The sequence below is a fragment of the Cyclopterus lumpus genome, chromosome 2, assembly GCF_009769545.1.
Source record: "Cyclopterus lumpus isolate fCycLum1 chromosome 2, fCycLum1.pri, whole genome shotgun sequence".
In the NCBI taxonomy this organism is placed as follows: Eukaryota; Metazoa; Chordata; class Actinopteri; order Perciformes; family Cyclopteridae; genus Cyclopterus; species Cyclopterus lumpus.
This window is the reverse complement of record NC_046967.1, coordinates 10,910,269-11,170,725: the sequence shown is the minus strand read 5'-3', so window position 1 is coordinate 11,170,725 and position 260,457 is coordinate 10,910,269. Positions and strand designations below refer to the sequence as shown.

The window sequence follows — 260,457 nt, the reverse complement described above, 5'->3', positions numbered from 1 at the left end:
ACAGCGTTGACATTTCAGAGTGGCTGCCAAGCTGCAGACGAGACGCTGCCTGGGGCTCTCTCTCTCTCTCTCTCTCTCTCTCTCTCTCTCTCTCTCTCTCTCTCTCTCTCTCTTTCTCTCTCTCTCTCTCTCTCTCTCTCTCTCTCTCTCTCTCTCTCTCTCTCTGTCTCTCTCTCTCTCTCTCTCTCTCTCTCTCTCTCTCTCTCTCTCTCTCTCTCTCTCTCTCTCTCTCTCTTTCTCTCTCTCTCTCCATTAGATACATGCGGCTTAGGATGGGCTTAAAGGAGCAGGAAACCTTGTGGTTGAGTTGTGGTTGAAAGAAATGTTGCTCATGAGCGTTAATCACCCCGGTAGTCCCCAGCAGAGAGCGCCTTAATTACACAGGCTAGCTTCAATAAAGCTTCCTCACGCTGTTGCATCGTACGTATGTGACATGAGGGTCGCAGAGTTGCTCAAACCATGTTGCCCGAAGGCCTCGCTGTCTGACACACAGCATGCGACCACTGCAGTGAGCGTGTGAGTTGCACGCGCATGGACTGTAACAGAGGGATCTCACAGACAGGACGCCCCGCGGCTCCGTGCACACTGCACCCGTAATCCACTCAATCTCGTGTCTCACGGCTGTTCCACGCGGTGTTTCTTTTCTTTTCTTTTTTTTTGCGCGGGCGAGGTCGTGTCAGCGGCGCTAGCGCCTGCTAGGCACGGCGGTGAGTTACGGTGTGTGTCACGGTCGTATCAACAACAGCGAAGCGGCACGCTTGCAGAGCGAGGTCAGACAATGCTGGACTCCTGCCATCCTCCAGGAGGCTGGGAGCGTGCACGCAGCATTTGTCCCTGTAATTGTAAACATCATGACATCGTTATCCCCAAAGTCTGGGGAATACGCTGTTTGGTGATCCAGAATCCGTAAAGAAATATATATAGATGGGACAAAGGATACAAAAGCCGTCTCCAGATAGTTGGATTCAGTGAGCTGAGTGCATTATGAACCCCCCGATATGTCTGTTGGGCAAAGGAAAGGCAAAGGAATAAACTGCATACAGCGTCCCACACACACACACACACAAACACGCACACCTGCATCCACGCCCACAGACCCAAACACGCGCGCTCACGAATGCCAGGATATTTTACGACCCGGAGAGCTGATTTTACCCTCATTAGCAGGAACGTTTTGTCTCCTCCCGAAATCTATTGAGGCTCTGACATCTGGACGCTGGGGGCGTGGCTTAGAGATATAATGACAAACCTCATGAAAGCGTTGGCTCGAGTTTAGAAGCAAACCAGAAAAAAAGGTCCTTTAGATGAATCAGTTTGACAATCGCCGAAATGTTATATTGAGCTGGATTTCCGCGGCGACCTTCGCTCAAGGACGTTAACCCAGACGTGCAGAACCTTCTATAAACCAGTCTCGGGCATTCGAGGAATTTTTGGACCACGTGTTGTTTTGTCTCAACTAAAGGAAGTGGAGACTCGAACTGAGACCGCTCACTTTGGCAAAACACCCGCGTTATCGCAATGAAAAGGCCAGTTGGACACATTGGACTGGCTTATTGAAGCATGGAAGGTTTCCACGCCTTCCAGCTCTTTGTGAGGAAGCTGCATGTTTGATGCGATCGTGGCGTTGTAAGGAGATCTCGCCCCCGAGGCGTCTGGCGTGAGAAACTGGTTGAATCTCTTTAAATCTCCGGCATCACTGAGCCTGACCTTTGACCCCCCCCTCCCCCCCATGCTGTGGTTGGCAGCGAGGGAATCCAATTTCCACCGACTATGAGATTTTGTTATCGTCGCAGTAGTTTGCAAAATTGATTTGGAGTCCATTTCTCGTGTCTCAGCAACCAAAAAAAACCCGCTCTTAACCTGGAGGTCGTGAGTTGAACCCATTTCAAATACCTTCTAGTCCACTTCAGGGTTTTTACCCCACGTGGAGGAATGAGCCCCCCGATCAGCCTCCTGAATGTCCCAGCATGCCTTTCCAACTTTTTCTTCTTCTTCTTCTTCTTCTTTTTAATGAATAAGGTCTTTTGTGTGCTCGCTCTGTCCAAAAAAAAGGGAACTCTGGCTGCACTTTACTTCCTCTTACACTGTATCGGTTATTACTGTGCCGGCTGCTTTCGGTAGCGACGCTGCAGAGATGCAGAAGAGTTCCTCCTGCATGTTTAAATGTCACAGGGTGTTTATCTCTGAGGGCTTGATGAGCAGGAGGAAGGTGCATGTGTCTTCAAGGTTAAATATAATACACTCATTTGGTGCAACTCGTGCCGTACGATCATGCGATAATAAAATTTAGAAGGCCACGTTCTTTATTTTAATAGTTGTTTTCATCATGTCGTTCCAGATCCTGCTTCACACCTGATCACCTCTCATTCCCTTCACCTGGTCCTCACGCCCGTCTCACCTGCAGCCCGTCCCCTCGTTAGTCGTCACTACTTAGGTCCCCTCACTCCAGCCAGGTTGACCGATGTTTACTCCACTCAGTCAGGGCTTTAAGATGTCTCCATGGCAACGGACGCGCATCCTCACCATGGATACGTGGTTAAATATGATGTGCGGTTTGATACTTATTACTCCCGTAATAGTGTTCCCGCGAGAGGAGATTGGCCGAGTGTCAGAGGGGAAACTGACGTGGAAACAAGATGCTCTCCGTTCATTTTTTTAAATGTTCACCGCCGTCTAAATTAGCAACAGTTGCGCAAGAGGTGACTAACTGTCACCGGCAACTATCGGCAATGATTGAAAGAAAGAAAAAAAGTTCCCAGGCCGGGACTCACCGATAGTGTTTCAGCAATGTGGGCCACCACCCAATCAATAAAGATAACGAGACCTGATTAACAGTGGACGTCGTAATCTCAATTATAAAAGCACAGTCGGAGGCTTATGGAGGCTGGTAATCTGCGGAGATTAAAATGTGTACGTGAGGCAGCAGATTATTGTAGATATGCCTTAATGCTTCACAACAGCCTTCTATTTCTAATAAACGAGGTCTCGAGGCCTCTGCGGGTTCTGTCCTCCAGAAATAAAACTCGCTGGACCCAAACTCTGCTGTTGCAGCCGCACGAGGAAGTCGAGGAGCAGATCGCGTCTTCCTGTTTTTCGGCCAAATTTCCCTCCGTTTGAGTAATCAAAGGTCAGGCCGCGATGCTCGGAGGTCTGGGTGGACGCATCGTGGAGGGTTTTGTTTGTGGCGGTAGATGGTTCCCATGAAAACCAGCCAACGACTGATGAAGAAGAAGAAGAAGAAGAACCAATGAGAGGACTTCCAGCGAACTGCTGTAATTCCCCCAAAATGCTGGGTTTAAATATTTGAGCCGTTGCCGGGTGAATAGAATCCCAGATGCCTCTCCGTCTTTACAGGGGGGGGGGGCAGCCGGTCCTTGTGTCTTTTTGTCCGTTGAGGCCCCCCCTCCCCCCTCCTGAAATAAAGGCTTTATTAGTCAGACGTGTGCCTACATTCCCTCGCTGCCCCCCCCCCCACCTCCACCAGCCCGATCCAAGTTGGACTGGACTCCTGCCCAGATGAGCACCGCCTCGCCCCCCCTTTGTCTGCAGATCTGGCTCATGACTCGCTCCGGGCAACCGGTGGGCCCGGCTCCACAACGCCACCCACGGCCCCCATTGTTCCCCGCGCCCCATTCTGGCCCCCCAGCGTAGGCACGCCGCCAAGACGGGCGCCACCACAACAGTCATGGCGTCACCGCTCGTGTGTTGATTGGAATAGTACATACATGAACTGTAAATATATGGAGGTGTGCAGGATTTGGTTCAAACCAGCCCTGAAAGTTCTATGTGATCAAACCACACGTCTCGTTTCTCCAGAAACAGCTGATTTGTGCGTTCATAAATGACGTCGCTCTCGTGAGATTGTAAATGTTTAGACATGGCATTCCCGTGTAGTTCGGACCTCGCTGGATGTAGGCAGAAATAACTCGTGTGGGAGAGGAGGGAATGTCAGCTGTGAACAAGTTGAGCAAGAGAGCCGACGGTCGGATGATGTTTTCCCCCCGAGGGGCCTTCAAAAATAGTTTTAAAAAACATTCCTTTGTTTATAATTTTGCTCTGAAAGAAAGCCGCGAGTGTGTGTCAGATAAAAAAAGTCCTGCAGCCAAAGTGAACCTCAATCCGCCTCAATCTGTTTTCATTTGATTAAAAAGGGAGCATTTCTCCAGGCGGAGGCCTTCAGCTGTGGTGAGAAACCTGAGACAAAACAGCAGAGGATTAACAGGAGAAGGTTCGGGAGGAGGCGTAGACCCCCATCCCCCAGCTTCTCCTTCTCAGAGGTCAGAGTGGGGTGACTTCCCAGAAACAGGCCCACCCTCCATCCCTTCTCTTTCCATAACAAATCTTCCCAAACACAAGAGTGGGCCGAGGAGCCTGGGGGGGGGGGAGGCTCACACGGCTCCAGTGTTTTGGCTCCGGTCTTCAGGCGGCTGCCGTGCTTCGTAGTCTGCGTGAGGTCCCGTCGTCCTTCAGGTCGTCTTCAACAACACTGACGACAACAAAAAAAGCAAAGGAAACGCTCTCATGCGGCGCGGCGAGGCTCCCTGCAGAGGTCGTGATTTCCTGTGCCTCGAGAGCTCACTGCGATTCGGCTGCAATATCACACTGTTCAGGTGGGATCAGGCACCTTTACTGTGGAGCTGTTTTCTCACATGCATTTCTAAGGGGGGAGGGGGGGTCGGTTCATAATTTGGTCCTAAACAGCCGAGTCATCCGGCCGTTCTTTGGATACTTCTGACGATTTCGACGTCTACATCTCGTCGTTAGACGTTTTTGTTGGTGGACGTGGCGTTTAATGTCCGGTCCCAATGCGGGTAATGTCTAGAGGCGTTCGGGGCTGCCCGTGTGAACGGGACTTTTCACGCATCTGCATCATGACACAGTATATCTGCGTGAACTTGCTTTACCTGAAACTGTCGCAGCCTGCAGGCCGACAACTTCAAGTGCACTGAAGTTGTTGAAGTTGTTGAAGACTCAGCCAAACAAAGCGGTTCGGTCACTTAACCCACTCGGTGAATGTACACACTGCCTGTGTCTCGTTAAAGGAACAACGATAAACAGCGGAATGGAGATTTAAAACAACCTCGAGCTAAAGTGGGCAAACTCAAAAGGTAAAGCAGGGCCTTTAAAAGATGGACGCACCATTGAGACAGAGTTACATTCCAGCTGACTGAGATTAGATATCCTTCAAGTGGAGCCGTCTCCATCAGCTCTTCATTAGCTGATATGGAACCAGTCGGCTAATGCTAACGGCTGGCAGCCGCTCACATTCCTGCCTCAGGGATAGTTCTTGGTTGTTCATATTTATAATACAGATCAAATCAAACCCTGTAAGGGCTGCACATTTAAATATAATAAAATAGGTAAAATCCCATTTTATAATATATAATCCCTTAAAACTACAAGTAGGCACACCTTTAATACAAACATCTTATCTTCGCCATGTAAAGCCCTGCCACAAAGCTTATTTATCAAGTAAATGGTACAATACACACGGCGGTGTGATGCATATTCAACACCCCACAAATGCCTTCACGGTGACGCAGTCTGCAGCGCCGTCGGGTTCGCCTGTAAACACGAGTGGGAGTGGACGGAGGGCCAAAAAAATAATAAAAAAAGGTCACAAGAAAGAGGATCTCCTGGCAGACAAAAGGAGAGCGACCTGTTCTCATGGGAACCGGAGCAGCTGTGTTTAGTTTGCTTACTAAACCCCCGCTTACTAAAGCTTAACTCTTTAAATCATATTTTGGTGTCTTTCATGCCTAAGATGCCTTTGAGTCCCCGTTTTAAAGGAGGCGGCGGAGAATTCACTTCGCAACGGGAACAGATTGCAGCCTCAAATAAAAAAAACTCTCCTCCATTTATCAACACTGCGTTGTCGTGGAAACGCTCGCCGGGGCCCCAAAAAAGAAAAATGGGAGCAGATGGCTCGAGAAAAATCGATGGCAGGCGACTCCCACTATGGCCGATCCGCTGATTTGCTTCATACCCCGGGGGACTCGCTGTCAGCCTATGTTTCACCGGCCGTGTGTGTGTGTGTGTGTGTGTGTGTGTGTGTGTCCAAACACGCACAGGCCTGCCGCTATCAGCGGGTTACAGGTGAACGTTTCTGAGCTGCTTTAAGCTTAAAAGTCGACCTGAAAAGTGACTGTCGTGGTGGAAATCAGTGCGTGTCGACCACGAAGGACACAAAGGGCCCAACCTGTGGAGTTAGGCCTGCTCATGTGACCACACGGCTGCTGTCAGGGCTCCACAGTCGGGGGGTGTCGTATAGAATAAGTGTCGTATATATATATATATATATATATATATATATACATAAATAATATGTATACATATATATAGCATGACTGTGAGTATGTGTCACTGTCAGCCTTTGAGCCAGCAGATGTAATCTTATATAATCGGCTCTCAGCCCCATCAATCGCTAATATTTCCCCTAAAACACTGTGGGACTTTTATTTTGAAATCTGCTGCACAAATATAGATAAATCTCGTTGTTTCTCCCTTTTGTTTAATGTAATAATATCAAAAAAGTGCTGACAGACAGACAGAGAGACAGATGGACTGCCCCAAATGCAACTTTCCAATTTCTTTTACCCATAATCCAACTGGGAGGCATCTGTGCAGGCCAGTCCCGCTGTCATGCTTAGCAGCAGCCAATCGGACTTCGCTCGACGTAATCCCTGCATCCATCTAGCAGCACATGGACGGCAGAACAACTGTGGAGGAATGGAACACACACACACACACACACACACACACACACACACAGCCATAATTGCCAACATTCCTCCTCCCCGAGCCAACAACGTGTCCTGTTGAGCATTCCTCAGACATTCGACAGATGGGAATGTTACTGTAACCGCTTCTGTTCCATTTATGTTATTAAGAGTGACGTCTAAATCTCTGGATGTTTGGGATGCTGTGAATGACGATTGGGTGTCGTTGACCCTGCGAGGCGCAGATGCCCAGAATGTATAAATATGTGGAAAGTAACACCTTTTTTTTTTTTGTAATTAGTTTTTTTATGGCAGTAAATCGTCTCCTCTGGTGACGTTGAATGTGATGCTTATTTTCCTACCTTTTTTTTTTTTAAATTGCCCATTTGCCCACAAAAACCCGCGCGGTCCCCATGAAACCGCGGCAGGAAGCGGCTTTAAAACGACACGTGTGCAACATTTGATCTCGAGATAGAAAGTGAACTCCTTGTGGCATCTTTTCCCCTCTCGCTGTACGGTATTAACACGCCCGTGGTGGGAAGAGCCAGACCAGGCCTGCCATTGTCTGAGTACGGCGGGGGGGGGCACGAACAACAGCCCACCAATAAGAGGAACCGCCCCCCCCCTCCTGCGGCGATAGCTGTCGTGCTGTTTCACTGATCTGTGGGCATTCCTGCTCATTAGCGGCCTGTGTGTGTGTGTGTGTGTGTGTGCGTGCACTTACATTGGGCTGATGAATTGACTGTGGCAGGTATAGTAAGGGGAAGACAAATGAATATGCATGAGACTTCCTGGACTCGCCAGAATAAAAGACTGCCGTGAAGGCATCTTTGTGACTGAAAACAAGGCGTTTTTGTGTGTGAACTGTCACTGCTTTGAATCTCCACCTGGGCTCCGGGGTCCGGCCGCTTGTTTTCATGGCGTGGGCGTCGAAAAAAACAAGCTTTTTCCTCCTGGGACGTCCACATGGAACACACACACACACACACACACACAGAAATCTGTCGCTCTTACCTCATTTTCAGCTTTTTGCCAGCGTGCAACCATATTTGGACACGAATGAGCATTCTCCGTGCAGCCATTTCCCAATCTTTCCCCTTATCTCCGGTAATCGAAGCGGCGATAACAGTAATAGCGTCTTTCAGAGAAAGAAGAAGAAGGTAAGAAATAAACAGTTCCCTCTCCACTCAGCCCCCAGAAACTCCAAGCAATGTAACATATGTGCTTAACTTGTTTGCCGAAAACTGCTCATGCATTTTTTATTTTTTATTTTAACTCTCCGTTCATCTTTCACACACTTTTAATGTGAAACATGTGGGTGAGGAAAAGAAACACGCGGAAATAGTTAAAGTATGTGTCGCAACAAATAATCTATCTCAGTGTCTCAGATGGTTTTTGGGGGGATTTACATCGCCTCTTTTTGTTTTTTGGAGCAGGTATTATGGTAGCGTGAGGTCAGCTCTAAAGAATGTGGGCCGGCCCCCTTCCTCTGTTTCACTGAAACCAGTCAGACAACCTTCACATTGCACGGACAATATGTTATCACATCAAGTGTTTTATTTCGTATTTACTCCAGCACACTGTTTTTGGTACAGAGAGCGGCCATTGTTCCAGGAATGTGGGAGGAGGGGTGTGTTCATTAAGGCGACGGCGGACGTCACCCAGCAGTGTCTGACAACCTTTTACTTGTATGTCCTCCTTAATTAACCTCTTAACTACTTTGTTATATATAATACAACAGAAATAAAAGGGGAAAAAACACCCTCCAAAAATTATAAAGAGAGACTGAGAAGTTAAAATCCCGTGTACCACTTGGGATACTTTTATATAATTATCCTCTGGAGTGGGGTGCATCATGGGAGTTTTTCAGGCGCACCGCACTTTCTTCAACCCGGCTCATCTTTCTTCTGCTGCACTCGCTGACTTCCTGTTTCGCAGCGCTTCACAGGAAGTCCTCGCGTCTCGTCTGCACTGCGTTCAGAGCCGTTCTACCGTTGCTCTGCAGATCTTTATGTCCTCTACGTGATTTGTTGTGATTTGTTGCAGAGGGCATTGCTAAAGGTCATAGTTAGGGCTTTGACAACCCTCCGTGTGACAGTTAAAACTGCACTGTACCACATCGTAGCTGCAGCTAATTTGCATATGTAGTCCCTTGACAGACCATAACAAACATAACACAATAGCAAACAGTACATGTGGTAAGAAGAACACACAATACACACAATGCGAAGCTGATAACAGGGATGATAGTGGACATAGAGAAGGTTCAGATAGAGAACCGAGAGTGACCTTCCTCCAACCTAAACCATCTCCACTTCTGCATTTGCTTTTGCCAAGGAGGAAGTGGGAACGTTGACTTCCTGCTCCTAGCAGAGGTGGGCGGAGAAAGTTGAAGAGGGGGGGGTTGTCGAGGCCTCCTGTACCTCCAGTCCCTACCCAGAATCCCTTGCGCGAATTGGAGCAGCAGAAAGACAGGAAGTGTGACCCTGGCTTGATAACGACGGGGGCCACTATTTCTGAAAACGGCGAGCGGAGAGCAGACAAGGAGGTGTCTGTTCTGTTTCCTGTTGGTTGTTTTGTCAGATGTGAGCGGCTGAATGTGTCTTTATGTGTCCAAATTAACTGTTTGTGCTCGGAGGTCGCCGCACCGAGCCAGTGGCACACAAAGAAACCTCTACACGAGCTCCAAGGCTACTTTGGATGTGTGTTTACACTCCAACTAGTTGCATCAAGCTTATCATGTGTGGAGAAGCATGTCTTAGTTTATTAAAAGTAGAGACTCCAGGCCTCAAGATGGCTGACCTGATGGCCTTTAGGTATTGTTAAACCGCTTTCGTAGCAGACAACTGGTCGTGGTTTGATCAAAACCTCATGTGGAATTTTGGCCCCTTGCCTCCTTCCTTCCTTCCTTCCTTCCTTCCTTTTTTTCCTTTCCTAGGATGCCAAATAAGGCCAGATCGCTGAAGATCTGCAGAAATGTGAAGGTCTGCGTCGCAGCTGTCGCTCATTGTTTCGCCATCTGAGAGAAAGAGAAAAAAAAAAAAGAAGTGTGACGTGAGTTTGTTTTCCCCCGCTGCCTTTCCCTGTCATTTACTATGAAATGCATGACATCATCGATGTCCCTCCCTCCCTCTCTCTCTCTCTCCTGCCTTCTTTTCCCTTTCACATGGTCGTTGTTATGTCATTCTTCTTGAGGTAGATGAGGTCGAGATGGTGAACCACTCCGCCAGAGTCGAGTACACATGACAAATACAGTCTTTGACTGTTAGAAGGAAGTTGGGTGCATGAGAAGTAACGGCAGAAAGGTTTATTGTTTGTCAAATGAACCACGCTTTGGTGCTTTTAGGGATTATTGTGAAGAGACGCACCTGCTAAAATCACAATTCTCTGCACATTTGATGAAATTGTATCACTGGTTGTCAATGCAAATCAATTTAGTTAGATTTTATTTCAAGGTAAAGTCCCGAAGCAAACATTTATTAGACGGTTGCACTATTTTAGCAACTTTCCACTTGAGTTCAAGTAAAACGAGCTGCCGCTCCTCGATGCTAGACAACGCGACGGATCGCCATCTTCCTGTTGAGTGTCACTTCCTCGAAGACGTGTGCCAGCACATTGTCCGTGGATGTTTTTCTTACTTTAAAGTTCCCCTTTCGGACTGAGACGAGTGCTACACGCTGGCTCAAGGGGAGGAAGTGAGACGCAGCGTTGGGGTTTACCTCAGATCGACCGAGTAACAAAAGGACTGCAGTTGAAAGCCAAGGGGGATGAACAGAGCACGACCTGCTCTGAGTCTTCAGATGTCCCCAAGTCTCCATCATGCCAAACCTTACTTAGAGAGCAGCTTTCATCCTCTCAATAGAGTTTTTAGCTGCTGAAAGGGATGAAGTTCAGTGAGCATCCTCCGGGCAGGTCAGAGGTTAACTATTTGCAGAAGCACCAGGCAGCCGCTCGCAGATGGCCTGTCATCAGACGTGTGCGATGTCCAGTTGTGTGTGTTCATACCGAGCGTGTTTGGAGGCGTTGGCTTGACCTCTGCACTCGCAGCCTTTTCTTCAATCACTGGAACGCTGAGATTTAAACGGCCATGTTTGCAGCTCTGCGTCGCTTTGAGCTAAACGCTAACATCGGCCACAACGACAACGCTAACGTGGGGGATGTTCAGCGGGTATAATGGTCGCCGCGCTCTTAGCTAAGCACGTAGCCACTTTTAAGTCCTACAAGCACGACTTCTGCTGTACAGCGCCCCCTGTGGTTACGAGTGGTAATTGCAAGATTCTCTCTCCGCAGAAGTTTTAAAGACGTCGTATTTATCTTTGTCATGCTGAAAGCGTCAGCGATAACACTCATTAATGTTAGTTCACACATGCTATGGTCACACCAGCAAAGTTGAGCTTTTCCTCTGTAGGAGGAAGATCGAGTTATTTCTTCTCTCAACGTGGATGTAGTGTCGCGTTAAATCCAACTTTGGAGCTGATGGAAGTGAATGCAAAGAAAAAGCTGATTATTCAGTGTTTTTATTTTAGTTCAGACCGAAGAACTGTCGGTGTGATCGCACCTTTTCTTTTTCTTTGACACCTAATCTCTTTGCAGCGTTCTCAAACCAAACAGTGTGTGTTTGTGTACAGCGTGTGTCTCTATTGATTACTTCAGAATGAAAAAGGAGAGAGAGAGGCGGTGACTCCTGCTCTCCGTTGGCTGCTAACGTCTTCGCCACATGACCGCGCAGGCATTTGTGGGAGCGAGCACACTAACACATGGCTACAGTAAATGTGTGTGTGTGTGTGTGTGTGCATTTCCACTGCTTGTGTCTGAAAACACACTTCATCCCACACTCTCTCACTTTTCTTTGTGTACCTTAAGTCCTCTTTGCGCACACTATTTCGGTCCTCCTAAGGCTCCTAATCGTGCATCCATCAGACAGCTGAGAGCAAGAGGAATGGAGGATGTCGGAGGAGGGGAAGAGAGAGGAGAGGAAGGGGAAGAGCAGGAAACGAAGGACAAGGGGACAATGATAGAACAAGAAGAGGGGAGAAGAGAAGGATGAAAGGTGGGAGAGGTAAAGAAGTGTCCTGACCACACACACTCAGACCTATGAGTATTAATATGTGAGATTCAGACTCAATGATGCAGAGCGTACCAGAGAAGTGAGAAGGGCTAAAAATATAAAGAAAATACATAATGCATGTGCAAGTTTGATTGTCGTACTGTACAGAGATGCTCTGGATCCTTCCAACACTCTTTCTTGTGTTGAGCAGCAACAGAATCATCTCATATGATATGATCTCTGCCCTCCGCGGCCACAAAAGCCTTCTTTACCGCGGTCGTTCACACACGAGGCGCCGCCCTGCAAGACAAACGCACTTATCTTCAAGGGAACACACCTGTTTGAACTTTGTGACTTACCTGTGAGGTCGTGGCTCTTTATGGACGTTCTGTTTGAGTCTATACGAGCTGGACGTCTCACAAAAGGCAATTCACAATAATAAGAATAGATGGTAAACAAACTAAAAAAAAGCGATTAAAATGCAACCAGTAAACATTATTTACTGAAACACTTTATTAAAACAAATGCACACATTTTATCTTATTTTACTTTAGTAAAATTTTTTTTATATTCTTCTTTGTGTATTTTTTTTATCTTGTACATTGTTTATCTTTGTTGTTTGCTGCTACTGGCTGGCCGTGGGCCATAGAACGAAATTTCGTTGTATGATAACAATGACAATAAAAACCTCTTTATCTTTTAAAAGATGATACTGTCTATTTACAGATTGAAAAAGAGCAAATCCTCACACCTGTGTGTGTGTGTGTGTGTGATAGAGAGAGAGAGAGGGGGGGTAACGGGGGTGAACATATGGTTGTAACCACGGAGTGATCCAAGTATTAAAATCATTACTCATATTTTCCTTTTGGAGCTTTGTTTGTTGCGTCACATCACCAGAAAATGCCGGAAGCAAAGCACCAACATCTGTGTCACTGTGACTTTGTGACTTCGGTGAAAACCACAAACACACTGATATCACTTCCGTATTGTTTCTGTTCTTTTGGCAAGAGCTTCACTAGAAGGAGGAAGAAAAAAAAGGGCAATATTGAGATGAACTAGACCAGACATAACAGTCGCTAGTGTTTTTGTGGTTGCACGTTTTGGGCTGAGGCCTCGGGTTTCCTGCCTGAGGCCGTTAACAAGTACGAGATGGAGACGCTGACACTTTGTCTGGTTTCTAACCCCCGAAAATAGAAACGCAGAAACCTTTCAGAGCGTCGGCAACGCAGAAGAAAGGAAGCACAAAGAGAAGGAGAAAAAAAAAAAGGGCCACTTCAGTCATCTGTCATCACCCTCAAGGTCACGATGGGTGTGTGTGTGATGGGTCACACACACACACCCCCTCCCCCCACCTTTCCATCACACACAAACTCTCGCACACACACACCCACACAAGAAAATTAAGCTCAGATGCAAAATAGAAGCAACCAGGAAGCAAAGAGGAAATGAAGACGTTCGGTATGATGGGAAAGTGTTCTACTCTCCCATGAAAGACTCCCCTCCTCTCAGCAAAAAGAAAGAAATACACAACCCCCCCCCCCCCCATAATTGTGTACACTGGGGGGTGTTCTCAGGTTGTGGGGGTCTCTCGGGGGACGTACCATGTTGTCATGAATGTCTGCCCATGAAGAAACTGATCACTTTAACAAGAGAGGCCGCCCTCTTCCTCGGGGCATCTCAAGGGGTGTGTGTGTGTGTGTGTGTGTGTGTGTGTGTGTGTGTGTGTGTGTGTGTGTGTGTGTGAGCGTGTGTGCTCATGCGAACACGCCATCAAGTGTGGCGTGGTCTGCACGAGAGGCGGAGACAACAAAAGCAGGATGTGATACAGCAGGACTCCACTCCTTCACACACACAGCTCCAGTGGAAGCAGCACAGAGCGCAGAGAGCGCCACCCGTTGACGAGTGGACGCCACGGCCGGGGCCCGCTGGTAAAATTCCACTCCCACAGACGAGGAAGGAGCGTGCGAGGGCACAACGGTGGAGTGATAAGATCCGAGGAGCCCTGTGTGTCTTTTCTGGGTATTCCAGTCGTGTGCGGTTGGAGAAACAAAAGGCCTGCAGTGTGTCGGCTGTTTTTGTCTCCTCACTGGAGGCCCAGCTGGACCCCACCCATCCCTACACACACACATGTATAGAAGCAACACACAGTTTGCTCAACTCCTTTCAACTGACACACAAAAGTTAAACATTAACGTCTCTAAAAGCCTCCTGGAAGCTCCCACTTCCATTCCCAAGCTGCGGGTTGAAGACTTGAGAGCCTGAAGCAGTGTGTTCCCGATTTAAGAGGGTGATGTCATATGTCGTGGAGCTATATTTGCATGAATAATAACGTGTGTAATTTGGACGGGAGCGAACTTTGATTTATGGCGCCGCTATTAGATGTGAATTAATGATCAAAAAAGCCAAAGTGTGTGTGATTCGTGTACTCAAAGGCCGCCATCTTCTGCCAAAGGACTCCAGCTCTTTATGTCAAGTCCATCAATCACGTCACGACAGATGTGAGGATAATACATCCTTCGAAGGCAGAATAATTCATTAAAGTGTCTTTCAGGGTGAAAGGCACTGTACACCCAGACTGTCTCTATTCTGAACTGTGTGTGATGATATCAAACTGGCCCCGAGGACATTTTAACAACTACCCGCTAACTAGTCTCTCTTTGACGCACGGAAACCTTTCTTGCCTGAGCTCCACAACCACGAATTATCCTCCACACTCATTCATCTCCCTCCTTCATAACACATAATTGCACAGCAGCTGAGCAGGCCTGGCTCATCTTGTTATGCGACACCGTCCCGGCTCTTCTTTAAAATGGACTGTTGGTATGCAGGGGCCGCTGCGTGTTTCTGCACGCAGCACAATATGCAATCCTCTAACGGTATCACATCCTTCATCTGTCACAATCACACAGATTAATAGGAATACTTCCCCTCGCTTCTCCCCACGCTTTGACACAGATGTTAATCCAGCTTTGTTGTTATTGTCAGCGTATAGAAAAGGGTTGTGAAAATACACAGCGATCTGAATAGGCAATATAGCCTAATAGGCAGATAAATCCTCACATGAAGAGCTAATCCTGCAGTACATTTGAGACAAGCCACGACACAATAACAGATGCACCGCAAAGTACCACGAGGAGGCTCACAGGATCCAGGACGAGATTGAAAGAGAAAAACAAAGAAATCTAATAATAAAATAGGTGTCATAAATGCTCAGCTTCATGCATATTTAGTGACTTCATTAGAAACGTATGGACAAAACCCCTCATGAGCGTGCCATCCTGTGAGGTTGCAGCACCATCTAGAGGTGAATCCAGGCCACTTCCGGTTTTCAAGACAAATCCAACATGGCTGCTCCCTTGTAGACGTTTCCAGGCTTCCTGCTGTTGTGGAGTGGCTGCAAACCATGAGGGATTGCTGGTGAACACAGAGAGCAATATTTCTAAATGCTGAACGGTACAAACTGTAACGTGTGTATTATGTTAGAGATGTTTATGGTTTAGGTCTCATTTTGACTGTTTAAGTTATCTCTCTTCTTGCAGCCACCATGGATGCAAAAGCAATAGTCCACTGTGCCGTGCAGATAGAGAGATCCAATGCAGACCGAAGCTTTGGGAACGCGTTGACCCTCCTCGGTGACCTCGATAAGGCTCATCTCACGGCGGAGCAGCTGGAAACGACAGACGTTGTTAAACGTCTCCACGGGCTCCTGGAAAGCTGCTCTGACGACGGCGTGAAGAAGACGGCGAAGAGCTTGTTGTCCAAGTGGAAGAGGCAGTACGGCGAAGACACCCGAGGCACAGAGGACCCCGAGCTCTCTCAGAGGGGGCCTCTACCGGACGAGGACGGAGGAGTCTCCGAGCAGTGTGCGCAACAGGAAGCAGAAGATGGGCTTTCTTCCTCTGCAGAGGGCTCCTCCGCATCCTGCAGCCTCTCACCAGTAAGGTCCAAATGTGTTCAGCTCCTTCTTGCTGCCCTCCGCCCCCAACTTCCCGATGGAGGCAAGGCCGCAGAGCTGGCCGCGGACATCGAGCGGCACGTCCACGAGCTGCACCGCTCCATCAAATACAAAGCCTGCGTGAGGAGCAAGGTGGCCAACTTGAGGAATCACAAAAACCGGCATCTGCGACGGGGCCTCCTGAGCGGCGCGCTGTCCCCCGAGGCCTTCGCCCGGATGTCTGCAGAGGAGATGGCCGGCGCAGAGCTCCGGCAGCTCAGGGAGGAGTACTCGTCCCGGGGCGTGAGCGAGAGGCAGCTCCCCCGGGCGCCAGAAGGGACGCGGACGCAGAAGGTGCGCTGCAAAAGATGCGGGGGGTCAGACTGCAGGGTGACGCAGGTGTCCAGGGGGGCCCTGTTCTTGCCCGCGTGGGTGAGGCAGAGCGGCCCCGACGAGGACGCCATGACCTTTGTGACCTGCAGCGGGTGCGGGAAGCAGTGGTACCACAGCGGCTGGGTCTGCCTCTGAATACAAGTCTCAGATCCATCATTAAGGGGGAACAAATATCTACTCATCAATTAGTCAATCACAGTGATCAGCTTAGAATATTTATGATAGTAGACTAAATACATGTGGGTTGGTTGAATGAAACAAGACATTTGAAGATGCCAAACACGCTGTTTTCAATTATTTCTGACATGTTATTGATCAAACATTTGAATAATTAATTATAATTATCAACATGATAATACGTTGGCTTCTTTTGGGAGTAAGTCTTTTATTGTTATTCAATGAATTCATCAAACTACTTATTTTTTTTAGACCAATACGTCACTTTTTTGGTACTTATTGACATGACATAAACTGCTATTGTTTCCGATTTTAATCGTTGTTCTCCTGTTGTCAGTTTCTTGTCTGGATTGAGAAACTTTGAGTTATAAAAATTGTTCTCGAGGCTTCGTGGTTTCTTGTTTATTGAACAACAAAATGAGACAAAAGACATTTTTGTCTGCAGCCTCTTAAATAGTATTAAAGTAAGTAGTAAAAAGTGTTCTCTGTAACACTGAAACGGGAGGAATGCAGAGTGGAAACAAAGGACGGAGCATTCTCGTGGGATCGAGCGCATACTTGCGGTTTAAACAATACTTCTTTTTTTTTCCCGGATGCACCCTTTTATTTTGCGTGTGCGTTCACCAGTAAATCCGTAAACCACGAAGCCCCCTTCGGGCTGAAGGAGACGAGTCACGGCCTCTTGCAGCTGCAGCCTGAAACCACTTTGAAAGAAGCTCTCGGCCTCGTCTCACCACTCGTTTCCTGTCTCCTCCGGTGAATCTATACTTACAGCAGCTAACTGCTTTTCCAGGATCCTCTTTCCTAAGCGAACACGTTCTGGTTGTAGAAATGGTGGAAAGCCACTCCGGTTTTGACCTTTTTGACCTCACTAATGTGCAATGTTCTCGATACATAAAAGGGAGAAAAGTGTATTCTTTTGCACTTATCGCGAGTCCCGATTGCTCTGGAAGAATAAAACATGCGCCTCGCTTCCCCCAACATCCCATTCATGTGGAGACATGTGACCTCAGAAAACAGTGGGCATGTGAGTCAGTAATCTGCCCCCCCCCCGAGCAGCGTCTGGTGGATATCCCATGGTCCTTCACTCAGTCGACGTGGCACAGCGACTGGTTTACACGTCATCGGGACGTCCCACCGCCGGGCCTTTGCTCACAGGCTGAAGGATAATAATTCAGGGGTGTCCAAAGATGCATGAAATGCCCCTTTTCGTGGTTGTCAGATATGGAGCTGCAACATCTTATCAGGCAGATATTAGGAGTGTTGCTGCTCGGTATCTGTGGCTCTTCTCTGTGTCTCCTTTCAGACGCTCCCCTGTCTTTAGGGTGTCGTGTTGGGTGACAGATGCCACCCTTTAAAAGTCTGGTTCATGTATACGTTCTCTCGCTCACACACAAAGTTTGGGCCTCTTAACCAACATTAAGCGTGCAACAAACCTGCAGAAATGCATTCATTTTGATCATCTTTGCACGAGGGGATATTGCTAATTTTCCAATAGTTTGCAGGAGGCTGTCAGGTCCTTTTAACATATTTCTCTTTCTTATAGCTTTAGTTGTCTGATTTCGTGACCCCTCATATTGAGGGGCTCTTTTTGTGCTTTTTAAAAAAAAAAAATTATATTCTCCACGAATAAAAATGAATATGTTTCCGTGTAAACTAAAAAGGGAACCAGGCAAAGTGAAACAAAAGGTGGGCCTAACGACATCCAGCAGAGCGCATGATGAGGAGGCGTGACGCAGCCGGGTCATGTGAGCCTCATCAGCGGGGGCCAGAGAGCAGCGGAGGGCACCGGAGCGCCATGACACCGGCTGACAGAAAGCACGCTGCCGGGGTGGAGCTGGGGGATATAAACGCCGGATCCGGGGCTGTGAGCCGCCACGCCGACAGCTACAGTTACCGAGAAGAAAACACGTTAATTTAAGCGTCTGAAATGGTGATTTATTAACGTTTTTGTATCGGTCAGTAAAGTCGCGAGCGTGCAACGGCTAGCGCTTCCATTATCGGACAGTGCAGTTTATGGCGGAGCGTGCATTATCTCCATAATGTTCTCGACATATTGACAACTGAACACAAGTAAGCATGTTTCAATATTCAACCTTGTTAACGAGTGTATTTTACCATTTCATGCTCTTTAATGCAGCTTAACGGTGTAATGTAAGTAGTGGAATACACCAAAGTGGACTAAAAACATGTTAAAATGTAACGTTATAATGATTTAATCCTCATTAAAAGAGTACACATGTTCCTCAATGAATCACTGGATATTTATAAAGTTAACTCTGGACCGTGAACTGTTTGTGTGTTTGTTTTCATTCCACTTATTAATGAAATGTTAATATAGGGGCATCGATGCAGTCTGTGTTTTAAGGGTCTCGGGACAAAGGCATCCTTTACCGGTGTTGGTCCCTGGGCTGAAACAAGCATCCAGTCCAGTGGACTTAAACTCTGCACACGAAGTCCTGACTTCTCCTAACGAGCAGTGCACGAGGCCAATGTCTCCTAATTGGCTGCACGTGCACTCCTGTTGGTAGATATTATTATTGTAGATATTATAATGGGTGTAACATACACCTAGACGACATTATATCTCCAACTATGTTCATTGTAGACAGATATCGTCAACTTCCGCCGTGATGGAGGAGGGGATCTTGTTCACTTAACAAAGCTCCTCCTCGCTGGGATTTCCCACTTTCATCTGCCAGATTATGGTTCTGGTATGTGGGTGAAAGGATGGCCATTGAGCTCCCACGGGTCCCTTAAGCATGCACACGTGTAGTAGCTGATTTTTAAAACGTGTGCTTAAACCCCCGTAAGTCGCTCCTCTTTGCAGCTGAGCCTGTGAGTGGGTGAACCTCTTTAAAAGTAAAAGTGTCTCTCTCTCACAGATTGTTGACTAAATGATATTTGTCCTTGTATAACAGTACGTTACTTTTTTTTTCTTCCCATGTTGAATCCCTTGTGGACGACTCACTGGTCCTGTGATCAGCGTCCATGTGATGGTGTATCACACACACACACACACACACACACGTGCGCGTCATGAGTCGGTCGTGGCTGTTTTTAATAGGATTAGCGTTAATCTGAGATTTTAATGCTTCCTCCTTCCAGCAATATGTAAACAGTTAGTTGTCCTTCCAAAGAGGCCGAGGAGAGCACGTTGTTATTATCACAACTTTTATCTGTTTGGCCAAAGGTGAAAATCAATAAAGTCTTTTCCTGAAGCTATGATTCAGAGCACGAATAAATATTACACCGCTACGTTTTTGTGCTCCTCAGGTGGAACTACTTTCTCTGCTTTTGCCCCTCCCTGAAGCCGACCGACCGGCGCCGTGATGTCCAAGTCGACCCTCCTGAAGGTGATCCTCCTGGGCGACGGCGGCGTCGGCAAGTCGTCGCTCATGAACCGCTACGTCACCAACAAGTTCGACTCGCACCTCTTCCACACCATCGGCGTGGAGTTCCTCAACAGGGAGCTGGAGGTGGACGGCCGCCGCGTCACCCTGCAGATCTGGGACACGGCGGGCCAGGAGCGCTTCCGCAGCCTCCGCACGCCTTTCTACCGCGGCTCCGACTGCTGCCTGCTCACCTTCAGCGTGGACGACGGCCAGAGCTTCAGCAACCTGGCCAACTGGAAGAAGGAGTTCGCCTATTACGCCGACGTGAAGGACCCGGACAACTTCCCCTTCGTGGTGCTGGGCAACAAGCTGGACGTGCCAGAGCGCCAGGTTTCGGGGGAGGACGCTCGGCAGTGGTGCCGCGAGAACGGCGGCCACCCGTACTTTGAGACGAGCGCCAAGGACGCCACCAACGTGGCGTCGGCCTTCGAGGAGGCGGTGCGTCGCATTCTGGCGTCGGACGACAGAGCGGACCACCTCATTCACTCCGACACGGTGGACCTGCAGAGGAAGAGTCACCCCGACTCCACCTGCTGCTGAGCACCGGGGCTCAATGTGACTCCCGGCGGGTGCTCGTGCCGCGCTTCTGCAATTGTGGTTTGTGACTCTGCAGAAAGAGGAACTGGCGAAGCCCCTCGGGTAAACTCGTGGACGGGGATCGGACTATTTTCTTTCTTTTTTCGCACCAAAAGTGACTAACGTTTGTGCCCCACTCTGATGGTCCTTTTTTTTTTTAAGGAATAGTCAATGGAATGATATTTCTGACACTTTTTATAGATTAATTTGGGGTCCAGTGATGACCTTGGTTGTACTGGAGGCCTGAAGGTTGAAGACCTGTAGTGGTTGTTTGGGGTTTCTGTGATGAGCAGTTCTCAAGACTCAACCAGCCAAAGCCCCAAAAAAAAAAGAAGAGTTTGACGTCACTGATGAAGCTGTTTTAGCCCACAAAAGGAGAAGTAGGAAGATTATTTTCTGCCTCCCTAGAAGCAGAAATGACCACGTTTACAGATAAAATATTGTGATTTTTGATACAGATTATAAGCCTCAACCAAACTACCATGAGAAAACAACATCTGAGTGGTTTGAAGCGCTATAACGCAGCATTATGAAGGTGCCCTAAAATGTGTGTGCTTAATCAAATTACAGATAAGAAAGTAGATTCATGAGATCGACTGCTTTAGATGGATTATACAGACGCAGTCACACGCCTTGATTTATAGTTTTTTGAATCCTTTTTTTCTGTTCTGTTGGGATGATTTTTTAAGGCAAATAACGCCCTGCAAATAAAAAAGGCATCGAACAATGAAACGGGAGAAAAGTGTCTTTTTGTTAAAAGAAATGCAGTGCCCTCTTTTGTCCACAAGGGGGAGCCCTCGTATCATAAGTTTGTGGCAAAGGTAAAGACAGTGATTGGTCAATTAAGTCAATTATCTTCACCTGTTGCTTCTTGATTACGTCACACAAACGCTTCCAACCTTTTAGAAAATGGTGGATTTTTAAAATTTATTTTAGTAGCGTTACAATTCATTTGTTAACTGCTTGATGTTGAGATATAAACATAATTTAATGTTTTTGAGGATTGATTAGTAGATGTGGCCTTCCCTGTCTGATATAATAGTTTATTACATATCTTTGATTTTTGTTTGTTTCCATCACATTTGATAACTCAAATAAATAATATTGCTCCAGCTCGACAGCAACGTCGTAACTATGTGTGTTTACTATAAACAGGAAGTACAAAAAAAAACTAATTTCACCTCAGAGACCCAAACACAAGAACGAGACGAGAGACAACGGTGTCACGATAATAAAAAATATCGGTTTTTACTAGAGAAGGTTACAAAAATCATCACTATATAGGAGTCATAGAACTATTTCCAACTTTAAAAAAAATCAAAGCATAATGAAACACCTACAAGGAACTACAATGCCATCAAAGTACAATGGAGATTTCTTTAGAAAAGGGGGGTGTGGGGGGGGCAAACACCGCCTACCATTGTCGGTACGATTGACTACACATCACCTGAAAAACTGCAAAGACAGTCATGTCTCCTTCATGCAAATAACGAGGAAACGACAACACCCTGACACGCATCGTCTTACAGGAAACTGAAGTTTGCCTTTACATCAACCTGGTGGCAAAGCACGGATATTTATCAAACAACACACATGGCAATATAGTCCTTTTTTATACAGAATAGACAGCTGCACACATGGACGATACTGACATGCTTCATCTCATCAAAGTTCAAATATTTCTCTTCTTTCAGTGTTTTTTTTAATACTTTTTTTGTTGTATTTTTCTTTTAGGGTAAACTAACCGGTGGTGATCAATATAGAATATAGTCCATGATTTATTTAAACAAAATCTGATTTATAAAATTAACGTATGAAAATTCCTGACTAGTTTTATTCAGAGTGTAAACATCCAAAACAGTCTCTGTGGCTCATATGACTTCGACGATTTAAAAAAAAAATAACAAAAAGTGACTTTTTTCCTCTCAACTCACGTGTTGACGAGTCAGTCGTCAACAAACAAACAAAACAAAACAAGTTCCATGAAATCATAATTACTGAATCACAAGAAGTCAGCTGCCTAAAACTGATAAAACATTAAAAATATTTTTTTTTCTTCTTCAAAATCACATTTTTTTTTAAATGCATACGTCACAAGCACCTCCACCCATCGTATCATAGCGTACTGCACTGTATCCCCTCTCACGACATATCGTTTATTACATTACAATTATATCAAATGCAGAACTAGTATTTGAGTGCTAAACACATATCTCAAAAGGGTACATTTACATATATCTGTGGAAGAAAAGAAAGAAAAAAAGTAGTAGAACGCGTCGGGAGCACTGATCGTGTTCTCCACGTTTCCCCCGAGAGGAACCGAGATCCTTTTGTGGCGCTTCAGGTATTTACAGGTGAACTTCATTCACAAAAAAAGGAGGAATTTTTAGAAAAATGATAGAACCGGCTTTTTTTTTCTTCTTTTTTTTCTTCTTTTTTTAACCGTGTGATTCACGCAGGACAGCGCATCAAATCTGGTTCTTGCTTAGATGGTTGAAGAACACAACTGGCTGAAATCCAATTTTGGTTTGATACCTGAGGTGTGTGTGTGTGTGTGTGTGTGCGTGTGTGTGTTAAAAGACCCGCAGAGATTTACCTTTGATTTCCGCTGGTGTCGAGTGTAGCAAAAGCTCGTAAAGGTCTGAACACACTTGGTCACAATGTTGCCAAGAGTTACATCACACTCCTCTGACCCTTGACATGAAAGCAACAAAAAAAAAAGCATATTTCCCAAAACATATTCCTTTGAATAAAAGTTTGAATACCTTCGCGGAAAGATAAACTCTGATCATGTAAATGCACAATAATCCTTGAGATACCACATGATTTGAGTCTATATGTTTTCCATGACAGGCTGGGGGGGTGGGGGGGGGGATATTTGTGTCTCTTTTATTCTTTTTTGTTTTGTAATAGTGCAACAACGTATCGAGCATTAGCAATAAAAAGTCAAAAATGTAGAAGAAAGTAAAGGAGGAAAAAAAAAAAAAGGAAAGAAGATCGTAAAATAGAACCTGGCGTACTTTTCAGAGAGTATTAAAAAAAAAAAAAAAAAACATTCGTACAACATTCGCACAATATATTCATATTCATATATATATATATATGCATATAAAACACCAAAAAAACAAACCCCGGAGGAAGTTGGTCGCTGCCTGGCTCCCCCTGTGGCCGAAGCAGACAGTGAACAATGTTTTTTTTTTTTCTTTCTTTTTTTAAAGGAGCTGTGCTTGCTCAGGGCGCGAGGCCATCACAGCCGGGCCACGTTCACGAGGCGCCGCCATCGCCCCCCCCCAAAAGAAAAGCGAGACGCTTCCAAACTGATGTACCGAAGGCCTCCGCCCCGATCCTCTATTCTCCTCCCTTCTGGTGTGAGCCAGGGAAGAGGATGGAGGATCAGGAGGTTGTGGTGGTGGGGGGGGGGCTACCAAACATGACCGAGGTGGTTTGTTTTCAACGCAGGGAAGTGGGGGGTGTTGCAGGGTGAGGGGTGTGGGGGATGGGTGGCGGCGGGAGAGGAGCGCTCGTCCTTATGAGTAGGAGGACGAGTTCTGGCCCTCCTTGGAGCGCGCCTCGGCCTCCAGGTCCTGGTCGTCCTTGGTCTTGATGTCCTGGTACTCGTGCGTGGAGACGGCGCTCTTCAGGTAGGCCCAGTTGGCCCCCAAAATCATCAGGTAGTGGATCTGAAGAGAGACCGACATGTACAGGAAATGATGCCCAATGGAAACTGCTTACCCACAATGCAGTGCACACAAGAAATGGCGGAGCAGCTGGAAATGAATCGGGTGATTGTGAAACGGCTCCAGAAATATTTTAGAATCAAAACAAGAACTATTTTTTTTCCACCGCTATCCACAAATTATTTTAATGTTTTGCATCTGCGAGCTCCATTTCCTTTGTGCAATGCATTGTGGGACAACGAGAAGTTCTTTTTCTGTACTTTTATTTTAGCATCCCTGATCGATTGATTCTTTTCCAGTATGAACAGACTGAGCTGCATTGAAATCAGCACTGATCAAGAGTGATAATGACACATCTAAGTAAATATTTAATGTTTTAACACAATTCATATTTTAATTTGAGCCAAAAGACAACAGGGGAAATGAAAATAATCTTTTTTAAACACACAAACACCTTTAATTGCCCTTTCAAACGTATTTCTTTCAAACACTATTCTGTATCTCCTCCCACCTCCTCGATAAGTTAGCTGGGAAACATCGAGGGCTTTTCAGATCATCCAAAGCAACATCTGCTTCACGCTTTCTCTTTTTAGCATCTCCTGTTTCCTTGGACTTAAAACAACGGCCGCCCGCCTCCACGCAGTAAAGAACGCTGACCTCGTCTACTCACACTCCGCGCATGCAGAGGCAAAAGGCCGCAGGGTTGGATTTCAACGACACGCCGAAAACCAAGCGTGTGAGGAGGCGGGGTTGCCGCGGCAACGGGCAAGCGCGCCATGGCAACGCGCATATTTTTAAAAGTGATGGGTCGACGGGCTTACCAGTGCGATGACGGTGGCGCCGGCGCCGGCGAACGCGACGATGTAGAGGTGGTAGGACAGGTAGAACTGCGGAGGGAAGGAGACGATCAGAGAGGGGAGGAGACCAGAAGATAAAAAGGAAAAGGTCAGCTCCTCTCACCTCGCTGGTGTTGCAGATGTCTCCCAGTGTGGCGCCGCAAGCTTTTCCCGGAGTGGCGTTCCAGGGAATAATACCTGCGGGATCAGAGGGATGAAAAGTCAGAGGACAAGAAGGCTTCTCCCCCCCCCCCGAGACGGTGCGATTGACGGCATTATGAACCGGGCTCGGATAAAGATTAAAGGAAACGGGGCTGCTGAGCCTCTTCCTACAGGAAAAATATGGGTCATTATTTCCATTTTTCTTCCCTCGCCGTCGGCTCATTATAATCCTCCGTTACTTTTTTTTTTTTTCACCACGAAATAAGATAAACCCGGGGAAGTCATCACAAACCCTTCACTCCCGATAATAATTGTGACGGCTGCCAGTAATTTGGGGGTGAATAATTCATGCAGTGAAGCATATGTGATGCTCGTCCCACTTTGTTAACGGGCCAGCTGTCCTTCAAATGTGGGTCACGTACTGTACTGATGACATGACCTCTTCCTTTACAGGGAATGAGATTTAAAGTGATGTTTAGGGTGCGTGGAGGAGTTTTAAAAAATATGTTGCTATGCAAAGATGTTATTGCCGGCCTGTGTTGAGCTCTCTTGCCTAGATGAGAGGAATTTCTCCTAAAACTTTGAAGACTTGTAACACCGCCTGCGATCTGAATCTGATCTTTTTTCTTTTTTTACGTCAGCTGCAAATCCAGAATACCTGAAGGGATTGCCTCTATAATTATGGTTTGGCAGCAAATATGAAAAAAAACCTTTAGAAAATAACAAAAAGTGTGAAATAATTTCAGGACTTTTCTTGACAACGAGGAAATGAAATAATAAACACCCTTTAACGTTACTGCAAACCAGTTATGAAAACTTTCGTGGGGATATTAACGAGTATATCAAGCGGAAAAAGTCCCAAAAAAGTGTGTGTGTGTGTGTGTGTGTGAGTGCATGATGGGTCACACACACACACACACACACACACAGGACTTGCATGTCGTTATTAAGCGTATTTATAAATCAGATTTTTGGTTCTGAAAACGTTCTGAAAAAGGGTTTTGAGCCATTTCTAAGAGTTTTAAGTAGATAATATTGGTAACCACTTACCGTACTGCCTCACGTCCACACAGATGGAGTCGGGCGAGGTGATGTTGGCGTCAGGAGACTTCATGGCGGCGCAGGTGTTCCACATGTTGAAGAAGAGGAACACCGGTATCGCCGTGAAGCCGAAGATGGCGAGGAAGGCCAGAGCGAGGATGTAGGTCAGGAACATGAACTGAGGGAGGGGAGGAGACATTTGTAGTGTGTCAACAACAACGTACGGCATTAAGAGTGGACTGTTTCGTGTTTGTTTTTTTTAAACCCCGTAAACACTATCTCAAGCAAGAGCATTATAAAAAAAATAAAAAAATACACATCCGAGTAATTCAATCTCATTTAGAGGCTTTCATTGGGAGCGTTTCTGGGTCAGCGGCTGCGGTGATCTGCAGCAGCTGTTCCCCGTTGACGTACGAAGGCGGTGATGCAGCGGCCGCAGACGGTGGTCTTGAAGTCGCTCTGCAGCTCCTTCTTGATGGCGCTGGTGGTGTAGAAGCCCTCGGCCAGCAGGACGACGGCGTAGACGAAGAAGAAGGAGGCGATGCCGTAGATGATGTACTGAAGGATCTGGATCCTGAGCACAGGGAAGAGAAAGAGAGCGAACTATTTCAATCGGTTTGACGTTAATCGGGAACATTAGTGGCCTTTTCTGGTCTTGATAATTTCACGGTTTTAAATTATTATCGCATATTATTTAGTCGGATTGTATACAGTGTTTTATGCTGTGGTTTTAGTGTGTATACATATTTTCCTGTTTAACTATGACGAATGTATTCAGTGTTTCTGTTGTGTTTCTTAACATAACATGGCGGCCATAAGTCTCTTCATTATCTCTCCGTTTGCGGCTTGTTTTTCTTTTTTTACATCCTGTTTGTTTGTGTCAATCATTTGAATTGCATTAGTTTTTTTTAAAACATTTTCTTCTTTCAGAATATCTATTTTGTAACTCACATGAGTTATGACGCGTTTCCTGGTTCTCTGGGGTTGTGAATCATGGCAGATCATGTGGGTGGCTCTCTGACACATTTTAATAACCGCAGTCTCAAGGCTTTCTCCTCAAACTATTAACTAATAACTCATCAATGATTCACTGTGCTCCTCAAGTCTTGTTATAGCCGCTTTAGTGCTGGATTTCCGAGGACTTACACCATGGCGAGGGTGGCGTGGTCCGCGGTGACCCTGGAGAAGTGGTTCTCCAGCATGGTCAGGGTGCCGGTCAGCGCCACGTGGCCGCAGCCGCAGAACAGAGCCACACCGGAGAAGCAGAGGATGGTGGCCACCAGCGAGGCGTAGGGCACCCCGCCCAGACACTTGATGCAGCACTCGAAGCATCCTGCAGGGGGAGACAGAGAGAGAGAGAGCAGCGTTAATTCACTGGAAGCTTTCCCCGCTGCCGCCGGCTGTAGCCAAAACTAGCTCTTACGGATAGAAAGAAAATGCTTTACAGACTTCTGAGACAACACTTCTCCCTGTCGGCTAATCACGGCATCTTTCACAGTTGCCTGGGAGCGCCTGGGAGCGCTAAATATTAGATGCACTCTGTGCTACATGCTCACATCCTCCTGCACTGCTCGAGAAACGGCGATATCTCCCTTCTATCTTTATAAAGAAACATCTCCAACGCGTCTTCATTTGAGACATGAATAACTTATGACCTAAATCAATTATTTGTGTAAATAAAAAACATTTCTCTGGGCACCAAGAAGGTGTCTTTTAGTGTTGAAAGTGGGAATGAGACGGATGTTTTCATTTACTTTTGGTTGCATTTAAAAATGAAACCCGAAAGAGGCTCAATTTCCCCCCCGTGCAGCTTGCGTGTATTCTCATCTTTCTCCTTTTTCACAACTTAAAAATGATGACGAATGACGCGCGATCATCCTCCCTCACGCTCGAGCGCGTTTCTGCAGAATGACGAAGGTGATGAATTAGTAAATGTGTTTCCCATTAACGGCTCTGGGATGCATGCGCGGGGGGGCTCTCTGCTCCCGCATGAAGGAAAGATAACGCGTTGCATTGGGCACAAAGAATGGCGTCTTATATAATAGCCGGTAAAAATAGCTCCTCCGGCAAAAGCAGGAAGTTACTCTGGGCTGAGAAAAAAAAGGAGCTGAAATGTACTGTCTTGTGTGTGCCACTTTGCTGTTTCCATGACAACCTGCTCCAATTGGCAACTCTGAAGCATCATTAATTCATGTTCAGAAATTTGTTGAATCTGAATGTGTTTGTAAAGCCTAAATATACACAATTGACCATGTTACGCATCTGTCAAACGTGCGCTAAACGTGCGCTAAACGTGCGCTATACGTGCGCTAAACGTGCGCTATACGTGCGCTTCCTTCGGGCTACGTCGCGTTACCCGTTGTTAGTGAGTTCAGCCCCACTGACTGCAGTCAGATGAGAGGTAAAAATCCACCAGGACCGCCGGAGACAACACGTAAGCAGAAGCAACATCACTGTGAACACGTTAGCATGCTGACGTTAGCATTTAGCTTAACAGTCTCATGCGCATGTGCAACAAAGAGAGAGGAGACCTGGTTTCTCTGCTGTTGCACAATTTCCCAAAACATAAAAAAAACAAGATACAAGACTATTTTAGCACCTTTAAAAAACTAAAAAGGTTGAAAAAAACCCAACAGATTTTTACAATTCACCGTCTTATGGTTAGCAGCTGGTAATTTACATAAACTGTTATAAATAATTTGCAAAGCTCATCTGTTTCTATATGGTATCATAAATGTATTTTTCTTTCTTTTCTCATAATACAACAGTTCTGTTCTCCTCTCTGTGGAGGTTTCTGACCTCAGTGTGAGGTCATGAGCCGGCACATGAAAAACCCTTCACTTCATGTATGAGTGAATAAAATAAATGTAAGATGCCACGGCCCTCCTCCTGCTGCCCGTGCTGAAGATGTGTGCGTTGCGTAACGAAGCGGAGGCTCGTTGCATAATAGATCCAAATCCTATTAATGTTAATGAAGGAAGCGGGCTGATGGAGAGGTGGAGCTGATAATGCTGGATGGCTCTAAAATCTGAGCCGAGAAACAGGCCAGGCCTCGGTGGGGGGGCTGCAATGGACTCACCGGTCGATACCATGAGGCTGTTTAAAAAGCTGCTCTTAAAAGACGCTCCATCCTGCTATAAAAAGGTCCATCTCCTCAGGTAATTTAACATGTTAGTCTTCCTGTCGTTGTTATTTAAAGAGAATTAAAGTGCGATGTGGTAATCCTGCTTTTTTCCAGGTGTCGTAATCTTGATTTGACGATAAAGCTCCTTTCAAGTTGCGGAAAGGAGTCCATTTGCTCCATTTGTTTTACATTAAAAAAATACTTTTGAGTTTGAGAGCGCACGACTGCAGCATATGATTCCTGCTGTTAACTCCATCTTCTCAACCCGGGGGGCCCTTGTGCGGCTTCACGCATGAAGTCGCAGGTTTCATTTAAGCACCGAGCGGCGCTCCTCATCCGGTCCGCCTGTGGCCACACGACTGTTTGTCAGCTTCACTTTTAAAGTGCGCTAATGGGAAACAGGCGAGCCGGAGTGGTCAGCTCCAGCCGGCCCTAATGGAAATCAATGGGACTATTCATTAGAGCAGAATTTAGGGGACACCACGAGGCCCGGCCCCGTCGCTCTCGTTTTATACCTCGCTGCATCTCGCTATACCATCTCTCTCTTCGATGAAATATGGCTGCACGCCCACGCTGTACTTGCAGCGAACCAGCTGGAGTTAATCGCCCAGACGATGTGTCACGCTCCCGTTACGATGGCCGTGTCATACATCATCTCAACCGCCACGCCAACCGGGAGACGATGCACTGCTTCGTTGGGAACGCTCCACAGGTTGCAGAGACTGAGCTGCAATTTAAATAGTTAAAACGCGTCTTCTTCCAGCCGCTGTGTGGCCTGAAGGACAAAACATGTCCCCCCCCCCCCCCCACCCTCTGTTTAAATTAGGATTTCAATTTGTAGCTGAGAGCGTTGGACGGATCGATGCTCGCTCTGTGTTTGTGTTTCGCAAAGACAAGAGAAAGGGACGGAGGACCGAAGGTGTGTGAGAGAGGAAAGCCGAGGTGAATGGAGAGGAAGAGATCGCAAGGGAAGAGGAAGACGAGAGAAGGAGGTGAAGAGAGAAGCGGAGCGAGCGAAGAAGAACAGAAAAAAAGAACAGAGACAGAGAGAGAGAGAGAGAGAGAGAGAGAGAGACAGTGTAAGCAGAAAAAAATGGCTCTTGGCCCCGGGGCCCGGCAAATAGCAGTTGCCATAGCAACGTGTTACCCACGACCCAGTTCGGCAGCGGCGTAGTCCTTCGCAGCCGCTTCACGCATGCACACATGCACACATGCACACATGCACACATGCACACATGCACACATGCACACATGCATCGATGCGGAGCGACGTAACCTCGATTAAATAAACGAAGGATGGGTGCTAAGAAGAGGTTATTTCATTTGATCAGCTCCTCAGGGACTTTAAAAATTCATATTATAATTAAGTGATTTGCATGGTCATTTTAGGCGACCGAAATGCGACGATAACATTCACGACTTTCACAAAACGTTAAGATAGAGACCTGTCAATCACCTTGTAGCCCCGCCCCTAAAGCATACCCTGCTTTATGGTCTGCTTGACTCTAAATGGACCATAATTTACTAAATGAACATCACGCTGTATTGAACAAGGAAATAAAAACACGTGAAGTTGCAGGCGGTAAAACCAAAACAATGAGCTGAAAGACGCACAACAAAAAGCCTCCTCCACAGCAGCATAGTCCACACGGTGAATACAAAAAGCGCCATTCATTCCAAGACATCTCATTTCAGGCTCTCTGATTGGCCGAACGAGGCGCGGCGCAGAGTTTGTCTGTTTGCTGACGTCCTTTGTAATTATTCTCCCTCGTCCTGTCAATCATCTGTCACCCGACAAAAGTGAAATAATTCCTCTAATACGCGTGACGTCGTTGTCAAATTACAGGTCTGAATTTGTACTGAATTTAAATATCTGCAGCTAGCCGTGCTAAAATAACTATTATCCTCTTTTAGTAGCAGTTTTCATCTGCCATCTGGAGATAATATCGATTTAAATAGAAACTTGACAGAAGATCACAGTCCTAATAATCTGCTATAAACTGCACGACCCAGTGGCACCGCGTGACTGTTCGTACGCAGTGCGTCAATAAAGCTTTGTGAATATTTCAGAGGCCGGTCTGGTCCCTGCCCGCGGCCGTAGTCCAATCTAGAAGCGCCAGTATTCATTATGGGGCAATATTTTCTCGCAGTGCATTGTGGGTGTATTTACACGAGAGTTGAGGACAGGCGTCAGAGAAAGAGAGAGAAGAAAGGTGTGGGCAAGTAAAGCAGAAAGAGATGGAAGGATGATGGAGGGATGATGGAGGGATGATGGAGGGATGATGGAAGGCTGCGTCTCCTCAGGTTGAGATGAAAAAGAAGCCCCATCTGTTTGATGGCAGCAGACAACAACACACACACACACACATTATTATTACACTTTTCTATTAATTGTTTCATCAACTAATTGTGAGCAATCGACCGAGTGATGTCATCCAAGTTGTGATAAACTGGCCGTGTCCTTAAAAAGCCGATGGTTTGTTGGCACAAGTATATGGAGAATATTTGTGCCAAGAAACACTTCAAAATATGCAATTTGCTTCATTTCCGGCTGCCTTCACTGTTACCAACCATTTCTCTCTTCTTCTTTTTTGGTTTTTTTTTTTCCCACGGTACATAACTGACCCTAATCGTCTGTTTTTTGTTTTTTTTTAGAAAACCCTTGGCTGGTTATACCGGCATTATGAATGCCACGAGGTCAACATCTGGCCGGGCGTAATCGAGCATGATGGACCTTCAAAATCCCGTTGTCACCACCGTGATCAATACTTTGCTTCCTTCTCTCTCTTTCTGGGGCCAAACTGGACTAAACTCCCGACAGCGTGACTCAACTGTCAAACAAAAGATATAATCAGCTTGTAGGAAGCACTGAACATGATAAGATGGTGACTTAGCATGAGCATGCAGCAAATTAGTGCTCAAGATATTTTTTAAAGTTTGGTTCATCTCCGGGCAATCTCATAATAAGGAGTGTATGATGCAAGGAAGCTGTTTTGTTGTGTCCTTCGGGGGCTGCTTTGTCTAACGAGGCGAGAAAGATTAACGGCGGATCATTAAAAGGGTTTATTTAAAAAGAGGGGTGCGGTGACAGTCGACCCGAAACCTGACACGGGCCCTCTCTGGGCTCTCATCTAGGGGGGGGGGGGGGGGGGGGGGGGCACCTGTCCCGAGATGGCGTGCAGCGGAGCGAGCGCCATTAGTTTGAGTCTTGTTCCACCAGGATGTTAAATGGCCCCTCTGGCCAGGAGTGCCGTGCCGTTGGACTGAATGGGGCTCGGGCGGTTACACAACCGACTTGGCTGTAAAGTCGCTCTCCCTGAGATGTCAAAGAAGTCGCTGGGTGGGCGATGGAGGGGGGCCAGAGGAGGCATCGCTCGGGGACGGCGCCCTGCTGCCTCTCGCTGCTATTGTGGGAGCTCGAGCTTTTGTTTCCAAATGTTTGTAATCTGTTGCTTCACGGGGCCTCGTTGTTATTTCAGTATCGATCATTATTATACCATTTAGTCTTCGAAATGTCATATAATAGTCAAAAGAAAAGTGTAATAATTCCCCATACAACCAAAGTGTCATACCAAAACTAAAGATATTAAATCTGCAGCGATATAAAACAGAGAAAAGCAGCAAATCCTCACATTTGAGAAGCATCGTTTCTGCTTGATAACTAAAAGTGGAGCTCGATGAATTAACACATTCATCCGTAACGCCCTCTTGCTCAACACTCTCAGGGGGGTCTTAAAAGGTTTTATTATGAACTGAAGGTTTCTGCGGGCTATAATGTTAACGAATGTTCTTTTTGGCATCTATTATTCTTCAGCTAAAGTTACATAGACTCTTTCATTTTAACGAGGACCCATCCATGCGAAATACAGTTTGTTTTAAAGAACATGCAAGCGGAGAAGTTGAGTTAAATATGAATGTGTGGGGACTGAAGACGACCACAACATATGTGCACACCGAAATAGAGCGGTTGCTTTGGTGCAAGCAAAGCACGGACACAGACATCCCCCTAAACCACTCCTGGTCACTGACACGTAAACAAATACGAGCACACACACACTGACACACACACACACACACATATCCAGATGGAGGCCGACAGCAGGCTTTGGGCAAATGGCTTCAAATGAGGAACACATGAGCCTCTCCCTGTGTGATGGCTTTCACATGCTCTCGCAACCTCACACACCTCCAGGGCGAGAGGAGAATAGGCGAAGGCTGTGTGTATGAGTGTGTGTATGAGTGTCTTTGTGTGTGTGTATGTGTGTGTGGGAGAGAGATGAGTTCGGGAATCAGGACAAGACAGGAAGGAGCCGAGGAGGAGAGATGAGAGGAAACAAAAAGGAGGATTGTGGCGGGTTTTATGTGCAACAAATCCATCACAAAGTGAGCTCTGCAGGCCGGGGCAGATGTAAAAGTGTTTTCAGAGCAGGCAATTGCAGATTCAGTGTGTAAATAAATGTTTTAAAAAAGGTTTTTTAAATCCTTGCATGCAAACCCGAACTAAAAGCACAGCAAAGGTTACTGGACACGACCTGGAGTTGGACCCAGACTACACCTGCAGAGAGGATTTGTTTAGTCCAGGACTAATGAAAGGTGGGATCATGCTCTTGCAGGACTTTGTAGTAATTTAAAAATGATATATTTTTCTTCTTGGTGGAGACGCCATGTTGGAAACATGTCTGTTGTGTGGGAGTCTTTTTTTTCGGCGTTGAAAAACTGCCACGAAGAGATAAAAACTGGAGGGAGCCGAAGTGAGAGGTGGTTATGTGTAACAAAGACAAGTAGGAGACGGGTGCCAATAACAGCAAGTGTACGCATTAGAGTGTGTGTGGGTGTGTGAGAGAGAAGCAGCAGCACAAGGATGGTTAGTCCACATATCAGCTACTATTACAGTCCGCTCTCCCACTGGTGGTTTCATGCACCGGATTGACGTTTAAAATGGGAAAATAGTGACCGAACAATCTGACGTCTGATACTTTTAAGTTCTTTGAACATTTAAGTGGCCGGAAAATAAAGCAAATGACAAGCTGCGTGGTTTAAAAAGTCACCAAAAAGCATCCATGTATATCTACTTTAATTTAATTGTGTGTGCAGGTTACAGTAACTGATGCATTGTGTGCCCTAAAGTTATCGCACAGAGCTGATTTATGAGTGACTTCATGCTATGAGGAAGCTTCTGAGGGTGGGTGTGTGTGTGTGTGTGTGTGTGTGTGTGTGTGTGGCAGTAAAGTGGATTACAAGGTGTAATAAAACCGAAAGCGGGTAACAAGTTCACCACCGTATTATCATATTTACTGTACACTCGGTGAGAATATTGTATAAATACGTGTCGGTGATTTACGGCGCATGTTTTTCGGTTCTGACTATTTATGACAACAGCGTGCAATGATCCATTAAGGATTGAAATGTTAACACAACACAAGTTCTCGAGGTGGAGAACCGGTTTAATATTTAGCACATGACTAAATGTCAGCACCAGCAGGTCTGGCTTTTTTAACATTTTTATTTAAAGTACCATGCATGTTCCCGGGTCGAGCCCACACGGTTCATGTCCTGTTACATCGGTGTCACTCATTGGAGGTTTGGGTGTGATGAGTTTTAAGTGCAGGGATAAAAAGGGGAAATCTTCACGATATTCAATGTACCGTCTTATTCTGTTATGGATTGTTTGCTTTGAAGGATTTTCAGAGGCCCAAATATTTAAAAGGTTTCCAGGATTTCAATACAAAGAGCAAAAATGAGAACACCTTTTCTACTTTTGCGTACATTTGGAGGTTGGGTACCACCGGACAATTCCATTAATTAACTAATTGTTTCTTCTTTTATGTCATATAAAGCATCGCTATTCAATGCTATTTTAGAGGCAAACACGTATGTCTGTTTGTAACTGGTTAGCTTAGCTTAGCATAAAGACTGGAAGCAGGGGGAAACAGCTAGCGTGGCTCAGTCCAATTACCGCGGCGTTTATTGTCTGTTATACGACAATTTGTTATTTCTCGGGCTGGTTGCCGAGCAACTGGTACTGATCTTCTCATCAGATTCCTATAGCGAGAAAGCCAAACAGCGCGTTCCCCAAACTATTGCTCTCCTTTACTTGGTTTTTAAAAAACAGCCTGAAGACATTTCGCATCACCTCTCCAGCACAGAATCTTAATATCCTCCTCTGCTGAGGTCAAAAACATCCCATAATCCACCAGAACAAAAGACAACCTTGAACGGCTGATGAGGAGGAACTCTCTTTGTGCTTCGGAGGCTGCAGCAGGACATTCAACCAAAAACCTGCACCCCTCCAGACGATGATGTAATACCTTATACGCTCCTGATCTGAACATCACAAGCAAAGGCGGCGACGCGTTATGCAAGAGGCCCCACACACACACACACACACACACACACACACACACACAGGAAGGAAGCAAGGTGTGTACGACGGCAGACGAAGAGGAACTTGAAATGCACTCAGCGCCGCTTTGAGAGCCAATTCAGGAGGGGCCACATAAAAGTAAGATAAAAAGGTCACTCGGGAGGTGCTTTCTCTAATCAAACCGTCGCATACTAATGAAAGCAGATATATAATCGTATACCTCGGAGAGCGGAGTTGATGTCTGGTTTATCCGAGTCCTGAGCGTATAGCTCCACAGTCTCACAGATTAGAGATTATAAAAAAAGATCACTTCATATCCCGACAGACACCGAATTGGATTATCATCCCTGCCGGTGTTCTGTGCTCACTTTCCAGTCTGTAATTACTTTCAGCTCCGTGAGACACACAATGGCGACGCAATCAAGAACATAGGCGGTTTACCTTAATTACAGCTAATCAACGTGCTCTTTACAACTCGTACCTGATGACGTGAAGACGCATATCAAGTTGCATTAAATCACACTAAAGGGACTCAGTTTCTATTTCTTTATGATGTTCAAAGGAGACATAACCTGAAAGCAGTCGTTATGCTAGGCTAAGATATCTTTCTCTTAGATTTACCTTCACAGAAACCAACACGTTTGAAACTATCCCCTTTAATGTAGCATATATATTAATAATATTAATACAAGTTGTGTCATGAACACAGTGTTTCTGGAGGGGGCTAACGCACATTATAGCCATTGCTCAACTGAAATATCGTGTTTTTTGGCCCATATATTGATGGGGAGATTTGTGCAATTTATAAAAGCCAATAAAAAGGGCACACATTATTCATCAGTGCAGCTTTAAAACCCAATCTGTTGCATTTTAGCCTCGAAACCTTATAAAAAAATGACAGATTTCGTACCGAAGCTAATACATGTGGCTCCACTTGGTTTACACCTTTAAACACTGCAGCCCAGATGTTGCAGTGAATCCAAAACCGGATCATTTCACCCAAACTTCTGCCTTCAAGAGCTGGAGCTCCTTACATGACAGCGCTCGCCTTCTTGACCCCCCCCCCCCCCCCCCCCCCCCCCCCACACACACACACACACACACACACACACACACACACACTGTAAATCTTCAGCCTCTTAACGGATGCTGTAAGCTTATGGTCACATTCCAGATGTCAAAGGCACACACAAATGATTACACCGACAAATAGGCCATCCTCCAACCCTATTGTGGTTCGCTGGTGTGTGTGTGTGTGTGTGTGTGTGTGGGGGGGGACTCGGTTGCGCAACATCCCACCTGGAGCCGTCCAGGCTGGAGATGTTGAGCTGGGTGATAATTTCACAACTTAAAAAAGGCGATTAAGGAATTCAAAATGGTTAATTATAACCATAAATATGGCCGCCCTCCTGCTCGTCTGTCCTCAGGGAATTCAAACAGATTCACCCACTCCGTCAATTAAAGCTGCATTATAAAGGCTCTCGTTGGACACTGGCCTGCATGCCTCCGGAGAGGATGATGTAATGTCTTTTTAAAACATGCCCACTCTTCTGCACCGTATACGTCACAGAGTGTGACCCAGCAATACAACTGTGGCAGGGCCATAAATAAATATAATATTGCGATAGGAATTTGGGTTTGGTAAAGCTGCAAATCTCCTAAGTTTCCAAAAATTACAACAATTTGTAATACTTGAGCTAAAGATTTGAATATTTCCTCCTAAAATGTTTACATTTTGTAAAGGTGGAGCTAAAAGTCTGAACATTTGCCCCAAAAAGAATGCAAAGCAAGATTTTGTAACAGGAGCCCATATATGAATATTTGCCCACGAAATAGTTACATTTCTTTATAGTTGCTTCCAAAATAGCAAAATTTTTTAATCTGGCACTAAAAAGCTGAATGTTTCCTCCCAGAATAATAACATTTTGTAATACCGGAACCAAAATATGAATATCTCCCCCTAAAATATTAACATTTCTTTTATATTCGCTTCCAAAATAGTTACTTTTTGGAAGCTAAAAATCTGAATATTTCCGCCCCAAAATTGTAAAATGTCATATGCTGATGCCAAATCACTGAACAAATGTGTCTTTTCAAACACAAACCTTCCTTTTAACCCGACTGCCCACATGAAACCGGAGAAAGACTGCAGTATAAGGAGGACTAGAGCAGGGGAAACACTGGATGTTGCTGAGTGTGTGTGTGTGTGTGTGTGTGTGTGTGTGTGTGTGTGTGTGAGTGTGTGTAAAGCCCCCCTAGGCTGATGATATCAACTACCCACCTCTCTAGCAGCCCATACAGCACCAAGGCATCATGCCAGAGAAGCTGCAACACTGACTGAGACGCTGGGTGAACATCTCCCATCATAATCATTCATCTTCTGTATTGTGCACCAGAAGAACGGCACACTGTGCGCGTTCATCTTCAAGGTGTGATAAACACCACCGATTGTACTACCAAAGCCACAATGAAAACACATCAGTCACCTCCACTCATCCTCCGGTGCACAGACACACTGTGCAGCAACAGTTTGGTTGGACGAAATCGACTATTTTCATGGCGTGCGCGAAAAACTACTATTTACATGCACAATGCACACTCTGCAGAGCGTTGCGTGCGCGCACCGCACAGAGGCTCCATTAACACGCCTGAGCGGTGGTAACCGGTGGACACACATCCATCAATGTCGAGCCGAGAGCACCGCTGCTCCACCGCCACGCGCGTCCAAAACACGGGTCGTGTGCGTTGCAGCCGCCGTCGACCGATCACTCGGTGGCCGGTCGGGACACCGAGGCGCTCATAGTGATGGACGCCGTCGCGTTATCAGCCGCTCATTAGGCAGAGCTCTATGCACATGATGGTGCAGCAATGTACAAGCAAATTGGCTTTAATGCATGCACCATAAAACCAGAGCGTGCACCCATCCACAGCGCACCCACCCCCGGTTATTCTCCCCCACCAGCCTCCAAATCCCCCTTTTGAAGGCGCACAAAATACCACAGAAAACGGCAAATTGTAAATAATGTAAATAATCTCGGTCACCCAGCAGCAGAGAGACCGTTTAATGCTGTCCAAAAATCGCCCTGGAATAGGTGAGAGGCCAGAGGGGGGTTGTGGGGAGGGGGGGGGAGCATCGCTATTGTCTCGCGCACAAGCGAGAAGCCATTGCAAGTAGGTTAAACCGCTCAGGCTGGCGCAGACGCGAGCGTCTCCAAAAGAAAAACACGGGGAAACGCGCAAATGTCAGCGGCTGATCGAGCGTACCTTTGCTGTCTTGTCCCTCCTCCTGAGTCTCCTCCGCGTTGGACTCCATGGCCGGCTTTGTCCCATCCATTATTTTAGAGGATTATAGTCTCCTTGTGGCACTTGTACCTTACAGTCTGTGGATGGTGGAGCCTATCTGGTGGCTCGATGCTCGCTCTCTCTTTCTTTCTCTCGCTCTCTCTCTCCTCGTACACACCCTCCCTCCCTCCCTCTCTCTCTCTCTCTCTCTCTCTCTCTCTCTCTCTCTCTCTCTCTCTCTCTCTCTCTCTCTCTCTCTCTCTCGCCTCCTCCCAGTTAAAGCTTAGCCCTGTCTCTCTATGTATATTAACAATCCAGTCTCATGATGCAAAGGCGCTGTCCGATTGGATTTATTTTGCACATGCGGGATTAGCAGCCCCCGAATGATGCCGGATAGCGCGTGTTGGCCCCTAAACCCTCTCTGCACTGGACAAGATGAGGCTCATTCACTTTACTCCATGTCAGTTTGTGCCATCGACGGCTCCCTCTGTCTGCAGGTGTACATGACTGGTCTGGTTTCATATGCTTTGCATGGGTGAAACAGAGGTGGATGTAAGGTAAAAAATGTACAGGACATGTAAATATGCAAACTCATGAGTAACCATGCATGAATACACACACACACACACACACACACACACACACACACACTCACCGCCCACTCTCCATCTGGTGAGTTGAGAGTCAGAGAGGGAAGATAGGAGGCGAAGGGAGGGAAGTAAAACACCTAGTGTGCTTCAATCAAAGGGAGAGGACTCATTGTGCTTTTTAGTTTTCTGTCCCACTCAAAATGGCCTGTGACACTTTTAGATGTGTATCAGCATCAGAGGACAAATACAGTTGTTTAAGTCAAAACAAGCCATGTTGCAACACTCATTCCCGATGCTGTCCGGATATTATTCCCATTAGAATAAACACACACAGAGGAGGATGCTCAGTTTCCTTGTGACATGTTTATAGTCGTTATTACACCTCTATTGCTACTTCAATACACTTTCCTTTGGTTTCCCCTTGAAGAAAAAAAACGCTTCACTTAGATTGATTTGACTTTGATTGGATCACCTTTGACCAATGGGAGCTTCTTATATGCTAAACAGCCACGTGTTTGGCTTTATTTAAGAGGGGGCTCTTTGTTTGCCTACGAGGATGCTGATTGGCTGAGTGCATCATGCCACAATCCAATGAGAAACAAAGCAAGGTGAGTCCCCGGTTCAAAGTGGGTGGGGTGTGTTTATGTAGAAAATAGGGGGGGGGGGGTCCAATAATGTCCTGAATCAATGGGACGCCATCTGTCCTGAATCCTCTTAAATAAGGTTTTAATTCGGCTCCACGTGGCCCACACAACAGTCCAAGAACCCCCACAATCTCCCTCTCTCTCTCTCTCTCTCTCTCTCTCTCACTCTCTCTCTCTCACACACATATACATACATACACACACACACACACACATACTGCAGACAAAGGTGACCCCACCGAGGGCTGAAATGGTAACCCGAAGGCCGACTCACAGACAAGTTTCAGAATTATTATCCTTTAAAGACAGCAACACTTTGGAACTCTGGACAAACAAACAAACAAACAAACATACAAACAAACAAACAAACAAACAGTCAGTTATTAGGCTTTAAGGGTTAGTTTCAAGTCCCATTTTTCTCCCAGAAACCCCCATAATCCCTTGCTGGGTCACACAGATTAAGGATTTGTCCGGAAAATGAGAAACAGTGCTCCTTGGCACCCTTCACTCTGACACACACACACACACACACGCAGTCCTCAGAATACGTCAATAATGAAAAGACATAGTAGTCGCCTGACAGTTTGACGGACACATTCTGTTTGCATTGCCAAAGGAGAAGAAAGAAGTTCGTCTCATGTATCTTCTGTATGAGAGACTGAAGGATCTACAACAAGCAGCCGTCCCGACACACTCAGCGACAACGCCAACACGTTGCTGCTGAGCCGGTTTAATGTGTACTTAGTTTAGCTCGTTAGCATTATGTATCTAAATCAGGGGATCGCCACATATCTGTGCCACATTTCACACACCCAGTAGTTGTTTGGACATTTCACTGAAAACCACAAAGGTGAACAACCTCACGGTGGAGTCACCAAACGTCTACTGTGAGCCACGAATGTCTGCACGGAATCTGGTGTCAATCCATCCAGTAAGTGTAGAGGTTCCTCTCCGTCTGGACCGCAGCGGCGGTGCGAACGAAAGCCACATTGCAAATCACTCTCACTGTCGTCCTGCGGCGCGTCGCAGTCCGATGTACGGGCAGAGCGATGCGTATGAGGGGAAGAGCTCCTCGTATCACTTGAGTGAGTGTGTTTGTGGGGTGGTGAGTCCAGGTTCACATGTGACCCCCTTTAGGAATAGTTTCAACCTCAAAGCGTGTCTGTGCATCAGAAAGAGCTCCTGCTCGGCGTCCATTCAACGAAAAGCCAGGAGGGCCTGTCGAATGCCTGTCGTCCCTCATTACGGCGAGACGGCGAAGAGAAATAGTGCCGCCCAAATGGGGTCGTGCCTGAGTAATGAGGACATCCTGGTTGGAGAGGAAGAAGGAGAAAAAGGAGGTCACACCCGTCTCTGGACAATTGATTTTAAACTTTAGTTTCAAAAGGTGTTCCACAACCGGCTCTCGTGATGGTCGCATCCTCAACATCAGAGCGCTCTGATCTCAAGAGTGATAGCGGCTCCGCTGTTGCCATGGAGACGTCCAACGCCGCCGACAGGCTGCACTCGTTCAGATCTTTCAGCGATGCTATCAGTTCCTCAAAGAACCTCTCGTGTGTCCTCGTAACGGCTTGAATCAGCTTATGATAATAAACATCAGTCCAATTTATTTCTACGCCCACGACCAGCTCAGCTGAAGGCGAGAGTCGTTGACATGCAGCCGACGTGATCATCGCTTTCCTGCAGCAGGGCAATGAAATGGGGTGTAAATATGTAAGAAAGTCGTCTCCAGTGAAAAGGACCAATCGGACACAACGTCATCGACCTTTTGACCCCCTTTCTTGACACGCTGCTCGGCACCATTACGCTATCTCGCTTGTCAAGAGCTCTGATCCCAGAGGTTGACCTCACCGTGACCTCGTCGTAGGTCGAGAGGGAGACGGCCCCTGCGTCAGAGTCACGCGGCGTACGTGTTTTCTGCTTGATGCTTGTTGTGTTATTTTTCGGGTTAAGAATGCTAACAAGTTGCTGCTTGCGTGAGAGCAGATAAACAACTTGTCAGCCATCCCCCAACTTCCTGGTCTGACCCGGTTTGTTTCTGTGCATGAGTCAAACAGAAGTGTGTTATCAGTAAAGCTGGAAACAGGGCATCACTTGGGCCAACGTAAACGTACTAAAGAAGCTGGTACACACACACACACGCACACACATTGTCTCAGCGACGGCTTTATGAGCTTCCCGTTGTTGCTTTAGTCTAATCCTTGCTATTTTAATGGGCTTCTGGCTCCCTTCTAAAAGGGAAACCTTTGGCGGAGGGCCAGGCTGAAGCACCTGTAGCGCCGTCTCTCACCTGAAGAGTTCCTCTGGATTCTCTGCAGAAATAGTGCGTTTTGTTTCAGTGTCTCTACGTGTGTTCTTTGGGGGAACATGAGCGTTCAGATCCGGGGCCCTTAATCTGTGGCGGTGATGATGACCCAGTTTCGCACACCCGCCCCTCCCACCCCACCCCCCACCCCGGTCGCCAAGGAGACGCTTCCCTCCCATCCCTGAACAGAACCGCCGCTTGCTGACAAAGGTTAGTCCATCTCCAACGCTCGATCTAAATGCATCAGCACACAAACAAACACTTATTTTGGTTTGGAGTTTGAGAGGAACAAATGCATCGTTTCTTTCTTTCTTCCTGCCACCGTGGAGTCTCAAAGCCGGCACGTGAGCGACTTCAATGCAAATCCCATGCAAACGAATCCCATCGCGCTCCGTCATCGCCCCTGCTGCCCGAGACACCTGCACCTCTGGGTGCACTGGATTTGCATGCGATTGCAAAGCGTTGCTTTGATGTGTAGCGTCATTATATCGAACGCGTGCAAACACAAACCGAACGCCCAAAGGGCGGGAGCATCTCACCTTATTTACAATATCTGACTCCTGTCAGTGCGGATGGATTAACCTACACTCACCTCCAGACACACACACACACACACACACACATGCCCATCCCCCCCACATCGCCCCCTCGTCCAGCAATTTATCCGACGAGCCTCTAATCCCGCTGGCCCAGATTTGGTCCACAGTCTGCTCCACAGGATGTTGTGTTGTCATCGTCATCCCAACAACTGCACACAGTACACACACACACACACACACACACCACCCAACTCCCCGGCTGCCTGCCTGCTTCACGTGACTGTTTGTAGAAGTCATGTGACTCAGGAACTGTTGCACCTGTGACCTACTGTACTGAACCGCAGCGCACGCCAGCAGTTATGTGGAATAAGAGCTGCTTCCATCTGCAGTGGCACACCGTGAGTCAGGGTGGGTTCGTCATCGTCATCATCATCATCATCATCATCATCATCATCATCATCATCATCATCATCACTCCAGGGGGTGCCTTAGCGGCAGGGGCATGTGAGGGAGAATGCCCGTGTGTGAATATATATATTCATATTTTGCCCGCGTGGGCTCCTGTGATCAGATGTATGACAGTTCGATTTGAGATGACGGCCCCGCCTCGGAGCTTTGTGCGTCGCCGTGGCAACAGGTCCTTTACGACGACGACCGATTCTGACACATCACGAGTCGCCGTCGGGCTGAGATTAAAAAGGAGGACGAGGAAGACTAGCAGACTAAATATGAAAGCAAATATTGGGGTTGTGAGGTGGGTGTATGAGAGTCTCTTCTGCAGCCTCTCGTCAACAGCAACACAAATATGTGCTACTCAAACTAAAAAAAGACCTTTACAAAAATCCCCATGCCAAGAACTGCCACGACCTTTCACCTTACAGCCGTCTGTCGGGTCGTCGACCCGGCCTTGCTGAGCCTTTTCCACTCATCCATAACTTCACGTGCTGCATGCATGCCCTTTCTTTGTCCTCAGGGCAGCCAATCCCAAAATTTGACTCTCGGCGTTGCAAAATCAACAGTTAATTTAACACTTTCAGATGTTTTTTGAAAAAATGCCCCAGAGACACGGCAGCTGTGTGACTCTCATATGTCAACTAATTATTGTTAATGCTAAAAATGTGCTCTGCAGCTGTGAACTTGAAAGAGACATAATTTGCTTAATTCGGTGTGCAAATGTCATGTATTCTATAATAGATATACGTCATCAAATAACGCACTCTGCAGCTTTTTTAACTACTGGAAGCCACGTTTAGGATTCAACAAAGTAACGTTTTTAAGTTTCAGCTTAAAAAATATGCAGCTTTCAGCAACTTGTAACCTCAATAAGACAATAATTACGGCTTGTATTCAGTTATTATGACTGTAGTTCTAATCAGGTCAGCGAATCGTTCCACTTTCTCCTTTCTTTTTACAGCCGAGTGATCATTTATTCCTCCAGAATGAAACAATCCTCTAATATCTGCAGCCTTTGAAGTGCGCCTGCTTGACGGCTGCTTCCTTCAGCATTCGTCCTGCGGATCAGCGGCACACGGCGATGCAAGAGGATGCAAGAGGAGACGAGTTTTCACATATCCAGCGAGAGGAAAAACTGCAGCGAGCACAAAGAGCGAATTCACCGAGGAGGAGGAGGAGGAGGGGATGGAAAGAAGAGTGATGAAGACAATGAGAGGAGCAGATGCAGATGAAAGACTGGGATGATGAGGCTGACGATGATGGGACTAAAGTAGCGGTTTCGGGGGAGAAGGTTGCTCCGGTTTGCCCATCGCAGTAAATCATGTCACCTGACCACATCCTGTCTGTCCTCAACTTCTCACCGGCTGCCTTATTGGAAACAGATGTTGTGAACGAGAAAGAGAGAGAGAGAGAGAAGTTGTCTGTGTTGGATCGGAGGCCTCATGAGTGCTACTGGTTTCAACGCTGAACGACTGCCAACAAAGTGGAAACCAGTGGCGATCACTTGGAACCGCCCGTCTCCCCCCTGAGCTTTCAGAGGTGCTTTTGGTTCGTCCCACTCGGCTCCTTCATGCACGAGGAGCCGGTGTTGTCGATGTCAACAGACACTTGTTTGTAATGCTGTTTACTACACACGTCAAGAGTGCGACCTTTGGTTTGTGCGTCCTTCCCCTGCTCTGGTTTGATTAATTACACCGTGTACATTTCAGGAGGAGAACTTCCTAGACACGGAGGTTCAAACTAAAGAGTACAGAAACACATCAGAGTGAACATCCTGTCGTTTAGAATAGACATAAATCATGTGATAAATACACAAAACCAAGAGGCAACGCGTTAACACTTTTAATTGGGGACCTTTTGTCTAAATGTTCCTCCTGCTTTACTCTCATGTATCTCTCCCAATGATATCCTGTGATCGAACAAAGCTTATATAAAAACACAGATATGTGCGTCAGCCGTGGTCATCCGTGTTTCCACCTCGTCCAGCCTGTTTAATCCACGGCGAGGCAGCGGATCACTCCCTCTTAATCCAATCAGCATCAACTCTCACGTGAGGAGTTGAGTGGGAAGGATACAGTCGAGCTCATTGTACAGGTGACGTTTGGCTGGAGATATCCCAAAAGACAAATGTCTGATGTTCAGGTGAAACTCACATTTTAAAGAAAGTTATCAAGCGTCAATAAAAGTCTGGGAAATGTATGCAATAAATGATCAGCTCCTGGGCTAATATTTAAAAGTGTTGATCCAATGCTCTGTACAGAAACACACACACACACACACACACACAGCAAAAGAATACATGCATTTTATTTTCCATCCACAGGAATGAAAGGGGATTTCTTTTCTGCTGCTGGCAGTTGTTGAAGGAGCCAACAACACAAAGAGGGACTCACACACACACACACACGCACACACACACACGATGTCCAAAACTAAACGTTATAGATGAGCTCCTGCAAAGAGAAACAGCCTGAAGGACATCAGTGACGTGAAAGTGAACACTTTCCCTTAGAACTGATTAGCAGACATGCAAATTAGAGTCAAACACGCGCTGCATCACGCAAGCAGAACAAGAGACAACAACAACAACAACAAGCCACTTCCTCTTCTGTCGAGACAAAAGTCGCCTACAGGTTGTTTGGAGGGGGGCTGCATACAAACAACTGGACGTCCCGTTATTGGGGGGGGGCAGAATCAGGCTTCATTAATCCCTTCAAGAGTCCTTATTTGTCCCCCGAGAGCTATTGATGGTAGGACTGTTGGACTTTGGAGGACACAAACCTAATTTAACAAATAACACTTTGGGTGCTTAAATGCCTAAAAGCGGTATTAATATGAATCAAGAGCCAGACTCCCATTACAAAAGAGAAAAATAAGACATCACCACTGACAAAGCAGGTTTAATCCAAAAAAGAAAACACTTTATTTTATTAAAATATACATCCTTCAGTCTTAAAAAAAGGGGGGGGGGGGCTGGGTGGTGAAGCACGAGATAAAAGAGAATAGTCAACGTCCCTCCTGAGAAACCAAACCAACGGCTTTGAAGCTGATGAAATGTCAGAATCAGAGAGACACAGTTTAGAAACAACAACAACAACAACAACAAATCACTCTTCGTGTTTGTTGAATAATCAGACGCAGCCATGCGGGAAACAGAGGAAGGAGGCCGGACATGTTTTTGTGGTTAAACTAAGTCGACAGGCACAAGAGGAGCGACTGCAGGATGTAACGTCGCCGAGCTGCAGAGGGAACACAGGAACCGATTAAGGGGAACCGAGCACGTTCACGTCACCTACGGGTTCTGCACCTCTCGACCTCAGCCGACAAACAATGATGGAAGGACGACGTAGCGCGTCGCGGCTAAACGGTCGCGCTGCATGCTTTGATGCTCCGGTTAAAAATACCTTCTGTAAACGTGCAAATCCACAAAAAACAAAACATCCAACATTGTGTGTAGCATCCCAAAAAAATAACTCGTAACCCTCAGCTAACCCACACCATTAGTTCTACATCAGCGGCGGCCGCAATCCATTAGAGATCAGATGAGGGATTTCCTCCTATTTCAGACGCTTTGCAGCCGTCACAGTTTCAGTGGGATGACGGGCCAGTACTTGGGCTGTTTGAGGTCACACTTTCGGTCGAAATTGAGCTGCATCGCCGCCTCCATGGCCAGGATCTTGGTCGCGTCTTTGCCGTACAGCTTCTTCATCTCCGCGCCGCGTCTCTCGCCGGGTCGGTTTGAGGGAGGCGCCGCCGCCGCCGCGCCGCTTTGCCAGGAGACGCCGCGAAGGTCCTGGTCGGCCGGCACGTAGCGGTCGTGCTGCTCGGCCTCCAACTGCTGCTGCTTCTCTGCAAAGACGAGAAAACGAGAGTATTTTATTATTATTTTATCCAGACGCAAAGCGGGCAGTGCAAGTCAGCTTCCCTAAGAAAAGCTCATTTCCTCGACACACTGGTGGAGATGGAGGAGGTTTGGGGACTCTTGTAAGAATCTTGTCCTCTTACTCAGCTCCTCTTTGTGTTTCTCCGTCTGGGCGAAGTACTGGCGAAGCTCCTCGGTGATCTCCATGTTGCTGATGTCACACTCGATCTCACTGTCCGAGCTGCTCTCCTCGTCCTCTCCGTCTTCGTCCTCCTCGTCCTCCTCCCCTGCGTTCCAGTCCGCGTAGCGCTGCTCCTGGCCGTAGGTGTGGCCGCGGCCCGCCTCCAAGGCCTTGCTGTAGGCCCGCCGGTGTCTCAGGTGCCAGGCCATGGCCTGCTGGTAGTGCTGCCAGTAGCGGCTGTACACGGGGCTGGAGAACCAGGACATCACGGTGCTCATGTCCTCCTGCAGATGAGACAGATACATACAGATGTGCTTAGTTTCAGTGTTTTCATGAAAAATCAGCTGGTTTAATTTAGAAGAACTGGGCATAACTTGTAGTTAACAAAAAACAAAATATTATTTAATGTGCTGCATTAAATGGGTTTTATTTACAGTCATTATGGAATATAAACACTTAACTATGCCGAAAACACCTTAAATGATGTAAACACGGTGAGATTGGACCTTCTCGGCTGCCTTACCATGATTGAAGACGCCCGCAGTTGCGTGAATCTTCCCGTTAACCGTTTCTCACGTTAATCCACCCGCAAACCTGCCAGTTCTGAAGGATAACGGATAACTATTAACAACACACAGCGCACGAAGAGTCACATGGAACAATATCTACTTCCGGTTTGTTAAAATGCGACTTTAAAACAAAGATGGACGCCAGGCACCACCAGAGGCGCCGTGCGATTACATTTACAGTTACTATACATATATATAACATATATATGTACATGCTGGACGCAAACATTTACCTGCTTGAGTTCAACTTGGTTGCTTCCTGAAACGGCGATTTCCCAGCAGCCTTTGAGCCACAGCGAGAATAAACTCCGGCTAAGTGGCGCCACCTAGTGGACACTTTGCACGCATGCAAAAGAGTCACATACTGGACAAGCTGCGAAATAGCTTGAAAGAGTGAAACCTGCGTCGTTATAAAGGTGGAATAAATGAGTAGAAATGTCTTATTGTCCTTTTTAATCTGATTTATGGTGTGTTCTAAGGTAGCAGGCATGGACGTGTATGACGTAACACGAGGGTCAAAGGTCAAAATGTCTCTTTATCCAAATCTCTGTCTAAATGTGGTTCATTTTCTGATTTGGATTCACTTTTTACTCTTTTGTTTTAGGCTTTTTTTCTGTATTGCACCTTGCTTGAAATTTCAAGTAGGCCAAGATTTGCAAAAAAGAAACCAGATATTTATATTTCTGGTTTCATCTCTTGAATTAAATACAACATTCTGCGAGCAAGGCAATTGTGATACTCGAGGAAGGGGGTTGTAAGGGGGTTGTAAGAGCGTCTGAGTGCTGCGAGACGGGCTTGACTGTATATCTAGGTCATGCTTCGGCTTGAGGCTTCAAAGCTTTTCAGAGGAAATGCAAAAAGACAGATGTGCCTTTTTCAAAACACATTTTCCTCCTCTGAGTTTTGAATGGATGTGTTCCCACAATAGAATACGTACTTTCTCTTCTCCAGAACACGGATAATCTGAAGTATATATCCTTAGTTTGCTGTCTAAGTTATAGTTCAGTGCGTCGCGGTGAACGCATTTTATATTTATCTATTTCATTATTGTCCGTGTAAACAACGACCTCATATGAAGGTTGTACTTTCTTCTTTCATTCACAGCGAAACTAAAGATACATACTCAGACAATAATAACATATTCATGTATAGAGCACTTTTCATACAGAACATGTAGCTTAAAGTACTTCACAATTAAAATGATGAATGCAACAAATTAGGGCAAATACAAGTACACAAATAGCACTCAGGTAAGTGGGCGGAGTGCCGCTTGATTAAATTATTCAACACAGTGCTGTAGGCGGCGGAGATGAAATCTAATCTGATTGTGCCGGTAACAAAGTCTCTGACCGGTTGACTCCAGTTTATTCTGTGAGTGGTCTCAGGAGGGGGACCTCGGCTCCACACCAGACCAGCAGCTGGGACCGACGTGGAGATCCCTGTCTCACTTCCGTCTCTCGGCCCCCTGACGGCGTTCGACTTGTTGACACACTCCTATTGCACATTTAAAAGTCACATTTTTTTTTATTTGTGTCAAAGCCCGTCAGCCCTGAAAATGGAGCCCAGCAGTACCACTCGTGGCAACCAGGACCTGGTCCAGTTCTGGGAGGAGACGCCTTCGGGGCAAAGGTCAGATTGGTTTAAAACAACAGCAAAAGATGATGATGCATGTGAATGCTTATTCTATACAATATGTCAATCATGCACGTGTTGTTGCTTTTCAGACTGCAGGACGCGAAGCCCGACCTCAGGCTGACGACCAAGAACTACAACACCGGCATCGACCTTCAAAGGATTCACGCCTCGGTTAGTCGCGCGTTCGATGCCCAGCTTTGTGTTGTCGTTGTGTGTTCAGCGACGTTCCCCTCTAACGTCCCGATAACTCCCCTCCAGCTCCTGCACGTGACGGACAGCTGCAGTCGCCTGGAGCAGAAGTTGGACCACAGCCTCTGGAACCAGAAGGTTTCTCTCGTCCTGGTTACGGTCTTGACCGCTTTGTGGGGCTTCACGGTCTTCATCCACTACTCGTCCGGCTTTTCGAGACGGAGCACGTGAACAACCGAGCCGGGTTTTGTTTTTTAAAATGTGGCCTGCAACATAAGTTGCACTACCGGGTTGATGGTTGCATTTCTTGGATGTTTTTATGTGTCTCTGGGTGCATTGATCATTTCCCCTCTTGGGAACAATAAAGTAATCGTTCATACGTTTTTGGTCTCACGTCATAGTAATTTTAACATTTTTAAATCATTGTACAACCTCCCACACGTTCTTGAGTCATCAAAGTGCTCATTCATTTCCTCTAATCACATAGAGATAGACTCTGTGCACCAATGTGACTCCAGGTCACTCATTTATTACGTTATTAGTCACGTGCGGTTGCAAAGTAGGGATATGAGTATCTGAGTATCACCGTTTTATGGTTATTTCCCAGTGTGTTTGCCTCATTTCTTCTTGTTTTCTTTCGTTGCACCAGAAGAAACAATTGTAATGCAAACAATGTAATTATTACATTATATTGTGGACAACGCACTCACAGATTTGGTCTTTTCTCTATAATATTCAAGCGGATGAAGACGACAAACTCTCTACAGAGATGCCTTTTATTCCTGTAATTATCGGTGTATTCATATTCATCATCATAGCTTGAGTGATTCTGGGATTTATCCTCTTTTTTTTAATGTAGGCTTTTCAATTAGTTAAATAAATGCAAAGCCATAATAATTAAATACTAAAAACATATATGTGTTTGGTTTTATTTGAAGAAAAGTGTAAGATGGCTAAATTTGATTCAGAACCTACAGTAAACATACAAATAGATATTGCAGAGAGTATAAAGTATTTCCCCAGTGCTCTTGAACGCATCATCAGTGACGTAAGCAGGGCCTTTTTTTCAGGACTAGTTTATTAGGCGTCACCTTGACCTCCTTGACCTCTTACATATCAGCCGCCTGCATGAACTTCCTGTCTGAACTTCTTTACATTCATACTGATTCAGGGTTATGATCTCGGTATTAAATTAATTAAAATTAACTGATTATTTTTCTGCAAAAAACGAAAGTTTTAAGTTTTAATTAAGTTTTTTAAATTTAATAAGTCATTGCAACGCTTGTGTTTTGATAGAGGTTAGTATTTTATTTTCCACTTGTGCAGACACAATACAAGCTGAGGAGCATCTGCGTTACCTCGTCTTCTTTTGCATCTTTAAACATGTAAATAAACTATTTTAATGTGTGGATAGATTTATACACACACACACACACACACACACACACACACACACACACACTCAATTATCCGAGGCCTTATTTATTGTAAAGGTCAGTTTGACAGTAAAGATCACATGTAGACAGGAAGCGATGGGAGGGAGAGACGTGAACTAAATGTTCGTGGCTGGAATCGAACGTTTCGTTTATATGTTGTCTTAACCACTCGGTCACCGCACCGCCTCCGAGCTGCTGCTGCTGAGCCGAGAGTCGTGCATCGTGGACTTTGCAACGGTAGAAGAAGCCTTTTGTTTGTCCTGTGACCATCTATTATACTAGTATACAGTATTCAGATATTTTAATTCAGTATTAATACCACACTGTAGAATTAAAGTTAAGTAAAGCTCCTGCATTGAGAAGAAAAATGTCCCTTTTGACTGTTTGTGCACGATATATATTCTGTCATTAGATTATTTTTTTTCTGAATGCTTTAATGTAAAAATATATTTTGTGTCGGATTGCAACTAATGGTAATTTTCATAATCGTCTGGTTATTCTTCTCCATTAATCAATTAACTGTGTGGTTTGTGACCACTCCATTTAAATTAATGGAGATAAAAAATGACTAAAACAACCATTGAAATAGTTGCCAAACCTTTAAATCAACTAAGTGTTTCAGCTCTAAATCTAAAATAGTTTAGTTGATAACAAACATATTTTAATAGATGGTTTTTTTCTGCTAAATTGATAAAGTAACAAGTTATAAAAAGAGTAGAAATAAAAAAAGAATACCTCAAATGGGTCCTAAAGAAAATACACTTGTTACTTATTAGTATTTACAGAATAGGATTATAATAATCGATGTATCAGGATTCAACCTATACTTTAGTCTGAAACTACAGATAGTATTTCGACAATATTAATCCCACAATTATCACTATTTAGAATTTAGAAGAAAAAAAAAGCTCAATATAAAGGAGTTTTGCTTTTTTTTTTTCAGGAAAATAAGATATTTAAAGTCGTTGAAGCTCTGCTGGCATCTGAATTCTGTGGAAATCCTTTTGGAAAGGTTTTGCTTTTACAAACAATAAAAACTGAGCATCGCGTGTGCTGCAGGATGCGGCCGCGTCGGACACTTCCTCTGCAGGACCCCCTTCACGTGCTGTCGAGCTATTCGAGGTGGTTCGAGGTTCGAGGTTAACGGACTGCAGCCCTGCTCTCCGCCATCATGGACCAGCTGACACTGTGCTGTGTTCTCCTCCTGCCACCGGCCTTGTGTCGGGCCTCTGAAGGTACGCTGCACTTCTTGATGCAAGCCAGTCACACTTTTGCAGTTTGCATGTAAATAAGTGTCCCAATTTGTTTTTTGCAGTGACCGTGAAAACCATTGGGAGAGAACCAGACGGCACTCCGATATGCAGCAATACGACAGAGAACATCGTCATACTCTTAGTGTGTAAGATCCACAGGGAGAGGAACGGAGAAGAGTGTCTTCTGCTGTATAGATACGGAGGAGGAGACCCCAATGAGCACCCATGTGACTCCAGGTTCACTCTCATGACGGAGAACCACACTGTGTTTCTCCACCTGACCAGTTTAACACCAGTGGACAGTGGGAACTACACCTGCGAGTGTTCCCATGCTGAAGGGACGGATGTTCTCAATCTGAGTATCACCGTGGAAGGTAAACACACGTTGACACATTTTGCTTTACAGGTTTCTTTACAAACATGTTTCAGACGAAGGTGTTTTTGTTTCTTTGAGATGTTTCAGAGGGAGACGCCAGGCGGTCAACACACCAGCTGATTGTAATCGGGTTGATCGGGGCCACAATAGTCATTTCTATAACTGCAGTTATGTTCGGGTTTATCTGCAAAAGAAAATGTTGTGGGTGAGTCACTAATACAAGTGTGTGTGCGTGTGTTTGGTGATCCACTGACTCCAACTCTTCTAATTTAAAGCGACGGTTTACGGGCAGCCACATCTGGATCATCTGGATGCGAGACTCCCGACTCTTTTGTGAGTAACGCAGCCTTTTAGAAGTTCTTCACCTTTAAACTCTCACATATTGAAGTTTTCTGTAAATGTAGTAACTCAGGACCATAATATATAGTGAGAATATACATTTTTTACAGGATGCAGATGACCCGGATGACCCTTATACAAGCCTCCAGCAACCAGCCGGCGATCTCTACCAAACCGCCGCACACTCGACAAGTAACATGAAAAATATCTGCTTTGATAACCAGGAAATGGATGGAGAGGCCGATCAACGTGGCCAGGACATTTATGAAAATATTAAACTGTAAGCAGTATGAGGCCTGTGACTTGTGTTTGCACTTGTAAGTTGTGATATTAAAAAAAAACTTCCCTGTAGTATCAGGAAGTTTAATTAACACTGTAATGAAAAAAGCTTCTTTCACTGCACAAAATATTCAAGATGCAACAAGTTTCTATATCTCACTGACATGTTACGTGTAAGTGATTGCGTCCCATATGAAGTGTTATTAGATATTTTATCTAGCAATTAGAATTGGTATATTTTTGCATCGGTATTTTCCATGTAACAATAATATTTAGCTTTTTAAATAACTACTTTCTTTCTAAACGAACCTATTGCAGTGGTTGACAAGTCCAGAAATGAAATAAAGCTTGTGCCATATCATCTCTCTCATCCGAGTATTTTATATATTTTTGAACACACACACACACACACACACACACACACACACAAGCTTCTCAGAGACCCTTCTTTCTATTCATAGCCCGAGCTCAGGTTTCTATAATTAAGATCACAGCGATGCATGCAGCGGGTCCAGCTGTGCAGACCTGATGCATGGTGTGACCTTTTATTGTAGCACCAGTTTCTGGTGTAAACGTACACACTCCCGATGCACCACTTCCTTTGTGTTGTACACTGCTGTGAGGGTTTGAGGTCGAGCTGCCTGCAGCACAGGATGCTGCTCACTTGCAACTTTAGCTGCTGCTTGACCGGCATGGCAGGATGGAAACTGCGCTTTGTTCTGCTTCTGACGCTCTCAGTGGGGTTTGGCAGCGAAGGTAACGTACAGAAACAACAACTCCTTCTTTTTTATTTACAAAATGCAAAAGAAAAATATCAATCTATTGTTTGCAGTGACCGTGAAAACCATTGGGAGAGAACCAGACGCCACTCCGATATGCAGCAATATGACAGAGAACATCGTCACACTCTTAGTGTGTAAGATCCACAGGGAGAGGAACGGAGAAGAGTGTCTTCTGCTGTATAGATATGGAGGAGGAGACCCCAATGAGAACACATGTGACTCCAGGTTCACTCTCATGACGGAGAACCACACTGTGTTTCTCCACCTGACCAGTTTAACACCAGTGGACAGTGGGAACTACACCTGCCAGTGTTCCCATGTTGATGGGATGGATGTTCTCAATCTGAGTATCACCGTGGAAGGTAAACACACGTTGACACATTTTGCTTTACAGGTTTCTTTACAAACATGTTTCAGACGAAGGTGTTTTTGTTTCTTTGAGATGTTTCAGAGGGAGACGCCAGGCGGTCAACACACCAGCTGATTGTAATCGGGTTGATCGGGGCCACAATAGTCATTTCTATAACTGCAGTTATCTTCGGGTTTATCTGCAAAAGAAAATGTTGTGGGTGAGTCACTAATACAAGTGTGTGTGCGTGTGTTTGGTGATCCACTGACTCCAACTCTTCTAATTTAAAGCGACGGTTTACGGGCAGCCACATCTGGATCATCTGGATGCGAGACTCCCGACTCTTTTGTGAGTAACGCAGCCTTTTAGAAGTTCTTCACCTTTAAACTCTCACATATTGAAGTTTTCTGTAAATGTAGTAACTCAGGACCATAATATATAGTGAGAATATACATTTTTTACAGGATGCAGATGACCCGGATGACCCTTATACAAGCCTCCAGCAACCAGCCGGCGATCTCTACCAAACCGCCGCACACTCGACAAGTAACATGAAAAATATCTGCTTTGATAACCAGGAAATGGATGGAGAGGCCGATCAACGTGGCCAGGACATTTATGAAAATATTAAACTGTAAGCAGTATGAGGCCTGTGACTTGTGTTTGCACTTGTAAGTTGTGATATTAAAAAAAAACTTCCCTGTAGTATCAGGAAGTTTAATTAACACTGTAATGAAAAAAGCTTCTTTCACTGCACAAAATATTCAAGATGCAACAAGTTTCTATATCTCACTGACATGTTACGTGTAAGTGATTGCGTCCCATATGAAGTGTTATTAGATATTTTATCTAGCAATTAGAATTGGTATATTTTTGCATCGGTATTTTCCATGTAACAATAATATTTAGCTTTTTAAATAACTACTTTCTTTCTAAACGAACCTATTGCAGTGGTTGACAAGTCCAGAAATGAAATAAAGCTTGTGCCATATCATCTCTCTCATCCGAGTATTTTATATATTTTTGAACACACACACACACACACACACACACACACACACACAAGCTTCTCAGAGACCCTTCTTTCTATTCATAGCCCGAGCTCAGGTTTCTATAATTAAGATCACAGCGATGCATGCAGCGGGTCCAGCTGTGCAGACCTGATGCATGGTGTGACCTTTTATTGTAGCACCAGTTTCTGGTGTAAACGTACACACTCCCGATGCACCACTTCCTTTGTGTTGTACACTGCTGTGAGGGTTTGAGGTCGAGCTGCCTGCAGCACAGGATGCTGCTCACTTGCAACTTTAGCTGCTGCTTGACCGGCATGGCAGGATGGAAACTGCGCTTTGTTCTGCTTCTGACGCTCTCAGTGGGGTTTGGCAGCGAAGGTAACGTACAGAAACAACAACTCCTTCTTTTTTATTTACAAAATGCAAAAGAAAAATATCAATCTATTGTTTGCAGTGACCGTGAAAACCATTGGGAGAGAACCAGACGCCACTCCGATATGCAGCAATATGACAGAGAACATCGTCACACTCTTAGTGTGTAAGATCCACAGGGAGAGGAACGGAGAAGAGTGTCTTCTGCTGTATAGATATGGAGGAGGAGACCCCAATGAGAACACATGTGACTCCAGGTTCACTCTCATGACGGAGAACCACACTGTGTTTCTCCACCTGACCAGTTTAACACCAGTGGACAGTGGGAACTACACCTGCCAGTGTTCCCATGTTGATGGGATGGATGTTCTCAATCTGAGTATCACCGTGGAAGGTAAACACACGTTGACACATTTTGCTTTACAGGTTTCTTTACAAACATGTTTCAGACGAAGGTGTTTTTGTTTCTTTGAGATGTTTCAGAGGGAGACGCCAGGCGGTCAACACACCAGCTGATTGTAATCGGGTTGATCGGGGCCACAATAGTCATTTCTATAACTGCAGTTATCTTCGGGTTTATCTGCAAAAGAAAATGTTGTGGGTGAGTCACTAATACAAGTGTGTGTGCGTGTGTTTGGTGATCCACTGACTCCAACTCTTCTAATTTAAAGCGACGGTTTACGGGCAGCCACATCTGGATCATCTGGATGCGAGACTCCCGACTCTTTTGTGAGTAACGCAGCCTTTTAGAAGTTCTTCACCTTTAAACTCTCACATATTGAAGTTTTCTGTAAATGTAGTAACTCAGGACCATAATATATAGTGAGAATATACATTTTTTACAGGATGCAGATGACCCGGATGACCCTTATACAAGCCTCCAGCAACCAGCCGGCGATCTCTACCAAACCGCCGCACACTCGACAAGTAACATGAAAAATATCTGCTTTGATAACCAGGAAATGGATGGAGAGGCCGATCAACGTGGCCAGGACATTTATGAAAATATTAAACTGTAAGCAGTATGAGGCCTGTGACTTGTGTTTGCACTTGTAAGTTGTGATATTAAAAAAAAACTTCCCTGTAGTATCAGGAAGTTTAATTAACACTGTAATGAAAAAAGCTTCTTTCACTGCACAAAATATTCAAGATGCAACAAGTTTCTATATCTCACTGACATGTTACGTGTAAGTGATTGCGTCCCATATGAAGTGTTATTAGATATTTTATCTAGCAATTAGAATTGGTATATTTTTGCATCGGTATTTTCCATGTAACAATAATATTTAGCTTTTTAAATAACTACTTTCTTTCTAAACGAACCTATTGCAGTGGTTGACAAGTCCAGAAATGAAATAAAGCTTGTGCCATATCATCTCTCTCATCCGAGTATTTTATATATTTTTGAACACACACACACACACACACACACACACACACACAAGCTTCTCAGAGACCCTTCTTTCTATTCATAGCCCGAGCTCAGGTTTCTATAATTAAGATCACAGCGATGCATGCAGCGGGTCCAGCTGTGCAGACCTGATGCATGGTGTGACCTTTTATTGTAGCACCAGTTTCTGGTGTAAACGTACACACTCCCGATGCACCACTTCCTTTGTGTTGTACACTGCTGTGAGGGTTTGAGGTCGAGCTGCCTGCAGCACAGGATGCTGCTCACTTGCAACTTTAGCTGCTGCTTGACCGGCATGGCAGGATGGAAACTGCGCTTTGTTCTGCTTCTGACGCTCTCAGTGGGGTTTGGCAGCGAAGGTAACGTACAGAAACAACAACTCCTTCTTTTTTATTTACAAAATGCAAAAGAAAAATATCAATCTATTGTTTGCAGTGACCGTGAAAACCATTGGGAGAGAACCAGACGCCACTCCGATATGCAGCAATACGACAGAGAACATCGTCACACTCTTAGTGTGTAAGATCCACAGGGAGAGGAACGGAGAAGAGTGTCTTCTGCTGTATAGATATGGAGGAGGAGACCCCAATGAGAACACATGTGACTCCAGGTTCACTCTCATGACGGAGAACCACACTGTGTTTCTCCACCTGACCAGTTTAACACCAGTGGACAGTGGGAACTACACCTGCGAGTGTTCCCATGCTGATGGGATGGATGTTCTCAATCTGAGTATCACCGTGGAAGGTAAACACACGTTGACACATTTTGCTTTACAGGTTTCTTTACAAACATGTTTCAGACGAAGGTGTTTTTGTTTCTTTGAGATGTTTCAGAGGGAGACGCCAGGCGGTCAACACACCAGCTGATTGTAATCGGGTTGATCGGGGCCACAATAGTCATTTCTATAACTGCAGTTATCTTCGGGTTTCTTTACAGAGGAATACGTCAAAGGTGAGAGAATACTTGTAATACTCACAACTATTTAATAACTTGACAGCATTGGGTCGGTTGAAGTAATGAAGGAAGACACTTTGATTCCGCTCCACCTATAAGAATACACTGTAAAAAAATAATTATTGTAAGAAATACAGTTTGTCACCGTTAAATGTACTAACTATTGGACCGATTACAGAAATACACCGTAATATATGTATATATATAACAGCCAACACTGTAATTTTAACAAATTATATTTGTAAAACAAACATGTTGTCACTGTTAAATGTACGAACCACTGGGCTCATAACGGAAATATACTGGAAGATCAATTAAAAAGTCAACACTGTAGTTTTTGCATTCATTATTTGTAACAAATATACAGTTTGTCACTGTTAAATGTACTAACTATTGGACTGATTACAGAAATAACACTGAGATTAATTCTGACCCGACAGAACACGACCAGAACCAATGAGCAGTTTTCCAAACACGGTATACATTTTATATATTTATATATATATTAATGTAATTCACCTGGCTCTAATTATTGTTATTAAATGCATGTGTCTTTCTGCAGGAGCCAGAAGACATCGAGCCGTACAACACCTTCACTCAGAGAGAGAACTGGCTTTATTCAACTGTAACAATACACAACTGTAACACTAACATGGAGGACACACATTCACAGACGCTTCTGTAGCTGCAGCGGTTGTCCACGAGGTGGCACTCTTTAGCTTTGTGACAAATGTATTCTTAATGTTACAGTTTAATGTCTAAAAGTGAGCGCAACACCGTTATTATATTATACTGTAACAATGATAAGAAACAACAAACAATCTAACAAATAAACAGTTAAAACTAAGTTGGTGGTCCTGCATCTAAATCCGTCTCTGAACCAACAAAGTGCACTTTTCATATTGTCGGAAAACTGCTTCGTGGCCATTTGTATGTTTAGATATTTTATATATTGCAGAATATAATCTGCAATAGTGTGCCTGCAATGTTTTTTGTGTCATGCACGGGTAATACCTAAACATTTGCTTTAAATAACTTATATAAATACAATAAATGATATCAAGCTCACTTAGATACCATCTGTTATTTATACCATTGTTTATGTAGACACTCTATATGATTTTGGATTGAGGCACACGTGTCTAAATTGGTCTCCGACAATTAAAGGGAGACATATTGCTTTTCTAAATTATAGGAAAAACATGTTGCTCATTACAGAGAATGAGGAGCTCGGATGTTCTTTCATTTTCAGTCTGCAAGCACTTTAATCCCCTGTTGTTGTTGTTGTTGTTGTTTGTCTCTCTGGTGTTTCCCTGCTGGCGTTCCTATGGTTACAGAGGAAGTAGACAACTGGGTCACACACATTTGGTTTAAAGGATGGAGACAACAGTTGACGCAACGAAACAAAAAAAAATGCTTTAATGTATTTAAAATATACTGAAAATGTCAATAGTATATTGCAAATATACTATCAAAGAAGTGTACTTTCTGCAAATATCTAAAAAGTATACTAAAGTATATTTAAGTTGTGATAAAATGTGTCTGACAGACACACTGAGTGTGAAACAGCAAAGAAGACACAGCTGCAATGCATTGTGGGTTACATTAAGTGCTTTAGGCACATACTTCAGCTGTTCCCAGAGAAGTGAAACATGTAATAATAATAATGATACGCCCTGGGCAAACAGATGACTCTTTAAAGTGTGCACGTGATGTGGTTGGTAAACCACCAGCTGCTCACTCTGCTTCCACGCCGCATCCTGGTTTACTGTTACAGGTGCAGGTACTTCCCAGGTGCAACCAGAGTCCATCTGTCACACGCCTCGATACAAAATGAACAATTAACCCTTGAACTGTTGCCACTTTGGAGCTGACTAGTCTTAATGACGCACCCAAAGGTTTTGTAGCACTAATTAAAGTTTATATGGAAAATTAAAATTACAATGATTGAGGGGAGAACCGGTTATCTTACCGAGGCGTGTTAGGGTCAAACATCCTTTTGCAGTGAATAGATGTATCATGCTTCTATGAATAAAATATACAATCCAAGAGTATTGCAACAATGTTAAGATAACAGTTTCACAATTACCACACATTCCTTGCAATGGATTACTCGACATGACATCATTCAGGGGACACATCCTGCTCATTGTTCTGATTCATACACTTGCATTTGGGGTTTGTAAATTATTGCATGCTTTAATGCTCAAAATACACGTTATTGTTCTCTTTGTGTCAGTCTGAAAATATACCTGTATTCACCCTCCGTTTTAGCACCTGTCTCTTTAAGACTCCGTCCCTAGAGAAACAGCCTGCTCTAGTGGGATTATGATCATATCGAAACACCAGTAGCCACAGTCTTAGCAGGTTACTTCTGCTTCGGGATTTTTTCCCCTTGAGATGACTGGAGTTTTTGTAAATAATTTACTACAGAACTAAATACATTACATATGCAATCTACTGGACTTTTAATTAATGTGGCGTCCTCATTTCCTTGGAATCCCCACCTCCCTTTGCTGTTTGTTTCACTTTCAGCCTTTAAAGCAGCTCGGAGGCAATACTGAACGAGTTGTGTGTGTGACAGGAGAAGATGATGTTGATGCTGATACTTACTGCGTTTCTGTTTAAAGGTAAGTGACACTGGCCCTTTATATTCACTGTAGTTGTGTTTTTTTATATTTTCAAGAATACAATCTCGCCTTTTTAAATTTATTTGTGTACGGTTGGTAGTCAAAGTGTATCCGACTGTTTATCTTTAAAAAAAAAACACTAAACAAGCAAAAATTAATGCATATTTTTCTTCAATTCTGCATTTACTGACACTAAGCTGTTTTTATTATCAGCCTCCAGGTCGCAGATCAGTGGTCATGGAAATAAAACAGCTGTCTATGGCGGAGATGCGCACTATGCATGCTCAGTATCAAACCCCACAGGTGAGAATCTATTTATTTTAAATGTATTCAGATCCTTAACTCAAGTATAAAGTGTTCCACTGCAAAGTAAAAGCCCCGCATTGAAAATGTTACTTCACTGAAAGTATGAAATAGTATAAAAAGTAAAAGCATTGGTTGAGGTGGAGATCATTTTTAACTATATTTTATAGGACTGCAGCAAATTAAATTAACCAGAGCACCAAAAGTGACATCTTCACCTCAAAAGTATTAATAAATATATTTAAATGATTAATATATTTCAAAATAAAAGGAGTTGGAACCATGAAATGTTTTTTTACATTTTTGCTAAACATTATATTTTATAAGCAGAACAGAAGCTCTTTGTTTCTGTGTTTGATGTTGCAATACCCCTTTTGGCCACAAGAGGCTCACATCCTAATGGTTTTAGCGTTTTAATGGGAGGATTGCTTATCCAATCAGGTGTGCTCCAGGTCACATGGCAGAGGCTTTTCAAGGAAGAGTTTGTTGAGAATTTGGCAACCTACAGCCAGCGGTTCGGACAGCAAGTAAATGATCCTCACAAAGAGAAGGTGGTCTTCACGGAGGCGTCTCTCGGCTCCTCGTCCATCACTCTGAGGAACGTGACATGGGGGGACGACGGCTGCTATATTTGTTCTTTCAACGTGTTCCCCGAAGGCTCCCAGCGAAAGCAGACTTGCCTCACGGTGCGAGGTAAATTGTAATTATTTTAATTATGAAGGAAAATATCATGAAATCTGGGAATGCAGGAGATTAAATGAATGAAGAGGGAATAGAATTGCAAGAGGACTTTTTCTAAAAGAGCTCTAACTATAATGAGCTTTATTGTGCCTTCATAACGACCCATTCTAATTCTCCTTGAAGGGATTTCCGAGGTGAAGATGGAAGTTCAACATGAGGACGGGAAGGTCGTGTTCAGGTGCTCTGCGACAGGCAAACCAGCTCCAACCATCCACTGGGCCTTCTCGCCGGGGGTCGCGACCTCGGACCAACCGCAGAGTTCGACGGTAACCAACGGCGACGGCACGTTCACCGGCAGCAGCAACGTCACCGTGCGAGCACCTGCAGGCTGGACGGGCCACGCGGACTGCCTGCTGAACACTGGAGCGGCGGGGCAGAGACGGGAGAGGATTCCCTTTTCTCTGCCTGACGGGAAGGAGGAAGAGGAGGGTATGCATGTCAATCATGTTCATATACACCAGTATACTCTTTCTCTAACGGGTGCAACGCATCCTCATACGACGGTGATGTGACTCATCTCTTTAGAAGATGGTATATCAATTAAGGAACTCCCACTGTTCTTGTTTACTTGAAGATCAAGTTCTGTTATTCTGAGGAGCTGGAAGGGAAATCCCACACCCGGATTCAAACCAGTTCACCCGTTGACATTGGCAACGTCAATGAGAGCAAACAGTAAACAGAGTCAGCTGTGCAGGTCACATGTTTTCTGTTTCACTTATAGCTTTCATATTTAAGTAAAACCAGTCACAGGACATGGATCCTGACTTTCTGGGGAGGTCATGTGACAGATCGGGGAAGTCCACACTCATCATTTAAAAGCAATGACGTTGTCCTCTTCTAGGGAAATGCCATTGTCCTTATTCCCTTTAACCCTGTGTTGTTCGCCTCCAGGGGAAGGACTGTCCTCGACAGGGATTGTCCTTGTAATCGTCGTCGTGTTCCTCATCTCAACGGCCCTCGTTGCTGCTGCAATCAGACGACAAAGGTGAGATATTTGACAACAATGTTCGTGAATACATATAGTTTAATTATCCTTATAATGAACTTGTTGTTTCTCTCTTCCCGGAAGGTTAAGGGGTTTCAGACGAAATGAAGATGTTTGACGAGCCTGTGGACGTTCAAGCATTATAAAAATCTGCATTTATTGCATCTAGTTAAGTTAAAAGCTGCTCCACGGGTGGTTTTAAAATCCATCTCTTCTTTTGAATGTCAATACTCAGCAAAGCGCAATTTAGAATGTAAAGTTGTATAGTCGACCTAAAGAGAGCAAGTATGGGATTTACATATCTCACTTTCACAGTCACTCACTGCAACATTGTGCAATAGTAATAGTTTCTTAAAACTATTTAACAGGCAGATTTCAAGCATAGCAAGCTGATGAGTTTTGGTGAAAACAAGGAAATGTGCGGTGGAGCAACAGCGCCATCTAGTGTAGTGCCCAAATTCACAAGCCCAAATTCACAGCAAATTATACATTTAATCTGATTTAATGATCTTTAAAATTGACATGTGAATGTGATTGTTCTATTGCAAGATTGGCACATATACATAGTTATATGTATACTGTTAGATTATTTATAATATAGTAAACAATAGACATAATATATCAAGCATTGTGTTGCACTTTAATGTTTGTTTGTGCACTAAGGATTTATTTATTTATTGTTACATTGTGACTGTAAAGTTGTAATTGTCACTTACTGTATGTAGTAGTATTGTTATTCAAGGTGTTTCAAAAGATCTTATATTTTACTAATTTATTAATTTATTCTCTGGCACATGAACATATATTTTTGTTAGTAAAGCGATTGTTTTATTTTTTTCACTGGATTATATCTATAAGAAAGGCTGCTCACTTTATGTAAAACCATCGAAACAACAGCATCAGACCAGATTAATTGTCATTCATTTATATGACAGTGGGGGGTTGTTCCTTAATTATCTGGAAGTACATCATGAGACACAGAACCACAGTTCAAACCCAAGAAGACACACTTCCCTATAAAGCACATGTGCAAACATGCAAGTACAGACACCTCTTAGCTTCTTCCTCACTGTCACTAAACATAAAGAAGAAGGACCTTAGAGATAGCAGAGCAATATCATTATTATTAGCATGCATGTATGCTGCTGCACTAACAAAGCTTTAACACAACATGTCCAAATACCCAAAGGTCAATACTTTTTCTGAATATTATTTGTTAAACTTATACCACAAATGGCTTTGATTTATGGCTCAATGCACTAATAAATGTATGTGTGTGTGGTGATTAGCATTAATAAAATGAATACTCTTAAGATGTTGGTTAACTTACCATAGGACTGTAGCTATGTGGAGCTCTGAATTACATGATGCTCTGTGTCATCATCCATGCACCCACTTTCTCTTTGGGTGGAGGAGTTATCTATTTTCTTTATTTATTTTATTAATTTTATTTCATCTACTTGTGTTATTATATTTTATTTTTCCTAACTTGTTGTGTACTTTTCTGGATGTCAATCATTAGACACAAGGACAAAGTTCAAGCCCAAGAACATAAACTACCACGTGGTATCGCCCTCTTCACTACAACGCGCATGCGCGTACACTGAGCACTTTCACTTTCACAATTTCAGGCGGTTAGATTTGAATCCGGGGACAAAATGTCGGAGCGTGGATTCTTACGTTTTCTTTGTGCCGTGGGATTCTTTCTCAAAGGTGAGCAGGAGGAGATCACGTGAGCTGCATCCTGCACGTGTGATTTAACGTGTGGCTCTATATGTCGGCTGATTATCGCAGTTGTGTTTTTGGCAGTTAATTCTAAAATATTCCATATCGTATTTTGCAAAATAAACTAATTCCTTGTATTAATTAAACTCCGTGAAAATTGCACTTGCAGAGTTGCTCATCATGGTGTTTAAAATACATTTGCTGTTCTGTATGTACATTGGACGGTGGCTATAACAAATTAGATCCCTACCAATGTCAGGTTTTGGAGCCCCGAAGGGCAAATGGATTATCTGATGACTAGGTTAAAAATTAACTCAAGTAATGGAGGCTTGCCAAGAGCTATCTACTGTATATATTTTGTCTTTTCCATAGAGATAGGTATTGTTTATGTAATGGAGCTCAGCATGTTGGTGACTCCGTGAACAAAGGTACCCTCTCTCTTGTGTGAAGTGGATTCTGTGGAGTATCTTTACGATGCACACGTTGTGTTTCCTGCAGGTCAAACCGCTCTGGTCCAATCACAGCACACTGTGATGGCGGCCGTCGGAGACAGCGCCTGCTTGACCTGTCGGCTGATGCAGTTTAAAGATGTCCTGCAGGTCACGTGGGAGAAAATCTTACCGGAGGGGAAGAAGAATCTCGCCACTTCCACCAAATACTTTGGTCAGAAAGTGAGCCGTGAATTTAAAGGAAGAGTGGAGTTTAAAGATATCGACCTGCACAACAGCTCCATAGTAATCATGAACGTGACGGACCAAGATAAAGGATGCTACCGCTGTTTGTTTAACACCTACCCTGATGGTGCTCTCACTGGGACAACATGCCTCCATCTCTACGGTGAGAACCCAGCTGCGTTATCTCAGACACTTCCATGATCCTCTGTCTATTCTGTGATCTCACCACTCGTATGGTTTTTCTTCCAGAGCTGCGTGAAGTCTTTCTACATGTCAGAGAATCACACGCTGCTGAAGAGGTGGTTGTGTCCTGCTCAGCCACAGGTCGACCTGCTCCCACGGTAACACTGACTGTCCCTCACTACAACTCCACCAGCTCCACCAACGCCAACGGCACCGTCACCGTCACCGCCACAGCTGTGCTGCCTCGTCTCCGCGTCAACAGCTCGCGGGTTGGATGTGCAGTGCGAGTGCTCTCTGGTCCTGAAACAGTCGTGTCTGAGGTGGTTCCTGAGGTCAAGCAGTCGCCCGCTGATGGTGAGACACACTCCTAAAGACACAGATTCATAGATTGATGAATACCGTGGAGCTCATGTCTTTTGTTTTTATTTCCCAGGTGATGATGTGGAATCTGGATCTCATCACAGATGGACCATTGGGGAGGTGGGGGTCGGGGTCGGGGTCTGCGTTGCTGCTGCTGCTGGTGCTGCTGCTGCTGTTACCTTCATGGTCTGCTGGTACCAGAAGAGGTAACTTTTAATTTGAACTCATCACCTTCCTTGTATGAATACCGGTTTCTCACAGTTAATATGCGGTAATGACGGATCCAAATCTTTTCAGACAAAATCCACAAAGGAAAACGTCGGACCTTCTCACATCCATACGTGTGAGATCCTATGAGAACAATAAAGACATTCAGGAGTAAGTCAATTCATTCATTTTTTATTCTTTTTCCTTTGTAAAAACAATTCAGTCCAATGTGTCTAATATGGGGCTTCACTTTTCTACTTGTTTGCTAACTTGCTTGAACCAGGATACCGAGGAGTGATGCACATTACTCTGCATGGACCGCTGTGTTTACTCTGCATGTTTATCCACATCACTGTTGTTCTCAATGATTTCTGAATAACTGTTTTCATCCGAAGGCCCAGAACACCTTTCATGAATCCAGAGAACAAACCACGGCTACGGACGTCTACTGCAAAGGATAAAAACAGCTCGCACCCAAAATCATCTGTGAAAGGAAAAACTCTTGTTTTTTTAGTACCACAGGATAACCCACAAGATTGAAGAGCCAAAACAAATGCTGCGGAAAAGTCCTGAAATCCTGATAGAGAACTTGTCTTTACAGTATTCATGTTTATGGATAATAATTACAGCGGATCAAAAGGATTCATGTTTACAGTAGTTTAGTTTTTTTTAAATAATAGTTTTCTAATAATTCTCTGATGCATTTGTCTTTCATAGTTGCAGTTTTTATTGTTATACTTGTTCTTTTTGTATTATTTCTTTTGATATAAAAATAATTTTGATCAACATGAATCTACGAGCCTTACTGCATTTAAATATTGAATGTGTATGATTCTTGTGTTAAAGCAGCATTAGAAAAAGTGTCAGCAGAACACACCTCCAATACAAAGTTATATTGTCTAATAGTCAAATGTATGGACTTTGAATCATGTTCATCATTTAACAAAATAAGGGTTTTTGTGCAAATTAAAGTATCTTAAATGACTTAAGGAGCTGCATGTGACAAACAGAATAATACTGCAGTCCAAACACCAACAGAGGAAGACACCCTCGATGAAATGTCCATAACTGTCAGCGTGCTGCAGGTTTTAAGCAGCAGATGCACCACATGGCCGCTAGAGGTCCTACTTTCCTCAAATATTCCTCCGAAGAGTTGACGCTGTTTTGGGGGAAATCAGGGACCGAAACGCCGCAGCAGGAAACCCGACGCAGCTCGGTGGTAGTTTGGTGGAGTCTCCTGCTCCAGTCTGTCCTCACCTGAAGACCAGAGAGCCCCTCAAAGCTCTGGGAGCTCACGGTGTCTTTCACCTGTCTGCCGGTACGTTCCGTCTTAATATGCATCATGAGACAGAACCACAGTTCAAACCCAAGAAGACACACTTCCCTATAAAGCACATGTGAAAACAGGCAAGTACAGACACCTCTTAGCTTCTTCCTCACTGTCACCAAACATACAGAAGAAGGACCTTAGAGATAGTGGAGTAATATAATCTCTGCTATGATACAACAGAAATCCTCTTCTGTCTTGTCATGTATTGCTACATATCCCCCCTGTGTGCTGCTTGACAGAACATGCATGCTGCTGCACTGACGAAGCTTTAAAGCTATATTGTTATACCATTTTTACACACTCAGATCAGGGAAATTAAAAAAATTATCCAAATCCCCAATGTAAGGTCAGCCTTTTTTCTAAATATTATTTGTTAAACTTATACCACAAATGGCTTTGACAGACAAAAGCAAACGCAGGATACTCACCAATGTTATTTATGGTTCAATGCACCCTGACATAATAAATGTATGTGGTGTTTAGCATTAATAAAATGAATACTCTTAAGATGTTGGTTAACTTACCATAGGACTGTAGCTATGTGGAGCTCTGAATTACATGATGCTCTGTATCATTGTATCTCTGTGCTGTGTCATCATCCATGCACCCACTTTCTCTTTGGGTGGAGGAATTATCTATTTTCTTTATTTATTTTATTAATTTTATTTCATCTACTTGTGTAATTATATTTTATTTTTCCTAACTTGTTGTGTACTTTTATGGATGTCAATCATTAGACACAAGGACAAAGTTCAAGCCCAAGAACATAAACTACCACGTGGTATCGCCCTCTTCACTACAACGCGCATGAGCACTTTCACAATTTCTGGGAGTAAATTTGAATCATTAGACAAAATGTCGGAGCGTGAATTCTTCCGTTTTCTTTGTGCCGTGGGATTCTTTCTCAAAGGTGAGCAAGAGGAGATACCGTGAGCTACATCCTGCACGTGTGATTTAAAGTCTAGTTATGTTTTTGGCCGCTATGTGATTATAAAATATTCTATTCGGGTCGGATTCAGTTGTGTCAATATTGCTATGTTCAAAAACCTTTGAGTGGAGCCGAAGAAATGTCCGTAGATGAACAAGTATGATAAAAAGTGTTTTTAAGAGCCAAATACGGTGTTGAAAATACATTTGCTAATCTGTATCTATAATAAATTAAATCCTTATCGATGTCAGGTGTTGGACCCGGAAGGGCAAAGGGACTCAGGTAATGGATTCTACCAACTCCTGTTACAATCCCTGGGTTTCCCTTCCCCCCACCCAGCACCAAGGAATGAGCACACTTAGTGGAATGTTTGGCAATATACTTTATTTGGGTCTCTGCTCTTTTTATTTATTTATTTAACCTTTATTTAGCCAGGCGAAACAGATTAAGAACAAATTCTTATTTACAACTGTGGCTCTGCCGGTCCCCTGCTCCATCTCCAACACACCTGATATAGGGGCAAGACACATTACCCCTGATCCACTGCAGCTGAGCCTGACCACGCCCCAGACACCACATGGAGGCTTGCCAAGAGCTATCTACTGTATATATTTTGTCTTTTCCATAGAGATAGGTATTGTTTATGTAATTGAGCTCAGCATGTTGGTGACTCCGTGAACAAAGGTACCCTCTCTCTTGTGTGAAGTGGATTCTGTGGAGTATCTTTACGATGCACACGTTGTGTTTCCTGCAGGTCAAACCGCTCTGGTCCAATCACAGCACACTGTGATGGCGGCCGTCGGAGACAGCGCCTGCTTGACCTGTCGGCTGATGCAGTTTAAAGATGTCCTGCAGGTCACGTGGGAGAAAATCTTACCGGAGGGGAAGAAGAATCTCGCCACTTCCTCCAAATACTTTGGTCAGAAAGTGAGCCGTGAATTTAAAGGAAGAGTGGAGTTTAAAGATACCGACCTGCACAACAGCTCCATAGTAATCATGAACGTGACGGACCAAGATAAAGGATGCTACCGCTGTTTGTTTAACACCTACCCTGATGGTGCTCTCACTGGGACAACATGCCTCCATCTCTACGGTGAGAACCCAGCTGCGTTATCTCAGACACTTCCATGATCCTCTGTCTATTCTGTGATCTCACCACTCGTATGGTTTTTCTTCCAGAGCTGCGTGAAGTCTTTCTACATGTCAGAGAATCACACGCTGCTGAAGAGGTGGTTGTGTCCTGCTCAGCCACAGGTCGACCTGCTCCCACGGTAACACTGACTGTCCCTCACTACAACTCCACCAGCTCCACCAACGCCAACGGCACCGTCACCGTCACCGCCACAGCTGTGCTGCCTCGTCTCCACGTCAACAGCTCGCGGGTTGGATGTGCAGTGCGAGTGCTCTCTGGTCCTGAAACAGTCGTGTCTGAGGTGGTCCCTGAGGTCAAGCAGTCGCCCGCTGATGGTGAGACACACTCCTAAAGACACGGATTCATAGATTGATGAATACCGTGGAGCTCATGTCTTTTGTTTTTATTTCCCAGGTGATGATGTGGAATCTGGATCTCATCACAGATGGACCATTGGGGAGGTGGTCGTGGTCGGGGTCGGGGTCGGGGTCTGCGTTGCTGCTGCTGCTGGTGCTGCTGCTGCTGTTACCTTCATGGTCTTGTATACATGTACCAGAACAGGTAACTTTTAATTTGAACTCATCACCTTCCTTGTATGAATACCGGTTTCTCACAGTTAATATGCGGTAATGACGGATCCAAATCTTTTCAGACAAAATCCACAAAGGAAAACGTCGGACCTTCTCACATCCATACGTGTGAGATCCTAGGAGAACAATAAAGACATTCAGCAGTAAGTCAATTCATTCATTTTTTATTCTTTTTCCTTTGTAAAAACAATTCAGTCCAATGTGTCTAATATGGGGCTTCACTTTTCTACTTGTTTGCTAACTTGCTTGAACCAGGATACCGAGGAGTGATGCACATTACTCTGCATGGACCGCTGTGTTTACTCTGCATGTTTATCCACATCACTGTTGTTCTCAATGATTTCTGAATAACTGTTTTCATCCGAAGGCCCAGAACACCTTTCATGAATCCAGAGAACAAACCACGGCTACGGACGTCTACTGCAAAGGATAAAAACAGCTCGCACCCAAAATCATCTGTGAAAGGAAAAACTCTTGTTTTTTAGTACCACAGGATAACCCACAAGATTGAAGAGCCAAAACAAATGCTGCGGAAAAGTCCTGAAATCCTGATAGAGAACTTGTCTTTACAGTATTCATGTTTATGGATAATAATTACAGCGGATCAAAAGGATTCATGTTTACAGTAGTTTAGTTTTTTTTAAATAATAGTTTTCTAATAATTCTCTGATGCATTTGTCTTTCATAGTTGCAGTTTTTATTGTTATACTTGTTCTTTTTGTATTATTTCTTTTGATATAAAAATAATTTTGATCAACATGAATCTACGAGCCTTACTGCATTTAAATATTGAATGTGTATGATTCTTGTGTTAAAGCAGCATTAGAAAAAGTGTCAGCAGAACACACCTCCAATACAAAGTTATATTGTCTAATAGTCAAATGTATGGACTTTGAATCATGTTCATCATTTAACAAAATAAGGGTTTTTGTGCAAATTAAAGTATCTTAAATGACTTAAGGAGCTGCATGTGACAAACAGAATAATACTGCAGTCCAAACACCAACAGAGGAAGACACCCTCGATGAAATGTCCATAACTGTCAGCGTGCTGCAGGTTTTAAGCAGCAGATGCACCACATGGCCGCTAGAGGTCCTACTTTCCTCAAATATTCCTCCGAAGAGTTGACGCTGTTTTGGGGGAAATCAGGGACCGAAACGCCGCAGCAGGAAACCCGACGCAGCTCGGTGGTAGTTTGGTGGAGTCTCCTGCTCCAGTCTGTCCTCACCTGAAGACCAGAGAGCCCCTCAAAGCTCTGGGAGCTCACGGTGTCTTTCACCTGTCTGCCGGTACGTTCCGTCTTAATATGCATCATGAGACAGAACCACAGTTCAAACCCAAGAAGACACACTTCCCTATAAAGCACATGTGAAAACAGGCAAGTACAGACACCTCTTAGCTTCTTCCTCACTGTCACCAAACATACAGAAGAAGGACCTTAGAGATAGTGGAGTAATATAATCTCTGCTATGATACGACAGAAATCCTCTTCTGTCTTGTCATGTATTGCTACATATCCCCCCTGTGTGCTGCTTGACAGAACATGCATGCTGCTGCACTGACGAAGCTTTAAAGCTATATTGTTATACCATTTTTACACACTCAGATCAGGGAAATTAAAAAAATTATCCAAATCCCCAATGTAAGGTCAGCCTTTTTTCTAAATATTATTTGTTAAACTTATACCACAAATGGCTTTGACAGACAAAAGCAAACGCAGGATACTCACCAATGTTATTTATGGTTCAATGCACCCTGACATAATAAATGTATGTGGTGTTTAGCATTAATAAAATGAATACTCTTAAGATGTTGGTTAACTTACCATAGGACTGTAGCTATGTGGAGCTCTGAATTACATGATGCTCTGTATCATTGTATCTCTGTGCTGTGTCATCATCCATGCACCCACTTTCTCTTTGGGTGGAGGAATTATCTATTTTCTTTATTTATTTTATTAATTTTATTTCATCTACTTGTGTAATCATATTTTATTTTTCCTAACTTGTTGTGTACTTTTATGGATGTCAATCATTAGACACAAGGACAAAGTTCAAGCCCAAGAACATAAACTACCACGTGGTATCGCCCTCTTCACTACAACGCGCATGCGCGTACACTGAGCACTTTCACTTTCACAATTTCTGGGAGTAAATTTGAATCATTAGACAAAATGTCGGAGCGTGAATTCTTCCGTTTTCTTTGTGCGGTGGGATTCTTTCTCAAAGGTGAGCAAGAGGAGATACCGTGAGCTACATCCTGCACGTGTGATTTAAAGTCTAGTTATGTTTTTGGCAGCTATGTGATTATAAAATATTCTATTCGGGTCGGATTCAGTTGTGTCAATATTGCTATGTTCAAAAACCTTTGAGTGGAGCCGAAGAAATGTCCGTAGATGAACAAGTATGATAAAAAGTGTTTTTAAGAGCCAAATACGGTGTTGAAAATACATTTGCTAATCTGTATCTATAATAAATTAAATCCTTATCGATGTCAGGTGTTGGACCCGGAAGGGCAAAGGGACTCAGGTAATGGATTCTACCAACTCCTGTTACAATCCCTGGGTTTCCCTTCCCCCCACCCAGCACCAAGGAATGAGCACACTTAGTGGAATGTTTGGCAATATACTTTATTTGGGTCTCTGCTCTTTTTATTTATTTATTTAACCTTTATTTAGCCAGGCGAAACAGATTAAGAACAAATTCTTATTTACAACTGTGGCTCTGCCGGTCCCCTGCTCCATCTCCAACACACCTGATATAGGGGCAAGACACATTACCCCTGATCCACTGCAGCTGAGCCTGACCACGCCCCAGACACCACATGGAGGCTTGCCAAGAGCTATCTACTGTATATATTTTGTCTTTTCCATAGAGATAGGTATTGTTTATGTAATTGAGCTCAGCATGTTGGTGACTCCGTGAACAAAGGTACCCTCTCTCTTGTGTGAAGTGGATTCTGTGGAGTATCTTTACGATGCACACGTTGTGTTTCCTGCAGGTCAAACCGCTCTGGTCCAATCACAGCACACTGTGATGGCGGCCGTCGGAGACAGCGCCTGCTTGACCTGTCGGCTGATGCAGTTTAAAGATGTCCTGCAGGTCACGTGGGAGAAAATCTTACCGGAGGGGAAGAAGTATCTCGCCACTTCCTTCAAATACTTTGGTCAGAAAGTGAGCCGTGAATTTAAAGGAAGAGTGGAGTTTAAAGATATCGACCTGCACAACAGCTCCATAGTAATCATGAACGTGACGGACCAAGATAAAGGATGCTACCGCTGTTTGTTTAACACCTACCCTGATGGTGCTCTCACTGGGACAACATGCCTCCATCTCTACGGTGAGAACCCAGCTGCGTTATCTCAGACACTTCCATGATCCTCTGTCTATTCTGTGATCTCACCACTCGTATGGTTTTTCTTCCAGAGCTGCGTGAAGTCTTTCTACATGTCAGAGAATCACACGCTGCTGAAGAGGTGGTTGTGTCCTGCTCAGCCACAGGTCGACCTGCTCCCACGGTAACACTGACTGTCCCTCACTACAACTCCACCAGCTCCACCAACGCCAACGGCACCGTCACCGTCACCGCCACAGCTGTGCTGCCTCGTCTCCACGTCAACAGCTCGCGGGTTGGATGTGCAGTGCGAGTGCTCTCTGGTCCTGAAACAGTCGTGTCTGAGGTGGTCCCTGAGGTCAAGCAGTCGCCCGCTGATGGTGAGACACACTCCTAAAGACACGGATTCATAGATTGATGAATACCGTGGAGCTCATGTCTTTTGGTTTTATTTCCCAGGTGATGATGTGGAATCTGGATCTCATCACAGATGGACCATTGGGAGGGTGGTCGGGGTCGGGGTCTGCGTTGCTGGTGCTGCTGGTGCTGCTGGTGCTGTTACCTTCATGGTCTGCTGGTACCAGAAGAGGTAACTTTTAATTTGAACTCATCACCTTCCTTGTATGAATACCGGTTTCTCACAATTAATATGCGGTAATGACGGATCCAAATCTTTTCAGACAAAATCCACAAAGGAAAACGTCGGACCTTCTCACATCCATACGTGTGAGATCCTATGAGAACAATAAAGACATTCAGGAGTAAGTCAATTCATTCATTTTTTATTCTTTTTCCTTTGTAAAAACAATTCAGTCCAATGTGTCTAATATGGGGCTTCACTTTTCTACTTGTTTGCTAACTTGCTTGAACCAGGATACCGAGGAGTGATGCACATTACTCTGCATGGACCGCTGTGTTTACTCTGCATGTTTATCCACATCACTGTTGTTCTCAATGATTTCTGAATAACTGTTTTCATCCGAAGGCCCAGAACACCTTTCATGAATCCAGAGAACAAACCCCTACTACGGACGTCTACTGCAAAGGATAAAAACAGCTCGCACCCAAAATCATCTGTGAAAGGAAAAACTCTTGTTTTTTAGTACCACAGGATAACCCACAAGATTGAAGAGCCAAAACAAATGCTGCGGAAAAGTCCTGAAATCCTGATAGAGAACTTGTCTTTACAGTATTCATGTTTATTTATAATAATTACAGCGGATCAAAAGGATTCATGTTTACAGTAGTTTAGTTTTTTTTAAATAATAGTTTTTCTAATAATTCTCAACATGAATCTACGAGCCTTACTGCATTTAAATATTGAATGTGTATGATTCTTGTGTTAAAGCAGCATTAGAAAAAGGGTCAGCAGAACACACCTCCAATACAAAGTTATATCATCTAATAGTCAAATGTATGGACTTTGAATCATGTTCATCATTTAACAAAATAAGGGTTTTTGTGCAAATTAAAGTATCTTAAATGACTTAAGGAGCTGCATGTGACAAACAGAATAATACTGCAGTCCAAACACCAACAGAGGAAGACACCCTCGATGAAATGTCCATAACTGTCAGCGTGCTGCAGGTTTTAAGCAGCAGATGCACCACATGGCCGCTAGAGGTCCTTTTTTCCTCAAATATTCCTCCGAAGAGTTGACGCTGTTTTGGGGGAAATCAGGGACCGAAACGCCGCAGCAGGAAACCCGACGCAGCTCGGTGGTAGTTTGGTGGAGTCTCCTGCTCCAGTCTGTCCTCACCTGAAGACCAGAGAGCCCCTCAAAGCTCTGGGAGCTCACGGTGTCTTTCACCTGTCTGCCGGTATGTTCCGTCTTTTATTCTGAAAGGGTCTCAATTTTAGTGGCTGCAAATATCGAGTTTAAATGTGAGTAAACTTTCTTTCTTTTTTTCATCCACAAATGTCAACACACCTAAATTAGTTAAGTTAGTTTTTTTTTCCATGGTGACAGTTTCCAGGACCTGTCCATGAAGATATGGATGTGTTAACAATTTCATTTATTTCTCCATATAATTAACCCTATAATATACCAGTATCATATCATGATCGTACTCGAACTAAATTAACTGTAACTGTTCCAAAAAAAATGTAAATGTCAGTTTATCAGGCTGTAGAAAAGCTTTACTATGTATTTTTTTATTGCATTGTTATTGTTATCAGACCTGGCAAGATACAGATTTACGACTACAACATTGGCTGGATTATTTTGTCCCCCTCACCACTAATCAATAAATCTCACTATCACCTGTTCTCTGGGACTGAACCAGCTGATGTGCACATCTGGAAGTTTAGGGGCCATCGTTCAGGATCTGGGTTGCCAGTCTGGTTTCAGTCCCTCTCTTTGTGAACATTATATCTTTAGAGCCTGGAGATTTGCAGTGAGACATCAGTGGAGCTTTTGTAGTGTAAAGCGTGATTTAACTGTCCAACGGGAGCATGCTGCATGCTGCATGCTGCATGCTGCATGCTGCATGCTGCTTGCTGCTTGAAGCCAGATGGTTGGACCTGTAAATGAGCACAAGACGCCCATAAAGCTCTGAGGTCTGGACCTGGTCTGTCTTGTGGTTTTTAGGCGGTTTGTTTGAGTCACATCAAAGACCAGTTGATATAGAGAAGTGGTCTGAGAGTAAAATTCGGACATCTTCTACACAGACTGTGATGTTTAACACACACACACACACACACACTGTCATTTCTTTGACGTCAGAGGTTCAGGTATTGATTTTGAAATCTCGAGGTCGCCGCTGTCTAGACATCAAAGTGTGGCAGCTTGTTTTGCTGCTCTCTGACAGTGTTGGTGTCTCAGCCCTCTGACAGTGTTGGTGTCTCTGCCCTCTGACAGTGTTGGTGTCTCAGCCCTCTGACAGTGTTGGTGTCTCAGCCCTCTGACAGTGTTGGTGTCTCAGCCCTCTGACAGTGTTGGTGTCTCAGCCCTCTGACAGTGTTGGTGTCTGCAGCTGCAGCGCGTGAGTTGGTAACCCATCTCAGTGTGCCATGTGCGGACCTGCCTTGTCCCTGTGTCTGCTGCTCTGGATGGCAGGAATGGGAGTTTCCAGGACGCGAGGTACGCTCTTGCATCCATTTGGTGCCTTTTTGGTTTGGGTGAGAGAGAAAGATCTGACTTTAGTGAGTTCAGTTGCCTTGGTACTGCCTTGGGAACTATAGACGTACAGTAGATGACATCGAAATGCCACATGGTCTCTGACCTCAGGTCAGGTCACGGCTCCCGCCAGTCTGAGGGCAGAGGTGGGTCGGCCCCTGCTGCTCGGCTGCAACGTCACCACGGAAGCCGGCGAAACCGTCCAGCAAGTGCGCTGGCTCAACAGGCACGAGAAGGTCCTCCTGGCGTACCAGCCGAGCGCACCGGTGCGCGTCAGCCATCGGGAACCCGACGTGCAGCTCACCGCCTCCCACGACGACGCCAGCTACATCACCATCGAGAGGGTGCGGCCCGATGACGAGGGCTGCTACCGATGCATCTTTGATGTTTACCCCAGGGGCCCGCTGGAGGGCTCCACGTGCATCCTCCTCACTGGTCAGTTCAAATCTGCATAATATCATGTTTGTTTTGGGATTTTGGTCATCTGAAAGAACACGTTATCTTCTATAACATCTGAACCTTTTTTAGGGTCGCACTAGACCCCTGATGAGACAGGAAGTAGGCTGAGGTTTGAACTAGCAGACCACCCACCCCGCTAGACATGGCACTTCCTGTTGTTGCTAATAAATGTGCACACACATTTTTACCAAACCCAGACTCCTCCTGTTGGACAGAAACCGTCCTGCAAAGTGTTTCTTGCACAATTTGAGGCCAGCATAAATTTCACACACGTCCAACACACAGTCATCTTCATTTCCCTCGATATTAAGATCAATAACAGGAGCGTTCCCTCCATCTCAGGTAAAGTGCGCCTGGAGGGCAACCAGACGGCCGTGAGCGGGATGCCGGCCACCCTCTCCTGCTGGTACAACCTCCCCGACAGGGTGCAGCAGGTGCTGTGGAGGAAGACGGCCGAGCAGGGCGACACCACCACCGTGGCCTCCTTCGCCAAGGGCGGCCACCAGAAGACGGAGGAGCAGCACAGGGGTCGGGTTAGCTTGAGCCGAACCCTGGGCGACACCCGGCTGACCATCAAGGCGGTCCGGACGGAGGACGAGGCGTGCTACACCTGCGAGTTCCACACGTTCCCGGACGGCACCAGAAAAGACACCGCCTGCCTGTTTGTTTACGGTGAGCACCTGCGGCGCCGTCTCTTTCCTCCTCGATGTATTTGCTCTGCATGGCGCTCCCCTCAGCCTTCTCAGGTGACGCCATCGTAAATCGGATTGAGCTCATTTTGGAACATATGATGAATTCTTCCACTTGAAGATTAAACACAAATACATAAAAGTCAACAGGAAAATACATACAGAACAGCTTTAAAACTATATTAAATTGTATCAGAGTAATTTGCTTTTGATTTTGAAATTTGGGGAGCTTTTAAGAAACCTTTGGGATTATTTTCCTCTGGATCTTGACGCGTATTGTACTGGAGATATACTATAAGCTGAGAGGAAACGTGTGTGTGTGTGTGTGTGTGTGTGTGCGTGTGTGTGTGTGTGTGCGTGTGTGTACATCCCGGACGTAGCTCAGCAAAGGGAAAGGAAGCTCTGTGAATAAACAAACCCTGAGTGCAGAGTTTCTCGAGTGGGTCATTAAACCGCCGTTTAGGTGACGGCGCGTCAGGACCCTCGCCAACGCTAAGCCCCTCCCCCTCACCCTGCCAGACAGGTGTGAACCTCAACGTTAAAGAGAGCACGACCTTTCTGAGACTCCTAGAAGCCGTCAGCAAACATTCCAGGAGTGTGAGTGACTGTTGATCTTATGTGTGTGTGTGTGTGTGTGTGTGTGTGTGTGTGTGTGTGTGGGGGGGGGGGGGGGGGGGGGGGGGGTAGACAGAGGGAGGGGAAAGGGGTGATTAAATTCAGGAGAAAGCCCATGGGGATGAGTGGCTCACTGTTTCCCTAGACACAAGGCCTCAGTGTGTGTGTGTGTGTGTGTGTGTGTGTGTGTGTGTGTGTGTGTGTGTGTCCTTCGCTCTGCTAAACAAGCTTTGTCTCAACTGACAGAAGATCCAGACGCACAAACACAACAACACAGAGTGAGTTAAAGCTGCTTTGCTTCTGTTGTCTGGCGGCCAGTCGGAGGACAACCTGTGTCGCTGTGTACAAAACAACATGTGCTCAATTTTACTGACGTAAAAAATCAAACAAGCGGCCACTGAACACGGTCTTTCTCTCACCAGTTTTACCCAAACCGGAGGTGAGTACCGTGACCTCGTCCTCGGGGGTCACCGAGGCCAACTGCACCGCCCAGTCCCGACCCGCGGCGGAGATCATGTGGAGCGTCGTCGGGGACAACCGAACACTCGGACCGCCCACTCCCGCCGCTTACGACCGGGGCGACGGCACGACGGTAGTGACGAGCACGCTGTTCTTCCAGTCGGCGCTGCGCGACGAGCTGTCCTTAAAGTGCATCGTGCACCACCCGGGTTTGGAGAAACCCTTGACGGTGCCCCTCAACACAAACGGTGAGGAGCTCATAGGTCCTGTTCCAAAGAGTCCAATTGCTACGGTAGTTGGAAGTCACTCGTGCAACGACCTTCCCGTAAAAGTGAAATGAAAAAATGTGCAAAAAGATGTCCCAAATGGGACAGAGCCCATAGATCAGCTGTTACAGCAGAACCAGAACCAGGCCAGAAGTAAATCTGCGTACCAAAGGGTCTCAAAATGTGTAGGAACCAGTTATATTTCACATTCTTGGGTAGAGAAAGGCCTTTTATTTTCCACGTGTGTGTATTCTATTTTAGTCTCTGGTAATTATGGCTGCTTTGATGGGTCCTGAATCCTGCAAGAAGGACTTTTTTCACATAAGAAGGTCGTTATTCTGGCACCGAAGCACCTAACATGTTTAGTCCAGATGTCATAAAACATAAACAGTGTTGTGTGTGTGTGTGTGTGTGTGTGTGCTGCAGTGGGTCCAGCCATGGTCATCGTCCTCTCGGTGTGCGGTGTGGCAGCGGTCCTCCTCCTCTGTCTGTGTGTGTGTCTCTGCAAGTGCTTCATCTGTACCGGCGGTGAGTCACCTCCCACATTCATTCCTTCGCTCACTCATCCGACTTGACGACGGTTCCTGTCATTTCTTTACAGTTTACGTGGCGGTGGATGTTTTGTTTTCAGGCTGCCGGCAGCTCTGGGAAAACGTTGGCGAAGAAAGTGAAAAAGAGGCACTTTGAGTAAATCCTAAACTGTTCCAGAGAAAACTGAGGTTGTTGTGGTCGGCGGCTCTCGGGAGCGACTGTGAAACAGGCTGAGTGTTTAATGATGAAGCTTTTCTTCATCGCGGGACAAACACACTAGAAGCTGATACGCAGCGCATTGTTTGTCTTGTGGCCAAGTTTTGAGAGCCTCTTGTCATTGCAGTGATTGTGATGAAGTATTTCTACTGGTTACATAAACATGGAGCATTTAGCAGCTATGAATAGAGCTGAAAGGAGGTCAAATGTTTGGACGTCTTGGTCCATCTGGTGCACACAAACTGATGTTGCTCCATAACGGCCGGATGAGTAAGTAAGAAACTGATTTGTGTTGTCATTGAAAAGAATATTCTCTGTTTTCACAATAATCAACTTTTAATAAACTGCACACGAGTTAAGGTTGTGAGATAAAAACACAGACAACTCCCGGACCGGAGTGAACGAACTATGAATACCTCACGTTGCTCTGAAAACACTCAAAAGGTCAACTCGCCCACACCGAGCTGGCATTGCTGACTCATGTGTCATAAACACCTTTTCCCTTTAACATCCCGTTAACACCTTTCCCACAATCCTCTCCGCGAGGTCGTGGAAACAGTGCCGTGCCAGCGTAATGTGGACCACAGCCCAGTCAGCCCCCTTTTATCTTTTTAAAGGTTCGGCCCACCGAGGAGAACCAAAAGTTGTATCGCGGCGACGACAGAAGCCTTGGCTGAGGTTGAAGGTCAGAGCGGTCACACGGATATACAGGATTTGGAAATGCACTATTTGTGAGCTAAACGAGAGTCATACGAGAAATCCCAACTAACTTTTCCTCATCCTTTCGCGGAAACCCTTAAAAGGTTTCTATAAAGTTCTTCTCGAGCAATTCATTTCCCCAAAAAGATTTATGAGTTTCCTTCCTGGTCTTTGTTTTCATACGCCCATTTTCCTGATGTCTCCAAGACGCTTTAATTCCTACTTTATTCGTCACCTCCCAATGTCGAGCTCCAAATCCCTCGCCCTCAATCGCTCTGTCACATCCCAAAACGTTTAAGGGGTCAGTCTTGTCATCTTAAATACAGTACTTGCATGTGATTGATGGTTTTGTGTTGAACCCGGAGCTTTTCTCAAAGCGTCTGTGGGATATTCTTGGAATAGACGGCAGCTGGTCGTCACTGCAAAAAAAAATATAGATTTTCTCCCCGTTCGAAAAAGTCCTCACTTTCAACTCCGTGGATCCTGAGGAGAATACCAAGTGGTTGTGAGTTAGCGACAGATGAAAAGAACCTCTTTTCGCTGTCTAAGCCTCGAGGAGGAAGATAACAACCCTCGACTGTACACACACACACATACTGTCCTTCTCGGTCTGGGCTTGGCTGAAGTGGCCTCGGGAGCACAGGCTTTTTACTGTGATGTGGTTCAGATCTCAGGCTGCGATGCCTCGGGTCCTTCTTTGGAGCAGACTTCCTTCATCTTGTCATATCTGTTGAGGCATGGCATCACGCAGACAGAGAGCACACCTCTGATCTCTCAGGATCCGAGCCATCCAAATCGATATTAGCAGACGATGAAAAGAAAGTGCGGGGAGTCTGTGACGTTGAACCGCGAGCCGACCACAAAAAGGGGCCTTTTGTGGTCGGCTCGGAAACCAGTGGGCGTGATTCGCCCCTTCAATCGCGGCTGGGAAGTAGGGCCGAGGTTCTTCCAGTAAAATCCTGCTCGTCTATGTTGTTGTTTTTCTTTCGCCGTGGCCGTGTTCGAGATGTACAGACGATATACGGAACAAGGGAGTTCCCCTCAGATAAGAGGCATTTGTTCATGAAAGACGATGTTTTCTTTCGGGTGGCACCTTTAATCTGCCGCACCACAGGAAGCACGGGGGGAGGGGGGGCAGAAATGAACCGAACACCCAGATTAGACATAGAAAAACCTACACAGGATGACAGTGACACCTGCTGCTCGCACAGCACTTTCTTTTTCTTTCTTTTTGCGTAGGAAAATGCAACCTCCGCCCACGACGTTATGGTATTTAGAAACTGTCGTTCTTCTCTGGTTTCGGCTGCAAGAACAACATTGATTTTCTCATTATTTATTGCCGGCCATATAAAAGATGATTTTTCGTCCTGTTAGCATTTAGCTGCTAGCGTCTTTTTAAGATGTTGGAGAAGATTACGTTTTGTAATACTGTAACTTTCTGCTTTTGGAAACTAATCTATACAACCTGATCTCACGCTGCTCCTTCAGGAGGCGAGGAAATGAAACGTTGAGGGAAGTTTCCGACCGACTAACAGAGTGTCTTTTCTCTCTTTCTCTGCGTCCAGACTGATTTGGAGGCCCGACGTCACTGCTGCTTTGATGAAGGTCCAGCGGCGCTCTGAGCCATGACCTCGCTGCTCAGCCCCGTGCCCTCCAGCTCAGAGAGCAGAGGGAGGGAACAAGGGAACAAGGGAACAAGGGAACAAGGGGACAGGGAACAAGGGACTGAGCCAGCGTCATTTACCGCAATGTCAACAGAACTAAAACCATTATGTCATGCTACACGTCACACTTACAGTATAAAGGGGTGTGTGTGTGTGTGTGTGTGTGTGTGTTGTGGCATTCTTGTTACAGTATTTCATGACTTACAGAGACTTATTTGTGACAATATTAATGTAGGCCGACATGGGCTGTGCACAGCAATATAATTTAATCTCATTTATCAGGAGAAAATATTTTTCTAATAACAATTAAACACCGTTGTTGGATGTTATTTCAGTAATTATCTGTATATAAGGATTAAATGTTAATAAATTCCTACATCGAAGTTAAATAAATCTACCTGCTGTTTCATTTTTTTCTTTCAGTAATAATAATAATCACATTTTAGCATCTGTAAGATTGAATATCTAGTTCATTGTACTCAGAAATTTAAAGTGGATCAGAAATAAAACCTGAGACTATTTTGTTTCACTGCTTTAAAAATATCTTTTGGAGATATTGATTATGAATTCCAAATGTTTTCCTCTCCAATAATTCCTTTAAAAACTCTGTAAGCAGCTTGTATGGAGACTGTGGGTGTACAGCAACCACGACGTTACGCAATAGGAAGCTCATTTCCTTCACAGCCCACTCCAGTGACTTTACTATTTCCCTCTCAGACCTTAAGAGTGACAGACCGGCGTCTTCATGCCTTTTTTATATAATCATATAATCATCTGAACAACACATTGCAAAGTCATTGTTTGCATGAAATTAAAGCACCGTATGAGTTCAACCTCAATTGTTTTTTATTGTTCCTCATTTGATGCTTTTGAAGGTCACACATAATCAAATATCTGTGACTCTGAGACACTGAAAAAGAGCTTGACCACTGGCGTTAGTTATAATAGCTAAAAGTAATGGACACATTGTTAAATTATATCAGATAAAGGGTGAAAAAGGCTTATCTGGAGGAAACCGTGCTGTATTTTGATTGGACTTCACATTAAAAAGCACTGTTATGTTTTTAAATGTTTATTTTGAATAATGATTAAAGTCATTACTTGACTTTTTCCTATAACTGAATTCATCCTGTTTTGGAAATGAACTCTAAATTGAACCATTGTAACGTTTTCCCCAAAACATCTTTCATGTAAATAGACATTTTGTTTCCCCTCACAGTTTCCACAAACCACACAAAGACAGGAAAGGGTAAGTAGTCCCTTTGTTACTCGTAGCACATTTATTTTATTTTTCGATTTAAAGCAAATAATTGGACTCTTGACAAAAACAGGGGGGCTTATCTGGAGGAAACTGCTATCCTTGAGTGGACTTCACAATAAAATCCCTTTGTCTTGGTCCCTCGGTGGCTTTACGGAGACACGCTGGTCAGAAATATTAATAATATTATAAAGTATGGTTCAGAATCCAGAGTTTTTACTCGTATACCACTAGATGGTGACCATGTTTGATTTGCTTTAAAGTGAGTTCTCCCATCCAGCCTTAATCAAGTATACTGTATATATATATATATATATATATATATATATATATATATATATATATATATATATATATATAGATATAGATATATATATATATATAGATAGATAACGTCATTGCATGCTAGATTTCAAACATATTATAGGAAGAGAAAGCATCTGTCCACTCTCTAAGATGTTCTCTTTCTCTCTCTCTCTCAGAATTTTTATTTTGCATTCCGCTATCTTTTGATAAAATAATGATTTCTCATTGTCTACAACGGGCACTTTGTTGTCCCGATGAAATGCTTCGTGACCTTTCGGAGGCAAACTTCCCACGAGGAGGGAGGCCCCCCGTGGAGAGTCAATGTAGTCGGGTTTCAGTCGGAAGTGAAAGGTGCCATTTCCCCCGTCCGCCTGCTCCGTGCTTTCCCACCAGTGTCAACCCGGCGGTATTGCAGCTCCTCCTGCAACAACATCAGCATCAAAGCTAATTAAGTTCCCCAGAGGATAACTCCTAATGACTTTGGTAAAATATCACTTATCAATGTGTGCTACTTCAGTTTATAGCCAAATGCATGCCAAACAAATGAAATTCCCATCATTTCTAATTACTTCTAATCTGCATGCTAAACTTGATGCGTTAGCATCGAGCTACACGCAGTGCTTTGCTGAAGGCCTCACTCGTAGTCTTGTTGTTAAATAGTTTGCTCACCATCAGCTCACGTGCCTCTTGAGTCAGGCTTAATGTGTTAATGCACATTTTAACCAATGGATTTCCATGACTTTTCCATGACTTTTCCAGGTTTTCCATGACCGTACGAACCCAGCTAAATTAGCCTGCAAAACGTGTCTTCTTTACTGTAAAACAACCTCCAGCGTAAGTGTTTGCATATGTGACTTGTGGTTTAATTCTGCTTCCTGTCTGTCGGTCGTCAGTCAGTCAGCACAACAGACCAGAGGTGCTAACAAAAAAACACACACGCACACACATTAGTGTAGACAAAGAGACCTTTTAAAAGAGGATAGCTGCACAAAACGTGTGAAAACAGATAGTTACACCTTGACAGGAAACATAACTATTTACCTGTACATGTGTTGCATTCTGCACACACGCACACACACACACACGGCAAGATCTCAACAATGGTGGTTTCTCATGTGAGAAATGTCACTTCTGTGCGATTGCAGCTCAATTAAAAGTGAAGAGTCAGTCTACAGCAATATTCAATGTTATCGCCACAGTAAACACATCATTATCGAGAGAAATCTTCATATTTTGTCAACATAAAAACCTATAAAAAAAGCATGCTACATAAAAAAAAACAAAGCATAGTGACAAAGCCATTTTTTGAGAAACACAGATCAGTAAATATGTGAATAAATCAGATACAAGTGGCTCGTAATCTTGAAACGAATGCAATGAAATGTTTGGATATGAATCATTTTAACTTAGCGGATGGATTCCAAGGCACTACTCAATGTTTTCATAGATATGAGAGGAAGGCCCTCCCATCATGGGACGGCTCGGCGTTTCCCTGGATGTTCCTGCACAATTCGATTGAAAAAAGAAAGATTAGTTATTGTTCCCATACTTATTTTAGTGAATATGTACTGTATTGTGTATTAATTGTGGCTTTTTTATACGGTTTTGTTTGTCAGATTAGACCTCCGGCAGGAAGTCTGCTGTAGAAATCCAAATAATTCTCACCTGCAGCACGACGCAACACATACAACGAATATGATGACGACAAACACGGCGAGCCCGACAGCACGGAAAATGAAGGGCCAGAAGTGGTCCTCAGGCACTGGAAGGTAAAAGAGGACATTTTGCATCCAATTTCGGACATGTGTTAAGAAATGTTTCATGTGTAACCGCGATGTCATTGTGAGGGAGTGAATTAAGCTCCTTTAGCCAACGTGGAAGTCTCCAATGTGAGATCACCTGAAAAGCATTCAGAATGTTTATCCACCCCTCAAAAGGGATTTCAATCACGTTATTTGGGAAACAGTGAAGGCTTCTAAATGATTCAGTGGAAATATGAGAACACAGGTTTCTTCAGTCAGGATGCATTACTGCACAACCCTCGAGAGTTCATACTTACACGTGTCGTTGTTCTCTGTAACATTGGCAGGCTCTCCAACACCTACAAGACAAAGCACATGCAATGCTAATAAGTCTTACTGATACAAAGATGGAAATGTTCCTTTATTATTGATTATTGATGCATTACTCTCAAGGTGTCACTCACTGTCGATAGAGACGTTGATGTGGTGGCTGCCACTTCCTCCACTTTTACACTGATACACACCTGAGTCGTTTCTGTGAACCTTTAGAAAGATCAAAAACGTTGTCCCCACGAAAGACTTTAAAGGTTTCCACTCAGTTTTAATGTGACCGCTGACGCTGACACGGACGTCAGTCGTCCCACATTTGTACCAGGAGACCGGAGGCGGGGCGTCGCTGCAGAATTCAACTGTGCAGTTAATCCGAAGCTCTTCTCCCACGACCGCTTCATAAACCGTGTTTTGACGGACTTTGACTTCAACTTCACAATCTGGATGTTCATCTGCAAAAGGAAGAAAACAACAACAAAATGCATACATGAAAAGGTTAATTCATCCTTACTTTACAGTTTACTGTGTAACTTATATATCTATTATGCTCATTAGGCCCCAAAAAAACACTGCAAAAGGAAGAAAACAACAACAACAAACACAAACAAGTATTTCAAAAATCTGTCTGTAGGTCACAGAAACAGCTGTATGGGGTTTTCATGCTGCAGCTGTATGGAACTGAAGATTCAGGTCTTCCTGGTTGAAGCACTTTTTCATTTTATTTAATTGTTTTGTTAGTTCTGGCTAACTGAAATCCACCAAATTAAAGGGGTCTGCTTTAACTGGATGTTAGAGTTTGGGTCTTGGAGCCGAGGTTGGGATCGTGGGTCTTCTCAATGGAGGAGGTCAAAGCGAAGCTAATTGTTATGTGATGTCTAGTGGTTGAAATGTAAATAATGAAAAGTATGGCGAACATTTTCCATCTCTAGAAATCCTCCTGAGGCGCAAACAATGACCGAAAATCATCAAGGAACCAATTTCTTTAAATTCTGGCAGTTTTATTGGTTTTCTTTCGTCGTTGACTGCAACCACCTTCGCTTTCATTCTACTTTATTTCCTTCTTTAAGCGTAATGCTGCGCCGGTATTTGGGCGTGCTCTTTATTTAAACAAATACAAACGTTATAATCTTTAACATGCAAGCCACCTGGTTCCTATCCGTGAGAACGTTACTTTGAGACAGAGAGACAAAGACCTGATTGAGCGATGAGGACCGACTAACACGAACTTACCGTCAGCATCCAGCGTGAGGACGAGCGCCACAAAGATGGACACGCGGAGGATAATCGGGCAGCAGTCGGGTCTCATCGTGGGAAAGAAACCAGCTACGACTTCTGTAAACTATCAGTGAAGGTCTGCTAGGTGTCAACGTCAAAGGCATGTGGTTTACTTCACTTCCTGCTTCTGAGCACCGTGGTCTTACACTACTCTTTTTTTTTTTTTTTTACCTCTCTTCAACTGAATTTTGAGGGTCTTTCTGTAAACATTTGTGGCTTGAAATCAAACACGCGGAGACACGTTATGTTATTTCATTGCATGAAAATGACGAGGTCATTATTACATTCTCGATTTCACAGTTTGAGAAAAACACAGTCATTATAATAAGAATTACGAAAGGTGGATTAGTCATTCATATTGTCAGACGACGGTGAGTCACTGGTTATTATGGTACAGTCTGCAGGCTCGTGAAAACCATTACTGTTATCAGATATGAGGTTACTCGACAATTCAAGTCATGGCCGAGCATCAGCACGAGGTCACAGTTTTAACCCACAGTGGAGCGAAACATTCAAACCCAGATCGCAAACAAACCGATATTAGTTGAGACTCTCACATCATTTAGTTTATAAGAGAAGGAGCTGCTTTCAGCCCTCGTGTTAGAGGATTCAGTATTGTTCTTGTCAACAAATCCAATAAAATACCAACATCCAGCTGCCAACTCGTTGACCCCCCCCCCCCCCCCCCCCCCCCCCCCCCCCCTCTCTCTCTGAGTGCATTGGTTCTCACAGGAAACAAAAAACTTCTTTTTTTTTAATGGTGCACGAATGAATGTGTTGTTACATTTGTTTTGAAACGGGATTTCCCCAAAACACGGTTTGTGAATTTCCAGCAAAGAATTTAAAGTATCGACGACATTTTGAAGATGCTAATTTTAGCATTGGGCACATCTTTGGAGGCGCAGGTAGATTGAGAGCTCCTCGGTGTCCATCGGCCTAGCGTGAGATGTCTTTGTCTTTGAAGTGATTTAGTCTCGTGGGTGACGGTTCTTTAACACGGATAGCCGCGTACTCTGACGCCTCCTTGCTCGGCCTCCACGGCCGAGCCGCCGCTGGAAGCCGATGGTTGAGAGCAGCGTACACGACAGAACCCCCGACTTCCTCTCTCAGCCAGTCGTACGCGTGCTCGTTGCCTCCCGGTGAAGGCACCTCGTTGGGCTGTGAGGGCGGGGTCTTCCCCCGGCTCGACCTCCGGGACGGCGGCGGCGGCTGAAGGCCGCTGGCGTGCGAGGCGGGTCGCTCGACCATGGGGATCGCCGTGTACTGAAGGAAAAAATCTTGCGTTCAAAATGTTTTGAAGAGTTAACAACGAAGAAAAAGGGGCTGCGGAGGTTTAAAATGAACCTTTCTCTGACCTGATTCTCGGTTTGCTTCTCTTTCTTTGATTTCCCTGCATGGGGGACATGTTTTCTGAAGTTAGTCACTCTTTTTAAAGTCACAATCATGTCCCGTGTACTTACTCAACGACTCACCTTCACACCCTCGCATTGACACGACCGACATGATTATCACGATGATGACGAACGCCCCGACCCCTGCAGCAGAGTACACGTACAGCCACGTATATCCTTTGGGTTCACGAGTTGTTCCTGCTGGAAGACGTTAATGGGAATGCGTTGAATCTTCAGTAATAAAGTGTTAGAAGAGTATAGATTCAAATGAAGACATAGAAAGCCAGTGCGATAGTTTATTCTTACACGTGTCGTTGTTCTCTGTAACATTGGCAGGCTCTCCAACACCTACAAGACAAAGCACATGCAATGCTAATAAGTCTTACTGATACGAAGATGAAAATGTTCCTTTATTATTGATTATTGATGCATTACTCTCAAGGTGTCACTCACTGTCGATAGAGACCTTGATGTGGTGGCTGTCACTTCCTCCACTTCTACACTGATACACACCTGAGTCGTTTCTGTGAACCTTTTGAAAGATCAAAAACGTTGTCCCCAGGAAAGGATTTAAAAGTTTCCACTCAGTTTTAATGTGACCGCTGAAGCTGACACGGACGTCAGTCGTCCCACGTTTGTACCAGGAGACCGGAGGCGGGGCGTCGCTGCAGAATTCAACTGTGCAGTTAATCCGAAGCTCTTCTCCCACGACCGCTTCATAAGACGTGTTTTGACGGACTTTGACTTCAACTTCACAATCTGGATCTTCACCTGCAAAAAGGAAGAAAACAACAACAAAATGCATACATGAAAAGGTTCATTCATCCTTACTTTACAGTTTACTGTGTAACTTATATATCTATTATGCTCATTAGGCCCCAAAAAAACATGTGGTTATTTCATGTGGACTATTTATCTATTGAATCACCAGAAAACATGCTATATTGTGGCCAGCCAAGTAAGAATATGATATTATATCGTAAACAACAATACCAACAAAAGGTCGTCGGTGTTTGTTTCTGCACAACATGGGTTCATTGAAGAACAGAGATGAACAGCCCTGTTTTAATGGTTTATTTAGCTATTTTTATTAAGGTAACTCTCTATATATTTCTTCCTCTTTTATGTTCGTATGCAATCTCTCATAGTTTCCATTAAGTTCCCACTTCACCTAAAAGTAGCTCTTTTTTTTTGCATCTGAAACCGACATTAGCGGTTATTTTTTTACGTGTCAGTTCAACAAAAATTCACTGTCGAATTTACAGACTTTTAAAGACGATTAAGATTATATTCTTGAATATTCGAGGAGGAATAACACGCTGTGACTTTCACACCTTACTGACCTAACACGTTGTAAACTCTATTATTACATCATTTTAAAGGTGATGCCCTCTGCAGAAACCAGGCCTCCAACCGTCGCCAGACAATTTGGACTTTTTAGTCCAATGGCTTGATTAAACAAACACATGGCAGACCACAGAGGAGGGGCAACACTGTGCACAAATACTGAGACTGCACAATATGACCAAATATAATAACTCACCGTCAGCTTTTAAGGTGAGAAGCATCCCTGCCAAGATGAACACGTGCAGGACGGTCCAGCGGTGCTTCGGCCTCATGATGCCTCGGTCGTAGCTAGTATGAAATGTTCCTCCGAGCGCCTCATTATTTGGTTAACAAAACAGAGAAGTGCTGATGTTGAAGCCACTACGACGCATGCTGCTTCCTCTTTCTAGTGCCTGCTCGCTCCCTTGCTACCTCTGCCTCTCTGCCCCTTAAAGAATAGGCGGTGAGTGCACTGGAGGTGAGAAAAGGTCGCAGGGTGGGCTTGCTTCTCTCTAAATGTTGCAGGTCCGATGCAGTAAAACATCTCAGTTTGGGAGGATCCCACAATTCCAGATGTTTAACTGGCTACAAAGCAAAGATCTTTTCTCTCTCTCACATTAGCTCTCCTTTCATATCCGAGTCTTGTTTCAGTCCGTGCACCTCGACAGTGACTTCTTGATTTCACTCTCTCGAAGCTGACTTCCTCCACCCTCTCCCATCCTTTTCATCTTCACCATCTGCATCTACTGCAAACTTGTGCGGCCTCGTGCACGGCAGTGTGGTTTCAATGGAGGGTGCACGGCGCACTGAAAGGAAGACGGAGACACTGTGGCCTCTGTAAAGGTCCAATCTGTCCTGCGTGTGTGGTTGCTATCGGGCAACAACATCAGCCTGTGGACTGCTTATTTATCAATGAGTCTGCCTCATTCAGGTTTAAAGAACGACTACACAAATTGTACACACAAAGTTCTGTTTATTTGTCACAGACTTGCTAGCTTGTCTTCTGTGGCTCTCTCTTAAAACTCTTAAAAAGACTGGATAAATATTCCAATAAATGCTCTGCATTCAAAATGTATACCCACATAAAAGTACATAAGCAGTAAAAACATTTAGACCCACCTTCAACACCTCTAACAATGCATTATATGAGTTTATTATGTTTTTCATATAAAACCTTGCTTTAGCAGATAATTGTAGTGGAGTGAAATTAGACTATAGAGACATATTTAGATCCTTTACCTAAGTACAAGTAGCAATACTTCTTTTATTAATCAGCAACATGTAATCAGGGTAGTTATACTATTATATAATGTTATCACAGATGCCTTTAGCTATGATAGGATCCCTACTTTATACCCTTAGCATTTCATCTGTGTCTCTGCATCATCTTATAAGCAAAATAAAACAGGTAGGCTCCCTCACATTTGTTCTTGAATAGTACTTGATGAACTTTACATTATTGGATACACCTGTTGTTCAGTACAGGTGTATATATATATTATTTAAAAAATAATAATTTTAGTGATATCTTGTTTCGATTCGCGCAATGAGACAAGGGGGATTATTTGAGATAATAAGAAAATCAATGTTATAGATTTTCCAGAACAACAGCGACACCGCGTGGCGTTCGGTGTCCAGTGCACGTTGTTGGATGGTGGCGACTGCGCAATCGCACTACTTCTACGTAATGACGTCGAGCCCTACGTCTCCAACGAGCCGAAAATGGCGGAGTACCTGGCGTCCATTTTCGGCACAGAGAAAGACAAGTAAGTTTTATTTAATATGTATCGCACCCGGCGCATAAACGACGAACGTTACAAGAAGTAACGTGTGCGGCTGCGCGTCCTCGGCGCCAGCGGGACTCAGTTTGCAGCCGCAGCGCCGCTGAACGCCGCGGTCGAGCTAGCGTTAGCTACAGGAAGCTAACTCCGAGCTAACGCGTTGAATGAAACTCGGCGAACCCGCAGCTGCTCTGCGCTGACGGCGTGCGCCCAAAATGTGTTGTTTTCCTGTTGGTTACTACATGCGTGAATATCCCGAGCACGCTTTGTTTATTATTAAATAGCTAATTAACGTGTAATCAGCTCGGTTAATCAACGAGCTGGGGTGGCGGAGTGACGTTAGCTCGCAGGTTGTGTTGTTCCGTTTCACCGGTGGAGAGCAGCAAACTGCGTCCTGCACACGACCTACTGTCTGCCGCCTGGTGTGTTCACGGTCTATTGCTGTCTGCAGTCTGGTGTGTTCACAGTCTATTGCTGTCTGCAGTCTGGTGTGTTCACGGTCTATTGCTGTCTGCAGTCTGGTGTGTTCACGGTCTATTGCTGTCTGCAGTCTGGTGTGTTCACGGTCAATTGCTGTCTGCAGTCTGGTGTGTTCACGGTCTATTGCTGTCTGCAGTCTGGTGTGTTCACGGTCTATTGCATTAGACAAGAAACGCATTACAAAATATAAATAAATACAGTATTGATATAATTTAACGCCCAAAGACACGAATAGTTGATATTGTCTATTTCTAATGCATATAGGTAGGTCACATGTTGCCTGATGTAAATGATTCCTCTGGCACATAGAGATGCACCGTTATCTAAAATATATTATAAACACGTTGGTGAACTACGCCGTTGCCATGGTGCCCTAAATTACTCATTAGTGCATAAAACCCACAGCTGAAAATAGTCCCAACCAATATACTCTACTCCAAATACTCTTTTAAGGCAACTTTTTCACAATAATACAGATGTGTTTGTCCTGTTGGTCGGGAGAGAGAGAGAGGGGCTTGGAAAGCGTTGAGAAATGTTCCAACACATTGTTGTTTCATGCAAAACAGTAACCGAGCCAAATCAAACAAACATGATGGGGTTTTTTTCTTCTTTTCCAGGGTGAACTGCTCCTTTTATTTTAAAATTGGCGCTTGCAGACATGGAGACCGCTGCTCAAGATTGCACAACAAACCAACCTTCAGCCAGGTGAGGATCCCATCATCGTGTTTCCTCCTAGAATAGTGCATTTCAGTTATTGACATATTACTGTTTATGGTAAAGGGGCTGCATGCTTTACTGCAAGGAGCTTTTCAATCACTTTCTTCTCAGGATGTCGTGCATAACTCATCAAAAGGAGTCTGATCACACGCCTCTTTGCTCTTTCTCCTGCAGACCATCTTGATTCAGAACATCTACCGTAATCCCCAGAACAGTGCACAGACGGCCGACGCTTCACGCTGTAAGTTACAAATTTGTCGGCGATCTCCCCTTTTTTTTGTTTTAACGTTTCCTAAACGTGGCGCTCTCATATAAACAACGGATGTTCGGTACTGCTTCAGCTCTGTTAACTGGAAATCCTGGTTGTGACCCTATTATCTCCCAAGTATCCCAAACCAAATATTTATCTATCCATCAGGCATTGCCTAATACCAACAGAAAGAAAACCTGCTTATGATTCTTCCGCTCTGTTTTTTAACCTTTTATTTGAGCCAAAACATAAACAGTACATACAGGCTGTGCTGGTTATGGTATAGAACTGTGTGTACTGTAAATCTTCTGAGTCCAGGCTCTCAGAGCTGCAGCAGTGCCTCGTATGCAGGTAAGTGTAACTGACTCGTGTGTTTTCCTCTGGGCTCCATATTTGAATTATACATCCAGGTAATTTTGAAGCATTGCACTCACTCATTGATATAAAAGACATTCGTAACTTCAGCATCACAAATGACTGTTGATCAGGTTTAAAAATAACTTTAAATATATATATAGTACCTTTAGACTACTTAAAGAACCATACGTTTTATTCTTTTAGTTTTGTGTATTTTTTTCTTGCATATCTTGAATGTTGCATGCAGGTGTGGTTGCGTGCATTTTACTCAGTTTTTAAATTCACTTCCATTCACCCTTTAATTATATAAACAAACCACTTTAGAGACTGATTAATTAGACGGTAAAAGTGTCCCATTATTGTGAATGAGTGGATTACAGTTGTGTTTTGAACAGTAAATGATACGGGTATAAAATCTATAATAAAGTTTGCTGTTTCTTATGATGCATTAATTAAAAACACGTTTAAAAGCAAGACAAACGTGGGCCTCTTCCATAAACCTTTCAGCTTGTATACAAATGTATGACCTCACTGTGTTTGAGTTTCTTTTTGTTTTTCCACTTCTACGGTGAGACTAAAATTCTTTTGACTTGTTTATGTATCTTGCTTAACTAATCAACATGTGCGCGTGTGCGATAGCCTCTAACATAAAATGGTAATTGGTCCAGTAATACACTCCAAGCCAAACAGCTGTAGCCCATTTCAAGCCAATTATCTGATTTATATTATAAAAATGTAAAACAAATGCTAAAAAGTAGAGGGAAAGAAGCGAGTATCTCAAAATAAACAGTGAGGGGTGCAGGCAATAAGCTTCTCTTCCAACAATAATAATAATAATAACAGAGTGGCCATTTCTGAGATTTCTAACGCAGTTTTATCCATCACATAAATAAAACCTGGAACTGACGACACCTAATACCTAAGGGCCGCAATTTACTGACAGAAAAAAACAAATCTAATCCTATATTTTTCCTCCTCAGCTCTTTATTTTGGTTGATTTATGTCACAGAAGTTTACGTTTTGTATTTCAGACCATTCCCCTCTTGAACATTTCCCTTCATAACCTTCAAAACTCTGCCCAGTCTGCTGATGGTTTACACTGTAAGTTCTCCCTTCATCTGCAGGACCCTCCAGCACTTACTGCACTTAATTTACTGTATCACACCTCCCCGTATGAATAGTAGGAACATATCCTCTAGAGATGTCTTAACCCTGGAGATAGAATAACAGGCCACGTGCTGTTCTGCATATTTCCCTGATTTAGCTCAATCTAACGTAGTATATCGTGCATCAATGTGCACATCTTTGGTGTCAGGTCCTTCATTTTACTGATGTGTTGCACTCCAAAAGGCGTAATTAACTTTCTGCTTCACGCTTAACAGTTTCACACTCGGTACACCATTTTTTTTTGCTTCTGATTCATTGAAGCAGGTTTCTGTCCTCAATGTAGGAAACTCTCATGTTACACGTGTTGTCATGAAGGAAGAATAAAAAAGTATTACGTCATGGTCCCTCTCACATGATGTACACATAGTTACACAAACAGATCTGCAACCCACTAACCAGGAGAAGAAGAAGAAAAAAAAACAGGGTTGAGCTTGAGGGTCTACTTTCTTTGAAATAGTCTGGGGAAAGTAACATGTTTACAGGAGTTTAATTATCATAGCAAGACGTATAATTTTTTTTATGTCGCCACAGTTAAAAATGTGTGTTTTTTTTGTTGTTTTTAAAAAAAAAAAAAAGCTACACGGCCCACTTGAAGACTTGTCTTTTTAGCCCCAGTGTCCATCTGGCGTCGCCTTGACTGTCCCTTGTTGACGTTTCGTAGGTGCCGTCAGCGATGTGGAAATGCAGGAGCACTACGACGAATTCTTTGAGGTTCGTGACCTTCATCCCACGCGTGGGACGATGTGATGTGAAAACGGGGTTATCTTTGTAGCAGAGCGCTGAAGCAAGAGTCATTCGGGAGCTAATATTTACACGGGAGGGATATGCAACAGCTGCTTTTACGTAGGAGAGGTTACCATGCTTTTTATTCAGTTTAGTGTTAATTATTTAGTTTTTTTCAGAGAGAGTTTATATCATTCTGTGGTGTTCCTTGATATTATAGTACAGAATGCAGATGGAGTCGACCTTTTTAATTGACTTGGTTTATCAGTCTTGAATATGGGGCCGAGGTCATTCCAGATAATCTGTTAACATTTCTCAGCTGCTTTTGAAATGGGGAAAAAAATGTGATGAATGGCAGGCAGACTTTTCGTACCCAATTAAAGTCTTAACTCTACAGAAAACGTGTTACGCCACAGTGTTAAATTTCCTTGTTAACGTCCATTTAAAACTGAGCAATGAGAGCCTGTTTACTTTTTTTATGTTCTGTTTTTTTTTTTTTTTCCTCTTATTTCTGATACAGGAGGTGTTCGCTGAGATGGAGGAGAAGTATGGCGAGGTGGAGGAGATGAATGTGTGCGACAACCTGGGCGACCACCTCGTCGGCAACGTCTACGTTAAGGTTGGTAATCGGTCCGAATGTATTCATGAGCGAGGCGGCGCTAATGCAATACAGATTTTGACAATTTGCAGTGTTATTGTTACTTTTCTTTCTCGCATAAATTGCCACAAGCTGTCCGTGGTTACCGTAAGACTGTGCTCTCTGCGTGTAGTTCCGCCGCGAAGAGGACGCAGAGAAAGCAGTCATGGACCTGAATAACCGCTGGTTCAATGCCCAGCCCGTCCACTCGGAGCTCTCCCCCGTCACGGACTTTAGGGAAGCTTGCTGCCGCCAGTATGAAATGGGGTGAGTGGCAGCTCGTCAGCATTGTGCTCTAATGCAATAAGTCCTTCTTTTTTTTCACACAATGATTGTGTCCAATATTTCAAAGCAGGAAACGCCTTACTGCACATTATACGTAACAGTGAAACTTCATGCAGCATTTTTGGCTCGTGTCCATTAGGATGTGTCCCAGCGTGTACGCTCATCGCCACTTCAGGTTCAGCAGGCTTCAGAATGTTGACAAGCAAGTCTATATAACCTACATGTGTCTTATTTATTTTATTAAGAGTGTGGCATCAGAAAAAGTAGCGATGGGAAAGGAAGAAAGTCCGGCGCTTCTCGGTTCACTTCTGCTACTCACCGTCTGGGATGGCTTCTGACATGATAAGGGCCTTAAGGAGGTTGCTTCACTTTGAAAGGACTGTTTGGTCAACTGTACACACTGCGCACAGAGGACCTCCAGCAGGGGAATCGGGGCCCTTCTGGAGATTGACTAGATAAGAAAACATGACAGCTGCATGGGCTCCATGCGAATTATCACATTTTTCCGTCCACTGTCCTTGCACTGTGGGAGGAAACGTGTTCTTTTCCTTTGACTCCCTCAGTGTTTTTCCATTTAATCGGTGGGTTGTTTGCTCTACAAGTGATAGGACAAACTAGTGTGTGAGAGTGGATCGGGGGGGGCGCGGGGGATAAAGATCATATGTTCTACTTGGTGGACTTTTGCTTCACCACATGCATGTTTAACCCGACCCTGTCTTCCTACAGCGAGTGTACCCGAGGTGGCTTCTGCAACTTCATGCACCTGAAACCAATTTCGCGGGAACTTCGAAGGGACTTGTACGGCCGGCGCAGGAAAAGGTATGCGGAGATATTTCAAAGCTTAAAATTCACGGGATTTGTCGATTTTTTTTTTAAAATACTTTTCATCTCTCCCAACCAGGAACCGCTCGGGATCGCGTTCCCGGGAAAGACGCTCCCGCTCTAGGGAACGACCGCCGCCGCCGCCGCCACGGCGTGAGCGCGACAGGCCGAGAAGGTCGGGGGACCGAGAGCGCTCCGGAAGGTTCTGAAAGAAGCCGAGACTGACCCGATGTCCTACCGAATCCCTCCCTCCTAACCCCAGCAGTGATGACAAAGTTATTTTCTTTATTGGTGACTCGTTGGAAGTGTTTTTCTTTTATTCCCTTTTTTTAAAGACAAGCTTGTGTCGCTTTCTCAATAAAACAGATTTGTAATTCTGCACTGGCACCGCTTGTTTATATGAACGTGAGATTGTTTCTTATGGAAAGGGCTGATTATTGGTCAACTGGATGCAACACGACAAACATGAGTCGAGTTTGTGTGTCAACAATGAGTGGTTATAATTTTTATGGCATCTTAATTCAAAACCGTGTACTTTGAAAATGTTTAGTCTCGCATAAAGACGTTAGAGCCGAATGATTATCCAAATGTCTTATCCTGTTTTTGGAAAGACGTGTATATTAAAATGTACTTTATTAAACCGTTGATGGTCATTTGCTTCTCGAAATGAGCAGCAGTTATTTTTCATATGATCAATCGTCACCTCTCATTACTCTTAAATTTGGGTAGTCTTTAAACTGATCTGTGATCAGCAGTGCAAGATGAAGCATCCCAATTCCTCATAGATGAATGCAAATTATCTTAACACAAGCACTCAGCATTTTTTTTGTTTTAATACACTGAATGAGGCATTTATTAAATGGAAACGTTACAACAATTATATTTATATTATATGAATATATATTAATATGTTGGCACCATCGTGAGAAGGGCTCAAGATGTCACATACACGCAGTCAATAAAAGGTAGTTTACGTTTACCTTATTGAGAAATCTGTCCCCTGATTGGTGGAGCCTGTCAAACACGCCCTCGCTGCAGCCAATCGGAGAAGGGCCTAAAACTTTAACCACCTCCCCCTTTTCCCGAGCCCCGCGTGTCTTTGTCTGCAGACGCTCCCTCGGCATTGTTGGACTGGCTGCTGTACGTGGGGGTCCTCAGCGAATTTGTATTTAATTTTTTTAACAGGAGTTATTAAATCATAAGGTGAGTGGGAATCGACGAGTACCTGAACATATATGCGGCGAGGAAGATGTAATCGATTAATCGACTCGCGGTGATGTTCGGTGGCGGAGAGCCTGAGTTATGATGCAACGTCGCAACTGCGCAGAAACCGTTTTTCTTGCATCGTTTTGTCAGTTTATTTGGGCTTTATTTCTGCGCGTGCACACGAAACCGTGTAACTACTCTGCGTTAACTCTTGCGTGTTTTCCGTTCATAGTTCGGTTTTCTTTTATTCCCTCAAATCATTTTATTTATTTATTTATTAATTGTATTCTGACATGCACTCGTCCTGTTACATTTCTATCGGATGTTCTGGCTGCAACGAACTGTTAATGTGACCTTTTTATTTGTGAATTATTGGCATTTTGCCTTTTTTTTTTACGGCAAACTCTTAAAAATAATAAATCTACCTATCAGCCAAATGTAGTTTGTTGTAAAAAAAAACAACTAATATTATAAGAACCCGAGGAGAAAAATAAATCAAAATATATGATTTTTTTGATCGGCTCATATCAGCTTTATTATAGTATCAGTGTGTCGTCTTTCTGACCGCTTTGACTCGCATTACCATGAAACCTTTCTGCATGGTGTGAGCTCCTGGCCATGTGGAGGGTTTCCAGGTGTAGGTTTCCAGCTGGTTTACATTCTGTTTTTACTGCCAGCATTCCTGCCGCTCCCATTTGTCCTCCCATTTGTACTAGCTGAGTGAATATCTATAGGCTGCTCTTCCCCCCTGGGACCAGTTGATGGTTTGATGCTGGCAGAACACTTGTCAGGTTATTTTAAATTGCCTTAATAATCTCCACTGTGTTCATTATGCTTCGAGAGCCCTGCAAATACCAAAGGAGATTATACATCACCAAGTCTGGCAAAGTGAGAAAAGCACAGGGATTTGTCTCTATATTAGGTTTGAGCTGCCAGGCTCAGAGCAGCTGATTTCAGCTCTGGATTTGATTATTGGCGTGGTTTGTTAAACGAAACAAAAAAAAGAAGAAGTTTATCCCCGTTAACCCCCCCTGCAAGTCTTTTCTGCCATGCAGCCTGGGCTCAGTGCAGCATGTGGTCTCACACGAGGATCTCATTGCCCCCCCCTTGAACCAGATATACACCCCCTGCTCTGGCTGCAGAGATCAGATCTCAAGAGGCGAAGTAACATGTGTGTGTTGGAGTCAAGTGTCCTTTTTAAAAAAAAAAAAAAAAATGTTTTAAATGTGGTGAAAGCAAATCAAACACGAGTCATAGGTCGCGTTGCATTTAATAGAGCTTCACTAACCCCCGGAGCGGGCAGCGTTCTCTCCCACCCAGAGCTGTTTGCTTAAGAAGATGTTTTCCCAGCGTCTGGAGAGAGGTTCTAACAGCTGGCCTCGCCGTGTGCACCACGTATTAGTGAAGGGTCATCTGTGCCGGTGGAGAAACCCAACGCACGCATTAATACACTTAGAAAACATCTGTCACAATGTGTCAGTAAAATGCCAGATACAAAGAAAGCCCATCAACATTTATTAAGCTGCAAATCCACACAATTCTGGGATTTAAACTATTAATCAACGACAAAAGTAGTTTGTTTTTTTTCCTGTCAGCTTTCAAGCTCCACTTCAGTCCTCTCAGAATGAACACTCCCCGTTTACGATTATGTTGAACATTTAGTTACACATTTGTGACTTTTACAACTGGTAATGACCGGTGATTGAGTCATTTTAGGCTTTCATTCACACACACGAAGATAACGGGAGGTAGATAAGAACACAACACGCGCAGTTTGAATTTTTGGCCCCTAATAGTTGTGATTGATTTTTTTTTTTTTTCATGCATTGAATGAATGATGCAATAGGCAAAAAGGTGTGTGGGGGAAGCTGCCATAGGGCACAATGACGCTTTATTTGATTGGTGCTGGGGTGACTCGGCATTATCAGAAGAAAGGAGTGGTTCTGTGTTTGTTCTCCGCCGGCTGCTGTTTTAATCGATGTGGTGAGAATGCAATATGAGCCCTGAGCTGGCATGTGCCAACGGATGAAGTTAACCCTATTTCCTCTGCTTTGTCCAGCCTGAGCCATGCCGTCAGTCCCCTCGACCAAAGACGCCCCCGGGTGCCCTCACGCCGCCAAGCCGCCCGCCCACAGCAACAGAGAAGGCAAACTGAACGGCGTCGACAAGCTGACGCTGGCGGACGCCGAACAGCCGAACGGAACCGCCCAGATCAGCGCGAAGAGCGGCGTCTCCGAGAGGAAATGGATCCGGCCCGACCTCCCCAGCCGCTGCACGTGGAGCCTGGGAGCCTCGGCGACCGAGTCCCCGCACACGCTTGTCCCAAGGTCAGCGTGGCGTGATTATGCACACGAAAGTAGCGTCCGACATTTGTTATTGTGCGTACATGAATCTTGTTGTCAATCAAACTCACGGGGAGTGGAAACCGGCTCAGGCTGGAGGGACCAGAAAGACAAGTTGTCTAAATGGATCTTTCTCCCCGCTTTCTCCCCCCCAGAGCCGCCGCTCCAACCATCCTCCCAAACATCCTGCACAGGATCGGCGACACCCCCATGGTTCGCATCAACAAGATCGCCAAAGTGTTCGGACTCAAATGCGAATTACGTGAGTCGCGGCCAGACTCTTTGTCCCGTTCAGAGTGCCGTTTGCCCGTTGGCGCTCCTGGGTTAAATGCACCCTTTTAATTTAATCCAATACATCTTTCTGTTGTGTGTATTTGCAGTGGCCAAGTGTGAGTTCTTCAATGCTGGCGGGAGTGTCAAGGACAGGATCAGCCTGCGGATGGTGGAGGACGCCGAGGCAGCCGGCCTCCTCAAGCCTGGAGACACCATTATAGAGCCCACCTCTGGAAACACTGGTAATTATCTGCATGTGTTGCTATGGGGGGGGAAGGGAGGTATTTAAAGGTACTTGTGGTATGTTAGGTTGAAAGCAGCAGTGTTGTAAAATGTGTGTGTGTGTGTGTGTTAGGTATCGGCTTGGCCCTGGCTGCAGCTGTGAAAGGCTACCGCTGCATCATTGTCATGCCTGAGAAAATGAGCATGGAGAAGGTGAGTTACTCTTGCAGTATCTTCCAGTAAACCACGTCCTCAATACTTCTGCTAAATGCAGACTGCTAAATGCCCCGAACTGGCATATTGTTTTTGATTGATTGCTATTAAGTGAATAACAGGAAGCAACCTCTGCGGTGTCCCCAAATTCAGTTTTAAAGGTGGTTAATGTCACTCGTGTCTTTGTCCATTTCGTGACATTGCGTCATTTTCTTCGGACTGGCAAAGCTGCTGGTCACAATGTCGATTTATTTGTAAGTAAGATCACATGTTTATTTCATCATGCTCCGATTTTTTGCTCTCTTTATTTTTCCGGGCCAGGTGGATGTTTTGAGGGCACTCGGAGCCGAGATCGTGCGCACGCCCACCAGCGCTCGCTTCGACTCACCGGAGTCTCACGTCGGCGTCGCGTGGCGCCTTAAAAACGAGATCCCCAACTCTCACATCCTGGACCAGTACCGCAACCCGAGCAACCCTCTGGCTCACTACGACTCCACGGCGGAGGAGATCCTGGAGCAGTGTGGCGGTACAGAAAACCCATCTTTTAACCACCACGAGAGATCTTGAAGATTGCTATTCTCAAGAATACAACATTTACACTTAGTTGACTCTGAAGTATATTTTAATCAGCAGAGTAAACCTGAATTTTTCTCCTTAAAGGACAACTGGACATGCTGGTGGCGTCAGCAGGAACAGGGGGCACGATCACAGGCATCGCCCGCAAACTCAAAGAAAAATGCCCCAACATCAAAGTAAGTCAAATATAATACGACTATAATATTGATAACTGTTCTGTTGAGCTACTTTTGTAGATCATGAATGGTTTGTGCTGTCTGCAGATTATTGGCGTTGACCCGACAGGCTCCATCCTAGCGGAGCCCGAGGAGCTTAACGAGACCAATAAGACCCAGTACGAGGTGGAGGGCATCGGGTACGACTTCATCCCCACCGTGCTCGACAGATCAGTGAGTTCCACAAGCTTTTAAAAAATGTTGTTTACTCTTATCTCCCTTTTTTCTTACGTTTCCCTAACTCACAATGTTCTATTTCTTTTTTTTCTTCTTTCTTTCAGGTAGTCGATACCTGGTACAAGTCAGGCGACGACGAGTCCTTCAACATGTCTCGCATGCTGATGCGAGAGGAGGGCCTGCTGTGCGGTAAGTGCTCCGGTTCCCCCCACGCTGACGCCACGGTGAGCGAGGTCACGAGGTCGGCTCACCTTTTCCCCTCTTTCCCGTGACAGGTGGCAGCTCTGGGACGGCCATGGCGGCCGCAGTGAATGTCGCCAAAGAGCTGAAGGAGGGCCAGCGCTGCGTGGTCATCCTGCCGGACTCCGTCCGCAACTACATGTGAGAACCCCCACCACATGTCAAATACCCACCCGGTCTATTTCTGTAATTTCAAAATATATAAATAATGATCTTCGTGCATTGACTAACTGACAATAACGGTTGCTGTCCGATCGATTGTTGCTATAATCGGGGTCGTTGCCGATGATTACAGATCTTTATTGTGTAAACACAGATAAAGCAAGTATTGATTTTTATTTTTTTCACCTATAGGTCCAAGTTCCTGAGTGACAAGTGGATGATCCAGAAGGGCTTCCTGAGTGAGGAGGACCTCATGGTGAAGAAGCCATGGTATGTGTGTATTCTCCTCTCGTGCACGCCTCCTTCATGTGTGGACGTGTGCAAGACCCCTCTCATTGCTCTCTGTCTCACCAGGTGGTGGAACCTGAAGCTGCAGGGCTTGAACCTGTCCGCCCCCCTCACCGTGCTGCCGACCGTCACGTGTCAGAGGACCATCAAAATCCTGAAGGAGAAGGGCTTCGACCAGGCGCCTGTGGTGGATGAGGCTGGGTGAGAGTCCAGAGAGAGAAGCTGGTCAAGCGGCACGCATGTCTGGACCTTTTGTTTATTTGCTGTGTTGCGCAAAGGCTTTAACTTCAACCTGTGTGTGTTTGTACAGGTTAATCTTGGGCATGGTGACATTAGGGAACATGTTGGCCTGTATTCTAGCAGGGAAGATCAAGGTGTCGGACCCCGTCAGCAAAGTGCTCTACAAGCAGTTCAAACAGGTAAGACACTAACTTAAAGATCTCTCTTCGTGATGCTCTCTGGGTGTTTCCTAAACCATTTGAAGGATGATATTGGAGACTGGATTCTTTATTCTGATTGGCTGACAGCAGCAGCCAATGAGACAAACCAGTTCAGGGGAGGATCTCCTGGTGAAAAAGCTTTAAGCTGGACTGATTTAAAGGTTTTTTATCAAGACAGGGTGTGAAAAAAGTCCAGTTGTGATGTTTTGACTGGTTCAGTAAAACCAGATGTCTATCATTCCGCCAAGCAACTGTAAATAAAAATCATATTTTTTACTGATACATTACATGCCACTTGATCACAAGTTGCTTTAATGTCAATAAATATTGCTCGTTTTATTGTCCTCATTAAGTCTTTTTCTTTTCTTTTTTCTTAGATTTGTCTGAATGATAATTTGGGAAAGTTGTCCCGCATTCTGGAGACTGACCACTTCGCCCTGGTGGTGCACGAACAGATCCAATGTGAGTACAGTACAGACACTCAAGCCTCAAAATCTGATAAACTAAATGTGTCTGCAAAATGTTGACATGTGGCTCCCCCCAGTGGTAGTGTGGAAAATCACACAGTAGCAGAAAGCTGTGTCAAAAAGTGCTGTTGAATAAAATAAAAAAACATTATCATTCTAAACACTCAGATTAGTAGCATTTTATTTATCTAATTGTTGGTCACACAATCGCGACGAGTGTCTGTAATCAAAACAATGTGGCTGGGTTGACATCTGCAGGGTCAATGTCTTTAATTATAATAATAATAATGTCTATAATTATTATTATAATAAGTGCCAGTGGAGATCAAAGCTGCACACAAACTAACCATGACACATTGTGCAATTGCTTCTACTCTATACGCATTTTATGAGCCCACTATTGAATTAGTGGCACGACTTTTGAATATAAATGTTTTTATAAAACTGAGGGTAGTCATTCCTACCTCTCTCCTCCTTCAACAGACATGACGGACGGCTCTCCGTGTCTGAAGCAGATGGTTTTCGGGGTGGTGACGGCCGTCGACCTGCTCAACTTTGTCACGGGCCGGGAAAGGAGAGAGCGATCCATGTCGGAGTCCACCGACGAGCTGAACTGAACCGATCAGAACCACTTGTACATTTCTCCCCGCTTACACGACAAACGGCACGAAAAGTTTGGTAGATGTATCTTAAACACGGCAAATGATCTTGTGAAGGTTTTTGTTTTGAGGTTTATCTTTTTAAAAACAAAGAAAACTGATTCTTTGGGTTTTTTTATTAACCTGAAGCTCTAATAAGCTAAATATGTCTTTCCACTGTCAACTCAGAGTCTTGGATGGAGACATCTGTGTTGGGGATTTATTTGTCTGAAAAGTAAAGGATTGTTTCGCTGTGGCCTTTTGTATTATTCAAACATCATATATTATTCAAACATAAAATATATATATTAATTATCTTTCCAGTGCCTTTTCATTTGTGTTGTGCTAACAATAAAACTGTAATGGGTGATCAGATTTCTTTAACATGATGTGGTGTACTTTCCCTTTTTTCCAGCGCCTGGGGTGCAACTGTAAAGTTGCCTTGACATTTAATTCAAACTGTGTCTTAAACGTTTTGTATTGCATCTTTTTTCCTCAATGATTTAAATAAAGTTTAAAGGAATTCTTGGACTTCTTTCAGACAATTATTTGCAAAGCGACTTATTCATAAATATATATATATTATAATGTAATGTCTGTATGTATGAGATAATATGATTTACACGAGTAAACGTTTTTAAAGTAATTGATCGTTGTTAGTTAATTAAGGTGTATGCATTGTAAGCCTTTTGACAGCAGGAATGGCTGATAGTCATTAACGCGCTGTGTTTGTGTCTGCCATGTGGTTTATGGCGCATGTAATATCCTCCTCGCTGTCCCGTGGTGGCGGGGCTTAATTTGAGGCTCTCTGTTTTAATTGCGGAGCTCAGACTCCGCCCTAACGAGCCCACTCTCCGGTGCCCGCCGCATGAGTAAAGGAGCGGATCCCTTTACGTTGGCAGTAGCCAATCAGCGCCGTCAATGCCGTTGCGATGTATGTGTTGAGTGGTGGCTGCTACGAGCAGCGCTGGACGGGCAGTATGGCGGAGGAGGGCTGTGTGTACGAGTCAGAGGGGCTCGAGGAGCAGTTGGGGAGTTTATTGAGCCGTTACTCAAGTGGTGAAACACGGGCCGACAGTAAACCGTTCTGCTCTGACTTTCGCAAGGTAAGGAGCCGTCGCCGAAGTTGGTGACAGGCTTGTTGTCGTAGAAACCAGCCGTTAGCCGAACTCCCCCTCCCCCAGAACTCCCTGTTACACTAGCTAACATTAGCGGATAGGCTCGTTAGCATCCAAGCTAACGAGTCCGTAGTCGCTTTTTAAAAACAAATATATCGTCGTAGCGCCCTTTAAACAACACGTGTGACAACCCAGCTTCAGATTCAGTTCACGTTATCGAAACGTCAGAGTCAGGAAATCGGCCACATTTTCACAAATGAGGGTTCACTGCACAGCTAGCAAGATACGTCGGCTAACCGTGTGAGCCAGCTAGCACAGGATTTGCCTGCAAGTTCGCTTCGTACGCCGACTGTTTACCAAACTGTCGACTGGACAACTTTTCTGCACGTCTGTGACACGTTTGGTAGTCGTTTGACTTGAGCTGATGTGAGCTAACCTCTCACTTGAGGTTGTTATGCAATTAGTAGCCTGCGTTATGAAGTATTTGACATAAAGCCCAATCTGTGTTTGCCAAATAAACATGCATCTGTACGATGTGACGTTATAACATGGTTATAACATGATGTCCTCGCACCCTGCAGTGCTCATAACGCTGGAAACGAGTCAATGCATCTCGTGGAAAAGTGCATTGAAATGTCAGTTGGCTGGCATTGTTGGCAAATACTCGACTCACTGAAGAGATTTATGAATAGGATTCAGCCTAAAAACAAACAGTAGGAAATAGTCTCACGTCTCAAGTTTTGTGTTGACCAATCCAAATTCATATTTTGCTTTTGGGCTAATGGGATGCCACGCAGACTTTTTATTCGAGTTTTAACTCTGCATGAAAACACAGTGTGATACTCATAACAAGGGAATTTCTAAATATCAGCATTTTTTTTTAAATCAAACTAACTGAAGTTGCAATGCTTCATATTTCGCTTCAGTTTAATCTAGTAGAGATGTAGTTGTACAGATTAGACTAAATTGTTGACAGTTTACATTCACATGTTTCCAGTGATACCTTGGATCTCCACCATGAGAGGGCAATATAAACATATTGTATTTTAGACATTTGACAGATCAATAATCATAATAGTGTGTGTAAAGGAGCACCAAATGTCCTATTGTAGTTGCACACTAGTCAAAGGGTGTTTAAGGGTGAAGGTTGCAGACATAACTGTTCAGTCAAAATGTTGTCTGAACCAGGTCTCACGTCACTGTACAGTGAGTATTTGATATTAAGCAATATGATAACATGCTTGGCTCAGACATGTAGATTAATTGTATGTATTAGTTGCTGTAAGTAATTGAGGAAGCAATCTGTTATCTCATGGTGTTATCTATCTGGTTGTATGGCTCCAAGGTTTTAAAACAACGGTCCCAATCCCAAAGATATTATATTGACAAGTTATAAAATGGGAATCGTAATATTCAAAAGGCTGAAAACAGAATCGTTTGGCACTTTTGCTTGAAACTTTGACTGACCATTGCAGCTCCAATTGGTTGCTATTGGTAATATTGTATAAATGACACTAGGCTGAACCATATTCCTCTTGCATCACCAATGTACCTACAACTGCAGTTCAAACCTCTAATATCACTGCAGACTTAAACATGCTAAATGGTACAAACTGTCTTTGTTTTGTCTTTTCTTCGTGCAGCTGGTGGAGGAGTATGCCTCTCGCTGGCAGGTGCCGCTGCCTCAGCTCAGGATCCTTGAAATAGCTCTCCGCTACTTCGCTCGAGCCTCCACCTTCTTCACATTAAACTGTGATCATGTGCGACACACACTCAGTAGTCTGGCCTTGTAAGTACACAGACGCCCCCCCCCCCAATGACTTGAGTAGATTTTACTTGCTGCCACATTATTGTTACATAACCTTGCACCAGTAACGATCGTGTCAAGTGCGATTGCAATGCACCTCTTAAGATTTGCAGTAGGTGACGGAGCGATGATACCAGGCTTTCATATCCTAACTCGCCCTGTTGCCATCTCTGAATCTGTTTCTTTTTATGTCAAGTAAAATCTTCCTTTAGAGCAAAGTTTAGATGTTTTTTGAGGTAAAACCACTTCCTCTGAACCACATTAGCTGTGGCTGTGTCTATCCAACTGGTTCTTTGTAAATGTGATGCACGCCGTATTTTACTGTAGTCTTTTATTATCTGTCTGTCTTATCATTCATGCTAGTTAAATTTGAACCTGTAGTTATAACTACGATCTCGTTGGCAGTGGGACTGTGTTGACAAAGGCGTTGTTTGAATTATTGTCCCTGAACAAAAAGAAGACATGCACATGTTCTTGTCAAAGCTTTGTTCAGTTTTCACATAAGTTTAATTGTGAATAAATGAATAAAAGCCTTTATTGCCCCTTAGGGAACTGGCCTTGCACAGTGTGCCCTTGGAAAAGCACACACATCAGACATTACATACCCCCCTGGAAGAAGAAACAAACACATCAGATGTTGATAAAACATTGATAATACACTTCTGTTTTCATAAAACAAACTATGAAATAAACTGGGTGAATAAAAAAAAAAAGAATATTATAAACACAAAACAATAAGAATATTCACGTATACAATATTTAAAACGTTTGTTTTTATATATTCGTCAACCATCTCTGTCATAGTCTGGTATATTTGGGGAATGTTGATGGCAACATTTATGGAATTGAACATTGATTGTGTTCCTTGGCTCGAGCAACTCAATTTGTGAGCCAAGAGAACCCCTGGCATGCTGCCAGCTGTTGACCTTACTCCACCCATGAATCCTCCACCATGAGCCCCCGAGGGTTTCCCTCTGCTTTCCAATTAAGTGCATTCCTCTGTCTCTCTAAACCTACTCAATAACTTTAAGCTGAGTACTCGCAGAAAGGTAATTGTTTGTGGGGATGTAAACAAAAAAACTGGCTTTGATAAACTGTTTTTTAATATGTGAATTTATATAGAAGCCAAATAATGTTGATGTCCTCACAGGAGTGTTTTTGAGTTGCTGCTGTTCTTTGACCACAAGGACTTCTGTCAGGAGCCACTGAATCGCTTCACTGTTGCATTCCAGGTGAGCATGATGTGCAGATCACCTTCTCAGGAGAACAGTGTTGTTTCTTGTGTGCTCTACCTCCTCAGAACGGTTGATTTTACTTAAAACCATTCGGAACATTATATTAAGACATGACGGTTCTCTTAATATATTCATGGGTATTTGTCCGTGTGCTCTTTCAGGAATGTTACTCGGTGCTTGCGAGGCATCAGAATGTTCACTTGCTTCAGGTGGAGCGTTTGGTGCGGGGTGGTGGGCCCTGGGCCGGCCCGGCCTTACAAGCAATCCTCAGTGAGTCCAGTTTACCTCAGAGTGAAGGTAGGTCACGTGGTATTGCGCATCGGTAGTAGTTGTAACGCTGATTTCAAAGCGTCTGCTAATCTCTGAAGCAATAGCAAAGCAAACCTCTCTCTCTCTCTCTCTCTCTCTCTCTCTCTCTCTCTCTCTCTCTCTCCCCCTCCCCCTCCCCTTTGGCTTCTTGGCTGTACCTCAGTTGACGGGTGCATCAGCTCTGAGCTGCCGGTGTTCTTTGAGCTCCGGGTGCGCTACCTCTTATCCTGTGAGCGGGTCAGTGAGGCTATGGCCCTGGCTGGGTGTTGTGCTCGGCATCCCCCAGCAGGACAACACTTGTTCTTCCTCCAGGTCTACCTCACGTGGCTTTTCAAAACCTCGCAGCAGGACCGCCTTCACAAAGAGGTGGGTGGGTGAGCTGTTGTAATAGCTGCTTAGCTACCACACAGTGATGTATGAGAACCATCTGTGGATGAAACTGATGCTTTCGCTGTCCTCTGTTTTTCAGGTGGCTGAATTTAATGGTAAAGATGCAATTCATATCATCTGTAGTTTGGAGTGTGAGGAAAAGGATGAATTGCTACTAGCCCTCAGCAGAGCCTTCCTCTCCCAGCAGCTGCGAAGGGGTGACATGTACCATTTGTGGTAAGTGAACTCAAATTGACGCTCACGTAATGTCAGTTTTATAAAAACAACGCAATCACGCCTCCCCATTTATGAAATCATTAAGAGCCATTTTTAACTCTGTCCTTTGCAGTGATCTTGTCTTTATATGGAGTAAACTTCACAGTCGGTTGAATACATCCAAGCAAGCTCTACTTGAGGAGAGTCATCAGCTGATGTTGTCTGCCACCAACGTCAACTCAATCTTCCCATTCATCAGAGCCCTACTGGAAGAGGTGAGAGATTTCAACTGCTGTGCATATTTATTTTTTATCAATTTGAGTTGATTGGTTTAGATGCATTGAATTGATATTCAATCTTTTGTTTGTATCTCACTAGCTGGGTGAAGATGGTATCCAGTTCTGTGTGGAGCTTTGTGCTAATGCCCTGGGGTCTTGCCTTCCCTGTGATGTCATCACCAAGTCCCTAATCTACAAAACCATCACCAGCCTGCTCCCCAATGACCTGGAGGTTTTCCGGGCGTGCGCTCTTCTGATCTTCTTCCTCGAACGCACTGTTGAGACCTACAAGTTGGTGTACCTTCTTTACATGCATCCCGATCAGGAGTACCACGTGGAGTACAGCCCCATCCGAAATCATGTTCGCTTTGAAACCCTGCAGGTAGCGCACCTCTTAAACAACCTGTAAAAATGCATCGTGGCATTTAAGACGAGCATTGTCGCTTGTCATTAATCCATATTGCGGTACCAAAACATTTTCTTTTCTATCTCTCCTCAGGTCTTGAAGAAGGACCTGTACTTTGACCCAGAGTTTTGGAACCTCATTGCTTTGCGGACCAACTGTTTGAAGCTGATGAGCGAGAAGGTGGTTAGTGGTGACCTCGAGGAGATCATGGAGGACGAATGGATCCTGAGCTATTGCGCCAAAGAACCTTTTTCGCGATCAAGCTCATCGGCATTTCAGAAAGGAAGTAAGGGGGCAGCAGCTAAAAAGCGGGACCATAAAGAGGACGGACGTCACGACATTGACACTGCATCCAAGAGATTAAAGGCGAGCCCAGGGAAAACACGGCTTGATGTTGACCACGCCGGAAAGAAGAAAGGCAGCCAACCGTCATCGTCACCTGAACCTTTGAGGCGTTCGTTTTGGCAGCTAGACAGACTGCAGGACAATGTAGCTGTTGGGTTTGGAGATCTTCGACGCACTACAAGACTCTCGGAGAAGAACCCACCAAAACGGAGGATTAGACAACCCAGGTGGCTTCTTGAAGACTCAGGAAATCTTGGAAGGAATAACGTTCTTTCAAAGATCAAAAAGCATGGGTTGAAACATCAAAAGCACCATGGATCCAATGTCGTAAAGGGGTCAGAAACTGTCGAGTTCGAGAACAATGCCAAACACAAACCTTTAGTAAACCGTCATTTAATGGCAAGACAGAATAGCAGCAAGCACCAGAAGGGGTTTACATTTGAGCCCCTCAAACCAGCTACCCTTCCTCAAGTAATCCTTGAGCTCTCCCTACCAGACAATGAACTGCTGGGAACGTTTAATGAGGACACCTGCAACCGACAGAGGGGTTTCCCTCAAGTGCTTTTCTACAGACCGACAGTGAAGGTTCCCTCCACGTCCGAACCTGCGAAGACCGTGCACCGCAAAGAAGTGATCCTGAGAGCGCGGGATGCGGCCATGTTTGCACAGCAGTTGCACTGTTACGCTCGGCGGCCGAAAGGGAAAGGCACCAGGCCCAATATTCAGGGCTCGGTTTCAACAATCACACGCTCCTCGGTGCAAGGAAGTCCTCCAAAAGATCCAGAGAGAGAGCTCTGTGACAAACCTGCCGCCGAGACTAAAGGCGGAATTACCCAACACGCACCAGAAGCAGCCGACGTTACACAATCCCCACCGCTGGAAAAAATCCCTCAAGCTCAAACGACAAAAGCAGTCTCTCGAAAGATATTTTCCGAGAGAGAGCTCTCCGAGAAGTCTGCCGCTGAGATGAAAGTCGCCAATGCGTCACAGACATCGGCAGCGACTGAGGTTACAGAAGCCCCAATGTTGGATAAGGTCATCGCTTCAGCAAGAGAGCACTGTGACGAGTCTGCTGTTGAGATGAAGGTCACGATTGCCTCAACGGCGACTAAAGTGACTCCGCCCCCAGGTTTAGATAAAGTGTCTAAAGCTTCAAAAACCACAACTTCCGCTGAGGTTTTGCAAACTTCCCCTCTGGTCAACAATCAGATGGCAGTTCTTGATAAAACTACTGATCCAACACAGTCTCAAGTTGTTCTTAGAGCAGGGAGGCAAGAACTGAAGTCACTCTCTTCTCAGGCTGAAACTGGCACAAATCCTGTCGTCCAAACAAAAGCAGACGGCCCAAAGGTGCTCGCCGCCGTTGCCAGCAGCCTCTCTGAGCTGGACGTTACAGATGTTTCCCCCAAATTCCCAAAAGGACACGTGCCTTGGGAAAATGACACAAGTGGAGGAACAGTGGGCTCTACGTCTACTGATCAGGACGGTATGAATGACATATCTGCTCTGAAATTGGTAACAGAAATGCTAACTGAACTTGAGCCTGAGCGCAAACAGCCGGCTCCAGAGGACGGTACGTCCGAGGAGCCAACATCTGGAAGTGATTACAAAGTTCCTCGCACATTACAAACTACCTCCACCTGTTCTTTAGTTGCTGATGTCCAAGGAAAGGAGGAGGAAACTCAGGAGTTTGATCCAGAAGCACCTGAGGACGGCGATCTCCCAGAATCGGAGGAATCCAAGTTGGAGTTCTGTTGTACTTTCTGCAACAAGGTCTTTAAGGGAAGTCGTGTTGTAGAACATGCTATGTTCCATTATCGTAAGGATGAGTGCATGTTCTGCGGGACGATGTTCAAAGATGATCTTCTGGCCATGATGCACCTGTCTGACCACATTGAAAAGCTGAAGAGGCTCAAAGAGTTGGAAGGTAACAATGTCCAAGAGACCAAAGATATCTCCACATGTAAGACCTCTGTCAAAGCAAAGACCACAAACCTGTCTTCTGAGCGCCGGAGCAGTGGGAGGTCGAGGACATCTACAGACTGTCCTAAATCAACGAGCACTCCACATTCAAGCCCATCTGGGTCCAGACAGTTGAGATCCAATGACAAGCCAGTGGATGAAAAGAAACAAAACGTGTCAAAGCACCTTGATAGTCAAACTCCAGTTCACAAGGTAAACGGGCATATTGGGAAAAAGAAAGGGCTTGAGGTACAGGAAAGGGACACCGTGACTTTGGAAGCTGACCCGCCACTGACACAGCAGGAGATCCCTCAAGAAAGAACAACAGATGGAGAAGTAACCTCCAGGTTGCAGGAAAACCAGGATGCAGAGATGGATTCCTCTGCAACATCAGCGGTCAGCTGTTCCAAGAAGACAGAATCACCGCAGGTCCGGAAGACGGACGCCAAACAACGTGAGAAAGTTGTTGAGGAGAAACACGCGGAGCCACAAGAGAACGTTTGCTGTCCTGTAGAGGGTTGCAGCTGGTTTAAAGACCGGTCGAAGAAAGGCGTCGCACTCCTTTACCACGCTCTCGAAGATCACGACGGCGAGGTCCAACCTTTGGAAGTGGCATTCCGCGTAGGACACGGCAAATGCAGTAGTTGCATGAGGGTCATGTGGAGTTTCGAACATTTTCAGCATCACGTTGACAGACACAGACTCTCTCCTCGGCATCCTTGCCCTCATCAGGGATGCACGTCCAGGTTCAAAACTGGAATAGAAATGAGACGCCATGCCAGGAGGCACAGCCCGCTGCAGGCGGTGTGCTGCGTCCCCGGTTGTTCTCAGCTATTTATTTGCCTCTGGGCGCTGAACCTTCATGAAAGAGAGCACTATGCTTCCAAACCCACCAAACCGGACAAGAATGCAAACGAACCAACGAACGCGCCGAATGGAAAGAAACAACCGGGTCACCGGCCAAAAGATGCAACCGCTGCTGCAAACAAGACCGAGAGTGTGAATGCCGACTGTAAATTAGGAGGAGAAGATGCAGAAAAACAAGCTCCTCTTCCCACGGTTGTCGGTGCATCCCCGTTGAAAGAGGAGTCGAAAGAGCGAAACGAGACCAAGGATTTACACGTCCTGAAGAATCTCTCCAACAAGGACACTTCCTCACAGCCCGCCGGCCCCAATCTGAGATTAAGGCAAACATTAAGAAAGGTGACGAACGCAACCAAAAGTCACAAAGTCATCTCGTCGTCGTTGTTGAAACTGAATATCAAAGTGAGGCACAAGTTCAAAAAGAAGCAGGTCAAAGGAAACACGAAAGGTCCGAAAAGAAGAGGGCGTCCCCCCAAGTCAAAGGAAGCTGTGCACGATGAAAATACTACTGATGGACAAAACAATCAAACTGTCCCAGAAAAAACGGGCCAGATCGCAAACCCCCCTAAAGCCGCAGAGGGCTCAAATGTTGGCGACGGCTCGAGGGAAGAAGAGCACGTCAAAGATGTCGTCAAAACTACAGACATGTCGATTAACAAATTAAAGTCTAAGAAATCAGTAAACAAGCAGATGAAGAACAATCACGTGCAACAAAAGGACATTTTAAATGACCCCCCCACAGCTGTTATGACGGCAAACGGTTTAAACCAATCAATCGGCACCAGCTCGGCAGACGACACGCACACTTTAACAGCTAAGAAACTACATAAAGTGAAAAAACGCTCCACTTCGAAAGAAAGTCCGACCGCTTCTTCAGACTGCAGCCAGTCGAAGAAGCACAAGGTTGCAAATGGCGACGCCAACACAAAGATAATCATGAAGAAATGTCCTCTCGGCTCTGCTGCCCCGGCTCACGGCTTAAAGGAGAGAACCACCTCAGGAGAGAAAACACAGGAGGCAATGGGAGAAAAATCAAAGAAATCCCTCGTGAAAACAGAAGGAAGGAAAGAGAAGAATAGTCACAGGGCTTCTTTAGACTCGGGCCAGACGAAAAAGAAGCACAAGGATATTAATAACGAGGACAAGAAGAAACTAAAGGGAAGACCGAAGGACGCGAGCAAAACATCTGCCCTGAAAGAGAAAGCCAAGTCGAAATCTGGAGCCCAACCGGTTGCGGCTCGAGCAGCAGCCGACTGCTCTCTGGACGCAAAAGGAGGAGCAACGGATGCAACGCTTTCCTCCGTCCCGGCTGCCACAGCTAGCGGCTCAAACGACACCGAAGAGAACACGCAGAAGGTAACGCAAAGGGGAGAATCCAAGAACCCTCACATCACCAAAAAGTCAGACCCCAACGGAGCAAGCGAGAAGCGCAAGAACGGCGAGAAGAAAGACGGCGAGAAGAAAGACGGCGAGAAGAAAGACGGCGAGAAGAAAGACGGCGAGAAGAAACACGCCGATCAGGGCGCTCGACCGGCGTCCGAGAGGCCGGAAAATCCCAAAGCCTCCGAGGTGAAAGCGGAGTTACTTCCTGTAGGTGACGTGGGGAAAACGCCACAATCGACACGTAGCAACGTCGGTTACTCTGTCGTGACGAACGGAAAAGCAGCGCTGGAAGATGCCGAATCTTCAGGGTTAAAGGACGCTCTCGCAGGCTACGGCAACCGGCCGTACAAGCGTCCGCCGCCGACGGCCTACCTGGCCGAGAAGTACATCACCATGCCGAAGCGAAGGAAGGAGCTGTCGGGTCACCAGTCGCCCCAGAAGAGCACCCTTCCTCCCGAGAGCCGCGCGACGAAGACGCCGCAAAGACGCCGGTGCGCCAACTGCTTCGCCACGTTCAACAGTGCCGAGGAGCTGCAGAGTCACCACCAGCTGCAGAAGTGCTCCAACCTCTTCGGGTTCGACTCTGACGACGAGGGTAAAAGAACTTGCATTTAATAGTCGACATGTGTCTGAGAGATCCATATATAGACATCGTCCCACCAGGTGGAGCAGTAAGGCCCCTCCCAGTTTTAGAGACACCTTTGAAGGGCGTAAAGAAATTGTCTCATCGGCCTTTTATAGTGAATAAAATGGGCAATATTTAATATCAATCACTGGCATTAAGGCAATAGATCCCCATTTAAAAGATAGCATCTTTACACGTAGTCTTCAAATGTAATACACACCTCAAGTCCAGCATGTTTTAATGTGTGCAAGCGTCTCATGAGGTCGTATTCTCTCTCTTTCCGGTTTCAGGGGACAGTTTGACGGGTCCAATAAAGTCAAAGTGAATTGGCGTTTTGGACGCATCGTAAACCCGCACACCGGACGGACCGGCGCTCTCCGGACGACTTGCTCGTCTCCGAGGGCAACGACGCCGTTCATCTGGAGACCCGGGGAAAAAAAGTGTGTGGGGGGGGGGGAGTCGCCCGACTTTCACTGCAGCGTGTGCCTGTAACGCGAAGATGGAGAACTGAACTGAGTCCCAGTCAGACCGTTGCCAGAGAACGGCGAGTACTGAAGTGCCTGCTCTGGAGCCGCCGCGCTGTTTCCAGCTGCTTCCCTTCGGGGAGCGGAGATTAAGAAGTGTGGCTTTTAAAAGTCTGGACTCTTGAAAGCTGTGAAAAGAAGAAGAAGAAGAAAAAAAAAACACTGACGCAAGACGCCGAGGCTGCTCCTGCTATCACTAGGATGCATATGTTTCACATCAGTAAGCCATACGATGCCATTGTTTGCTTTTTGCACTCAATTTCTTTCTGCTTAAACCCTCAAAGTGACTCTAAAAGTCACGCTATTTTTAACATCTTATGGTTGCGTGTAATTTTCTAGAGTTGACGTTCTTTGGGGAAAAGTTATGTATAATTCTTGTTTAAATACTAATTGTATTTCTTATATCCCTATGGGCTTCATTAGGTCTGCGCTAGTCCTCGCCTTGAGTAACCAGTAGGGGGCACTGCCCACCAATCTCTGTTAATAATGTTTTTCCTCTTGCAAAGCATAAGATGTTATAAGTTGCTCTCAACTTAAATAGTTTCACTGTATTTATCACTGGAGGGATTTGAGAAAAGGCTTCCAGTCACCATCCATCAAGCTGTATTTCCTTTAGCAATAACTACGACCAACTAGTGTCCCACTAATATGTTTTGCTCATGATCATTTTGAGTTTATTCTGGCTCGTATTTTATATTTTTCTCATTTAAACATAGATTTGTATCTTGACTGAAGTGTCCAAGACCTTAGAAACATTGTGATTTCTCTTTCCTTCAAAGAGAAAGTAATAAACAACCACAGTTTTTAAAAGGTTGTTACCGGGGAGGGCCTGCGGCTTATATTTATTTTAAATTTTATTTTTTATCTTTTGTAAATATTTTTGAAAGAGTTTCAATCGCGTATTATATAAGATGGGTTGTCGAGAGCTAAGGGGTTTATATTTTGTTCTTGAAGTAATAAAAAAAATAAAACTTGAAATGGCACCTTTTTATCTGTTTTTGACTGTGAAGTGAATAATAGAATTATTACGACCCCTCTCAAGATGAATCCTCACCTCGTGTCCAACCTCGCCGACGTTTGCGATCCACCACACGAGACGACTTCAAAAAGCTAAAACCAGAGTGAGTTGCAAAGGTTGCGTGTTTAGAAAACTATTGAAAGTTTGAAAAAAAAAAAAAATGAAATGACATTTTCCTTCTTTTGAAAAGGAGCTGAAGCCCACAGCTGCGCTCGACTGGCGCCTCTCGCCGCCTGCAATTTCACGGCCTGCTTCACGGCAATCTTTTGCACAATGCGTCGCATTAATACTGTAAGTGGAGCAGCCAACGTGGATATTAACCCTGCTGAGCATTCTCTATTCTTCTGTCCGCACATCGTGTACTAAAACAGTCAGCTGAGGCCCGGGTAACTGGGATGAACTCGGCCATTCGTCACGCACACAGGGCGGCGAGGGAGGCGTTTCCCAGAGGCCACGAGGGGCCGGACGGAAAGGTGATCTCTTTGTTTCCCCATCTGAGTCAATATTGTTTATTGTGGTAGACGCAGACGGGAAGAAACCAGAGCCAAGTTCCTACAGGTGTGGTACCTTTCACGAGATTGTCATCTGAAACGTAAGCAAAGTCATCTTCTAGTTCCCAGGAAAGCTTACATGCTATATATATATAAAGGAGCAGTGACACAAAAAGTATATTGTTATATGTGTTATATTTCTGGGAAGAAAACAACGACATGTTACTTGGATTTCTACGACATTCAACCGTTTTTATAGATAAAATTGGAACAAAAAGAAAGTAACCGGCGTGATTTTAAATTTAGAGGAAAAACCTTTTATACACAAAATAGCACGTTGTTCCTCATACAAATGAAAAGTTTAATTCATGGGCAATAAAATAAACAATTGCTCAGTTCAATACATTCAGGGGGTTTGCTGCCACAGCCTCAGTTGGTCTACTATGGTGGCTGATTGTTGTCCTATATATATATATATATATATTCATTATTATCATAAGTCATTTTTAGTTTTAAATGCTAAACAATATTTCTCCAAACATGTTCAGCACGTCAACATCGTCCCATAATCGTTGGTCGTAGCCACAGTTGCCGGTTTTAAGCAAAAGTTACATAGTGTTGCTTTAAATGACAAAATAAAATAAGACATATTATTTAAAATGTATATATACAACATACAGTAGATGCTTTTTATATTTCTCACAGGTTGTCGCTGCCAGAGTACCCTAAAAAAAACAACAATATTTAACATAAAAAGGGACACAAACTTATCAGTCTGACATGGATTTTAATCAATACTTCATAACTACTTTAAATATTTAACAGCCTGAAAACAATGCATCCAACAAACACGACAATAATCTCTACACTGCAATAAATCTTCAAACCAAACTATTTTTTTTTTTAATGGCAGAGGCTAAAATGTATCTTGCAGTGCAGGCAAATGGACGATTTGAAAAACACAATTCAAATTCACAATAATAATAATAATAATAATTAAAAACCGCAGGGGGTACAAAGACATGTAAATAGTTTCATTGCCAAAACAATACAGTAAATACAGTATTTTTACAACTCCACCTGATCTACTTTTAAATACGAAAAAAAAAAGATTAAAAATATTTACAAATAATATTACCGAGAGTGTGAAAGTTAAATTAGAAGTGATTGGAGTCGGCCACGCGAGATGTTCAAAGAGCAAGTAGGAGCTGGACGATATAACAGCTGTTTGTTTAATTAAACTAATTTAAACATCTTTTAGAAGTTTAGACTTTTACGTAAGAAGACATTTTATCTGCATCTAGAGCTTCACTCCATCCCCTCTCAGGGGCTCTGAGTGGATCCACCTTTCTTCTAAAAGAGGGTCACGAGACCCCCGGCAACAAAACATTACAGGGATTTCTGCAAAATACATCCTTCAACCTCTCAAAACAGCTCATGACTCAAGCCTGCCAAAGTGCCTGAAGCTCATTTTAATCTATTAAAAAAAAAGAAGAAAAACAACAACAACAAAAAAAAGTCTGCTCTGTTATTATTTTTTATTCCACTTTCCATTTCACACGGTCGTGAGCGGCGTCTCTGCAGCATGCGGTGGTTGAATGTCTTGCTCGAACACGTCGCTGCGGGGATGAGCGCTGACTCAGCGGCTGATTGGTCCTCGCTGTCCTGCTTTTTGAGTGTGATTTGGTGTCGTGGGAGCCAGATGTATCTCCTCGTTTTGTCTTTGGCTGAGATTACTTACTTTTTTTTTACGAGTTTAACTGCATACGGATGGCGTTTTTTGTCCGAGTGTCACTGGGGAAAGAGCTCCTGCCGTTCCTTTGGGTGTCGGATGCACAGACGGCATTAACACAACTCCTCTAAGTGCTGCGGTTTTAATCCATGTGTAGGTCCACCTTCCCCTCAAGAGGCACTTCCTCTTTGATGTCCACAAAAAGCTTTCTGGGCTAAATGGCTTCACCTGCAGTCTCGCTCCTCGGCCTTCCCGCGATTGGTCAATTCCACTCAGGCCTCATGTAGTTGGGGATGCACTGGCAGACCTGGTGGCTGTAGTAAAAACCAGTCTGGCACACACGCCGGGGCTTTCTGCAAGGCAACCGGTAACAACTAGACAGAGGAGGGAAGATGGAAAGAAGGAGAAGAAAGTGATTATACAACAGGACAGAAAAAGGAGGATTTGGAAAATAATATTTTTGACGGGAAGGGTGGAGGAACAGAGAAGAAATAAAAACACTGGGGAGCTTATGCTCTCTTGGCATGGATGCTATCAATTATCCAGATCTTCACATTCCCTTTTAGATGAAAACCTTGATCCAGGGTGCATCAAACGATTCTGTGCGTGAGAAAAAGAGGGAGTAACTACTCAAAGAGACGGGAATAATATGGCCAACAATTCTGGGAAGTCTCATCTTCTAAATCACAGTAGGTGTATCGTCTTCTCGTGGACCACCTCCTGTGACCAGATGTTGAATCAAACCTTTAAGAAAATATATATAAATAGACAAAAACAACGAATACTAACTAAGAAACCATTAAAACTGTGTGGATACTCAATTGTTTTAATGTAATCCGTTTGCACCATTGAAACCTCTGAAGTGTCCACGCTCGTAAGGACTTGTGATGTGTAAACCGGTTGCTAGGAAACCGGTTGCTAGGAAACGTGAAAGGTCACTTGCGCTCACGCGTGTGTGTGCGTGCGTGTGTGTGTGTGTGTGTGTGTGTGTGTGTGTGTGTTCGTTGTCTGTGAGCTTCCCACATTAATCCGGATGAGAAATCCCTCACATCTCATATCTCATGTCTGCATTAATGTGTTTTTTTAATGCACCCCCCACCCACCCCCACCCCCAGAGGGGTCAGAGGGAGGTCGAGGCTTTTGCGTGCCGGCTGTGGGAACGGCGGCACGCATGCGATACACGCACACGCAGCCGAGGGGTCGAGGGTTTCTTTTTTTTTTTTTTTGTGGGTCCACCGCGTGTCCATAAAAGGTCACATGGAGACATGTGAGCTCTAGAAAACGAGGGAAGAAAGTTGTTCTTTTGCGAGTTTGGAATGTCTGACATGTCCATTGAGGGTTCGCTTGCTTTCTCCCAGGGCGAAGACCCAGGCTAAACTAGGCCTAATACAGGAGGCAGAACCAGTTTGCCCAGTAGAACCACTGGTTCAGGTAACTGGTGGTGAACTGCATTTCCATTTGGAAGTGAAAGGCATCATCTAAACATGCAAATATCAACCGTGCCAATACAGTTATGTTATTATCGCTAGTTCCTTCCAGTTAACGCGATGAAAGTGTTCATATTATTGTCAAAAGCAGAACAGCTGGAAGTTTTCTGGAACTGCACGTTTAAAATATCAGATCGTGGATTGTTTTGTATTTGATGCAACTGTGGAATTAGGAAAAGAGTAACCGACGACCTGTGAATGCAAACAACGATTAATATATAAGATAAAGATCTTTAGAGACCCGGAGTGCTCCTACCTGCAGGACTTTGGGTTAAACCTCTTGCCCTGCCGCAGACACGAGTGCTGGCTCTCTCTGCACTGACACAGGCAGGTGTCGGGGTTCAGGGGCTGGTTCCCGGGACACTCTGCGGCACAGACGCAGCCGCACAGCTCGTCGTCCCACCGCTGGCCGGTGGGGCACCACTTCCCCTCGCCTTGACCTTCGCACTGGCATTCACCTGAGAGAAGATTGGGAGAGAGTTTCGTCTGGTCGTGAAAATACAAACTATCAGATTGCGCCGCCCCGTTTGTTGTCGGTGCCGCCAAATATCTGGCGGTCAGGTCCTGACTTGTTTGTCGATGGTTGCGCGGAGCCCTCCTTTCCCAAAGCTCGACCGCTTTTGGCAACCCTATTCAAGCGTGAGCGTCTGTTGTGTGACTCTCCCTCGTGTTTGTTTGTTCTTTCTTCAGATCCTCTAGAAGATCCCATGGCATTCAATTCTCTTTCACACAGCGGTGTAATGTAAATCAAATATGTTCAGTAAGTGAAAACCCTCCTTACAGGTGGTGTGGTCCAGTTTCCATCCCGGATCGCAGCTGTCCTCGGTGAGTCCGTTCCGACAAACGCACTCGCAGGTGGACTCGTGCAGAACCCGGTTGGGCCCACAGAGAGCCAGCAGACCTGAGTCCAGCGCGTCTGGAAGCCACGTGGAGAGAAGGTCAAAAGGTATCTCAGTCTATCTGCAGCCACATCGTGCACAGATGGCAATCAACGGATTATAATCGTTCACTCTCTTATTAAAGAAATGAAAGCACATTTCTTTAATAAGATAACAAGTTGGGTTGGCTGTTTGTGCAAAACTCTGCAGCACTGAGCACTGAGTCCACTTCCATCAGCCCAGACATTTTTAGCTTTAGCTGGAACTGTATTCAGGGTTTCTCGGAAAACACACAAGAATGTGGGAAAAGTTTAATTGATCTTAAATCCCCGTAGAGTTCGTTCCGACCCAGAATCCCGACCAACATGACTCACGCACACTTACCCATCTCTCGCTCAGAGTAGTTTATGGCGTCTGTGGAGACGCACACACAGTTCACTGGATCCCATAATGACCCAGAAGCACAGGGAAGGTCGGGCGGGGAACACCTGCGCAGACACACACTTGTATTAAAAAAACAACAAAAAAACGACGGAAACGTGACAGATTACTCCGAAATGTGTGTAAACACACACGAGCACACGTCACTCCTCGCTCTCGCTCACAGGTGATCTGTCGCGGCTCGTCTTATGATGGAGTGGAGCGGCCGCTTGGAGAGGCATTCGCACGAGGTGTGGTTGACGAAGGTCACCATGACGACAGAGCGATCCATCCTGGGCGGGGAAAGTTCCATCAACTGGGAGGAGGAAAGAAAGATGGGTGTGTGTGGGAGAACAAAAATACTGGTTGTGAGTGTTATGAAGTGTTTCGGCTGACGTGCAGAGGGTTGATGTCATTATTTGCAAGATTGCGCAACTGTGCGTGACTCTTCACTTGATGTCCAGTTGCAGCCAAAGGGCGTCCCACTGCCGCCGGGCGGGTTGTGATGCAGACGAGCTCGCTCACCGTCTTGTTGACCAGCGCGTGGCTCGTGTTGGTGCAGTATAAGGCCTCGTTGTTGCAGCAGCCGCCGCACCGATGCAGCGCCACGCAGCGAGGGAGGAAGAACTGACTGGTGGATTCTGGGTATTCTTTGGCGACCTCCACGCACACCTCTCTGGGCTGGCACGAGGTCCGCTGGATCTCCTCCAAGATGACTGAAAAACACATGCGATTCAGTAACTGATACAAGAGAGCTTTGAGGGTATCTGGCATTAGAGGTTTCGGGAAACATCGACCAACAATTCACTTGGCTTCAATTTATTGCATTTATTGTCTTCTCTCCAGTGCAAACAAATCTGGAATCCCCCAAACTGCCCTGATTGGAGTTTTTGGAAGTTCTCTGGTAATAAGTAGTCATTCTCTCGAAGTGACGTCAATGAAATTTACAGTATTGCATGTTTTGGGAATAATCTTGAGCGTTTACCTCCCAGAGGCCCGTTCACTTTGAAGAGAGCCTCCTCCCTCGGCTGACCCCACAGATCCTCGTCGTCAGCGCGCCCTAGAGGGCTCGCCGAGGAGAAAGACGGGGCGGAGGAGGCGTGCCAGGGTTTCTTCCTCAGGCACTGCTGAAGCAAACTGTACTCGGGGTAGAGAAGCTGCAGCAGCTGATCCACGGTCGTCACCGAGTCCAAACTGGGCTGGTCATCCGACAGTACCGGAGCCTGGAGGACGGGGTGGGGGGAGAGAATCGTGCAGACAAGTGGGACTTAAATGACAATATTTAGTGCTTCACGTGTTGAGGGCATTAGGTTAAACATGTCCTGTTTTCAGTTGTTAAATACAAAACTCTTTGTGTGTTGAAATGTTCCATGATCTGTGTTTATTTTGGAGGAAAACTATTAGATGCCGTAGAATTTACAGTGCAAGCGTCGCCGCTTTGAGCTGGATGAGCAACGAATGCCTCACACGGCTTCCAATGTGTTGTAACATGTTGCTGTTGGCTACTGTTAGTTATTATGGGTATGTGTGTCTTCTCCTTACCCCCCCCCCCCCCCCACACACACACACACACACACACACACACACACCCACACACCACACACATTGTTGCATTTGATCACACGAGGAAGCTGCAAAGTGCGTTTTCTTCACGTCTTAGTTGTGCTGTTCTTGCGGTTCCCTTTCAAAGCTTTCAGACCTCCACGAACTTAAAACGGAGTCACCTGAGGCAACGCGATGAATTATTTGCCCTGCTGCTGCAGTGCCCTTGAGCAAGACGCTGTGATCTGACCCAGTTCACGCAACAGGGCTGAATTTGATCAATCTTTTTCTTTTGGTAATCTTCCTAAAAGGTTTAAAACATTAAGAAAGTGAAGTTCATAAGCAGGTACAGGTGTGCGTCACAGTAAACACACAGGGCACTGAACTATGAGTCGACACGTGAATATTAGAAGATATGTTGAATGTGTATGTACATCCAGACTGTATGGACCCAGTAGTAGAAGAGAAACGCGGCTCTCTTTTCTGTGCATGTGGCCAGACATTACACAGTGCCCTCTATGACAAGTCTCCTATGTCGGAGCTTCTAAAGGAGTCCTTAAATGCAGCATTAGGCCTGCTTATGTGCAACAAACAGACTGGAGATTGTCAGCTCAGCCAACAACAACATTATTATTATTATGATGATTGTACAGAGAGGGCTTTATGTCCAGATCCTAGTCTATGGAGGAAAATCTCCGTTTACAGTAGCTCCATAAACATTTCCCACTGCGAGTCATCCACATAATGATTTTTTTTTCTGCCGTCGTGATAGATGACTCCCCTCCGTAGAGACACGGCGGATGAAAGATCACTTGTGTAACGGACTGGCTGCCGGATCATCTGTGGGGACTGGATGTCAGCTGGGAGTCAGCCACTTGAGTATCACATATGAATTCTTCCTCGTGGTTGTTTAGTTTCCCAGGCTGAGAAGCAGCCAACGGGGTACAGCTGGCATCACCCAAACAGAAACCAGATCTCCTTTCGTTATCAGTCTCTCCATTTATCTGTTTCTCTCCCTGTCTACACCCCCCTCCCTTTCTGCTTCTTTCCAGCCATCTCATACGTCTCAACGTGACCATATAGAATACAAGACTGCTGATAGCATGGCATGCAGACATCTGCAGGCTGATGGAGATGCATTTACTCTTATAGTGAAGTAGAGGCTACAAATTGACCTATTTACGCGCATGGGGGGCCAAATGTTGGCATTTTACCACGGAAGGTTGCATAACTGTTAATAGTTTAGAGGCACGATCTCTAATAATATTGATGGATAGTCGGGAGGGTGGATTCTTCTCTCTTTCTTTTAACATTTTTCCCAGATTTCTCTCTCTCTCTCTCCCTCTCCCTCCTTTGTGTTAAGTGATTGCATGACATGAGGTCATTGCTGTGGGACTATGAGGTCATGATCTCATAGTCCCACTGGGGTCCAGCAGTAGAGACTCACACACATGCACACACCCATGCATTTGTCACTCCTCCTTCTTCTTCTTCTTCTTCTTTTTCTTCTTCCAGTACAAACATGTTATGTCTGAACACACAAGTTTACTTCTGTTAAACAATTGATAACTAGCTAGTCTGCCAAAATATGCGATTGGGATTCATTCATTCAATTCCAAGACGAATGTGATACTTAAGATCTCTTTCAGTGAGTTTGAACAAGTGTTTCAACATGAAGAGTGTGATGACACTGCGTGACACACTTGGATTTTTCCATAGAAAGTGAGTAAATCGTTTCCTGGTTTATTTTACTGTAAAGGAGATGTGATCATGGTAACGACGTCACAGAAACAAGCTGTGACTCTACAGGAAACATGCTTCATGATTTCATGTGAGGAAAAAGAAGTGATTTTGTAAACTGGGTCTAAAAATTAGACTCCTTTTAATTGCTTTAAAAGGCAGAATCTGTAGTTGTTGGCTCTCTAGAACCAGTGTTTGGTTTGTCCCTTCTGGGCTACTGTAGAAACATGGCAGCAGGCTGCGTGTGGAGATACTGAAGGTACAGAAAGTACCAATTCTTTAGGAGATTATTCCATTTCTGCCAATAGATCGCCCTTAATGTTACACACTGTTCCTATAATGTTTCGATTGAGTTTATTTTAATACTAACAATATACATTATTAGAACGTATATTGAAGAGAAAACCAATGTAAAGCGTCTTAGAGGTGATTAACGCATTACAATAAGGTGACCTTATCTCAGCGGTCCTGTCTGTCTGAAGAAGGGATGGGCGGATCAATACTTCGACCTTTTCGGAAACAATAACTCCTGCAGCCGGTGCTCGCTCTCTTCTAAGCATCATCGTGCTGCACTCTTTGTGGACATGTCCCAGGCTTTTTTTAATAATGTCAATCATAATAATGAGCTACTTTACATTGTTTTTGATGATTCTTCTTAAACCTGCTTCAAATCTTCCCGGTTTGGGCTGTTTCACTGAAAAAGTCAATTTTTATGCCGACGATACCATGTTGTGTCATCGGGAGGGTTCATCTGAAAACCTCCGCTCTGCTTTTATTAACTCAGTGTGTGCAGGGGTTGAATACAACCAAGCACATTTACTCAAGTAGTGTACTTGGACAATAAATACAAGTATTAAAATGTTTTCAAAAGAGCATTGATATCCCTGAGATAGCCTCTATGAAAACTCTTTGCTCAAAACAAAAGAATCCTTGTACTGGAACAAAATAGACAAAACATCATACAATTCTCTCTACACTGGATTCAAGAGATATTGTGTGTCCACCAATAACAAACAGGATGGACAGAATTATCTCTTTGTGATGCTTTACACACACGTATGTCAGGTCTCTTGAATAAACAGAGCTTATTAACTAACATCGTTGTTCCAATAAATATAGATATTCTGTCATTCGGTGCTCCTAAATCTCCCTTAAGTGTTAATATGGAGATCTAGTGAAGGACATTGTGTGTGAATCAAATGACCTTTCCTTTTACTTGCCTACTTACCTGTATGTAATCAATGGCAGACACACATTCACAAGCTGTAGAAGTTAGTGAAACTCCTCAATAGTTGGGTTTAAAATGAATAAATGCAATGTCTCACCTCGGTGCCCATGTCTGCAGTCTGGTAATAGTCCGAATAGTCTTGTCCCGAGCACAAATTGATGATATTAAGCATCCATAGGAGCAAAGCTGGTATCCACATAGTGAGGAGATGGAGAGGAGAGGAGATATCAGGGCAGAGGAGGAGGAAGTTAGTGAGGTAAAAGAAAGTGAGGGAGGAGAGGAGAGGAGGAAGAGGAGGAGCAGGGTATCGCAGACTCGGCAGGTATCTCTTTGCTCCTCTCTTCATTCGATCCCGGGACGAAGTTGCTCTTCCGGCGCAGGTTGTTTGAAGTTGGGAAAACGGCTGAATAAAACATGATGAGGAAACCGTCCCCTCTGCTCGGGCGTCAAACACAGCTTATTCTTCTTTCACTCCAGAGGAGGTCTTCCCTCGGGCTGCGTCTCCATGCTCGCTGCGGTCGGTTATGACGTCAGGTGTCCGTTTGCCCTTTATCTCTGGATGTCTTTCTTGACCTTCAACTGGAAAAGATTTCCCCTTTTTTCAGTCCTTTTTTTTTGTGTCTGTCTCTCCCCTTTTTTCTTTCCAGCCTTGGTTGTCTCCGTCAGTCTCTTCTCCTTCGCCCTTCACACTTGCCTTCTTTATCTGTATTTTCTCTTCACACAACAGCTGTGCTCTTCCCCTCCCTCTCTCTCCGATTATCCCTGCCTCTTTATCTGTCTCCTGTTTCTTCCTCGTGAACCTCCGGGGCAAAGCTCTGTCTGCCTCTCTCAGGACTTTTTTTTTTCCTCCTTCTTCTTTCTAAATCTGTCACAACTTTTTCTGTCCGGCTGCCTGATCCTTTGAAAAGCATCAAAGAAAAACTTCAAAATGAAGTAATACAAAAAAAAAAAGAAAGAAAAAGAAGTAGTAGCAGGAGGCTTAAAAAAAAGAAGAAAGAAGGCAGTGTGAATGTGAGTCCTGCTCACAGATGTCCTACTGGAGTGAATGAGGGAAAAAAATACAAGAATAGAGGGATTGTGTCTTGTGGGCGGAGTGAAGGATTTGAAGCAGATGATTCTGCGTTATAGCTGATTATACTGGCACACTTCTTCTTATTCCCCCAGACATTGCAGGCTAGTGTCTGCAGAAGCAGGCAGCGCCTTGTCACAGACACACTTCCTCTTAACACATGCCACCATCCTCCCTTTTATGTGATTTTGATTCACCGGAGAGACTATTTTTGCTCTCTTGAACTCTTCAAAAAAACCACAAAAAAAAAAAAGATGTCTGACTGTCAGTTATGAAAATCAGACGAACCTCACGTGTTCCTTATCGCTCCTTCCTTTCCTCACTGATTCGTTATCTGGGCGTCTTTGTCCTTCCATCTTTGTAATCCCTGGTAATGGGAACAGCTGCCGGTAAGACTTAAAAAAGTGTGTGTTTAGCAGCAGCCAGCCAGCGGTGATGCATGTGTGTGTGAGTTGCTTAACTGCAGCACTAAGTGCCTTTTTATGAGCTGCTAATACCTTTGATGTCTCTCTCTCACTCTGCTGTTTCTGCCTCATGTCAGCTGTCGGCGAGTCCTGCTGGTTTCTCTATTTACCTATTTCAAGGTCCTCTGGCCCTCTGCGTGAGAGACAGACGGACATAAAACCACAAATTTGGTATATCGCACACCTGCAGCTCCAAACACCTTCTCGGCCTCTTCTCCTTCACACGTCATCAAGCTCCATCGTTGTCTTCCTTCCTCCATCCCCCCCCCCCCCCCCCCCCCCCCCACCCTCGCCTCTTCTCTTGTTCTCTTTCTCCCCTTCTGGTTTTGTCGTTCAAGGTCCTAAAAAAAGGGCAAACTTTGCATACCTCCTTCACTGCACTGCCCCAAGGCTGTGGGCATGTGTGTGTGTGTCTGTGGGTCATGGAGGATGAGGAGGAGAAGGGGAGGGCAAGGAGAGGTGAGCAGCAGCAGGAGCTTTGTCTAAGTTGCGATGTCTTCTTTTGTTTCCCCTCTCTCAGACAACTGTAAAATATAAATTATGTGGAAGACGGGAGGACACAGGAGGCCGACAGTCGGCGAGGAGGGAGAAAGAGGTGTGTCTGGGAAACTCTCGATTGAGAAAACATCCGATTTTTGGGCCAGTCACCGCCAGCCTTTTTTCAAGGATAAGAGACGCACACCCCCCTCCCCCGCACACACACACACGGCGGCAAGTGTCTGCTTGCAGCACGCTTTATGTGTTGAAATCTGAGCAACCAAAATCCACATTCCAGTCATTGCTTTCTCCATTTCATCATGTGAGCTGGGAGCAAAGAATTTGAGATGATAGAGAGAGAGAGAGAGAGGTTTATCAGCTTGGATTGATCCTGTTACGTCGAAGTCTGTGGCACCAAGAGGCCTAGTCTGATGGTTATGTATGGTACATACAACTGAACCCCTGGTCAAAGGTCAAGTGAGAGTAATACAAAAATAATAGAAAAGAAACTTTGCCAACCTTCTCATAATCAAACTGAAATTCGCGCGTCTCACAGTCAAACTATTTGAGGTTCATGCCTCAACAAATTATTATAAAAGCTCCGATCAGATTTTACACAGGATAACAAAAGAATGGAAAGGTATGTGTTAAATCATCATATCCTATGAAAGGGAAACTACGCAGTTGCACTTATCCTGACGAGGTTACTGTGCATTTATGACAACTATGGACCTTTGTAAAAATCCACTTGGACGCACTGTAAAATGTAATTGGCGACCTTTCTTAAAAAAAAATAGTGAGCTTAACTCATTTCTGCTTACTTTGTTGAGCATACTTTAGTTTTGTTTTGTATGTCCTTATGTAAAGCGTCTTTGTGTGTTTTGAAAAGCGCTATATAAATTATTATTATTATTATTATTATTTTACCTAAAGAAACTTGGTAAAGACCACTTTCTGGTGGGTCAAGTTATTAAACTTATCATCTCAAGTAAACTTTAGTTTAAAAAAAAAAACGAGTGAGGACCCGTATGCAAAGCTCGGCCGCGCTCGACTCTAATACGCATGCGCAGTTGAGCTCTGACGACGTTCTTTGTGAGGCGGAACGACGCAAGCGGGAAGAAAGCGCCATTGTGTGAAGTTATTTTAAGGTAAGTTTCAGCTTCATAATGAAACGTTACCGTTCATCTGTTTAACAAACTTCGTCGTCTCTTCGCCATATTCTTCATATGTTAATTATTGGTTGGACGTTAACTTTACGGCTTCTATTTCGAAAGCTAACGTTAGCTAGCGGTTAAGCTAGCTAGCGTTTAAGCTAGCTGGACCGTCAAGTCCACCGCGTGTAACCCCTCTAGAAGAGCTTCAGTGTAAATATAACCACAACTTGCGCAAACTTAGCGTGCTTATTAGCGGGTGCAATGATAATTATGTCAATCTTTCAGGGCCACGCTTGAATTTTTTTTATTGTCAGTGTACACGGTGCAGGAACATGGGAGTCACGGAAGGGACCTCGTTGGGAAACGAGTCAAAATTCTAAAAGGAGTTTATCCGTTTACCAATTTAAAAGTAACGTACTTAACATATAACGTCACGTTAAGCATTTTTTAAATGGCAGTCAGGATGTTAGTGGGTATTAATAACCGTGGCTGTCTCACTCGTGTGCCCTGAACGCACCATTACGCAATGTTACTGTCATTGAATGAAGATGAAATGTTAGGTTAAGTTGAACGAGGAGTAATTCAACAACAACCGGGTGACCTATCAGCCACAGCGAGTGGCACCGTGTCCCAACAGCAAGCGGTACTCCACGTTTGTTATTGTGTAGGTCTAATATGACTAAATCTTGAATTATCATCTTTTCTTTAGATTCTGGCTGAGTGATGTTGCTTATCTCCTCCTCGCTTCCTGGAGATGTTCAAGGAGGGTGTCAACCAGAAACGTAATGAATATCTGCAACACCCGGGGTAAGTTTCTCAAGCAAAGTAATTGTTCTTTATGTGGTTACTAAAGTAGTGCTATTGCATTCAGAGCTGTCAATTGATTGTCCTTTAACACTTACGAATTGTGTGTGTTTGAGTACAGATGTGACTGGAGAGTGAACAGCAGTCATCCTTGGAGATGAGAACGCACACTTCTTCAAGACAGGCTTTGTAAGTAGACTTTACTCAACATCATTTTCTCTCTCTCTCTGTATGTCTCTGTGTATATGTATATGTATATATATGTGTATATGTATATACATGTATGTATATACATATATGTGTATATATGTATATTTGTATACATGTATATGTGTATACATATATGTGTGTATATACATATATGTATATGTGTATATGTATATACGTATATGTGTATACATATATGTGTGTATATACGTATATGTGTATACATATATGTGTGTATATACGTATATGTGTATACATGTATATGTATATATGTGTATATACATATATGTATATACATACATATGTGTATATGTATATACATATATGTGTATACATGTATATGTATATATGTGTATATACATATATGTATATACATACATATGTGTATATGTATATACATATATGTGTATATACATATGTGTATATGTATATACATATATGTGTGTATACATATATGTATATACATATATGTGTATATACATATGTGTATATGTATATACATATATGTGTGTATACATATATGTGTGTATACATATATGTGTGTATATATATATATACACACATATGTATATACACATATGTGTGTATACATATATGTGTGTATACATATATGTGTGTATACATATATGTGTGTATACATATATGTGTGTATACATATATGTGTGTATATATATATGTGTGTATATATATATGTGTGTATATATATATGTGTGTATATATATATACACATATGTATATATACACATATGTATATGTGTATATATACATATATGTGTATATATACATATATACACATATGTGTATATATACATATATGTGTATATATACATATATGTGTATATATACACATATGTGTATATATACATATATGTGTATATATACACATATGTGTATATATACATATATGTGTATATGTGTATATATACATATATACACATATATGTGTATATATACATATATGTGTATATATATGTGTATATATACATATATACACATATATGTGTATATGTATGTGTATATATATGTGTATATATACACATATATATACACATATGTGTATATGTGTATATATACACATATATGTATATATACACATATATGTATATATACACATATATGTATATATACACATATATATATATACACATGTGTGTATATATGTATATATACACATATATGTATATATACACATATGTGTATATATATATATATACACATATGTGTATATATATATATATATACACATATGTATATATACACATGTATGTGTGTATATATACATATATATGTGTATATATTAAAAAAATAATCACAACTGTATTTATAAAAGGAAATCATTTTATAACATCAAAAGCAACTTCTTTCAAAAATATATTTGATTTACTACATAATTGCACATCCATTGAAAGGAAATGCAGCACACAAGTGATGTTTCTCTTTCCCCAGCGTTCCCTCTGTCAACGACATCCTGTGCGCCGAAGATAGAGCACATCAAAACAGCGGGTTGAGGCTCTTCACTCCTTCTCCAGCTTCACGCTCTCAACCTTTGGCCTCGGTTGAGCCAGCCTGCTGTAAATGCTCATGGCCTGAGGGGAGCAGAATGCAATAGTTAAGCTTGATTGTGATAATGATATATACCTTTTCCTTTCTTATATTCTTAAGGGTAAAACCAATATACCTGTGTGACCATTCCACTGACGTCACCGGTGTTGGAGGGCAGAAGCACAGTGTTGGACTCTTTGGCGAGGTTGGAGAAGGCGGAGACGTACTGTTCGGCAACACTCAGGGAGGCCGCCGCACTTCCGTTCTGTCGGGGACACAAGCGACATCGTGGTTACTGTAAAATACTGTGAATAACTAATCCTTTAATAAAAAAAAGAGGCGATAATATCCACTTCATACCTGTTCAGCCAGAGCATCCGACAGCAAACGAATGGCCTTGGATTTGGCTTCTGCTTTGGCTAACACAGCTTGGGCCTCACCTTAAAACAACACAGCGTGTAAAGGAGCAGTACATTGTGGGCTTTAAACCTCCCATTTCATCATTGACTCGCTTCTCCCCAAATGTGGTCGCAGGTTTGTTTAAAGTCTGAATGGGGAAATCCTTGTGTAGTCTTGTAACACAGTCTGCAGGCACGCAATTAAATGCTTTGTGGATTTAGGATAATGACGGTCTTACAACAACAAGACCTTCAATTACATTTGTGATCACATGATTCATGCATGTTAGCGAGTCGATGAATAATCCCAGTCTTTTTGAGCGAGAAGTAAAATGCACCAACCGGCTGCTTTGTTTATCTGCTCGGCCTTCTCTCCCTCCGAGGCGAGGATTTGGGATTGTTTGCGACCCTCTGCGATGTTGATGTCTGCTTCTCGCGTCCCTTCGGACTCCAGCACTGTGGCTCTCTTCTTGCGCTCGGCCTCCACCTACGCAGCAAAACAGAATTACAAAAAAATAAAATCACCTGTCGGTTTGCATAACCATCAGAAACACTCAAGTTGTCTTTGACTGTCTCACTTTTATACACACACACACACAATACTACTTACCTAAAAACAAGATGGTACAACAGAATATTCCTAATTGCAGTACCCCTGAATCATAGGGATGAAAGCCAAAGGTTGGTTGTCATGGTTATGCGTCTCACCTGCATCTGCATTGAGTCTTTAACGCGAGGAGGAACTTGGATATCTTTGATTTCATAACGCAGGCAGCGGATTCCCCAATCGTCGGACGCCTGGTTGATGGAGTGGACCATGTTGGAGTTAAGAGACTCCCTTTCCTTGAAGACCAGAGGCAGCAGGTTCAAGGACCGCACATGCATCATTATTTTTGCTGCAGTGTAATACACACACGGCCAGTGCAGATGTTTCTTACCCTGAATACTTTATCCAGCGTGAGTTTGCCCAGTTCTGAACGCATTGTGGTTTGAGCGAGTTGAGTCACAGCATATTCTGGATCCTCGACGCCATAACTGGCCTGCAGAGACACAGAACTCATTAGTCTTGTGTATAATCCAGCTTTCTGGCGCCCCCTGCTGGTGAAAGACAGCTCCTGGATTACTACAAACCAGTGTTCTGTCACTTCAGCCCCAAACTGCCTAAATTTAAATAAATGTTTTAGGCATCATATTTTTCTGGTATTCTGCCATTTGATGGGTAAAATATGAGTTATTTCTAATAACACCTCAGGTCAGGCACATTTGATGTGATCCAACATAATCAACCAGGTACTGATGACAGAATAACATGCTCGTACTTTTGAGTATTTCTTCGCTTCTTCTTTGCAACATACCTTAAAAGGATCTAAGATTCTCAAAAAAAGGACTCCGTCAATTTGCAGAGTCACGTTATCTGCGTAAAGACAGAGAGACATCAGTTAATTCAGTCATGACGATGGTTAAATAGACAAATAATAACCACAACTGTTTGTTGACGTTGAAAAAAACATACCTTGGGACACAGCCGACTGCTCTGGAATGTCAATAACAATCTCTTTCAGGCTTTGCACATAACGAACTTGGTCGAGTATGGGAATGAGGAAGTTCAGTCCCTGGAAGAAAAGGACAAAAGATTGGGATAAATTATGTTAGTACTCTTAATTTACACCAAATATGTTGATGATGTAGCCACAAAAAGAGAAAGTAGCCTCCTATTAAAAAAAAACAACGTAATTACCGGCTCCAAGATGCGGTGAAATCGACCCATCCTCTGGACCACCCAGGCCTCCTGCTGCGGCACAAACAGCACCACAGTGTTCATGGGTAAGCGGGAGGCCCATCGTTGTTGGACTGGAGTCGGCCACAGTCTGGGTACCGTCCGCTGGGAGTTCTGCAGCGACAGGAGACACACAGTGATGTACAAATCAGTTCAATTTGACTGCAAAAGCACAAATTCAAAAACAGACCTAAAGCAAGCTGTTGCGTTATTTAATAATATATTTAATCTGGGGTTGCTGATCATCAAGAAAATTCCAGAGGGTTGCAATATTAATGCACCCAGTTGATTGTTAGAGATGGATAGGGTGGAATTTCTGGTTAATAAGATAGATCTATACAATTTTGACCGTTGTTTTATGAATGCTAGTATTGTAAAAAAGGTATTTTTACATATCGGTGATGGTTGCAAGAGTTTTAAAGTTATGTGTGACATGATTTTTTATTTTTTTTCCCTGAGTGAATCTTTGGCTTGTTGATGTTGTAGAAAATATTCTTTTAATTGAAATAATAACTTCTGGGTTAATTTCTGTGTCCCCCCCCCCCCCCCCCCGAAGTGTTCGTGCAGGCTGTGGGGGAACACTTCCGGTTAATGACGTCACCCCGTCATTTACGAAAATGCGTAACTCCCAAATGCCGCAGCTGAAATGTATTTATTTTATTGATTATAAAAAAGGACTGAAATAGCACTAGTGATGCAGTAGCGTTACAGATATATTTTTTAAAAAAGAAAAAGAAAAAAATATATATTTAGGATAAATGAGTCTTATAATAAGTAATTATTATAAGACCAATAAGTAATATCTGTACACAGTGACGCTTTGTATTTCACGTCAAAACTACCGTAAGCAACACACTGTCTCGCGCAGGTAACGTCGTCTGTGTGTTTATTAATATAAATACACATAACAGGAAGCTCAAATATCAACATGTTAGCGTCAAAGTTAGCATGCAGCTAGTGAGCTAACCTGCACAAAGAGACCGTTAAAGAGTCCAATAAAACAGCGTCTTTACCTTAAAGACGGCGCCGCCGGCCTGACACAGTGTCCGTAACATGCTTTAAATAAAAGCAGGTCAATGATATACAAGGTTACAGGAATGTTAAGGCGTTAAAACCAGGACTGTCTCCATCAACGGCGTGAGCACTCAAATGTCAGTGCGACATCGCCCCCTAGTGGCTCGGGTGTCCTCATGCAGCTGAGCGTAGCTGACAACACCTGTAACAACTCAAGTGTGATTCTGGTTGTAAAGCCAAGGCCATTGGTAGGGACACTGCATGTTTTAACATAATAATAATTCATTTAAAACAGGTAGGCAATGTTTACACTGTCAGCCATGATAATACAACACAGAATCAATGGAAGACCTCGCCTGAAGCCCTGATGGTCCAGCTGCTGCTTCCGCAACCTGATTTCTGAGTTTCCTGATTGCATCTCAAAAGGATGCAGGTGTGCACTGTGTTAGCCTGCTACTAGCTAACAAGCTAACAACGGAACAAACTACAGATATCTCTTTTCTTTTTTGGTGTCATTTTCCTAACTACAAAGCACAACAGGGTCAACATATCAACGCCGAGACCAAATATTAGATACTAATATGAGGCTTTATTAACTTACCGTGACTCCGACCAGCTCTCTTTCTGCAAGTTAAGTTTCCACTTCAGCCAATTAAATGACAGCATCGTGTCTCGAGGGTTCGTTGGAAAACGTGGAAATGTATTTTTCACTCTTCTGACATAATATAGATAATAATACGAATGAGTTTGCAAATATATTGTGCACAATATTGGTGGGGACAATTGTGTCTTTCCCAAAACTTTAGTCGTGACTAGTCCCTATGGACCATATGCAAACAATAGTGATATATAGTGAACCTTGGCCTCTTATGGTATCAAGGACAGGCTATAAGATTTTCTTTTTTTTTAGGTTGCAAAATGGTATAATGAGTTGTTAGATTTAGATACGTAACCTTATCCCCTCCTAAAATGTGGCTAAAAATGTTTAAAAAAAAGATATATATATATATATTAAAAATACCAGATGCTGTAAGTTGTTTCACTTCTCCAACAAACAGCAGAGGGCGCTGCTGCTTCACTTTAGACACTTTGAAGACATTTCTTTAATGATAGGCAAAAGAAAAAGAGTAAAATAGTTTATTGTATCAGTACAGATCAACAGAAGGCACACATACAGTATCTGAGGGTAGACGTCACACCAGTGTCAGTGTCTTTCTCCAGCCTCCATCCCCCCCCCCCCCTCCTTTAAAACCACCACGTGGTCATAAATCAAAACATACACTTGCATCCAATTTTATCTGCAGGACTCTTAAGTCATCCATCTTGGAAAGAGGCTGGAATTGATGCAACGCGTTTGCAGGCCAAACTTTCCAGCTCGTAGTACAACGTCAAGCAAATGCAGCCTTTTGCAAAAATATATTCATATATAATTATACACCTTTTCTACACATTGAAGCAAATCAACTATACAAAATGCAGAAAACTATCTCCGTACAATGACTGGTGAGCCGGTTGTAAGAAAGTCCATGCTTATTATTAGCATCTTAGTGGCAGTATTACAGAAAAATAGTAGCAGTACCTTTGTCATAAAACAGTTTAGGAAAAAATTACAAGTCCATATAATGCCAAAAATATTAGCTTTGAAACCAGTACACAAAAGACATTTCAATATACATGTTTATAGGAGGACTATAACATCTGGAAAATACAAGTGTGTCCCTTTCAAGCAGTATAAGGTTGACCAAAAAAGAACAATTGGAACTAATTTAATTAGTAAAGGAGTGGGCGTGGTTTTAAGATACTTTTTGGTTGAAATCCCAGAGTTCACGTACGCGAGGACTACAGCGATGGTCGCGCTACAAAAACTACAACCGAGCAGGTCGTAGGGTCACCGTGGCAGGCGGGGAAACGTCTGTGATCCTAAACATGTAATATTGAGAAAATAAAGTTGTTATATATTGAGAGAAAGAGAATTAAGTTGCAATTGTTATGACAAATTTATAAATAATTGTTTAACTTTATTCTTAAACTAGTGAATTATAATGTCAACTTAAATGTTGTGACCTTTTCCAGTCATATTATGTCCTCAAAATATGGACTTTAAAAATATATGACAATCATTTTTTCATAGGATTTCAACCGTATCTTGAAATTTTGTTTAAAAAAATATTCTGCATCTCAAATTATATCAACTTTTTTTGTAAAGAGTGACCCTAACTCAACATAACGACGGAAAACCCAATCAGAACAACAAAATTGCATGTTTTCTGCAGGAGTGAGTTCAAACAAACTCATAATTTTGGCTAAAAGAGAGGTTCACTTTCAATGGAATAATTCTCTGATAAACTCTTCTGTTACGGTAGATATGCGTCTTTATTACGTAAACAAAAAAAAGATGTTTTGAGAGAAACTTTCTTTTAATTGAAAAAAAACCTTCGCTCCGTTTCATAAGCAAAACTAACAATTACATTTACTCACAAACGAGAAATTCGCTCTAAAAAACATATTTTTTTGTTTGCGTAATAAAGACACATCTACCTTCGTACTCTTCCTGCCTGTGACATGCGTTACGCGGGTGTACAAGTGAAAGATCTCCAACACTGCTCAGTAATTCAGGTTCCTCCTGTAGAATATCGCACGCCTCCTGGAGCCTAGTACGGGTAGCTGTCAGGGAACGCCAGTCCCTGGACGCACTGCTCCCCTCCCTCGGCCAGGTACGGACCCTCCTCCTCGTAGCTGGGCGGGGGGAGGCCGTCCTCCTCGCCGGGAGGCATGGCGGCGTCCGGGTCGGCCTTCAGACTCGGCCTCTGGTTGTCTGGGAACGCCAGGGAGAAAAGCGCCTCGGGGTTGCACACGAACTTGTAGACGTACCGTTCCCCAGCCACCTGCAGGGCGAGCCAATCAGAGGCCAGTGCATCAAATTAGCATCATTTTCTAATGACAAATGAAACATGCCGTTGACTTGATAACAAGTGTGTAAACAGTGAAACCTGCCTTTACCTTCTGCATGATGCCCTTCTCGTAGTAGTACCTCAGGGAGCGGCTCAGCTTGTCGTAGTTCATCGCCGGACGATTCTTCTGGAGCCCCCAGAGCCGAGCCACCTGCAGGGGGAAAAAAACTCAATAAAACATCCAGCTGGATTCATATTAAAGTGCGTCTTTTTTTTTTTTTTTTTAATTAAACATTATACAATACGGTCCACAAGGCCTGCGGCTACATTCACATTTTAGAATGTGGAGCGAGTGATCAACCCTGTATATTTTAATGTATTATTAATAAGCAACACATTGTAATCCATCCTTTCATTCTTACTTTTGCTTTACAGCTCTTTCCTTAATTTAATAAAGTCTTCTGGCTCCCTACGAGTTAGTTTTTTGTCTATTTTTCACTCAATTCTGGGGTTCCGCGACGACTGACCTCCTCTGGGTCGACGAGTTTGAACTCCATGTTGCGTCCCGTCCACACGATCAGGTGTGCGTTGGCCGGGTTGTCCAGCAGCGTGAGCAGGAACTGCCAGAGCTGCATGGAGCCGCGGCGCTGATACGGCAAACCCTCCTGCTTCACCTTCCCTGCTCACAGAGTCAAACAAGGCGCGGTGAGCACAACGCAGAAGAACAAATAAATAGTCTCCCCCGATCGGATCTTACCTTCCAGTCGCTCTGGCACAACACAAGTGTCGTCGTAGTACAAATGGGGCTCTCTGTCATGGCCGAGACCTGCGGTGAAGAAACACGGATCGTCATCAGAAACCCTGCCGGCTCAGACGCCACCGCGAAAACGGATTTTTATTTTTTTTAAAAGACACAAACTCACCGACGCCGTTATTCTGGTACAAGACGGACGACTTCCCAAATGACGACTGGCAGGTTTGAACCTCTGGAAGACGAATGCAAAGTGTCTTTAGGGTCTCGCCACTAAAATTATATGAACATTTTAATCCCAAATCCTAGTAATTGAATATTAAAACCAGGTAAATGTGACGCTCACCTGAGTCGAAGCCAAAGTCTCTCGGCTCCTGTTTGATTGTGACGTGGTTGAAAGCGTTCGGGGCCCGGGCCAGACCTGGACCCGAGGGCCCCGCCTCTGGGTATCGCGGATCCACCAGCTCCTGTTTGAAACCCCGGGGGCCTTGGGGGACCAGGGGCTCCGAGAGGTGGCGCTGGTACTGCGGTCGCCCGTCGCGGCTCGATGACGGGTACCCGTTCGTCGGTTTCTCCGCGGGGAGGAAAGGCAAGCAGGGCTCCGACCGCTGCCTCTGAAACCTGAAAGGGTCGTGGACCACGAGAGGGGGGGGGTCTGAGGGCTGGAACTGGATTGGTTCGCAGCTGAAATCACCTCGAATAACAACTCACCTTTGTTCCGTGGTGAAGGATGAACCGGGGCAGCCGGCGGGGGGGCGCGGCAAAGCAAACTGCTGGCTTCGGTTGGCCGGCGGGAGGTTGTGGTGGTGGGAGGGGCTTTGGGCGAGAGCGTGGCTCGGGGGGCAGTTGTTGGTCAGCTGGGGGGCAGAAGGGTGTAACTGCCTCTGTACGGGTGGAGGTCCTGCAGGATGGGAGGAGCCACAGTGTGCCGGAGCTTTGAGCCCAGCTGACTTGTTGTCACAGGAACTGAGGAGAGAAAACAGGAAGCAGCTGAGTACCAAGACGAATGACATCCTTAATTCAATCAATCAATTCATATAGCAACGTACAAACCAATCAGATGCATCAAAGTGCTCTAAAATGATCAAAAAGACTAAAATAAAAGAGACTAATGCACATCAAATACATTTAAAAAAGTAAATAACTCAATAAATTGATCATAAAACAGTAAAAATAGTCAAAGTAGTGCAAAAATAAATATAAAAACACGTCTGCTAATAATCGAGGAAACACATTTGTATTGTGTACCTGTAGTTGTAAAGGCACATGTCAGCGTGGGGCGTTCTGCAGGGGGACGGGTCTTTAGACGGACTGCACTCCCTCTTCACTTTGCTGACGGGCGGTCCGTGAAACATCACTGCAAAACACACAAAATTTGTTTTTTTTAATGTGCTTCTGAGATGATCTAGCGTGACTGAGATGCAGAGACGGGATGTTAAGACGAGGATAAACGACGGTTCTCACACTCTTTGAGCCTCCTATCTGATCTCAGCCGTCCTGAATGCTGCAGTGTGAGGCAGCGGCACTAAACGTACCCGTCAGGTCTTATCTGTGACATCATTATTATTTTTTCCTGCACCACATGACCTCCATCATTTAATTGGCCCGTCCATAAAGTGTATTGCCAGCAAACAGTTGTATTTAAGGAGGGCACTTGGAAGTAAAAATGACCGCAAAACCCAAATGAGTGAGGTACTAGAAAAAAGTATTACGCGACTTTATACTTCTGCAACAATAAAAAAGGGGAATATTGTCTCAGATTACGCATTTAAATCGCATGAAATGTTTAAGATGAATGTTAATGAATCAGTATTTTGATGCTGTTTATTGGTCTCACTCTACTGAAGACTTAAACAGATGGGAGTCATATATTCAGCATGTGTGTGTGTTCGCTCTCTGTTGTGCAACACTTCCGAGAAATATTAAGAGGCGAAGCAGCTACTCACATTTATTGGACTGGAAATCCGGGACAAACTGCTCGTCATCGGGGACCTGAGCTGTCGGAGGGGAAAAGACGTTAAAAAGGACTCTGCATCGGATCCTCGCACCGCGAATCTTCTCGTGCAGTATCGCGCTTTAGTTTCATTTTTCACGCTTTCCGGCCTCACCTTCTGCGATCCATATTTCCTGGAGCTGGAGCAGGTCTTGGAAGAGCTCTGCAAAGAAAGTCACAAACACACTCAACATTTATCAGGCAAAAAATATCAACACTTGCTTTCTGGCGGACAAACAAGCTGATCTCTTCCACACGTGGCCCTGATGATGAGCCTACCTTCTGTGTCCTGAGCCAGCTCCGTGTCCATGAACTTCCTTTTGCGGTCGCTGAGACATCGCTCCGCTCCCTCCACGTGACATTTCTGGAGGTTTAATAATAATTAAATTAATATGAATATGTGAACATGAATGTAAATGTCTCCGTGCACTAAACTCACACTCTCGGGGACTACAAAGGGGACCTGCTGGTCATAAAAGCCGTCCATGTCGGAGGAGTCTTCACTCTGGAATAAAGAGGAGGACAGATTAGGGAAACTTTTAGGGAGATATAGAAAACATTATTAGCATTTAATCCTTTCTTTTTTTCTCGCTTTTCTAACCTCCATGACCCCACAGCTGGTTTACAGCGGCTATATAAGCCTCGTCGTCAATGACAGCGTTATGCAACTTCCTGCACATTAAACCTGACGTGCACACGGTCTGCAGGAGGAAGCGCACCTCGGAGATGTTTGAATAGGCGACGCTAGGAGATAAACGGAAAGCAGCTGTGTGGTTAATTAAAAAAAAAAAGTGACGTCTTTTTCTTCAGCCCGCACTCGTTCGTTAATCATTAACGTAGTTGGAGTAAATATTTTGTTTTAATGTCACTAATGATAATGCATTTCTTTTTAAAAACACAGTAAGAAAGATAAGAGTTATCAAGTGGTTGAACGACGCACTCAAATGAAGCCTGCTGAAGAATTGGTGGATTTATATAAATAATAGGAAGATATTAAATGGTATATTATCAGTTTCTGAATATCCTGAACACGACTAACAACTATGTGTAAGACAATTCTATACAGCTTTTAAAGAATAAAACAAAGTCAACTCAAAAAGTACGCTGTCTATATTAGAATGAGCAGTGGTGGAAGTGACATTAATGCATCAATAATTACAATTGACTATTTTTTGTACTGTGTATATATATGTTATGTTATCACGATTGTTAAAATCCTGCATACAGTACTTTTTAATTGTAGTATTTTCTTTTTAACACAAGTTTCTGATCCATCAAGACTTTAACTCAACTACTATAGTTGCTCCTTTTTTAAATGTTATATATATATATATATATACTTTTAAAGTGCCCCATCAGGCTCTTGCCATAAAAGTGAATCAAACAACAACATGAGAATAAAAGCTCTCACACCTTATCTCGTGATTACAACAAAAGGAAGTCACAAACCAGACTCTTGTTCTACGCCCTTTGATGACCGCAGACGGCTTCCGTAGGTAAACAACACCTCTCAAACTGCTTTTGTTACAACACTAATCGCGTTAACAACAAGCGAAACGTTGTAGTTTAAGTTAGGTCGGTTTCCTGTAATGATGAACACACCACCAAAAATAAAAAATAAAAACCCACACGACTCCAATTAGTGCCGTTTTTTTTTCTTTTTAACCCCTTCAGTCGAGATTTAATAGAACAATAAACTACAGATTGGTGAATGGGATCCGGAGTGACGCACAGGAGACCAGCGAGGGATCGTGGGACCTCCTTGTTTTTCTCAATGAACTGAAACTTGATCCTCACGGAGGGGAGAAGGAGAGAGAGAGGGGGGGATGGGGGGGAAGCTCACCATTGATACATTTACCAAGATTCACGACGCTAACAGGCCGCTGCAGACACGGAGAGGCCCGCAGTGCAGCGCGGACAGACGCCGGGGCAAATGGACGCAATGCTGCCTTTGATTTTCAGAAAATGGCGTTCGCCTCTTTGCCCGTGTCTGCCTCCCCTCGCAAAGCCAGCAACACAAAACCGCGACGGTGCGGTTTGATGTGACAAAACAAAGCAACACACACACCCAAAAAAAAAAAAAAAGCCTCCGCGCATGTGCGCTATTTTTATTAATGGGTTTATTAAAAATGCAGCACTCACTTGGGAAGTGAAGTTTCTTGGAAACGCAGACGTCCTCCCCTACATCCCTTGAAAGCTCCTCGAAAGAAGAAAAAAAAAAACTCGCCTGTGGATTTTTTTTTTTTTCTCAATGAAGAGCTCCGATCGCTGGATCTGAACCAGAGACCCGGTGCTGCTCTCCCATTGGCTGCAACGCGGAGTCAGTCAACGGGCGAGCCAATCGTCTTCGAGGCCGCTCTGACGCGCGTCCGTTATGTTTTTTTTTTATTTTTATGAATGGCTGCGTTTCATTCATGTCGCCACACAGCTCTCTTAAAGGGCAAGAGCGGCCATTCCATAAAACAAGGAAGTAAATAAACAAATAAATAATCAACTAGCACTCAATGTTTAACTTCTCAGTTCTAAATGTATCCAAAATCATAAAATCATCGTAAAAATAGCAATACAAATTTAAAAAAAGTAATACTATTTTTTTTGTTCGAGAATATACCATAACGATTTTATGAGTTTATATATTATTAATGCAATTGTCTTATTGATCATCGTTTACTTAAAATGATAATTACATAATAATCAATTGACTATATTAATTAGTGGCTCTAACTTATTGCACTACAGTCTGAAGAAGCTGCATTATCCCTCCAAGGGTCATGAGTTCATGATGGACAGGAAGTTATATTGAGGGTCAAATCACAATGACCTCCGACAGGATGCTTTTGTTGAGGTGTAGAAATACTCTACCTACTCTCCCTTTTTCCAAGCAAGCACAAAGAAACATACAGGCAGTGTTGTTGCATGTTTGATAGTTTTAATCCAGCATCACATGACTGCTTCTAAGTGCATTCCTCTCACTTTTAATTCCACTTTGATCTCTTTCCGCTTCGTTCGCTGCAGAGAGCTATTTAGAGAAATTAGCAAAGTTGCTCTTACACATAAGCATTAGGAAATATAAGAAAAATAGAAATAAAGGTGTCACGTGTAAATGTTGTGCATTGTGCTTCAATATATGGCAACGTGTGCAAAGAAACCCTTCGTGCAGGTTAAAGAATATAGTCTTGTTCAGGTTGCAGTGATTGTTTGTGTTCTGGGGAAATGCTGGATCAGCATCAGGGGATCAGATCCACGATCTGTGTGTGTGATAAAAGTTCCAGTTTTTAAAAAATCAGCTGAACTCAGCAGCTCTGTTACTGATTTGCAGCGTCTCCTACTCGGCCATCACACGTCTACTGCTGCGTGGACATCACATCGCAGACTTTTATTTATCCATTCTGGCAGATAAACAAGCACGATATGATCAAACGTACCCTGTGTGTCAGGAAATTACAGTTTCTTATCAAATGTGTGTCTGCATGTTGTGTTTATGGTGTTTTATCTTCTGTTCCTTACTGAAAGTCCACTCTTTATCTTAGTGTCACTTTGCTCGCTAAATGTCATGTATTGTCTTTTTTAAAGTTAAAAGTTAGTGTCTGATAATCCTCAAAATGACTCTTAAAAACAAAGTTATAGTATTTAACTAGTTCTACCAGATCATGACTATTTCGGGTGGTCTTGTCCAGTAATGAAGCTCTATCGCCACTAGGTGGCTCTTAAACTTACATCCTAATGGTTAACTTACTCAGCATCTAATAACCCAATAATATTTCTGCTAATCTCAATGCAGAATTTTTATATTGTAGTATTACTTCTTTTACTGAAGTGTAAAGTCTTCCACTACGGTCCCTTTCTACTAAGCCATCACGTCTGCAGTTATGATTGTTAATAATTAATAAAGAATCAGGGTCACAGGGTGCTCACTTTATGATCAGCCAACAGAAAGTTGCCATACTGTTATTAAAAATGTTAATACGTTAATAAAGTATTCTAAAATGTGTCTAATTTCCGTGAAATACGCAGAAGATATTCATCTTCCCCAGAGGATGGATCATAATGTTTTTAAAAAAAAGTTTCTACTTAAAACAAGGAATATAACCCTTTATTTTCACTACATGTCCTGCTCCCCAGAAGATGAACCCTATAAGGTTAAATTGTTGAATTGTTGCGTAATCACACCAAATAAAAAATATGTTTTTGTTTTTTTTCTCGTGTTTTTATTTGCAGGTGAGTTATAGGCTCAGGGTAATAAGAGGAGAAAGGTGAGAAACAGGAAGTGAAATGGTTCAAGAGGAGTCCACGACCCGTCTAATGGAGCCCACAGACGGATGGAGGGCCCCCCACTCTGCCTGCCGCCTGTACTCGCCCTTCTCCAGCAGGTACTGGCGCCCCCTGTAGTTCGGGTGCTCGTATAAAACCCAGACTCCGTCCTGGACCTGGGCCGAGAGAACGTCCCGGTAGCGCCAGCGGTCCACCAGGTTGGGCAGATCCTCGCTTATCTCGACCATCTGGCCACTGAAGTCTGGATGCTCGTAGATGCGGATCTTGTGCATGCTAGAAGACTGAAAAATGAAACAAATTAAACTTTTAATGATGGGCCTTTGGGTCCATAACCTTTGGACAGAACCGGGCTAGAATATGTAATTTATATTCATACAGAGCTATTTGCATTTTTCTTAATACTAGATATTGCTATTAGTGGGTGAAAAACCGATGATATAGAAACACCTACATTTTAAATCAAATTAAAAAGCATACACTATGTGATCAACTTTTCATGGCTTTGCTTTAGAAGCTGATTTCCAGGACTCACATGTCTGATGAGCCGGCAGGAGCGGATGGTGTCGTTGAAGCCGTTCCAGCCCTGGTAGTCGGGGTACTCCCCTCTCACGAGGACGTACTGGTAGCCCATGTATTGGGGCCTCTCGTAGATGACCCAGGAGCCGCCCTCCACCCGGACCGAGTTGCAGCGCTGGAAGTGAGCGTTGAGCTCGGGACAGTCGCCGCTGCACTCATAGTGATGACCCTTGAAGTTCTTGTCCTCGTAGAAAAAGATCTGCAAGCAGGACTCTGTTAGACCGCGTCGTAGAAATAACCCTGAAGCAATTCATTTAATGTTGTGCTGCAAAGCTCCAAGAGGCCTTTTTGTAAAAGATAATGTGATGCTGACAAATTCTGAAACCAATAATTCCTCCTGGCCCTTAAAACAAAGACTTTGCACAGGAGAATATAATACATTTGAAAAGTGAGGGACTATTTAAACCATTACTCAAAGATAATTTAGCAGTGTGAGAAGCGTCATAAACAGTCACAGTGCTCACCTTTCCCGTGCGCTCCATGGTCACCTTGTGTTCCTCCTCCTCGCCAAGTCAAATTCAAATCAAAGCCCCCTCATTCACGCCGCATTACTGGTGCTCCACTTTCATATAAAGGCTGATGAAATGCACTGCGAGGAGATTCATTGTCATTCAAATGAGCTCCCCATTAACTTTGGCACATTAGCTGACGCTGCACTTTGTTTTAAAGTACGTGGCCGCGGCTCCATGTTGCCATGGTGCTGCTGGATGCTGTCACCGTGTTTCACGTAGTCGAAATATTGCATTTGAAAAAACATATTTTTTGTATGCGGTACTTTGTGGACAAAACATGTCGCTTGAATTTGAAATCTTCATTAAACTGATGTTATACATGTTGTGACAAACAAATCAAATCACAAAAAAAAAGCAAGAAAAAGTAGATTTTAATGTAATCACGGCAACATATCAAATTAAAGGTGTGTGGTATAATTATTTAGTTACTTTGAGAAACTTTTAACTGGTTATGAAACTAACAGTAATCTAAGGCCTACTTGGAGGAAAGGGAGGCCAGAACCAGGACCAGGACCAGGGCTGGGCTTCCAGACTGTCAGACCCTGCTGCAGTAAGATGAGAGCTTTTCTTCAGGGACTCTGGTGCTCTGAAACACTACCACTTGTGTCCACAGGGACCGCCATAATCAAAACTAAATGAAAGTTCCTTGCAGTAGCTTTAAAATAAATAAAGTGTGTGTTGAAACCCATTTAACATGTGACATTAAATATGGTTAATAATGCACAAGAAATAGGGTATCATTTATATATATATATATATATATATATATATATATATATATATATATATGTCTATGTCTAATCTACATGTCTAATGTTTGCACACATGCACCTTTAAGAATACTGTATAAGTTGTGCTACATTGAATATGTGAAATGCACCTTCTCCATAGCAGCAACAGGTTTGGTTGTGTTATTTAAAAGGTTTAATCAGCCACCTGCGATATTCTCTTTGTACAGAACAATAAAAACTAAGCACCCGGTTTGCTTTGTGTGACCTGTAAATATTTATCCGGGCTTATCACATTGTGTTCTGAAGCGGCGAATCCTGTGAATCCAAACAATGCAAACGCAAAGTGCAAAGCCCCCCCCCGAAGCCACTGGATGCAGCAAAGCGTGCCGACAAAAACAAGGCCGACGCATCTGGTTGGACGTGATGAGTCAGTGGCAGAGAAGGCTCCAGACTTTGCAGGGGACACCGAGTCGGGGATATACACTGATTCATATCTAACAATTCGATGATTGTAGTTTCGTTGTTTTAGTGTGATAATAATTAGAGAGATGATGTCATTCTCTCAGAAAAAAAAGCTCAAATGTATCTGCTAAAGAGTGCTAGTAAATAAATTACTCATGTCCGTCTGTTGAACAGTGTTATTTAGACATAAGCTGCATGTATTCATGATCCCCGGAGGATGAATCCTAATGCATTTGGTGACCCGCCAGACTTTTCCCCTCGCGTGCTGCAGTCAGGACAATATTTCCACTTAAAATATTAAAAAGGCTGATTGATATTGGACACCACCCTCAAGTAATACCGTTATAACAAGAATATTGTTATTCACTAATTTTTTTCAACACTCTTCATTTTAATGAGGGACAGCAGATATACTGCATATATATATATATATGTGTGTGTGTGTGTGTGTGTGTGTGTGTGTGTGTGCTCTCGACTACAGGGAATTGTGCATCTTTGAGTTTAGAGGAGCCACAGGACATGTTTTAATGACCATCCTCTAATTACTATCATGCGTTCCTATAAAAAAATCGGGAAACATGTGTTAGGAACATGGAGTTTAAAGGTGTGGGCATAACCAGGACTAAAAGTCAGGATAACTATCTCAAATGAGTATCAAATGATGCCCCAGTGGTCTACGAGACATATGTAGAGAAAACCCACGACAACAGTCAGAGTTTGCTTCTCATTTATTGACGCTGTTGTGTGAGTGTGGGCATCGGGGAAGCCCTCCGATCACTTTGCCCATCTGGGGGCACCGGAAGTTAAAACTCTGTGATCCTCCGGAAGGAGCCCACGCCGGGCGAGGCCGCCCCCCAGTCGGCGTGCTGCCGGTACTCGCCGCGCTCCAGGAGGTACTGGTGACCCCTGTAGTTGGGGAGGTCGTAGAAGACCCAGGCCCCGTCGGCCACCGCACAGGAGTACGCCTCGCGCAGCTTGTAGGTATCGTACACCGAGGGGCAGTCATCGGAGCGCTCCACCATCTGCCCTCCGAAGTCCGGCCTCTCGTACAGCCTCAGCTTCCACGCGCTGCCGTACGCCTGAAAACCACCGTGAGAAGAACACATCGTTCTGGGGAGCATGCGGTATTTTAATCGAGCGACCCCTCTTGACATCAGTCACTTAGCCCTTTGTTAATGTAGAAGTGTGGATTAGCTTCTGTATTCCCCTTTAACATATTGTTCTCTGACTTAGAAGCAACCCGCTTGCTTGGCCTGCGGTTCACTGATCTCAGGCCTGTGCCTCTGTTTACCATAACGAGGGTAATGTGTTAAAAGTATTTCCTGAACAGTTGGTTCTGCTTTGGATACATTTTAACACCTAAAATCTAATGTGTGTAATTTATAACTGTCATCTTGAGCTTGCTTTGCAAATCATGTAACCCCCCCCCTCCTATTATTATAAAGGGTGTGGAGGTGAGTTTCAAGGTGATGGTTCATGAGAAATACGACTTTATTATCAGGTGGAGTGTACAAAAAATGCATTTATTAGTTTATGGGCAACACACAGACTTTAGTGGCATCTAGTGGTGAGGTTGCGAATTGCAACCAGCTGAATAAACCTCCACTCACTTCTCCCTTTCCTAAAATGAAAGGATGTGTTTCACTTTCACATTAATATATTGTTTTCAACAAGCGACTCTCACTACATCACATCTTTGCCAATTTGCCAATTCATCTACTTTAAATTCTCCAGGTATCATGAAGAACTTTGGAAAAGGTTGACTTCCTTTTCTTTTCCTAAATTATCTAAAAGCGGAGGGGTCAAAATGCCTGACATGAAGGTCAATGATTCAAAACACAGTATCCAGTTCAGCTTGGAGCTGCAATCAGTGTGTGTTTCTTATACTGAATATCGGGGCTTCCAAAAATGTTTGTTTTGCACCAGAAAGACACTCAGGAATCAGAAACATTAGATTTCAGCTTGCTTTATTTTTCCACCCGGTACATTTAACAGGAGTCCGTGATGCGCCTGATGGAGCTGAACCTCGTCATGTTGCTCATCCCCGTCTCCCTGAGGTTCCTGTACTCTCCGGGCCTCAGGTACAGCATCTTGCCTCTGTAGTTGGGCTGCTCGAACATCAGCCAGTGGCCGTCCGTCACGTTGCACGACTGGCACTCGGACATACGGAAACGATCCTCCATGTTGTCGCAGTCGTCCATCAGCTCGTGCATCTGGCCCCCGAAGTTCTCCTTTTCATAGATCCTCATTCTGAAGGGTCCCCTGTGCTGCAGGTGAGGAAACATCGGGGACATCTTAGTGGTTTTATACTTGTGTGAGGAGACTGGCGTACGGAAGCAGAACTGTAACTCAGAGTTAGTGATCTCATTGGTGATTTCCATCTCACTTAATTAATTGCAAAGTGGGTTTGCAAATACCATTCGTGAGAAGCAATTATTTACAGAATTACATGATTTATGCCGTGAAGAAATCTCTCCTGTGGTTGGTGGCCGATGAACCTACCATGGGGACCGTGCGACTGGACCTGATGCAGTCGCTCACACTCGTTCCCATCAGGCGCTGGTTGTCGGGGTACTCGCCCCTCCTCACCAGCGTCTGCTGGCCCATGAAGTTGGGCTTCTCGTAGACCACGAAGAGGCCGCTCTCCACCCTGCAGGAGTTACACTTGCTCAGGTAGGAGGTGAGCTCGGAGCAGTCGTTGCTGGTCTCGTAGGAGCGCCCCTGGAAGCTGCGGTCCTCGTAGAATATGATCTGCGAAGAACGATCTCCATCTTAAAATCTTTTTAACGTTTTTGTTGTGTCTCCGATGTTTGGAAAAAGCTTCACTCACCTTCCCCATGGCCATGATATTTGTGAGCTAATCCCAGACGTACTGCATCAACATCGACCCTTTTCCCTTTTTATACATGGCACAGCCGTAGTATTTCCACATGGCCTGTGCTGGAACCTTTGAGTCATCACTCTATATTGTGGCACAGTGCAGCACTATAGGGTGGCAGACCTCACTGTATGTCAGAATCTGCAAATAGTTATTGTGGATATTGGGTTTCGCGCATGCTTCCAGAAACTTCTACTATTTAATTCATATCTCTCCTGCAAAAAAACCTGCGTTTGAACTTTATGGTTACACTAACAGATGTAAATAAATCAATGAAACATAATTCGAGCAACGTTTAGCTTCTGTTATGACCTGACTTGACCTCCCAGACATTCAACATACAATAATAACTATTGGAGGTGCGCTGTGAAAAAAATAAATGAATGCAGGCCCACGTGAACCTCGTGATGAGTCATGATGTTTCACACAAAAGGTGAGCGAGGTGGTCTGCGGCTCATCGGCGATATAAAAGTGGCGCTGGGTTGACGGCATTTTGCACCAAAAAAAACTGAAAGTGTCACCATGGGCAGGGTAATATTCATCACGTTGGGAAACCCGAAATATAAATATATATTCGATGAATAGTCTACAGATGCAAACTGTTGTGTATTCTTTCCTATATGTTGTTTGCTGCAGATTATTTTCTATGAGGAGAGGAACTTCCAGGGTCGGTCCTATGACTCCAGCAGCGACTGCTCCGACATCCACATGCAGCTGAACCGCTGCAACTCCTGCAGGGTGGAGAGCGGCTGCTTCGTGGCTTACGACCACCCCAACTTCGCGGGGAACCAGGTGTTCTTGAAGAGAGGGGAGTACTCCGATTTCCAGCGCATCGGGAGCATGATGGGCATGATGGGAATGGCCATGATGGACACCGTGCGCTCCTGTCGCATGGTCCCCATGGTGAGACGTCTCGGCATGAAACGCTGTTTCCTGTGATGGTACCCCAGAAAAAAGGTCTAGAAACCAATTGCGTGTCTTGCTCTCCTCCAACAGCACAGGGGTCAGTTCAGGATGAAGATCTACGAGCGGGAGAACTACGGCGGCCAGATGCACGAGCTGATGGACGACTGCGAGACCCTCCAGGATCGCTACCTCATGTCCGACTGCCAGTCGTGCAACGTGACGGACGGCCACTGGCTGATGTTCGAGCAGCCCGGCTACAAAGGTCGCATGATGTACGCGAGGCCCGGAGAGTACAGGAACCTCAGGGAGACGGGAGCGAGCAGCATGACGAGAATCAGCTCCATCCGGCGCATCACGGACAACAGCTGATTGTCGTTGAGAATAAAGATCACATTTTGAAGTATCCCTCTGCTGTTTTGTGGTTTTCTTGATGCTGGGTGGAGGCTACATGCTTCGCAGTGTGGGAAAGGCCCCCCCGAGAGGTCAGAGGGAAACATCGGCATTGGTTCCCAAACAAAGATTTAAAGTGGTTTATGTGTATACATGTTTACATTTTTGCGGGAGCTTATTTTAGAACAGCTGAGTCATTTTTTAACACAATAAAGTATTATTATAGGCCTCAAGTTCCCCAACAGTCAACTCCTCCCACCTCCATTCTGAACGTTTTGCAACCTCCCCTTATCCCATACATAACATGAAGGTATTACTTATAATGCCTATAAGCAACATTGAAACTTCCTGGTTCGACTTTGACGACAGCGCTTGTGGTCATTGTGTGCACATAGTTTTTTTACTATGGGAAAAACACCTCGTATTATACGATAAAAACATTACAATAATAATGGATGTTTTGTACGTATTTTCTTCTTTGCACATTTGGACGAAATGGAGTAAAAATGATGATTGCATGTCGGGGAATTTGCCATGCAAAGTCTGTCCTGAGGGTGTCGCTAAAGGAAAAGTCACGTGATTAATGAGCTCTTAAAAGTTGTATCCCCCATAAAGAACATTAATGTACTTTAAGTACGTGCAGACAGGGCTGCAGTGGAGCGTTTCAGAGGACCGTGAATGTGTTCGGATGATGTTATCGTGGTCGGCGAATGACACGTTTGCACATTTTGTCCTCGTGGTGACAGAAGGAAAGATAAACAGGACACAAAACATATCGGTTATCTTCTTTTTGGCACCGACGAGCTGTTGTTTTGTTTTGAGAGATGACGTAAATGTCTCCTAGTTTATGACTTCTTTCATATTGGTGTCAAAACCATTTAAATCTTTATTTGAGGCATAATGAAATGTAATGTAGCAAACGTTAGGGATAAACTCAATATCCATCAAACGTAATGATGAAACATCATTTTGGCCACAATAAATGTACGGCTGAATTCAATATTTGCAAAAGGAGAATTGTGTTATTTCTGCTTTCAAAAGAGAAATATTTTAGCTTTAAAATCAAAGCATTCGATTCAATCTTGCGTCTGCCGTTTGCTGTTTTCTCTCAACATAAACGTGTCCAATAAAGAAATACAAAAGGTAATGCAATAACTAGAGTTTGCTTCATCTGCACCACTATTGTTTAATCCGCCCGCAGCTTCGATTGTTTCATACCGTATGGGGACATCCATGCAGATGAGCTGACTCGGCCATTTTCTACGACCGAGGGACAGATTCTTTTGATGTCACATGATGCATAAAAAGGCAGCGCCGGTGGGAAGAACAGAAATCAACTAGCGCGACCATGAGCGGAAAGGTAATGAAGGGGGTGCAGCCCCCCCTGCAGCCGCCGCCTCAGGCTCAGAGCTTCACACTGTTTAATGCAGCACATGTGACTTGCGTTGGTTTTGCCTCTAGATCGTCTTCTTCGAGGGGAGAAACTTCCAGGGCCGCTCGTACGAGTGCGCCGACGACTGCTCCGAAATCGCCTCTCACCTGAGCCGATGCAGCTCCTGCAGGGTGGAGAGCGGGACGTTCATGGTCTACGAGCAGCCCAACTACACGGGCCAGCAGCACCTCCTGACCCGGGGGGAGTACCCCGAGTACCAGAACACCATCGGCTTCAACGACTGCGTTCAGTCCTGTCGCATTGTCCCCGTGGTAAATATGAGCATCACGACACCAGGAGAGACAAAGGCCAGACGTGGAAGGGAACACGAGCTCAAGTCCTCATACTTGGGATGTGGTTTAGGATTTTACCTCAAAAGGGGGTTTCGGGCCTTTTGCTTCTTTTTTAGAGGTGAAAACGTTGAAACGGCACCGTGTCGGCTCCGTGCATGTTTAATCCGACACGTTGTACTTTCACAGCACCAGGGGCCCTTTAAGATGAGGATCTACGAGAGGGCGGACTTCGAAGGGCAGACGCAGGACCTGACGGACGACTGCGACTCCATCCAGGACCGCCATCACATGGCCGACGTGCAGTCCTGCAACGTGACGGAGGGCCACTGGTTGATGTTCGAGCAGCCGAACTACGAGGGCCGGATGTTTTATCTGAAGCCCGGGAAGTACAGGAACCTGAGAGAGATGAGCAACGACGACACGAGGTTCAATTCCATCCGACGCATCACGGAATCTTAACTCGGCCCGCTGGTATTATTTCGCAGATGCTTTTTTTTTTTTTTAGAGCATTAACAGGATGTCGAAGCCTTGTTTTTAAATCCTGAAACTGTGACGTGTGCATTGTTTGCATGTAGTTCCGGTTGTACTGTGCAACCCGGCCACGATGAATTTACCTCTATAACTGTGTGACGCGCACAATAAAATGATTTGACGCATATTCGGTGTGATTGTTTGTTTTTTTCGGGAACAAACTTTTTTTTGGGCCAGTCAGCGGTCTTTAAATAAAAAAAAAATAAATTGCCCGGTTCAGCAAAATTACAGTATAACGTCTTCAAATATGAACCTAAAGGAAAGAAGCAGACTTTATATTTAAAGTATTACTACAATCCCGGCTTCATATTTTTTTATGTTTTATGTTAATGATAAAATATAGTATGCAGACACTTGTAAATAAATAATTGTTAGTTAAAGTTATTTAAATAAAATTCGTTGCCCATATTTACATGCAAACAATAATGTGACTGCTTTTACCATGAGAAATAATATTAATCTTTATAATGACCTTTACACAATAACGCCTCCATTTCACAATTCAATAAGCACTCAAATACACAAAGAGACAGAGTTATAAAGACTATTAAACCACTAATATAGTCGTGTTGCAGTAATTAATGACAAATATCAATACAAAAATCACAATTTGATGTGCATGCATGTAAATGAAACGTGTTACACAGATATGTTAAAGCCTTTTAAAGCCAGTTGCTGTACATAATATGCAAATTAAATATCTTGATACAACAGCGCTGTCATCGCTCTGTGTTGAAGCGGCTTTCTAGAGCTTAGCCCATAGAGGACGTAACAATATGGGGGCATTGCTATAGCAATCAAAAGCAAAACTGAAAGAACTAGCGACCACGTAATAACACGTAGTTATGCGCGCATGAAGAGAATAAAATATTGTAAATCATATATAAAGCTGCAGAAAACTCTAACGTCTGCATTTACAGAGACGGGTTGGATTTTATGTCAAACATAATGTGCTCTAATGTACAAAAAAACCAAAACATGTCCATTGGAGATGGAAAAATAAACTTTAAACATGAGTTTTTCACAATTTCATAATAAAAAAAACACCTGTGAGATACACTTTTGGTGTGTTTGTAGAGTCTGTGTGTTGTCGTCGTCTACCAGAGCGGATTGAAAGGGAAGCCCCTGCTCAAAGCAGCTGATTCGCTTTCCTAAAACGAGATAAAAAGAAAACAGCTGACGAGCACGCCCATTGTTCCCAGTCACAAAGACACGGGTCACCCCCGGGTTATAAAGGCAGCGTGGAGCCCACCGCAGTGTGACGAAGGTTAGCCGACGCAATGGGAAAGGTAAGCTCGGTTCGCTGTGTTCCACAACTATGATGCAATGTCGTCTAATAATCCCCTCGATTGGCGTTCCCAGATCATCTTCTACGAGGACAGGAACTTCCAGGGTCGCTCTTATGAGTGCACCAGCGAATGCTCCGACCTGCATTCCCACTTCAGCCGCTGCAACTCCATCCGAGTGGACAGCGGCGAGTGGATGGTCTACGAGCGGCCCGGCTACGTCGGCTACCAGTACTTCCTGAGGAAGGGCGACTACCCAGACTACCAGCGCTGGATGGGCTTCAACGACTGTGTGCGATCCTGCCGCATGATCCCGATGGTAGGCCTCGCGCAGCCGTGTTCCCCCTTGAAACAGCCCATAATAACTGCTCCATAACCCCCCCCTCGCGTCGTCTCCTCCGCAGCACCAGAGCTCCCACAGGATGGTGATCTACGAGCGCCCGGAGTTCGGAGGCCGCACGATGGAGCTGACGGACGACTGCCCGTCCCTGAACGAACGCTTCCACTTCAGCGACATCAACTCCTGCAACGCCATGGACGGCAACTGGATCTTCTACGAGCATCCCAGCTACAGGGGACGCCAGTACCTGGTGCGCCCAGGTGAATACAGGAGGTTCAACGAGTGGGGGAGCAGCAGTTCTCAGGTGGGGTCCATCCGACGCATCGCTGCGTGAGGAAAAACGGATGTCCAGACGCTGTTCGTCTGAAGCTGTTCGTCTGACGCGCTGTCAATAAAGTTATACAATTAATTCAGTTCTGTCGGCTGCTGCTTTGGGTTTTTCTTCAGTGTGTTCGCTTCGGCGTCATTTTAGATCTCATTGCTTGTGTTATGAAGGGGGGGGTTCGTTTTTGGAGATAAATAACAATGATTTCTTGAGTGAGGAATGGAAAAACAACAAATAAATGATGGAAGTCTTTTAGATATAGACACGCACACACACACACACACACACACACACACACACACACACACACACACACACACACACACACACACACACACACACTCTCTGTTCATTGAGAACAGAGGAAGAAGGTTTTTTGAAAGACTTCTAGTTGAAGTCAGTGATTCGCCAGAGCGAGCAGATCTTCAAGGAACACATACTATTAGCTACTTTCCAGTTTTATTAAAATACTTTTGTGTCTGAAGTGATACATAGTTGTACAACTGATACCTAAATACCTATAAAAAAATCAATCAGTATGTGAGCATACATGCATATCTATCTGTATCTATTTCCTTTAGTTGTCCATTGTTGTGATGATGAGTTATTGTTGTCACATGTTCATCAAAACAAGGCAGTGACCCGGGGGCCACAGCTCCAGCAAAGCAAAACAAACTTAATCAACAACATCAATTAATGAACTGTTGTCGTCTTGGCAACATGACAATGACATCTTGTCATCCATCTGTTCTTGCGTTACGGATCCAAACGACTCAAAACTAATGATTTCCCCAGCGGCCTCGGCTTTACTTTGTGGCGCATGCTAACTGTTGTGCTAACTCATGCTAACTTGAGCTTCCTGAACGCATCTCAAAAGGATGCAGGTGTGCGCTGTTAGCATGCTACTAGCTAACAAGCTAACAACGACCCTGGGGAACAAACTTCGGATATCTCTTTTCTTTTTTGGTGTCATTTTCCTAACTACAAAGCACAACAGGGTCAACATATCAACGCCGAGACCAAATATTAAATACTAATATGAGGCTTTATTAACTTACCGTGACTCCGACCAGCTCTCTTTCTGCAAGTTAAGTTTCCACTTCAGCCAATTAAATGACAGCATCGTGTCTGGAGGGCTTGAGGAAAACGTGGAAATGTCTTTTTCACTCTTCTGATAATAATACGAATAATTAACAAGATATTGGTGCGGACAATTGTGTCTTTCCCAAAACTTTGGCCGTGACTAGTCCCTATGGACCATATGCAAACTAACACTTGTTCAATGCATGTAGTTTAAGATTGTTTTCCATTCACACACAAAAAAATCAATCACAATTTATTGCATATGAATGCAAAACACAGCCAGTGCACCGAGGAAACATTTATTCCCATTCAAGAACCGGAGACACAGAAAAACAAGCGATTGGTCGTCTTATATTTAGTATTAAAAGGTTAAATAAGTACATTGCTCTTGAAGAATATGTAAACAAATCACAAACATTTTTTGGGGGTTATTCTTCAGTTATACATTTCACTGTCTGCTTTCAAAAGCAGATAAAACCTGAGGGTGATCCCAAGACAAAATATACAGAGTTGTTAATACAATAAAATATGGCGCTTTTTGTAAAAAAAAGAAAAGCACACTGAAAAATCAACATTTCACCTGAATTATGAGCACAAATATGTCAAAATGAACAAATATGACAGGGTGGAATTAAAGGAATGAGTAGATTTGCTATAAAATATCTATATATATATATATATATATATAAAATAAATATAATATAAATCCATATTTACTTCCAGGGCAGGTGTGATAAATATGTGTAAACAGCTAAACTACGTGAACTTTTATAAACACAAGTAACCGACCAAGTGATTGACACGAGGAACACACAACCTTTGAGAGAATTGTCTAATAATTTGTCCCAACACATTTTTATTCCTACTTTATTTATGAAGACACTTTAGAGCAAATGTGACGACGTAACTACAACTCTGTGTTCTAATCTATTTTATATTTCCAAATATAAAATTATGATTCCTGACGCATAAAATTGCTAAGTAAGTACACATTCATGGATGAGCTGTGCTGTCAAAAAAAATGGCTAAATATGCACTTTAACATGCAACTAACAATCTTGTTTTGTATAGAAAATACAAAAATTGTCATGTCGTTGTTTCTTCGGTACCGTTTCAATAATAAAGATGCCTTCTCCTGGCTCTCAATTATTAATAATACATCAATTAGAGAGCTGGTTTCAAACTGATAAAGGCCTGAGTGTAAAAAATGGTTGAAAATAATGTCTGTGTGGATCAGAGGACCCTGAAAGGTCCCGACACTTCTAAAGTCAAGAGAGCCGTCAAGATAAGCTTTTAATGCTTTTTCAGAGCATCCAAAATACTGCAGGAACTAACAACTATACTGATATGTAATCTTTAGCGCTGCCTTCTGCAAATCCTCCCAAAATAAATGATCACTGATCCGTGGAAATGTAAAGAAAAAGTATTCTCAGCGACATCATGGCATGTAGGTAAGAGATTCCTGCTATTGCGACATCACGACGCCATGAAAGAGGCCAAACATAAAAAAAGAAGTGATTTTTTTCCCCCATTAAAAACCAGAAAGGGGTTCAAGTTATTCTCGAGTAACATTTTTATTTTTTTTAAGACGCTCAATCTGAGTTTAAATGTACTCTTCGCAGATTTTAAAGTCGAGTTTTAGTTCGATTTTTTCTCTCTCAATGTTTTAGGTTTTAAAAATAAATTGAGTTTATAAAAAAAAAAGAATACAAGCTTGAACGCAAAATGCATTTAAATGTCGCAGCCGTCTTCTGACTGCGTCACAGATCATTCATTGTTAATAATAATAATAACAATAAGAAACCTGCAAATCTGAATAATCAGATTTAAAGACAAATGGTTTAGTTTTTGTGTTCTTATAGAAATTACTAGTCAATGATTTACTGAAAGACGCACGTATCATTGCATTGTGTTAATTTATGAGAAGTTACTATAAATACTGTTATATATATATATATATATATATATATATATATATATATATATATATATAAAGTATGAAATGTGAGCCACTGCAACGTAGCGCAAACCTCAATCATCGAACTGCACTAGAGATCTCTGGCTGAGAAATCTCATGTCGTGAAACATACAGCATTATGTTGTATGGCACAGGTCGATAATTGATCATATCAACATATCGTATATACCGGAGAGGGATTTGTCCTTCGACAAGCAGTGGTGTGTTTAGCCTACATGAGAGGCTGGTGAGTGTGAAGCATGGAGGCGTCTGGCGGCTCCGCTGCTTCTGGCGGGTAGCGGTAGTCCTTTCGGTGGATGAACCGGCAGTACTTTGGCTTCAGGTGGACCTGCGCGTGCGGAAACATCAGATTCTGGAGAGAGGAAGGTGACTTAAAGACTCGGGGGGGGGGGGGGGGGGGGAGGTTTGCAGACACGCAAACACACTGAGGATTTATTTCTTTACCTTTCTAGGGTCGTGTTGCAGGACAAAGGGTATCATGCCGTCGGTTCTCTGAGGGTAAAACGGGTAAACCTGCAGCACCGGGGGCTCCACAAACTGAAAAACAATGAGAACTCAATGTGTGTTCTCTCCACCGAATATGCATTCAACACGACTTCTATTTGCCCCCCAAAAAAGTTAAAAGAGCAAATCCGTTACCAAACAATTATTTGTGTGAGTGGATTCACGGGGAATCGAATGTGCCGGTGGATCTGTACCTCTGGTGGGGCGTCCTCCATGGCGGGCAGAGGAGGCGGGACAGGGCCGCCATCAGCCGGTTGATAGAGATATTCTGACTGCTGGGAGTACACGACCGGACTGGGGGGCATCGGCGACTGGACAACGAAACGTTCACAACGTGTGAACAATTGGCCAAATGTTCCTGAACTAAAATAAGAAGGAACAGCCTTCATTTCGCCTACCTGGACGACATTCCACTGATACTGGTTTGGGGCACACTGGGAGAGGGTGAGAAGGAAAGAAAGAAAGCAAGACTGTTGAATAAAGTGAAAAATGCCCGCTGGTGACACATCAGTGGATCACTAGAGGCCGAGCGGACCTGGTGGTGGTGATAGGCTGGTTGCTGGTAGACAGGCTGATGGGACTGAGGGAGCATCACTGGAGGGGCAGGCTGCAAGAAAACAAACACCAGATATGTTCATTCTTGGCGCTCACTTCACTCACACAAACACATCTGTGGTGTATTAAACCTTTAGGTTTCAACCAACTAGTGAATGCACATTTACTTTAACTTCGGTTTGAATATCTTGGGTTTAATAGGGCTCTTTAAGAGTAACTTTGATATCAGGGAGGACTGACAGGCCAGTGGTGGGAGAGAGGGCTCATGTTGGGGCATTGGAAGTAGGCCACTCCGTTGTGGTAGATGTAAGGAAGGCCTGCAGGCGTGTTCTCACAGGACATCGGCCGAGGCGTGGCGGAGTCAGGGAAGGTCACAAGGTCACTCTTAGCTGCGAAAAGAAGGACACCACAGAACAGTAAACCCTAGTGGGCCTTTCAAAACCATCACAAACTATTTAGTCCCCTTTTGGCCCAGTAACCATTAGAGAGAAGCCAGCACCTCCTACTGTGGGACCAGAGTATCACAAGGGAATTTAAATAGTCGACTTACTTTGCATTAAAACTTGCTGCCTGCGGACAGCCTGACCAATGCTGAGCTTCTTGTCTTTAAAACAGACTCCTTTAGCCTTTAATATAGTATTGAGGGGGAAGAAGCTGCATTAGACAATATATTTCAGCAGGTAAGTTATTATATGTGCTTTACGTTTAGTTGCAAGACGGCCGGCTCTACTTACATCATGAAGGATCTTCATTGCATCATCTTGGGTCTCAAATGTCACAAAGCCATATCTGTTCAGAGAAACAGAATCAAAACTGATTTAACTGGCCGACGGTATCTATGCATCCATGATTAATGCTCAAAAACAAAAGGATAGAAAGTCGCCAACTGTATATGACAGGAACGATGACGTCAACTCACCCCTTTGACATCCCTGAACGATCTATCACAATCTTCACCTCTTTTACTGCTCCATGCTGGGAGAAGACGTGTCGCAGGTCGCTCTCATTAACCTTCATAAAACACACACACACATTTGTACCGTTACATCACTGCAATATTTCCAGAATGAATAATTTCAGATCATTTAGCAGCCAGTAATTTGTTTGCATTGTATGCCGTTATAAGCCGGTAGAGAGCTGGTAGGATATGAGGGGAGAGAGAGAAAGAGAGATGGGAAATGACACAGCACAGTGGTAGATATTACTTTTGATCCCTAAAATGTAAACACTGGGACTCAAGTATGATTCAGAGTGCATCTGCATAATATCTGGAGGAATCTGTAATTACTGAGTACCAGTAGGGCTCCTGTGCACGATGCACAGTCTCATCATGACCCTCGAGTGTCTACCCTTCTGCAAAAAGACACTTCAGTTCGCCTGCCAGTAACTTGCGCGCTCTCACCTTGTAGTCAATTCCCCCAACAAAAATCCTGTTGGGGATAACAGTGCCGTGGCGGAGGCTACCAGCGCTGGGGCAGAGGGCGTAGTGGGTCGGGCCGTCATCCTGGTTCCCCGGAGGCAGCATTTTTGGGCTGGAGGAGCAGCTGCTGGGAACGCAGGATGCGAGCTTCAAATGCAAAAGAAGCATACGGCTTTACTCAGATTGAATCTGGCGGGACGCGGGAAGAAGTTCTTTCCCTCCAGACAGAGGCAGAGGACTAGGACTCAGCACTTAAAGGAGTACTTGACCCCATTTGATGCACACAAGAAGAGTTTTAGAACTGCTTTATAAGGCTCTGTTATTACACACCAACCAGATCAAAGGGAACACTCACCAGCATCGGCCATCACTACCAGACTCATTGAAGTGCAACACATAAAAACAATAAACAGAAGCTACTGGAAGGTCTTTTAAGTCAGATTGGGTCTATGCACCTGCAGCCTGTGACGTCAGGCACCACCAACTAGTCTCACGTGAATGAACGTGGAGGTGTAACGACGTTACACTTTAATGGTTATAAATGTAGCTTTTTTTGTGCCCAATTGGCTAGCTTTCTTGTAGCTTATCAGCGAGCTAGACATAAACATTATAATTATGACCCAAACTATTTTACAAACTGTGTCAATCAACAGCTAATAGCCGAGCTAACTCCCGATATATTTGCCACTTTTCCAACGTTAACTTATGCTGCTTTAATTTTAAATAAACTGATATAAACACGTTAGTAATGTGTGATTAGCTAACACTTCATTACCATGACGTTGGTTTGGCTAGCTAGCCTCGAGGCGGTTGAGTCATGACGTCACTCACCTCCTTCTGGTTCGTCGCTTCCATCATCCGGGTAACTTCTGCCTCTAAAAAGGTTACAATGACGATTTAAACATGGCCCCAAGGTGAGATATCGATCCGAGTTCAGCTGACGTTGACGGTCGCGAGTGAACCTGATCGACCTGATCGACGCGTCGCTCTCGCGCCCGTCACGCCCCCTTCACGTGTGACCTCCCACCGGGTGTCACGTGGAGCGTGAATAGTTGTATACACTTTTTAAAAAAACAAAAAACATGTTGCCACCTCAGTTAAGTTTACATTGAGTTTAAATTTCAGTAAATATAATATAATACATATTAAATAAATGAAATATAGAATAAAGAGCACTCCAAGCCAGATTGGTGCAGTACAGCATACTGTCCACACGAGGGCGACATTTAGCTACGAATAAAAACAATTCTTCATGCGATTTTAAAAAACTGATAATGAAAATAAGTATTGCTCTCTCTGAGTGTGTGTGCGTGTGTGTGTGTGCGTGTGTGTGTGTGTGTGTGTGTGTGTGTGTGTGTGTGTGTGTGTGTGTGTTTGAGGGGTGGGGGGTGGAGGGGGGTACAACTAAAGGCAGTTTACGTTGACCAAACTCAGCATGTATTGTAATTGTCACACCATTTAAGTGTTTTATCTGTTTTTAAAGAAATAATTGACTTACTAACTCGGGTCCTTTGGGTACATTTTACAAGAAGATTTACAATTACTTAAAATGTGTGTTTTTAATTAATTTCCCTTGATAGTATGAGCCTTTCATTTCCAACTTTAGGAAAGCTCACAAATGGCTGCTCGCTATGGGTTTGATGATTAATGATTAGGGATTTGAATAAATAAATAAATAAATGGCTGGAGAGATTTCACATGGAGGAAACTACTCAGAAAAATCCACGTATATCCACGGAAAACAATCAGAGCTACGACACAGCTTCACTCTCGACTCTCGAGAAGCCACTTCATATGTCGCACACAAGCCTCACGGGGCTATAATTTCTCTATGATTGGCGACAAAGTGCTGTGAAACACTGTCATTTGCATCTTATGGCCTCCACCTCTCCCCCCTCCTCCCTCAGACCACAACAAAGCAACAGTACAAAGCCTATAAAAGTGTCTCCAACTGAGAGAAAAGCCACCAGTAATGAATAAATAACACAAAACAGGGAGCAAACAGGATTCAGAATTTTCTCAGATTTTCTATTTTGCGGATACATTTGCAAACATCGTTTTAAATCCCCTATCTCTCTCTTGCACATTATTGGGTGTTTTAGAGGGTTAGTTTCTAGCATGATTTCCTGTAATATTGTGTTCTTGTTCTCATTAAAAGTCTTGCATGTGTGACCACTCATGCAAGGTTCTGCTGTGCCAGGGTCAAATGTTTTGAGTGTATGTGTTAAAAGCCTTTTATTAGTGGGTTTAAAAATGGAATTTACATTTCCCGAGCTTTACATCATTTTTCAACGCAATGTTTGGTTTCCTGTCGCTTCACCTGAAGCGTCAGGATTAAATTGACTCTCCCAAGACACGTGTTTTTTCACGATCGACACGTCACACGCGTGGTTTCTCTCTTCTGTCTCACACTCGTCTTCTCGTTCAACTCTGCATATGGCAACGACAACGACAAAAAAAGAGGTTATTTCCCCAAGACTTTTTTTCTTTTAAAAAAGCAAAAATAAAGGTCAAATATCAGGTCAGGCGGGCATTTCCCATCGAGGACGCGGCCATTTTATTCCAGCCGGTCAGTCAGACAGTCAGTGGAGACAGAGGTTGATGAAAAATGAGCCATAACAGAAGGGTTCGACTGTGGCTCTGTAATTACTCTACAAATCTCTGATTTCCCCTCCTTCATCTCCAGACTATTTATAGACGCTGCATTCCTCTCGGAGAATAAAATGATCTCTTTGAGACAGTACAATGCCAGAAATAACAGGTTAGGACAAACATTTGCTGAGGCGTGGTGGGCCTGGCTGACCATTACTGAGTTCCACTGTGGTTTTCGGCCTCCTGTTTTTTTTACCCACCCCCCCACCCACCCCCCCTCGTCCATTTATTCATCTGTTATTCTAAATGGCAGAAGTGGGTTTGCCGGGGGAAGATGTGATGGTTCAACAAAAGAGCTCGTATGAGCCGCGATGGAATCACTTTGTAGTCTGGCAGAGCACCGCGATGTCGGCCGTTGTCTCTCATTAGAGGGAACACACACACACGCGCACGCGCACACACACACACACACACACGCACCTTCATGTCTGCGAATACCCAGGTGACTACGAGGCTCAGACCTCCCTCTTTGTGCTCCATTTTGTTTATGCTGCAATCATAGGACTCCACTGGCAAATATGATCAACTCAGACATGTGGCTTTGAGTGTGAATATGTGTATATGCAATCACGTGTGTGTGTGTGTGTGTGTGTGTGTGTGTGTGTGTGTGTGTGTCTCTGCATGCGAGTGTGTTTAGGTCATCAGAGGGAGGAAGGCTTTTCTATCGACTGTGTTTCTTGTCAACTTTTGTTTATCACGACAAAACAAAGATCATATGTCGCCTGCGTAGCATCCTGGCTTCATATCCAACGTGTTCCCACCGGTATTCATGCCATGCTGCACTGGCAAAATACATTTAAAGTGGCTTTACGGTAGACAGACAGTATATTAAACACATGTGTCTTTCTCTTTCTCAACAGTTCAATATTTTTGGTTGATGCTGGCATTCTTTATATATTTGTTTTGTCAGATCTGTGACAAAGTGAATATTTGATCTACTCCCCAGACGTCTTTGCTGGAGTATTATCTGCCGGTACTCTTCATTATTGCAGTTGTGTGATTGTTGAAGGGGTTTTTTGGATGTGGCCTTTTTAGTTTTTCTATCTACCTGATAGATGGCGGCGCAGCGCGGCTGAGATGTGACGCCTTTGGAGGGTTCATGTCTCTCTGGAATAAGATATAACATTTTTTTTTAAAAACCTTCCCTTTCAGGCCAGAATGTGGTTTCACTTCACAAGGTGTCAGAGAGTTGATGTAACAGGACGTTTTTTCACGGCAGACATTTTGACTTGTCAGAGAAGGGAAAAAAAAGCACAAAGTGTGTGCTAATAAAATTATACGGCTCCTAAAACAACATCCAGTCAAACAGCTGATACTAAAACTCTCTCTCTCTCTCTCCGGCTTTCTCCAGCGGTTGTTTTTTCTCTTTTGTGAAAATGCTTCTACCACAATGGCGTTGCATTCCACAGCGACACCCGATGATTTCTCTAAATGTAGACCTATTATTTAGGGTTTTTATACGCCGGGGCCCTGGCTATAGTTAGTGGGTGACCTACAATAAAGTAAACACACTCAACCGGGCTCTGGCCAGTGAACTAAAAGGGAAGCCAAGTCTCCTCGCTGCTTCTTCGACAACGCAGGTACAACATGAAGTCAGAGTCCTCATTTTATTGTATCTGGGACACTTAATACATGTCATCTGGTTCTTTTTTCAGGGGTGTGGCATTACATGAAGAGTTTAGCTCTGTACAATTGCAAAAAAGAAGGTTTTATATAATTCTTTTCCTTTTCATCTACTGTTGAATCAGGCCCTAAAAGTCCCATGGGAGCCGAGCAGAGAATTGCCAATTGTAGCTGTACTTATTTACTAGTTTATGCTCCATGTGACATTTTGAATAAAACATGGTTCACGGGGGAGAGTGACACAGACCGAGGGGATGACGAGTCGAGTCCTTCTGCTATCATTTCGGATGCGGGATCATGAATTATTTGGCAGCCAGATAACACTAATTCTGCATTAGATTCACGGCCCAGTGCACCTGCAGACTTTCACCCCCCCCCCAACACACACACTCATTTGTGGCCCTGCCCCTCCTGACACCCTGTTGTTTGTGTATCGTGAATGTAGGTCAGTAATTTTGTGTACGTGTGTGTCTCCTTGTGCGTGTGTTTACTGTATGTGGCAGAAAACGGACGCACGGTGTGCTCTGGAGGTCTCCTGACACAACTACAAATATGAGTCCACACACACACACACACACACACACACGCACACATGCACGCGGGCGTGTAATCCAGCGGTAGGTCAGTTTAATATTTCATTTGGCTGATGGACGGCGTCTGCCGCTCCGTGAGCCAAACGTCATTACAACACACTAAGTGACTTAACTCTAATTAGAGCTGAAAATCACATTAAAGCTGCTCTGTGATACAGGAAGTGTGGCTCACCTTTTCCCATCGCTGGTTTGGGTTGCTTTTTGAAATGCGTTCAGGTGCAGCATTAAAGGTTCTTGACACGACATTCAGAGCGCGTGTCGTAGCCACGGCTCTGTTCCTGGACGTGGCCGCACATGCTTTCTGTGCGTGTGTCACAGCAGATAAAAAACTTTAAAATGCTTAAAAGTTAATCAAGTAAACAGCACAGCAGTTATAGGTGGTGTGTTGGGAAGCCCAAATATGGACACCGCCTCATTTTTATCACGAGTCGTCATCATTCACATTTTCTTTTCTTCCCTAAAACTCTAATGCGACTAATTCATGTGTTTTTCTTTTGATTTAAATTCCACTATTGCTGCTCAATGCTAACTCTCAGCAACAACTACACTAATATTAATTAAATTAGAAATAAAAATAAAAACCGGAGCACTTTTCTCAGTGATCCTGTGTGTGTTTGGATGTGTGTGTGTTTATGTGTATAATTTATGAATGATGAGGGAGTAAACAGCTTCCACTTTGGGAACATGCTTTTGCACTTTGATTGCATGCTTGTATGTATGTGTGTGTGTGTGTGTGTGTGTGTGTGTGTGTGTGTGCAGTTCTGGTGTGGAGGAATTAACCGCTCTGTTTCTTTGTTTCATTCCTTTTTTTTCCATTTCTCATTCTTTTGTTCGTCGGTGGTATTAGTTTAAAAAAAAAAAAATTAGTTTGGACATAATATGTTGCCAGAGGGAATATGGATCCCCAATGGAGGTGTAGACGTGTCGTCACAGAGGTGAAGCAGAGGATGCTGCAGCGCTTCAGAGAGTTGGAGATGCACCAGAAGGTGAAACTACAACAAAAATAAAGAACCATAATTCCTGCTGCAGAAGAAAACCACAAAACAACCAATTGGTCCAAGGCCCTGAATGTAATTGTGGGTCAATGAGTGTCTAGTGTTTCTGAAGACAATGGAAATCCTAAGAAAATCGTAGCGCCTCGTGGGTTCACGTGTCGGGTCGGGACTCTTCCAGAAACGGACATCTATCATTTAACTTAATGTGTCTTAAGATTTTCCAGAAATAAAAAACGTTGGTATCGTGTGTTTTCTGCAAACCACGCGTTACGAAGAACGTCCAACGTTTCTGGTGCCAAAATACATTTCACGACTACGTGTGAAACCAACGAAACCTCTTGGCGAAGGTTCGAAAAAACGTAACTGGAATAAATATCAACGGCCCCTTAGCTGACCTTCTTACATTTTGTTCTTCTTACAATGTGATGATGTCACTCGGGACATGAACAGCGGTTTCCTGGGTCAAAGTCCTGCGTTAGTCGGCCCCATCCATCACCACTCACACTCGCCCTTTCGTGGCTTTGTTACTCTTCAATCAAACTTTCAATAACGGTCGCACCGTATATGAAATATTACACATCTTTTCCACACCATCCCACTCTCTCCATCTGCATCCTTGTTGGAAACATGAATTTTTATAAACGCCACCGACCGCCTCGTTCATCCACCCATCCGTTCCCCTGCACAGCACCGTGCTTCACCCACGGTGGGAGTCAGAGATGTCCTTGTTTTCTCCTCCCTCCATCCCTCCATCCCTCGCTGCGTTTGCTCTGAACAGATGCCAGCGCTGGGTAAAGTCCTCTCCAGAGGGGCTGCCAGCAGCATATTGGTTTATAATTAATGAAATTAGGGCCGCTGTCTGCCGAGGAGGCTTCGGTCCCAGCGTAGGATAGACTGCTGCCTGCCAGGAAGACAGACGACTGGAGAGATCGAAGAGGACAGAGAGAGAGAGACACGTGGTCGATCCGCGGTAACGCCGCGGTGGCCCACGCGGCGCATTCAAGGATCTTCTTCTTCTTTTATCGGCTTGGTCTTCCTTTTAAAAGGGACCCTTCCCCCCCCCCCCCCCCCCCCCCCCCCCAAACTTCGAGACGTTTATCGATGAAAAACAACCTCTTTTAATCGAAGTCACTCTTGAAAACTACACAAAAAGTCACGGAACACGTGGGGTCCCCACGGACTGCTAAATAAAATAAAATGGCCATTCTATGCAAATTTAAATGCCGTGTTAAATATTAATACTCAAATTAATAATTTGGTAGGTTTCAAAATGAAATATTTATCATTGTTTTGTGCAGATTACTTGACATTTATCAGCTGAAGTCCTCAACCAGAAAAACCTGCTGTAAAAATAATGTCCACGTGAAAAAGAGAAGACGTGAGAATAAAAAATAAAGAAAAAGGCCCTTTTTTAAAAAAATTTCACAGCGGACATTTTGACTTGTCACAGGAGGAAAAAGCACGGGTGTCGCTAATAACATTAACGCCGGTTTTGTTCTATTCAAGTGTCCCCAGTCGGACATGACAGTGTGACAGCGAGTCAGCGTGCACAGCACCCGGACCCAGAAACTGAAGCGGCTTAATGGAACTCATTCTTTGTATTATTTACACCGGCGCTTTCCCTGCTGTGACATGTCAACATGTCTCCTGTGAAAAGGCCCATTGTGTTTGTGTTCAGAAAGAAAGTTACATTGGTGTGTGTGTGTGTGTGTGTGTGTGTGTGTGTGTGTGTTTCTGACAGAATAACACACGCGCAAGGCCAGTTTTCATCCGTGGATGATGGCGCGTTAATGGCGATGATCATGACACACACACACACACACACACACACACGCCCACTAACCTTATTCCAGTCACAGTAAATCCAGTTAGAGCTTCTCGATCCCGCTGCGCCCCGATGCAGCCGGACCGCCACTCCACCTCGTTTGACCTTTAACCTTCTTCAAGGTTGAGTCTCCATTAACATCGCTGTGCTTATTCTCCGTGGGTGAATTTGAATGTTTTGTTCTTGATTATACATTATCATTTTGACACATGTATGCTAAGTTTCGTTGGCCTCGTGGCCTCTTCAGGTTCGAGCTCTGGATATCAAACGTGCAACGCCACGACGCACGTAAATATTTCAAAAGCGAGTAGTTGTGACAAAGCAGACAAAGGAATTTGGGGCTCGCCGACTCGCTCTCTTTCCCGTCGTTGGGTGCAGACCTGACTCTCAGGCATCATGTTTATAATGCATCTTGTTTGTCTCAAAACTTCTCTGTTATGACATTTGTATTCGATCACATTATAAACAGGCCGTGTGGCCGGCTGGCAATGCCGAACCACTAATTGTTGTAATCGTTAGCAGGCTGCAAGTCTATGCTGCCCGTCTGAAGGTTTGTGTGTGTGTGTATTTGTATCCGTGGGTGTGGGTGTGGCTTTTTTATGTGTTTCTTTGTGTGTGTGTGTGTATTGATTTCTGTGCATGTGTGATTACTACTCCCTCCTCTCTCTGTGTTTACATCCCAGTTAAGCTTCAAACACTCATGGTTAGATATCAGATAGACAGAGGAAGGAAGGAAGGAAGGAAGGGAATACTGCAAGAAGAAGGGAAGGAAAGGCACAAAGCACACACACACAAGTATAGAGACGGTTTGACGTTTTAGTAAAAGTGCTTTTTGGAGTTCTTGCCAACAGTTCACACTATTGTGTCATTACGTTAGCTTAGCTTAGCATGAAGACTTTTGCCACAGGTAGCAAAATCCGTCACCAATGAACACAAATGTTGTCAAGAAACAGTTCGTCATGACGTCAAAACTTGATTCTATTGTATAATATTATTATATTGTGTCTTTCGCGCAAATGAAATAACCCCTCAAATTAATAAATCGACTGGTCAGCAAACAGTTGACAAGATTACAACAAATGTGACAACAAAAACAAGTCCAAACGTATACTCTGTTCCATCTTGCGCGAGCGAGACGGGGAAGCGAGGCCGCGTGGAGGAACAGCCGGTGTTAATCCAACCCGGTGACGGTTCAGCAGGCTGCAGTGGGAACCAGTGGAGGAGGGAAGGAGCGTGAAATCCCCCGACACCTGGTGGCTCTTTCTGCACAAGAGTCTGCAGCTGGTGTCGAGAGCCCCGCAGCCAGCCGGCCAGCTGTGCTTCCTCGACGGCTCCACCGGCTTCCACTGAGGTTACGCAGACCTGCCTGAAGAGTTAAAGAGGTCACCTGTGGTCACTTATCCACCTTCCATGTCACGGATACCATGTGTTTGGTTTTCGACTGCACGCTGGAGCGGTGATCCCTAGAATAATATTTAAAGAAAGTGTTACCTTTATTCTCTATGGGTTTAAAAAAAAAAAAAAAGCGGAAAAAAGTTGCTTACCAAACCTGTTTCTATGAGATGAGTGTGTTGGATTTCCCCAGTGGTGGATATGCGGTGAAATCCAGGGTGGTGAAGCGAACTCACTGTGCAATGACCCAATTATTTACAGCGCGTGAATCAAGCCACGGCTGCCTTACGTAATCACAGGACTAATAGGACTCATTGACTCTCATTTGAAGCTTTTCAGTAGGCCGGACGCTGTGTTCAAAGCTCAGGGAGGCATTAAGAGGCGCGACGCTGCTGCCATTTCATACAAAATATATATTTTTGTTGTTGTTGTTGTTGGTGAAGGAAGAGATGAGTCCCTTTTTTATACCTGAGAAGAAGCCTCGGTCACAAGCAGGGCCCTCGGGGTTTCAACAGGGGGCCCGGCACACTCCCCTGTGGGACTCCGCCGGACGATTCCAGAAGTTAGGGATGAAAATGACGACGAGGCTTAATAAATCACGCATTATTTGCAGAGAAACAAACCACACGAGAGACATCAATGAGAAACCCCAACATAATTTAGACTTAACACTCTAATTTAGCCTTCGATTTACTCGCCGGACATCAACAACAAATATAGCTTTTTACTGCTTGAAATAAATGGAACCCTAAATCATCAGATTCCAGCCTTTTAGAAGCCGTATTAGTCTTTAATTGCTTTTCATTTTTCTCTCGAAGGGTTCTGCTTTGAAATGTCTTTTTGGGTTTGGGGTAATAAATGTTACTGGCTCAATGTAACGCGATTCAGAGGCGCCCATCAAAACCTGCTGCTCGGCCACTAATGCACCAGAGCCGCCATAAAGAAATGTTTGTTTTTTGAGGAGATGTGATGTGGTTGTTTTCTGACTCGTTTCATCTTTGGGTGTTTTGGGAGTGTTTTCACCATCTGTGTGTGTGTGTGTGTGTGTGTGTGTGTGGACCAAAATGTATGTGTTATGTTTGTTTCAGTCATATTTTTAACAACACACGGTAATCAGTGAAGCCATCGCGTGGCACTGCGTGTGTGTGTGTGTGTGTGTGTGTGCATCATGGCCCAAAAGTGTGTTTCAATCATATCTTTAATAACATCTAAATGTCTAGTATTTCATAGGTTTAGCTTTTTTTCTTCTTCTACTGAGTCACTACTTTTATTTCGTGGATTCATGGATTGGGGATGAGTTTTAAAAAAGGAGCAACTTTGAGTTTTAAGCAATCAGAAAACCAGACGTGTCTAAACTTCATAGTGTGTGGAAGTGAAAAGAAAGGAGAACATCTTGCATTGCGTTAGAGAACAGTATATTATATATATATATATATATATATATAACATTATAAGCATAACTTTAACTTTAAAATCCTTCCCCAGATATCAGCGTTAAAGCTGAGGACTAAAATGTTGGGCAAAAGTACAAAAATAAAACCAACAATGTAAAAAAAAATGATGTTACTAAAGTGCTTAGGTTTGCCTTTTATGTTACACACACACACACACACACACACACGCAGGGCCACGCGATGGCTTCACTGATTACCGTGTGCTGTGTTCAATGGTGTGTGAAACGCTGCCACTGCGAGTATTAGCCTGTTTATCAGAGTGTGTATTAGCGTGCCGCAGCGCAGGGGGCACAGTGTATGTGTGTGTGTGTGTGTGTGTGTGTGTGGGGGCGCGCTAGCAAGGGATCACAGGTGTGTTTGCGAGCTCCGCAGAGAGCCTCCTCTCCCCCTTATAACCCCTACGCCCCCCCACCCTGAGCATCCTGGGTAATATCAGCGCACCGAGCACCTGCGTCCCTATCCCACAACACACACACACACACACACACCTCTAATGGCCCCTGTATCAGCCTGCCATACGCCTCTAATAGCCAGCTGTGTTAGCAGAAATCCAGTGGACCGCACCGACACTCACTGATGCAGTTGTAATATTATGTGAGTTGACCACGGCGAGCACGCTAAACAAGGACGCGTTGTGCGTTAGCTGTGAACTAAACCAGCGTTTAAAGACGAAGAGCTCATGTACGCTCGTCTTCCTCATGTTAAATTCAGTTGCAGAACAAAGCCGACTGTTTCCCATCCCGTCTTCCACTCCAGTTGGTCTGAAAATCATCTTAATGAAATGCGAAACGAGGAAACAGGCGAACAAAAAAAAAAAAAAAAAAGTTGTTTTATTCGCCGCTTTTTTGTTAGCTAAGTGTTACTACTCGCACGTCAGGTCAACACACCTGCAGCCGGTGTTTTTCTAGTTTACCACGCACGCAACGGGACTTGAATGCATCTCGAACTCACAGGTGACTCTCGATAGAAGGGCTAGACTGACAGGTAACAGGGGAAAAGTGCTCCAACTTGTGGGGTCCTTGAACTTGATGGAATCGGAGGTGACGGTTCTAATGCCCACTGGGTGCTTCTGGTCCTTTTTTCTGTACGTTATTAGTACGTGAAGCCAAACACACTCAATCGAAAGGGCCACAGATGGAGACGCAGACATTTTGTTAGCGGCATGTCGAAAACCGTTTCTCGATTCTCTCTTTTATATATATCGGAGCGCCTTAAATCTGACGTGACTGGTTCTCAAAAGGGAAACTTTCCACACACAGAATACTTTGGAAACGTTGTTTTTTTTTTATCAAAGGACAACGGTTTAACACCCGGAGAAGAGACACATGACACTAAACAGTGGCAGCGACAGTGGTTGCATCCCACACGTGATGATGGGTTCTGTTTGGCAGGTGGATTTGTCAACATTCACATCAAAATGTCCATAAACGTCCTCAAAAAAAAAAGAAAACCCCCCAAAAAAACGCTTTATTTCTCTTCCAGTCTGTAAAAAATAAAAAATAAAAAATAAAAAAGGTGTAACACTGAGTTCATACATCTTTTCTCACAGAAAATGAAAAAAGTAAAAAAAACTATTATCACAACAATATCACTCAGATTCTTTGTAAATATAAGTCAGTAATAAATATCGATGGGAGGGTCGTGATTCACTGGAGTTGAAACCAGAGCCCAGTTGATGACGGGACCTCCTGACCTTTGGGTGGAGGTTCTAGTGTCATGGACCTGCATGTCTCATGAGGTACTATTGCCCAATGTCACCACGTTATTACTTGTTTATTTGCAGTTATTTCTAATATCTCACCAGAACTGAAAAAGCTTTGTTGGGGTCTAATGTGTGAGGCAAACTGCAATTCCAGCTGGGTTCATTTTATGGCATCCGTGAGTCAAAACGCTGCTCGAAGTTGACTTTCCTCCTACATGAAGCAACAACAACAACAACAACAACAACAAAAAGTCCAAAAAGCAGCCACATTACGCCCCGCTGACAGTATTTCTGGTCATAAACTCGTCAGATTCAATCGCACGTGGACTCCAGTGCCAGCGTAACGCCTCCAGTGAAACCTGCCCCCCCCCTTATACCTTAAAAAAAAAACTCTGACACACTCTGAGTATCGAACTGAACATTAAACACTGAGAATAAAATGAAAGAATTGTACATAAATAAACATAAACCCCTCCCCTGAAAGATTTGAAACTTCTCAAACCACTCCTGCAGCACAACCCGCTGTAGGTGTGAATCCTTTACAGGTAAATACACAGCTAATACTAAAAGAAGTGGATTGTGCTGCAGAGGTCGTTCAACCTTTAAAACCCACAGAGGTGTTCGGGGAGATTTTGGTGTGGCTGCACTTTAAAAACATGCTGCACTGGGAGTTACTTCGGATCCCCCTTTTTCCAGTCAAACTTCAATATTTTTCCACAGTTCCTCAGATATTATCTGATCATCAGCTCTGGTAAAGGTGATGAAAGTGTCGGCCGTGTGTGGGCTTCACAGTTTGATGGTGTCCTTCCATCCAATGCTCCTGTGTCTGTTATCTCTGCTGCTCTGCAGAGTGGGGGCTGTCCAGGCTGCTGTAGGGGGACAGGGAGGATGTCGCCGGCCCCGAGGCTTTCCCATCATCCCTTTCTTCCTTCTCCATCTCCACATCTCCTTCTCCTCCCTCTGTTCTGAACGCCTCCAGGGATCCTCTCCCGTCCTCGCTCGACTCCTCCGACGCCGAGAGACCCTCCTCCCCTCGACTCTCCGCCGTGCACACGCCGCCCCCCTCGCTGGGACTCGAGCTCTCCCGGTCGTCCTCCCCGGGGACGGGCTCTCTGACCTGGTTGTGGTGCTTGACGTTGTAGCGCTGGTTCTGGAAGAACTTGACGATGGTGTGCTTGGGTAGATCCAGCTGGGCCGACAGGGTGTGGATGGCCTCCTGGTCGGGGTAGAGCCCCACGTCGCCGATGAAGCTCTGCAGGGTTCCCAGAGCCTCGAGGGAAATCCGCGTCCGTGAGCGGGCCTTCTTCGGTCCTCCGCCCCCGAGGCCGGGGCTCAGCCCACGCTGGGGTCCGTCTTCTGAGCCGTGCAGGACCAGCAGTTGGATGGGCTGTGGGTCTTCACGGATCGGAGACGGAGTGGTCAGAGGTGGCAGGGGCGGTCTGTGGAGGGCCTGCAGAGAAAATAAGTTTATTTTTTAGTTTTGTACTAATTTAAAAAAGGAGGAAATGCAGCAAACAAATGTCTCTGAACATCTGCACGGGGTCGAGATCTTTGTGTAACTACCAACACTTTTCATCTTGTCATATTACAATGTGGTATTAATGTAGAGGGCATGCTGCTTTGCGACCATATAAAAATGGCAAAGGGATAATGATAATGCAACAAAACATTGCTGCAGATTTACAGTGAAGGCTCGTGATGTGTAATTACGACATAAAGCTTAGTAAGAAAGTGCAAGAGTCATTATGAAGTGTCACCATCTAGCCCGCCGACACGCACACACAAACAACCACGCTACGAGAGCGTATTAGCAGGGTGGGGTGACCATGCACACCCAAACACAGGAATCCAGCGCCATAAATCTGTGGTCCATCGAAATTAAAGGACCTAAATAAAGATAATGGCCTTTTCTCTCTCTCTCTGCTTCAATAATTACAGGGAATGTTCTGAATAATATTGAGGTCGGGGCCAGACTGGAGAGCATTTTGGTTTTTTTGGGGGGGAGAGGGTGGGATGGAGGAGTGTTTCGCAGGAAACGTGTGGGCCGCTCATTCACCGCTTCTATTTTTCGACGACTTATGGGACACAAATATGACAGCGAGGACGGCCGCTGATGGCGGGACGAGACAGAAACGTTCCCAAAACACCACGTCGAGACATCAGACGCCGGCGTTTTGCATTTTCTCACCCCGTAAAAAAAAAAAAAACACTTTGATTTGTGTCTTCTTCTTGCAGTGCGGTTGAGTATCTTCTCTTTTATCGTACTTTCACACAGATCGTTCTCTTTTTAATCTTCGCAGTCACCACAGATGAGCGCTGCGATTGTTTTTGACATGAATAGGAAACTAAACTCTGTGATCTGTAGCTACATCTGACGTTACAGTGGGAGTTAAAAAACAGCAGAGCGCCTAACCCGGGCTTTGTACCTGCTGTTCTGGCATGTGCAGGACGGTGTGGAGCCTGTCGCTGTGCTGCTGCCTCGACTCCTCTTCGTAGACCTGATCTCTATCGGCGGGCGTTAACGCCAGGAACCTCCTGATGGTGCACAGGTTCTCCCACAGGGTGCGGTTCTCTGGGCTCGGGCTCTCTTTCCACCTGAGCAGCTCACACAGCCAGCCCTGCAGGAGATGTAGGTGTTTAATCACTCAGCGTACGATGATTTAATGACCCCGTTTCTGATGAGCTCTTCTGGATGAAAGAAAAGAGCTTTTTTTTTTTCTGTCCCGTAAGCAGTATTTGAAAAGCTTAGGCTTGACTTGAAGCATGTGATTGTTTGTTTATTCTGTGTATGTTTGGAGCCGACTGCTGTGGTTTCTATCCCTGCCGGGCTTAAGTCACCGTTTACTGACATTATGTTCTTCTAAAAATGAGCAACGTGTTGCCAGTTGGGCTGAAGGCTGCGTATCAAATGCCCACGTATCTGATTCAGCACATGGTTTGGCTTTGAGGATCCTGTCCCACTTCTTTGTTCATCATTATGGTTTAAAACGATAGTTTCTTAAACTAACCGAGATACACAAGTTGTCATTTTTTTGTTGTTGTATTTTATAGTAAAATTCGTAAATTATTGTGTAAAAAAATAGAAGTTGTTCCCTGAGAAGAGAAAGCAGAAAAAGTCGAAGGGGAGCAGTGAGAGTCTGCAAGTGTGTATGTGTGTGTGAAGATTAGATTATCTCTGCTAGGCTGACCCAGGATCTGCCACCAGCTGTTGTTTATGCGCAGCCTTCAGCCTGGAAATTAATGGTAATAATGTGATCATCCCTCCGTCATCTTGTCTATCTTTTCCTCCGTCTTGCATCCTTCTGTTCCTCCTTCTCCACTGAGTTGCCCGTCTCATCCCTCCATCAATTCCAGTCCATTTCCTGCTTTATCGTTTCAGACTTCTGAGCATCTCAGTGTCTCGACACACTTGCTCTCAAACCATTTCTGCCTGCGTTGCTTCGCAAGAAAAAGTAAAAGGCCTTTAAACTTCCTCCCTTTCGCCTCCCCCCTCTCTCCCCCTACAGTGCAGACGCTGCTTTGATCTCCCCCTCCATCGCCCGCATTGTTTATCTAAGGATGGAGACACGATGGTCGGCCACAGCGGGTAATCAGATCCCCCACTCGCCCACACACACACACTCACACACCTGCATGCTACACCCTCATCAACTCCTTCAAACATCATCAAGTCAGCCCGACGCCACGTGCATGTGTACGCGGACGTCTTGCAGGAGGTTCCTGTGTGTGTGTACACTCATCCTGAAGAGCGTTATCAACGGGGACACTGCGCGGTTAAAAAAACAATCCTCTCTGAATGCAGGTTCAGGCTCGAGTCTTCTGCAGCCCATTCAAAATAGTTTGGGTGCGAGGGCAAAAATCAAGGAATGCATCATCAAGCGCGACAGAATGTTGTTTCGTCGGCACCGACCTGACTCTTATTGGCGGCCACCTTGGCGAACAGAGCCTGGGAGACCTTCGCCCTCTTCATCTCCTGTTGGATGTCGTCGTAGATGCCCGACGAGATGCTGACCAACGGGTCCAACTTCATCGGCAGCTCTGCAGCAGACATGATGCACTTCGTCTGCGGGACGCGGAGACCGAGATGAGTTGAAAAAGGTTGAAAAAAGATTGATATTCAGCAGACGTTCGGCATAAAATGTGAATTTATATTTACATTAATAGATATTTAGATAGAGGGCACAAGACAATTAAAAGACGTCACATGATTTTTGTGTTCAATAAGTTGATTTCTTTATGTTATGTTAACTACGATGTTCTCATATATGCATATTAAATTGTGCAGCAGGCAGCTAAACAAACTGTCTCTCACTCGCGGCGTGCCTGTGTGTACCTGTGGGTGTCTGAGTGTGTTGCTGTTGGAGATGTGGTTGGTGGAGAGGTTGTGGTTGGAGTTGGCGCTCCGCTCCCTCTCCTCCTGGTAGATGCGGTCTCGCTCGCCCTCCGGCAGGTTGAGGAAGCTCTGCATGGCCTTCAGGTTGACCAGCAGCGACTGTGAGGCCGAGCGAGGGTCCTCCTCCTTACGAAGGATCTCTGACAGCAGCCCCTGCAGCCACACACACACACACACACACACACACACACACACAGAGAGAAGTGAGCGTTGACGTAATTGCATCATCTCTGGGAACAGTGAGGCCGTTTATTTCGGTTTACCTGTGTGCGGTTAAACGCCACGCGGGCAAACACCGCCTGCGAAATGCTGGCCCTCTTCAGCTCGTTCCTGACTTGCTGGTAAATGCTGAAGGAGACTTCGGCCCCTGGGCAGTTGAGGCCGGGCTCAGCGGCGGACCCGAGGCCCTTGCAGGTGCGCGAGATGGGCGGGTGGTGGAGGAACTGCTGGTTGACTCCCTGCGGGTGCTGGTGCGGGTGCTGGTGTGCGAGCAGGTGGCTGACGGCCAGCTGCTGGTTGATGAGGTGAGCCATGGCGAGCTGCTGCCGGACGAGCTGAGGGGAGAGCTGTGGGGACAGGAGGCCGCCGTGGCCCAGGAGAGGAGGACCCTGGGGGCGCAGGGGTGCACCCGGGTGGTGGTGCTGGCTGGCGGGGTGAGGCAGACATTGAGGCTGGGTGTCGCCGAGGCCACTTTTGATGGACAGAGCCCCGGGGCCGCCCAGGGAGCCCAAATGGGTGGGGGAGGGTCGATGGCTGAGGATGCTCAGGTCCAAATCCCTCTCTACTGTGTCACCACACACACATACACACAGGGTTGTGTTAATATACTTCAGATGATCTTTTATTGATTATGCTTCCTAACCCTCTGAATGCACTACACTAAATTGACATGAAAGCAGCAGATTGGGCCTTTGAATCCAGCTGCAGGTTAGAATCTCTAGTCCTTTCATTTGGTCCCTGGAGCCCTCACAAGGTACATTATGTCACAAGAAAGTCATCAATAAAAGATGAACGTACCTTTAATATCGGACTTGTCTTGAGCTGACCACATCTTCTCGATGTATTCACCTGTGGGGGGTGTGGGGAGGGGGGGGAGTTAGTATATTTAGATGAAACCATCAATCTGTTCTCACACTTCTGCAGCCGAAAATCAGGCAATGTTTAATTAACAACCTCACATTTTCATTCATTAGTTTAAGTATATTCAGAGGCTTATTGTGGAGGGGTAGCAGGGGACATCTGGTGCTCCTTTGTGTGTACAAAAAACAATCTTTCTACGATGCAAAGTCCTATTTTCACTTACTGCCTCCACTATTTCCCGATACGATCAAATAAGTGTGTCCCCTCCATCACTGCGTTGAACTCTCCTAACGGCCTCTCTGCTCGCCTCCACATAAATCTGCTTCCTATTACGCATCTGCTGGGTTTGGTTGAGAGTCACATTTTGGGTTATTAGGGGAATAAAAGTTGGAGTGAGGTTTGGCGGGCCTTCAGATTTTCACCTTCCCAGTGCGTGTGTGTGTAGAATAAAGTGTAAGAGCTCTCGTTCCTGGGTTTTCGGTGGCGTGTGTGTTGGGGGGCGCGGGGGGTTGCTGCTGTTTTCCATTAGGAGTTAAGAGCATTTAGTTTTGTCATGTGTATTAAGGGTGACATTAATGCAAACCATGTGTGACAGTTCGTTCCTACTGAGAGCTGTCAGTGACAGACGTCTCATGCAGCAGATTAGACAGGTACGGCCTGACGCACACACACAGGGGGCGGACAGGAGAATGGGGAAAAACCTCCCGAAAAAAGCATCACCTTTAAAGCAACTAAAAACAAAAGGCCGAGTCGCGCTGAGCGTAGTCGCGATAAGCAGTGAGTGTCAGCCTCACAAAGAGCTCTGACAGTCTCCACTTCCCGAAGCAACGTGAGGCCAATAAAGTATAAACAGCTGAGGAGTTGCTGGTTGAGGTGCACTAAAGAGTCGGTCACCGAGACTGTAGAAGTCTTTAACAGCGTGGGGGATTTTAACAAGGAAAACGTGACAAAAAACTGCACACGAGGAACCAGATTACTGTGAAAAATGACAGTTTTATAATACAGATGTATTTCCAGCTGGAAGAATTCATTATTCTGGATGACCTGAGGAGTTACCTTTGATGCGTTTGTACCTCTTGTACCAGCGTCCAAACTCCTGGCACTTGGAGGTGGAGACGTTGATGTAGTAGGAACTGTTGACTATCGCCGAGATCATGCTCTGACAGGAGGACAGACATAAACGTGACGCCGCAGCTCAAATCAAAATCACACTCTTGGATTTATTACAACTCTCAGTCCGCTCTCCTTTTTCCCAGCATGCACTGTGGTCACTACTACACAAGTCTACACGAGCAGTGGGAAGCTCAACATGGGAAACACTGAGTCAGGCTGCAAACACACACACACACACACACACACACCACCCACACACTTCCCCTAATCACTAATTACATCAGGACTAAGTCCTGTGTATAAATCACATGTAGAGAATGACACACTCTCAAGTCTAATGACTGCAGGGTGTGTGTGTGTGTGTGTGTGTGTGAGGAGGATAATTGACGTGTGCGTGTTTGCATCCCACGGGACGGTATCTATACTTGTGTGTGTGTGTGTGTGTGTGTGTGTGTGTGTGTGTGTTAGAGAGAGATTACACAGTGCTCTAAGTGAAAATACTTAGCAGCATCTCGGCTATCTGTGTGTGTGACAGAAACAGAATCAAACCCAGATTGACACACTTTTTTTTCTTCTTTTTTTTTACTGTAGCTGCAGGGACAACATACCTGGGAGAGGGGACACTCCTTGGCCAGCGCGCTCTGGTTGTTCTCCCTGAGCAGCTCTTTGAGGGCGTTCCTCACGGTGGCGTGGGTCCACTGCTCCGGCGGCAGCTGCTCCAGCCGCGCGAAGCTGCACACGTGAGACGCCTCGTTATTATACGTAGTTTATGACTGAAAAGTCACTAACACATGTCCAGGTGTGCACATTTTCCAGCTACGTGTTGGACATATTGTCCTTGTTTACCCTGACAACATGACCTGTGTAATTTCCACCTAACCTGTGCAGTAGGATCCTCAGTGTCACCATGTGGTAGACGTCCAGCAGCATGTCGGCCACCGTTGCCTCTGGAGCGTCTGTTAGGTAGTGGATGGGCATCGGCTTCCACTGGCCCACTTTAATGATGCCTGGAGAACACAAACACACACGTAAACATATAACTATAATAACGTGTCCAACGTCAGAAGTTCTCATGTTCTCTAGCTGATGTGGAGCTAACCTGCGTGTGTGTGTGTGTGTGTGTGTGTGTGTGTGTTGGGGAGTTTAACAGGCGACCCTCCCAGTCTTGGAGCATCATCCTGGGTTGAACATTCCCCAAACCTTCCAACAACCGTGACTGGAAGCGCAAATCTAAACAGGCCTAATCGCGTTAGGATCTGCTAAATCAAACACAGACCCTGCCTGGCCTTGGCCTGCCAGCCTCCATGGAGCGTGTGTGTGTGTGTGTGTGTGTGTGTGTGTGTGTGTGTGTCTTGCATGAGGATGGTGGTGATAGGGGCAAAAGAACAAAGGCGTGTTCTCTCGGGACTCCGCAGTTGGTTAATCAGAGGAGAAATGTAAAATCAGCTCAGCGTTAAAGACCGAAGCGTACGAGATGTTGACGTACTAAATAAACACCGTGAGGTCACTGATCTGCCGTCCGACTGCACACTATTATATTCTCATTATATTATTGCGTGTCCTGCAGCTGACTTTGCTTTTGAATACTTCAGCATGTCATCAACAGGTTGCAGGTATGAGTTACAGACCTTTTTCTTAAACTCTTCCAGGCCCAAAGTGTTAAATGACAGGACTGAGAAGTTATGTTGACAGTGCAAATGAATATTTTAGGATTAAACCGGGCTTTAAATCTCATTTTACCCACCGACCCCACACTCATCTGCTAACTTTACATCAGTATGTCCTTACATGTTGCTTAATAAGTAAGCCAAATAGTCAGATATAGAAATGATGCATATGTGTACGACATTACAAATGAATGAAACAGCTGCCCATGTCAGTAATGATATATTAAAACATCATTTTGGTTGAGAGATATTGTCCTCAGTGCAGTTTTTTCTTTAAAATAAAGCTTGGGTTGTTTCTGGGAACCTCTAGTGGTTTGCGAGGCCTTGAAATACGGTGCTTGTTTATTTCTAAGTGAGTATTATCAGTGAATGCGTCCCAAAACATGTCCGTAAGTTAAATTTAGTTATATATTTTTTTTTTGCACAGCAATTCACATAAGCCCATGTTAAATCCAGAGCAGTAACCATACACCCTAAATAAGAAATAGCTTCTTTTTAATTAGCCATAATGTGCAAGTTAATTAAAGAACCCCCCCCCCCCCCCCTGCCAGTTTTAAGAGTTTAAAAATACCCGTCCAGCCAAAGTTATGCAAGATTCAATTCAATGGCAGAAGAAAATAGAAGAGACTCTGTATAATTTTGGTTGTGACCACACTGGGGAAAGAAATGCATGACTCTTGCCAAAAAATATTTATTTGAAAAGAAAAGGCTTGTTTCTCCGAACAAAACCTCGCCATTTGGGAGAGGCGAGGGGGGTCGCAGGGCGTCGGCCACTCGGTTGGAGCGCCCTGTGTTTACGGGACACACCAGGAATGTCCAACTGCCATGCTCCCTGTGTGTGTGTGTGTGTGTGTGCTGTTGTTTCATGGCTGACTGTGGATGTTGTCTGCCTTCTTGTTTTGATCTCAGGATGATGAGAAGCTTCAGTGCTGGTCCGTGACACAGATAGTGTTCAGTTCAACCTCCATGCCGACTCGCATCAGGAGGAAAGCAGACGGATCTTTCTTTGAAATACCTTCTTGGCAAATACCTTTTTCCTGCGATCGTCTAAACATTTTTTTTTTAGGGTTCTCGTTGTGCCCATGTGGCGAAACCCCACCCATCTGGGAAGCAGTCATACGCTATTAAACTGCTGCTGGAAATAATTAATTTCTCATCAATTACCAAAGAAACACTGAAACATGAGATGTTTCCAGTTAACGTGCAATAAGGGAAAACTGGAGATTCCTGTGTTTTCCCAGAGGTGATTAAAAGAGTTAAAAAAAAAGAAGAGTAACAGGGACGTAACATGACTGAACCACGTAAATACAACTATTGCTAAAAGGGTGGAGCTGAAGACGACGTGTCAATCAAGCAAATATGCCTTCATACTCTGAAAGCCACGCCCACCGGCGCCACCATATGGAACCAGGACCTGAAAACGCTGCCGAAAGTAGCAGCTAAAAACCTCAGATGTAAGAGTGTCAACGGATTATTTTTGCACCTTATGTCTCCTAATAATGCAGCACTGTTAGTTTATCTGGGTTTAAGTTGCCATGGTTACCAGGGTTCAAACCTGAAGAGCAGATGTGACTACAAATGATCCTTTTGTGACGTCTGAGTGGTGTCGTTAAGCTCACACACACACACACACACACACTCTACTTACCACTTGCCTGTACAGCTGAGCTGTGCGAGTATCCCAGAGCGACCAGCGCCGTCTCCACCAGCTGCGTGAAGAGGACATCCTTGTGGACCAGCACAAACTCAGCGTGGCGGTCGCCGTGCCCCCCGCAGTCGCCAGCCACGCCCACGTCCACGTGCTCCACCACGCAGTAGACGGGGATCATCACACCTGGCAGACGGACACAGAGAGAGAGAGTTACAGGACAAGAGGGTTCGAGCCTATCGGGGAACCAGCTTCTTGTGCGTCCGTCCTGTTTCCAGGAAGTGGAAGTTGCTCCGTAAACGACCAATGGGAGGTTCGCCCAATTAGGTCAAGCATTTTTGGGCGCTGCATGTGCAACTCAATAAAACGCCCTCAAAATGTGGGAATGGTAACCCAAAAAAATAGCCTACAGATAAATGCAAGCTTACAGCTGTTTAGGATTAGCAGCAGCGTCAGTCTAAATGTCAAAGTTGGAGCCGAAAGCTTCTTCAGAAAGGTACCTTCTGATCAGGAGCTCCTGAGCAAGGCACAGAACAACTCGCTGACCTTCAAATGTGCCCAAATCGGGCAGCGAGGAACGTTTCTGGAGGACTCGGTGTTGTGTGAAAGGGATTCCTCCAGAAGCGTGGCGGTCTCTAAACTGGGCCGTCAGTGTGAGATTGTACAACTGTATTTCTTACGACTCGTTTTCCAGAACCGCTCCGAAAAAGCGCTGGACGTGATATCTGCACGCGCCGATGCCGTGACTCCAGCGGTGACTCGTTATTGGGCGAGTCACCGCGAGCTCCTCCTGGATCCATCCACACCCACGCTGGTCCACCGCTCCGTCCCACAGGAACTGCTAATTAAGCAGCAATCAATCCTCCTCCTGACGAGGAGGCGACAGACACCGGGGCCAAACCGCAGCGGCGTCGGGCACGCTATCGTGGTGGAGGGAGGCGACCCGGACGAGTGTGTGTGTGTGTGTGTGTGTGTGTGTGTGTGTGTACCGCTACAATGTTTGTGTGATGATGCATGATGATGTTCTCAACTGCATGAGAGAATAATGGGCATTTGTGCATGAGTGTTTTCCGTGTTAGGTATTCTAGAGTGTACATGCAGCTCTGCAATACCAATGAATAAGGCCAACCCACCCATGGACAGTCGACACCGACGTCCTCCTCGTGTCCTCACTTTACTTTCAGCATCCACACACACACACACACACACACACACACACACACACACACACACACACACACACACACACACATCTTCCTGGCTAATATTTTAGCACACCACGAACTGAACACTTTACACAATCCGTCCTCGAAGGCATGTTTGCACATAAAGTGATGGAGGGTAGTTTGAAAGTAGGAGCTCAAATCCTCAGATTTTATAAAAAACCATGGAGGCCTCTGGGATAAAGAGTAAAAGTAAAAGCGTCTCAATCCACCCATTGGTGGGACCTATCCTGGTAGATTGATTGGTAGTTATATTACTTTAAATTCCTGTTAAATCTTGTGTGAAGGTGGAACTCATTTTGAAAGGGTGCAGGTTATTAACACGCCTATAGTTTTCCAACAATTCCTGAAGTGTTGCTAATGTTTATAGTTTACTAAGTGAGGTAATGTGCTTTATCAATGAACTGTGTGTGCACTTTTTTCCACTGACACGGGTACACGTGGCCTAACCTCCGAGTGCTCTCAGCTGCGTGCCGTTCGGTCTGATCCGCGGAGCCGCCGGGCTGCCGTTGACCTCCAGGCGGCTCGACTTGCACGGCGGGGGTCCACCGGAGGCCGGGCTCTCCCCTCTCTCCTCGGGGCTGGCGCTGTCCCGAAGGCCGGGGCTCTCCGTCCCTCCGCCTGCACCTCCGCGCTGCTCCATCCCCCCGAAAGCACCCAGCACAGAGTGGGAAGCTGGGAGGAAAAAACACAGTACGAAAGTTACCATCAGAACGACGTCGAATGCACCTTCACGCTGTATACAACACATCAAGTGTATCATCTTTCACACTCTGCCAGTGTTGACAGTGAAGAGCCATTACAGGCGGTTTTCGTCAACAACACGGTCGCTTTGTTCGGCGCACACATTTCTTTTGTTGTTCACATACGAGAGAGGCCGGGTTGCGACCACAGCAGACACAAAGAGTCACCGGCATCTGGGACCCATCACAGGTCACGCAGACTAAATACAGACGAGTACAGTATTCTGTGTTTGGACACATTGGAGTAAACGACACACGTTATGATGACAGACGCACTCTGTATACTGGAGGAGGAATTACAACCCAGAAAGAAGCATCTAGAACAAATAGAGTCGTTGATACATGATATAGGTTGTGTGAACATCGAGGATAATGTGTTCCATCTTTACTGTGCAACGCGACATTGAACAACATGACAGAGTGCATCATAATACTCCATAAATACACCACGGGGCAGGTCACAATACTACAAGGGGCTTCAGGACACCACATGAAAATAATCTGTTTCCTTTGACGCCTAGCTAGCTTTTCCTCCCCGTTTCAAGTGTTTATGCTAAGCTAAGCTAACTGTCTCCTTCATACTTATCGTACAGACATGTGCGCTATAAGTACATGTCTCTTACTGCATTAAACTGAGGCGTTACATGATTAAAGAATGCATTTCATTGATGATCAACTAGTTTTATGTCCCTTTCCACTCAACCTCCTCCATTAATTTCATCTGTGTGCGTCTCATTTGCACACGGATTGGGACGTGTTTAGCGTAGCTTAGCACAAACACTGGGAGCCGGGGGAAACTGCTAGCGTAAACCTTTTTCCTTTCCACCGACTTCTTAAACAACCAGATAAACAGCGAGAAGAACAAACAGAGGCCAATACCAACACAATAAAGTAATGTTTTTCTACAGTATGATTATAAAGCTGTTTTATTACGAAGGGACCACCATGCTGACGCTGATCTGCCCCTCTGGATGCAGCTGTCCCTCCCGCACTGCCTTTTGCTAATTTACCCATTATTCCTTTTATCATAAAAACGGACTTCATGATTGCTGAGAATTTTCCAGGCCACAAAAACCCAAATAACGTCAGAACACCCCCCCAGAAAAATAATCTGTTTTCCTCTTGTGAGATTCATTTTCTCTCCAGGGAGGAGAATATCTAAGTGCTTTACATCCGTCTAAGTCATTTTTACAAATCAACACACACCAAACAAGAACACAATGGAGATTAAACTGTATATTTAATTTAAGGGTGCAGGACTCCTCACATCAAGAGCAACTGAAAACAGGAATGAAAGGTTAAATTGCATGAAAACACGAGCTGCAGTTTGTGTTTGCGTGTCTGCTTTTAATAAACACATGTTTGGAATATTCGTGGGCATAACCGGCCTCCTTCTCTCCTTTATATTTTTATCTTCTAACCAGTTGAAGTCATTAAGAAAGGGGACAAAAAAAGAAGAAGAAGATGGTTTGTGGTGTTTGAAAGGAACTCCAGGATTTGAGCATCCAGACTTTTAAAAAAAGAAAAGAAAAAGGTGTCGATACGGCGGTTGTTAGTGGATCGTTCTCAAATTGTCCGTCACATGACCTAAAAACCCAAGCAGGACCTGGAGATTCTTTCTGGAGATACTAACGACCTCACGGGTGGACGTCAGCAGGACTCTAGGACCCCGAAGCTGCAGCAGCTCCAATGGATTTGAGTCCCCATCACACCTGTGCTTTTCTTATATATATATGTGGGCCCTTGCAGCCACAACTATGGTTTTATTTTAATATTTTTAATTTAATACAGACTGTAGAATATTCAAAGATGCTGCAGGTTTTACTGAGTGAAGTTTAGTCCAGTGAACCTTCCCCGTAGTCTCTTATTCTCACGTTTCAGTACAACATCTACAACTTTGCCATTACATTTTTATATTGATTTTAACCGAGCGTCATATCTGTGTTAGGTTCATTCACATGAAGACACTGTGTGTGTGTGTGTGTGTGTGTGTGTGTCGCCGCTCTTCAACTTGAATTGAATGCATTTATTTCTTCTTTTCTAATCATTCCGTGTTTTTTTTATTTTCTTCATTATGACTTTACACGTATGCACTTTCATGCCAAACAGAAAAATAGTAAATGACTTTACTGGGCTAATATACTTTTATATTATTAATGCAGTAAAAGATAATAGGGGTAAGACCTCGCCACGCTTGAACAGTGTCGTTCACTCACAGGAAACCACAGACTTTATAGCACACATGGAGGCCAAATGCACCGTCACTCTCGGTAGCCTTCGACTGACAAATCACGTTGAAACGCACAGAAAAAACCTGCGCCGGCTACATTAATTTAAGCAGGGTCTGATTTTATTATTATTTTTTTTACGGGATCTCTTGAGCGCCTTTAAGAGAGCTCATTTTAGACGTTGTAATTAAAGTGCACCGTGCAAGTCGAGATGCTCACGTGGAGCCTGAGGACACCCAGGAGCCCTTCAGAGAGTTCACGGGGTCCTCGAGGTACATTTGACTAGTTCAGGAGACCTCGTAGGGTGAGGGGGGGGGGGGGTTCATATGACCCTGAGAGGGATCCAAGGGCCCTCCAGGGGTTTCGAAGCGTTGAGCGGGTCCTCGAGAGGATGCAAGGACATCAATCACGGAAAAAATCACTCTGGGTCCTCGTTTCGTTTTTTATGAGGGGAAATCATTCGTCGCATTTGTTAGATCTCGAGGATAAACAAAACACGCGAGTGGGTGTAAACAGAACTTTTTTGTTTGTTTACTGGGAAAGTAAAGAAAGAGGCACCTTTTAAAGCTCACACGTGGACTACATTGCTTCAATAAAATATTATTTGGGTTTAATTAAGGTTTTGTTCAGTATAATATTAATATAAACCTCGTACATTATTTCCGAACACTATATTTTTTACTGTCTGTAAACAGTTAAAGAAGATATGAGACAGTGAGAATAATATTTATTGTCATTATCATGATTTTTTTTAGAGTTTTCTTCCAGCTTTAACTTGACATACTTTATCATATTATACTATCATTACTGAGTCAGTAATGAAATCCTGAAATGTTCATAATGCTGTATTTCATTATTAAATGGCTGAATTGTCGCCCCCTTTGCGACGAATTCCATTCAAATACCACTCAAATAAAATTGTTTATCACTCGTTATCTGCAAATAGACACTAGTTGTGATTCTGCGTGAACGTTCAAGTAACCACATACTTTATTGTCGTTAAAGTCTTAATTTTTTAGAACTGATCTTGAACATTATATATTAGCGTAGCAGCTCTTCACCTGACGACACACACAGCTGCAGCTCCGTCTCATGCAGGTGTGCCACGTGACGGCTGAAACGGTGCTGATGTCGACGCTCCGTTGGGCAACTTACGTGACTCACTGTTAATTTTATTTATTTTTTTAATTGAGTTTGGGCTTCCAAGTGTCCCGTTAGCTAACAAGGCTAGTTGGGTCCGGATTGATTTGATCTCCACAGTCTAATTATTAGCAACAGGAAGTGTTTTTAATAGCTGGTGAAGGCCTTTAAAAAGGTGTTTTTTTTTATTGAATATATAAATATTAGCAATAGGAATTTATTATATTGATTATAAACACACAACTCCAAAGTTATGACAATAAATTGTATTTAAATCACCCCTTTACCGAATATTAACACTTTATATTTTCAACCCTTCACTTTTTATGTATATATATATATATATTGACTTATTACTCTATAAAACAGTTCATAAAATAAAGTAAAATGTTCATTGCAAAATGTAAAAGCTGATTAGAAAAATACAATTTGATTAATTTCAAACAACTCAAGTAAGGAAAAACATGTTAAATGCTCCAAAGTTATTTGAAAAGCAGAAAAATAAAAGAATATTCTTTGTAAGTCAAAGACACTGTAAGAGTTACAATTAGAGAATTAGTTTGGTTAAAATATTAATTTAAAATATTATAAAAATCAGTTGAAAAATACACCATCGCTTTACTGGTTACCAAAAGATGAATAAAGCTATTACTTATGTACTTCATCATTAACTAACTCATTTCATTTATCATATCTGAGGGAATTAATATTACTGTAAAAACAATAAGAAACACAAGTTTTTTCATGGTTATATATTTGGTTAAATTTAAGGTTCCACTTACTTTACTGTAAGAAAACCAAATAGTTTCAGTCAGAAGAATGACATTTAAATATATAGATAACATTAAACTGTGTCTAAACTGCCATAAAAGACATATTCCTATTGTCTCCGTAGTTTCAATCAGCTGTCCGGTGAAGAAGCCCCCCCCCCAAACTCACTTTTCAAGAAGTCACCGTGCTCTCCGGGGAATAAACTCCATCCATTGGTGAGAACGAGAGAATCCAGCCTGAGAGGGTGGGAATAAACTGCCCTCCGCTGGAACGAGACGAGGAGATACGAAGACGAGGAGCGACGAGGACGCACTGCTGCTGCCTGCGGAGCAAAGAGCATGTGCAGTGGCACACGAGGAGGGAGGAGGGGAGGAGAGGAGGGGAGGAGAGGAGGGGAGGAGACGGGAAGGAAACCCAAAGCGGAAGGAGGGGAGGGAGGAAATATGATTTATGTCAGAAGTTCATGGTAGGAAGCAGAGATTCACGAGCGGTGTGAATGGATGCGACGGTGGAGCTGAAGCTCTGCCCTCTACCGGGGGAGAGGAACTCAAACATGTGCTCTGGGGTCCCGTATGTGTTTTTTGGGGGGTTTATGTACCCCTTGACCCCTTGGAGAAGAGGTCAATCTCAAGCTTGAAGGGAATAAACTGCAACCTTTTGACATCTGTGTCCGTTATTGTTATTATTGGTGGTCCTGCTTCGTATTAAAGAGCATGGAAGCTGAATATATCCTTTCTTTATGGGCATTAAATGACTAATAAATAAATCTAAAAATACTGGCCTGCGAATTTGATCGGTTTGAATTATTTGTATTAGATTTTCTTTCGTCTTAGAATATCCAAGAGCCTCTATATTAGAGTAATTTACTCTCCTAAATCAGATTTTTACTTTTACATCAAAAGTCTCAGACCGATATTTAAAAGCTCACTTTTGTGAGAAAAAAAAAAAGTGTTATAAATATTCCGTCCATCCATCACTCGTGTGTTTGTTAGTGCTGGTCAGCTTTCCTTCATTTATTCTGGATGGAAGAATAGTCACCTATCATTACCACTCCGCCTGTCTGCCTTCCTGTCGCTCCTCCTCTGTGGTTTGTGTGTGTGTGTGTGTGTGTGTGTGTGTGCAAACTGCCAACACTTGTCTGTCGTACATCATCCTAAGTATCTTTGACAGCTCACCACAAGTCGCTCACCATGAGCAGGAATTGTGTGTGTGTGTGTGTGATGGAATGCAATTAAAGAGTGCTTACACGAGGCTCTTAATACCTGTTCACTAACAAAACCTGTTTATAAGCAGAGGAAATTATTATTTTATACAAAACTGACTTTTCAATTTTTATTGAATTGCCTTTTTGGGATAAAATGTTTCATTTGTCATTTTAATGGCGTGAAAAGTATTTTTTATTTGTGCGTGAAACGTGTCAATCGGATGTAATTAAGCTGAAATGAATATATTCCTTTCACCATCTATGCCTGATGGTTGATTTTCGGGTGAATCAACTAATGACACGGTGAACATAGAGCCCAGTGTGAAGTCATCAAATGTCTTGTTTTGTACAACCAACAGTGTAAAACACAAAGATATTCAGTTGTATTCATTTGGCTGCAGCACAGGAGAAAACCTCGAGGGGAGCTTGTTGTCTTTTCATCGGTGAAATGCTGCCCCCTTGCGGTGGCAATGGGAATGGCAGGTGAGTAATGGCCTCACATCTGACCTAAAGTGTGTAGACAGTTACATAATAATTTGAATTCCTTCATTATTTCTATTTTATTATATAAAGCTAGATCCTGTTCATTATAAGTGACTTTTAATTAATAGGTTAAGTGTCTTGAAAATGAAGAAAAAGCCAGTAAAAAGTTTTGAAAGCAATAAATATTAATTTACCAGCAGTGTTTTTTATAGCTGCATTAATCTTGTTGTTTTTCTCATAGAGTTGCATTGCAGAGAAGAGTTCAAGATTAATGGGGAAAAGAAAAGGTGAAGCAACACCAACACCTAGTGGCCGTTTGATGAACTGCAGTTTGAGATGCATGTATAGTTTAGTTTGTTCTCTCAGTGAATGAGAAGAACAGTTTAACATTTACATAATCATCAAATGTTGCGACAAAGTAAAGAAATCAGTTTTCTCTTGTTTTGAGATTTCAAAGCTCATTTCTCAAGAGATTTTGTGGAAAAATGGCTAAAAATCGGACTGAACTACTTCTTCGAACTGATTTTAGTTTTAGTTCAAACCTACCGTGTCACTGCACTTCTCCACCAGGCACCCTCTCAGTCAGCCCCTCCCATCCATATGTGCACCACATCCCTCTAAACCCACCTCTCTCCGTTTCCTTCAAGATCCAGATCTACGTCAAAGTGGACTTTGAGGGTCGGGGGTGTTTGAAGCGGCCGGAGGGCCGTCCCTCCACGCTGGAGACCTTCCACTGGAGGGAGGTGCACCCCTGCAGGGCGCTGGGAGGCCGGTGGGTCTTCTACGAGGCCACCGGCGTGCGGTACTCGCCTGGTACTCCAGCAGGTACCGGCAGCCCGGTGTCGTTCTCCTCCCACCTTTTCATTGGCTGCTTATGGTCGTTGATGGCTCCAATAAAACCGAATCAAATGTAAAGTATGTTGTCGTCATTGAGTCCGAGTGTCGAGCACGAGGGCAATAAACTGTCCAGTCGAACCAATTAGTGAGCTAAACTCGTCAAGTTTGCTTGTATAATGAACTATGAAAGGAGTTTATTATCCTGTCAATCAAATCCAAATGAAACTGTAAAACAAAACTATTTTATTATCAGATCTGCATACAGCCGGTGCTCATGATCATCGCTTGTAATAGTTTAAAATCGATGTATTTACATTTTGAACTCACATGCCAACCTTTGGACAAATGTTTGTCATGCAGTAAGTTGTGCGGCATGCTGGTCGGTCCCTTCTCACACCGAGGGCCGTCCTTCGTTGATGAAGCTGAGCTGGGCGGCGTGCTCGCCCCACTTCACCTGCTGCAGGTTCAGGAGGGGTCCTCGAGGGTTTGTGGTCATGCCGGAGGGCTGGAGGAGGGGCTGGGAAAGGGGATAAGACCGGGATGTGAACTCAGGCTGGGACAGGAAGTGGAGACGGGATTGTGGGTGCTCACCATCGGGTCCTGATAAGTCTACCAAAAGGGGAGTGATGGATGACGGGTTGCTTGACGAAGAAAGAGAAGGGATGGAGGAGGAGGATGATGAGGAGGGATGTGGCACCACTGTGTGCTCATGGGGAGAGCTGTTGAGTGATGGGGGAGCTGAGCGATGAGCGACCGGGGGATGATGGGAGCTGATGCTGCGGGAGGGTGGAGAGGGCGGTTCGGGCCCCGGCACGGATTGATCGTCCGAACGGTCCACGGGTGCACGGTGGGTGAGGAAGGGTGGTGCCGGGGAGCAGCTGTGGGATGACACGCTGGCAGGCGGAGTCACGGCGCCGGGTATCAGCAGCATGGAGGGGTTGTGGAAGAGGGGCTTGAGAAGGCTCGTCATCTCCTGCAGCTCCTGGCTGACGGCGGTCACCTGGCGGGAGAGGACGCTCATCTGGAGGGACGAGAGTCAGAGGTCAAACATTTATAAATTACAGTTCTTCTCTGTGATACCTCAAGGTATGATGAGCGTTACCTCATGTTTTAGCTTTGCGATAGTCTGCATAGTGTCATCCTCTTCATGGGCGCCTGCGGACATATGCAGAAATACATTTAATACTCACGAAAGAGAGCAATAGGAATAAATTGGCGATTCATTCAAAATTAGTCTTTGCAGCTCTGCAGACCGTCCAGTGTGATATCTGGAGGTGTGTGTGTGTGTGTGTTAACCTGGGGCAGCTAAATCAGGGCTGGGGAGGAACCTCTGAGTTGCACTGGGAGAAAAGTCAAAATTCTGGGCTGAACCACTTTGGTTTTCTGCCTCGATCCCATCGACAAACCTGAGGACGAACGGGAAGGAGTGAGTCTCTGTATTCCACAAACCTGGACATGGTTTAATCTCCAAACACAACTCATTCATCCAATCCAAGAGCAGTATGAAGCCTCTTCTTCTGTGGTATGCAACTGTCAGATAGGCTGCAAAGCTATTAATAACCTAATCAGACAAAACCCTTTTTGTTTCTCATCTCCAGTGTCCTGATTAAGATCCTTTAAAAAGAGAACTCATTAATGTAACACTGTAAAGTCGGCTTCGCATGAGCAGATTGATCAAAGATATGCACGCTCTTGTGCTCCCTCACCTCTCCAGGGGACTCCATGCATGTGTGTGTGTTCATGAATAATGCCATAATTCATAAAGGGTCAATGCGCGGTTCCTCACCGGGGGCCGAGGTCCGGCTGCAGGCAGCTGAAGCTCACCACGGGGATCTGCAGGCTGGCGGGCCGGGTGTGGCCGCTCGCCGCCCTGAAGGCCCTCGGCGGCAGCAGCGGGGAGCGGAGAGGGGAGCGCAGCGGGGAGCGCAGCCCCCGGCCCAGCCTGCCCAGGGGAGGCATCTTGGGGAGAGGGGAGTGCTCGCCCTCGGACCCCGATCCCTCCTCCACCTCCTTGATGGACGGAAGCTTCTTGACGATGCCTCCGTTGCTCTCGCAGTCTGCCTGAGGAGGGGAGGAAAAAAAAGTGTGCAGGATAAGTTTGCAGCCTTTCCAGTGGGAACACAGTACACACTTAAAACCTGCTTTTTAGTGTGCAGTTCTTCAATTCATGTCAGGAATGTTGCGGTTCACGCTGTGACCAGGTGGGGGCGCTGCTGAGCCACAGAGCATCCCTTAGTGTGAGCAGTCATTCACAATAGCTGCAGTGCTGCTGGTATCCATTCAGCCCCTCAGACACTCATTCAAAAGCAAAGCAAGCGCCATTCACTCCCAAAGACATTCAGCTCCTCCGAAGGATTTCTATAATCTCTGCTGGAAAATTAACCTTTGTGGATCTTTATGATTCCTAACAAGTGGCATCTTAACAGATGGTCCTTTCAAAGTAAAAGCCCTGCAGTCAGATTGTCGTTGGTGGCCGTTTGAAGGTTATTATATTCACGGCATCTTCTCTGTAATTTAAAGCTGATTAAAAAACTGGCAAACAAATCCCATTCCCCCTGTCCTCTCTCTCTCTCCCTCTCTCTCTCTCTCCCCCCACACACACACACACATACGTTGCCACCACCCTTCCCCTTCTCTCCCCTCTGTTTGTTGTCTCCCCCATCCTGTCTTTGGCTCACGTGCCCGGCTGGTATTTTTAGATCGCAGAGGTTTAATTTTAGCAGTGGTTTTGCCTGAAAGGTACCCAGCGGAGAAGCGAATGTTTTGAATTTCAGTGTGTGTGTGTGTGTGTGTGTGTGTGAGCTTCTGCACGTGGCACCCTTGATTTGCAGCATGCCACTATAACCGCATCAGCCAATTATGCGCGTGTGTTTGCAGGCGTAGAGAAAGAGTTGCATGCGAGGGATGTTGAAATATGGTCACTGCACATGTGAAATGGGCCAACATATTATCAACGCAGCATGTATATTACATGAGAGTGAGCGTGCACGCGTGTGTGCGTGAGAGTGTGTGTGTGTGTGTGTGTGGGCATGTGAATGCAAATGTCGCAGAGGTTCTCCCCCCCCCCTGCAGCTTCCTTTCATCCGGATGTTTTCTGGTCTCGTCTCCATCTGGATGTTGTTCTATATTTATCCAGTCAGGGGATGACCTGCCCCCCCCCCCCTCTTCTCTGACGGCGCTATTTTTAGTCCCACGCCGCGCTCAGTGGAGGATGCACAACTGATGTCGCTCTGCCTGCTTATAAGTGTGTGTGTGTGTGTGGGTGATGTGCATATGATTTATTTATTTATTTTTTAAATGTGGCTAGAGCAACGTCTCCCGGCTCCAAGCTTTGCACATAACTAACAGACAAAGTAAACAAGTAAACAAGCGTCCCAAGATGTCAACAATTCCTGTCAGTTGTACAGTAGACAACAGAAAGGGAGCAGCTACGCAGCTGAAATCAAACATGGTACCATGACAACCAATCCCCCCCCCCCTCCCCCCTCTTCAAACTACTTTTGGAGGACTGAATATTTAGGAGTGAAAGGAGATGGGGAGGATAAATTCATGAATGCCAGAGGCATTCTCCAACTGTTTCTCTTGTTATTGATCCTGTATTGGGATACAGGATCAATAACAAGAGAAACAGTTGGAGAAGAGGCAAGAGAAATGATGGGAAAAGGAGAGAAGAGAAGCAGGAGAGAGGAGAGGAAAGTAAGTCGTTGTCGATATTCCCAACATGATGAGACAAAGAACATTCAGAGCAGCCATAATAATGTTGTATTGTTGCATATTACTCCCTTCTTAAGTCGTAAAATAAGCACTATTTTCTATTTTAGTTAGATGACAATACACAGCCCTATTGACACTTCAGCTTTCTTTGTTGACAGATTATATTCATACGCTACTCTCTGATCAGTAAGCTTCTTTTTTGTGAAGCACAACCAATTTAAATAGTGTTTTTGTGTCATTTAACATTTGCTTTAGCGCTTGAAAATCGGATGGAAACATAAAAAAATATGCCAAGTGAGGCTTGACAGTCGAGCTGCAAACGTCACTCTTTGTTACCTTTTATTTACCTGCATCTGCTCATTTTTCTTTACTCATTTTTATAGATAAGCTGCTTATTATCTAAAAAAATTTAACGGACAATACACTAAGTGTATTTACAGTCAATTTTTTCTCAAGACTAGATATGAAATTGGCAATGAACTGTCAAAATGTATAGGAAGTCAGTGAAGTGCTATTTAAATATCTGTCATGCCGCTTTAGGGTCTCGTCCCCTGGTATTTCTCTTGGACCTCTACTTACTCACAGTGAAAATGAGTCATATATCCAGTATATACGCTGGTTATTCATGTGTACGCTACAGCTGAGATCCATCTGTAAATGCCTGGCATCTGAATCGCCCATGTTTAGCTCATGTCTCTATTTGTTGGCTGAATCTCAAGCAGAGGCCGCCTCTTCTTCCTCACTCCCAGTCCAGATGGCTAATCCCCCTTCAAGTGCATCACTCTGGCATTGGAGGAGGTCACAGCTGAGTCTAATCATAAAAAAACAGAAGGACTCTCGCCCAGAGTTTTCTTAAAAGGCATTTAGAAGATGTAGATGAGATGATTATATGTTTAGCAATGTGGTATAATACATAATACATTTACAAATAATAAACCCCCCCACAAACAACCTAACGTTTACTCCACTATTTTCTTTTTCTTGGTATTTTGTGGGAGGGGTTTGCATCACCAGGCAGGGGGCGGGGATAAAGAGGCACGCTCCGAGGGATGTTCACAGCATGTTGCACTGAGAGGAGATCCTTTAGAACATGCTGCAGGGACTACATGAACATCTTCGTATCCCTCAGGAGGAGCCTGCTGCCACTTCCACCCAGACCCGGATAAGTGGATGGATTTCATGGACAATGCGTCACTTTCCTGACACCTTAAATGTGTTTATTTGTCCCTAACTCGCCGACGTACTCGCATTTAACCAAAGCGGCGGCAGCTTCACGTCACACATGCTCGGACAGGTCCGAAAAGCGTATTCGCCGTTCTCGTACCTCGGTGTTGTGCCCCTCCCGGAGGTTGTACGTCAGGTCGTGCTGGATCTCGGTGACGAACTTCTGGGCGTAGTCGGGGTAGAGGCAGAGCACCTCGCGGAGGCCTTTGAGGCTGATGTACTGTAGGTCGCAGTAGGTCAGGGCCTTCACACAGGCGTTGGTCTTAATCACTTCCTCTTGGGTCAGACAGTCGGAGCCAATCAGGTCGCCCCGACCTGGAGAGCAGAGATGCACATGCAACCTGAGAGTTGACATGACCACAATGCATCGGGAGATGCATTTAACTCACGACAATATGTTCTATAGTGCATGTTCATGCATTCTGAAAAGGACAAACTAAGCATTGCCATTGTTTTTTAAATGTTCGCTTAAATAACACGTTTCGGCTTCTGCACTTTTACTTACGTATGATTTCAAAAGAAGGAACTTTTTTTCATTGTTGTATTAGTACTTTTACTTTAGTAAAGGATCTTAATACTTATTCCACCACTAGTTTCAGCCTACAGGAAGAACTACACTATCCTGACGCACTTAAAGAGCGCAACCACCCCCAAAATATGGAATAACACCCTCAACCCCATGCAGTTATAAAGAATAACGCACCGTAGAGCAGAGAGGTTGAGCATAATTGTGTTATACAGTCGGCGTAGTGAACACAACAGAAGGTTTGTATTATTCTGCGCTGCTTTCTCCACAGCTGTAAATCCATTGTGGCAATGCCAAAAACTATTTGTGTGTGTGTGAGAGACGGAGAAAACGGGAGGCAAGAAACGAGGCACAAGAGAGCGCTTGGATGTCTGTTGGAGAAAAGTGTGTGTGTGTGTGTCAACATGCTAATGAGTTCCTTCTATCGACAGCAGTAACTTCATTATTTACACCGGTTACTAATGTGAAGAAACGCTGTTGCCAATTTGCTCCCACTGCTTTGTATGAACTGATTCCAGAGCTGTTTGTGTTCCTGTATTCTGTTTCATCGATGCGTTGCAGAAAGGAAGGAGTGTCGGTGTGCGTGTTGAAGGACAATGCTCTCTTATTGCAATTATTGCTCTCTTATGTTATTATTATTAGTCAAAAACATGTTTTGTTATATAGACAGACTACATTATTATGTAATTTAAGTTAAGCCACAGATAATAATGATATGTAGTAAACCCACTGCAGAGTATTTGTCGGCTGAAGAGAAATATATTTTCCTCGGGAGTTGGTAGAGACTAAAAACAGAGCTAGAATTTGTACTAGCATGTTAGCTTGTACACCTTCTTCTTCTTCTTCTTCTTCTCGCATGCACTTGGACGTAGACGGCGGAGTCTGAGTCACTTCACTGCCGGAATCTAGGAGGGCTTCTACGGTTTGGAGTCCAAGGCAGAGAAGCCCTTCGTGATTCAGGTAGCGAAATGACTCACTCGGACTGCAGGTCCAACAGGAAGCTTTGCCCCCCACAAGCAAGAGGCCATTGATGTGCTCACCTGCTTATTTAACCTGGCTCTGAGCAGGTCTCTCATGAGTTAGCGTGAAGGACGGAGCAGGGTGCTGTCCGTGGTGCTGAATCTCAATATATGATATGGGGTGTGTATAGCATTGTATATTATTATGCATTATTTGTTATTTACCGAGAATGGCCAGCACGGTGTTGTCCTTCAGTACCTCCATGGAGCCGGAGCATACGAAGTAGATAGCCTGGAGGGCGTCGCCCTGCCGTATGAGGAACTCCCCAGGTGCGCAAAAGGAGGTCTTGATGATGAGGGAGAGGGAGCGCAGACACCCCCTGCTGGCCGACTCAAACAGCGGCAGCTGCAGCAGCTCATTGTTCAGGTGCATGGCGATGTCGGCCCTCAGCTCATCCGGGAAGTCCTTCAGTAGCTGTGAAGGGAACGAGGAGATACACAAAGCACTATTTCATTTCTATGACTCCCTCTATTAGTCTTCCCTTTGTGTGTCATCATTTGAATGCGACTGTGTGGGAAGGTGGAGGGAACAGGCGAAATAAAACCTTTCACTTTCCCCACAGTCGCAACTAACTAATACATGCATGACGTTTGTTTTTACTTTGCACAGTTACTTAAATGTCATTCATTACAGCAACACTACACTGTAGTATTTATTGAGCATTCACACTTTAAGACCCAAAGTAAAAGTCTTTGCAATGGAAAGTTGTTGGTTATTACCTTAACGCATTAGTGTCTGTCCCCCATCATGTTATCTCTTTAAAAAGGGGATTATCTCCGTTTAAAGCCAGGGTAAAACACTTCCAGAGCCAGTTTAGTGTCTATGAAGTCATTAATCCATGAAATTAAGATAGCTGCCCCCATTCCCCCGTTTCATAGAACCCAAAACAAAACCGAAATCCTCTCAGTGACTTTGAGCCGTTTCTTTGGTCTTCTCTGTGGACTTGTCACGTCGCCTGATTCAGACTTTCTATTTTGGTTGATTCCATTGTTACTGACAAGGTCAATCAGAGCCACAAAAGGTCATATAACCATTAAAGGAACGGACGCACAATTTCAGAAATAGATTATCCCGGTAGAGTAACATCAAATGTTCACAAAGACATTCAATCACATGTGCTCAGACCCTCCTACCTCGCTGACGTCGATACCGTTGTTGACAGACCAGGTCGTCTGGAAACACTCCATCATGCGTTGCTCGAGGGCCTTGGGCAGCCGGTGCACCCGGATGAAGTCCTTCAGGTCCTTGGTGCGGGTCTGGTAGAGGGAGCGGCGTGAGTACATCCTCTGGATGATGGCGGTCACATTTCCAAACACCACAGCGTGCATCAACGCTGCAGACAGACAGAACAGACAGACTCGATAAAAAAAGACTTCCGCCATCGTTCCGTTATCTGTGCCGTGTGTCCATGAGCAGTTTAAGGTGCTTTTGGTGTTCATCCCACCTCCAATCAGCATGGTGCAGATGGAGAAGATCTTCTCGGAGTCCGTGTTGGCTGAAACGTTGCCGAAGCCCACGCTGGTCAGACTGCTCAGAGCAAAGTACAGCGACGTCACGTAGGAACTCCTGACAGACGGGCCGCCGCTCAGCGTCGTCCCCGAGCCGCCGGGCGTCCTCGCTCTGGCCCTGCTGCCGTTCCATTGGTTCGAGCCCAGCAGACCCGCCGCCCCGCTCAGCGGCTCCGACCCAGAGCCGTTCCACTGGCTGTAATTGGTCAGCGCTGCAGTCACGGTGCCTTGAGGCGAATCAGAGACTCCCAACAGGGAGGTCAGCGGCGCCAGGAAGTACGGCGTTCCCAGGCGTTTGGCCAGTTCATGGAGCCAGCCTGGTGGGAAGAGTACGAGTTTGTCAGTTTAATGAGATCCCTCGTTAGATCGCCGTCACTAGAAGGCTTCATTGGCAGCGGTGACACGGCTGGAAGGGCAGATTAATCACTTCAGTGCTGGTACAAGCCAGAAAATGTCAGCTTTCATTTGCATCTACACGTGATGGTGCAAACGGTTTCTACATGTGTCTGCGCGTCTTGTGTTTTTACCACCATTTTATTACCATTTTATTATATTCTCGGTTGTTAAACACCATTGCGATGGATATCGGCTGGTTTTAAACTTGACTTTGTTCAAGGGATTTGATTAAGTAGGCCGTATGTAATCAATACGTGTCGAGGTTTTGACATTTAATTAGCCAGATGAAAGAGTAGGGCACGTCAACACCGGCATGGCAGACGTGAATATGATTTCATGTACAGGACAACATTTTCCTTGGTGAACTGTGATGAACATCGCAGCCTCTGGGAATCACTGAGCCGTCGCCGTCCCATATGTACAGGTGTGCACGTGTACTACAGTGGAGGCCTTTTCCTGTATATCCTGTATAAAGATTCTGCCATGAAGACACAAACCTATATCCCAGGAGGCGGGGCTATTACTTTCGATCTCGCTGCGTCCGATGAAGTACCAGACGCAGGCCATCCAATGGCCGAGTAGGGCGAACGTGGACATGAGCAGGGTGAGGACCACGGCGCTGTACTGGGAGTAACGATCCAGCTTCTGTAGGAGGCGCAAGAGGCGGAGGAGGCGCACCGTCTTCAGCAGGTGAACCCCGAAGTTCTGCGAGAGAGAGGAGTTTAAAAAGGTATGAATGTTGTGTATAATCTTCAAAGTTTCCCATCTGGAACCAATTAGAAATCTCCCATGCACACTGAGAATTTAAATCACACATCGTGACAGTGAGTATAGCTCAAATGGGATAAAGAAAATACTTCAGAACACCCGAAAAACTTTCATTCACAGCCTTTACCACAGAATCCATTCAGAGGAAATCACTGCCATTATCATCCTGGAATGGGGAAAATCCCCTGTGGTCTGCCTGAGGTAAGAATTGCCTGATCGAACATCATCTATTTATTGATCTCCTCCCTAACCTCTGTATTTACTGCACTTGCAATTTCCTGCTCGTTTCAGTGCCCAATAAGCGGTGTGTTAATTGAAACCAGCTCTGGTTTCATCACGATAAATCACATCAGGATTTAATTCTCTAAGTATCTGGATATGGATCCATTCGGGGGGAATTTAATTCAGTAGCAGACACAACGGCGAGCTCATCACGTGACCTGTTGTCAAGCAAAAGGTGAAGAAGTGTCGGAAAACAAATGAACATAATTAATAATGAATAATTAACACTTTCCTTGGTATCTATCGTGCTGTATCTGTTTCACAGCTCTGCAATCTACATCATCCATCTAATCTATTTGTTTCCGTCTGTGATTTGTCCTCAGCGTACAGTTTAATTACCGGTTGCCTAATAATGAGTTTCTTGTCGGAGCTCAGACTCTCGGTCTTCTTGCCTTGAAGCCACAACAGCAAATACTGAGAGCACGATTTCAGGAAATGATGGAACAAAAAGTCAAAAGATAAAAAAAAAAATGTATTTGGTTACTATGGCTCTTAGTTTCTCATCTATGCAGCATAAGTTATTAAATTAACGTCGCGCGAGAGTCGAACAGCAGGAGAGTGTTATTGATGAGAGAAGGACATTATGTGTGTGTGTGTGTGTGTGTGAGAGACCCACCACGCTGATATTGAAGGCGTAGAGCAGGTCAAAGGGCAAGGCGGCGATCAGATCCACGAACAGCCAGGATGTGACGTAGTGAATGCAGATGCAGCGGGCGTCGTACACCACCTGGCCGGAGGTGCTCACAAAGGTGGTGCGAAAGTTCAGCGCGATATCTGGGCACACAAGGTCGGACTAATCAACACGTTGCGTCCCTCTAATAAATGTTACTTCCTGTTTTGAGAGCTATAAATCTTCTCACCCCCCCCCAAGAAATCAAGCTACTCCTTTAAAGTTATGCATCCTGATTCCCATATCTACTCCGAGGCCTACAAATGTAATATTTGACACTCTGTCTAAGAATATTTCAGGTACAAACTAAATGTTTTTGCAGTCAATACAGTCCTATCTGTACCCATCTGGCTAACCTACAGATATACAGGGAACACTGATCCAGGTTCCTCGGGCGGGATTAGTGGACTCGGTTGTCAGAGCAGAGAGGGCATGGTAGAAATAAAGTAGAGGAGGTGGAGATCCTTTAAGGAGGATGAATTAGCATACGGCTCTCGTGCGTCTGGAGGAATTGCAGATGCCGGTGCAGCTAACTGGGCCAATTAAGAGAGAAGGAGTGGTGGTTTAAGGGCTGCTTGATTGGATTATGTAAACCGGAAAGGAGATTCCCTTCAAACTGATGAGAGAAGAAGAGTTGAGAAATAGAAAGGACCCAAGCCGCGTGACTTAAAGAACAAGTGATATTCTTTCTTATTGTCGATAAATTCCATGAAAAGGACAAAACATGTATACGCTTATTTAACTAACAAAGTATTGCCTGTGCAGCTAAAGCCCGATATAGTTTATTCCTCTGATACTGAAAAAAGAAATAAAATATTTTTACGCTTTACCGATGATGAACAGTATCTCCACCAAGATGTCGCTGACGCTCGGCGGGTTACGCGCTGCGGAGGCGCCGTCCTCTCGTATCTCCACCGCGGTGAAGCAGACGTTGTAGGGCACGGTGACCGCCACGTAGAAGGTGGCCAACAAGATCAGCCAATCCCAGCCGGCCTTGAACGCCCCGTAGTGAAGGAGGATGAAACGAGACTTCTGGACGTCCGCCACCTTGTACTCCGGGACCGGGTTGGCATTGCCTCCCAGAAGACTCTGGATGTGGTGCGAGTGGAAAGACACACAGAAATGATTGATAAAGACATATCTGATATATTTTATATATGAATGTATCAATAATTAATTTGAGAATATCCCCACCAGCCAGCATGCATATTTTATTACCATTAGCAGCACCGCTACTGTCGGAAGAGTAATATTATTCAAGACTTCATTTGAGACGTTGCATGCTTTGAATTCCACATAACTCCACATAACTAATTGGTCATACTTGCATGTGCACCGGAGCGCCCAAATACGGCTAGTTTATTCCCTCCAAGGTCGTAGGTCATTAAGATCACACTGCCAGGGGCCCATTTAGTCTCATCCCAGTGCTTGAATTTACAAGTTTTAGTCTTATTGACTTACTGTGTTGCAGATGAAGCCTGGAAAGGCAAATTGCCCCTGTGTGTAAAACTAATCTGCTGACGCCGAATAATCTTTATTCTCCACAGAGGAGGTAAAATCCTAACTATAACCGAAGGGTATTGCCAGAAAAACCAAGGCTCACGTTGTTGATCTTCAGCTTGCTCTTGGTTTTGTCCTGTTTCTGGAGGTGTCCGGACAGCTGGTAGAGGACGGCGCGGCTGCGGCGGCGCTCCATGTTCAAACCCGGAGGGCGGCTGATCTGGTGGACCTCCAGGCCGGTTTCCTCGTCTAAAAACACAAGGAAACAAAATGAGAGAGAGAGAGAGAGAGAGAGAGAGAGAGAGACGTGGTGGCAAAAAGCCGCCGTTGAAAACGAATCCGTGGCTCCACGAACTTAGATCTAGTATAACTGTAACGTATGAATGATTTATGATTCATTTAGAAAATAAGTGTGTTTTTTTGCTGAAAAAGCAGAATCTGTTATTCTGTTTCCCAGAACCAGCTTCATAATATCATGTCTGATGTATTCGTGCCCCGGGTGCAAAAGCCTCTATTGGATCATTTCATGTGAATTATAGTGGAATTGGAAAATGCCTCCTTCTCCTCTCACCGGTGTCAGATTCATTGCCATGGTCCAGGTCCTTATTTTCTGTGATGTCCTTGTGTGACACCAGGAACAGAACCACCTCGCTCTTCTCGTTCTTTATGGGCACGATGTCCAGCAGACACCAGAACTTGGAGCCTGCTCAAAGAAAAGACGTCAGGTTTGACTCAAGGATACACCCGACCGATTACACTTTACTAAATCTTCCGGCCCTCACCGCTCTTCTTGTACAGAACGATCTCGGTCTTGAACTCCCGACGTTCATCCAGGGCTTTCTGCATCTGCGAGGTGAGGCGATCGCCGGTGTCGCAGCCGTACAGGAAGTGACACATGCAGCTCTTCTGCATCAGCTCGCCGCGGGCGAAGCCGGTCAGTTCACAGAAGCCATCGGAGCAGTAGACGATGGGATAGAGGGACTGGACCTGAGCGTTCCCCAGGACAAAGTTGCTGTCTGGTTGGAGGGGAAACGTGGGAAGGTAATAAGGACAGGAGGGAGGATAAAGCATGATTAAGAATTTAAATGGCGAGCTTTCTGAAGACCACAGTGAGAACTTGGGATGCTTGATGGTGTTTCAGTCTCCAGAAATACTATTAACTTTGACCTGTTGGTGACCCGAGAGGATTACTGAATTAAAACTACACTGATAAAAATATCCTGCTTAATCTACTTAATAAAAGGCAACTTTTTGCATAAATGTATTACATAGAATAAGGAAAGCTGGAATGAATTACTTAATTATTTGTATGCAATCAATTTTCCAAGTAAAGTCAACCTAATTTGTGAAGTCAACTTGACTTTTCAAGTAAAGCGAACTTAAATTTACAAACTAATTTACAAAATTAAGTTGACTTTAGTTGAAAAGTCAAGTAACGTAATCCGAAAAATGTAGTACACTTTACTTGCAAAACTCAGTTGACTTAACCTACAAAATGAAGTTAGATATACATTAAAATAAAAAATGTGTTACGTCCAAAATATTGAGTAATTAAGCTTTGCTTTGCTTCTTCTCCATAACAATTTTATGCAAAAAGTTGCCTCGATTTGGTTAAGTAGATCAAGCAAGATATTTTTAGTGACATATCATATCAAGTTATTACATGTTATAATACATTTGTTAGAAAAATTATGTGTTCAGTTATAGAAAAAGCCATTAAATTATCAAATTGAAACCGTTTATTCTCTGCACATCATATAAATGTAATAACATGCACATATTATTCCACAGAAAATATTGTCCAGCCCTGGGCAACAACAACTATTTGAGCTGACTTTAAAGCGCAGATAACAAAGATGTTAAGGACAAATGTAGTAATTTGCTAGACTTGGACAGCGGCAGCATCGTCATCATCAAAAATCTGTAAAACATCAAAAACAGAATAAAACGGGGTATCTGCAGGAATTATTTTGAAGACCTACATACTTGCACATAATTTAACTTTTTAGTTTTATTTTAGTTTAAAAAAAAAAAGAGGCTGCCATTTATCTACATGAATCATCTGGGTAAACTCCCTTCCTTCTGTACAGGCTCAACAGGTTCTTCTCCCGGTGTTACGGTTTAACAGGCGACCGTGTTAACTGGCGACTGTTCATGTATAGCGGTCCTCGTGAATGCCGCTCGGTTTAATTTTGTAATGAAGTGTCAACCCCTCTCATTTACATAATAATATATACCATACAAATTAAACAATGAGGCATTCACGAATGCAGCTACTGTTTTCAACAACTAGGTTACGACAACAACGGACGCGTTGGTTCAAAGTCGCCAGTTAACACGGTCGCTTTTTAAACCGTAACACTGGCATGACCGAGCATTATTAGGTTAGCTGTTAATTAGCTAGCTAGACATTAGCTAGCTAAACATCAATGGACATTCTCCCGGTGTTACGGTTTAACAGGCGACCGTGTTAACTGGCGACTTTTCACGTATAGCGGTCCTCGTGAATGCAGCTCGGTTTAATTTTGTAATGAAGTGTCAACCCCTCTCATTTACATAATAATATATACCATACATATTAAACAATGCGGCATTCACGAAGCCAGCTAACGTTACTGTTTTCAACAACTACGACAACAACGGTTCAAAGTCGCCAGTTAACACGGTCGCTACTTAAACCGTAACACCGGCATGACCGAGCATTATTAGGTTAGCTGGACATTAGCTAGCTGGACATTCGCTAGCTAAACATCAATGGACAATTCAGGGTTTTAAAAAAAACATTATTTTACAAGGTTACGTCTAACGGTAGTTTAAGGTCACTTGCTAACATGTAAAGACTGTTTAACCAACTCACTCTACATTGCTAACAGTTAGCTAGCTTTATTCTTACCTTGAAGTTCAGTTCGCTGTTCTTTGTCGACTACTTGATAAAATGTGTGTTGTGTGCATTTAAACAATACAACTCAAGTCCAGGACTAGAAGCGTTCATGTAGAGATAAAAAAAACATACATGTTCATTGTTAATATCATAGATTTAATTGTGTTACATATACATCTTCTCATAATCACTTGTATCAGTGTACTTCCGGTACAGAACCGCTTCAGGGTCCATCTCAAAAGTAGGACAACTGAACACTCACAACAAACACTCAGGCGGTTTTACGTCATATCACTCGCCAATATTGTGCTAAAATTAATAACCTTATTATTACGATTATTGGTATTATCATTATTATTAGTAGTAGTATTAAATAAATACAAGTTTTACCATAAATGCATATAAATGCAGATAAAAGCATCCACATTGTATGTGAATGCAGAGCTGCAGTGCCTTTTTTTTTATCATAACACTTATTTAAACGCTCCCTCAACACCTCATAAGTGGTATAGTTGTTAAATGCTAACAACAGTATTATTATTATTATTATTATTAAGGCAGCAGGAATATGTTTCAGTTGGGAGCTGTTACGGTTTTGTTGCACTTAACATGCAGACAACATTCTTTAGTCAACCATGGGGTCGTCCCCCAGAATTTCACAAAGATATCATCTTAATTCGAAGAAAACATAATTTAAATTTCATGCACGTCTTTCTTTTTTTCCTCTTCTCCACGGTGTTCATTCTCACTTTATGTTTCGTTTCTGCCCTTTGAAAGGCTTCAGAGTTATTCTGGTCTTTGAAGAGCTTCACCTCAGGGGAGATTTTAAGATGCTTGCTGCTTTTCTACGATATTCGCTTCATCTTTTCTTCTTCTTCATCTCCCCCTATTGTTTCCCTTCTAATCATCTTTTATTTTTCTTTGTTCGACCCATGTGTCCTCCCCCACCTCTCTGCCTCCAAACCATCTAAAATATTTCCCATCTTCTGCCATTTTCGGCAACACAAATAAACTCCACTTCCTTTTTTTCTGCCACATTCATGCCACATTTCTGTCTATCGCAATCAATTTAAACTTAATTTCCCAACTATAAGATCATGTCAAATGGTTCCCGTGAAGACGCTGGTCTGTGCCGCTGAAGTCAAAGCATGCACGTGAGCGCACGGTCTGTCATTGCCACAATATGAGCAAACAAAAGGTTTGACAGCCTGATTCATGGGGACAATCTCGAATGATTCATTATGAAACTGGAATAAGTCCGATCGGTGACGAACGCAGCCAAGGTGTTCATTCCAGTGGGATCATTAAAGTCCATGCTTATATGAATCTGGAGGACTGGAGCGCTCACTTTGAAGAATGGGAGCAATATAGGACAAGAGAGCAGGCGAGCAAGTGATTCAATGAGGGATCGACTGAGCGAGAGAGGAATTCACTGCGACACAGAGAAGGTTATTGCGTGAAGACGAACCCGGGGACAATGAAATTTAATAATGCATGCGTTAATAAAGCACGTTCAGTGTAAATGCTCTGGTCCAAACCGCATTGAAACACCAATCAGGCACAAACAGGAGGATCATGGGAAGTTACGCATTTCCCAACAAGTTATGAATCGCAACGATGCAAATGATGCTAATAAAATGATGTCCCGCCACATAAAGTGATACAGTGTGGGGTTTCAGATTTATACACATTCACACATGCCGCTGAGGCAGAAGTAATCTCATTGGTCAAGGTAAACCTCAGTAGGTGGAGCTTAACAGGCTATTTGAAGCTAGCTTGCAAATTGCAGTCAAAATTCTAACAATAAAGAGGACAATAGGAGACAGCTAGCTTAGCTTAGCACGAAGACAGCTAGCCTGGCCCTTTTCAAACATAAATCAGACAAAGTAAAAATACTCAAGTTGTGTTTTATGACTGCAGGAAGTCCTTGCCAGACCAACTTGTTGATACACTTTGGTTATTGGGCGGATTAAACACACAAGATGCAGAGCTTTAAATGTCAGGCTAGCCTGTTTCATGCTAAGCTAAACACCCACAGTGAAGGTCAACACATCAGAACGACATTTTGTGAAGCTGTTTTTCTTTCTTTTTGTTTGTTTGTTTGTTTTTTTTGCTGCTCGGCGTGCAACCGTGATACCAACGCGGCACGAGACGCAACAAGTGCGAGGCCGCGTTGGTCATCGACAGCCAGATGGATTCGTAGTGACATCGCCGGCGGCGGTGTTGCCTGCGAGGAGGCAGTGGAGCGAGGCGGCCCGCGATTCTCCACACGAGAATGACGCATGCCGGAGAGTGTGACAGGATATAATAGGATCGATTGCATGAATCACTCCTCCCGGAAAACGAAAGAAAATCGTAAAATTCGAGACGATTAACTGGTGGAATAGAAGAATATGTGAGCAGTGAGCACATTTTGCATAAAACGAGGGGTAGTGCTTTCATATCGTATTACTGACCCTCTGAAGCTTTTGGAAGAATGCTTTTTAAAAAAAAGAGGAAGCTCATATTGTATTCTTGAATGTTAGAATATGCTGCCGTAACTCTTCTGTGGATGCTTTTCCAAAACATTCTAGAACCCGGCTTCAGGTGTTTTCTCCCGCTGAGCCTCTGGATTGCGTGGGATGGGTTGAGCTCAGATGGGTTGAGCTCAGGTCTCGCTCCATTCCTTTGTGTACCTGGCTGTGTGCACTGGGGCACCGTCACGTCGGGAAAAAACAGGACTCGCTTGTTTCACTTCATTGTTCTGCCTGACATTGTGTTCCTTGTTTTCTGATTTCTCTGTAGGAGTGGGCTTCTCTGGCCATGTGACTCATCTGTTTGTCGTTTCCAGACGCACAATATTCTGATTTATTACGTCGGTTTACCACAACCGTGCGCGGATAATCATCGCTCCTTGTTGCCGTTTTGGTGGACACGTTTCTATTGATATTATTCAAAAGCTTGTGGATATTTCCTACTAAACTGAGAGTGTTCATGTGAAGGCAGCACAGGATTACATCATGCACTTTGAATATCGTGAATATAGAAGGGATGTAGCCCCGTATCCTTGCACCTGGATGTGCGATGCTCTGGGCTTCCACACTGTGTGCAGGGGCTACAGTGTTCCGCATATAAAGTGGTCGGCCCCACACTTACATGAGCAATTTTTACCCCCAGAAGACACAATCTGGTTTCCCCAGAAGCGGTCCTTCTGCGCTACATCTTTCTCCTTCCTGCTCCGGCTCTAAGCCGTGTTCTTATTTTCCTTTTGTTGTACTCATTTTATGCACATTCCCCAGGCACTATGCAAGGCCTGTCACATCCACACTCCAATCCAGGTGTAATAGCGCGCGAGCTGAAACTACAAAACCACTCCGACTCAGCCCCTGAGCAGCTAAGGGAACCCCGGTGGCCGGTAACACTGAAAGCGACGTGCAGAATGAAAGCCAAACACACATGCATGTGCAGCACATGTTTGTTTTATGGCCCCGCAAAGCTCCTGTCCTTAAATCCCACCACACCTGGCGCATGCACAATCAAAGCATAACAAAAACAGCATACTGAAAACCATAAGGAGAGGAACGCTGAGGTTTCAGAAGGTTCCTTCTTTGATGCGTTTTCTTTGTAAACACCGTTCTCTCTGCATCATCTTCCAAACTTTACAGCCAGAACAAAAACACCAAAATCTGTCACAATGAGGTCACTCTTCTGTCTCATTGGCTCACTTCTGTACACTAATTCTTACTAGAGCATGAAGACACGTCCGAGCCCAGTCACACCGCATGGCCCCACACATAGTATATGCGTTTGTAATGGCATCGGACATTGTTGTATGACATTTTACTTTTAAAAAAAGGCTATGAATTATTCTGAGGATAAATAAACCTGAGTTACAGCCATATAGCTTGTCTTCGTCCTCCATGTCTGTACAACGTTTCAGAGCCTTCCAATAGAACTTCAGCGTGGACAACGTCGACCCAACAACATTGCCGTCCCTCAGTGATTAATTATAATCTGGGACTTTTTGTAAATATGCACGCAGTGTATTAAGATATATCTCAGGGTTAAAAAAATCTGCCTCTGGCTGAGGCGTTCCACTGCTAGTAAGAAGAAAATATAGAGAGATTTCCCTGGAGTGCCCACGGTTATCGTGCTGCATTAAAGTTGTATGGCGGAGATGGAAGATCCCGGGCTGCAGACCAGAAAACACAATTCTGCTCAGCTGGCTTTTAGCGCTTTGAAAATTCACCATAATGTTGGTTATTCTGTTATTAAGCGTGCAGCATAACAAACACAACAAAGGTTTGGTCCCAGTGTTTCTCCAAGCGACGCTTCAGACTTGGCATCTCTCAACCTGCATTGTTTTCCTTCGCCATCGCTTGGAGTCGTTAGTCATTAGCGTGATTAATTAATATGGCATCACGCATCTTTCCCAGTCAGTTTTGCTCGCTGTGTTTTTGCACGTGATTCAGGTTTGTTTTTTTTCAACCGCTCCAGCTCTCAACATGCACACACTTTCTTGGCCTTTCAGCGCCACACACACACACACACACACACACACACACACGCACACAACTATGCACATGTTGGAGGGATATTTGGATGCTCCTCATTAAAATCCTCCCGCTGTGTTCTTTTTTTACCAAGGGCCTGCAAGAGGTTAGGAGCAACAATGTTATCATGAATGAAGAACTTGACGTGAGCATCTTTCCAGACTTGTATTATGAAACAATGGACCCCCTGGGCACAGACATGTACAAGGCCCCACCAGCTATATGAGTCAGGCACTAGGCCTTATAGTTGTTTAACCCGCTTTTGTGGTAGTTTTGGTCTTTTTGTTGTTATTTTTTTGTATTATATGGTTGTTTTGTCGCTACTGTGGTTGTTTTGTATCATGCTGTAGTGGTTTTGGTCTCTTTGTAGTCTTTTTGTGTCTCTACGGAGTCGTTTGTGGTCCTTTTGAGTCTCTTCCTGAATAGTTTGCGTCTCTTTGAGTGACGTTTTGGGGCCAAAGGTCAGGGCGGCCCTGACGCTTAGGGCCCATGGACATGTACCCATTATGTCCATGCAGTAATGCATACATCCCTTCACTGCAAAGATGGTTCAGATTGTGATTGATAGAAGAATCCTTCTTTAACTGTAAACTGCTGCAGAGACCACTAGTAAGCGGCCCCTCCTCGTGCCTCACGGCTCTCCTGCAGCCGGCCTGCACACTGTTGCACTCTCCGATTAGAGCAGAGCTCGTCACCGCCAACCCCAAATGAAACATTCTAATTTAATTAATGTTATCTTGTGAAACGTTGCCTTCGGGGGACACGCAGGGCGCATCGAATGCATGCGGACGCCAAAGAATCCCAGCGTATACGACAGATTCTTCCACAGCATCGAAACATGTGCAGAGCCTCGCAGCGGGAACGCTTCTGGACTTACGTCTCCGTTTCAGAAGATAGACAGAGCCCGCTCTGATTCCTCGCATCTCAGCTCCATCCACACATTCTGGCTGCTGCCGAGTGTTGTTAGTTTGCGCCTTTTGTTACGCAACAGCGTTAAGCTATAATAGCTGCAGTTTGCATATTGATTGTCATTTCTGTGTGTAGGTTTGCATGAGCAGACTGATATGTAGGATTCTGGTAAATAATAAGTTTGGATACACTTCTGATCGCTTGTCAAAGACAACTATGTGGGGCTGTATTACTGTGATGATTGTAGTTAAGAAAATGAACGTCAGAGTTAAAGGAGTTCAGGTGATGTAAGGGTTTGAAATATTTAAATCATATCCAGATTTAAATATAAAATCATTTCCAGCACCAGTCTCTTGGAAGGAGTCTAAGATAGTAATTGAAATTGCTTTTAACGTCTGAGAACGATTGATTGACAGTTCTCAGTTGCTCAAATCAATGCCTTCGACTTGTATTGATCTGCTGAGTTATAGCATTGATTGACACAATGCAGTCTTTACTCAGGTTTACTGGCATTGAGGCAGGTTCAAATATTGAAGGGTAAATTCAATGTAAAAGAAAAGAAAAAAACAATGAAATGTCTCAGTCGACTTCCACCATCTTTCTATATCCTCTGAAAGGACCAGTAGACTATACGGTTAATCGATCTTGAAACTCAGTGTTAGGGTATACGTACATTCATGAATTATGAATGGTTAAACATTAGTCGGGTCTGCTTTCATTCATTCAGTATCAGCATGCTTATGTCTTCAAGTGGCCTCAATCCTCTTGCAGTACTTCGCAGGTCTTTGGGGGACTTTGTATTTTCAGAGTGAGACCAGTCAGATTGAATACACAGTTTGAGAGCTCCATTGCGCACGCATGAAATGAAGGGATTGGAGATAACAGATGTACTCACGGGTCCCGTCGAAACGAGTGGCGATGGTATCCAGGAAGGTGTTTTGCGGCGCATTCAGACCCCTCATCACCGGCATCCGAGAGCGGGTCGAGCCGCGTCTCTCTCGCCGCTCGGAGCCTTGGCTCTCCGCGGCGGGGGTCACGAAGCCCGGCAGGAACCTGGACGAGGTCCCCGGCGCTCCTCCTAACCCCTGGAGGAGGGCGCCGAGCCGAGACACCCGAGACTCCACGGTCCAACACTGACCACGGACCACCGCGCAGGTGATCCCGGCTACCAGGAGGAGAGAGGAGCCGCTGGAGGGGAGAGGACGGAGGGATGGAGGGAGACAGGAACCACGGCGAGGATGGTCACATTTACGCACGGGTGTACTGCAAAGCAATTCCCCTCTCCTCCTCCCCTTCCCTCTCTCCTTCTCTCTTCCTCGCTTTCTCACTCTCTTTCCTTTTTTTTCTCTCCTTCTATTTCCAATGTGCACCCCCACCTCTCTCTCTCTTATCTTTTGAACACATACCAGCCTCTCTTCACCTCACAGCCGCAGAGGTTGGGATGAATGTCTGTTTTAAATTATTATATTGTCTTTATTTGGGTTTTTCTTCTTCTTACAAATTAACATATCCAGCTCTGTCATGCCATGTCTCACACTTTAAGCCTTTTATCAGGTTGCACAAAAGATTCAATAATTATGATGAAGATTGTGATCAATTCATTCATTCATATATCATATTCCACAGGTGATTTGTTCCAAAGCCACATGTGGATGCACTTATGTGAGTATTTCACATGTGAAGAGTGTTCTGCATGAGAGGAATTCACATGGTTTTTCACAGTAGAGACCGATGGATGGATGGACAGACGGATGGAAGGATGCATTGATGCATTGATGCATTGATGCATTGATGGATGTAAATAAAGATGTTGCATCCCCACCAATCAATACATATATACGCTCCTGTCTTTGGCATCTTGCTTAGTTTTATAATGTCTATTTCACAGCTATTTGCTTACTACTCCTGAAGATATTAATTTGCCACAAACCTGTAAATAGAAAACCATGTAAACACATCAAACGAGTGCAAAGATGCTGCTGGAGACAAATGATGCGGTGATGCTGAGCCCATAAGTTTCCCCATGGGGACAGTCAAGCATATCTCATTTGGTCTAATCTCAAAGCGTCCCTGGAGTTCTGTTTGTTACAGGTAATCTGTTTTGCAGCTCTGCTCCTGTATTTCCCACCTGTCATTACATTTAACGCACGCTGTTTTATCCTTCTGCAACCTTTAAAAAGCTGCATGTGCACTCGGCAGTTGGACGTTTTAATCGACTCTTAATTAATTAAATGCATTAAAACATATGAAAATTGTGAAATGCTAACACTATAAAACCTCAGGAGTCACTCTAGCACAACAATTGGTTAGAAAAACACAAAATCTGTCTCCAAACACAAATCCTGAGACACTTTCACACTCATTCTCACCACAATTCAGAGGAAAACGTTGCACTTCTTTGTTCATACTTTGCAGGTAAAGTTTGTAGCTTATTTATCAGTCGGTAAGTAAGTTCTGAAGCGAGTGTGGTAGCGAAACACTGCAGGCTCCGTGTAGGAAGCCCCAAAAGCCCAGAGGGACCGTCTGCAGATGAAACTAAGCTACATTAAGCCATCCACACTCGCAAAGGCCTAGGGAAGGGAGAGCTCCTCAAACCATGACCACATTGCAACGTTTTAAGGTAGTTCTGTTCACTGGATAGAAGCCATGAGCAGTATTAGTAAGGGGACAGCGCCATCTACTGGGCGTGAAGCTCAAGTGCAGCTACATTTAAAGTATTTAAGGGAACGCCTGGCTAATGGCTGGATTGATTGATGGTTGAATAGGTCTTGGTGAAGGTTTGTGAAATGTTTGCTCTCTTGCAATGACACCTACAGCCAAATGCCTGCTCAAAAGTTGTACATTTTAACGCGCTATTCACCAATGCTTTTAATTAATTTGTTAATTAATTTAATGTGTTTATAGATTTTTAAAAAGAAAATAGATTGTAAAGCTTGTTCCTGTATTTGTAAATACTTTCTGGGAATTTATATATATATATATATATATATATATATATATATATATATATATATATATATATATATATATGTTTAGTATATTGTGCAGTCCATGCATATCACCAGCAGATGTCAGTGCAGGATTAGTGAACGCTTCAGCATCTCTAAATGAAGTCTAAATGAAGAGTAAAGTGTTATTATTTTTTTTGTATGACTCTCATTTTTTGCATATTGTCTTTTGAAGTCACAAAATATTGTAACTTTTTTTTCCAAGTTCAAACTTTATCTTCTTCCTTTTCTAATAGTAATGAGAATAAGAATAATAAAACGTATTCTCTGAATTCAAACATGTCAGGACTATTGCATATTTAAAAAGAAAATTACAATCAAATTGAATAAATATTCAACAATAATAAAAAAGATGGAATATTCTGGAATTTTTTAAAACTTTTTTTTTAATCAACCTATCCAGTAGTGAATAATTCTATTTAATTAAACGACCATATTTTTGACAGCCTTATGTCTTCTTCAATAAAACACATCACCACAGAAGAAGAAGGAGGAGCTGCATTACAGTCAATTGACCCAGCCATTGGCTGCACACACCACACACGCACACACATCTGGCGCGCGCCTCCGCCTCTCTCATCACTTCCCACCGCTCGCTCCCGCTGCGGATGCGCGCGGACGGGACGTGCCCGCATCTCTCTCTCCGTCGTTGAACATGAACCGCAACCCCGACAACGGGAGGATTTAACGCGTAGCAGCCGCTGCTCCATTTTATTTTTTATTTTTATTTTTAAAAAGTCAAAGCGTCGCGTTTGCCCCCCCCCCCCCCCCCGTGAAAAATGGCGACGGGGGCAGGCTGGCAGCCTCCGTACACCAGCGCGAGCGGCAGCACCAAATATAACGTCGCCCCCTCGCCGGCGTCCGGCATGTTTTACGACGGGACTTTGACGCTGGATTACAGCCAAGACCTGCACCTGAAGATGAGCAAGAAGATAGCGCAGCTGACCAAGGTGCGTGGAGGTGTGTGTGCGTGCGCGTGCGTGTGTGCGCGATGCAGGTTTCGTGGGCTGCTCGAGTCACGCAGAGCAGCTTCGGGATGCGGATGGAGTGTGTAGTAGTCCCGTGGAGGCTCGTGCATGGGATGCCATCTGTAAACACAGCCGATGAGGAAGAATTTATGCTTTTTTTAAAAAAATGTTGTATTATTTTTGACGTGTAGTTTTGGTGCAGCTCAGGAGGGTGTGACGCTCATGTTTATTATTATTATAATAATTGTTTTTGTAGGTTTGAGGATGTTGCACTGCTCTGCATCCCTGCAGGGTTCACAGGTCACCCTTAAATACAAGGTTTTGGGCTTTTGGATGCTCATAGGCGTTGTTATTAATATGCATAGAGGAAGTGAATTCGATGCACACACAGAGAGAGTTTTGCTGTGGTTACTTATGGTAGTATTCTGTACTCTGCTTTTACTCTGCCTGCAAAACAACAACAACAACAACAACAACTGACCAGACTGTGTTTCATGTAGTATTATTACACCGACTGCAGCCTGTGCGGCGGTGGTTTGACCTGTGCACGCCTCCATCGCTGCTCAAGGGGCCGGGGGAAGTTATGCAATCTTTTGAGGGATGCAGAGGTTTGGCATGAGCTGCTTCTTTGTCCTCCACCTGAAACCAGGGTATAGGAAACACGGGACGCTGTGTGTGTGTGTGTGTGTGTAAGATTTAAGGTGGCACACACACCGCTCTGCAGCATCTATAGGCTTTCGACTTGGTGGATGAAACGTCAATAAAAATTATGTGATCGTGCTGTACAGGGGGAGACAAAAGCAGAGAGTCGAGGACAGATAATATTTTACATAACAGGCACGGTGATACGGTCACAGCACAGGATTAGGCACGGTGTACAGTAGGGTGAGCTCTGGGCGAATGGATTGTGCACTATCCAGGAGGATTGTGAGGCATGCCGTTGATTAAAAATGGTTCGTGGTGTTGTGGAGAGGTTGTGCCACAAACGGCAGATTGTGCACTGGGACTGTTCTGCGTTGGGGTGCAGTGCTCCTTCTTGTGTTTGCATTGATCTCCTGCTCCTCAAACCAAAAGAAATGCAGCTCGGGTGAACTCCAGGATGACGGGGAGACACCTGACAAGCTGTCCAGGGTGTGTGGGTCCTGCTATCAACCCGACCTTTTTACTACACGTACTAACTAGTCAAACTCATGAAGTAACCGACTGGGAATCTACTCCGTCTGTCTCCATCATGCAGCTCAGTTCATTGAGGGACTTTCAGTTATCACAATCAATGAAAACATGGTCAGAGGCAGAGACAGGGGGGATGCAAGCGGCTATTTTCCTGCTGAAGCTGCTGCATTAATTTGCGTAATATTGCCTTTAATGAGATTAGAATATAGGTGCTATTGTGTCAATGATGTCGTCAATACAGTCAGCGGATCAATCAATGAATGGGTTTCCCTCTGGCTTCTCTCATGTGAGGCGCTTCTCTGTTATTTAGTTGCAAACTGGATATTTTCTACACTTACTGTGTAAATAATGTGCAGTTGGTATGATGGGATGCAGCCGCTTGAGAAGTGAAAGAATTCCCCGGTGGAGAGACTGTGTTTGAAAATAAAGAGCTGTTTACAGACGCGTGTTTGCTTTTTTAAATAAAAATTGAATTTGTTATGGCAGATTTGTGCATGTTTTGTGCTGGTGGGGGGTGTCTGCAGGCGAACTATCTGCTCACTGGAGATGTGTTTCATGTTGTGCATCAACTGCATCCTTGTTCTCTTCCCTTTCAGTGTCGCTGGTGGCTTTAACGATATATATATATATATATATATAAAGTGTGTGTGTGTGTGTGTGTGTGTGTGGCTGCAGGTGCTGCGTCGTTTCCTCCCATAGTCATCACGCAGCAGTGCTTTGAGCAGGTGGGAAGTAGGACATCTAGTTGGAGAACACATGAGCATCTCCCTGTTTAAAGGAAGCAGCCTTACATCGTGATGGTGATTAATTCAACTCAAAGCCCATTTTTCTGTTGGTTCTTTTGTTCCTCTCCCGCCTGCGAGCGACAAAGCAACCTGATGAGGAGAACACGTCCAGGACCCAGGCCGTCACAGTTCTGACTGAGGCTTTGATTGCATGCTGCCAATATGTCAACAACACATTCCGGGATTTAGTCTTTCATAGCGTTACATCATTTTGAAGAGTCTTGAATAGCTTTAATCAACGTTGCAGGAAGTGCTGCACTCCAAAAGCCTGTCATCCAACGTGTTCCAGGTGAACGCGGCAAGGAGGCCGCGATCCGTGGCACACTTCCATCTACAGTACGGATGTAATAACAGTCGTGGCTCATAATAAAGAACAGGGGGGGGGGGGGGTGATTTGATCCAAAGCGGTCGGTAGGGAGAAGGTTTTGAGGAATCTAGACCCAGTTGTCACACACTGTTTTTACAGAGCTAACTGGATCAGAAGATGTTTACTTCCCCGGGTCTGACTTTGTACCCGTCTCCGTGGTGAATATCACAGTTGTGATGTGGTGATGCTCGTGGGGGTGGGGGGGGGTGGGGGGGGGGGGGCAACTGCGCCGAGCGTCCTTGGATCATCGGAGCAGCACGACAGCGAAAGAAGGAAACGGATGCAAAGTGCCTTCACGCCACGACCGGGTGGACAAAGTGAATGCGCCCGTGCGCTTCAGCTGATGAAGGGAGACAGGGAGACTAAAGAGCTCAAAAACGTCTGGGGATCCCGTTAAGACCACAGCACCTCTGACACCAAGACTTCCATTAATCCTTTAATTGCTGAATATGATGAAAAAGGATGAGAGCAGAGCAACAGTTGTTCTCCTTCAGACGTCAACGGCCTTTCTTCAGAAGTCCAATAAACAGTGGGAACGTCTTCATCACTCTGGATTGTCACTCCAGTTGACAATAAGGCCTTTTTTTCGATGAAATCCGGCTGTTGGCCAGTCATTTGTCCGCCTCTGTAGAGACACAGTGCAGTTTGATTGATCAATGCTGCGTTGACTCTAATGAGACATTCTAATGAGGTCCCAACGGGAGGTTTTAGTGCACTGGAATGGTTTAAATAAAAACGTTAGAGAGAAGCTGCATCGCTGTCACGCTCTTCATATTCTTTTATTGTTGTGATGTCGAGGATGGACATGTGCATGCTCTGCTCCTCTCGCAGGTGCTCTCTTGATTGATGGAAGTCTTCCGTTGATTGATGGAAGTCTTCCGTTGATGTGCGGCCGTACAGCATGAGAACTGCCACATTAAGGACGGCTGGATGCCTGTTATCCAGCTTGTCAGCTCTCACCTGCCTGGTGGACAGATTTCAATTAAATCTGTTTTAAACCGATCCGGCGCCGGTGGAAGAAACACAGCATGCAGCATTTTTTGCAGTTTGTGCACAACAATGTGCATGAAGTTACAGATTTGAGTTTCAGTGTCAAGACAAATCCTGCAGCATTGTACGTTTTTGAGGACGTTCTTGCAGGTTGTCATCGTTGTCAGGGTGGATAAGCTTCTGGAGAACCACAGGACATTAAAAGCAGACTCAGCTGAGCTTGAGGGCTTTCTAGTTCATATATGCAATATACAATATAATCAATCAGTTAGCCTATGTGGTCTTATAGGCCGCGCTTACCAAGTTTCATGCAAGAAGGTTGTTCAACTATCCTGTATGTTGGAAACTGACAGCTTTAATATACTTTAATGCTTAAGTCTATAAAGAAATATAGACAAAGTTACACACACAAGCATGGGCTACCAAACCTTAACCATATGCACAGATAATCTATTTATACATCCCACAAAGAGAGAGTTTTTTTTACTCATCCTCTGTCTTCTTCTTTTGGTCTCTGAGATGAGACACAACAGTAATGCACTAAAGGCGTCATAGCTTGGACCGCAACCAAGGATTATGTTTATATTGATTCATCTCCAAAAATCACATTTATTCTCCATCCCTGGTTAATTTGCTGAATTTCTTTTTTGTGACAGAAATCTCTTAAAGACACTGGGATGCAAAACATTGCATTTATTTATGGAAGCGAACATCAGTGTTCGACTGCAGACACGGATATGTAATGTGAAGTATCCTTATTCCTGGGAGATGGGAAGAGAGAGAGAGAGAGAGAGAGAGAGGGGGGGAGGAAGATACAGAACAAAAAGGGGGAGAAATAAAAGGATGAAAGCCACGGGGAGAGGAGATGGAGCTGAGAGCAGCAGGCACGGCTGCGTCATTAAAATAATCATGTATAATTGAGGGAGCGTTTCCGCGGCTGACTACCGGGAATCAGAAGGCTCACGCTGGAGAACACGGAGGCCAACATCTACCTCGCTCTGAATTCCTCCGCCGCGTCTTCAAATGACAGGAGGAAGGCGTTTGATTGCATCATAACAACAACAATAATAATAATAATAAGTCTCTGTGGCCCCGGAGTGGTGGTGGTGGTGCAGGGTCCTGGCTATGAAGGGCTTTGCATTGGACCCCGTCTGGTGGACTTTAATGCTTTCCCCCCAATATGGATAAAGATATTTTCCAGTATTTATAAAGCACTTCACAACGTGGTAACGATGTAAAACTCCCTTAAGGAAATGGACACGGGTGCAGGGTAACTTCCCATCTGCTCCTGTAAGTGGAACACAATGTGGAGCTTCTCGTTCTGCAGGCCTGTAATTCTGCTGACCGTGACCGAAGAGGAGCTGCTCACAGGGGGGCTTCAATTTGCTGAAGTTAAAGCTTTTTTTTCTTCTTCTTCTCCTGCATATCATTTACCTGCAGCACATATATTACCTGCTTATCTATCAGGTGGGAGGGGAGAGTGCGAGCGTGACTGACAAGACGTTATTCACTTATGGGCTCGTTGCGCTACGGTGGACTTTTCTGGTGACACGTGAGGCTCTAGTTCATTTTGAGGAATGAAAAGAAGAGGGGAACATCTGCACGCTTATCTGCTCTGCACCGATTATCTGAGCTCCATCTTATTTTTACGCCAACCGCTGTGAAATACACAATTCAGTCATTGTGCGAAACCTATTCCTCTCCCTTCCTGATGTTATTGGTATGGATTTTTGTTGCACTCTGAATGCCGAGCCAAGCTTTTTTTTTCTCCATTGATCTGATATTGAAACGGTTGACAAGAGCTTTACATCACAGCCTCATTCTGACGTCTAATTCCCTTCCCGTCTCCAGGTGATTTACGCCCTCAACACCAAGAACGACGAACACGAGGAAGAGATCGAGTCTCTGAAAGAAGCCCACGAGGACGAGGTATGAACACGAAAATGAAAATAAGAGATGGAGAATATGTACATAAATGTTTTTACGTTCGTTTCATTGGATGCATTTAGGTGAGGAGCCAATGCGCCGTGTTTTGGTGACTGGCAGTGAGCTGCAGTGGGAGGAGAGGAGCAGGAGTCGATCCTGTCACACTGCAATTTGGGTGTCAACACTGACCATATTTAAGCTGTCTGCAGGGAGCACATCAACGCTGCACTGTGCACGGCGCTCTCGCGTCATATTTTGAGACAATAATCCCACATAGACTTCTCCACGGTCGCACACGGGAACATTATTTATTCACGCCATGAGAATATATGTTTATTTTTTTTATTATTAAGATGGAGTAAAGATTTGATTAATGTCCTACCGGCATCTGTTATCTCCAACGGTTTACAGGTTTGAAGGCCCGGCGCTTTCAGCTGATTAACTCACTTTGATGCTGCGTGGAAGCGGCGCGTGCAGATGGCTGCCAAATGAAAGGAAACACACTACATTTAGTGTGTGTGTGTGTGAGGGCTGCAGGAAGATGTTCTTATTCCTGCAATATAGATTGCGAGTTGAATAAAAGATTTTAAAGGAAAGATGCGTTTTCCTTTTTGCATCCAAATCTTCCTTTTTCTTTGTTTTTCTCCTGTTCTTCGCTCATTTTCAGCTTCAGGTCATCGACCACTTGTGTTTTACACGTTGCTCCACAGTCTTTCTTATGTGTTTTAGATGGGTTGAGATATGGTGACTGACATATGTGTGACGCATCATCCATTTAGCTTTTTTCCTTTTAATTCGTCACAGGAATGTGTGCACATTACCAAACCAAAGATGGATTATTATCATCATATTGCTGCTTGTTACCTTGAATATAATCTCTTTTAACTATCACCAGCTGCTGCATTTTTGATTGAATGCTCAAGTTTATTTTCTGGACCAGGTTTCGCCGAAATTAGTGGCTGCAGATAAAAAAAAAACGATCTCCAGGAAGAGTTTGTTAGAACCCAAATATGAAAGCGGTTTCGAGCACCACCTTCATTTGTGTTGCTTTCACAGTGGGTCTTTTCTCCCCTGCCAGGAACACCATTTGGAGGCAGCAGTTGTTGTGCTCCTAGTTTTATTTATTTATTTTTTTATATGTGGGATTTGGAAATCCTCCACATGGTGCAATGGAACGAGATATTTCTATATGTGTGTTTTTTAAAGATTTCAAACTTCTTGAACTCTCGTATTTAAATTATTTCTGCAGCTTTCAAGATGTTAAAAGTTGTTGTACCCTCCCCCCCCCTCCCCCTCCCTCTGCTGCTCAGGTCCAACACATTGTGACCGAAACCAGAGACAAGATCATGCAGTACAAGAGTAAGATGGTGGACGAGGCCGACCTGAGGCGGCGGCTGGCCAGTCTGGAAGAATCTGTCGAACTCCACGAACACATGAAGAGACAGGTCATTCACTGCTGCGGGGCAACACGTTTGGTTGTGTTGAGTTTGTTTCCGTTGGTCCAGCTTTCACAGATGCATAAATTATACAGACAATTTTCATTTCCTGTGTCATTACCTCCATCGTCATGTCGCCTCCACAGTTTAAAAAATTAAATTAAATCTGCATTTCAGCCCAAAATCTTGCCGGACTGCCGGTTGCGTGTCAAGTAATGTAACGCGGCTGTTTTGTTTACCGTCAGGCTTTAGCGGAGTTTGAGATGTACAGACAGAGAATGGAGGATTCGCAGCTCTGCACCGAGGCCCAGCACACACAGAGAGTGGTTTCCATGAGCAGAGAGGTGAGGCTTTACACACACACACACACACACACACACACACACACACACACACACACACCCTGTTAAAAGACGTCAGCGTCCTCTGAACGCAGATGAGCAGTGACGTTGAATTTGCAAGATCCCATCTCCTCCGTTGAGCATCAGCATCTTTTAGATGTACAATATATCCAATGAGCATTCAGCAGGAATTATATAAAACCACGTAGAATGTGATAAAAGATGTAAATATATATCAGTCCCGTATGTTTCGTGGTTTTCAATAGGTGGAGGAGATGCGTCGTGATTTTGAGGAGAAGCTGCGGGCGTTCAGCCAGACTCAGGCCCAGTTTGAGGCGGATAAACGGCGAGCGCTGGAGGAGCTGAGGTCCACCTACCGCCAGGAGGTGGAGGAACTCCTCAACAACCAGCAGAACCAGAGCGCCACCTCCACCGAAGACCAGGAGAAACTGGCCGAGCTCCATAGACAAGAGGTGGGCTAAGAGTGAGAGAGGAAGGGAGATAGATGGAAGCACGTTCTCTTTACTGGAGAGTCACTTGATGTGGTTTTTGGAGGTTTATTAAGTGTTTTTGGCTTTAAAAATAAATAAAAAATAGGGTTGTTTTGTTGGTGCAGTTGGTTCATGAATATAATATAAACCTGATGTGGTTATAATCTGGCCACGGGTCATCCACTTGTTAAATATCCAATACAACAGGTTAAAAGATCAAGTCACAATCCCCGTCTCTCCGTGTAGGTGGAGGCATTGATGGAGAGGGTGGAGGAGATAACGAAGGATAAGGTCCGCCTGGTGGAGGAGTACGAGGCCAAGCTGGGCAAGGCTCAAGAGTACTACGAGAGGGAGCTGGAGGCCATGAGGAGAACACACCAGCTCACCACGGAGAACCTGCTGGCCTGGAAGAGGACCGAGGTATCGTCTCCACAAGTCATTTCTCTCCCCGAAGCTCTGTTTAGCTCCTGAGGGGGAACATCTAAACGATGTCCATTCTCTGCTCCTCCGTGTGAAGGTTGAGCTTCGTAAGGAGTTCCAGGCTCAGGAGGCGGCGCTGCAGCGCTCGCTGTCCAAGCTGAGGAGTGAGCTCCAGAAAGCGCACGAGGAGGCCAGAGAGAACCGAGACAAGACCAACAGACTGCAGACGTCGCTGGCCAACGCAGAGGGAACCATCAAGGTGTGTGTGTGTGTGTGTGTGTGTGTGTGTGTGTTGATGCACTCACTGGATTGTTCCTCCGACGTTTGCTGCTCATACAAACTTCTTGTATTTACAGTATTCCTACAAAATACTGGGTTGGGAAGTGGGCTAAATTGGATGAAAACTGTGGCATGAAAACAAAGCAAAGTGAAAGCCTCCGGGGCGAAGACGGTTTTCAAGAATCTCCGCGTGCAGCGAAATCTAATGTGCTGCGCGCTGATGGCGCTGCAGGCAAATCTGAATAGCCGGGGAAGCTTCATGTAGGCTGCGGCGGGGGGAGATAATACGAGCGGGTTACAAACTCTTCAATGTTGGATTGCCGTGTGGGAACATCTGCGTGTTTCTTTTTCTTTACGTGTGCGGCGCTGCAGAACCTGCACAAGCAGCTGGAAGAGGCCATCCAGGACGGAGAGATCTGGGTGATGCAGCTGAAGGACACCGAGTACGAGCTCGACGGCAGCAGGGAACGGGTTCAACAGCAGGCTACTGAAATCCTCCATAAAGCCAGTAAGAGGTTCCTCTTAAGGTTTACAGCGTGCACGGATACTTTACAGATATGTTAGGTTCCTGCTCAGAAGATCCACTTCCAGGTCAATTGTCTTCTGACTCTCCTGCTTTGTTTATTCAAGCGTGCGGTTGTCTTTTCTATTTAGATCTCTGTGGAGAAGTTCATGTTTTCAAGTTAAGTTAAAGGGCACAGAGAAGCTCCAGTTGTGGCTAAACGCAAATTAGCGGTGTCGAGGAACTCTTTGGAACTAAACGATGAATTGCCGTAAATGTTTAGACGCGGTTCCGATTGCCTCCTTTGACACACTTTGACGTGACTGTTCCCAGGTCAGATTGGCTCCTTGCAGGCCACCCAGATGTCCCATGACGCGAGCATCAGGAACCTGGACCAGGAGCAGATCCGGCTGAAGGACAAGCTCAGCCGGCTGGAGGAGGAGAGGGAGGCTCTTCTCAACCAGAGCCAGGCCTCTAACGAACAGCACAAACAGCAAGTGCTGAAACTAGAACAGGTGCTGTGATCCTTTCCTTGATCCCAGTCCAGTCTGGGGCGGAAATCACGTCTTTAATCACTTTAAACGGGTTTTTCCTCCTCAGTCTCTGCGCGAGGAGCACCAGGGTTACGAGAAGGAGCTCTGCAGGCTGAGAGCACACTACGAGGAGGAGATGCACCGCTTCAAGGAGGCGCAGGTCAGAGCGCTGGAGGAGTTGGAAGAGAATCACCAGTCCATGAGGGAGGAGGCGCAGCAGGAGAAAGAGGACGAGAAGAGACTCCTCATGGCGGTTAGTCCACTGTTACGAACACTTTAGGAAACCCTTATTCTTTACACGCGGCGTATGAGCTTCGGGTTCGTTACTGCACACCATAATTAGATTTCAAACACACTCATATACCAGTATCTAGATACCCGTAATCTCCATCTAAAGATGTTAAACTTTGTTTTCATCACCGCTTTTGAGTCTAAAAAAAAAGAAAAACACGTCGACAACAATGGTGAATTGCTTTTTTTCCAGCAGTTTGATTCTACAAGATCGGTTTGAATAGAAATACTGCAGACGTGACAAAGTTATTTATTCATAAAGAACGAAACGCGGCGGTGACGGCTGCGTTTAGTCTTTGTGACCACACGGCGGATATTTACACACTGCTGTCACAACTGCTGTCAGCTTTGACATCTTTTGAGATATGTGGAAACACAGACCAAGGAAAACAGTTTCAGAGCTTGTTTGTCTTGAATATTTATATTTCTTTATATTTTTATGAAAGCAGACGTCTTGGTTAAGCTTATATATATACAGTATATGGTGGAAAAACACTGAAAAAGCCACAGTTTTTATATGAAAACAGTAATTACATCCAACTCTTGTGTGTTGCTCTCAGAGTTTTGCATTTCTCTCCTCAGTGCGGCACCATAAGCAATTGCATTTCCTCCTCAGTGCAATTGGCCTCAGTCTATTAAGAAATATGTATCGCAGAGAAACAAGCAGCTCGCTCAACTGACTGCACACATTTAATTAGGTTAACATTAAGACGGAGACGTGAAAACAACATCACTCTCTCCCCTTTGTTTCCCTCTGCTGCTCCGTGTCTTTTTCACTCCTCATTCCCTCTCCATACAAATGACCTCCTTGCTCACAAACACAGAACAAATTACACTGTTTGAATTAATTAATTAACGGAGATTCCAAGTGAGCTGAGTCGATGATAGAAGGTGGAGTCAAAACACGACAGGCCACCGATTGTTCAGAGAGAATTGAGACAAATGAGATTTTTGAAAAGCCAAACGAGCCTCAATAACGGCCCCAATTTCTTTACGCACTTCTTTACGCACTTCTTTATGCACTTCTTTATGCACTTCTTTACGCACTTCTTTACGCACTTCTTTACGCACTTCTTTACGCACTTCTTTACGCACTTCTTTATGCACTTCTTTACGCACTTCTTTACGCACTTCTTTACGCACTTCTTTACGCACTTCTTTATGCACTTCTTTACGCACTTCTTTACGCACTTCTTTACGCACTTCTTTACGCACTTCTTTATGCACTTCTTTATGCACTTCTTTACGCACTTCTTTACGCATTTCTTTATGCACTTCTTTACGCATTTCTTTATGCACTTCTTTACGCATTTCTTTACGCACTTCTTTACGCACTTCTTTACTCACTTCTTTACGCACTTCTTTACGCACTTCTTTACGCACTTCTTTATGCACTTCTTTACGCACTTCTTTACGCACTTCTTTACGCACTTCTTTATGCACTTCTTTACGCACTTCTTTACGCACTTCTTTATGCACTTCTTTACGCACTTCTTTACGCATTTCTTTATGCACTTCTTTATGCACTTCTTTACGCACTTCTTTACGCACTTCTTTATGCACTTCGCACTTCTTTACGCACTTCTTTACGCACTTCTTTACGCACTTCTTTACGCACTTCTTTACGCACTTCTTTATGTACTTCTTTATGCACTTCTTTACGCACTTCTTTACGCATTTCTTTATGCACTTCTTTACGCACTTTATGCACTTCTTTACGCATTTCTTTACGCACTTCTTTACGCACTTCTTTACGCACTTCTTTACGCACTTCTTTACGCACTTCGTTACGCACTTCTTTACGCACTTCTTTACGCACTTCTTTACGCACTTCTTTACGCACTTCTTTACGCACTTCTTTATGAACATGCCAGGCCCAGTTGCATTCTGGACTAATAATCATTTATCTCCCATGAATACATAAATAAACTCATAAGGAGCCGTTGAGTTCTGCCGTCAGTCCCACGAGGGTCCGAGGGGTCGGGCTGAGTCGTCCGGTCACACGGTGATGGGAGGTTAGTTGTCGTCTTCTGATTGGTCAGCAGAGTTTTTACTCTCCCCTGGAATGGTAGAAGAGGAGCGCTCGTTTTTATTCCATCCCGCTTGCAGCCCTTACAGCACATTACACCCGATGCGTTCACGCTCGCATGGCTCCACCTGCATTCAGCGACCATTAAGAATCCCATTCATACCGCAGCGTGTTGACGTCCAGTGGAAGTGAATTGGCTCAGAGGCACGAAGGCAGCATGATCCACCACGACCACAGAGTAACTCCCAGCATTGTGTCTCCAAAAAAAAAAAGACTATTCCTTCAACATTGCAGCTTATTTTCCGCCTCCGATGTGATTACGCAGTTTAAAATAATTTTTAGCTCAATGTTCTCGCCCCTGTCTCTTCCGATATCTCTCCTCTTTCATAACATTTCTTTCTCTTTTTTTCTTTTCTTGAGCTCGTACTTCCAATGTCGTTTGAAGCCGACTGCTAATTGGTTGATCTTCATTGACATTAAATCCAGCCTCCGAGCCCAGCGAGAGTGGTGTGTGTGTTTAGAGATTCCCTGAAATGAAGGGGCGATGATGGAGAGAACGGATGGAGAGAGGGGGCGATGACGAAAACAGGAAATCTTTAGATTAATGTCTAAGAAAAAATTAGAGAGGAAGACGGAGACGGAAGACAAAAACGTCCATTTTTTCAACAACGGATTTTTATCTTCATCTTTTTAAAAAAAAAAAACTTTTATGTCTGTCAGCAAGATATTAACGAGTTTTCCAGAATCGAGGCAATAAAATGACAAATTCGACAAATTGCTTGTTCTGTATTAATTAATAATTCACCGCAATCTACTTAAAAGCGATTTTTGAGACGACGGCAGAATGGAGGCTGGTGCAGTCGTATCTCTAATCTCCCAAATCGTTCTTCTGCGGACTTTAATGCATTCATTACATCATCTGATGGATCACATGTCTTTTATTTCTTTTGACCGTCTAAAAACCCAAAGATATTCAATTTACTAAAATGTGGAAAAAGTAAACAAACCAAATGTTTGCTCTTAAAACAATTAATTCATCATCAAAATAGTTAATAATTTAGTTAAAAAACCACAAAACAACATTCTCTCTATCGCTCCACAAGGAACACGACGGCCCTTTTTTAATATAATTTTAAAAAATCCCGTGGATGTGGATTAACCGTCCGGCTCCCGTGTGGATGAGATAAGACGGCCGGGTGCTTTATAGTTCCATCACGTCGGATGGGAAGCTTCGGTAGATTACCATGGTTACGACTTGTTTCACACAGTGAAGCGATGCTTATATAGCAGGAGCTGTCGATATGAATTAAACATATATATATATATGTGTGATTGCAGACTACCTGTCAATATGTAGCCCATCTTCTATGGCGTTGATCTACGGTTGCATGATAACCAAAGTTTACATTAGTTGTGCGTTTCACTGAATTAGCTTCACTATGTTTGCCGTATATATTTAAAAAAAAAAAAGGGAAACGTTTGAAATTCTTGAATTCAATTTCACCAGCGATCTGTTTTTTGAGGATATTGTGATGCTTGTTCATCCAGTCAACGCAGTAACATTTCCAAAGGACTGCTACACCTAAAATAAAACCACTCAGCGGATGAATTAATAGGGAACCAAGAAGTCATAGGAGGCCCAGAGAGGATTTGGTGCTGTGGTTTGAAGGATTATAGAAGCCGTTTGGTTGGTTGATGGGATGAGATGGCCTTTCTTAAGTTCCTTCACTCCCGTCCTCTTTTAGAGATTATACTCTGAGAGGGAATACTGCAGGAATGAAAAGGAAGTACTTTTAATGGGGTTGTTTTGTTTTTTTTGTCAGTGAGATTTGAAGATGTAGTTTCCTCTTCTTCCCCTCCTTTCTTCTTCCTTTCTTCTCTCCAGAAAATGAGTCAGGAGTTCGAGATCAAGCGCCTGTCGTTGGAGGAGCAGCGGGATCGCCTCCAGCAGCAGCTCGACAACTTGAAAGAGGAGCTCTCGGCCAAGCTCAACATGGCCAATCAGGAGGTGCGGGGAACAGTGGAGGAATATTTTGGGATGTTTAGAAAGTGGGGGTAGTAGGAGGTTCTTCTCCGTAGTTTTACTCCAGTAGAGAAAGAGACACGGGAGCAAATCAATGTGCCTACGAGAATCAATATCAGTTCAAGTTGCTATATTTTGAATATTCCCATTGCTTTATTTTGCATCCAGTTACACAAATGTCCACATACGACAACCTCTGAAGTTGAGAAACATATTGTTAGTTTGAATCATCTAAGTCACACAAACTAATGGGCCAATGGAGGCAGCAGTAGGCCAGCAAACCCCCTTTTCTGCAGGTTCAAATCTCTCGGAAAGAGCTCTACGACGTTAAAGTGAAACTGGGAAAATATTCTAAATACTTTGAGTCCTAAAACGTAACCTAACCATCCTAAACCTCTCTGTCGGTCTCTTCAGGTGTCCCACCTGCAGGAGCTGGTGAGGGAGGGCGAGCAGAACAAGGGCTCAGCTCAGACGCAGATCAGCTGCCTGAGGGAAACGCAGGAAAAACTCAAGATCGAACTCGACGCCACTCGAGCGCGCGTCCGAGAGACCAGCAACCTGCTGACTGACCTACAGGTGAGGGGGAAATACAGAGGGAACACCTGGAGTACAGCTCCATGCACTGCTGCTACGCTTTCTGGAAATAACGACGTCATTTGTCATTAATTATAACGGGGAATATGTACTTTTAACCCCAAGGAAAGATTCATCCATTATTTATGCATTATTGGAAACTCTATTCTCCTTTAAGTTAAGATTGCTTGTCGACAAATTTCCCATTTTTGCATGTTCAGCTGAAAGGCTACTAAAGTTAATATTAATTGGAAGCGTAACAATCGAGCTCTGAGCGTTTCATGGCGTTTGCTGGCGGTTTTGCATGCAATCAAAGTAGTCAAACTAGATGCTCCGAAAGTTTGAATGAAACAAAAATAGAGAGAGAGAAAGAAAGAAAGGAAGAAAAAGGACGGATGGAGAGAGGAAGAACGTTTTGAATGCAGGAAATGGGAATCAGCCGAGACGTTAAGTGCAGCACTGAAGGACAGCTGTGAGATAATGATGATGAGGCTGTGTTTGAAAAGAGAGACGAGAGAGACGGGAAGATTATGTTTATTCATTATTATTATTATTATTATATAGCAATATTAATAATTAAGGATGACGTTTGCAGTTGTTGGGAAAATTACACAATATTTCGCAAGGTCACAGCTGGTGGAAATTCATAATCCAAAATGCCCAATGAGAGACGGAAAGAGGGGTAATAAAAGAATAAAAGAGACGGAGGCACTGAAGGAGGAGTGATAATTAGAGAGGGTTGTATCTGGTGTGCACGCTGAGCTCATTGCAGGAGATACTGGAGCTTCACGGTGAACGTAGAACCGGCTATTGTTTAGCCGGAACCCTCCAGACGCTTATTAAATATAAAACGACAGAAGAAAAAAAAAAAGTTGTTGTCAATTCTTCGTACGAAATTGTCAAAACTGGCAAAATTATTTCAGAAATACGGCGTCTTTCTTAGAAATTTACTGCAAATAAAAAACATCTTTAATAAAGCGATATCACATTTAGGTCCACAACGTCTTCCAGAACATCATTTCTGGGTTCCCAAACATTTTTACCTGGAAGCTTTTCGGTCTTTCAATGGCCGACCTGGTTCAGTTGGTTCCTGCCTGCGAACCAACTGAACCTTTATAAATAGACGTGGAGGCGCGATGAGTCACCCGATGCTCCGCTGTTGAAACGCCGCGTCGGGTCAGAGATATAACAGGAAGCTTCACATTGTTATTGTTAATAACGATTCGGCACTCTTTCACCCCAAACTCTCCACTGGACCAGGGGGTTGTAATTATTTAAGTAGAGCCTTTTAATTTGAAAAAATAAATGACGAAAGTTCATCCAGAGACAATAACACATTTAAGTCCTGATCACAAACGACCTTAATTGGGATATTTTGAGATAATATAAGAATAAACTGCACAATTCATTATCTTAAGAAAAGATAGAAGCTAATAAACTTGCCTAAAATATATATTAAAATACCATTTGTCCAGGGGAGGCTGGCATGCCCCCCCCCCCCCCAAAAAAAGTACCCAAGTATGATAATAAAATGTGTGCACCTGTTTGTGCGTGCAGGAGGAGATCGAGACCCAGAGGCAGCAGCATGACGCCAGAGTGATGTCCATCAGAACAGAAGAGAAACAGAAGATGGACAAGATGGCGGACGACTTGGACCAGAAATGGAGAGATGCGCTGCGGTAAAAAAACTAAAAAAAAAACTTGTGTGTGTCACTCTCTCTCTCGTCGGTCTCACTTTCTCCTGTTGTGCTCGTCCCATTTGTTCTCGCCCACTCTGCCCCACAATCACACTTATTATTAGCTTGTTATTAGAGCAACGAGTCGACGATGTGGAGCTGGAACACGATGTGGAGCTGGAACACGATGGGGAGCGAGAATAAAATAAATGTCAGTGCGCCCTCTCTGTAGGGAGGAGGTGCGTCTGCTGAAGGAGGAGCTGACGGAGGAGTACGAAGCAGACAAACAGGCGGCGCTGACTCAGACCTCACAGCAGAAAGAACTGGAGATGATGGCGGCAAGAGAGGGCTGGCAGAGGAAGGTGGAAGACCTGCTAGAACAGGTAGAAACACACGTACTTATACATGAGGAACGTGCATGCAGATACTCTTTGATACTAGCGGTCTTCATTTAGCGTTCACTTCAGGACTTGTGCTGTTTTAGTGCCACCGAGCTGTCCATTTAAATCAACATATGCATCTATTCTAGGCACCCTGACCTTTAACCCCCGGCACGCTTCGGGAATCACTTTGATGGACCGCTCCACTCGAGGGCCCCGTCTCGAACACACTCTCACAGGCTCCGCCTCCTCCGACTGTAAACAAACGCCTTCACCTGCTTTACGGTTCGCGAGGATTTAACTTCTCCTCTGTTTTTTTTAATTAGTATTTCTCCCCCAAAGCCCACATCTCTCCCCATACACGTATATATGTATGTAAGCTGCACACACACATGCATCAGGCTCTTTATGCGTACACATACGCGGGAAAAAAAGAAGAAGAAGATCAAAAGTCAAGTTGTCATAGCTACAGTTGCTGGAGAATCTCTCTAATGGGAGTGGAAGTGGAAATTAGCGGAGGCTGCTCATTTTCAGAATTAGAGGTTTTAAAGCTCAGGCGCTTGTCTACTTATCCTCGTGTACCCATCCGTGCTGAGCAGACTGCCTCTGGGTAATTCAGAGCTCATCTGAGTCACGGCTGAAACCAGAGAGAGGCTCTTCCGGATTCTTTGTGCCAAGACGCCTCAGATATAAACAGTTTGTGACAAGCAGGAGCCTCGCTTTGGCGACTCTTCAGACGAAGGAGCACGAAGTCGAAGAGCACGAAGTCGAAGAGCACGAAGTCGAAGGAGCACGAAGTCAAAGCACGAAGTCGATAGAACACGAAGTCGAAGGAGCACGAAGTCGAAGAGCACGAAGTCGAAGAGCACGAAGTCGAAGGAGCACGAAGTCGAAGGAGCACGAAGTCAAAGAGCACGAAGTCTAAGGAGCACGAAGTCGAAGGAGCACGAAGTCGAAGAGCACGAAGTCGAAGAGCACGAAGTCTAAGGAGCACGAAGTCAAAGAGCACGAAGTCGAAGAGCACGAAGTCGAAGGAGCACGAAGTCGAAGGAGCACGAAGTCGAAGGAGCACGAAGTCAAAGAGCACGAAGTCGAAGGAGCACGAAGTCGAAGAGCACGAAGTCGAAGAGCACGAAGTCGAAGTGCACGAAGTCGAAAGAATACGAAGTCGAAGAGCACGAAGTCGAAGGAGCACGAAGTCGAAGGAGCACGAAGTCGAAGGAGCACGAAGTCAAAGAGCACGAAGTCGAAGGAGCACGAAGTCGAAGAGCACGAAGTCGAAGAGCACGAAGTCGAAGTGCACGAAGTCGAAAGAATACGAAGTCGAAGGAGCACGAAGTCGAAAGAACACGAAGTCGAAGGAGCACGAAGTCGAAAGAGCACGAAGTCGAAGAGCACGAAGTCGATGAACACGAAGTCGAAAGAGCACGAAGTCGAAAGAGCACGAAGTCGAAGAGCACGAAGTCCAAGGAGCACGAAGTCCAAGGAGCACGAAGCCGAAGAGCACGAAGTCGAAGGAACACGAAGTCAAAGCACGAAGTCGATAGAACACGAAGTCGAAGGAGCACGAAGTCGAAGGAGCACGAAGTCGAAGGATCACGAAGTCGAAGGAGCACGAAGTCGAAGAGCACGAAGTCCAAGGAGCACGAAGTCGAAGGAGCACGAAGTCGAAGAGCACGAAGTCCAAGGAGCACGAAGTCGAAGGAGCACGAAGTCGAAGAGCACGAAGTCCAAGGAGCACGAAGTCAAGGAGCACGAAGCCGAAGAGCACGAAGCCGAAGAGCACGAAGCCGAAGGAACACGAAGTCCAAGGAGCACGAAGTCGAAGAGCACGAAGTCCAAGGAGCACGAAGTCGAAGGAGCACGAAGTCGAAGAGCACGAAGTCCAAGGAGCACGAAGTCAAGGAGCACGAAGCCGAAGAGCACGAAGCCGAAGAGCACGAAGCCGAAGGAACACGAAGTCGAAGAGCACGAAGTCCAAGGAGCACGAAGTCGAAGAGCACGAAGTCGAAGGAGCACGAAGTCGAAGAGCACGAAGTCCAAGGAGCACGAAGTCGAAGGAGCACGAAGTCGAAGAGCACGAAGTCCAAGGAGCACGAAGTCGAAGGAGCACGAAGTCGAAGAGCACGAAGTCCAAGGAGCACGAAGTCAAGGAGCACGAAGCCGAAGAGCACGAAGCCGAAGAGCACGAAGCCGAAGGAACACGAAGTCCAAGGAGCGCTCCGACTCATCCGTCTGATTTTAAAACGTGTCATTTCTGAGATATTTTTAATGTGGATGCGTCCTTGGTTTTGGAGGCAAAGCCCACGTCTGTTTGATCTCGCCAGCGTGTTGGATTGCAGATTATTTTTCTTAATTAAATGATAATAATTGAGTCCATAAAATATATCTATATATATATATATAAATAATTATCTCCAGTGCCAAACGTTTAAAAATAAAAAATAAATCCTAGATTCTTTATCACGTAAAACAGAGAGAATTCAGAGGCTTATTTCAGCTCTGATAATAACATTTGAAGTACCGGGCAGGGAGCAGAAGGCCTTTTTATATTAAAAAAATAATAATACAGTGAGGATATCTGGACTCTCAGCTTCGGTAACTGTGTCAATGCAAATCACTTTGCTGCATTTTAAAGTGATGATGCACGAGGATCTGAAAATAAACATCAAACAATGTCATAGACCAAATACATAAGGAGCTTACGCACTCTTTGTGTTTGAGTGTGTCTGTATTGTGTGTGTGTGTGTGTGTGTGTGTGTGTGTGTGTGTGTTGTCTCATCAAAGGGCTTTTGGTGAATTGTGCTTATTTTAGATTTTTGGGTACATGAGTTGCGTGTACGTGAGTGTGTATGCTAGAATCCTTAAACACACACGTCGTCTTCATTTCCAAGGAAACGAATACACCAGCTGGGTCAACGTGTGTGCGTATAATATTATTATTATTCAGATCTCCGCTATGACGCAGTGGCTCAGATCCAGATTGTCCCTCCAACGGGTCGATTGTGGGAGCCGAGGCTTCACTTCACCTCCAACCTGCAGCTTTTATCGTATTTAATGCGCAGGAGGGAGTGTGCTTCTGATAAAAATCAAATATATTTAAAGTAAACCTTTCAAATGGGTACATCTGTATACAGGATGTGATGCAAATACACTATTTAAGTAAGTGTATAAGTAATAAGCGTGCATAATAATGCTCTTTTCAAAGTCTGCACCTCATGCATACACACACTTTGTACCACTTGCATGTATTTATGTACACAATGTAGATATTCATATAGATGAGCTCAGCCCAGTTTTACCTGTGTGTCTACTAGCCTCTCGTATGATGGATGAGTTCTCAACTGTATAAACATAATTTGTAAATGCAATTTCTTTTTAATGTATTTTTTTAACAATGTCTTAATTAAAATTAAACGAATCCAGTCTTTTCGATAAATAAGCCAAGCGTGGCCCATTGAAGATCAGAACTCTCGACCTCGTCAAACATATATTTACTGGACATATTAAGGGAGTAAAGTGTTGTGTGTGTGTGTGTGTGGGTGGGTGGACATGCCACCCTTATCTATAATGACTTCTTTTTCATTTTGATGTTTTCATTAAAAGGTTCGAGCCCCCGGCTGCAGTGTGTGTGTGTTTAATGAAATCTGCAGGTTTTTTGTCTCTAAATGTACAAATAATCCATTCTCTCGGACTCACATGGGACACAGGAATGGAGGTCATCTGTCCGTCTTTTTAAATCCATATCCGGTGTTGAACCCCAGCTTCATCTCAGCGCCGCTCCTCATCCTCTCCTTTTTTAAATCCATCTTACCTCGCAGTCCCGAATGTAGTCCTCCTACAGCACTAAACCCCGCCGGGGATTTAGCCGCCGCGGCAGCTTGAGGGGGAGTGTGGAGGGACCCGAGCCGTCAGTCCGGGCCCTAATAGTCTCAACAGCCCCCCCAAAACAGAAACTGTTTTTGTGTGACGTGATGGGGCCTCACGCTCGTCGTTGACTCCAGCTGCAGCTCTCAATCGTTTGGCTCATATCCAAGTGGTGCTTATTTGCTCTAAAGAAGCAATTGAATGTGCATTTTGCTGTTTAGAGTGCGAGCACATTGTCCATATTTGCATATATTATCTATTTTTGCTTCTTTTCTCTGTCCAGATCTCTCTATTGAAACAGTCCCTGGAGCTGCAGTTGTCCCAGTCCCAGTCAGCCCTCCAGCAGCTGCAGTCTCAGTTCAACCAGGAGAGGGAGCTGCTGAGCCAACAGCTGAAAGGTGAGCGGGGAGCTGGGCTGCAACATGCGATCTGACCACCGCGTTGCATTTCTCTGTGTTTTCATTAAAACACGCGTCTCCTCCTGTCACCCGTCTCGTTGAACAGTGCGTGTTTGTGCGTGTGTGTGTGTGTGTGTGCGTGTTCGCAGAGCTGCAGAGGGAACATCAGAGGCGAGAGCACCGCCTGCAGGAGGCTCACTGCTGTGCCCTGAGCACCATGGAGGAGGCCAGGCAGCACCAGATAAGGGTGTGTGTGTGTGTGTGTGTGTTAGTCCAAAACGCACTGATATATGAATGCACCTGTTATAACTTGCATTAGTTACGTATGAGTACGCACTTAATTCATCATTCATAAAGCGTCTCTGTAATAACTGCACGCTGTGAAGCATTATACAATACTTCATTTACAAATGGTGAATCCATCCTTTATAAAGTGTGGAACAATGCTTTATAAATGATGATTTAAGTGTTTACTCACACTTAACTAATGCGTGTTATAAAGTGTTACCGAACTTCTTTTTTTCCAATTCAGCACTAATTATTTCTTTATGTATATTCTGCACACCTACCGACACAAATAGACTAAACAGAATAAGTAGAGGGTTTTTCTAATATCATTAGTTTTAATGAAATTATTCTTTTATCCATTAGCTTCATCTGTTTTAATATCCCCCATTTCCTTGTGCAATGACATTGAAAATGAGCTTATTGTTGACTTTATGGTTGAGGCGCAGATATAATTACACTGCAGGTTTGATTTGATTTTTTCTTCCTGCCTCATTGAACAAAATGATTATAGCACCGAGGTGACGGGTCCACTACGGTTTAACGTTAACGATGTCATGGATCACAAAATGGGTGCATTGTGATTTCATGACCGCTAAACTAAACAAGGCAGCTTTTTTTTAAATATATATTTCTTTGTTGATCCAGAATAAAAATAATTACGAATGCTTTTCTGGAAGAAAATACGCTTGTTTAATTTTTTGAAATCTGAAACTGGAGGTCCTCGACACCACTGTGTGTATATGGCACATTAAGGATGCTTCCTGGGTTCAGCGTCTATAATTAGTTTTGCATGTATTTTACATAAGTTATGGCCATTCTCCTGTAGAGTCCTATTTGTTGTAATGATTCCTGAAGTCTGAATACTGACTGTTTTGACTGTAATTAATTGTAATTTATTCATTGAATTACTGAGAATTCATGCATAATTGGGACACACAGCTACAGTATTAATTCTTTGCTCATTGTTTTTTCTTCTCGGTTTAATTCCTCCTCAAATACTATAATTACAAATGTACTTCTTGATCTCGATGCCTTCCTGCCCTCCGCCAGGCTCTGGAGGAGCGCCTGAAGCAGGAGCAGAGGGAGGAGGTCCACGCTCTGAAGGAGGCCCACAGGAGGACCTTCGACATCCTGAGACAGCAGTCGGACCAGGAGCTGCAGACGCTGCGATTCGAGCTGGAGGACGAGGGGAAAGCCAAGCTGGGTAATAAATGATTACACGCGTGAACGTAATCGCTGTGGTTTAAAACGAAGATGCGACGATGTTTCTACCTGCGGTGATTATGTCTGTACCTGCTGCGTTGATGACTGGAAGGAGACACAACCAGCCTTGAACAAAGACCTGATACAAACCTCTGTTTGGAAAAGGCTCATTTGGGAAACCATAATGGGATTCAACATTGTTTTGCATAAAAGAGACAGGATGCAATAGAAAATAATTGCTTTTGATATTAAGACGATTTGAGATCAAATCCCTCAAAATTAATTGGAAGTTTAAGTTTTTATCGTCATTCTTCTCCCAGTGATCTCCCCGTTTCCTCCCATGATGCTGAGATGTTGCCTGATGTTTCTCCTCTCTGTCCGGCAGCATCTCTTCGTGCAGAACTGAACCACCTCCACGCCGCCTCCATCGAGCACCTGAAGCAGTTCCACCATAAGGACAACACCTCCGTCAAACGAGAGCTAGAGAACGCGATGGAGCAAAGCCACCAGCAGGCAACTGTCTTGTTTTCTTCTTTGTTGTTGTTTTTGTTTTCTCCTGCACGGTGAGCTGGTTAACGCCTTCTGACTCGCTGCACTTTGTGTTCTTCTTCCAGGAGCAGGAGCTCCTTGTTCGAATCTCGGAGCTGCAAGCAGAGCTGTGTTCCCGTAGCAACCGCATCACCGATCTGGACCACGAGATCCACTCGCTGAACGAGACCATCGACACTCTGACCAGGGAGCTGGAGATAAAGGGCAAAGAGGTGCTGCGTGTTCGTAGTGAAGCTAACCATCAGATAAGGTACACAGCAGCAGGACGGCGTGTTGATTACTTCCTTCCTCGGTAGCCATGGATACCATTTTGTTTTATCTGTACAAGACTTGCGTTTTCCTGACTTGGGTTTATTCATGAGCTCTCTGCTGTAGGGCCCACGAGCAAGACCTTTCAAAGAGACACGAGAGGGATCTGGGCGAGATGAATATGGTCCACCACAGAGAAACGCAAATCCTGCTGGCGGACTTCAACAAGGCCCAGGAGGTCCTCAGAGACAAGATCACTGCGCTACAAATACTGTAAGTCGTGTGTGTGTGTGTGTGTGTGTCTGCTGTGTCTCGGCTTCGCTTTCTCCTCCGCGCTGACGTCGTCTACCCGCTTTTCTACGTCACGTCAGGCTGCAGGGGACGGAGGAGAAGCTCAGAAACAGAGAAAGCCGACCAGAAGACCTGCACGTCATCGCAGAGCTCAGAGAGATGGTCACCGAAAGAGAAGGTCTGGTGAAGAAGCTGGTGGTGAGTGGCACCTGGGCTTAAAACTCCTTCTCCATCGGCTCTTCCTCGGTGGACTTTTTAAAATGTCGTCTTTTTCCGCAGGACGACAAGAAGTTCTACCAGCTGGAGTTGGTGAACAGAGAGACGGGGTTCAACAAGGTCTTCAATTCCAGCGCCAACGTCGGTGTGATCAACCCGCTCATCAAGGTGAGCGAGGGCGTGTTCTCGATGCTTCGGGAACGCTTTGGGAGATCTTTCAGATCGCAAACTTAATCAATCACAATATGACATCAATTTAAAAAAAGAAAAGTTAATCCACACACGACCTTAAGGAGCCACAAAGGTTTGGCAGTTATCCACCGTCTGTACGCGGTTGCCAAATAACATTATTGATCATCGTTCAAGGTAATAAAGGTCTCGCTGTCATGATCATTTATCTACGTTGTACTTTCGACTGCCTCGTATTGAAATTGATCCGCAGCAAACACTGTGAGAAGAGAGCATCCTTGTGCTTGAATTTATTCGGTGTTTCTTTCATTATATATTATTCTTACCTTCAATGTATCCTATTTTGTTGAGCGCTACGAGTCCCCAGAGCATAAAACCACCCCGTTCCACACAGTTCGTCTTAAAAGACCAGATGTTTGTCATTCAGAAACAAGGATGCTTGACTTCAGCCTCATAACAACATCAGTCCTCTCCTTCTTTCCTTTTCCTCCTCCTCATGCTGTTGGCGCTCTCTGCGGGTTTGTTCCTATTAGGTAACGCGCACCTCCCACGTGCGGGATTAGAAAATGTCCTGACTTTAAAAAATTGTGTGTTTCATCGCGCTGTGCAACTCCACTGCAGCGATTGTTACTATAAGTAGGTTAGAGGTCAGGAGTGTCCAGCTTTGTGTGCACGCGGCTGTCGGGACCGCGATGCTTTGGATGGTGGTTTTTCTCTTCTTTTTTTGCCTTTCCAAAAGTGTAAAAAAACGGATGAATCTGCATCTAAGCTACAGTCGTTAGCATGTCCAGCTAACAAGCTCACTTCAAGGCCAAGGAACATGTCGTTAGCTAACTATGTGGGGTTAAAGGTCAAGGTGTGGAAGCCGCCCCTGGATGCTGGTCAGCGACTCCTCTCCTGCTCTTCATTGGATCACATTTGCATCACCTACCCCAAACCCCGCCTCTCTGTGGTTTGAAAGCAAGTTGAGCCAATCAGATCACAGCTAACTAGCCAGTCAGCTGTCTGATTGGTCACCGCCCCCCACCATGAGTCATGAAGGACTCCCCCCCCCCCCCCCCCCGCCTCCAAAGGTCCCTCCCCAGGCTCGGGAAAGCCCTTCAGCTGTTCAGCCCTCTTCCTCTTTCTCCTCAGCATCCTCCTCCTCCTTCTTCTCCTCATCCTCCACATCATCCCATGCCAAGCCTTGCTCTTCCTCATGCTCCTCATCCTCAGGAAGCCCTGGTGCAGCATCAGGGCCTACAAAGCTTTAGGAGGTGAGAACTGATCTGTCTTGCTGCCACTGCTGCCCTCCGTTCACCCGGAGTGAGGGTACCAGCTGTTTGCTGCCCCCACTGTCTGTATATCTCCCCTCACTCCTTAGTTACCCTCCCTTATATCCTCACCCCTTTAACCCAAACCTGAAGGAGGGCCAAAAACAGATGTTTATTACTATAATTTGATATATTTTGCTATTTTTCTGCTCTTTAATAAAGAAAATATATACAAACCTGCATTGAAACTAGCTGCAGACGTTAGAAGATGCATAGCTTTAACGGTTTAAGTTCGACACATCATGCTACCACGTGAAGAAGAGACCTTCTTCACGTGCATACTGTATGTTACCAACATGTGCAACGGGTTTCATGGGAATCTCATTATTTCACAGAACGCTGCAGTCTTCCATCAGCTCAGGGTCAACAGAGGCATATAATAAAGATATAATCTCTTTTTGATCCATTATGCCGTATCATCACATTATCCCCCTTTTGTATCTTCTTTGAAATATATACTCGCATGCAAAAAGGAGCCAACTCTGAAGCTTTGTACATACAAATCAGTCTCAATGGGACTTCCATCATTTTAAAAGGGATTTTAAAGCACTGCGGCTGCAAATGTGAAACCCATTTAAGATAACGCTTCGGTTGGCCCAACAGAAAGGCAGAGGACACACGGTATGAGAGGAGATGAAGGAGGCTTGTTTGCTGCAAGCACTGAATATAAAGCATTAAAAAAAATGGGCGAAATACAACAATGCAGCAATAGTGTTATTTTTAATTGAGAGGAGGAGGTTTAGAGGTTTAGAAACCGGATGGATGAAAGCGTCAAAGTGTCCTCGCATGTGGAGGAAGACCCATCGACGTGTTGTGGACATCACACCAGCCTCCCCTTGTTTTGTGGTCTTATTTATTACAAGCACTCACAGGATCTGTTATGCGCTGGTTCTGCCCACGATCCTCCACACAGGTTGTTCTCACTCTGAACACCAACAAAACAAAACGTTTGTGTACCTCGTGTCAACACGCCCCGTTTCTCCTCCCCTCCCTCAGCCTTCCTGAGGCCGACGCCACGACGCCGTCACACCCGAGAGTCGTGGAGGCCGGAAAAAGCAAAGAGCACGTCGTGAAAGAAGAAGAGCTGTACGCCCAGTACTTCACTTTCTAACAACAACAACAACAATCTGTCCAAAAAAAAAATGAATGAGGTAATGGGACAGATAGCTAAAGCTGGACAGAAATCACACTGTCGGTTTTGAAAGTAATTTCGGGGCGACATTGATATCACAGCGCGCTCCCATCAATCATGTGCAGCCCTGAGATTCCAGTGTGATTTGCAACCACGGGGCTTCCATACGCGGGCGAGCACGGCGCTGCGTCATCACCTAAGTGTGCATGGTAGCGGGATACATATATATATATATATATATATATATATAAAAACGCTTTTTATACCACATGCTTTTGTGCAAAAAAAAAAACGTGACATTTGTATGAGCTGTGAACATTTAGAGGTCTTCTTCACCCATGAATTTGTCGTTTTGATGACCTCGGACCCAAAAGTGTGGAGGTATATATATATAGAGACACGTTTGCATTTCACTCCACACAGGGATTAGATCGCATATTAAGGAAGTGGAAGAAAAATCTATGTAATTGATTCAATTTATTATTATTTTCCCCCCAAACTTAGGAGATAATATGAGCTTTTCTAATTGTCAGGACTGATTATATTGTTGTTCACTGATAAAAACTTAATTACGTAACCTTTTAAGACACAAAATCAAGATTACGGCTGTTGTTATTAGTCTTAACAAGAGTCAGTATTAAAGGATAATTACGAGTTACAACTGGGGCGTGACCGTATTTTTCTTTGTTATCAGTATGAATAACAGTGGTAATTTTTGAAATATGGGAACGTTTCTCAAAAGAAGTTTGACCTGGAAAGAAAACACGAGCAGAATAATCAACTAATAGTTCAATAAAAGTACATAAATTACCATTAATATTTGTGTGAGAACTGCCCTTTCTCCTCTCTAGGCTTCTTAAGCTCATACAAAGATGTCACCACCCCACATTGCAGAGACTATAAAGTGTCTGCAGCTGTATATTAGGAGGAAAATGTTTTCAGCTCCATATACGATGAGTTTCCTTCTTTTTTAAATTTATTTTAATACATCAACATGTGTCTTACAAGCTGTAATCTGACTGGAAAGTGCTTTGAAAAGTTGAGTTGATTTCCTGCCTTCGCCGCGTGTCTCCGTGTGTAAATACACGCGTCTTTGAGGAAAGAGGACAGACATAGCTGTTGGTTCTGGTGGTTTTTCTTTGGCCTCCACCGTACGATCACACACAAAAAACACACAAAAAAAGACTTTAGCTTGCTGTCCCCCCCGGTGCGTTGATCGTGTACATACGGTTCACGTTTTAGAGTCATCTGGAAACCTCTGAACTTTTAAAATTATTACTATTACAGTATTTCTAATGTAACGAGCTACTGTTTTTCTACGGTCTGTTTGTGATGCCGCTGGACACGAGGCCCTCGCCGACAGGGCGCCCTCGCCGACAGGGTGCCCTCGCCGACAGGGTGCCCTCGCCGTGGGCCTCGGCCTGTGGGGCGGGCCATAGAGCATGTGAAAACAGAAACGCCGTCATAATGCTGCTGTCACTCACTTGAAATCCTCACATCTCCAGTTTTTTTTATTTTTTTGGGGGGGTGTGCGCCTGTTTTTTTACTTGACTTGAACGTTTACATGGTTGTTGCGCCGCGTAATGTACAGTCTCCAAACTGCGCGGTCGTCATGGGCAACGAAGAGATGACGGAGGGAGAGAGAGCGGAGAATTGGCTTCCTCTCACACGGACGCCACCGGGGAGGGGGGGGGGGGGCGTTCAACAACAACAACAACAACAACAACAACAACAACACAAATCAAGTTGCATTACAGCATCACATTGATGATCGTCTTCCATATCAGTCAACTGGTTCAGGAAGTGTTTGTCCTTTCATTGTTTGAGTTCATGGATCACGCAGAATATCAGATGCTCCTTAATAAAAACAATCCAACCACAAATAATTTAATAAATTCTCAACAAATACTAAAAAAGTATATATATATATATATATATATATATATATATATATATTTATTTTTACTTACTATTTTAAAATAAATAAATAAATATATTTATTTATTTATACTTACTATTTTAATATAAATAAATATATATATATATATATATATTTATTTTTACTTACTATTTTAAAATAAATAAATAAATATATTTATTTATTTATACTTACTATTTTAATATAAATAAATATATATATATATATATATATATTTATTTTTACTTACTATTTAAAAATAAATAAATAAATATATTTATTTATTTATACTTACTATTTTAATATAAATAAATATATATATATATATATATATATATATATATATATATATGTATATATTTACCCAGAGCCCCGTTAGAAGTACCAGTTTATATATCAATCTTCTCATCTAAGATAATATTTTGTCATATTTCTCCCAACATTGCAACACTTCCTGGAACCAGTTTGAGACATTAACTCAAGCAGACACGTCTGTATTTGGGTCACATTGTGAAAGTGTCCTAATATCCAACGCTCTGCTTACGCCACGAACGCAGCACGGTGACATTAAAGCTGAATGTCATCGTAGCCGATGCAGCGTATATAATGTTAGACATGTAAATATCGACGTGGGATACATACAGACGGCGCTGAGCCGCGGTTCATTCCTCCATGCACACTGTGAAGATTATATTATTCAAATAGCGATGTGAATATATGGACATTTACGCTTCGACATCTGCATCAGACGATTCAGAAGTCTTTATTTTCTTCTCAGTTATTTCTTATCGATGCATTTTCTCACAATCACATCATTTTTTAACTTCCAATCGTTTATGATTTCACAACTAAACCAAGAAGCACATTCACATGTCTGTAGAAGAGCTTTCCACTAATTTAACGTGGTAATAAAATTTGAAAGTTGGCTTAGGAAAAACATTTCTTTATTGTGAATATAGGTGATTATTCTCATGAATTTGGTTTGTTTACACACGGCTGTCGTGAACAACTCGCCTGCTTTATGTTATGTAATTAAGAGAACGCTATAGATCTAAACGTGACAGGAGGGCCGCGACGAATCCACCTGCTGCTTCAGCACCACGGACAGCGACGCCGATGCTCTCGAGAAGCGGTCGTAGCCACAGATTGTAACCTCGGCCTCGAAATGACAAACTCAAGTAACTTTTCTCTGTCAATCATCCTGCAATAATGAATGATCGTCCTTGAGGAAAACAATGTCGCCACCAGGTTCCGTTTAGGGGCTTTTTTTTGTGCTTTTTTTCTGGAGCTTTCGATTCCATCACACGGTCTTCCTCGACGCAGGTCCACTCCTCCTTCCTCTTCTCAGCACTTTAAGGACTTCTCGTCCGTGTTGGTTTCATTCTTTGATTGTTGGGACCACGCGGTCCATTTAGCAGCTGTTCTGATCACGTGACCTACATCTGATGTGTTGATAAGAGCTCGGGAACAGCTCCTAAAGAGACCACGTGGTGTATTATGAACGAATAAACGCTGAAAATATCCTGTTTTCTTTTAACAAAACTGTACCCATTCATGTCTGTACTGTTTGGTTTGTAATTTATGTATTTTCTCACAGCCCATTGGTTGATTTTTATGCATCTGGGCTGTTGTTTTAAAGTTAAAGTCATTTATTGCAGGCATTGCGATCACATGACCTTCGTCCAGAGTTCACAAAAGTCTTTTTAAGTTTTTTTTAAATGTTGCAAGATGAACTGTCAGAAGAAACTTGTGTAATTAGTAGTTTTTTTTTAACATCAGCTGACCATTGAAACTGCAGCTTATTAAAACGCATAAATTGTCGTTTTTAAAAAGTTTTATTTTATTTTTTATGTGAAAGTGATTTGACGTCACTCTTGTGACTTATGATGTCTGTCTTGCCATTTTTAAAGTGAAATATATATAACAATTATAGCAACAGCAATATTTATTTATATTTATATACTTTCTGTTGTATGTTATGGAACAGTAAAATTATGATTGTGAGATAAAGCCTCCTCTTGTGCTCATTTTAGTGTTTGTGTGTGTGTGTGTGTGAGAGAGGAAATCTAATTGCAAAGAGTAAACCTGATATTTTATGTTTACCACAAAATGTATAATGTCCGGGCTGCACGGTGGTGTAGTGGCTAGCACTGTCGCCTCACAGCAAGAGGGCCGCGGGTTCGATTCCCAGTCGGAGCGGTCCTTCTGTGTGGAGTTTGCATGTTCTCCCCGTGGCAGCGTGGGTTCTCTCCGGGCTCTCCGGCTTCCTCCCACAGTCCAAAGACATGCTGCAGGTTAATTGATCTCTAAATGTCCCATAGGTGTGAATGTGAGAGTGACTGGTTGTATGTCCCTACATGTGCCCTCGATGGACTGGCGGCCTGTCCAGGGTGTCCCCTGCCTTCGCCCTATGTCAGCTGGGATAGGCTCCAGCGCCCCCGCGACCCTAATGAGGATAAGCGGTATTGAAAATGGATGGATGGATGGATGTATAATGTCCATATTTGGCATTCCATATGGCCACTAATAAATAAACAATTAAACACACCTTTAAACTAAATGAATATGCATATTAAATAAATACATGGATGTTTACATACAAATGCATACATCGTGTGAATATGATAATTAAATAAGGACATTAATAAATAAATGTAAACATGAATAGACATTTAATTACTTCATAATGCCACATGTCATTTTATAAAAGTGAAATAAATGTCCCCCTAATAACTTTAAATATGTAATTAATAAATGAGCACAGGCAATAAAGGAAATAACCAATCAGAATCCAGCATAAGACTAGTTTCTAGGTCTGTGATTGGTGTTCTCCTTAATGACATTAAATTAACCAATCACAATAGTGACGCAGCTAACGCTAACGGCTGCTATCGGAACACGTAGGTTTTTATGAATGAACTCTCATTGTAATAATAATTATAAGATATTTCTGAAGAGGTTTTGGAGAGCCTTTTGTAGAGTTATCTTCTCCTCTCCCATCAAGGCAATTCACCTCATGTTTTTAGGATTATATGCACGATCTACAGCATTTTCACCCATAAACTGGTCAATTATTATATTACTCGTATTTTCCCAAATGTTATCAATTTTACGATGTGCAATGAATAAAACACGTTTCCACACTTGCAGCAGAAGAACCACTTTAATTTAATTGACATGCAATTTCTCTGTTCCGTAGTTTAAAACAAAACCACACTTTTATCTCGATAATGTCTGAATTCCAATTTATCGGTTTTATTATCTACATTTCCAGCCATGACTAATACGGTGACGTTGTAAATATGGCCGGTACAACTGTGGGCTCGTGTTATAATGAACCAAATCGTGTCAACAATAGCTTCAATAACTAAACGGACACAGAAAACATCATAAAGTTCAATCACAGCGTGCAAAGGGAAGTCTTCCTCACTACTGATATATGTATATTGTGACTTCTGTGTTAATTTAGCCCATCGGAGGCGCCTGCAGGTAAGCTACCTAAAGATACTTCACACACTTTACAGACTTACAGTGCTTAGAACCATCTCTAAATACTATATCAAGCGTTTTATTTATGTATGTCAGGCAACGACAAAGAAATACTAATGAAAATAAATCATTTCCAGCATGTCTACCTTGCTGCTGGTGGTGGTGATGCAGGAAGTGACCGTGCTCATGGGAAATGAAACATCAGCGATGCATTGATATTTTGCACATTGCACCTTATTATTAGTTAAGCAGGGAGACATTATTATTATTAATTATTGTGTTCAGCCGGTGTCAGACGGGGTTCGGCTGACATATGGGGATGTTATTATAATTAGAAATACGACCTGTATCAAGAAAAGAACAAAGCCCCATATCTCAGCCGAACCCGCAGAGCCGGACTCTCAGCTGCTCAGCAGGACGATGATGTAGATGAGCAGCAGGCAGATGAGGATGAGGGTGAAGTTGACGAACAGCTCCTGCAGGTTCTTCTTGGCCTGCGGGTTCACCTCGATCATGGACGCCCGGCGGATGGCCGACTTGGTCATGTGCTGGACGCGCTCCATGGAGACACCGGACCGGTTGGGCTTTGACGGGCTGGGTGGCGAGAGGAGGGCTGCTGGGCCTGTTTTGGGGCCGGGTGGAGCTGGGCTGAGCCGGTCAGCGCTGGTTCGAGGGGGTGAGGTCAGGGTGCCGGTTTCCAGGAGACGGGCTCAGGTCCGGTGTCCAGGCCTGAAGCGGTTCAAACACAACAAACACAGAGGTCTTCTTCTCTGGTCTTCTCCCTGCTGCTGAGAAAGAAAAGGTTAAATACATAGATCCCTGTTTGCCTTCGTGCTTTAAAAAATAAAACATATAAAACCCCCGACTGGGTGGTTGAGCTCTTCTGTATCGCAGCACACGGCGTGACGATGAGAGAGCAGCTCAGAGGTGTTGAGTCAGACTCAAAGGAGTTCATTCACTTTAAAGCCCTCTTTAAAATCGTGGTTTTAAAAACCCAAACACAAGTATTAAACAGTTATTTGCTGACTAAGTTGTTCGGCCAAAAATATTCCACCATCCTGGTCATGCCACGAAGTCTGGGTGTTTCTAACCGGACCTTAAAGTTACTTCAGTTATGAATAAAAGCAGAAAACACGTCTGATGTGTGGCCTCCCTTGAGATCAAGGTGACCCGTCTTTTTGCAGCGTCTCAGCACTCGTGAGTGTTGGTCTATTTTTAACCAGATTAAAAGTTTTGTTGTAATACAGAAGCGCAGAACGACACCTGCAGGCAGCTCTGGATTCCTGGAGCCTCGTCTGATGTCCAGCTGGTGATGTGTGAAGCGTGTATATATATATATATATATATATATATATATATAGATAACAGGAACAGGAATCCTTTTAGCCATTCGGTGGCTTCTACGCAGACAAATCAACACTTCTATTTTTATCATTTCACTTTAGTTCCTTCCATCCGTAATCTGCTTCTGAGTCACCGCTTATCACTTGACATGTTAGCACCTTAACACACACACACACACACACACACACACACACAAACAAACACACACACGCGCTGGGATAGCACCGTCAGTCGGCTTTGCCTCACCTTAAATGACCTGCATTCAGAGGCTTTGTCTAGTTTTAACTTAATATATGAGGTTGTGACGCGTTCAGGGTCCAGGTGGAAGAAGAAAAAACAAAAACTTTGGCAAACTGTAATATTTAAGTCAACTTTAATAGCAGTGAAGCTTCAGGAAAGAAGGCCACAAAAGCCCCGTTTTCTCTTCTGTGACACGTTCTCACTTCAGATGTGAAGGTAAATTAATTTAATAAGCGCTCACGATGTCACTTCTTGGTGCCACCGCCTAGTGGCCATTAGAGGAACTTCAGCTGTGGCGGCTTTACAGTGGTAACAACAGCTCCTACTGGACCTGAACCAACACCAGTAATCCCTGAATCAGTCAACACGTCAGGTCACAAATGGAGCTTTCATTTGTCCTGCCAGCTCTTTGACCTTCGACACGTTGCAGACTGACACCGTGTGAGTGACTGGTGCTCCGCGTTATCCTCCCCTCGAGTGCCGACTGTCACTCATTTTCATGCGAGAAAGACGAGCTTTCGCTCTTCACCGTGCAAGTAATCCTCGTTTCCACAAAAGAGAAGTTAAATGTCGACAGGAAATAGACCCGTGCTTCCCTCCGTCTGCGAGCTAATGGCACACGCAGCTCCACAATCCACCGACAACGTTTATTTTTCTCTATTACGCCAATTCCTCTAAATCAACAACACACATTTCTGTTGACAAGACAGCTGCAGCATAGATATCGATGTGTGTTTTGCAACGTGTGGCACGACGTCTGAGAAAATGATCAAGGAGTAAAATGTAGGTTAGACAGACGCTGACCTGTTATCACAAAGTGAGGCGCGCTCGCCCATCTGCTAATAAAATCAAACGCCTTTAGTTATTTTTGTTTCCTTTGCTTTTTACATTTTTATTTTTACATTTTTTAACTCGGTCTATTTACTTTTCAAGAGAGGCCACGATGGAATAGAGGAAAGTGAATGTTTGAGCCATGATGGGAAAAGTCCAAACACATCAAGGTCCACACACCCTTCTTTCTACATATCGTTTGAGCTTCTTTTTTTCCCCATTTTGCTTCATAATCCTTGGTAATGCCATGACCCCCTTTTATTTTTCCCAATCTGTAGTGTTTCATATTTGACTTTTGGCCTTTGGCCGTTCCATATAAACCTTGAAATGATTTTTATCTCAGCCTCAGAGGAGTCTTGGAAGTACGCTCATTTTTATAATATCAATCTAGTGGGAGAACAGCCCCTCTCTACACATCACTCGTAATGTCCTGGTCTACTTTAGTATAATTAATCCCAGTGTATCTTAACACAATGCAGCCTCACATAAGTTAAATTACGTTTCATAAACAGCTGACTTAAACGTGCTCCACGAGAAACGGTGTCATGCTCTTTGAATCCACTGGAAATAACAAGACTTGATGCTTTTCTAATGACTCGTCTGGTCCCCATTAATCCTCAGCGCTGTTTCCTCCTGCGCTGTCATCAGTGTCTTCCACATCTACACTGGAGTGAAATGAGATTTTAAAAAAAGAGCAGCTGTTTCTGTGGAGGATGCTGGATCTTACCTTTCAGATGGGAACAGAGCTGGTTGGAGTTTGAGAGAGAAATGTCAGATATGCAGCGCTCTGCGAGGCTGTAAACACAACTAGAGAGAGAGGGAGAGGGAGAGAGAGAGAGAGAGAGAGAGAGGCAGGGCATCCTAGAAACGATTCGAGGAGAGTGGAGATACCGTGTCCTAAATCCTAAAATCTAAAAGTTGTTAAACAAGGTTCCCGGGACCCATAAAAGGTCTAAAATGCACTTTAAATAATGTCAAATAATCACAAGATTTGAATCTGTTCACATTTCATTCACACATATTATGAGACATCGCCTGTCTGTATTAAACAGATTGTTTTTTGGGGGCATTAATCACTAATCAAGCCCGTAGGAGTGGAGCCGAGCTTTTTCAGAAACTATACCTCACTAAAAAATTCTGTTTCATATTGTTTCGAATGTCCATTTTTAAGCTTGACAGCATTTCCCAAAAGCCCAGGACCTTTGAATGGAGGGATGACAGCAACCTGCAGTTATCACCACGTATTCAAATGTTAAAACTTTATTGCTGGTTTTGAACAAACGATTCCTTTCTATAACAGATTCTAATACAAACTGCCAGATACAAATTTAGACCCTATGCTGATGCATCGTGACCAGCTAGAAGGAACTCGGGGGGGGGGGGGGGGGGTGTGAAGTCCTCGTGCTCGTCCTGCTCTCTCCACTTCCTGTTGCTGAGCATCCTTGGCTCATCACGTTGGGATTCCTGCAGTCTGGCCTCCGATCAAACATGGCGGCTCTATTGTCTTCATTATCCTGATGGACAGCTGGTACGCTCGCCGAGCAGCTGACGGCGCCACTCTCACTAAATATACACCTTGGGGGGGGGAGGGGGGTGCAAAGAGTCTGGGAGTTGATCCTCCGGGATCCCGCTATTGTTGAAGCAGCGGCGACAAAATAATTTCCCAAATAGCCTCGTTTTCTAAATGCGTCTCGTGGAAAAAACCAAACAAAAAATCCACGTCGCAACATCCAGAAATCGTTTTATTTTTGCTGCCGTTTGGAGAATAAATAATAGATTTGCCAGAATTCAATCCCATCTGCTGCATTTAAGATCGATTTATTCATATTGGACGTATGACTTGTGACATACCGACTGATATCAATATGAATGTAGGTCAACGCGTGATATTTAGGGTGAAACAACTCATTCTGGGTCTTCTGGGCAGAGTTTGTGTGTGAAGTCCTGGACAGCATCCTCCAATCAAAAGAGACAAGCCCTTTAATTTTTTTTATTTAAAAAAGAAATATAAGGTGGAGGTGATTACAGTGTTTCCCAAGTTCTGTATCGGTACCTTGATAAAGTTATTCTACCTCAGCTATAAATATGGATCGTCCCAGAGGGTTCAAGGTACTCAACATTAATGTATAAGACATGCACGGCGGTATCGAGGAATGCTTAAACTAGGCGACTATTTGAAAGGTCATCTGTCGCCATGGGGATGAAGATGTTTATCCTTCTGTGTTTGCCTATTAGCCACGCTAGCGGCCTCTCTCTCTGTGGATGCCAGCGCGTTAGCACGCGGAACAACGTGCGCTCCCTGCAAGACATCGTATCTGACGCACTGTGAGCATCTGAGTGATCCGTTTCTATCCAGTCGAATTATTAAAAACATTTTCCACAATGTTTTCTTTCCTTTTTTTTGTTCCTCCCCCCGAGGAGCAGTTGAGCTCTGCAGCCTTACATGGTGAAACCCCAGAGAAAGAGAGAGAGAGAGAGACTCGTGATGGACGTCCACAGACAAAAAGCTGCGTGATCGTGACGCGGCGTGGAAACCAAACGCAACGCCGCAGACACACACACACACACACACACACGTATTGTAAACACACCGTGAATGTCTGGCTCCGCGTTGAGGATGCATTCACTGACTGAAGGCCGCTGTCCTTAAGCTGCCCTCCTCGCCTTTCATCACGTTCTCAATCGGCGACGCGAAGGCCCTCGTCGCGCTTTTAAAACCCCTCTTCGTCGTTCTGTTGATGTGATTGTATATTAAAGAGAGAGAGGGAGAGAGAGAGGAAGGGCACTTTCGGGATGGATGGCGGGTTTACCTCATCAGCTGTGTTTACTCTGGAGGACTTACTGCTGTTGTTGGCAGCTTCACACACATTCTCTCCTTCCCTTTCTCTCTGTTCTCCAGATATAGCCAGCTATGTGGAGGAGCCGTCAACTAGCTTTCCCCCCCAGAGGCCTCCCGGAGGTCTAAGAGCAGGGTTCATCTGATATGGGCTTTTGAAGCACGGGCCCCCAAAACAATTCTCCTCTGAAACTCTTCTTTAATGACATTAAAGTGTTTTTCGAATAAGATTCAATTGAGAGAAAATCTAATTTCGAGTCCTCGGGTTCCTTGAGGCAGCGGAGGACAGGTGTTGTTACACATTACGGACGGTTTAGAGACCTTTTTACCGTCCCAGGGGATAAATATGAAGAAAACAACTGTATGATGTACAGTTGATACCTTCAAATCTCTGAATGTCCGGTTTTAGCTTCGTTAAAACGGAATAATTAAGAGTTAGGAAAACACGAATGCAGTGGTTACTGCAGTGGAAACACAGACCACATACACCTAAATCTGAGTTGTATGGAGTGTTAAAGTCCTGTGTTTGTCCATAATTAGGTCACAGATTATAATTCAAAGTGTTGGAAGACTCTCGGGGAGGAAACAACATATTTCTCTCGATTATTTGAAGGGGTTTTGCAGCTTGAGAGCGTTGGCCTTGCATTCGGGTCCTCAGAGTGACTTTAAAACCCGTTTTGCAGCCAAAAAGTATTGATCTGAAATTGGCTTCGTATTCTACGAGTTCTGGAAGATTTGAGACGTGATTTTTCTTTTTTCATCCACTCTCATTTTCCCTGTTGTTCCCAGGAAGTGATGAAGAGCTTCCTCCTCGGGGATCAAAAGTCTCCCCGGTTACTAAACATGGCCAGTGCTCCAAATATAAAAATAACACCAACATAAACACTTTTAAATACAGAGTCATTCTGATCTAACATCAATAAAATGCTGCACACCTTCAACATCTCTTGGAATTATCCACAGAGCCAGCACGCCTCGCCCGTCCCGCTAACGTAAATCAAACGCACCCAATATGAATCGCCACAAATCCACAATAGTGTCATTTTAAGTCTCAAATGGCCGCCAACCCGTCCTGCTTGTGTACCACAATAGCTGCACGTGACCCCAGCAGGCTACTGTCCTGTAACTCTAATCCAGGGCACGTGCGTTCATAACTTCTTCAATAAAGGCCCCTATAAAAAAACTAAAAACGCAGCCGGGGGAGGGGGGGGGGGGGGGGGGGCGTCTCGACATAAGAAAACCTCCCAAAACGACGGCATTCCCCAGAGACGATCACTCAAAGTGCCTCTGGACACTCGGCCTCTAAAAATAACATGAATCCAGTGCACTGAGGGGTCTTTAGGGTCTTTGGACACACTTGTCATTCCTCTGGAAATAGAAAGGCAAATCTACTGGCGCCTATCAGAGAGCTGCTGCGTATCAATTTGGGGGTTTTGTACAGAAATGCTCTGACTGATGGTCGGCCTCGGGCCTGTTTATCCTTCAGATAACTCCTAATATTATCTCTCCGTCAGCCATACACAGCTGAAAGAAAAGAAAAACAGAACAAACAATAATCCATAACTTATAGATGTTGTGTCCTGCTGTGACGCTCAAGGGGGGTGACGGGAGGTACTAAACGCATCACTAAGTGTCGTTAAGCGCACAGTCGGCATTCTTTCCACGGCGTCATCAATATCGTGTCATCGCACGGAGGCTTTAAAAGATTCACGGAGGAGGGGGAACCGGGTCTCTGGTGGGAGGCCTGGAAGAAAAAAAAAAGAAGCTTTCAGTGTAATTAAAGACGCAGCAGTGGAGGTCAACAACAGCTACTGAGATCTCTTTTAATTCAAATTACTCCTTCTTATCCTAAATGTGTGTATTTATTGTGAGAAGTTGGAGAAACACTCAAATAATCCTATTCTGTCTGAAATTATTTATCATTATATTTAAAAGTTCCCTTTTGTTTGGACCTAAATCCAAATACATCTGATCGGCTTGATGTGATGATGATGATGAAGAAGAAGGGCTGTGATTGGCTGTCGAGGCTAACGCGGAGGATTGCGATTGGAAGCTGAGGCGAGTTGGATGAGAGCTGTGGAAACATGACGGCTCTATTAATAAAGGCCCGTTTAACAGAAGAGGGTCATCTGTGCCCCTCACAGGGGGACTCAAGCAGGCCCCGCTTCCAGCATCTGATCTGGACTCAGGTCTACCTGCGTCCCCCATTTTTAATACCTGTTCATAGGAAGCGCAGATGCCTCGTTTCTATTCATAACTCTTGTTTCTGATAATCTAGCATTTAAAATGCAGTTTCTTGGAGCAGCATTTATTATGTTTTTCTCATAAGGACTAAATATGTTGTCTAATAAAGCAGATTTTTAAGAAGTTATTATAAGAAATAATATATGAACAGGAAAAAATGTCTTTTATTGTATTGAAGTGAAGTCATTTTCCTGTATAGGTTCCACGCGTGTGGATGCAGAGGAATGGGGAAGACAGTGTTCAGGGAATCTGGAGTGTTTTGCTTATTTCTTGGATCTTATTGAACATTTTAAAGGTATCTACAAGATAAATATAGACAGAAGAAAACAACGCGTGGTGCCAAAGACAGGACTGGATATTCCACACGCTATCGTGGTTAACAGGTATTTTAAATGGAAACAGAGCCACCTTCGTCATTGATTCATGGTGCTATTAAAGGTCTGTTTACATAATGTCCAAACAGTAACATAGCAACGATAGTAGTGTCCAAGTATGTCATTACATCACATTATAATAACACAAATACTCATTAAGTAACATAATTGTACTTTAGTTCCTGCAGCTGCCCACGTACATATTTACATTTGGACATTTAAACTGATATTTCATGCAACAGCACGTTCCTGGTGTTTGTTGCGTCATCGTGGGCTGCGTGCAGCAGTGTGGTGGCGCCCCCCTGTGGACAACTTAAGGAGTGAGGCTGTTGTGTTGGTGCAGATGTTGCCTTAGTTTGAATAAAGTAAAAGGTTAAAGGGTTGTAATCTGGTTCAATATGCACATCTTGAATATCTCGTGTGGTGGAAATACAAAACAGTTATGACTTTTTTTTTTTTTAAACACACAAAAAAAAACGTGGTCAACGATTTTCTGACTTTCTGCCTCCTTGACCTCCGACCTCGAGGCCTAGCTCCGCCCACGGGAGAGAAGTGAGAAGTGCACCTTTAATTGGGATGTCCTTCCGGGGTGGAGCGCTGAGATTGATTAACGAGATTATATTTAATAGTTGTAATTGATAACAAACAACATTTCCCACATCACCTCTCTCATCACTGTCCTATACTAAAAAAATATAACTTGCTTAGTTGGGATAACATGATTAAATATGTGCATGTCTGTCTCATGTGGTTATATATTTAATTTACTCTGACATGGATGTTTTTATTCTGTCCATTTTAACATAGTTGTCCCTTATTTTATTTTGCGTGTTTGTACATTGTATATGTCATCTTATGTTTTTAGGTTTGTTTCATAACATCTGCCTCTTGGCTAACTCTGGCATATTTACAGAAATGTTTATATTAATGTGCACTGTCCTTTATCAAATAAACAAATAAACTTTTTTTTTTTTTTAAAAAGCTGCAGGAGGATGTGAAACGTCATAAATTAAGTTTGCTAATTTATGACGTTGTCATTTGTGACATTTGTGACAACATTTGTCACGTTTTTTGCTAATTTATGACGTTTATGACGCTAATTTATGACGTCGGCCTTCAGCGTCGTTGTTAACGAAGGAACATGTCAGAGAAGTTGTAATTCTTAATTCTGAAAAATGGTGAGAAAAACAAAAGCAGCCTCTTTACGATGTTTACGAGAGGAAGTGGTTTCCAAATGGTGTCAAAGATTCGGTGATATGATCTTTAACTGGAGGTCACGGTTATATTTATAGTTGCTGACGCAGTAAAGAAATTATCTTTGCTCTCTTTCTTCTTAGGCAATGAAAGTAGATCGGGCCCCTTCACTTCCTTTAAAAACCATAAACACACACTCACACACACACACACACACACACATATAAAGGCAGTGGTGTAGCTGAGACAGGAAGTAACCTTGATAATGTAAAGCGGCTGTTGGTCTTTCTGTTGAGTGTGATGAGGAGGAGGATGAAGGTGAAGATGGCCTCCGTCTCCAGCGTCTCTCTCCTGCTGCTCTGCTGCTCCGCCATCTCCTCCGCAGGTACGGGCACCATGAATCCTCCAGGTCGTGAGGATGTTTAAGGGTTTCAATCCGACTGATTTAATATATATATAAATAAGTAAAGCGGGATGCAGAGCGTCAGATCTTCTTTCTTTTCAGAGTTCAAACGCACTTCCTGTCGCCGTTCTGACTCCTAACTTTTATTTTCATACGATTTTTTTAAAAGCAAAAGCTTTTAAAAATTTTTTTATTTAAGGAAATTAATCATGTTCAACTATTTTACTTCTACTTATTTAGTTTAAATTGAAGTTTTGAGTTGAATAAGGGTTTTTAACATTTTTTCATCCCATGGCTGTTCTGTTCATACAAATCTAACATCAATATATTAATTAAATACACGTTTACATTTATTTCAGAACAGTATTTAATTCACAGCTGGATGATCTGTAGTTGATTCTCAATATTGAAACAGTAAAATTACTTTTAATATTTCCCGAAAGCTATTGTAATGTACACACCGACAATTACTTGTTTTTTATCATTGCATTTTAATAAAAATGCATTTAGTATACATGCTCAACTAAACACATGATTATAGTAAAAAAATATAAAGAAACTGTGATTTCCATTGATGCAAATGGGCTAAAAAACTGCACTAATCCTCTAAATCTGATTATTGTTATGCAATTTATGTTTTTGTCAATGTTCAACTCAACAAATAATTAATGCTGATGATTTAAAAAGCAGTTGCAGGCCAACACATTTGACCGCCTCTCGTTTCTTAAATGTCAACGTTGGCGTTTGGCCACTTTTATGGTTAATGTGTCAAATCCATTAACCCCTAACCCAAGATAATAAGACATTAAAGACTCATAAACTCTTCAGTAGTCTTTAAATTAATCGGTGAAGGTGATCAGTCCGTTGTCTTGAAGAAGGAGGCGTCAGAGAAATGTTTTTGGGGTGGATTTCCAACTTTCCAACTTTTTTGGATGCCATGAATTGCATCATTGAAATTCTCTGAAAAGGGGTTATGATTATGACGAGGAAGGGAGAGATCTCAGCAGCCAATCAAAGGAGAGGTGCAACAGTGTTATTTTTTTTAAAGAATACCACATTTGTCTGACTATATCATCATATGATGAAGGGAAAGCCTGTTCACTCGCCATAAATGCATTAAATTGGTCTGACGAAGTATCTGACACGCATGGAAAAAAAAAAGAAGGCTTTTTGGTCCATTCAAGTCATTTCATCACGTCAATTCGTGCACGGATGCACAAGATAGAGAGACGAGGCCTGTGGTGAACTGGGTCACAAGGGTTAGCACTGAAATGAAACCCGTAACCCTTTTTCTCGACTAGTGACTCAAAGAAGAAACCAATTGTTTCTTCTCTTCTTCTTTTATCATACGGGGAAATATTGCCACGCGTGCTCACGTAACCTTTAGAAGAGATTCATAAAGTGTGGATGCTAAAATGGGAAACAAACACACGCACGCGCTCGAGAGGCAGGAGGTGGTGGGCTGCAGCTGGTTGCCACCCAGGATGTGGGTTCACATCTCGAAGGTCTCGACCAACGGCCCGTTTGTGCTCCTCTTTCTCTCTCCGTTTTCCAAAAGGTTCCAAGGAAACGTGCGACTTGTACGCCGCGACCGGCGCCGACTTCACGGTGCCGGTGGTCGCCGCGGTGCACCGGATGGACACCCTGATATGGAAGCACGACGGAGAGTTGATCTTCTCTCGGAGAAAGGAAAGCACCTTTTTGAAGGGCCGAAAGGAGGACGTTTCTGAAGACGGGTCCCTGAAGCTGACTAACGTGCAGAAGAGCCACGAGGGGAGTTACGTCTCCGAAGTGTTTGACACGGACGGCAAGAAAAAAGGGCCTTTTGAAGCCAAGCATTTATGCGTAATGCGTGAGTGAACGTCGGTGCTTATTGTTGTTGTTGTGACGCATCATCCTAATCAGAGAAACATCAGGTTTTTCAATTCAATTCAGTTTATTTCATATAGCCCAATATCACAAATTACATACGACATTCCCTGACCTTTGACCTCACATCGGATCAGGAAAAACTCCAAAAAATAACCTTTCAGGGGGAAAAAAGAGGAGATAGGTGCTCAGTGTATCCTAAAACATCCCCCAGCAGCCTATAAGCCTATAGCAGCATATCAAGGGGCTGGACCAGGGCAAACCTGATTCAGCCCTAACTATAAGCACTATTAAAGAGGAAAGTCTTAAGTCTACTTAAGAGCTCACTGCATCTGTCGTCATAGAAACGATAACGTGTGTGTGTGTGTGTGTGTGTGTGTGTGTTTCTACCACGCACATTGAGCACCTTTTACATCCCGATCTCCTCCACTCAGACGGAGTCCCGACGCCTTCGGTGACGTCCACGTGCAATGCGTCCTCAAAAGTCACGTTCACCTGCAAAGTTACACCGAAGGTGAGATACCAAAAGTGCAATATTGCCCACCTGGTTCCCTCGCGAACACCCGGATGCTGATTTATTATCATGTTTTCTGTTACATATTCCCATGAAAACCTCCTGATCCACTTATTGATGACACGTGTGCAGGACAAGGACCTCCGATTCGCGTGGCTTCAGAACGACAAGGTGCTGGAAAAGGAGAAAGGTCCGATTCTGACCACGTCGCTCGATCTCGTGAAAACGGATCCCATCAGCTGCAAAGTGTCCAACCTCGCCAGCTCCGTGACCAGCGCACCCGTCACGCACGACTGCAAGGCCAACAGTGAGTGTCACAGCACGCGTGGGACGGAGCTCGCCTATCAGGATGTTTTTTCGCTCGTAGGAAATAGCCAGAATCACAAACTCTTCTCCTCCTCTTTCCCTCTCTAGCGTCCTTTTTACCCGAAACACTATTGGGAATTAATACCTGGATTTTTGTGGGCACCGGAGGAGGTACGTCTGCTCACCTGTGGCACCTTTCATCAGATTGTACATCCTAAAACACTCGAATGAGCAGTTGAAGGTTCCTCACAGTGACTTTAAGAAGTGTACAATGTCCTCGCCAGGCGTCGTTCTGGTGCTGATCGTCGTCGTCGTCGTTTGCTGCGTCTGCACCAAGCGGAGGAAACGCTTGCGACTGAAGGGTGACGTGTTATTTATTGTTGCTTTAACGTGCGGAAAAATTAATCTCGACGTATATTTGTGTTTTATTTATTGCGATTGCGCGTTTATTTTTCTTACTCCGCAGAAGAGGGGGAGCTTCGCTTGGCGTGGACCAATGACGAGGAGCCACATTGTCATCCTCCAGGTCAACACCCTCATCATCTTCATCAGCACCCCCAGCAGCCGGCCGGCCACACCGGGCCTCGCCAGCATCGTCACAGAGCCCCCGACCACGCCAACGCCGACGCTCGCCCTCAGCCCAGCCCCCGAAGATCTGCACAGGTGGGGAGGAGGCGCCAAGGTGGAGGAGCTCTCACCTGAAAACGTCAGCGTGGCGTCCGATCTGACGCTCTGCTTCTTCTCCCCCCCCCCCCCCCTTTCAGGCCACGAGACCACCCGGTAAGATTGACGAAGAGCAGCCGCCTCCTCTTCCTCAGCCCAGGAAAAACACTGCCAAGACGCCACGAGTGTGACAGCGCGTGAGCGTAGAAAAGTGTCATGTTTCTTATTTTTCTAGAATCCTCTATTGATGTTTT

General features: G+C 44.3%; 28 protein-coding genes and 1 long non-coding RNA gene across 46 annotated transcripts in view; 16 read left to right on the top strand and 13 right to left on the bottom strand.

The window, feature by feature from the left end:
- The first annotated feature begins 7,782 nt into the window (after positions 1-7,782).
- On the top strand, positions 7,783-16,769 carry LOC117742813 (transcription elongation factor A N-terminal and central domain-containing protein). 3 transcript variants are annotated; one of them, XM_034550470.1, is made up of 2 exons: positions 7,783-7,879; positions 15,306-16,769. In XM_034550470.1, the coding sequence occupies exon 2, from the start codon at positions 15,311-15,313 to the stop codon at positions 16,226-16,228; it is 918 nt and encodes a 305-aa protein (XP_034406361.1). In that variant the 5' UTR covers positions 7,783-7,879; positions 15,306-15,310; the 3' UTR covers positions 16,229-16,769. The 3 variants fall into 3 exon arrangements, with proteins under 3 accessions (XP_034406361.1, XP_034406353.1, XP_034406344.1); XM_034550462.1 differs by lacking the exon at positions 7,783-7,879 and adding an exon at positions 15,086-15,200 and having other exon boundaries at positions 15,304-16,769; XM_034550453.1 differs by lacking the exon at positions 7,783-7,879 and adding an exon at positions 15,086-15,219.
- Positions 16,770-18,000: 1,231 nt separating this feature from the next.
- LOC117742930 (ras-related protein Rab-9A-like) lies at positions 18,001-20,973 on the top strand. Of its 2 annotated transcripts, none has more exons than XM_034550605.1 (2): positions 18,001-18,203; positions 19,547-20,973. In XM_034550605.1, exon 2 carries the CDS (start codon positions 19,603-19,605, stop codon positions 20,203-20,205), a length of 603 nt encoding a protein of 200 aa, XP_034406496.1. In that variant the 5' UTR covers positions 18,001-18,203; positions 19,547-19,602; the 3' UTR covers positions 20,206-20,973. The 2 variants fall into 2 exon arrangements, with proteins under 2 accessions (XP_034406496.1, XP_034406489.1); XM_034550598.1 differs by having other exon boundaries at positions 18,001-18,343.
- A 491-nt stretch (positions 20,974-21,464) lies between these two features.
- Positions 21,465-38,890, bottom strand: LOC117742905 (neuronal membrane glycoprotein M6-b-like). The gene is made up of 7 exons (XM_034550560.1): positions 38,710-38,890; positions 27,104-27,290; positions 26,372-26,531; positions 25,967-26,135; positions 24,879-24,952; positions 24,740-24,805; positions 21,465-23,921 (listed from the first exon to the last, which is right to left on the bottom strand). Exons 1-7 carry the CDS (start codon positions 38,777-38,779, stop codon positions 23,769-23,771), a joined length of 879 nt encoding a protein of 292 aa, XP_034406451.1. The 5' UTR covers positions 38,780-38,890; the 3' UTR covers positions 21,465-23,768.
- Positions 38,891-46,148: 7,258 nt separating this feature from the next.
- gemin8 (gem (nuclear organelle) associated protein 8) lies at positions 46,149-48,177 on the bottom strand. Its single transcript, XM_034550618.1, has 4 exons — positions 48,104-48,177; positions 47,825-47,904; positions 47,264-47,585; positions 46,149-47,107 (listed from the first exon to the last, which is right to left on the bottom strand). Exons 2-4 carry the CDS (start codon positions 47,825-47,827, stop codon positions 46,839-46,841), a joined length of 594 nt encoding a protein of 197 aa, XP_034406509.1. The 5' UTR covers positions 47,828-47,904; positions 48,104-48,177; the 3' UTR covers positions 46,149-46,838.
- Positions 48,178-60,596: 12,419 nt separating this feature from the next.
- LOC117742914 (OX-2 membrane glycoprotein-like) lies at positions 60,597-64,231 on the top strand. Its single transcript, XM_034550572.1, has 6 exons — positions 60,597-60,891; positions 61,105-61,194; positions 61,636-61,887; positions 62,059-62,364; positions 62,827-62,920; positions 63,005-64,231. Exons 1-6 carry the CDS (start codon positions 60,852-60,854, stop codon positions 63,036-63,038), a joined length of 816 nt encoding a protein of 271 aa, XP_034406463.1. The 5' UTR covers positions 60,597-60,851; the 3' UTR covers positions 63,039-64,231.
- A 263-nt stretch (positions 64,232-64,494) lies between these two features.
- LOC117742738 (nectin-3-like) lies at positions 64,495-66,861 on the top strand. Its single transcript, XM_034550354.1, has 6 exons — positions 64,495-64,633; positions 65,144-65,482; positions 65,569-65,856; positions 65,936-66,068; positions 66,160-66,240; positions 66,465-66,861. The coding sequence occupies exons 1-6, from the start codon at positions 64,579-64,581 to the stop codon at positions 66,607-66,609; spliced, it is 1,041 nt and encodes a 346-aa protein (XP_034406245.1). The 5' UTR covers positions 64,495-64,578; the 3' UTR covers positions 66,610-66,861.
- Positions 66,862-68,223: 1,362 nt separating this feature from the next.
- On the top strand, positions 68,224-70,812 carry LOC117742868 (OX-2 membrane glycoprotein-like). Its single transcript, XM_034550521.1, has 6 exons — positions 68,224-68,309; positions 69,082-69,420; positions 69,507-69,794; positions 69,874-70,020; positions 70,112-70,192; positions 70,417-70,812. The coding sequence occupies exons 1-5, from the start codon at positions 68,255-68,257 to the stop codon at positions 70,159-70,161; spliced, it is 879 nt and encodes a 292-aa protein (XP_034406412.1). The 5' UTR covers positions 68,224-68,254; the 3' UTR covers positions 70,162-70,192; positions 70,417-70,812.
- Positions 70,813-72,171: 1,359 nt separating this feature from the next.
- LOC117742776 (OX-2 membrane glycoprotein-like) lies at positions 72,172-75,861 on the top strand. Of its 3 annotated transcripts, none has more exons than XM_034550410.1 (6): positions 72,172-72,277; positions 73,050-73,388; positions 73,475-73,762; positions 73,842-73,971; positions 74,063-74,143; positions 74,368-75,861. In XM_034550410.1, exons 1-6 carry the CDS (start codon positions 72,223-72,225, stop codon positions 74,483-74,485), a joined length of 1,011 nt encoding a protein of 336 aa, XP_034406301.1. In that variant the 5' UTR covers positions 72,172-72,222; the 3' UTR covers positions 74,486-75,861. The 3 variants fall into 3 exon arrangements, with proteins under 3 accessions (XP_034406301.1, XP_034406309.1, XP_034406315.1); XM_034550418.1 differs by having other exon boundaries at positions 74,256-74,443; XM_034550424.1 differs by lacking the exon at positions 74,368-75,861 and having other exon boundaries at positions 74,063-74,154.
- LOC117742692 (OX-2 membrane glycoprotein-like) lies at positions 75,099-82,507 on the top strand. 5 transcript variants are annotated; one of them, XM_034550305.1, is made up of 7 exons: positions 75,099-75,202; positions 76,358-76,464; positions 76,612-76,935; positions 77,302-77,631; positions 78,686-78,970; positions 79,415-79,516; positions 82,000-82,507. In XM_034550305.1, the coding sequence occupies exons 2-7, from the start codon at positions 76,395-76,397 to the stop codon at positions 82,002-82,004; spliced, it is 1,116 nt and encodes a 371-aa protein (XP_034406196.1). In that variant the 5' UTR covers positions 75,099-75,202; positions 76,358-76,394; the 3' UTR covers positions 82,005-82,507. The 5 variants fall into 5 exon arrangements, with proteins under 5 accessions (XP_034406196.1, XP_034406171.1, XP_034406180.1 ...); XM_034550280.1 differs by having other exon boundaries at positions 75,125-75,202; positions 76,243-76,464; XM_034550289.1 differs by having other exon boundaries at positions 75,142-75,202; positions 76,332-76,464.
- A 2,116-nt stretch (positions 82,508-84,623) lies between these two features.
- On the bottom strand, positions 84,624-87,671 carry LOC117742947 (B- and T-lymphocyte attenuator-like). Of its 3 annotated transcripts, XM_034550640.1 has the most exons (6): positions 86,965-87,671; positions 86,057-86,186; positions 85,869-85,947; positions 85,722-85,763; positions 85,328-85,424; positions 84,624-85,164 (listed from the first exon to the last, which is right to left on the bottom strand). In XM_034550640.1, the coding sequence occupies exons 1-6, from the start codon at positions 87,038-87,040 to the stop codon at positions 85,091-85,093; spliced, it is 498 nt and encodes a 165-aa protein (XP_034406531.1). In that variant the 5' UTR covers positions 87,041-87,671; the 3' UTR covers positions 84,624-85,090. The 3 variants fall into 3 exon arrangements, 2 of the variants coding, with proteins under 2 accessions (XP_034406531.1, XP_034406521.1); XM_034550630.1 differs by having other exon boundaries at positions 85,869-86,186; XR_004611062.1 differs by lacking the exon at positions 84,624-85,164 and having other exon boundaries at positions 85,344-85,424; positions 85,562-85,763; positions 85,869-86,186.
- A 79-nt stretch (positions 87,672-87,750) lies between these two features.
- On the bottom strand, positions 87,751-90,507 carry LOC117742840 (B- and T-lymphocyte attenuator-like). 2 transcript variants are annotated; one of them, XM_034550494.1, is made up of 6 exons: positions 89,944-90,507; positions 88,854-89,171; positions 88,707-88,748; positions 88,482-88,601; positions 88,365-88,399; positions 87,751-88,272 (listed from the first exon to the last, which is right to left on the bottom strand). In XM_034550494.1, exons 1-6 carry the CDS (start codon positions 90,017-90,019, stop codon positions 87,946-87,948), a joined length of 918 nt encoding a protein of 305 aa, XP_034406385.1. In that variant the 5' UTR covers positions 90,020-90,507; the 3' UTR covers positions 87,751-87,945. The 2 variants fall into 2 exon arrangements, with proteins under 2 accessions (XP_034406385.1, XP_034406391.1); XM_034550500.1 differs by having other exon boundaries at positions 88,914-89,171.
- An 884-nt stretch (positions 90,508-91,391) lies between these two features.
- Positions 91,392-97,332, top strand: LOC117742924 (splicing factor U2AF 35 kDa subunit-like). The gene is made up of 8 exons (XM_034550583.1): positions 91,392-91,492; positions 92,605-92,692; positions 92,879-92,945; positions 95,140-95,189; positions 95,722-95,820; positions 95,972-96,105; positions 96,850-96,942; positions 97,025-97,332. The coding sequence occupies exons 1-8, from the start codon at positions 91,449-91,451 to the stop codon at positions 97,152-97,154; spliced, it is 705 nt and encodes a 234-aa protein (XP_034406474.1). The 5' UTR covers positions 91,392-91,448; the 3' UTR covers positions 97,155-97,332.
- A 696-nt stretch (positions 97,333-98,028) lies between these two features.
- On the top strand, positions 98,029-104,935 carry LOC117742512 (cystathionine beta-synthase-like protein). The gene is made up of 15 exons (XM_034549958.1): positions 98,029-98,148; positions 100,211-100,478; positions 100,649-100,755; positions 100,874-101,008; positions 101,122-101,201; positions 101,523-101,727; positions 101,862-101,953; positions 102,041-102,166; positions 102,274-102,358; positions 102,445-102,550; positions 102,764-102,841; positions 102,926-103,060; positions 103,170-103,278; positions 103,677-103,761; positions 104,250-104,935. Exons 2-15 carry the CDS (start codon positions 100,219-100,221, stop codon positions 104,381-104,383), a joined length of 1,737 nt encoding a protein of 578 aa, XP_034405849.1. The 5' UTR covers positions 98,029-98,148; positions 100,211-100,218; the 3' UTR covers positions 104,384-104,935.
- Positions 104,936-105,336: 401 nt separating this feature from the next.
- LOC117742370 lies at positions 105,337-116,000 on the top strand. Of its 2 annotated transcripts, XM_034549645.1 has the most exons (11): positions 105,337-105,510; positions 107,166-107,311; positions 108,480-108,561; positions 108,726-108,861; positions 109,037-109,239; positions 109,343-109,479; positions 109,592-109,733; positions 109,837-110,118; positions 110,236-114,748; positions 114,779-115,291; positions 115,612-116,000. In XM_034549645.1, the coding sequence occupies exons 1-11, from the start codon at positions 105,337-105,339 to the stop codon at positions 115,644-115,646; spliced, it is 6,363 nt and encodes a 2,120-aa protein (XP_034405536.1). In that variant the 3' UTR covers positions 115,647-116,000. The 2 variants fall into 2 exon arrangements, with proteins under 2 accessions (XP_034405536.1, XP_034405526.1); XM_034549635.1 differs by having other exon boundaries at positions 110,236-115,291.
- A 2,124-nt stretch (positions 116,001-118,124) lies between these two features.
- Positions 118,125-127,685, bottom strand: LOC117742580 (vascular endothelial growth factor C-like). 2 transcript variants are annotated; one of them, XM_034550100.1, is made up of 8 exons: positions 126,479-127,685; positions 122,857-123,094; positions 122,325-122,587; positions 122,057-122,187; positions 121,836-121,939; positions 121,355-121,489; positions 120,830-121,031; positions 118,125-119,460 (listed from the first exon to the last, which is right to left on the bottom strand). In XM_034550100.1, the coding sequence occupies exons 1-8, from the start codon at positions 126,725-126,727 to the stop codon at positions 119,349-119,351; spliced, it is 1,434 nt and encodes a 477-aa protein (XP_034405991.1). In that variant the 5' UTR covers positions 126,728-127,685; the 3' UTR covers positions 118,125-119,348. The 2 variants fall into 2 exon arrangements, with proteins under 2 accessions (XP_034405991.1, XP_034406000.1); XM_034550109.1 differs by having other exon boundaries at positions 122,397-122,587; positions 126,479-127,683.
- A 1,761-nt stretch (positions 127,686-129,446) lies between these two features.
- Positions 129,447-133,050, top strand: LOC117743033. Its single transcript, XR_004611063.1, has 4 exons — positions 129,447-129,539; positions 130,255-130,352; positions 130,471-130,538; positions 132,003-133,050. It is a non-coding gene; the product is annotated as an uncharacterized LOC117743033 (long non-coding RNA).
- Positions 131,915-135,452, bottom strand: LOC117742772 (stomatin-like protein 2, mitochondrial). The gene is made up of 10 exons (XM_034550396.1): positions 135,287-135,452; positions 134,235-134,387; positions 134,010-134,109; positions 133,852-133,910; positions 133,435-133,536; positions 133,205-133,339; positions 132,839-132,983; positions 132,459-132,538; positions 132,235-132,363; positions 131,915-132,142 (listed from the first exon to the last, which is right to left on the bottom strand). The coding sequence occupies exons 1-10, from the start codon at positions 135,326-135,328 to the stop codon at positions 132,071-132,073; spliced, it is 1,017 nt and encodes a 338-aa protein (XP_034406287.1). The 5' UTR covers positions 135,329-135,452; the 3' UTR covers positions 131,915-132,070.
- Positions 135,453-136,689: 1,237 nt separating this feature from the next.
- Positions 136,690-143,169, bottom strand: LOC117742577 (ETS translocation variant 5-like). Its single transcript, XM_034550086.1, has 13 exons — positions 143,065-143,169; positions 141,362-141,427; positions 141,202-141,286; positions 141,038-141,085; positions 140,876-140,926; positions 140,178-140,286; positions 139,641-139,895; positions 139,276-139,550; positions 139,102-139,164; positions 138,936-139,004; positions 138,706-138,857; positions 138,288-138,389; positions 136,690-138,172 (listed from the first exon to the last, which is right to left on the bottom strand). Exons 2-13 carry the CDS (start codon positions 141,407-141,409, stop codon positions 137,939-137,941), a joined length of 1,491 nt encoding a protein of 496 aa, XP_034405977.1. The 5' UTR covers positions 141,410-141,427; positions 143,065-143,169; the 3' UTR covers positions 136,690-137,938.
- A 2,030-nt stretch (positions 143,170-145,199) lies between these two features.
- Positions 145,200-146,252, bottom strand: LOC117742977 (gamma-crystallin M2-like). The gene is made up of 3 exons (XM_034550686.1): positions 146,235-146,252; positions 145,727-145,969; positions 145,200-145,475 (listed from the first exon to the last, which is right to left on the bottom strand). Exons 1-3 carry the CDS (start codon positions 146,250-146,252, stop codon positions 145,200-145,202), a joined length of 537 nt encoding a protein of 178 aa, XP_034406577.1.
- Positions 146,253-148,278: 2,026 nt separating this feature from the next.
- Positions 148,279-150,320, bottom strand: LOC117742960 (gamma-crystallin M3-like). Of its 3 annotated transcripts, XM_034550675.1 has the most exons (4): positions 150,306-150,314; positions 149,978-150,226; positions 149,020-149,024; positions 148,279-148,543 (listed from the first exon to the last, which is right to left on the bottom strand). In XM_034550675.1, exons 1-4 carry the CDS (start codon positions 150,312-150,314, stop codon positions 148,279-148,281), a joined length of 528 nt encoding a protein of 175 aa, XP_034406566.1. The 3 variants fall into 3 exon arrangements, with proteins under 3 accessions (XP_034406566.1, XP_034406557.1, XP_034406548.1); XM_034550666.1 differs by lacking the exon at positions 149,020-149,024 and having other exon boundaries at positions 148,279-148,554; XM_034550657.1 differs by lacking the exons at positions 148,279-148,543; positions 149,020-149,024 and adding an exon at positions 149,464-149,742 and having other exon boundaries at positions 150,306-150,320.
- Positions 150,321-150,875: 555 nt separating this feature from the next.
- Positions 150,876-151,628, top strand: LOC117740473 (gamma-crystallin M3-like). Its single transcript, XM_034546904.1, has 3 exons — positions 150,876-150,884; positions 150,990-151,256; positions 151,350-151,628. Exons 1-3 carry the CDS (start codon positions 150,876-150,878, stop codon positions 151,626-151,628), a joined length of 555 nt encoding a protein of 184 aa, XP_034402795.1.
- Positions 151,629-152,997: 1,369 nt separating this feature from the next.
- LOC117742986 (gamma-crystallin M3-like) lies at positions 152,998-153,833 on the top strand. The gene is made up of 3 exons (XM_034550697.1): positions 152,998-153,009; positions 153,111-153,353; positions 153,561-153,833. Exons 1-3 carry the CDS (start codon positions 152,998-153,000, stop codon positions 153,831-153,833), a joined length of 528 nt encoding a protein of 175 aa, XP_034406588.1.
- Positions 153,834-155,185: 1,352 nt separating this feature from the next.
- On the top strand, positions 155,186-155,865 carry LOC117742995 (gamma-crystallin M2-like). The gene is made up of 3 exons (XM_034550709.1): positions 155,186-155,194; positions 155,268-155,510; positions 155,596-155,865. Exons 1-3 carry the CDS (start codon positions 155,186-155,188, stop codon positions 155,863-155,865), a joined length of 522 nt encoding a protein of 173 aa, XP_034406600.1.
- A 3,263-nt stretch (positions 155,866-159,128) lies between these two features.
- On the bottom strand, positions 159,129-161,501 carry LOC117740465 (protein boule-like). Its single transcript, XM_034546891.1, has 10 exons — positions 161,379-161,501; positions 160,896-160,987; positions 160,711-160,765; positions 160,527-160,602; positions 160,217-160,365; positions 159,958-160,028; positions 159,820-159,859; positions 159,616-159,732; positions 159,362-159,454; positions 159,129-159,269 (listed from the first exon to the last, which is right to left on the bottom strand). Exons 1-10 carry the CDS (start codon positions 161,499-161,501, stop codon positions 159,129-159,131), a joined length of 957 nt encoding a protein of 318 aa, XP_034402782.1.
- Positions 161,502-174,246: 12,745 nt separating this feature from the next.
- LOC117742462 (DNA-binding protein SATB2-like) lies at positions 174,247-185,399 on the bottom strand. The gene is made up of 11 exons (XM_034549856.1): positions 185,207-185,399; positions 183,534-183,719; positions 181,099-181,225; positions 180,827-180,950; positions 180,162-180,264; positions 179,043-179,093; positions 178,289-178,809; positions 177,966-178,178; positions 177,543-177,695; positions 176,059-176,250; positions 174,247-175,082 (listed from the first exon to the last, which is right to left on the bottom strand). The coding sequence occupies exons 1-11, from the start codon at positions 185,397-185,399 to the stop codon at positions 174,462-174,464; spliced, it is 2,484 nt and encodes an 827-aa protein (XP_034405747.1). The 3' UTR covers positions 174,247-174,461.
- Positions 185,400-192,553: 7,154 nt separating this feature from the next.
- LOC117742451 (potassium voltage-gated channel subfamily H member 8-like) lies at positions 192,554-213,063 on the bottom strand. The gene is made up of 15 exons (XM_034549830.1): positions 212,988-213,063; positions 204,553-204,786; positions 204,342-204,473; positions 203,874-204,019; positions 203,101-203,359; positions 202,217-202,374; positions 201,048-201,255; positions 200,091-200,471; positions 199,780-199,979; positions 198,811-199,060; positions 197,201-197,415; positions 193,949-194,223; positions 193,459-193,568; positions 193,265-193,317; positions 192,554-193,183 (listed from the first exon to the last, which is right to left on the bottom strand). The coding sequence occupies exons 1-15, from the start codon at positions 213,061-213,063 to the stop codon at positions 192,554-192,556; spliced, it is 3,327 nt and encodes a 1,108-aa protein (XP_034405721.1).
- A 2,816-nt stretch (positions 213,064-215,879) lies between these two features.
- On the top strand, positions 215,880-241,957 carry LOC117740454 (protein FAM184A-like). The gene is made up of 24 exons (XM_034546880.1): positions 215,880-216,050; positions 221,235-221,312; positions 222,620-222,754; positions 222,991-223,089; positions 223,353-223,559; positions 223,824-223,997; positions 224,095-224,256; positions 224,649-224,784; positions 225,112-225,293; positions 225,379-225,564; positions 229,517-229,639; positions 230,069-230,230; positions 231,785-231,906; positions 232,136-232,286; positions 236,434-236,548; positions 236,698-236,795; positions 237,887-238,040; positions 238,425-238,552; positions 238,654-238,838; positions 238,964-239,110; positions 239,209-239,326; positions 239,408-239,512; positions 240,692-240,789; positions 241,843-241,957. The coding sequence occupies exons 1-24, from the start codon at positions 215,880-215,882 to the stop codon at positions 241,955-241,957; spliced, it is 3,351 nt and encodes a 1,116-aa protein (XP_034402771.1).
- A 5,719-nt stretch (positions 241,958-247,676) lies between these two features.
- Positions 247,677-250,567, bottom strand: pln (phospholamban). Its single transcript, XM_034550741.1, has 2 exons — positions 250,528-250,567; positions 247,677-248,170 (listed from the first exon to the last, which is right to left on the bottom strand). Exon 2 carries the CDS (start codon positions 247,946-247,948, stop codon positions 247,787-247,789), a length of 162 nt encoding a protein of 53 aa, XP_034406632.1. The 5' UTR covers positions 247,949-248,170; positions 250,528-250,567; the 3' UTR covers positions 247,677-247,786.
- A 6,067-nt stretch (positions 250,568-256,634) lies between these two features.
- The window catches only part of LOC117742657 (T-cell surface antigen CD2-like), a 4,464-nt gene continuing 641 nt past the window's right edge, over positions 256,635-260,457 (top strand). The window contains exons 1-8 of one of the 2 annotated variants that reach the window (XM_034550231.1): positions 256,638-256,833; positions 258,410-258,703; positions 259,155-259,234; positions 259,367-259,541; positions 259,649-259,711; positions 259,825-259,902; positions 260,007-260,203; positions 260,305-260,457. The exon at positions 260,305-260,457 is cut by the window's right edge and continues 641 nt beyond it. In XM_034550231.1, the coding sequence (XP_034406122.1) occupies positions 256,749-256,833; positions 258,410-258,703; positions 259,155-259,234; positions 259,367-259,541; positions 259,649-259,711; positions 259,825-259,902; positions 260,007-260,203; positions 260,305-260,394 (1,062 nt within the window). In that variant the 5' untranslated portion in view covers positions 256,638-256,748 and the 3' untranslated portion in view covers positions 260,395-260,457. Of the gene's footprint in view, positions 256,834-258,409; positions 258,704-259,154; positions 259,235-259,366; positions 259,542-259,648; positions 259,712-259,824; positions 260,204-260,304 lie in introns of both variants that reach the window. The other variant, XM_034550222.1, reaches the window with a different exon arrangement.

Bases quoted from the DNA above. Each gene is read 5' to 3' on its own strand.
- LOC117742930 (XM_034550605.1), top strand. From the start codon at position 19,603: ATGTCCAAGTCGACCCTCCTGAAGGTGATCCTCCTGGGCGACGGCGGC.
- LOC117742905 (XM_034550560.1), bottom strand. From the start codon at position 38,779: ATGGATGGGACAAAGCCGGCCATGGAGTCCAACGCGGAGGAGACTCAG. The intron at 26,136-26,371 runs GTACGTCAACGG...CCCCTCCCTCAG, and splicing joins GCCGCTGCATCACCGCCTTC to TTCATGTTCCTGACCTACAT. The intron at 24,953-25,966 runs GTAAGTGGTTAC...CTGATCCCGCAG, and splicing joins TGTGGACGTGAGGCAGTACG to GTATTATTCCCTGGAACGCC.
- gemin8 (XM_034550618.1), bottom strand. The intron at 47,108-47,263 runs GTAAGAGGACAA...TCGTCTTTGCAG, and splicing joins GAAACACAAAGAGGAGCTGA to AGAAGCAGCAGCAGTTGGAG.
- LOC117742914 (XM_034550572.1), top strand. From the start codon at position 60,852: ATGATGTTGATGCTGATACTTACTGCGTTTCTGTTTAAAG. The intron at 60,892-61,104 runs GTAAGTGACACT...TTTTATTATCAG, and splicing joins TACTGCGTTTCTGTTTAAAG to CCTCCAGGTCGCAGATCAGT. The intron at 61,195-61,635 runs GTGAGAATCTAT...TTATCCAATCAG, and splicing joins CTCAGTATCAAACCCCACAG to GTGTGCTCCAGGTCACATGG.
- LOC117742738 (XM_034550354.1), top strand. From the start codon at position 64,579: ATGTCGGAGCGTGGATTCTTACGTTTTCTTTGTGCCGTGGGATTCTTT. The intron at 64,634-65,143 runs GTGAGCAGGAGG...TGTTTCCTGCAG, and splicing joins CGTGGGATTCTTTCTCAAAG to GTCAAACCGCTCTGGTCCAA. The intron at 66,241-66,464 runs GTAAGTCAATTC...TTTCATCCGAAG, and splicing joins AACAATAAAGACATTCAGGA to GCCCAGAACACCTTTCATGA.
- LOC117742868 (XM_034550521.1), top strand. From the start codon at position 68,255: ATGTCGGAGCGTGAATTCTTCCGTTTTCTTTGTGCCGTGGGATTCTTT. The intron at 68,310-69,081 runs GTGAGCAAGAGG...TGTTTCCTGCAG, and splicing joins CGTGGGATTCTTTCTCAAAG to GTCAAACCGCTCTGGTCCAA. The intron at 69,421-69,506 runs GTGAGAACCCAG...TTTTTCTTCCAG, and splicing joins AACATGCCTCCATCTCTACG to AGCTGCGTGAAGTCTTTCTA.
- LOC117742776 (XM_034550410.1), top strand. From the start codon at position 72,223: ATGTCGGAGCGTGAATTCTTCCGTTTTCTTTGTGCGGTGGGATTCTTT. The intron at 73,389-73,474 runs GTGAGAACCCAG...TTTTTCTTCCAG, and splicing joins AACATGCCTCCATCTCTACG to AGCTGCGTGAAGTCTTTCTA. The intron at 73,763-73,841 runs GTGAGACACACT...TTTATTTCCCAG, and splicing joins CAAGCAGTCGCCCGCTGATG to GTGATGATGTGGAATCTGGA.
- LOC117742692 (XM_034550305.1), top strand. From the start codon at position 76,395: ATGTGCGGACCTGCCTTGTCCCTGTGTCTGCTGCTCTGGATGGCAGGA. The intron at 76,465-76,611 runs GTACGCTCTTGC...CTCTGACCTCAG, and splicing joins GGGAGTTTCCAGGACGCGAG to GTCAGGTCACGGCTCCCGCC. The intron at 78,971-79,414 runs GTGAGGAGCTCA...TGTGTGCTGCAG, and splicing joins GGTGCCCCTCAACACAAACG to TGGGTCCAGCCATGGTCATC.
- LOC117742947 (XM_034550630.1), bottom strand. From the start codon at position 87,040: ATGAGACCCGACTGCTGCCCGATTATCCTCCGCGTGTCCATCTTTGTG. The intron at 86,187-86,964 runs GTAAGTTCGTGT...TTCCTTTTGCAG, and splicing joins CCTCACGCTGGATGCTGACG to ATGAACATCCAGATTGTGAA. The intron at 85,165-85,327 runs GTGAGAATTATT...CGAATTGTGCAG, and splicing joins TGTGTTGCGTCGTGCTGCAG to GAACATCCAGGGAAACGCCG.
- LOC117742840 (XM_034550494.1), bottom strand. From the start codon at position 90,019: ATGAGGCCGAAGCACCGCTGGACCGTCCTGCACGTGTTCATCTTGGCA. The intron at 88,749-88,853 runs GTGAGTGACACC...TTTGTCTTGTAG, and splicing joins CATCAAGGTCTCTATCGACA to GTGTTGGAGAGCCTGCCAAT. The intron at 88,400-88,481 runs GTGAGTCGTTGA...TCCCCCATGCAG, and splicing joins GTCAATGCGAGGGTGTGAAG to GGAAATCAAAGAAAGAGAAG.
- LOC117742924 (XM_034550583.1), top strand. From the start codon at position 91,449: ATGGCGGAGTACCTGGCGTCCATTTTCGGCACAGAGAAAGACAA. The intron at 95,190-95,721 runs GTTCGTGACCTT...TTTCTGATACAG, and splicing joins ACTACGACGAATTCTTTGAG to GAGGTGTTCGCTGAGATGGA. The intron at 95,821-95,971 runs GTTGGTAATCGG...CTCTGCGTGTAG, and splicing joins TCGGCAACGTCTACGTTAAG to TTCCGCCGCGAAGAGGACGC.
- LOC117742512 (XM_034549958.1), top strand. From the start codon at position 100,219: ATGCCGTCAGTCCCCTCGACCAAAGACGCCCCCGGGTGCCCTCACGCC. The intron at 101,202-101,522 runs GTGAGTTACTCT...TTTCCGGGCCAG, and splicing joins AGAAAATGAGCATGGAGAAG to GTGGATGTTTTGAGGGCACT. The intron at 103,762-104,249 runs GTGAGTACAGTA...CTCCTTCAACAG, and splicing joins GGTGCACGAACAGATCCAAT to ACATGACGGACGGCTCTCCG.
- LOC117742370 (XM_034549635.1), top strand. From the start codon at position 105,337: ATGTATGTGTTGAGTGGTGGCTGCTACGAGCAGCGCTGGACGGGCAGT. The intron at 107,312-108,479 runs GTAAGTACACAG...ATGTCCTCACAG, and splicing joins ACACTCAGTAGTCTGGCCTT to GAGTGTTTTTGAGTTGCTGC. The intron at 115,292-115,611 runs GTAAAAGAACTT...TTCCGGTTTCAG, and splicing joins GTTCGACTCTGACGACGAGG to GGGACAGTTTGACGGGTCCA.
- LOC117742580 (XM_034550100.1), bottom strand. From the start codon at position 126,727: ATGAAGAGAGGAGCAAAGAGATACCTGCCGAGTCTGCGATACCCTGCT. The intron at 122,188-122,324 runs GTGAAGAGTCAC...TCCTCCTCCCAG, and splicing joins TGGCTGCAACTGGACATCAA to TTGATGGAACTTTCCCCGCC. The intron at 121,490-121,835 runs GTAAGTGTGCGT...CGTGGCTTCCAG, and splicing joins CTACTCTGAGCGAGAGATGG to ACGCGCTGGACTCAGGTCTG.
- LOC117742772 (XM_034550396.1), bottom strand. From the start codon at position 135,328: ATGTTACGGACACTGTGTCAGGCCGGCGGCGCCGTCTTTAAG. The intron at 134,388-135,286 runs GTAAAGACGCTG...CTGTCGCTGCAG, and splicing joins CCGGCGGCGCCGTCTTTAAG to AACTCCCAGCGGACGGTACC. The intron at 133,911-134,009 runs GTATGTTTTTTT...GTCTTTACGCAG, and splicing joins GCAGTCGGCTGTGTCCCAAG to ATAACGTGACTCTGCAAATT.
- LOC117742577 (XM_034550086.1), bottom strand. From the start codon at position 141,409: ATGGACGGCTTTTATGACCAGCAGGTCCCCTTTGTAGTCCCCGAGAGT. The intron at 140,927-141,037 runs GTGAGGCCGGAA...CCCCTCCGACAG, and splicing joins GGAAATATGGATCGCAGAAG to CTCAGGTCCCCGATGACGAG. The intron at 139,551-139,640 runs GTGAGTTGTTAT...CGACCCTTTCAG, and splicing joins TCCTTCACCACGGAACAAAG to GTTTCAGAGGCAGCGGTCGG.
- LOC117742977 (XM_034550686.1), bottom strand. The intron at 145,476-145,726 runs GTGAGTCCTGGA...TTCATTTTTCAG, and splicing joins CCTGCCGGCTCATCAGACAT to TCTTCTAGCATGCACAAGAT.
- LOC117742960 (XM_034550657.1), bottom strand. The intron at 149,743-149,977 runs GTAGGTTCATCG...CCTCACCTGCAG, and splicing joins CCAGTCGCACGGTCCCCATG to CACAGGGGACCCTTCAGAAT.
- LOC117740473 (XM_034546904.1), top strand. The intron at 151,257-151,349 runs GTGAGACGTCTC...CTCCTCCAACAG, and splicing joins CCTGTCGCATGGTCCCCATG to CACAGGGGTCAGTTCAGGAT.
- LOC117742986 (XM_034550697.1), top strand. The intron at 153,354-153,560 runs GTAAATATGAGC...GTACTTTCACAG, and splicing joins CCTGTCGCATTGTCCCCGTG to CACCAGGGGCCCTTTAAGAT.
- LOC117742995 (XM_034550709.1), top strand. The intron at 155,511-155,595 runs GTAGGCCTCGCG...TCTCCTCCGCAG, and splicing joins CCTGCCGCATGATCCCGATG to CACCAGAGCTCCCACAGGAT.
- LOC117740465 (XM_034546891.1), bottom strand. From the start codon at position 161,501: ATGCTGCCTCCGGGGAACCAGGATGACGGCCCGACCCACTACGCCCTC. The intron at 160,603-160,710 runs GTAAGTAGAGCC...ACTATATTAAAG, and splicing joins CAATGAAGATCCTTCATGAT to GCTAAAGGAGTCTGTTTTAA. The intron at 159,860-159,957 runs GGTCCGCTCGGC...TCTCACCCTCTC, and splicing joins CCAGCCTATCACCACCACCA to CCAGTGTGCCCCAAACCAGT.
- LOC117742462 (XM_034549856.1), bottom strand. From the start codon at position 185,399: ATGGAGCAGCGCGGAGGTGCAGGCGGAGGGACGGAGAGCCCCGGCCTT. The intron at 183,720-185,206 runs GTTAGGCCACGT...TCCGTCTGCCAG, and splicing joins GCAGCTGAGAGCACTCGGAG to GTGTGATGATCCCCGTCTAC. The intron at 178,810-179,042 runs GTACGTTCATCT...GTGGTGACACAG, and splicing joins AGACAAGTCCGATATTAAAG to TAGAGAGGGATTTGGACCTG.
- LOC117742451 (XM_034549830.1), bottom strand. From the start codon at position 213,063: ATGCCGGTGATGAGGGGTCTGAATGCGCCGCAAAACACCTTCCTGGAT. The intron at 204,474-204,552 runs GTGAGGGCCGGA...TTCTTTGAGCAG, and splicing joins CGTTCTGTACAAGAAGAGCG to GCTCCAAGTTCTGGTGTCTG. The intron at 193,318-193,458 runs GTTAACACACAC...ATATGTCCGCAG, and splicing joins CCCTGATTTAGCTGCCCCAG to GCGCCCATGAAGAGGATGAC.
- LOC117740454 (XM_034546880.1), top strand. From the start codon at position 215,880: ATGGCGACGGGGGCAGGCTGGCAGCCTCCGTACACCAGCGCGAGCGGC. The intron at 223,998-224,094 runs GTATCGTCTCCA...CTCCGTGTGAAG, and splicing joins TGGCCTGGAAGAGGACCGAG to GTTGAGCTTCGTAAGGAGTT. The intron at 238,041-238,424 runs GTAATAAATGAT...TCTGTCCGGCAG, and splicing joins CGAGGGGAAAGCCAAGCTGG to CATCTCTTCGTGCAGAACTG.
- pln (XM_034550741.1), bottom strand. From the start codon at position 247,948: ATGGAGCGCGTCCAGCACATGACCAAGTCGGCCATCCGCCGGGCGTCC.